The sequence below is a fragment of the Lissotriton vulgaris genome, chromosome 9, assembly GCF_964263255.1.
Source record: "Lissotriton vulgaris chromosome 9, aLisVul1.2, whole genome shotgun sequence".
In the NCBI taxonomy this organism is placed as follows: Eukaryota; Metazoa; Chordata; class Amphibia; order Caudata; family Salamandridae; genus Lissotriton; species Lissotriton vulgaris.
The window spans coordinates 232,644,661-232,933,018 of record NC_141697.1 but is presented as its reverse complement, the minus strand read 5'-3'; the positions used below and the strand labels follow the sequence as shown (position 1 = coordinate 232,933,018).

Sequence of the window (288,358 nt, the reverse complement as noted above, 5' to 3'; positions counted from 1 at the left end):
CGGCACATCTCACTGTCACCCGAGAGGCTATGTACAGAGAAAGGGAATTTACTTCCCTTCTCACTGCAGCGCCAGCGTTAGGAAGCAATACATGGACAGCATGAGATAAAGACATGCTGCTAAAAACACACCGTTCTTTAACCGTTTAACTGCTGGGACGTGTGTGCACCTCTGTACCAGAGTGTGTCTTTTCAAAAAATGTGCATGGGTTGCTTAAGCATGTGGCCCTCTTTGGCCTCTATGTGCATTCATAAAACTATGCGCTTTGGGCATTCTAGGGCTTAGTATTGGTGAACACCATGCATCAATATCTCTTCATCATCTATTCGTCCATTACTACTTGCAGCAGGGATTAGAGCTCATGAAGTGGCAATGGAAGACTTATTTTCCCGAGGAACTACAGAGATTATACATGGTATTTGAAAATATATTTTTATTGGTTTTAAGATTCGTAGCAAATACAAGACGCTTTTAACAAATCTGTATTTTCTGCTGATGACTATTTGTCTTTAATAAAAATGTATGCATGTAATAGTTTAATGCTCTTTTTGAGTCGAATAAAGTATATTGATTGATTGCATCAATATTTCATTGAAACCTGAAGATATAATGAAAAATGTGGAGATATTTTACATTTTTAACAAATTTGAGGTATAGTTTATTGTAGTTTTCAAATGGACAAACATAGTTCATTGAATGCCAGCCAAGGAAGTATTACCCTGAATGTCTGGAGTACAGCAATACCAAAAATGTTTTTTTTTATTTTTTTTTAGGGAACGTAGTCTTCGCAATAAATTAAAGTAATACTAGCGGAGATCACTAAATTATGGCAGGATCACTGTTTATGGTGTACTGTCAGCGGCGGCTCCTTCACTATGGGTGGAGGAGCATCACCCTCTCCCACACCCCACTCCCCACCTTCAAAAACATGAAAAATAAAACAATATTAAAATGTGTTTAAAACCTGTTTTATTATCGTTTTATTTTTCTTATATGTGCCGAGTCTTGGGGGCTGGGCTAGGGGCGGAACAGTACTGAAGAGGGAGAGATGGGCACTGCCTTCAGTGCGCATGATGGTTTGGCCGGCCTTCTCAGGTCAGCCAAACCGACATGCGCACTGAAGCTCCCTCCAACTCAAGCTGTGTTGCCAGGTTGGAGAGGGCAGGCACAGGCTCCCAGTCTGTCTGGGAGCGCAAATTCACGATGCTCAGGGCAATCCTGAAGCCGCTCTCATGCATGAGAGCAGCTTCGGGGTTGGCCCCAGGGCAGTTTGGGAGGCTGTGCCTGCCTGCAGTTGAGCCAGAAGAATGTGACACTGGAGGGCGGAAGGTAAGTTCTTTTTTTCTTTTTCTCCATCGCCCCCACTGACCCAGCCTCTTTTCCCTGACATGAGCCTCTCCAGTGTAGTTTTCATTTCAGGGGGGAGAGATATCAAACTCAGGACTATATACAAAGTAAAAGTACTACTTATTTGTTATTTTTTACACCCTCATGAATCTATTGCCGCAAGCCAACTCTCCTTTCCCATAATTGGCTGTCTAATAGAATACGCCAAACAATATATATGTCCAATTTTTTGCAATTTCTTTCCAAAACATGGTAATTCCCTTCAGTCTCAACTGGTCAGAAACATATCCCCACAAAGGCTTAATCCTTCCACCCCATCTGTGTTCTTATGGGTCTTATGAGTGGGAGGGTATAAGGCATATAGATCAACTGAAAAACAGGGTGCAGTGCATTTGGGAAATTTGCAAAGCAACTGAAAGTGAAACGCCGATTTAAGCAGATAAAACTAGGTTGTATGGACTACATCACAACCTTATATTTTCTACATCTATGCATCCTACGGTTTCTATTGCTGGGTGCAGGATCTCTTTCACCCTCCCTGTCTGGCCGGAAACTCATATTGAACAGGACGTTTGTCAAATGTTTGACTATTTTTTCCCCAAAAGATTGTAGTTCTTTCCTTTCTCCCCTAAGCACCTACAGATTTCTGCCAAGGATTGGCCACCACTTTCTGAGTCAAGATCTCCCCAGCGTATGGAGGTACCTTACATGTATGAGTTTTCTGTGGGTTCAGGGTGTTTCCACAGAATAAACTGGGTGCAGTGTATTTGGTAAATTTGGAAAGAACCAACAAGCACATTACTGCTTTGGGGTACCTGTTGCTAGCTGCAGGAACGACCCCTGGGGTGTATGGAAACATGCCCATTCATATATTTTTAACATATACACATTTGAAGGTGTCTATTGCTCAGTGGTAAACCTCCCTCATCCTCATTGGCAGGCGGGCCAAACATGACATTTGCCAATTTTTTAGCATTTCTTTTCTAAAATCTGGTAATTTCCTCCAGTCTCCCTCATTCAGAAATACATACCTGCCATGGCTTGATGCCAAGCTCTATTTCTCTGAGGCCTCTGAGTGTGGGGGTATAAAGAAATGTATGAGTTTTCTACGGGTTGAGGGTACTAAAAGGCTATAATCGAGGTACAATTTATTTGGAGAATTTGGAAAGCAATTGAAAGCAAAATGCTGGTTTAGACCAACTAGTTGTGGGTTGCAGGTATCACCAATGGGTTGTAGGGAAACATCACAGCCATGTTTTTTCTCCCTCATTCTGGTACACATCCCTGCCATCATATCATCACCAGCTTTGATCCTCTTGGGCCTCCTGAGTGTGGGAGTTTCACATTTGGGTTTGTTGTGAGTTCAAACAGCCCTAAATCGATAAACTGGTTCCAGTGCATTTGGACAAGTTGAAAAGAAATTGAAAGTGAGATGCCGGTTTCACATACCTGTTTTTTTATTACAAGTATCACCCCTAGGCAGTAAGGATACATACCTCATTCATATATTTTTAATATATACATATCCTAAACTTTCTTTGAATGGGTAACAGATGCCCCTTGTCCAAGTGTGAGTGGCCTTTCATGTTCCTTATAAATTACAGATCTTTCTGTCAAAAAAATTTTGAGAAACTTCTGTTCAGCTCAAAAACTATAATCTAATTCGACAATCTACCTAAATTTAGAAATTAACCCTGCAGCTGAGTTTTTCGATTGACTGATGTTCAGCACAGCCAAAGATTCTTTATTTTTTCATTTAAGGATAATCCAACAATACTAGTGGAATACTTGGGCCTCTTTATGTATAAATATTTGTTTACTGTTCAAAGTAATCTATTTATGGCAAACATCAATTCATTGATTGTTTGCCAAACACAATGATGCTTATCACACCATCCTGTTACTCTTGACTACAGGATTTTATGTGTATACTTTAAAACTGCAACATCATGTGTGTGATGACACACATGAAACAGTTCCCCCTTGCTGGATTTCAGTCACTAGCTACACCTGGAGACAGGTGTTACTGATCAGCTCAGCAGAGCAAATATTGAGCTAGGTTTGTTTGAGAACTGAATGCATAATATTATTCAGGATTACATAATTGCCTCTTTAGCTAGAGCTCTTACGCATTTCTCAAGTCCAAAGTGCTTTCTAGAAGCTGTCTGTGTTTCTTTTCTCAAAAGAATGCTTATCCCAAAACACTGCTAAAAGATATGCAGTTAAAAGGTGCTTCTCCCATGGTTGATGAATGCTTGAATGAGCTGGTCAGCACCACAAGTATTCAGCATTTGAAGCCTTTTTGCAGGTGAATTTTCCTTCAGAAATACTAAAATATATTTTCATAATCTTGAAAGCACATCACTATCTTTAGAAAAGGAAACAAAAATGACATACTCATGACTCATAGTATGGTAGGAAAAGTTACAAAAATTAAAAACTTTCTCTGGCTGGATCTATTTCTAGGCTTAGTACTAGTAGAACTTGTGTATTTTGAAAAATCCTTATGAAAGAGGGCTGTTTACAATTACCAGAATCCTTATCTTTGACTCTGAAGATAAAGCAGGAAAGACAATTAATCACAGACGAGTTGCAGGATTTAAATAGACAAAATAGCACTTTTTCTAAGAAAAATTATTTTTCCAAAGAAAAGGTTGAATGTGTAAATGACTGAATATGGATCACCAAGCAATGTAAAATGTGAGACTGCTTCACAAACTTTTAAAGTACATTAGCACTTACATTTCAAAGTTCTTAGTGTTGTGTTTGAACGTGTTGCCCAAGAAATATATGCTTGTCTAATGCTTTAAGATAAGGGTTGCACAATACCTTCAAAGTTGGATATCTTGCATCCCAAAAATGATAGCAACACCGGATAGATTGGTCCATATCAAGGAAGACAGATCTTGATACAAAACGGAGTCAGATGGGATCCAGGCTGTCTGAATTAGGACTTTATTTGAATTCTGAATCCAGCTCTTATACAAGCCTGCTCGGTACCTGTGAGAAATTGGGTTGTTGTTTGACTAGGATGAGCCTCGATGAAGCACCAACCTCAATCCTTGTCAAGATGAGGCACAAGCCAACCCTAAATTAACCTGTGCTCAACCCTGTGGTTGCTTGGCACAGAACAGTCAGACTTAACCTAGAGGCAATGTGTAAAGCATTTGTGTAACACATCAAACAGTAATAAATTGAAAACACAACAAACAAGCATTTGCAATGCAATAGGTCTCGCATTATTAAAGTTAGAGCTATTGGCATTGTAAATGGCAATGCCTTTTATTTATGTTTTTGCCTTAGGCATTACAGTGCATATACTAGAGGTCTGCAAATTTCACATGCCCGAGTCAGAAATGTCCACTTGTGCAGGCTTCTGTTTGGTTGGTATATTATATGCGGCAAGTTGTGAAAGCCTATGCACATCATATGGGCAGCTGATATTTGCAGACTACCACATGCCTTTGGCTAATTCATATTAAATAGCCAGCTGATATTAGCCCAGTGCTTCAAACCTTTGGCAAATGCATTTTTTGTGGACAATGAATGCCCAGTAGTGCAGGCCTCAGGGATAGGCAAGTGATGTGATCAGGGAACATTCGTCCAAATTTTAAATGTGTTTACATCTAATATTGAAGGATTATGACTCATGTTTCCAACATTTAACACAGCAGCAGCATAGTAATATTGATGCAAATAATCTCTGTGATGTTTGAGAGGTACCGTTTTGGTCTAAAATAAACTTTTTTTTATAGAAGTTACATGAAATATAAAAACAGCATGTCTCTCCAAAATGTCCATTATAGACTCTCGGATATCACCCACATTAACAAGTAATACGAGGGAGGGTATGGAGATTAACATGAAAGCAACATGGGGAGGCTGGGTGTAGGTGGTGGAGCGAAGCACAAGGAGAATCACTACAGGAAGGGGGCACAGGCAACAGAGAACAACACGGGAGATATTTACATTAGGGAGGGGAAAAAAATTACGCGCAGCGTGCTATTTACAACAATTAAAGCACAAAGCCAGAATTTTCTCTGCAAACTTCCTAAATAAATAATATTATCATTGCCTATTCATGTGTATGGTACTTACAACAACCAACGTCCCTTCAACCGATCTCTAGGAAATGCGTTTTTAGAACATTCACTGACACTTCATAACACGATTTCCGCCCAATCCTCACAAAATCGACTCAGAAGTGTCACTTTTGTGGTACACAGCACTAGGCCACGCCAGAGCCATCTGTCATCAATATAAACATGCGTGCGTACCCATATGCCCTCCTTACGTGTATTCACTGTCAGGGAAAGTGCAGACTGCCTGGGGGCGTGTGTGCACGGGCCAGTTGGACCCCCAACCCCGGACCTCCGGCTCTTTCTGCTTTTGAATACTGGCTTACTCACCAATGCACTAGCTGTACAAGTTACTGCCACATCACGGACTACAGCGAGGAGAGTCGAGGATACAAACCGAGCTGACACCGGCCCAGCAGACAGACGAGCTGCATGCAAGGCGTCAGTCAACTGCAGTATGTCCCCTGAAGCCGAGACAGGGCTTGGGGAGCGCTGGGGCGCAGCCTGGAGACAGACACACCGGCATGCCACAAAAAAAAACAAGCAGGAAAGAAACTTTGAAAATTCAACTAGGATAGATGTGGCTGTACAACCAAAACACTGGAGTGTTAATTCAGTCACAAATCTACGATTCTACCAACAAAAGGACAAAACGAAACCTATCGTGGGGCGGGACTGACAAAACGAAACCTATTGTGGGGCGGGACTTCCGTTTTGTGAAGCCCGCGCCCACGGAGTGCCTGGAGGAGCACCGAGGGAGAGCCCCGCTGTCGGAGGCTGCACAAGTCCGGAGGGCCGTTGACCGGTGAGCGGGGAAGGGGGGGGATGCCTGTATGTGTGCGTGTGTGTGTGTCTGTGTGTGTCTGTGTGTGCGACGGCGGAGGGGTGGGGGGGGATGCTCAGTACACGTGTGTGTGTGTGTGTGTGTGTGTGTATGCGACGGCGGGGGTGGGTTCTCTGTATGTGTGGGTGCGTGCGTGCATGAGCGCTCGTGTGTGTGTCTGTCGCTGTTTCTGCGCATGCAAGTGTGGTGTTGCTGCTTCCCAGGAGACAGCAGCTGAGCGTGTTCGCCGAGCGCGTGGCCAGCGGAAATCGCCTCCTTGAAGAGGCAATGCGCGTGGCCGAGGCTGTCTCCTGGGAAGCACAGTCCGTGACAAAAGATCTTGGCGAGTACAGCGCTGACGCGCTGTATCGCTACGAGACCTAATTTGCCCGTACTTCATTCACTATGTCCAGCGATAGGATGTACGTTCTTCCTCTACTATCCGCTACCAACTAGCTTATGAATGAATACATAATGTAATCTAAGCTGCATTTGTATTAGTGTAGCGATAGGATGGATACAAAACACAACTCGCCTCGTAATAGGAAACTCGCAACAGACAAATCAGATAGACCGATTGGTGGATGGTAGCGTTCACAAGTTATAATGCTCGCTTACTTTGCGCAAATGTGATAAATTGAACCCACCACTTTGTTTAAAGCATCTGCCTTGTACATCTGTTTATTTTAAAATCTTAGCCTAATAAGAATAAGCTGCATGATCTGACGAAATTGGCTAGAAGAGTTCACAAAGTAGAACGCTTGCTTACTCAGCATAAACATGTGATAAATTGGACCCAATACTTTGTTTTAAGCACCTCCTGCGTTGACGAAATAACCCTGTTTCTCTTATACATCTGTTTTTAAAATTTTAGCCTAATAAGAATAAGCTGTATGATCTGACCAAAGCTCTTTTTCAGACTTATTTTAAAATTACATTAGTCAATTGTAAAGTTATGTACCAGTATTATTTCTGTAAAATTATTACGGTTTTAATTAACTAAATCGATAAAATTAACTTGAACTCCTAATGGATAAATCCCTATATTAATGCTGCTCTGCATGCCGAGTCGCAGTACACTCTGCCTGGTCATAAATATGAAAGTTAATGGATGAATGTCTATATTAATGCTGCTCTGCAAGGGTGTACAGTGGGCCCCTCCATTAATATTACATGTAGAGCAAATGAATGAATGAATATAATGCTGCTCTGCAGGCTGCGGGTCAGTGCACTCTGCCTCAACATGTAAGTTAATGGATGAATGCCTATATTAACGCTGCTCTGCAAGCTGCAAGGGTGTACAGTGGGCCCCTCCATTAATATTACATGTAGAGGAAATGAATGAATGAATATAATGCTGCTCTGCAGGCTGCGGGTCAGTGCACTCTGCCTCCTCATTGATATGAAAGTTAAACTAATGGATGAATGCCTATATTAACGCTGCTCTGCAAGCTGCAAGGGTGTACAGTGCTCCCCACCATTAATATTCAATTAAAGCTCATGCATGAATGAATGCTGCCCCTCCGCTGCAGGTGACACTGGGCCTCCTCATCAGCACTAAACGTGAAATTAATCAATTAACATGAACGCTGCATTGCAGGCTGCGCGGGGGTCGGTGGCCCCTTCCCAAATATTACACCGATGAAGGAGTAGGACAGGGTGAGTCATCGTTAATATCGAAGGCTAATCACTGATTATTACATGTCCTCCTAGGGAAAGCAGTGTGTCCAGCCACTGAAAGCGATTGTAATCAGTGAATATGTGCGGGACGCTCCGCCCCTTCATGATTAATAAAGCAGGCTAAACCATGAATATTTCTGGCTCTTCAGGCTGGCCGGGAAAGTGTTGGGGGGGGGGGGGGGGGTCGTGGCTCCCCATCGTGAATATTCGAGTCACCAATGAGGATTAATGCTGCACTGGGGCTGTATGCCCATTCACCATTAATAAAAGCAGATTAATGAATCAATATTAATTATTATATGATGGCTGCACAGGGAGGGTATTGTCAATGAATACCAACACAATGCATATTAAATCATCTTTTCGGGATACGAAGGGACAGGTGTGTACCCAGACGGTAAAAGAAAAGCTGTGCTAATCAATGGATATCAATGCTGCCTGCAGGGCGCACACAAATACCTCGCCTCCTTTCATGAATAATATTTTAGACTGAACAATTAATATGTATTCTGGTTTTCAGACTGTCTAGAAAGGACATTGCGCTCATCACAAACATTAAAGGTAGACTAATCAATGGATATCAATACTGCCCTGCAGGGCACACAGAAGGACGCCATGTCTTTTCATCAATAATATGTTAGACTGAAAAATGAATATGTATTCTGCTCTTCAGACTGCCTACTGAGGACATTGCGCCCATCACAAATATTAAAGGTAAACTAATCAATGGATAATAACGCTGCTCTGCACGCGCCATTAAAAGATGCATCCGCCCAAGCACTAATATTAAAGCCAGAAGAGTGAATGACTGGATGGATATTCATTCATTCATCCAAGGCTGCACAGGGATGAAACTATGTAAAAAGTAAAACTATGCACATTCAATCGACTCGTCAGGCTTTGAAGAGACAGTACAGTCACTAGGATGAAAGTTACACTTATCAATGGACATTAGCGCCGCTCTGCGGGGCGCACAGGGGGAAGGCTGGCCCCTTCATTAATAATACAGTTGGCCAACTCGGTGAATATTCATTCTACTAAGCAGGTTGCCCAGGCGGGCAGTGAAGGACAGCCTCATTAGTAACTACAACCAATCAATACATATTCATGGTTTTCTTCAGGCTGCAAAAAGATACCGCGCGCCCCTTCACTGATATTCCAGATGGGCTCGTGAAGGGTCATCGTGGAACACCGAGCACGCGTAGTAATATTAGAGTCCTTTAAATTACTTTATATTAATTATTCTCTTCAGACAGCACGCGTGGAACAGCGAGTCCCACTGAAAGATGCCCGATGCAAATGATCGCATCTGAAGGCAGCGCCCACATTCCTGGGGTGGACCGGGGTAAACAGACTCTTCCCAGGCAGCCCGCTCTCCACCTCCGTTTCCTTTTATGGGAAAAGTATGTTTCAGTGGAAAAATGATTGTCGAGAGATCTGTGGCTGCCGGGAGCGCAGGGGTGTGAGAAACTAATCTCAGGGTAAGGCGCCCTCTGCACGTTGACTCACAAGCACTTCCACACCTGGCACACAGACGGGTCATTTTAATGAGACGGGGGCGCGCGCGGCAATCTCTGCCACACGTGGTACATGTGAAGGCAAGTGCGTGCGGGCTTCCGTAGTTTTTTGTATGCAGCTCTAGCGTTAACTAAAGCAAGGATTCCCGGAACACACACACACACACACATCAAAAAGGGTTGTGGCCTGACAAACACCCGCCCGTCGTCGTTTGGACGTGGGCGGGGCTCGTCAAAATAACAGGAAGTAACTGCCGAGGAGGACGTCCGAAACATGCAGGCTCCACGCTGAAGTCCCGGGGCGCTTCAGAGAGACCGGGCGAAAGAGCGAGGGCAGACTGCATGGCAACAGAGGCAACACGGGGCTCCCGAGTGGTGAGGAGACCCCTGCGGCGTGCCAAAAGACGGCCCAGGAACCTGCACACCGAGCCGGTAAGTGAGAGCTTGCAGGCTGTTAGAAGAAAAGTGTGCGCGCGTGTGTGTGCGCGAGTGTGTCTGTGTGTGTGTGTTTGTACGCGTGTGTGCCTGTGTGTGTGAATGTATGCATGCATGCGTGCGTGTGTTAAAAGAGCCGATGACTGCTGGTGGATGGAAAGCAAAAGTAACCAGCGCGAGTGTGTTTTAGTCTGTGTGGTGGCTGGCTGTGTGCGCACGAGTGGACGGAGCCGACGTGCGCGTTCGCGCACCCAAATCCAGGGGAAAAGCGAGTGGCACCCTCTTGTCCTAATCCCCCCGAAGTCGATAGCTATAGTTGTCGAGCTGGACTGGAGCATCCTACGTATGCTTACTCCAGCTCGACCTAAAAAGGACCCCCAACCAATTTGGAAAAACAGAACTCTCTTTGATAAATAAAACAAGACCAAAACGACAAGAATTCAATCCGTTGAATCGGAGCTATGTCATTTTAAAAGTGTTTGTAAAAATTGTTCTAGAAATGCACAAAGCTCAGGCCCACTGCGATGGAGCGCAGTCTGGCTGCAAAGACCCAGCTAGGCCCGCTGAACAATGTACCTTAAATGCTGGTTTGGAGAGCATAACAAAGTCTTGCGTTGAGGATGAGGCTTAAAAGCAGGATGATGTGTCGTGCGGGAGGAGCTACGAGGTAGTGCTGCGAAGTCTGGCATTGTTTTCAAGCTTACAGTTGATAAGGGAAGTGAGGGCCTTTTCAGAGGATGCCCCATGCAGTGTTGGGTCCGAAGGTGTTGTGGGGGCGATGCAGGTCTTTCAGACGGGTTCAGTCCACACATCAGCAGCGGAAATGCGTCAGTTCTGCTCGGGGTTGCACCGCGCAGCAGAGGAGATGCATTGGTTCTGCTAGATCCACAGAGGCTGGCAGAGCACCTTAAGCCCACTTTCAATGGTCCAGGTCTAGGGTGGCCAGGCAAGAGGGCACCAAACAGCATGTCAGCACAGCAGGACAGCATTTCCTTCAGAGCAGCAGTCCATCAGAGTGGCAGTCCTTCCTGGCAGATAAGCCACAGGTTCAGAAGTGTACTGAAGAGTTGGTGCCTGAAGTCCAGTATTTATATCAAGTTGCGTCTTCGCACCTGAAAAGCTTCTAGAGGTATGCCTTTAAAGTTTACAGGTGATCTGCCTTCCCGAACCTGGCTCCAGACTAACTACAGGACAGGGGGTGGGCAGCTCTTTGTGCGGTGGCAGGACACAACCTATTCAAGTGTAAGTGAGGCTGTGTCCAGCTCCTCCTTCCCATTCTGCCAGTAATGGCCCATCCAGTCACATCGAAGATCCTCATTGTGTGTGGCTGTCTAGGAGGAATACACAAAGCCTCACTGTCACCCACGCCCAGTCACGTAACCCTGAGACAAGCTGCAGGCACCAAATGGCTGAGGCAAGAAGATACCAACTTCCTAAAAGTGGCATTTCAGAACTGCAATTTAAAATCAGACTTCAGCCTAAATTAGGGTTTTTACATTGTGATTCCAGAGACACCAAACATTAACATGTTACCTATTCCCATTTGGAAATTACACTTATAAAATGTAATAAGGTGACTCCAATATTGGTTTTCATCACAAAGACATGTACAACTTAAAAGTACATGTCCACGTTTTTAATAAATATGCTACACCATGCCCTTGGGGCTGTCCAGGGCCTACCTTATGGGTAAATAATATGTATTAAAAAGGAAGGTTTGGCCCTCGCAAAAGGTTTATTTTACTAAAATGTAGTAGGTCACTAGCACACCTTTGTTATAAATGCTGATCTATTGTTTAAATATACCATTTTTTTCAAGATCTTCTTGCTATGGCGTGCAGCTTGGTGTCATAGGGCTGCCTGTCTCTAGGTCATTTTAATCTATAGATGGAGGTCGTGATGGTGTATCACGACCTGACCAAGCGCTTGGTCAGGTCGTGATACACCATCACGAACCTCCATCTATAGATTAAAAGGTTTATTTTGCCAGAACCAGTGCTCAAAATCATACCTGATGGAGGCTAGAGAGCTGAAGAAAAAGCAAGGTGGACCGCCATTCATAAAGGAAAAACAAGAAAACATGGGACCAGAGAAGGAGTGTGCTTGCTGGGCAGAGCAGCCACTTGGCTCACCAGTACTTTTACTAATTGCCTTAAGCAAACCTTCTCTAATTTCTGGAGAATAAAGGATTTCTTGGTGCTCTGGCATCTCGCCAAATCATGGTACCTGAGTGTTGTCCATTTGAAGAACTTTTAACACTGGTTCCACATGGTCTTAATCCAAATGAACATAAAGTTGGTGACCCAGAAAGAGAGCACCTCTCAGGGAAACTGTCCCTGGTAAAGATTCCAAACACTTTGCCGTCTATAACATGGGTAGTTGGACAGCTAGGGGCTACTCAGATGTATAAAAAGTATATACTTGCTGGCCAAAATGAAAGAAAGTTAAAGACATTGACAATACCCATCCGTACCCTAATGTGGGAAATTTCAACTAAAGGCAATGATGCCAAAGGCACTGTTGTCTGACCTCCATACTTCCCAGAAATATGGCATGATTTATAGGTTTGGAAGAAACTACATTCATTTCCACGCTGGGCCAGTAGAGGCCTGGAAGCTCCATTTGCTTGAACTTGACAGCCTACCTAAACACAGGGCTTAAAGGAATCAACAGAATATAGAACTAGGAGCTGTCTGATGGGACTGGGGTGAGATGTGAGGACGATTTCTCTATCTGCATGGCATGATTGTACAACAGGGACTGCTATAGAGCAGTGTTGAATCTGTAAGCTATCAAACCACAAATTTTGGATGATTTCTTTGGTGCCTTAAAAGTAATACTTTCCCATGCACTGCTCATACCCTATTCATAATACATTACCTATAGCATGTTAAATTATAGCATTCATACCAACAATCATGAAATCCCAAATTTGATCACTTTATAAGAAGAGTGTGCATAATAGAGAGCAAAGTTATAGTTGATTGATTGATTGATTGATTTTAGTCTGGCTAGCGGGTTGACAACAATCTGTACGGAGGTGCGCTGGTTATAGCAGTTTTTTGGCAGGCGTAAATTATAGTAGAATAGTTCTTATTAAAAAATAGAATAATTATACAACTATAAAGTTGTAACTATAAATTTTGAATTTCTAAAGTTTGTGTAGTCTACATTGTTTTTCTATAGAAATAATACATGAAGTTTTCCTAACTGTAACTAAGCTTTAAACTTTTTTCATTGAATTTGTATGCTAAAAAAGAAATTCTAATAGTATAATGTTGCTTATTATGCAGAGTACAGTAGGTTGTTGTCGAGTGCAGTGGTATACAGTGCACTGTCATAGAGTAGAGTGGTGCAGAGTAGAGTAGCGTAGAGTGCAGTGGCGTAGGCTAGAGTGCAATGGCATAGAGTACAGTGTTGGAAAGTAGAGTACAGTAGCGTAGACTGTTGTAGTGCAGAGGGTAGCAGCATAGTGTGGCATAGAGTAGAGTGGTGTATAGCAAGGGTCTCCAAACCGGTCCTGGAGGGCCGGATCCATGCCAGATTTTTGATATATCCCCATTGAGATACATGTAGTTATTTTAAAAATCTGGCATGGATCCGGCCCTCCAGGACCGGTTTGGAGACCCCTGGTGTATAGTGCAGTGGGGTAGAGTACACAGTGCAGTGGAGTACAGTGGTCTAGAGCTAAGTGGCATGGGGTAGAGTGGTGTACATTGCAGTGGCATAGAGTGAGTAGCAAAGTAGAGTAGCATAGAGTGCAGTGGCATAAAGTGTAGTTGTGTAGAGTAGAGTGGGGCAGAGTGGGTAGAGTGGTGTAGAGTGCAAAGGCATAGAGTTGAGTAGTGTAGTATAGGGTAAAGGGTTGTAGAGTGCAATGGCATAGAGTGGTGCAGAGTAGAGTAGACTGCAGTGGCATACAATGCAGTGGCATAGAGTGCAGTAGAGTAGAGTGGTGCAGAGTAGAGTGGTGCAGAGTGCAGTGGAACTGTGAATAATGCCACATAATGAAATGCAGTGGCATAGAGGACATTGCTTCAGAGTAGAGTAAAGTGGAATAGAGTGCAGTGGGGAAGAGTAGAATGCAGTGGTGTTCGATGCAGTGGCATAGAGTGGTGCAGAGTAAAGTACAATGGTGTAGAGTGCAGTGGCATAGAGTAGAGTGGTGCAGAGTAGAGTGGTGTATAGTACACTGGGGTGGAGTGGTGCAGAGTAGAGTGACATAGAGTGTAGTGGCAGCAGTGGTCCAGAGTAGACGTTAAATAGAGTGGTGCAGAGTAGCAGAAATAATAAATTATGTTTTGTTAAGTATAACCTATCTTAAACCTTTGTTTTTTAAATAAAAAGTTGGTTCGTAATCAGATGTTTTTTATCTTGGTATTAATTATTTCTCTTTTTTTTCATTTCACTAGTAAAGCAGTACTTATTTCGATACTTTTGAGAAAGTACCGAGGTACATCGAAAACTTAAAAAAAATATAACTCAATAAAAATTATTTTCCCTCTCTTTACAGAAGTTGCTAACCTGCATCATGTCTTTCTATGCATTGCCTCCAGCGCTTGACAACCCAATTATTGGAATACACTGAGGCGCTCGGACTGAAATTAAAACAAAGGTGATGTGCTTCTCTGCAAACAATAACTGACATAATTCAAAACTGAAATGGTATGCAGCGGGGAATAGAACAGAGACGGTTGGTTCATACAAATACATAGGGGTGGTTATAGTCAAGAAGACGAGCCCAGGCTAACTAAGTACGCTACGCACTGAACACACTTCGAACAAAACAACAGTGCCTTTCCAATGCATATTTTTTACAAGTAATTTCTTCCAACACTCACCTATTGCTCAGAACTTCTTAAATGTAAATACATAACATGATTGAACCAACAGTAATCCACCTTGTTTAAACATATTTTTCGAATCCAGCAATTCATCCCTCAGACGCAGGTCCGACTGGAATTTGGGCTGATCTACCAACTGCCGGTTAGGTCAGCAGCAATAATTAAACTTGCTGGAGAATGAGAGCGGCACACTCAGAATCCTTAACAGCGCTCTGTGGGTCACAATTAAAGATTTGGCCCAAAAGCAAAACCGACTGGCCAAAGGTGCTCCAGCAAGCACTAACCGCCCTCAATCTGAGCGAAGTGTGGGGTCTAAACATCAGCTTACCCGCATTCAAAATAACTGTTAATAAAGCAGCCAAAGAGTATGCATGGTCACTTGACAAAGCTGCGATAGCAAGGAAAAAACATGGATGGATGGTCCTATCCTTGTACATGAACATGAAACTACTGCCAAACAGGTATCTAGACAGAAAATATATAGCAATACAGACCACAGTCACTTTCCTTTTACTCTCATGGTTGCTCCCAACACTTGAGTTGTGTATGGTACAACTTAAAACATGTGGGCACACTTAGGTCAGGATAAGAAGGACACTCGGGCAGTGCATACGGCTCTCCTTTCGGACTCCTCTTCGGACTTCAACTAGGAAAATCTTTTTTGGGTGTTGGAGGAATGTATTTAGGAAAGTGACGATCTTTCAATCTATCCACATTCTCCACCATTTCGACTTTAGGAATACTTGCCGCTCAACTGCAGCAAGGCTGCCTATTTCGGACTGCTGAAACTGTACATCTTGAATTCTGGAGAGCGATCTTTAAAAGCAACGTAAGCATTGAAAGATGCTAAATATAACAGATGAACAACCAACTTCTGCTACCACATTTGGGACTTTCGAGCAGCACTGTAAGGCTCCAACCTTTGATCTACTCGATCTACGAGGTGTATCTCATGGAGATTTGTGGGAGTCCACTGGGTGGCTCTGGAGTGGGTCCATATGCTAGTTATAGTCTAGAGTGCACACTGGTTCACAGACTTCTGCAACCTGACCCCAAACAGTCATAGGTGCAATATCACATCATGAATAGTTATCAGCATGTGGACATCTCTTCTGTCTGAAAATTTCACAGCAAGAAGTTCATTACGACTCAAACCACTGCTCTGTCCCCTTTCAAGTTTTTTACAGACAAGCCTCCCTCTCACAATCTGCCCATCTAGCCACCTCCTTCCCCCATTTACCCACGTCGGGACCAATGGCAGATTGCGCTTTCTTCGTCAGTTGGAGTCAGACAAGTACAATTGCTAGATCTGTACATCTGTTTGTTGTCTTACGGACCACACTCTGAGCACCGAGACACAGCAAACGCAGCTTCAGAGAGCAGTCAAATGGTTCACCTGTGGCTCGACAAATAACTTGCAGTATGGAGCCAGTACCAGGCAAGTCCATACCATGTGGAAGAACCCAAATTTAGTCTTGTGACAGAGGGGACATGCGGACAGAGCCTCATGAAAAATATTGTGAAGTCATTTAGGGGTGAGGTACACCCTGTGCAAAAAATAAATTAAACAGTATGATTTTAAATCTAGCATTTTGTGAAAACCTGGAGGTTAAACACCAGGATTTTCTTCCAGGCTAAATCACTGAGGACAGGGCCCAGATCTGTGGCCCCTCGCTGGTGTAGTTGCAACCGGTCTGTCTGAACGCCTCTCAACAGGGCTCGATAGAGCAGTGTGACTGTCCTTGTTATCCCCGTAATGAAGATCAGATAGCAGAGGCACTCATGCTCCAGAGGCTCAGCGGACCCCACCCTCCACCAGGCATGGATCTTGTCCATGTAAACGGAAGTGTCCTGCCGTAACACCATATGTCTCACTCATGTCCAAGAAAGAGCCAGTTTCACCCCGACAAAGAAATGCCCCAGCATGGAAAGCCCTGCTTTGTGCCACATGCCCAGGCCGGCCCAACCTCCCTGGTACTTCCAAAACCTAGCTATTAGCAAGGGGAGCTCACAGGTATATTGAGCCCTGGTACGTGTACACTGCAAAGCCCATGCCCACGCGTGACGTGACTTTTGGACTAAGACATTCTCCTTGTGTACCATCATGGCAGAGGTAGGTGGCATCAGTATTCAATTTAGAAGAGCTCTGGAAGGTGTCCCATGCTCCTGATAGCCCCCTGCATCTCACAGTACCACCCGCCGCCAATCCACTCACTGTAACAGAGTGGCCAAATAATAAAGTTCAAAATCCAGGGCAGTCATTTCTACCTCATCCACAGGCAATTGCAGCTTCCTCAGGGCCACCATGCATCTTGACAACCCCAATATAGTGTACTAGGATTCTATCCAACTCCTGGAAATACACCTTCGGGAGAATGACCGGCAGGCCGCAAATAAATGTATGAGCTGCGGCAGGAGCACCATCTTAGAGATAGCTATCCGTCCACTGACAGATATAGGCAGGGTATTCCAAAAGGCAACTGACTACGGTATGGTAGACATGACCAGAGCAAAATTACCCTAAAAAGCAACCCTGGAGACCTATAGATGTCAACTTCCAGTTAACACAGCGCTGTGCTGGCGCAGCTGTGGAGGGGTAATCCTCCTCCTAACCATGTCGAAGTGGGTAGGTGCAGGACTTATGCCAGTTAACCTCCAGGCTAAAAAAACACCTGAATGCCGGCAGAGCCACCACTGAACCCTCCAAGTCAGAAGGCCCACCATGTCTTCTGCAGATAACGAGATATACACATGATCTCCCGACAGCCGCAGATCCCAAAAGTGCCCCCCACCATGTCATCAGTATAAATGGCTTTAACACCAGCATAAAATAGCAGAGGAGACAAGGGGCAACCCTATTGAGTGCTCGCTCCACTGTGCATTTCGCTCATATCACCGACCCAGTCCTGAGTCTTGGCTGCGGCATAGCCTAATGCATTTAACAAATTCCACTCCAAAACCCATCCTAAGTAGGGTATCATAAAAAATTCCAAGCGCAAAGAACCAAACGCTTTCTGTATATCAATCGATAATGCCAGGGCTTTCAGGGGGAGAGTGTCCTGTCTGTCTAGGATGTAGATCAGCTGGCGAATATCAGGCATGGTACTGTGGGTGGGTATGAAACCTGTCTGTTCAGGATATATACATTTGCCCACATGTTGCTGGATCCTATTCACCAGGATCTGCTCAGGATTTTATAATCATTTGAGCAAAGATAGGGGGTGGTAGGAGTCCACCAGCAGTGGATCCTTGTCTTTTTTAGGCAGCAACACAATCGAGCCCTAGCGCAAAGAGGGCATAAGTAATCCTTGCTGTCATGGTTTATTAATAACTTCCAGTAGTTAAGGGGCAATGGCAGCAGAGTAAGTGGGGTGGTATTGTGTGGGCAACCCATCCGACCTGGGGACCTTGCCTCAGGTCATCTTCTAGATAGCTCCTCAAACATTTTGCAGGGTAAGATCTGCACCCAGTCACTCTGCTATGGCCGGATCCAGAGCCTGTGTGGAAGAATCTGCAATGTAAAGCAGGATGTCCAATTTATTAACCCCTGCACCCATTGCGTACAGTGCACTATAGTAATGAAGATATACCGCATTGATGTCCTCCTGCACGAACACCACACATTTTGGCCTGCAGAGTCTTTAACCTGGAGAATAGTGTGCCCCTCATCTCTTCCCAAAGGAGCTGACCAGAATGCTCCCTGACTTGTCCCTCTCCCCAAAGGATGCCATATAATCTTATTGTTGTAGGCGTTCCACCATCACAAACAATTTTTCTCGGTCTAAGTACCTGCTCTATGCCCTCTGGTGTCTCTCCTAACTCCAGGGGAGTACATTAAGGTCCGACTCCTGCTGCTTATTGTCCGAGGGCAGCTAGTTGCTCACCCCTATTAAATATGCAATAACTGCGCGCAACCACCTTGAAGGCCTCCCATTCAACACCCATGAGCCCTCGTTATCGAGCTAGAAATCAGTGATCCGCTCACTGAGATCAGCACAGGACACCGGATCCTCAAGCAGGGCCGGATCCAGCCATCAAGTAGGGATGCCAGATCTACGAGGGACCACCTAAAGAGCATAGCAAGGGGAAGTTGTCAGAATAAGTCTGTGCCAATTACTCTGCATCCACCTCCCTCTCACTTGCTGCATCAAGGAGCACAGCCAGTCCGATAGTCCAATACTTTGCAGAAAAAGGACCAATACACCACAAGCCTCCTGTACGTGCCCAGCACCCCCCCCCCCCCCAGCCAATAGAAAGAAAGCAAAGTCAGGCTAGCTCATAAGGATATAATGTAGCCACCACATCACACCACTATCATGCCTCACTACAGAAGGTCCAATAAAGTAATCTGCTGTGCCCGGGGTGACCCCTCAGAGAGTGTCCTCCAGACCCGGCACCAATGAGCTAGCTGAGCTCGAAGTGGACCGGGTCCTAGGATGTGGTAAGCTGCCCTAGAGCTAAGGGAAGCCACCATCTCCACTGCCCTCGTCCGTTCCTCACCCACCCGCTCTAGCGTGCAAGCCAGCGAGGAACCGCAGGCTCTGGCACACAATCCATTAGTTATAACTTTCCAGACAGTCTTATGCTGCTGCGAGATCCAGGGAGAAATGCATGTTGTCCTCTGCTTGCACTCTCAAGTGGGTTGGTAAAAGCAGGGAGTAGGGCAACCTCAGCTCATTGAGCCGTTTCTTAACAGTGATAAACAAAAAACGCTGCGTTTGAACCTGGAGGTTAATGTCAGGCTAAAGCAAGACCTTAGCGTTCTCCACTACGAAGGAGCCATGGTTGCAGGCCTGCTGAAGGAGGAAGTCCCTGTCACGAATATTATACAGAGCATCTGGGGCAACAACCTCTTGAAGCCAGTCCTCCAGAAAACTAATCATGGAATTACCCTCCACTTTCTCCGGTAGCCACGCAACCCTGATGTTGTAACAGCGGGCCTTCCCTTCCATATCGTCCAGACAGGCAGCTAGCCACCATGTAGGCGCCTCCAACTCCGTGAGGTGGTATTCAGTGGTGTGGGCCTTGGGCAACAATGCCTGGACTAGTGTTTCCAAGGCAGTCACCCTCCCCACCAGCTTCTTGGAGTCCTTGCAAATGAGACCCAGCTCAATCACTAGAGAGTCAATCTTCCTCTCCAGGCACTCCCTGGTAGCATCTATTGCAACCAGTAACGTATCCAGTTTGGTGTTCATGAGGGAGGTGTCCCCGCCCCCAGTACCCTGCTTGATCTCCTCCTGTGGGGGCGCTCATTGGGGCATCATCCTTGGTCCTCTGAGTGCAAACCATGTCCGGGGTAGTTAAGGAAAAGTGAGATTCTCCCCAAGTTCAGTTTTGCAAGCCAGTAACAATAATACCAGGCAGCTAAGCGCGGTCCGCCACTCCCCTGTGGTAGCGGCAATACAGGGGCACAATGTGGTGAACCAAAGCCTCTCTCAGCAAAAAAGAAAGAAGGGGGGAACCACCTCCCTGCCGCTACACAGGCAATGCTGCAGTCTTGAAAGACCTTCATGGGCGACAAGGGTGATACCCAGCCACTTAGGTCCCCCTGCTCCAGCCAGGGCATCACAGGGCCATCCAAGACCCAAAGGGGGGATGCCCAGGGCAGTCACAGTCAAGGCAAGGCAGCCGTTCCCAATGTTGAGGGCTGCATGCAGCAGCAGAGGTCTCCCAGGCTATCCAGCCACTCCTCACCATCTTCACGACTAGCTATCTAGTAGCATGTGGGCCTGGGAGACCACCCTAGCAAGCTGTTGCACCCCTCATGGGGGGCCCTCCACACGGCCAAGGTGGTGTGGTAGTTCCAGTGGACCACCGCCGAGGAAAAGTCAAGGTCCCGCCCACTAGGTCAGGGGACCACAAAAAGTCTGTCGCAGAGGCAATGGGGAGGATTCTGCCACACAGTCTAAGCCTGACATGGGCACAGCACAAGGAGGCTCTGCGGTCTCTGCTAATCTATGGAGCCGCCATCTTGTGCAGGGAGCATCCGTCCACACCCTCCTCTGGGTCTTTGTTGAGCAGTAGCACCCACTCCTTGTGCTGACCACCTGTCCCACAGTTTCAGCAGGCCAGGGATCCTGGGATATCGTCTGGTGCGGGGTACAGTGACTAGGTGGTGCCAGGGTTTCCTGGGCAGTGAGGAGCTCATGGCACATGCTGCCTACTGCATGGCGGCTGGCTCCGCCTCCTCCAAATGACACACAAGGTGACACAATGCAGATCTTACACAAATTCAAATGTGAATTAAAAAGAAATCATAAGCTCAATATGCTACAATTATTACAACCGTAAAAAACAAAGATTCAAGCCGGGCAATGATATTTATGCGAAATAAACGCTTCCTTACCAAACACATGCATAGACCTGCAGATCTACCAGAGCCGAAACCATAAGCAGGAGTCACCACCAAGGACATCGAAAGCCTTGTATTACTATGAAAAGGAGTAATAAAACATTAAGATCACAAATACAAATAATGACAAAAAATACAATTAACATTATAAAACACTATAGAGTCTGCCCTTGGGGCCAGATCGGCATCACAAACGTCTGATCTGTCCTCAAGGGGGAAAGAAAGCAGAGGCAAGAACTTGGCACCCCAGAAGGGAGTGACGCTTACCCCAGCCAGCCAAACACTAGTTTACAGCCACCACCACCCAAATGCCAGACACACATTGTCAGCCAGAAGCCAGTCCACACACACTGCCAGCAAAATCCCAAGTTCAAACACGCCTTCAGCCAAACACCAGCCTCACACCAGTCCACACACACCACCAGCCAAACACCAGTACACACACACCACTAGCCAAATGCCAATACACATAGACTGTCAGCCAAACGGCAGTTCATACACACACACAAACCTATCCCTTGGTGTCTAGTTATTTCCTGCCCCCTGCCCCAGGGGGCAGATTGGCCTAAGAAAAGACTGAGTTCCCCCAGGGAGAACAGAAAACAAAGGACATCTGTGGACAGTACTGTGAAGTGATCCTCGGCCAAGGGTCCACTGCCCAGCATATATACACAATAAAACCCCTGGTGTCTAGTCTAGAGGTTATCTGCCCCACTCGGGGAGCAGATCAGCATAGAAAATAGCTGATCTAGCCATGGACGGGGGGAGGGTGGGGTGCGGAAAACAGCCAAAATATGTGTCCATAAATTAGAAAGCGGCCGGTGCCCAAGGGCCGCTCCCTAGCATGCATATACAATAAAATCCCTGGTGTCTAGAGGTTTTCCATCACCCCTCTTGGGGGCAGATTGGCCCACAAAATGGCTAAAACCTGTGGTAATACATTTGTAGAGTGACCCTTGCCCAAGGGTTCGCTTCCCATGTATATATATGAATCCCTGGTGTCTAGTGGTTTTCAGATCAGCCTGAGAAAATGGCCGATCTGCCCCTAGGGGCAGCAGAAAATGGCCGGAACATGTGCAAATAATGGGAAACGACCCTTGCCGAAGAAACGTCCTCAGCACATGAGCGCTGAGGACGAGTCCAGCAATTCCTCAGCACCCAAGCGGTTACATTTCATGAAACTCATCCCATTAAGTGGTAAATATTCCTCTCCATAGTCCCTGACAAATCTACTACAAAAATAAACAGTTACCGCCCTCAGGGCCTACATATTGTATTCCACCCGCTTTGCCAAATATTTCCTTGTGTATTTACTGTTTGTTTGTACTTGATCCTAGTTTGTTGTGCGTCATTCACAAAGTGACTGGATTATAACCTGGCTCTTGACTCTGTAAAGCGCTCTGATACTCCCGGGTATAGCTAGCGCTATATAAAACTTATAAATAATAAATAAATGAAAATGTATAGTATGTTGTGTGCATGTCTGCCACATTGGCAACCATCTCTGGAGAGGAAAGATAGGAGAGGCGGAGGTCAATGAACATTGACTGATGACTCTGACACACAAGACATCTCATCTTATTTTGACTCTAAAATATTACTCAAGACCGCATGAATTTTGAGTCAGGTATTTTTCTGTTCCACTAATATACATTACATGGTCACCTAGGCTAATACGGCTTCATTCACATTGTTCTGAGAGTACGTGTGACTTACTTCTGATAATTCAAGGGTAAGCCAGGAGTATGTCCCATTACTAACAGAAGAAACGTATTGAATTGGGCTTATTCAGTTTTATTCAAAAGGAACTGAATGTATTACTTTGTTAACTAATTTAGTAATATCGAATTAATCACCAGGATTGTACTATTCAGTATGCTTCTCCATCACAAAATAAAATAGATATCTGAATTTTAAAAGAAAAAAGACTAGAGTTTACTTTCTATATTTGCCTTTTGGGGTTTGTAGTATCGTGTGCAGCAGTCTAGTGTTTGGGATAGACTTGTGGGAGGAGCAGGAAAGGGAGGAGCAGGAAACCGGGAATGGGAGGTTAGTTATGAGCAGGCATGGCTGAATAAAGGTTGTGTTGTAACCTGCTCCTGTGTTGATTGGGGAAGGCGACAATGGCGACGAGGGTGGGATAAGTACTGAAGCCCACACTGCCTAAGACCCCTGCCGTCCGTGAACGGCCAAAGAACAGAGAGCCTGCAGCCTGTGTCGGCGCAGCGTGTGAAGAGCGCGAAAACGGAATGCTCCACACGCTGCGCCTGAATGCTGCCGGAGGATCCAACGACCGGTGACCACAAAAAGCTGCCTGCACTGGTGGAGGGCTACCCGGAGCGTCCCTGATTCGGGAGAAACGGCCGGAAATAAAGAAATCGGCGCGAAAGCGGCACAGGAGCCAGAGAGCGCCCAGAAGCCAGAGAGCGCCCAGGGACAAACTGCCACGATCGGCGGTGCAAGGGTGAGTCCCAAAGGCCTGGAAGCCTGATTTAAAGACTCGACAAGAGACATAGGCCAGCGGTGTGTGAGCCAACTCCACGATCAGACGATCGTGTTAAGCCCTGAATAGCAAGCGCTGTTGAGCGCTGGAGCCGTTTGAAGTAGAGCGCTGTTTGGCGCCCAAAATCGGGAGCTCACCCCCGATGCGTGAGATTTGGCACGCTGTCGCCGAGTGAGCGCGCGACCGAAGAAAAGTGAGGTGGGAGCCCACCCCGACCTCACTTGGATGCTGCAGCGCTGCAAAAAGGTGAAGGGACCTGGAGAAGAGTTGCTGCCTCTGAGACCGGCTGTCGGTGAGTCCTGAAGGAATCATTCAGCACTGATTAGAATGAATAGAGAGGAAGTCTCGTGGGAACTAAGACTTCAGTGACGGCGGCCATCTTGAAGTCAGGTAGCCTGTAGAGACACCCCTGTTCAAATGCCCAAGCGGCCATCTTTAAGTCAGGCAAGCAGAACTTGGAAATGAGCATTGACAAAAACATTGGAAACAAGCATTGGCACACAGAATAAACAAGCACTGATAAATGCAATGAACAAGCACTGGCAATAACAAACAGAATAAGAAAATAAGCACGAGTACGGACAACAATAAAGTGAACAAACACGAGCGACTGCAAGAGAGCAAAATCAACAAACCCAAGTAAATGCAAAAGAAAAAGAAAAAGAAAAAAACAAGCACGAGTACAAACAACAGGTGGTGAAAGGAATAAAAGTGACCAGACATACAGCAAGCACAAGCCAATACAAAACCTCGAATACAACAAACACGAGCAAATGCGGATCCCGAATGGAACAAGCATGAGCAAAGGCAAGTACCAAAGTAAACTTCAGAACCACGTGAAGACAAATAATTAAAGGAAAAAGAAGCGAAAGCGGGAACTCGCAGAGCCACGAGTCACGCATGGTGCAGCTGAAGGGTGACCATCTGACCTCAGGAGACCCAAGCCTAACTCACTGAAGCATACCGAGACAGTCGCGCCAGGGGCAGACAACATACATAAGTCACCCGAGCACAGCGAATCTTACCACAATCAAAGGAAACGACCACACAAAGACTATCGGCCGAGGGGGGGGTCAGTAAAGAAGGCAGGAAGAAAAGGGAACAGTCCTGTGACATTGTTATACATTTCACCATCATGTCGGTGAGAGAAGAAACACATACATCCAAACCCTGCATTGAAATACCACCCCCAGTGACGCAGATCAACAATCAGAGTTTGGGTCACCAATGGAACAGGTGGCAGGAATCACTGGATGACTTTCTTGAAACAACCGGTGAGCGAAGGGACGGGAAACGTCTACTATTGCTACGTCAGCTTGTAGGTCAGGAAGGCCGACGCTTAATCAGAACATTTTCAGCAAAAGACACAGAAACATATGGAAAACTCAAAGAGAAGCTACGCGCTCATTTCGACACAAAGGACGACTTGGATCATGAACGCATCGCCTTAAACGCGGCACGGCAGGAACCCGGAGAATCATTACCAAACTTCATAACAAGGCTACAAAGTCTAGTGCACCACTGCCATTTCAACACATTTACAGATGAGGAAGCAGTTCGACTCCGGGTAATTGAAGGTTGCTCAAAACCTGAAACAAAACGCAAGATCCTTCAAGGGCAGTTCTCGCTACAAGAAATCATCAGGAGGGCTGACGTTTGAGAGCGAGTTAAAGCAAGACAATCAGCAAAAGAACTGCACCCGAATGCAAGTCACGAAGATAAAGGAATGGAGACGTCTCTCATGTCTGTGGAAAAAGCCCAAGTAACAAACAAAACCAGAAAGAGGGAGGGCGAAGGCAGAATAGAGACAAGACAGCGGAAGAAACCAAGTGACGTGAAACACCCTGAGTTAACAATACAAAAGGCAGTGAAGGATGATTACGACAGCCTCACTGATACGTCTTCACTAAATCATTCAACAGACATCACAAACTATTCGGATGAAGCATCAAGTGAGACAGACCACACACAGGAGACAGATGTCAGTCTGCTCAATGGATATGTGGAAAGGACCAAATACAGACGAGTGGACAAGTCACGCCAACTCTGGACACCGGTATACGAACACACTCGAGCAACCCACTGCCCATCAAATGTTGTAGACACTTCTGAAGAAGCACCAAGCAGGAAGACACATTACACAAGTGTCACTGCCGTTAGTGCACCCAACAAACGAGAAGAAGAAACAAATCACATGAGGCGTGGTAAGCCACTCAGGCACCGGAAAGAGATAGGCATGTGCACTAAAGACATCCACGACAATGAGAAAACTGGGGAGAGACAGTTAATGTCATGTGAGAGAGATAGTGACCAAATGCTCCACGACCAGACCAAAGAAATAAATGCGTGGCTAGCAAATAACCCATTCACAGCAATAACACAAAAGACACCTCAAAAGCTACACTCACAAAAATGTCTTACAGATGACTCCGACTCCACGAGCATGTCATCACAGACTACCAGCTCAAGAAATGTATCAGTCGAAACGCTCTCAAAGAAACGTTCTCAGAGGAAATCAGCAAAAGGCTCCTCCAATTCAGAAAACATGTCTGTACGGTCACTCCGATCAACCGAGTCAAGGTCCTTACAATGCTCATGGCACCAATCACCAAAATGCACAATAGAATCAGAGAACATTCTCCCTGTCCAGAGCAGCATATCTCACATCAATGACTCAAAATATTTGATCACCCCACAATACAACACGTCATGTCAGTCACGGTTATCTCAAGACACAAAGAATATACCGGCATCCCTGAAGGGGTCCGCGAGGCTGACTCAACGCGCTCGCAGAAGGAAACCAGAGATACGGGACAGCACCCACCGGGTGAGAAAGGACTACCCTGCCACTCAGCAAGGAAAGCAAAATGGGTGGATAAGGAAGAAACATACACATGCCCGGATGATCAAAGAGTCCACCAGTCCCAAATGCGAGTGGGAGTGGGAGTGGGAGAGACAAACAAATGAGTACCGAGACCAAACCGGGCCACCCATGTCAGATAGTGCCTTACCGACTGGTATGCACGACTCGGAACAAGAGGACATTGCTGCCCCCAACCGGAAGAGACAGACGGAAGTAAAATCTCATGCAGATGTTCGGAAGAGAATCAGAACACCGTCCGCTCTTGAAGGAGATCGAGCGTCAGTCGAACGAGAGCTACCAAGAAAGACAGATTGCCGCTATCGAGCTGAGCCATCAACTGTCACTTCAAAAAAGGCAATCACGATCGCGTCAGAATCCGTAAATGAGTGGATAACTCGGAAGATTATTGGAAACCGCAACGAATCTGAGAACCAGAGGATCACACACAATGTCTCGTACTTTCAAAGAGGCACTCCCGCAGTCAAGGATACTCTTGTCAAGGCAGCTGACAGCTCGAACAATGCAATGTCCCCAACAGACTATACCTTGCCAACGCCTGAGGAGCTGACTGAGTCTAATCCTGGAACGGCAACGTGTCTATGACCCATGCAGACAATCCGCAGACCTGTGCGGCCAGTCAAGAAACTATAAACATGTTTGAAGATAACTCTATTTTGTTAAGAAAGGGGGAGGTGTAGTATCGTGTGCAGCAGTCTAGTGTTTGGGATAGACTCGTGGGAGGAGCAGGAAACCGGGAATGGGAGGTTAGTTATGAGCAGGCATGGCTGAACAAAGGTTGTGTTGTAACCTGCTCCTGGCTCCTGTGTTGATTGGGGAAGGCGACAGTGTTCAGTCTAACAGCTAGTGCTCTAAACCTGTGAGCCTATGTCCTTTATTTTTTTTAAACAAAACATCCGTTGCAACATAATATCAAGTGATAAAATATAAACAATGTGTACAATGTTCAACGCTTGTATCAATTCCATAGATTGTATTACTTTACCTAATTAATCCCTGGACACGAGAAGCCATCAGATTGAGTGGTCAATGCTGTTTTGTTTAAGTCTATGGTGTGTCACTAATACTGCCCATGCCTGGTTTCTCTCTGCAAACTGAAACTCTGAAGAGTGAAGACGTCCACTTTTGATTGACAGTTCATTAAAAGTCAACAGACATCTGACATTCTGTCCCTGCCTGGACTGTCTGGAGGAGCCGATGGTCAAAGGTGGTCTGGGGAGGACAAAGGACCAAGTAGCAAAACAACATTAACATTTAATCACACAATATAAAAGGATCTTACACTGCACTCCCTACTGTACATTACCTCTGCCCCAGCATGTCTTTATTTTTAACATTTAAAAAAATGAATACCTTGAAATAAAATGATAGAAAAGTGTTATGGTCTTCGGTCAGGGGAGAAGAAAGGAATGACAAACTATACTATACATGGCATGTGACCAGAGCTTTGTTCCAGCTAATCTACCACCAGAGTTGGAACAATTATTTTATTGTGTATCACAACACAGCTGAGGAGTGATGAGCTATCTGTCTAGCTATTTTTTTCAAACTAATATTCTTGTCCACATTTTATGCACGGATGCTCACACATACTTTTGTTAAGGTGCAGACTGCCATGTTTTATTTTTCTAGGTTGTCCTTCCTTTTAAAATCAGCAACTGATATTTCACTTGGTCGTAACCCCCATTTCTGTTTATCACCTGTGTAAAATTAGTTTTCATAAGCATAAACCTTTTAAAAAATATTTATGTGATCTGTTTTTAATTTTGTATATTTCATTGGCTTCTCACTTCCTTCTTAAAGGATGTGGGCAATTTTGTGGAGTGGTTCTGTAATCAAGGAGAGTATTAATCTGTAGTTAGTTAGTCCCTTTTCATGGAAGGGGTAAAAGAGAGATTCTGTCAATGATTGTTGTCCCAATACAAAGTTTCCGATGAAAAGAAGAGGAGGGGGCCAAAATACAATATCATGTCTGTAGTAGTAGTAGCAGAATACTTTATTGCGGTTATCATGAACCTTTAAAGTGTACATACAGTAATACAATAAAATATGTCACAAAATTAATACATTAATAAATAAAATTCCATATGCCCAATTAGTTTAAAAATTATTTCCCTCTCTGTACAACTCTAAAATCTTATAAATACACATTTAATTTCTTTAAGTGATCAATTAAAGAGAAACAGCCTAAAAATTATTACAAATGATTAATTATCAGGACATTAAAACATAAGGGCGTTTTAAAATTTTATAATTGTGCATTAGTATATAGTCCGGAGGTTGTGTTTAAAATTAGTGCAGAGCATTTTTGAACATACTATTTACTTTAAAGTTTTACTGCATCTATGCCAAACAGCTTGCAAAAATTTGCTAACAGCAAAAACAATAGCCGGGGATGGGTCACTTTTTAGAATTCTATCGGCCACTAGATATCTTGACAAGCCTAAGGACCGGCATAATGGGTGAATCCATTTGCGGCTGGACCCAAGGTATGCTGGACAAAAAACAATATGTGCGTCTCAGTCTCACTGTCCGAGGCACAAGCAGGACAAAGGCTTGTGACCAGATCGTTATTCAATTCATCAGTAAAGGATCTCAATGGAAGAATACTTAAATGAAAACGGACATACAGGCTTTTTGCTAAGGGAGGAGATATGAAATCTAAAAATGTTTCAAAACACTGGATCAATTTAAAATCAAGGAACATGTTAGTCAACGATCCATTTGATCAATGCCTTATGCAGCTTTCATGTAGGTGTGCCCAGTAGCAAATTTTCAGGTTGATGGTGTTGGCCAGATATACCATTTGGCGCATTCGATAACATATTTAGAACCAGCCTCTTGAGCCAATGTGAAACTAATTTAAGTCATGGAACTGCCTTGTGCCCATTAAATTTAGTAGATCTTTGAGCGCATTTCTGTAATCACTTTACTCCGGTGTGGACCAGAGACAACCCCAATACATTAGGGGTTTAAGCGCTGCCTGATTATTAAGTCTCTTCAATCCCAGTTCAAAATATAGTGGAATTAAAGGGGTGCTGTTGGGGATAGAAACTAGCTTTCTTGCACATTTGTTTTCAGCAATAGATAGCAGATGGACATCTGTATAGCCCCACATCTCAGCACTGACGAGTGCAGCTCCCTTTGCTTTTGCGCGATAGACCTCTAGGGCTGATGAAACAAGGCGTGAACTTGTTTGCTTTTGTACTATTAACATGGCACTCCTGGTGATTTTGTCTTGACCATTTAAAGCGCTCCATTAGCTTGACCCCAACATAATGAAACCTATGCACCCTCTCTAGTGCTTCCCTACTGTAATGACCAGATTTTCAGACCAGATAGAACCAGCTCACTGAGCAACACCAACCTGGCCAAAACGTAACCACCTCCCTCCTCAGGACCCATCTATCCAGGCACCTGAGTACCTACCTGAGGATGGGGAACTCACAATATACAAGCTCATATCATCAGAAACACCACTAAATCTACAGGGATTACTAAGAATACTCACTGATTACTAAGGACGTCCATGCCCTACACCACACTCCTACCTCATAGTCTTGCGACCACATGGGTCCAGACTAATCTACCCTGGGGCAGTTCTGATTATTTACCATTACACACTGGTCACCCTCAGTGCTCACTCAAGCCCATCTATCTTTAGAGTCCCGTAAGACTGTTCTCTATCTTTAGAGTCCCGTAAGACTGTTCTCTATCTTTAGAGTCCCGTAAGACTGTTCTCTATCTTTAGAGTCCCGTAAGACTGTTCTCTATCTTTAGAGTCCCGTAAGACTGTTCTTTTTACACAAGCCACAATCCTGTGGGTATACACACTGACCACAATCAGTGCTCTCACTAACGCCACTTACCAATGACGACCACTTTCCTATGAATACCTTCAGCTCTCTCTCTATGTTGGGAAGTCTCTCTCACTATTCACTAAGGGTTCGCTACTACAATAATATTATGGGATGGCCGAATCACTTAGTGTCAATAATTCCCTGGCTCAAGGGCTCCTCTCTCTCCCTAATTATTCAGGCTACTTACAGGATCAGGGGCAGCATCTGTTCTGGCTGTAACACCTGACTAGAAGAAAAGGTTACCTGTGCTTTAAGAATGATAGACACTCACTGTATGCAGGAGTAAAAACGCTCTCTATCATAAGAACAACACATGCACACTAGTTCACTAAGAACTGGGGTATCTTTATTACAATAATCATAGAATAATAGAATGCACATACACAGATCTGCGGGGTCTCTATAACTAACAGGAACTTTAACACACCGCTGAAAGAAAAGGATTAGACATACAATATAACAGGGACAATGTTATCTGCGGGGTCTCTGTGACTAACAGGAACTTTTAACACACCGCTGGAAGAAAAGGATTAGACATACAATAGCCTAGGGAATAAGGACAAGATTAAGGTGTAAGTGTAAAGCGGACTAGTTTAGACTACCTCACCTATTAGAAGGAAGATTTCTCTCTGTCTCTGGTGGGATCAGGGCTCTCTCTGTCTCTCCCTCCGTCACCACAGCTCCACACCTCTGGCTCAATTACTTCAGCTGACAGCCTCAACTCCTCCATCTGCTTTAATGCTCTCTTCAGCTTCAGTCATCATCTGCCTTCTTTCTCCATTCCAGAAAACCAATAGAACTGCACTGCACTCTGCAGCTCCAGCAGACATCCTACTCTCCACTCTTCAAGAACCAAACTGACCACTCCTCCTCTTCTGCAATTCGCTAATATAGAATCCTCTCCCCTCATGGAAATTTCCAACAGAGGGCTGCCCCCACCGAATTCCTGTGCCAGCTCCAGGGCTCTCCACGCAACCGCAGTGCGCATCTGCATGTTGCGTCTGGGCCCAAGAGACAAACACATTCCTCGGATAAGAACCAGTCCTGGCTGGTTTTCCCCTAGCAGTCAACAGCCTTAACTATAAACATTACCTTTCCCCTTGAAGCATCTCAGCTCTGCAGGGATAGAAAGCAAAATGGAGTCTCTCTAGTTCTGGGCCTTGTAGGCCTGAGAAGGATGAAATAACCCTTAGCTCTGTCAGAGTACCTACATAAACCATACCAATGTGTAATATAAAGTCAGGACCACAGGATCCACCCTCTACTATAGGCAAAATAATGAAAGGCAAAGCCAATAGGCAATAGATGGATTAGAGTAAGGGATCTATCATCATATAAAGCAGCTATCCTCTTCTAGGTCTGGAAGAAAGGGCTTAAAAGAGCCAACACAAGCTAAGAATACATATAATGGATGTGAGCAAGTTTAAAGTCTTTACCACTCCAAAATAGAGCCAAAAAACCCGTCAAGACACCTACCCACATGAATGACAGAGTTTTTGACCAAGCCCCTTCCTGTAAGGAAAACGAGCTGCATTAAAAAAAATGCTTTATTTAAAAAGCAGTCACAGACATGGGGGTCTGCTGACTCCAGCAGACCACCATCCCTGGGAGTGCTAGCCATTCCAAATGGGGTCACAAATTGCACCTGCTTCATGAATATTACTGAGGCTGGCAATTTCCAAACCCATTATGAATCGCAGAGTGTTTGAGACACCGTTGTAAATTCGATTTTGCAAATACAAACTGGCGATGATTTCGATTTTTTTGATACGTCTCTTTCTTCTGCAACCTACTAAACAATCAAACATTTATATTATGGCATTATAAATATGTAATGGGTTTGGAGGGGCACAGCGAGTTGAAATGATGAGATTGTCAAGATTTAGGAGAAAGTAAAATAGATTCGTGTGCACTCGTGGGTCGTGCTTCCGTCAAAGCACGGTAATTAAATGGTAAGTGGTGTATGCATCGTGATGCAAACACATCCCCAATGGAGGCACTCAGTTATAGTTCAAACAATGATTCATGAAACGTTGGTATCCGGTTAAAGGTATTTAATCATGCAGTTCATGCAACTTAGTCCATTGATATTGAAGTCATATCAACAATTGTAACATTGAGAAGATTCAATGACAGTCATAAGAGGTGAACGCCTCCGATGCATTTCGGGCAGATAGCCCTTTATCAAGGAGCGCTGAAAGGGAGGACAAAATGCCGTGAGAACAGTGTTCTAAATGACAGGATGACCGTAGGTTGTTAAAGTGCCTATCAATGGTGTGGGTTTAAATAAAATACGGGCTAGTGATGAAGGTGAATGGGACGGGTAGCGTCAGCGCGTGATGAAGGGTCGGGAAAGTGAGGAAATGAGGTCGCGGTATAATCTGCACAAGCGGTGCGGAGAAAAGACTTACTTCATAACGTGGGTAGTTAGTCTCACTACTCCTGAATAAAGTGAGCTGGACGCCTAGGTTGTGCGCGATCGCGGGAAAGTAAAAAGCAAACGGGTGAAAAAGAAAGTGGATGACGGACTAAGGATGTAACAGGGGAGGGTAGAGGTGTATCAAAGCGGCCATCTTGGAAAGGTGCGGGAAGGTAAAAGAGCAAGAGAGAGCAATGCATTAGGTGGTAAATATTAAAGTACATGAGATATCACAAAATGATGACAACTTAGAGATAACAACTGAATTCGATACGGTCATTGAGACCATGTGGCTTAAGGGTTTGAAGACGATATATCCATTCCAGTTCTCTCTGAAGGAGGAATTTGCGTGTATCAATACCTTCTGTTTTGGTAACAGTTTCTAAGACGATGTATTGAAGTTGGGCAATGGTATGTCTGGCTTCAGCAAAGTGCATAGCGATGTTTGACTTGTCATATTTCAAACGTATGTTCGACTTGTGCTCGTTGAGTTGAGTTTTTATTTTCCGTTCACTCTTGCCGATGTACAATTTACCACATGGACATTTTAGGGCATAAATGAGATTCGAGGTATCACATGAGGCATTAACTTGGAGTCTGATGGGATGACCTTTCATAGGATGTCTGATAATGTTCCCTTTGATGATGGAATTGCAATGGCTGCAATTCAAACATGGTTGGGTGCCCTTGTATTGTGTGGGTTTGGTGGTGGGTTTAGAAAGGATTTCTTGAATGTTCTTACTCCTAGAATATGCAAATAAGGGTGGTTGTATGAAAATGTCCTGAAAGTCTGGGTCCATTTGAAGGATGGGCCAATGTTTGAGAATAATTTTCTTATACATGGCACTTGATGTGGAAAATTTGGAAACAAGGACAATCCGATGGTCATCTTGTCCCTGTAAACTACAACATGTAATCTGTCTAATATTCTCAAATAATGGTAAGTCGATAAGCGAAATGCCACTTATAGGAATAGAACCAAATAATACAAACATTCAACTATAACAAAATCTAACCCATCAGAGGTCCACACCGTTTACAAAAAACTGTCTGGTAGAAAAACCACCAACAGTGTACGACAGGAAAATAGGTGAAAGGGGGGGCGGGGGGAATGACAGAGAGGCCCTGAAACAAATTGGTACAACAACAACAAAAAAATGGGGGGGAGGGGGGGACCACGGTGTCCGAACTGGTGTCTTTCGCTATCCCTCAGAGTCAGTCGAGGTTATAATCGGGTGTGGCGTGCCTCCCATATCTTTACTGCATCAGCCCAGGGTTCAGCTAATGGCTTACGTCTTTTAGTAATCCTATCTTCCCGGAGTAGAGCTTGTTCTTCTGCTCTAACCCAGTGTGTAACGTCCTCCTCCCAGGCCACCACCAACAGGGCGTACCTTGATTTCCAACCCAATGCAATCCTTCTCTTAGACAGGATAAAAGCTAGATCAATGAACCTATTTTCTATTTTGCTTGTTTTGGGTCTCGGGAACAGTTCCAATAGGCATATCTCTGGAGAACACGCTAGGGTTCTGGCCAAGACCTTATTAAGCATATCTAAAAACCTGCGCCAGAATTTCACTAGTCCGGCAAAAGACCTGTCGTAAATATTTAATTTACCATCTTAATTTCTATGCAGGTAAGTACTTAATCAATAATCACTCAATCGGAAAGAAAGAAACAGAGTCCGTGGTGTTAGAGTTCTTAGGGGTTTTATTCCTTAAAAAGGAATCGTTCCGGAACTGGATATCAGGTTCCTGCTACCACAAAGGGTCCAGGAAGGGATAGAGCATACTTTAATGACATTACATTACTTTTATACTTAATATACATAATAGAAGTCAATGCAGAGTGCGTAACAGCTGAAAGAAACAAGATAAAACACACACGTGGTCATGATACGTAATTAGGAGGCGTGAACTAGGCGTGAATATAGAAGTGTGTGCTAGAAACGTCACAGGTAGGTGCCATAAGTGGGTGGCAACAATAAGCAGAATCTTGCAATGTCAGCAGAAATCTGAGGCCTGGATGCGCGCGCAGCTGCATGACGTGTAACTGACGTGAAGCTAAAGGGTGCAGGGGACTTGACATTTCAACTAGCGGAAAGAGACAGGAGTCTGGCATGTCAGATCAACTTGCGCTTCTATCATATCTGATATCTGATGTTTAGGAACTGAGCTATCTGGGCGGAAAGGTCTCTGGGGCAGAAGCTGTTCTATACTGACTGTGAGTGCGTGTATAAGCGCCTAAGTGTCTGCATGAGGAGCGTGGGGGCATGGGCCTTCCATGGTAGCGTGGTAACAGAGGCTATGAATTACTTGCACAGAAACAGTAAGGCCAGGCCCTTTTGCTCTACAGCTGGGGGAATGTTTACTTAAACTAGTAGGCAGGAATGCATCTTCGGAGAGGAAACAGATAACTCGAAGGTTGAATTCATTCTTGGCAGGCAGCAGGCTGAGCTAAGCGCGGTGGGCCGCGCTGGAAGTAAGGCAGAGTTCACAGGTACGGGGGCAGCCTGGGCTGAGGCTTTCAGAGTCAGAAGGCAGAAAAAGCTCGATGGCAGAAATTCAGGGCCTACTTTGCCAGAGCTGAGAAACGTGTAAAGTACACCACAAAAAGACGTTGGCATGGCATACTTAGAAACGGACTATTCAACCCATTCAGGGTGGGTCGGAAAGAGGACATGTTAACGTTGGACGCAAATGTGTTTGCGTCTTCATAGCTGGCACAGGAGGGAAGTTACATGCACTTTAAACTCGTACATGGAGACGGTGGGGTACACGATAGGGAACATAACTTGGCCAAAAATTTATATTTCCTCATTCCCTCCTTGTTCCCTACGGACCCTTCATGATATCTCGATCATCATGAATTGATCAGTCTGTTCTTGTAACATAATTTGCTCGTCTCTCTTCCGTTGTCGGTTTGAGAGAAAACTGGAATGTTCAATGCACGATGTGGCGCACAGTCCACATATCGCCGGCCCGCACTGTAGGCACAGGCAGCAACTGAATACTATGACAAGGCCAATGCCTAGGAAGGATAGGATCTTCCATCCCCAAGCGGACAACGTTGTCCAGAACCAACCGGACCAAGTCCAGGTGCCTGGATTCTGATGTATTAAACTTGCAATTTTGTGAAGACGTGTAATAGCTTTGTATACAGATGGCGCGTTTTCTGGAATGAAAACACAGCAACTTGACCCGATGACCTTACAAGCTCCACCTCTATCTGCCAAAATGACATCAATACCGAGACGATTTTGAAGGACAACAATCCGCATAGCAGACTGCTCCTCTGTTAAGTTACCTAGGGCGGAGGCAGTTTCATGTACTACTGCTTCAAGGGTTCTAGTTAGTCTACGTATTAATTTACTGTTTTGGACGGGACCTGTGAAGAAAAAGAATCCTTTATTAAAATCTGTGTATTGCTCCCATGCCGTTTCAGTATAGTCAACAATCGGGAGATCTCTTCGGAATCTATCTTTTACTAGATTTGTATTTCTATGATAATCAGGAGGAGCTAGGAAAACAGGGGGCAGAAGGAAAGCAATGTAACAGGTACCATCCCAATCTGGAGGTAAACGTATGTATGCGGTATGGCCACAAACAAAGTAGGAATGACGTGTAGCTCGAAATGAGGACCTACCCTCATCAGTGAATTCGACCACAGTAGAACATTTACTATGACCTAAGTGTACTGAACCTTTCTTTCTAACACAAAGATGACCTGTGACTGGTAATACTGACATAGCGGGAAGAATGGGTGCAGCTTCGGACTCAATAGTAAGGATCATAAGGTTAACTGTGTAATTTCCTAATCCATATACTTCGTTTTCTAGATCAGTTCCTATTCTAACGGAACGTCCACTTTTATCAGGGTAACAGACGTCGAACAGAACTGAATTCAGGTTTCCCCAAACCCAGCCCCCTTCGCGGGTAACAGCAATATCAGAATCTAAAGAATTAATCAATCTACTCCATGCACCACAGGAGCCATTGTGAGTGACCGGATACGGAAAGAGGGGCAGAACTCCCTTGTATTTCTGGTGGGGAGGGAGTCGACCACATATCCAACAGTTGGTAGCATTACTCGTCTGATGGGAGTGATGTAACATGCTAATGAATGTATTGTTGCGCAGCGCAAGTCTGTAAGATAATTCGTGAGGGGGTAATGTACTAAAAGAATGTTCAGCAGAAACATTGTAAGCAGATTGTTCACGCTTTAAAATAGGGTAATAGATAGGAAGCAGTATACTTGCAACAATAATCAGAAGACTTAGAAAAAACATAATTAATAATGTCACTATACAGTGACTACGCAGTGATTTGCAATAGGTACGTTTCTTGAATTGTCTCTCTCTCTCTCTATCTCGATCTAGGGGATACATGTCAGAAACTATTTAACCGATTCACCTAGGGGAGGACTTAAACAATTAAACTGTCTGACTTGCTAGATCGAAGTTTCTGTTTATACTCCTCTTGGGGAGTTTTCTCTCGTTCAGGTACTTTAAAGTCACTAGGTTTAATACAGTCTTTGGTGGGGGTGGACGAGTCAGGGTCTGGTTTCAGTTCGTTGCATTGTTTAATATGACTCGTGTGGACCCACCCCTTTCTGCCCTCCACCTTCACTGCGGTCCTCGTAGTAAGAAGGACGGTCTTCGGCGCTTTCCAGCGGGGCTCCAGCGGACTTTTCCTGTCGAAGTTCCTAATTAAGACCAGATCGCCAGGATGGACATCATGCGGCTTTACATCAGTGTTGTCAGGAAAAGCTGCGGCAACCTGTGAACGACATGATTGGAGTGCAGACATCAAGGAGGCAAGGTAATCTGTCAACATGTTACAATCAACATCAGTAATTTTCTTAGGAATGGGCGTCCCCCACATATTCGGTGGTCTGCCAAAGACCACTTCGTACGGGGATAGTCCTGATCTCGAATGGGCAACCATTCTCATATAGAACAGTGCAACTGGCAGGGCGACTATCCAGTCGACCCCTTTCTCCTGGCATATTTTGGCAAGGCGGGTCTTAAGTGTCTGGTTATGCCTCTCTACAAGGCCTGCGGCTTCTGGATGTCGGACACAATGGAATCTCCACTGATATCCTAGCAAAAGGGAGACATGCTTCATGAGTTCAGATGAGAACGGCTGTCCGTTATCTGAGTACACGACATGAGGCAAGCCGTATCGTGGGAAGAATTCTCGAACCAGCTGCTTGGCAGTGGTCGGGGCAGTGTAATCTGAGACTGGGTATGCTTCGGTCCAACGAGAAAGTGCACAAACAACTACGAGGACATATTTGAATCCTCGACAACGGTCCATCTGGATATAATCCATCTGGAGGACTTCAAAAGGGTGATCGGGAGGATGAAATCCACCTTGCTCTACAGGGACGCTTTTACCTGGATTGAACTGACAACAGATCATGCAAGTACGCACTTTCTGTTTTGCTGCTGCTCGTAAGTGTTTGTTATACCAGAGATTCTGTAAACTGTCTAACATAGCTTTTTCTCCTAGATGTGCAGGACTATGTGCTGTGTTTATCATGATTTGGACCATTGAGTCGGGGAGGAACCATGTAGATTTTCCCTTTGTGACCCATCCTTGATCTGTCTGGATCCCTCCTAGTTCAGTCCATTTCTTTATTTCATCTGGAGTGGCATGTGTCTGAATATCGATTACGTCTAGGGTGGGATCCCTGATTGACATACACTGAGTTGGTACTATTGTCTTTGTCACATCAGTAGTCTGGGTGTGAGTCAATGCTGTATGTTTTGCTGTCTGGTCTGCCAGGTTGTTACCCTGGGAAACAGAATCTGTAACCTTAGTATGTGCTTTACACTTCATGACTGATATGCCCGAGGGCAAATGTATTGCTTCTAATAGTGCTTGAATGAGGGGACTGTGCTGGATCTTGGCACCATGAGAGGTCAAGAAACCTCTTTCTTGCCATAACATTCCGAAGTCGTGTACGACTCCGAACGCATAGCGGGAATCAGTGTATATGTTAACATTTCTGTTCTTGGCTAGAATACAAGCTCGGGTCAGAGCGATGAGCTCCGCCGCTTGAGCAGACAGTGTGTCAATACGGTGTGTTTCTTTAACTTCAGTTTCAGTGGTCACTGCATACGCGGCCACTAATTCTCCTGTACTTGTTCTCATGCATGAACCGTCCACATAAAGTGTCAGGTCTGGATTTGTCAGTGGAACATCTGTTAGGTCTCGTCGAGGTTTTGTTACTGTATTAATGATCTCTATGCAATCATGCGGGGTTGGATCTGTCATAATTGTAGGTAACAATGTTGCGGGGTTCAGAATGCTACAGCGTCTGATTTCTATGTGTGGCTGGAATAGTGTCAATTCATAACCTGTCAGTCGTGCTATAGTCAAGTGTTGAGTCTGGGTTCTGTTTAAAAGAACCTCTACAGAATGTGGAACTTGAACTGTTAATGGATGACCTAAAATAATTGAATCACTCTGTCTGATTGCTAATGCTGTTGCTGCTACTGACTTCAAGCACGCAGGGAGTGCCTGAGCTACTGAATCCAATGTACTTGAAAAATAAGCGCAAGGCTTATGTGAACCTGCTTGATCTTGAGTGAGGACAGACAATGCTGTACCCTCACGTTCTGTAACAAAAAGTGTAAAAGGTTTGCTGTAACATGGTGTCGCTAGAACTGGTGCTTGGCATAAAGCTTTCTTTAATTCTTCAAAAGCCTGTGTATGTTCCTGAGTCCAAGGGAGGACAGTCGAAGTCGCTGCCTCCTGTGTTGTTAACTGAATGAGTGGTTTGGCTAGAAATGCATACTGGGGAATCCATTGTCTGCAGTACGAGGTGAGGCCTATAAAGGCCCGCACTTCCTTTTGTGTCTGGGGTTGTGGCATATTTACAATTAACTGAATGCGATCGGGAGTGAGCTGTCTCCCCACTTTGGACAGCAAGTGACCCAAGTACACAACTTGCTGAACACAGAATTGTAGCTTCGAAGGAGACACCTTGTGTCCCTTGTCGGCCAAAAAATGTAAAACTGTCAGTGATGCTTGTTCACATTCGGGCTCACTTCGTGCGGTGATCAGCAGATCATCGACGTATTGCAGTAAAGCGGGGTTAACTGGCATTGTGATACAATCAAGTTGTCTTTTCAGTGCTTGGCTATAGATGCTGGGGCTTTCTGTGAATCCTTGAGGTGCGCGTGAAAATTTGAAACTTCGTCCATTTAAACTGAATCCGAAGAGATATTGGCTCTCTGGATCAATAGGTACACTGAAGAAGGCGTTCTTGAGGTCGATTACAGTAAAGAACGTTGCTTCTGAATCAATAGCAGTCAATAGGGATGATATGTCGGGAATCACAGGGTACTGTGGAATAATGCATTTATTCAGTTCTCTTAAATCAATCACCAGCCGATATACTGGCGGTGCATTGGGATCAGTACGTTTAAGAATCGGAATGATGGGTGAATTACAGATATTGGAGTCGGTTTCTACGACCACTCCTTGGGCAATGAGCTCTTCAATTATTTCCAGTAAAGCCACTACAGCATCGGGTGGTAACTTGTATTGTCTGATTCTGGGTAAAACTACACCTTGTTTGAGTGTAACACGGTATGGTGTAATGTGCATACAACCTACATCAGTTGGGCCTTTTGCCCACAAGTGATCTGGTACATTTTTCAATCTGACATCAAACTCACGTAACACATAATGACCCTTGAAATCCCGCAGAAAGAGTCTAACTCCCTCCGGGGAACAGCAGATCACGGCTCCTAGAGCCTTCAATGTTTTTATTCCTAACAGATTTTCTGGACATGATTTTGTGAGTAACAGGTCTGTAACACGTGATAATGGACCCACAGCCAAGGGAACTGGTTTCGATACCTCATTTACAATAGGCTGTCCTGAAAAACCAAGGGAAACATTCTGTGAGCCTGAGAGGGGTGCCCCTGGAACTTCATCGTGACTGATTGTGGTACGACTTGCCCCTGTGTCAATTAAAAACTTTCTGTCTTTTCCCAATACTTGACTATGTACATAAGGACCCTCTTGATCTACAGGAATCTCAATAAGAGGCAAGCCACCCTCCCTCTCTAGGCTGTTTCATGTATATCGTGGATAATCGGGGTAAGCGGACTGGGCATACTGGTACATCTGTTGTGAAACTTGCTGAGTTGCGGCAATGGGCTGTGGCTGTGATACCGCTACTGCCTGTGCTGTATGTGATGAAGCATGCATAGGCTGTGTATTCTGCATGGGCTGTATATTCTGTGAAGACTGATGCTGGTTATGGTCTTGTCTAGGCGGATGCGGTCTTTCTTTAGTTTTACCTGTCGCTATGTTATGTTTCAGAACTGGGCATTCGTGTACGTAGTGACCTGGCTACTTGCAATAGTTGCATGTCCCTTTAACGGGAGCTGCGGAATGGCCTGTCTGGGTCGCACCCTTTCTCTGGCCGTCGGCTGGAACCGATTGGGCCACTAACATCTTCATTTTCGTGTCTTTCATGCGTTTTTGTTCCTGATCTTGTTCTTCTCTAATTCTATTCTGGTGGTATTGTAACATCTGTAACATCTGGGATGGCGTATTTGCCTGCCAAGTACTTTCAACTTTATACACGCGATTCTTAACTAATGGCAGGGAATTCTCGACTAATTTTGATACAAAAAGATGCGGATATGACTCGCTACTTGGTTTAAGGCCACTATTAATAATGAAACATTTCTCGAATCTTGAATAGAAGTCACTAGTATCTTCATCGTGTTTCTGTTTACAGGACGAGATGGCGTCCCAATCTTCCTTTCTGGTTGTCAATAATCTTGGCAGAACCTGTACTATCAAACCTGGTAATGCTTTAGTTTTCTCCCCAAGGCCTACCCCTGGGACACGTTTGTTCTCTTCGTCTTCTATTTCTGCCCATACAATCTTTTTCTCTCCCACCTCCCATTCTTTTTCCTTGAGTTTCTCGTAAATGCCCGTGGGCAGCAGTACCTTTAACATTTTCATGATATCTTCATATGTGTAATCCCCCATCAGTAACATGTCTTTAAGTTCTCTGTGAAAACCTGCGGGGTCTTTATCATGACACGGTACTAGTTTCTTCATTTCTAACAGTTCTAACTTAGTCAGAGGCGTGTGTACATACACACGTTTCAAGTTATGATCCTCACCCATAACTGGATGCACTTCTCGTAAGGGGTTCTGACTTTCTATGCCATGCAGACGTTCCATATGGTACATTTTTCTTTCTGGGGGCGGAGCGGGAACATATTCGGAGCTTATGAAAGTGTTATATCTATGGCGTTGTTCTAGAATTATTTGAATTAATTTGGTGCTTAAACCTCTCCATCTATCCATGAGTAGTTCTTCTAATGTATCGTGTAAGGGACCTGGATCAGAATGTTGGTTTCTGTATAACGTGAGGAGGTGCTGAATCATGTAAACACCTGCTAATTTCTGTTCGTCTGGGGAAAGGTTCAGGAATGTCTGCGCTACTGTGTCATCATTATATATATCCGGGTTGTTAGCCCATAATACTGCTGACCGAGCTAGTTCTTGTTCTTCCATAGAATTGAGTACATGGTACCCCATTCGGTCTCGAAGCCTTTTATCGGTCTCCTGGAACTGATGTTCAGTAGAATTCGGATTGGTTAAGCAAGAGAGAAAAACTCTCTTGCTTTTTGGACGAATGCCTTTCCTAAGGTAAGCTCCCTTACCTACATATGCTATCGTATCTGTAGTCTTTTCCTGTTCTTCAGGTTCTTCCTCCTCCCCGGAGGCATTCTCCTTTTCTTTTTCCTTCTTGTGTATCTCTATTACTTCTTTTCTTATTTTCTTGTACATACTGGCTATGCAACCCCCTTTATCATGTTTTCCTTCAGATATATTTTGACCCCACTTGTTGAGTCCATCTAATTCATCCTGGTCTGTCTCAGGCCTGTCTCGTTCTCTTATTAAGCAATTTATGAAAAAACGTAGTAGAGACGCTTGGGTGTCGACTTTCTGATATGCCATGGCTTCCTTAATACTGTCAGGGTCTTCCCCAGTCCGGACAAAATTGTATATTCTATCTAGGTACTCTTTCATTCCTGGGAAGTACAGTAGGTAATCGGTAGCTTGTCGTAAGCGTAGTGATGCTAAAAACATCCTATTATCTTTACCGGGTACTGGGTCGTATCTGCAAACTAGAAGCGGTTCTTTGAGTATGTCGAGACGGGGTGATTGGGGCATAAAAGTATTCTTCATATCCTTAAGGTGTAATCTACGTGTTGGCGGCGGGGTCTGGGGACCCCCGGACGCGCCTCCTGAGGCTGAAGCTTGAGCGTTATCTCTTTGTGGAGTCTGTATCGGCACTTGAATTTGTCTTTTGGTAGGATCAGGTAGAAGCTGTTTCGGTAGATTAATTTTAAGTGCGGGAAGTGGCGGAGGTGGTGGAACAGGGGGAATCTGTCGGGCAGGGGAACCTTGTTGTGGTACTGGCGGAATATGATCTTGGGGCGGGTTACCACCCCCGTCCCCGCCGTTAGGCAGGGCGCGGACAGGCAGATTGGTGTAAGCGGGAGCTACATCCTCTAGATAGGAATTCAGGAATATGTCTTTAGTGGTCCTGTGAGTTACTTTAGTTGGAACTAATGGTGGCGGCAGATTTTTCGGTATTTCTGAAGTGGCTTCAGGCGAACCTTCGGCCACAAGATACATACCATTTACAAGATTGTTTCGTGCGCGGTCTATTTGCTCTGATTTTACTCGAATCCCTTCAGTAACTAATTCGTTTTCTTGAGTTTTATCTGATTCTTTAAGTCTGTCTTCTCTACGGAGTGCTTTTTCTGTACGCTTATGTGATTCCTTACGCCAAAATTCTATGGCGTCTTTCTGAGATTGTCTGGCTTTCTTTTTCCATAATGCTTCTTCTACCTTCATGATGCATTCGGCATCCCATGTTCCGGTAACGGGCCATCTGTGTCTTTCGTCTAGATGCTTAGTATAATCGGCCCATAATTCTAGATACAATATGGCATCTATGCCATGTTTCTGGTACATGAAATTATTTCCAGGAGTGTCCCTAGGGGGGATAGGAATTTCTTCCTCTAGCATCCCTTTCCTAGTTCCTATTTGCTTTAACTTGTTGAAAAACGGCATCTTGTTTACTTAATACTGAATGCTCAATCCTTGCTACTTATTACTGAATACAGCTAGTTACACAAGAACACAATAATGCACATTAAAAACAGTCACTCATACAACGACATTGATCACATGAAGAAAGACATTTAAGAACACTTATTACTACCCCCTATACCGGATGTACTGCTAAACAGCACAGATACACTGCTGAGAACAGTGCAAGAACTTGAATCATCGGATATACTGCTAAACAGTACAGATACACTGTCTAAAACAGTGCAGACCGGACTTGTGTACCCAAACCCGTCTAGATACGTCCCAGCAATGGTACTCACCGGGAAGCACGGCAACAGAAGGCCTCGGAAAACTCGACTGGACAGGACCGGACTCGACTCGACTCGGCACGTGGATACTTCGGAGAACTGGTGGGCCTCTTGACACCTCGGACCTTGCTTCTTTCGGCTAGGCTCTGGTCGGGATCCTCCGCGCTCCTCACCGCCTCGTCTGGGTGCTAATTGCAGTCTTCGTCACCTCTGTGGGCCAGAGGGAGATACAGGAAATCCTGCCGGTACGCGTAGGTTCCGTCTAACTGATGGCAGGGGACAGAGTTTGCAACGCACCAACCGGCGCGTGAGGTGGGGGAGGGGTCCCTATTCGGGCGCCAAAATGTCGTAAATATTTAATTTACCATCTTAATTTCTATGCAGGTAAGTACTTAATCAATAATAACTCAATCGGAAAGAAAGAAACAGAGTCCGTGGTGTTAGAGTTCTTAGGGGTTTTATTCCTTAAAAAGGAATCATTCCGGAACTGGATATCAGGTTCCTGCAACCACAAAGGGTCCAGGAAGGGATAGAGCATACTTTAATGACATTACATTACTTTTATACTTAATATACATAATAGAAGTCAATGCAGAGTGCGTAACAGCTGAAAGAAACAAGATAAAACACACACGTGGTCATGATACGTAATTAGGAGGCGTGAACTAGGCGTGAATATAGAAGTGTGTGCTAGAAACATCACAGGTAGGTGCCATAAGTGGGTGGCAACAATAAGCAGAATCTTGCAATGTCAGCAGAAATCTGAGGCCTGGATGCGCGCGCAGCTGCATGACGTGTAACTGACGTGAAGCTAAAGGGTGCAGGGGACTTGACATTTCAACTAGCGGAAAGAGACAGGAGTCTGGCATGTCAGATCAACTTGCGCTTCTATCATATCTGATATCTGATGTTTAGGAACTGAGCTATCTGGGCGGAAAGGTCTCTGGGGCAGAAGCTGTTCTATACTGACTGTGAGTGCGTGTATAAGCGCCTAAGTGTCTGCATGAGGAGCGTGGGGGCATGGGCCTTCCATGGTAGCGTGGTAACAGAGGCTATGAATTACTTGCACAGAAACAGTAAGGCCAGGCCCTTTTGCTCTACAGCTGGGGGAATGTTTACTTAAACTAGTAGGCAGGAATGCATCTTCGGAGAGGAAACAGATAACTCGAAGGTTGAATTCATTCTTGGCAGGCAGCAGGCTGAGCTAAGCGCGGTGGGCCGCGCTGGAAGTAAGGCAGAGTTCACAGGTACGGGGGCAGCCTGGGCTGAGGCTTTCAGAGTCAGAAGGCAGAAAAAGCTCGATGGCAGAAATTCAGGGCCTACTTTGCCAGAGCTGAGAAACGTGTAAAGTACACCACAAAAAGACGTTGGCATGGCATACTTAGAAACGGACTATTCAACCCATTCAGGGTGGGTCGGAAAGAGGACATGTTAACGTTGGACGCAAATGTATTTGCGTCTTCATAGCTGGCACAGGAGGGAAGTTACATGCACTTTAAACTCGTACATGGAGACGGTGGGGTACACGATAGGGAACATAACTTGGCCAAAAATGTATATTTCCTCAGACCAAGGGCCAGATGTAGGTAAATCTAATTTACCGATTCATAAATACCGAATCATACCGAATCGGTATTTATGAATCGGTAAATTAGAAGGAGGGAGATGTAGGTAATATTTTATTTTGAATTACCGAATCTGTAAAATTTGGTATTTACTGAGTCGGTAAATACCGAATCGGCATTCCCCATTTATTCCTATGGGCTTTGGAGCCCATAGGAATCAATGGGAAATACCGATTCGGTATTTACCGAATCGGTAAATACCGAATCCATCAAGGGTGCAGGGGGTGTCACTTTGACACCCTCTAGCACCCCAAGTGCAGGCTTGTGTGCCATGTGGCACACATACATGCCCTAAGGGCATGTCTGTGTGTCACATGGCACAGGTGTGCATGCACAGATGTGCATGCACACCTGAATTCGGAATTTTACCACCCAATAGGATTGGGTGGTAAAATACCGACTCTTAAGGGCCTGTGGCACTCTGTGGAGTGCCACCTACATCTTGATTTACCGAATTCGTTAAAATTACCAATCGGTATTTTACAGAATCGGTAAATTTACCGATTCAGTAAATTTACCGATTCTGTAAAATAATGGCCCCTACATCTCAATCACCAATTACCGGTCGGTAACAGCCGAATTCGGCCGTTACCGGCTGGTAATTGGCGACCTACATCTGGCCCCATATCATATAATCAAAGTCTGTGTCCAATTGTGAGCACCTGGGACAAGCCTGATCCTCCGTCCCATAGATTACATTTATCCTGTGTGGAGTAAGGTAGGTCCTGTGGAGAATGTTAAAGTGTATGAACTTAAAGGCAGTGTTCCGAGATACCTTTTTTGTGCCACTAAGGGCTTTCTCCCATTCCTGCTCAGTCAATTTTCTATTTAGCGTGTGTTCCCATCTCTCTAATAATCTAGGTAAAGAGCTTGGTGCTAATTCCCTTATTGCCAAATACAACCATTTTATCGAGTGCCCTGCCGAATCCAAAGTTAATAGTGCCTGTAAGGCGGGATGGGTACCCGGCTCAGTGCATGCTATAACCCAAAGTTCTGTCATTGCCCCTCGGAGCTTATGATAGTTAAAAATTGCCCTGGTGGGAGTTTGTGGTTTTCCACAAACTCATTTAGTGGGAGCAATTCCTCTTCTCTATAACAGTCTCCGATTGACTGTATTCCCGCCTCTTCCCAGCCCACCAGTTGTCACCCAGTGAGGGGTGGACCCATTCCCTCTTGGGGGATACCTATAAGTGGAATACTCGGTGTGTAAAGCAGGGTTCCCTTGGCGCGCGCTATGCATCTGTCCCAGCTAGTCACTGCCACAGCAACCAGCACCCCCATTCGAGCGATCTTCTGCCGATGGTAAAGTAACCTAGGTAACAGGTGCATGTGTAGGGTGCCAGGTGCAAGCGTCAATGTAGTCGAGTCTCCCCGTCTAACCACCTAGCGAGCCATTGGAGTTGGGCCGCCAAGTAGTAGGCCTCAAAGTCTGGGGGCCCCAATCCCCCACTCATTAAAGAAAGTTTCATGGTCTCCAGCGATACTCTATGACGACCACCATCACATATCAAATCACGGAGTTCTAAACCAATGTTTAGAAATTACCACCCGTAGGTTTACAAAGTAATACAAAAGTCTTGGCAATATTACCATGTTAGATAACGCTACTCTAGCCATTACTGGGCGTTTAAGAGTGCGCCAAAAGGCCACATTCGCTCGAAGACCCCTCCGGGCGCCCCCAAGTTACTCTCATAAAGGTCAGCTTGCGTCCGATAAACCTGTATCCCCAAGTATTTAAAGGAGACCAATGCCCAATTAAGGGTGGGTGGGAAATCTGGTTGCTTAAGGAGAGTAGAAAGAAGCGGGAACACAAACGTTTTTTGGGGATTCAAGTGTAAGCCCGAAAGCTCCGCAATTTCCTCAAATATGCTTAACACCATGTGGATCCCGCTGTGGCCATCTCGTAAGTATATTAACACATCATCGGCATAGAGCGATATAATATGTGAGGTCCTGTCCAGAGGTATCTCCAGTCTACCTTCTTCTTGTCTAAATCGCACCGCCAGGGGTTCCATCGCCAGGGCAAAAAGCAGTGGCGAGAGGGTACAGCCCTGTCTGGTGCCCCTACGGATAGGATAAGTCGTGGATATCACCTGACTAGTACGTACACGTGCCCGAGGCTGTGTATATAGGAGGCGAACCCACTTCAGCCACCCATCCCCCATCTGCATCCTCTCCATGACTGCCAACCAAAAATCCCAGCAAAGGGAATCAAAAGCTTTCTCTAAGTCGATCGCCACTACCAAAGCGTCTGGGAAACCGCCTATCTCTGGATGAAACATCACATGGAACAATCTCCTAAGATTAATGGATGTAGATCGTGAAGGGATGAAGTCATTTTGGTCGACATGGACCAGGTGTCGCATATGAGGCAAAAGCCGGTTTGCCAGTGCCTTGCTCAATATTTTAAAATCCATATTTAACATGGACAGTGGTCTAAACTCTGTCAAGTGGGCATGAGCTTGTTTGGTTTTTGGTAGGGGAATCACCAGCGCCTCTCTGAGAGAGGGTGGCAATTGTTGGTCGTGTAGTGCAACGGTGTACATCTTTTCCAGTTGCGGGGCTAAAATGTCCACATATATCGCATAGAATTCAGCCGGTAGGCCGTCCGGACCCAGCGTTTTTCCCCTAGCCATGTCTCTAATTGCCATCCTTATTTCACCCACTGTGACTGGCGATGCTAACTGAGATTCTGAGTCGCGTTCTATATTTGGTAGCCGCAGTCCATCGAGATATGACTGTAGGTCACCATTCCGAAACACTCCTAGTAATCCGTAAAGCGTCTCATAATAAGCTCTAAAAGCAGTGTTAATAGCCTGTGGAGAGGAAAATATCTGGTCTTGTTCATCAGTGATACTGGGAATAGGTGTACCTCTACTCTCTGGTTGAATCAACCAGGCCAGTAATCGTCCCGCTTTACCTCGCTCCATGTGTTGTCTCGTTTGGTATGTTTTAAAGTCCAAGGCTCTCAATCTATAGAGGCTCTTCAGGTCTGTCAATTTACCTTGCGATCTAGTCCCTCCTGCCATTTCTCTGTCAAGTGCCAATATTTTACCCTCCAGCTCATCTAACTCCTGTGCTACCATCTTCATAAGTCCAGTCTTCTGTCCCAGGCAATGCCCCCGGGTACCACCTTCAGCGCTGCCATTCTACTAATGGAGAGCTGGCAGTTCTCTGGTTTTCTGTAAAATAATGTCTCAGAGCGGCAGAAGAAGCTAGCGGAAACCATCATCCTCCGACAACACCGGGTCCAGCCTCCATAAAGGTATGGTTGTCCTCTCTGGGGAGGTCGTGAATCGCAGTAGCAGGGGGCCATGGTCCGATGGGGATCTACCCAGGTATTCAGCTCCTGACAACATGTTCAACAACACAGCAGAGCAGAGGAACATATCCAATCTAGTGTGTAAGTCATATAAAAGTGAGTAATAAGAGTATTCTCTGTGCTGCGTATTTTGTATTCTCCATATGACGAGCAGTTCCTACCCAGCAGCCCAGCAGCCTAGCTCCTAAGCCCCTTTGCTGTAGTAGCAGCCAAGGTACCTCTTAATGGAGGGGTGGATCTATCCTAACTCACGTCCCACACAGTTGAAATCTCCTCCCACAATCAGGTTTTCAGAAGATATGCCCACCAGCTTACATGATAAGAGGTCCAAAAAAGGAAGCTGGTCACAGTTAGGGGCATATACACTACCCACCGTTATTTCCTTCTCATGTAACAGGCCAGTAATGAGTACAAACCTTCCCTCTCCATTAATGAGCTTCCGGCTGAGGGAGAAGGGGACACCTGGGCGGATCCATATCAGCGTTCCCCTCGCAAAGGCCGAATAAGCAGTCACATATAATTGCCCTCGCCATCTGCGTCTAAGTCTAGTGACATCCATCTCACAGAGGTGAGTCTCCTGTAGCAGTGCGATATGGGTGCCCCCACGTTTAGTGTAATTCAGGATACTGTAGTGTTTGGATGGAAAACCCATGCCCCTGATATTCCAAGTCAGGACTTTATAGCCCTCAGCCCTATCAACATATAATGCCATCTATCTGTGTGACACATCCACCCCGGCCCCACCCCCACCCCCGCCCACCCGCGCACTCATTGCAGACCATCTGGTGTAAAACAAAAATCCCAACTGCGTAACTCCCCAACCCAAGAGCGGTCTGACAACTGTCAGCTGCCCAAACTTAAAGTAATACTGCACTTACAACTAACAGTCAAGGCACAAGGCTACTCGCACTGGTGCCTACAGGGGAGTGTGGTCTACGAGAGCTTAGTCAATAGTTACCAAGCCATTATGACTTCTCAGCCTAATGGGCCATTTCAGCCCTGGCCTGGGGCGCTAACCCATAGGCCCACTAATGGGTTCCCCAACATTGCACCAATACAAAACAAAAGAAAATGACACTTATCACATGAGTTCGTCAGTGGTTCGAGGAGGCATGGAACATGGTCTACGAGAGCTTAGTCAATAGTTACCAAGCCATTATGAGTTCTCAGCCTAATTGGCCATTTTAGCCCTGGCCGGGGCGCCCACCCATAGGCTTCCCAACATTGCACCAATACAAAATACCTAAAAAAAGAAAATGAAACTTATCACATGAGTTCGTCAGCGGTTCGAGGAGGCATGGAACCGCTATCTGCATGGGAGGTGTCAGTCTCAGAGTTCTCAGCTTCATATTTAGCCTCTGAGTCTCCGTCCAATGAGGCTTCTCTGCTACGCATCATGGCTGACACAGCTTTCAGGGCATCCACTCTCTCAAGCCCTGTCTTGGAAGGGCTCGGTTTCGTTGTTGTCTTCTGCCGCTGTCTCCTCTGCAGTCGTTTCTCTTGGGTGCGTACTACCGGCTGGTGTCCATTGTGTGGCTTGGGAGCACCCTCTGTTCTGTAGGTTTTAACCCACTCCCTGGCCCCCTTAGGGTCCTCACAGAAATGAGTTTTCCCATCTAGCATTATTTTATGTCGAGCCGGAAACATCAGTGCATATTGGATCCCCTCATCACGCAGTGCTCGTTTCAATTCCAGGAAGGAAGTGCGGACTCTCTGCACTTCCATTGTGTAGTATGGAAACAAGGACACTTTATGATTATCCACAATGTAGGGTCTGTCAGTTCGAACATTTTTCAATAGCAGATCCCTGCCCCGAAAGTGGAGCAATCTAGCCACAGCGGCCCGAGGCCGCAACCCCTGGGCTGGTGGTCTAGCAGGCACCCGATGTGCACGCTCCAGCGTATAGTATTGTGACCGCCCCTCCGGCCAGTGAAGACATAATTAAGCTATTTTTTGTATAGTTCTTCCATTCATTTCAGTATGTGAGGTAGTAATTGCTTGATTTCTTTTTCCATTTTGGAATTACTGTTTGTTACCTGTATACAGGAGAAATTACCACAGATGTAAACCCATAAGACTTACAGGTTTAATTTTTTTTTACACTACAGTTGAAATGGGATATCAAAATAGCACAATACACTTTCAATACATTATTTTCCAATTACAAAATCATAATACAGGATCTCATTGGGGTAGGTTGATCACTTGTGGTAAAATGCAGTTGTAGTGTGGCTGTCAATTGCTTGCTTTCTAAACAAGCATGAGCCAAAGAAAAACTGAGATTCATCAACAGTTACTATTGTAACCCATTTCCATTAATTTTATCTTGTAATGTTGAGTAGAGGATTGTCCTGTATTTCCTTTCATATGAATTTCATTTCTGCGTTTGGCTGTAAAGGTTAATAGATACATGTTATCCTCATCTAGAACTGGGTCTTGAGTTTCAACCCAAGGTTTTGTGAATGTGAGAAATCCCCTTCTTGAAGAAATATCTCTTAATCTGATGGACGCCAATATGTATTAAAAAGACCACTTTACCTGTATCAATGTGTGATATATCCACTTTACATGAATTTCCGGCTAATCAACCTTGATGTGTGTTAGAGTTAAGTATCCCTTAGCATTGCATCTCTTCCTACTGGCAGATGTGTTTCATTGTGCTATGTTATTGCTTATGAAAACTGTAGAGCAGGTAATCTTGACACTAAGGCCACATTTAGAAATAAATTCATAAACATATTATCTTAATTCACGGCTTAAAAGTTGATGTTTGAAGCTTACTTACATTTTGTATTTGCAAAATGTTGGGTCGTACTCAAAGATGGGTATGAAATGGGAAGCAAAAGCACATAAGGCTGTGCTACTATCATCACTCTAAATCAAAGAGATGGTGGAAACAACTGCTACCTCTGCCTGGTGCTCCCTGTTAATATTTATATTTATTATATGGTGGGGGGTCACCACTGTGTAGTTATAGTTAGGTCAGAGATTCCATAGGAAGAGTATTTTTGTTTTGCTAATAACTTTAGCGCTGTTGGATGAGTATTCAAAAACTTTCCGAAACAAAGTTGATCCTCCTCAGTTCCTTTCGGGAAAGTTTTGGGGTGATTGGTCAAGTGGGGGCCAAGCAAAAGGAGGGGTCCCAAAAACAAGAAATTTGGCAAAAAGTTAGAACTTTACTCAGAAGGCGTGCTTTTTATTATTTGTTGTAAATCCGTTCAGCCATTTTCGAGAAATGTACGTTTACAGAGGTGATCAATGTTGTCATGAAAGGGTTAAAACTATAGTCATATCATCCAAAGGGAGTTGAGCACAGGACCTAGTCAGAAGCTACACACAGTGGTGGGGGGATTGGGCGCCCAGTGGAATTTTGGTCTCCGGACAGGCTCTGCAGCGAACCCCAGACTGCTTACAGCCAAAGGCCGTACGCAGCAGGTGTTGTATGCCCCCAAGAAGTTGGAGGTTGCGTATAAGGCCTGCCCAGAGAACATACCCTGTGCCAGATCCCATACTGTGTGTTGCAGAGGCTGGGAACCCATAGCGGGTTGGGCGCAGGGCCGTACCAGAGTCCAGGGTCCAGGCCCTGCTGACCAATTCCAAGATGCAAATTGGCCGAAGAGAATGCGCAGCGGGATTGCAAACCGATAGGGGGTTGGGCACAAGGCCGGATTGGAGGCTAGGCCCTGCAGCCAACCCTTTCCTGTTACATGGACAAAGTCGATGAGCAGCAGAGGTTTTGGGGAATGCAGAGGGCTGGGACAAACCACCCGCTGTGCACAGCCTTTGGCTTAAAATTGATAAAAACCTGAAATTCACTAAAAACCGAGGGTAAAGTGACTTTTTAGTTAAGTATAGTAATAAAATCTCACCTCAGTTTAAACAAATCTGAAATTCATATGAATGATGTAATTTGAGATTTAATCAGTGAAGTCATCAATGATATTGTTTAATACAAAAATAAAGTTGATCATGAGCATCATAAAAATGCGTCTCTTGTTGGCAGTTCCACACTCCCCTTAGCAACTGACTAAAGTCTGGAACACCCATTAAGAAATACCCACGGAACTACAAGGTAAAACACAGAATGAACTACATGGAAGACGCCTTCCCCCTTAAGGAAAGCAAAGAGGAAATTCAGGTGATAACAAATAACAATAATATACAGTGCATACTTTAAAATAAAACAAAATCTTTCAAATGTTAGGGGTTTCTAGCATGCCTCACAATTCTGCTGCTCCGCTCAACTGAGTGACCAATATTAGTACTATCACAATGCACAGTGAACTTTAACGTCTAACTGAGTTAGTAAGCGCATTTGAGTTACTTCTTAATTTGCTAAGCATATTTCTGGATGTCATAGTGGACCCCTTTTGTGCCCTTTTAGAACTCTTTTTGGGGTTTTTATTTCTCCGGTAATTGTTTTTGCAAATTGTATTTCTTTTTGCCAATGTAATATGATTCCAAATCATTTGAACTTATTTGTACTGTAAAGAAAAAGCTGGATGCGTTTTACACAATTTTTTATGTGTTTTTAGGGTGTACTTTTATGGTTCTGTGAAACGAAATATAGAGGATTGATGATGATAGTACTAATTCAGACTTTGTCTTCCTGAGATAGTGTGCTGGAAAAGCCCTATGCCCATCTTCTTCTCAATTTATCGCACCTATACCGTTACATGAAACACTCATTACTTATCCATTCTTCTCACTGTTAAATAAAAAACATCCAAAATTGTCCGAACACCAAAAGTTGTCCCTGAAGATATCTTATCACTTCTAGTTTTACTCATACTGCTAGGCTGTACCTTGGCATCACTTCTCTACCTCCGCCATTGGCTGTGTTCAACTCATATGACATGTTTGGATTCTTGAATTATCTTGGAGCTTGAATAAAATGTCAAAGAATTATTCCTACGACCTGGTGGCCTTTTTATTCTTGCTACTTCCCTACCTGAAAATCTGTGTCTAAATCCATTTTTAACTAATGATACCTAGCTTTACTTTAGTTTGCACTTCTTTTACTATTTGACACACACCCTTCACACTCAATGCCTGTCTTTTTCAATATTCAACTACGATATAATTCACTCAAAGGATGTCTACTCCTAAGCATAAAAGATTCTGCAACCTCAGTAGTCTATTGGAGGGTATTGTGATAACTCCCAAATCTTTTGGCAGCTGCAACTTTAACATCCGCTCTGAAAAACTGGCCAACTGAATTATTTCATTGAACAGGAGGTCATGGGCGTCCGCAGGGGAGGGCAAGGGGGTGCGCTTGCCCCCCCATGGATCGCTGGTCCCATTCCTTTTATCCTTAATGTTCATGATTACAGCAGGCTGTTCCCCTGCGAGAAGCCCCAGGAGTTTAAATATTCTCTCACTTGGGGCCTCTCGCAGTTCTCTTTGAACTCTGGAGGCTGCAGCAGCCCCTCCCCGACCTCGAGCAGACTTTGGACAGGCCCATTGTCATTCTGTCTGCTGCTGATCACCACATAAAGAATGACAATAGGCCGTCTGCCTTTAACTTGCCTTGAAGGCGAGTGATGAAGTTACAATTTTGCCCCCCCTGGAAGGCGAGTGAAGAAGTTAGAATGTTGCCCCCCCCTGGAAAAATTTCTGCGGACGCCCATGCAGGAGGTTCACTTTCTTCACCATGCCATTTCCCTGCGGGCTGTACAATGCTACCGAGATATGCTTGAAGCCCAATAACAACAGGAAAGAATCCATCATCTGAAATGTAAACTGCATTCCATTATCTGTGACTTAAAACGTTGGCATACCTTTCTTATGTAAAAGATTTATAAAACATTTATCACTTTTGCTTTGGCTTCTCTTAGAAATGTATAGGAATCCCACTTTGAGTGGTAGCCAACTAAAACCAACTATCCCTCATGCTTCCCTTTAGACAGTGCATAGAACCAACGAAATGTATTCCTAATTTCTCCCATGGAGATTCTGGAAACTCCGCCGGGCGTAAGGGAGTATTATGGGTACAAAGTGATTTGTCAGCCAACTTCTAACCTTCACAATCCACAACATACATCACCACTTCGGTATTCATTACAGGGCACCAGTAACAGTAATATAGTTTAGTGGAGAAGTGTGGCTCACAGGTTAGAGGAGGCAGACCCAGAAGCAGAGGTCGGCCCGGGACCAGGGTTCAATTCCCGACGCGGCAGGGTTTGGAACCCAAATGTCCACGGACCTGATAATTCTCGCTTCGGTGCCTACTTGAATCAGGGGTTCACGCTCTGCAACTCTGGGCAATAGCTTGCTCAATCTCCACTACGGCCCCCGCGGCGGGATGCCTGGCTTTCACCTTTGGGGTGCCCAGCTGGGCTATCCCACAGGGAAAAACCAGGACGGGTTCCCAAAGCAAGCGCCGAGATACCCTTTGTGGTGATACGTGCGCTATATAAGAAACTACATTACCATTACCATTAATATAATCAAAATCTTTTTTTAGATCCACTCTTGCCCTCAAGATGTCCTTGATGGGCAAATTTAAGTAAGCGACCTCTCAGCTGCTACCAGCATTAATAAATTTCCCCTGTAAAATTAGACCACCCTCCACAGTCAATTCATCCTTGACTTTGTGAAAAAAGTTTGACTTCTTCACACACCCAATTTTCTTTGTGCCTTCCTTGTGTAATACATTTCTTGAGTAAGGCTTGTCATGCATCATCACTACCATTCTCCTCACATTTCTGTTAGAGACTGATCGCTCAGAAACCAGCACTTGATCTACCAAGACCACCACTCCCTACACTTCAATCTTATTTCCGTCTGTAAAATTGTCCAAAAGATAGTGTGAAAAGAAATCAGCCCTAGAATTCTTACCACCAGGGATATGTTCCACTCTAAATTTAAACTCTTGCATTCTGGATAGTAATCCGATCAATTTGGGACTCGCCTTGTTAAAGTTTCCATCACTTAACAAATACACCAAAGGTCTGTGATCAGTAACCAATGAAAACTTCCTACCCCATAAATATGTTCAAAAGTGAATGGTTGCCTATTATCAGGATAATCCTTCCCTCTTTATTGTACTATCATTTTGTGAGCACTGAAGAGATGTCTGGATGCAAAGGCAAATGAAATGTCTGGATGCTTGCTTTACTATAACCATTTGGCTTAATCCAATGCCTACTCCCACTCCACTGGTATCCAAAGTAAAAACTGATCTGACTTAATCTTTAAAGGCATGAAGTGCCGGATCACTTATTATCAATATCCTCTATACCTTTTTCAGGCTCCTCCCCACAAGAATATTTAGTGCTACTAATCAATTGTCATCTAAAGGGTTCCGTCTATAAAGCACATTTGTCTACATTTGTTGAATAATATTCAAAAAGACATAGAAACAATCTTAATTGATCTTCGTCTACAGGTGTCAGAGCTTCAACCAGGTCTGCCTTTGGTTGTAGAATGAATGATTTTATTTGTGTGGTTAGTAAAAACCAATAAAAAAACTACCAATATAAAAGTATAATAAAGGATTAAAATAGAAAAATGTATATACATGTCTTATTCATAAAACCTCCTATAGTATTTTAAACAATGGAATTAGTAACAGTCTTTTAGGTGCAACTGGTCAGTCTTTCAAAAAAGGCCAGACTGGGCAGGCCCCTCACCCGGATGATTCCCACTCACAGCCAAAGTTGACTTATCCATAAGAGATGTGTGGGCATGATAGATAAACTTAGCAAAGTTGGCCAGGTGCTTGACAGTGTCCAGCAAATATAACTGTCGAATGGCCTTGTTTGCTGTGCGTGTGCCCAGTTGAAAAGAATGGGTCTTAGGAGGATTTGGCGAGCTAGCCGCAAGGCCGGACAGCATAGTAGGATATGAGCCCAGCCTTTGGTTGTATACCTTGCACCAAACTGTGATTACCTAAATATTGTACCTCATTCAACAGAAACTGACACTTTTCTTTTTTGACAGTGATACTGCTTATCAAGATTTCTGTGCACTCTATTAAGGGTATGAAAATGAGCCTGTTCCAAGTCTTAGCACTATCCCAAAAGCTCCTTGATCCCTCCATCCTAAAACGTTATAGCCTCTCTACGCCACATAAACCTTTGAGTAAATGAGTCTGTCCCCATGTTGAATATTGCCAACAAAATAACCCATTATATCAATTTCAGATCCTCCAGAAGCTACAGTTGTATATCTGGAGGACGTAAATTAACCTCACTCCATTCTTTCATGTACAATTTATCTGCTAAAATGGTGCTACACGATCCAATATCCAATGTAACATCAACTTTCACAACACCAATTTTCACATCAGTAACTGGCTGCCTTTCTTTCCAGATTTTTCTCCAGTCTCTACCATTTTTATGGAGAGAACAACCCTTCTTCCTCTGTCATTCATGTTCTCTTTTTTCCATCAACCTCCAGTTGCTGCTCATTTACTGGTGCAACCTTTTGCCTGTTCTTGCATGCCCTATTGAACTGTCCAACCTTTCTGCACTTCATTCACGGGTTTCTGAAGGCAACACATGTATTGGAATTCTTCGGGTAACTCGCTGATCCACAACAATAGCAAGTTCCAGACAAACTCAAACTACTTTTCTCAGATTTCTCCTCGCTCGTCAAGGGGTCATTAGAGTAGATATATATTCTGAAAGCAATTGCATTTACATTCATTTTCTATGTCATCTGCCTCCTTAAACATTGCTTATTTCTCTGGAGTCCATGACTTATCTCTCTATGCCTCTTCCAATTTTCAATGTGTCTTCCAGAGTGGGATTTGTGCAGCAAAGTAATCTCTCCTGTGGTCTGCTGTCTGTGCAATTTACTACTAATTGGTCTCTTAAATAATTATTCAAAACACCATCAAACTCACATGTAGATGCACGTATCCACAATTTAGCTAAGAAACCATCAATCGATTCATGTTGTTGCTGACGTGTAAAGAACCTCTGCCTCTCAACAATTATACTTAAGTCTTCTTAAGATGAGTCTCTAATGAACTGTCAGCGTCAGTAAATTCATCCAAGATAAGCGGTGCAGGAGAAGTTATTGCATATAAATGATAAAAAATTATTTGGCTGTCAGTGCCCAGACACTTGTAAAAAATAGCTTTTTTCCTCAACAGATCAAACCTAGTACCATCAATGGCAAGTATGTAACTATCAAAGGATCTGTACCATTGCTTCCGGTTACGCCTGGGCATTCTAAGTTTAGCAAGGAATGACGTAGATACATTAACATTCTGCATTTTCAATAAATAGCTCCACTTGGATATAAATTGATAAACTTTGCCAAACAGTGCCCTGCTAACCAGTAGTCCAGTGCCTGTGCTCCACTTTAAACTTGATTGATTTTGCATACTCCTAATTGCCCTATTTAACTGGTCTGTAGGTCTCTGGTATATGGTACAAAGTGCACCCAGGGACAAAAACTGAAAATTTCATTAGAGAACTGCTGAACCTATTGTGCCATCAATTACAGTGGCAGTACAAACAAGTTAAAACCTGCCTTTAAAATGTTAAAAAGCCACCCCTGTGTAGGCCTTGTAGCCCACAAGGCAAGGTGTGTGGTATTTAAAAGTAGGACAAGTAAAAATGTAATGTTAACATGTCTTAATAGTGACTAGCACCCAAAGGTTATTTTTATTGTGGTAAGCCTAGCTGTCCTATGAAGAGAATCAGAGTACAGATTAAAATACTAATTCTCAATGTAGGGAAAAGAACCAGCTAGAAAAATTATTAAACAATTATAGTTTAATACAATAATAGTTATAAAATATCCAGTCCAATATCCATATTTAGAAATAGATTTTCCATTTAGAAAGTTACATTTTCCCTGCTTGAAATTACTGGAGGCTAATTTGTATTAATTCTACAGCTTTTCCCAGCCTGTACTTGGCCTGAATATAGTGTGAATGTGAAGTGAAATTCTTCCCAGGAGCTACACTTTAGGTCATTGTAATTGACAGGTTGACATGAATGGGCAGGAATGATTCAATCAGCTGAAGGGTGGGGCGGTGCCCATTCGGTTGACACCCCACTGTCAAATTTGACTTCACAGGTCTGATGAGCCACATATAACACCTAGCGCATGCTTGAAAGGAGAGAGAAAGAATTCCAAGAAAATTCTTATGGATCCACTGTTTGGTTGTTGAAAGACTCTGATTTTGTCCTACCACATGTCTGTCTCTGGAGTTTGCTTCCGGAACCAAGGGTGGCTCCTCCATTTGAGCAGAGGAGCATCGCCCCACAGGCCAGAGATGAAAAAATAAAATAGAAATGACCTTTATTTATTGAAATGTTATTTTTCAGCAATCGATCCATCCTGAACTGAGTGACAGGATGGGCGGAGCCCGTGCTGTCGTGTGGCAGAAGGGACCTGTGCGCTTTGGCCGGTCATATTGCAACGGCCAGCGAGACATGCACATGTTAAACTTCTCTAACCCATCTGTCTTAGACATATGGGTTAGAGAAAGCGCACACCTCCAGAGCTTCTTGAGAGTGCCGAGGGAGGCCGCTCCAACCAATCCTGGCGCTGTTCTCGTGCTGCTGAGAGCAGCGCCAGGATTGGTTAGTGGAGTTGGCTCGGTCCCACAGAAGAGAGACGACTGTTGGAGGAAGATGGCACATAGCGCCTCAAGGTAATTGTTTTATTTATTTATTTTTGTATCCCCCCCGCCCCAACCCCACCCCACCGCCCTCTGGACTTGGCTCTCGCTACTGCTGGGAACAGTAGCTGCCTTAAATTTTATCTGGGTGCTAGATGTACCCAGAAGAAAGAACCTCTTGTGTAATCCACAGAGCCATAACAATTTTCAAGTGGTCTTATCCTGGAAGTACCCATCTGACTAGTGGCAACTAGACCGGCACTGGACCCTGGTTTACACCCTGTGCGTCTCTATTAACCTCTCCAAGGTGCTGGGGGCTTTATAACTGTGCTCCAATGGTACATTGGGACTTAACGGACTAAACTAGAAAGTAAAGATTTTTACCAGAAAGAACGTAGTTGGTGTATCCAACCTGTGCTCCATTGCGGTCAACCCAGAATTGTGCCTACGTCCCAGTCTACCATAACCTTTGACTATCAATGGCGCTTTGGGCTTTTTGATGCTATTTATACTTAACACTTCACAAATCCATAACTCTGGATTCCTTATTGTTTTGGTGTCACTTTATTTGTTAAATTTTACTCTGTTTTCCTGATTTCATTTGGGATTTTTATTGCTTTGCACTTTGACTTTAATACAGATTTGGTACTGCATAAATCGGGTCTCTTCAAACTTTTCTGTAATAAGAGCTACATGTGCTCAATGAAAATCATCTCAAGCTACTAATAGTGTAATAGTGACCACATCAGCCACAACTACATTGGTGGTCCCCCTATGCAAGATAACCTGCAGTAATCACCTCAGTGCATCAGACATGGTCGCCAGCAGTAATATCAAAAAGGTTACTGGATGATTTCGAATGCCTTTTCATGAGTAGTAAATGATAGGCATAGCAGCAATGCCCCTAGCACCAAGGTAACAATATTATTAAGCCTCTACACCGCCACATGATTTGTCACTCAATAGTTTCAAAAATATTTTGGAAATTCAACTATTTTTCCCTAAACATCTGCTGCGGAATACTGAAAATACTTACATTTTCGTCTCGAATATACACTTTTCAATTCTAGTATAAATATAGGATATCAGCCAGCAAAAGGTTTCTAATTTAGTAGGCTGGCCTGTACACAGGAAATCTACTTATACGTAGCTGTAGATCTTCCAGTAGCTCACAAGCTATGTATTCTAGAAGCCTGGCATAAACACTTTACACATTGCCCTAAATTAAGCTTGTCTGGTCTGTGCCATAACTACCATGGAGTTGAGCTCAGGGTAATTTAGTGACTTTGAGGGTTCTTTCTGACAAGAGTTGGGATTATTCCTTCGGGTGGATAATCAGCCACTCCAAATAATAATCAAATTTCTCGCATTCCTATAAAAAGAGACTCTGCAAATCCTGGCCTGACACTAGGAACCTAGAGAGACCAGGAGGATATTGCAAAACCATAACAGGGAACATGTTCTTGGGGACAATCTTTAAATGAAATTAGTGGTACTGAGAGATGAAAAGTAAAGAGTATGGTCTGTGTTTGAGATACACAGTATTGTACAGTAAATGTGGTGTAACAATAATGTGGATAGGGTGAGAGATTTGTCAGCAGAGAGGGGAACTTGAATTTAGAATCTTAGTGCATTCAATATTTTAGAAACATTAATTGCACTGAGAAATAGACTCTTATCCACCATGTAAAGAGCTCTGCTGCCTTTTGGCAAGGTCTGCGCTATAAAAATACTACTCATATACCTTCTTCTTACCTTCCTTGTTAAGGAACGAACCTCATAAGCTTTTTCTCATGAGTGTTGGCGAAGGGTGCATACACTTAGCAATGCTGAGTGGATACTTACCATACTTCCTTTTTTTGAGGTTACCAGCGGTGTCAACCTTCTGGAAGGCCCTAAAAAAACAGGAGAAAAAGACAGAGCGTGTCAGGACTGATAATATCCATTTGACCATGCCAGAAGAACAACTTACGACAGCAGTTTCTCATATTGTTTTCCCTTTGAGAATCTAAATAAAGTCTGAAAATTATTAAATCAACCCAGCCTCCATGTACATCTATTCACCCATGCGTCCTACACATATACAGACATATTAAAGAGAAATGCAGGACATTAAGGGTAAAGTGGTGTGAAAATCCGGGAGTACGCGATCATTCTTGTCTCGTATCGACATGCTGTCCTGTGCTTTGTAATTAAGTGTTCTTTATGTCTTTTCTTCAGGGGTGTTATGGAAGGTACTTGCCTGATGTATGGTGGCAAGGAATTCCAGATCCTCATGGCCCTGCCTGAGAAAGAGTAACTAGTAGTTATTTGCTCGAACTGTCGTGCTTCAAGCTGCAGAACTATTTTAGATCTCAGTGATCAGCCACCACTGGAGATTGCATGCTTCCAACGACAGACATTCAAGTGTCAGCAGTACTAGTGCAATGAGCTTGCATTTCTTTAACACAAGGATGAACCAAGCACCAGAACGGAAGAGTGTTTTGCAAGGAGCAATGAATAGCACTGAGCAACGTGTTACCGTACATAGTTCTAAATATTATCCTGTACTAAACTGTCAGCTTTAACTTTGCTCTCTGGATAAAGGGTTCTGGATAATCTCCGATTTATATTTTGCATTTCTGGCTAGGTATTTGAAGAATTGGGAATTGACATTCAGTTTGGAATCAAGGGTCAAGCCAAGATATTTAGCTGAGGTGACAATTTTAGATAGGAAACAAAGGGAGGTCATACAGTGAATCCATTCTGTAAGAAAGCTATAGTTTTTGTAGAGGACATTAGATAGAATTCAGTATTAAGTGGTTTACATTTTTATTTAATTTCTCATATCAATTTTAATGTCACTAATGCAGGTTGTCAAAGTGCACATTTTTTTTTGTAGTTGATTTTTATGCTGAGCATAATCAGTATGTAGAACAAAGTAGATTTCACACTTCTAAGCATACGCCTAATGATGCACTATGGATTTTAAAGATTAGGGGAAGAAACAATTAGCCTTGTAGGGCACCAAATGGGACCAGTGTGGCTCAGAGTTTTCAACATGAACTCAAATATGTAAGCTATGATATGATAACCAATACATGTATATCAACCGACATGCTTATAATGTAATATATGGACCAATGCACTTGTGCAGACCTTTCTTTGCAAGATTAATGGGAGTGTGTGATGTATTGAAATGGTAGGTTAATGTTCCATGGCTTCTGGTATATTTCTGGAATAAATATGATGTATTTATAGCATGTGTTAAGTAATGTGCAATAACATATCCTGGAACATGATATCTTGGACAAACCTGCAGAACAACATGTAATTGTACCCTCCCTAGTTACAACAACATGTACATGTCCTAAAGTGACAAGTGACGTCTTCAGTGCTTTAAGCGGGATGAAAAAGTTAGAGAGAGGGGACCTAAAATGGGTGTGGGTTATTAAGCGGCTTAAAGAAATCTTACTAATGGGTGTGGCCTGTGTAACTAAGGGTGCAGTCTAACACATGCAAACTAGAATCCTGTTCTTGAGAAAGCATAATCAAAATCAGAAAGATATATATATATTTTTAAATACCATTATCATTGACCATAAGCAAGAAGACATCTGACAAAGTAAATTTGAAAGTTTTGTGGCAATGACTTGCATATTCAGTTGAACTGAAATAGTACTTTAGGCTCTGGAACACCAATGGTAAACAACAGTATCCAATGTCCCTTCATCCCTGTATTATAAAGGGGACTCACAGACACTGTGTTGCAATGCTAGTGTGTGACGGACAGGCAGGTATAGTTTTTCTTCAGCTGGTCTACAGCAACAGAGGGTTTCTTAAGGCTCTGACTCAAAGTCCATTTTATTTTGCCAGGGACCAGCCCTAGCTGGATCTGGTCTTCTTAGAGCACTGGCCTTATGCTATGTGTGACACATTGGTACACTTCTACCTTTTTATCGAATAATGCTATGCATTCTGAGACTTTTGAATCCCTACATGTGATGTTAAAAGTAAAACCCCAAATCCCAGAATGTGACGTGCTGTTGCCTAAAATGTCAGGCCAGGCTTAGAATGTCAAATTTGACACACCATTTGGAAGCAACATGTATGTTTTATTCAGGGTGACCACCTGTCCTTTATTTACAAGGCTTGTCTGTGATTTTTATACAAGTGTCTGTTTTGCGTAAAAAGTCGTGTTACGGACAGTGTTTTTGTACAATTTTAAAGCTGCTGCACTGAACTGAGATGAGCTGTTGACAGCCAATCAGTTCAGGAAATGGGAAGGATCCAGCCAACCCCAGTGAAATATGCTCAATACATTCAGCAGCGCCTGTAAGTTAAACAACTCTCTGTTTCGAGCAGCAACCAATGGGTGCTGATGAATGTGATGGGAGCGGGAAGAGGTCTTATTTTCATTTCTACGCAGGGTCTCACATAGAGGCCTCACTTAGAGGGCAATAAGCCCTTCTTTTCTTGGAGTCTGATCCTACATGGGAGCTATCTGAAGTCTAACACATAGATGCCAATGGAGGGAAACAAAAGCACTCAGCTTTTTGTCAACTTCACGAGTGCTTAAGAGGTACTATGCTTTGGAGACAAGTTTTTGACTTAGTGCAACCCCTGTATGTAAGAGATATGCATGCACTTGAAGAATATCAGACGCTGATGCTGGACAAAAGATGTTAAAGAATGGGGGACAGCAGAAGAGATACGTCTTTGTTAGTGTATAGCGGATGGTAAGGCGGCAGATGAGTTAGAAACTTTGGGCCTGCTCCTTGCCAAGTTTGAAGTGGCAGGGGGGGACGCGAGGATCACTCACTGGACTCTGACGCTTGACGACACACAGATTTTTCTCCCTTTCTTTCCCAGGGAGGTGGGCAGTGTATTCAAAGGGAAGAGGCTTGCACGGTGCTCACTATAGTGATGTTTTTCTCCTTATTAAATACTTGTACGGAATTCCTACTATTATATAACACGTGTGGAGGGATGGCTATTTTCCTACACAAAGTTGATGGTACAGAAGTTGCTATGTACTGACTGTTAAAATGCAATTAAAAAAAATCTTCACAAAAAAAAGAATATCGGATGCATCAGACTGTATGAGTAATTATACTAATAATGATTTAGATAGCACTTTTTTTTATTTCAGTGAACTTCTTTCATAATACATGGGAACCTGCAAACCCAGTACAAAAGCCCAACTAGCATTTCCTTAGTACAGACAACTTCTGACGTTCCTAGTTGCCTGTAATTAAATAACTAAGTAGGCACTCTACTGTAATAAATATTACAATTGAGTTCCAACATCACAATGCCAGCTAAAAGAGGCGGCAGATGAGGGGAGAGGCAGGACATAATGCATAATTTAAAATGTGCTGTAAAAAACTAAAATGGAACATGACATTTTCTTTTTCTAATTTCTTTTTCTAGATGACAAAGAAATATTTATGGCAAAATGTTTATTTCTTCCACACTTTAGGTAGTTATAGGAAAGATAGAATGTCACTGTATGTTTCTGCAGATTCTAAGCTACAGCATTTATTCTGTTGAGTCTGTTTTGTGTCAAACAGGTTATAATGTCTATTTTCAACAAATACCTGTTTTATAATGTGTTTAATTTTGCACTAGAGATTAAAATTGTATTCTTCATGTTTACAAACATATTTCTTTCATTTGAAAGAGAACCACACCAATGATTCAAGTGGTTTGTGGGAAATATGATTGTGTGAGCATGTATTATAAGGAATAAAGTATCTCCAGCTCAACTACACCCTCAACTGCGAAACCCCCACGACCTCGACCGACACCAACCTCACAGCCAAATAACTCCACAGATGGATCTCCAATGTGCAGACAAACTTGCACCCCTACACAACTCCAACAGACAACGCCCCAGGAAAGCCATCTGGTTCACCACCGACCTCCAGGAATCCAGACGCACCTGCAGACGTCTAGAGAAGAACTGAAGAAACAGCAAAACACCAAAAGATTGCACCACCTACAAGAACACCATGACCAAATACTACCATCGTATCAGAACCACCAAAAGAAACTTCATCCGAAACAAGATCATCGCCAACTCCAGCAGCTCCAAGGAACTCTTCAGCATTATCTAGGAGTTCACCAAGCCCCCAAACGAAACCACGGATATCACCCCCTCCCAGGACCTCTGCGTTAAAATCAGATCCTACTTCCATCTGAAAATCAAGAGCATCTCTATGACTGTTTCAACAACCAGGCTCCTGACACAATGCCACCTCCCTCTCCAGCAACACCAGCCAGCCTACCATCTCCTCCTTGACCCCAATCACCACCGAGGACACCACTTAGACCATGAAAGGCATTCACTCAGGAGCCCCCACATACCCCTGCCCACCACACACTTACCACAGAGCTGCCACCTCCATTGTGCACGAATTACTACGCACCATCAACACCACCTTCAAGACAGGCACCTTTCCCGACGACTGGAAACTCGCAGAAGTCAGAACCCTGCTCAATGTAAATGTAAATGTATTGGCATTTATATAGCGCACTACTTACCCGTAGGGTCCCAAGGCGCTTCGACCGCTGCGAAACCCTTCCTGGCTTCCTTGAGAGATGGTCCCTTAATGGGTATCTCCAGGGTGAGACCAGGCATCCCTGGCGGTCTGGTGGGGCCGTTAGTGAAGATGAGGCAAGCTAATGCCCAGAGTTGCCGAGTGTGATCGCTGATCAGAGTGGGCACCGAGGCGAGAGAATTATCGAGTCCGCTGACCCTGGTCCAGAAACCTGCCGCGCCGGGAATCGAACCCTGGTCCCGGGCCGTCCTCTGCTCTCGGGTCTGCCGCCTCTAACCAGTGAGCCACACTACTTCACTAGAAGCCGTCAGCAGACCCCACGGACCTGAAGAACTACCGACCCATCTCCCTCCGCCCCTACACAGCAAAAGTCACAGAGAAGATCGTCAATGCCCAACTAACTACATTCATCGAAGAAAACTCCATCCTCAACCCCTCCCAATCCGGATTCCGAAGCAAGCACAGTACCGAGACCACCTTACTCGCAGCCACAGACGACATCCACTCCCTCCTCGACCAGGGACACACCTCGGCCCTGATCCTACCTGACCTTTCTGTCGCATTCGACACCGTCTCCCACCTCACAGTCATCGCCAGGCTCCGTGACGCTGGCATACAGGGAACCGCCCTCAAATGTATCCGCTCTTTCCTCAACAGCAAAACACAAATAATCAGCCTGCCACACTTCCGTGTGGAAAAAGGTAGGGCTAGGACCTTTCTCAAGATTTGCCCGGCGCTAACCGCCCTTGTACCATTCAAGTTTACCAAGCAATGAGGCAGGCGCCGGAGACCAGAAGGCAGGAAACAGAAGTTTTATTCCGACGGAGCAGAACACATCAGATCAGACAACCACGGATATCAACTGCGGAGTTCCCCAAGGATCGTCGCTGAGACCCACACTCTTTGACATCTACATGGCCCACTCGCTGCCATCGTCAGACAGCACGGACTCAGCATAGTATCCTATGCCGACAACATCCAGCTCAGCCTCACCCTCACCAAGGACCCCATCACCACCAGACTCATCTTCCAGGAAGGTATGAAGGACGACTCATCCTGAATGAGCAGCAACTGCCTGAAGCTCAACTCAGAGAAGGTAGAGGTCCTCATCCTCTGACCCTCCCCCTCTGCATGGGACAACACCTGGTGGCCCACCTCCCTCTGCCGCCCTCCAACCCCCACGGACCACGCCAAGAAATCTTGGTATCATACTCGATTCCTCCCTCTCCATGGCTGACAGGTCAACGCCGTCGCCTTCAGCTGCTTCCACACCCTCTGCATCCTTCGAAAGACCTTCAAATGGATCCCCCAGAGTCAATGAAGAACATCACACACGCACTCGTAACCAGCAGACTGGACTACGGAAACGCCCTCTACGTCAGGATCAACAAGTCTGCTCCACAAACTCCAGGCCATACAAACCAAAGCAGCCAGAATCGTCCTTGGCATCCCTCAATATGAACACATCACCCAACACATGCGCAGCCTCCACTGGCTCCCCATAGACAAAAGAGTAACCTTCAAGATACTCACCCACGCCTACAAGTGTCTCCACAACACCAGACCCAAATACCTCAAGAAAGTCTTCTTTGACATACCCAAAAGAAACCTCTGATCCGCCGACCTCGCTGAAACTACGCGCATCCGCAAAGTCAGGACAGGAGGAAGAGCATTCTCCTACATCGCAGCCAAGACCTGGAATGAGCTCCGGATCGACATCAGATGCGCCCCCACCCTCAACATTTTCAGGACCTGGCTCTTCAACTGAATGGAGCTGCGAAACCCCCCTCCCAGCACCTTGAGACCCTTACGGGTGAGAAGTGCACTTTACAGTTCCCCTGATTGATTGATGGATTGCCCCACACCGATTTGACACGCTCCAATCTAAAACAATCTGCCCACACCAATCCACGGCAATCTGCCCCACTCCAATTCCAAAACAATCTGCTCCTCTCCAATTCCAAAACAACCTGTCTCACTCCCATCTGCCCCACGCCAATCCAGAACAATCTGCCCCTCTCCAATCCAAAACAATATGCTCCAATCCAATCCATCTCACCCTTATCCACCCACTCCATCCCAATTCACCCCATTCCAATCCACCCCACACTCCAACTCCAATACACCCCACACCAATCCAATCAATTCAAGCTACTTCAATCCAATCCACCCCACTCCCTCTCCAAACCAATCCAAAACAATCTACCCCTGTCAAATCTGTCCCAATCCAATCTGGCCAACTCCAGTCTGACCGGTTCCAATTTCAAACACAATCTGCCCCACTCCAATTCCAAAACAATCTGCCCCACTTCAATACAAAACTGTCTGCCCCACTCTGATACTAAACTATCTGCCCCACTCCAATACAAAACTGTCTTCCCCACTCCAAAACAAAACAATCTGCCCCACTCCAATACAAAACAATCTGCCTCACTCCAATACAAAACAATCTGTCCCACTCCAATATATTCTACTCAGTCAGTCAAGAGGTCTTTATTCAATTTGCATCATAAAAGAGGAAATACATAAAAAAGAACAATTCATACATTTTTACATATAAGATAATAAATACGTTACATTTTAAAACCATGTTAAAAAAGTATTAAATTTAGACAATGATGTACAAAGGTCCCCTGACTACATAAGAGCAATACTAAGTTGCATCTAAAAACTCATAAAAACATATGCAATGGGAACTTCATTTACCAAGGTTGCGAATGCGGATTGACCAAGCCCAACTCACGAATTTTGCTACACCAATAGCAATGGGGGCAGAAGTATCAGTTTTTAGAATCCTAGTCGCTGCAGCGGCAGATCTAGTACCTAATAAGCGGCAAACTGGTACAAGCCAAACTTTTCTGGGTAACGAATACATAGGGCAGCAGAAGAAAAAGTGTTCAATATTCTCTACTGCTGTTACACAGAAAGGACACTTATCGCTGCCACCAGTCGACCAGGAGTGCGTGAGCCCCCGCACGGGTAACGAGCCTACTCGTAATTGATGATACAGTTTACGATCATTTGGCTTGGTTATTAAGTCCCAGTAGGCTTCGTATTTAGGGACATCCATAACAACCAAAAATTCCAGTGACATGGAAGGACCAACAACCATGGTGGATCTCCTCTCCGCGATCCAGTGCCAATAAATATCTTTGAGTGCCTTTTTTGATGGAAAGGTAGCACGTGCTGGATCAACCCATAGTGCCTCCAGGCTCAGATTTTTCAAAAGCATCCTGAGATGAGAGAACCAGGGTACCCTATGGGCCCCTTCAAGCCCCCTCACCTCAACGATGGCCTCAGCAAACAGGGTTAATTCGGGTGTGGTCCACAGACAACGCCAGAACGCCAGTGGTCTATATCGTACCACGTCCTCGATTGATTTAACACCTAAATCAAGCTGCAGGGGTAAGCAAAGTGTTGATTGTGGGAGACCAGTTGCCATTCTGAGGAACCTATTCTGTGCCACCCGCAGAGAGGATAAATCACTATACCCCCACAGTTCTGCACCGTAGATAATTGCAGGAATTATCTTGGAGCCATAGATTTTTACCAACGGTGCCAGAGGTTTAGTGAAAGATTTTGCATGCTCCGTCAATAAGGCTCACCCAAGTTGAGCATGTTTCAGGGTCATAAGATCCAATTGGGGTTTCCAGCTCAAGTTCTCACTTAATGTGACACCCAAATATGTAAAGACCTCCGTTTGATCCAAAATGGCTCCACTCATCGACACCTTGGCCTTCACAGCCTTGGGGCCTCGCAGAACCATGAATTTGGTCTTGGAGACATTCACCTCTAACTCATGCTCGCTACAGAAACACTCAAAACGGGCCAGCGCGGACTGAAGGCCCTGCCTCGTTTTAGAAATAATAAGAGTGTCGTCCGCAAACATGAGGAGGGGAATTGTCCTTCCAGCTAGGGAGGGGGCGTCCGTTGGAAAATTAGAAAAATACTTAGTCACCCCATTAATAAACAAAGAAAAAAGGGTGGGGGCCAAAACACACCCTTGTCTAACCCCCTTGGCGAATTTGAAACTGTCCGTGACCTCCCCTGGACCACCCCATCTTACTTTGGCATAGGTGTTTGAATGCAGATTAATAAGCAGCGCCACCTGCTCTTTGGGCATGCCCAAGTCCAACAAGACTTCCCAGAGCTTAATCCTAGGCACTAGGTCGAAAGCGGACCTAAGGTCCACAAATGCCGCAAACAGCTACTCCAATATACCCCACTCCAACCCAAGCCACCTCACCCTTATCCAATCCTTCTCCCCAGCAATCCAATTCATCTCAATTCAGCCAAATCCAATCTACCTAACTCCATTCCATCCATCTCACTCCAACCCAGCCGAATGCATTCCACCCCACCCCATTCCAATCCACTCTACCCCACTCAATCCAATCCACCTCACTCCAATCCAGTCCAACAAACTGCAATCCAATCTACTCGTCCAATCCACCCCTCTCCAGTCCAATCAAACCCAACACACTCCAGTCCACCCCACCCAACTCCAGTCCAATCTACCCCACTCAACCAATTTCACCCCACTCCCATCCACCCTACCTCAATGCAATCCACCACACTCCAATGCACCCCATCCCATTTTAAACAACTGCACTCCAATTTAATCCACCCCACCCAAAATAGTCCAACCCACTCCAATCTACCCCTCTCCAATCCACCCCACTCTAGCCAATCCACCCACTCTAGCCCAATCAATCCACCCACCCCAGTTCAGTCCACCCCACTCAATTCAATCCATCCAGCCCATCCACCTTCTCTCCAATCCACCCCACTCCAGTCCGATCCACCCCATGCAGTCTAATCCCCAACTCCACTATAATCCACTGCACTTCGCTCTAATTCACGCCACTTTACTGTAATCCAATCCACCCCACCCTGTCCTATCACTTCAATCCACCCGCACCAAACCAATCTAATCCACCCCACTCAATCCACCCCAATCCAATCCCCTTCATCCCATTTAAATCCACCCCATCTCAGTCCACCGACTCCAATCCACCCCACTCCACTCAATCCAACCCACTCTTCCTCATCCAATCCACCTCATCCCCTCCAACCCTCTCCACCCAATCCCATTCCACTCTACGACTCTGCACTCTCTGCCACTCTATTCCCCCCTACTCCAACATATACAGTCTACAACACTATACCCTCCCCCCACTCACTCTAGGACACTCCATGCCACTAACTTTTATCCATGCTAAACAGCAGTCACACTGGTATACAACATGGCAAAAAGCACATTGGCAAAGCCAATAGCTCTTGTGTAGGCGAGACCTATTGGCTTTGCCTATGCTTGTTACACTTATTAACGCTATCAGGGCAAATATTTCACCTCGTTAGAACCAGTTTGACACAAACACAGCAATAAACAACAGAAAGGTGACCAGTTATCCTTAGCGAAAGGACTTTCGCTGTGTGACAACACATTGCGTTTTGTTCTGTTTGATCTACAAAAAAATTTGGGGTTAAACTCTGCATATTGGGTAGCAGATGACGGATTAATTCTATTTCAGGACAGGAGGCTCCGATTATGCTTAGTCTCATTTCTTTACTGACACATAGCAGCCAATCACATTACAGTAAAGAAAAAACAGAAAATACGTCACTCATGAACCATAGAGTACACCCATAGTATATAAACAGTCTCAGAGGTAACCACTTCCTCTTTCTTTGCTGCTCCGCAGCCAGTTAAGTGCAAACTTGTTATTCTATTCCTGTTTAAATTGTATTATTGGTGTAAATTCATACCGCTTTGTGCGCGCTGTGTAATATTGCTTTGGCGCTTATTTCGCGCTCTTGCTGCCGTCTTGGTCGTTTTTTCCTTTCACTCGGCCGGCGCGTCGGTGGGAGCGTGTGTCACCTCCCGGGGTCGGGCACTTGCTGCCGTTTGTCCCGTAGTTTAGTGGAGGGAGTTGGGACTGTCCTGCCTCGCGCGCGTTCAGCGCGAGCAGGCTCCTTGGCTGTCGGGCGAGCCGCGTGTCTGCGCATGCGCGACCTTTGTCCCTAAGGGCTTTTCCTCGCGCAGCTGTGTTTTCTGTCAACACAGCGCCGGCTCTTGAACGCGTCTGTTGACGTATACGCCCACTGCCTGTCAGCTTGTCCCGTTTCGACGCCGGAGCTTGGAAAAAGGTCCCGGTTGTTAATTTGCATAGGCTTTGCCTAGAGTGGTGATTTTTTGGTCGGCAAGCCTCCCTCCACGCTTTAAATCTTGTGTTCTACGCAGTTTTTCCTGCTTATCTTGCTGACTGTGAGGTTTTTTCACTCCCTCAGACTGTGTCACTGACATACCAGATTCCTTGTCACCTGGTGGGCTGATTTACTACACTCCCAGTGTATCATGAGTGGCTCCTATCATTTCGAGGAGGAAGGTGACTTTGAGGAGGAGGGGTCTGACTTTTTTGAGCAGGACCTGGTTGAGGCACTGGACAAAGGGGTACAACTCTCTATGAATAGGGCAATGGCTCGCGCCATTACACCCCTGAAGCGCCATTTGACGCAATATGCGCAACAGCAAGGTTGGCTTCCCTCCAAGAAGTCCTCATCTCCTGGTAACCCCCATTCTTCGGACTTCAGGAAGTTGGCTCGGTCCTTGTCCTCTAAATCCAAGGCTGTCCCTGTTCTGGTAGAGAGCGACGACCATGATGCTTCCTCCTCCTCGTCGGAGGTTTTGCCTCCTCCTCCCAAAAAACGTAAATGCAAAGAACATTTTGTGGATGCCTCCTCTCGGCCTCCTGTTTTAACTTTTGAGCCCGAAGATATTGTGCACCCGAATTCTTCCGCCTGGCTTCCTTCCCCGGCTGTGGCTGAGTATGTTCAGCAGTATATCAGGCACCCTTTTGATAAAGATGTACGAGCGCGTCTTCGCTCAGAGTGTCCGCGACCAGATTTGGCGGACAACCTGGCGGACACGCCGGAGGTCGACCCTACCATTCTTACGTACATGACCAAATTTTCCAAAGACCCCAAAAAAGGTCTAGACCGTTCCTGGCGGGCTTGTCAGGATAAAGTTTTGGACCTCTTAGGTCCTATCACAAAAATGTTAGATCTAGGCTTCCGGGCCAAAGAAGCGTCTACCACTGTCGATCCTGACGAGCTCATTCAGTGGGCACAGCGAGCCGTCTGTTTTTTAGGGAACGCCAACTGTGCCCTCTCAAGTGAACGTCGGCGTTCTATTCTTCTGAAACTGGACCCGAAATTGTCTGAACTTTCTTCCTCAGAGGCAGGCGCTGCTGCTCAGGGTCTTCTTTTTGGTCAATCCTTTTTGAAAGAGCTCACCCATTTTGTCAGCACTTTTAGTAGTATTGACAAGGCACAGGCCACCTTAAAACGGGCCATGCGTCCGGTTTTTAACAAGGCCGGACGAAACTGGGGACGTTCGTCCGGCCGTGGTCAATACCAATCCACTCAACGTGGGAACCAGTCCCATAAGGGAGGCCAGCAGGATTCCGGTTATGCCCAGCGGTCTAACTTCTACCCTTCCAGGAAAGGACGTGGGCAGTTCAAGAAAGGAGGTTCAGGTGGCTACTCCGGCGGACGTCAAGATTCCGCCGCTTCAGGTGAGACTTCTTCCTGCATGCAGTGTTGTTCTGGGGGGCAGGATCCGCCATTTTCTAGCCAATTGGCGCGCAATCTCAGGCGATGCTTGGGTGCTGGAAACAGTTCAGGGATTCAAAATCGAATTCTATCATCCCATTCACCAATCTCGTCCTCCCTTCCCTCTTCACTTCTCAAAGGAAAGTCAGGAGTTCATCACAGAGGAACTCAAGTCTCTGGTGTTGAAAGGGGCCATTGTGCCGACAGTCCGCCATCCGCAGGGATTTGCCAGCTCGATTTTTCTGGTGGACAAGAAGGGAGGAGGTTCACGGTTGGTCCTCAATCTGAAGGACTTCAATGCGGGGGTAGTTTACAGACACTTCAAGATGGAGGGTATCCATCTGTTGAGAGACCTCTTGAGGGAACGGGATTGGATGGTTCGTTTGGACCTCAAAGATGCTTACCTTTCGGTCCCGATCTTCCATCCACATCGCCGTTTTCTGCAGTTTCAGTGGCAGGGGACTTGGTATCAATACCAAGTCCTTCCCTTCGGCCTTTCGTCGGCACCGTGGTGCTTCACGAAACTGTTACGTCCTGTAGTGGAATCGCTCCGCAGTCGTGGGGTTCGTTTGATCATTTATTTGGACGACATCCTCCTTCTGGCGGATTGTCCGGTCCGACTAATGACTCATCTGGACTGGACCATAGACCTTCTCCAGTCCCTCGGATTTCTGGTGAATGTTCCCAAATCTGTTCTTCATCCTTCTCAGGTCATCGATTTCTTGGGGTTCAGAGTCAACTCCATCACTTGTCAGCTGCTGCTGCCCCAGCAGAAGATTCGCTATATCAAGAAGGAATTGAATTCCATTATCTCGAGTCCGACTGTGTCATTGAGGTTGTTAGCACGAGTAGTCGGGCTTTTGGCGTCTTCCCTGCAGGCAATATTTCCAGCACCGCTACATTATCGGGCCCTTCAGCGTCTGAAGATCCAGCATCTTCAGCGTGGCCTCCGGTATTCCGATTTGATTCCTCTCTCGGAGGAGGCCAGGCTGGAGATGCAATGGTGGTTGGATCACATGGAGGCCTGGAACGGCAGAGCCCTCTTCGGCTCCTCTCCGGAGATCGTGATCGAATCGGATGCCAGTCGTTGGGGCTGGGGAGCCCGTTGCGGTCCGGTCTCGACGGGGGGACGGTGGTCTCCGCGGGAACTCTCACTCCACATCAACTGTTTGGAGTTGCTAGCGGGGTCATTTGCGATCAAATGCCTGTCGCCTCTTCAATCCCACTGCTGCATCCTTCTCCGGATGGACAATATCTCAGCAGTGCGTTACATCAACAAACTGGGGGGAACTCGGTCGCGATTGTTGGCAGAGATTGCCAAGGAGTTCTGGCATTATTGCCTCCAACACAAGATCACTGTTATTGCAGAGTACCTTCCCGGGTCTCGCAATCTAGTGGCGGACTGGAACTCCAGACATCTGAGGGACTTCAGCGACTGGAGACTCCACCCCAGGGTGTTTCGCCAACTGCTTCGCAACTGGGGTCCGTGTCTGATCGACCTCTTTGCGTCCCGGCTCAACGCCCAACTTCCCCAGTTCTTCAGCTGGCGACCGGATCCGGAGGCTCTAGCCACCGATGCTTTCCTCCAGACGTGGCCGACATCCCTCTGTTATGCGTTTCCCCCATTTATAATGATCCCGAGGGTTCTGGCCTACGTGTCGCGCTTTCAGGCGGAATTGATTCTGATTGCCCCTCTCTGGAGGGCTCAGCCATGGTTCCCTGTTCTTCTGGAGATGGCATGCGACCTGCCCTTTCTTCTTCCTCAGAGGACGAATCTCCTTCTAGATCCATTGCAGAATCTACATCCCCTGGTTCAGTCCGGCTCCCTCCTTCTCCTGGCGTGGCGAATTTCGGGGAACGTTGGACGGTGCCAGGCCTTTCTGAGGACGCTGTCAGATTCCTCAGCAATGCCTGGGCCCCTAACACTCACAAGCGCTACAGAAGTTCCTGGAAGCGTTGGAGTGATTGGTGTGCTCAACGGCAAGTTGATCCCACATCGGCTGATATCTCTCTGATATGCAATTTTTTGTCATCTCTGTCCTCCTCTTCGGGTTTGGCTTATTGCACAATCAACAATTTCCGTTCCGCCATTTCGGCGGGTCATCTTCCTGTCGATGGCAAGCCAGTTGGGGAACACCCTTTCGTAGCCAAAATTCTGAAAGGTATTCGTATGGCTACTCCTCCTAAGCCTAGATATGTTTCCCTATGGGACGTTTCTGTGGTACTACGTTTTCTGGAGGCTTGGCCGGTTAATTCCTTATTATCTCGTAAGCAACTTTCAGCCAAGCTTACTATGTTACTGTGTTTGCTTTCCTGCAAACGCATTTCTGACGTCCGCGCTCTAGATCTAGCGGGTCGTAGTTTCACGCCTGAGGGTGTTTCCTTTCGCCTTTCCCGGCGCACAAAAACTAACACGGAGGTCATTTCGTATCCTTCTTTTCCGGCTCGACCTAACCTTTGTGTAGTTCAATGCCTTAAGGAGTATGAGGTGAGTACTTCTCTTCATCGATCTGATATGCAGGGTCAATTGTTGATTGCTTTGCAAAAACCCTTTCGTCCCGTTGCTCCAGCCACTTTTGCCCGTTGGGTAAGATGGCTTATGGAGGAAGCGGGCATTGATGTTTCTGTTTTTGGTGCTCACTCGGCTCGGGGAGCCATGGCCTCTAAGGCTTTTTCATTGGGGGTCTCTTTATGTGACATTATGAAAGCTGCTGATTGGTCCTCAGATTCAGTGTTTAAGACATTTTATTTCAAGCCTGTTCCTACTGTTGCTTCTGTTGTGGTGGATGAGCTTTAAACAAGCATAATCGGAGCCTCCTGTCCTGAAATAGAATTCAAAATTTGCTAACATTCGTGACAAGAATTTTCAATTCTATTAAGGACAAGGAGGCGAGGATTATCCCACCCGTTGTATATGCATGTATCTATTATATTGTACTATGCAATGCTTCATAGATCTTTCCTGATGAAATGTGATGAATGTTTTTGATTTTTTCTCTACCCACCCTTTGTTTGCTCATGATTACACAGGATGTGTATTACGGCTTTGTGTCTCTTTTCAGGCTCTGATCCCAAGTGAGGTTCCTCCGGCTCCGCCCTTGTGGAAGTTCTGCTGCGAGTTTCTACTCCTCGTTGGCCTGCTTCTGTTCCTGTGGCTTTTGGAAGTTCCTCCTCCTCCTCGTTCGGATTTTGGTCCTTTCGGATGATGTTCTCCGTGGTTTCTGATGTTTATTGGTTCTTCCTACTGGATTTGGACAAAGAAAGAGGAAGTGGTTACCTCTGAGACTGTTTATATACTATGGGTGTACTCTATGGTTCATGAGTGACGTATTTTCTGTTTTTTCTTTACTGTAATGTGATTGGCTGCTATGTGTCAGTAAAGAAATGAGACTAAGCATAATCCTCGCCTCCTTGTCCTTAATAGAATTGAAAATTCTTGTCACGAATGTTAGCAAATTTTGAAGTGGCAAGTGCGACAGATCCATAGGTGTTTCTGTGAAAAACACCGCTGCCGCACAATCGCATACTTCCTGCGGCCCTGGTTAAAACTGTACCTTCCCAGATGGTTCCGTAAATGTTTGCTTTTTTCCTGAATACTTAGCTTTGTCCTGAATTATTACAATTACTGCCCAAAATTAGTTTTCATACTAAGTGGTCACCCATTGCTGTTTTTGTTGTATACGTGTTTTCTGTTGTAGAAGCGACACAGACTTTTAAGACAGGTGTCTCAAAGTCCAAAAGCTGAAAAAGGCATACGTTGATTCTTAAGCGGAAGACTTTCATATGGGTGTCGGTCTGGCTCTCTGAAATCGTAGCTGTCCCATTAACGGTGTGTTGATCCACTGTCCTCCTGTCTTCCTAAAGTGTGGCAGTCTGCATTGAGATTTCTGGAGCTGTCCCAGTTGGAAGGCCTGCCTGTTTTGGTGGAAGCGTAACTGTAACGCTTATAGAAACTGCAATGTAGTTATTTCCAGCCTCGAAACTCTGTTTACCCTCCACCTGCGCTCTTTTGTACCATTCCAATTTGAGAACATGAACTGTGGGATCCTCTGCTTGTTAACGCGGAGTTTTGCTTCAGTGTCTTTAAAGCGCTGTACGTTTTCAGCGAAGATTGCTCTTCATCACCTCTCCCTCGCGATGTAAACAGAACTGAACCCTGGTGCCTCCAATGCAGGCGGCGCAGCCTGGGCTGGAGTTCCCCTCCCGGAGTGATGTCACGCCCTGCCCTCCCCCCTGGATCTCCGCCAGCGCTGCAGATCCTGGAGTCCGTAGCGCTCACTTCTGACCCAGTACTTTACAAACAATGAAACTGTCCCGTCGCTGTTCTTCCTCCTGATAGCGGCACAAACTTCCTCAAGTGCTGGGCTTTCTTCTCCTCCAGCCCACAACAGCAAGGGAGAGCGAGCCCATGGCTGCGAGGGATGGGGACACCGTCTTCTCCTTCGGGTGAGTGGACCTTGGCTGCTGCGGCTCCTGTTCTGCCAGAAGCAGGGATTCTCTTACGAGTGAAGCGTTTTCAGTGTGACTGTGCGGCTGGGGCGCTGCCGTGTATTGTAATCTCAAATGAGAGGCCGCTGTACTGCTCGTGCCAGTGCACGACTATGAACTTCACGTTCACAAGTAAGACTGTCAGGCAGCTAAAAGTACAACCATTTACCGCTAACCAGTGAGACTCAGACTAAGGGTTCTACAGATAAAATTACAGCGCGTAACACAAGAGTACAGTGCTGTGTCATGTACATCTACATTGGGCTGCACACGGAGTTGTTGTCTTCTAGTAGTTTGACCCATAGCGCCTCGTGAAGGTTCAGTCCGTCGCTGCCTGGCTCTTCCAGCCACCCCAAACCTCAGTCTCTTATTAATGTAGCGCAGGTACATCACAAACAGTGATACACGCTACCTCACTAACGAGATGGACAGTTACACAAGAAACGCCTTATACGTCACGCAGGTGATCTACGCAAGAGCGGCTAGGAGCGAGCGTCAGGCGGTGACGCAAGAACGCGCCTTAGTGGCTAAGCAGCAGTCCTGACGTCACGCGTCTGGCCAGAGGGCTTCGAGTGTTAGGATGCTTTTCCTACATAAAATTAAAAGTTGAACATATTAATTCGGCCAAAAGGACAGCTTTACACTCCCTACATGACAAATGTACATTCCACCGTGTACACCATGCACCCCTTTCCCGCGCTCTCTGGTTGTATAACTTTGCAAGGACTTCAGCCTAATGGAAGCAGAAGTGTTTTTTTTCATTTTTAAAGGCTGCATTTCTTTGGCTGGTGTGGCGCGTGCTGTCGCCTCGCTGGGGGTGTGGAGAGCGCAGGGTTGATAGTGTATACACGTTCGTTCCCCTGAGTTTACACGAGTTTACGGGGAGAGGTAGGAAAAAGCGGAAACATTTCACTATGTAATGATGTGGGCATGTTGCGGTTCGCGAGGTAACACGTGAACGTGTTGGTGAGATGCAAAGTGAAGGATGCTAAATGCTAGTGTCAGATAAGGCAGCATTGCGAGAGAGCGGCTTCCGTTGTCAGGCAAAGGCACATAGAGTGAGTGGGAGAATTTAATTAGCTGGCAGCGCCCAAAGGGGTGTCTGGTGTTACAGATTTAATGTTTGTTAAGGGTACTGCCGACGGAGTTTCCACTAAGTTACAAAGACTTTATAAGTAATACTCAGGCGGGCTGACTCTGGGTTACTGAGCTCTTAGAGGTAATGTAACAAGTGATGTCCGGTGTAGGACTTAATGCAAAGCAGGTTAGCTGCACTTCAGGCGAAAGGCATAATGTACAGCGGGTAGCTCGGGTGACAGAGGTTTAAGCTGTTTATGTATCGAAGGAGGCAGCAGCCGCTGTATTACACAGTGGGGTATCCCAGGTGGCAGCGGTGTTAGCTAGCCTATATTACACAGTGGGGTATTCCAGGTGACAATAGTGTTAGCTGTATTACACAGTGGGGTAACCCAGATGAGCAGCGGTGTTTGCTGTATTACACAGTGAGGTAAATGTAAATGTATGTGTCTTGTAAAGCGCACTGCTGCCCTAAGGCGTTGTGGCGCTGTAGGCCGCTGGGGAACCCGTCCTGGTTTTCCCTGTGAGATGGTTCCTTCTGGGTATCTCCAAGGTGAAACCAGGCATCCCCGGCAAATGTGGGGGGCCGTTGTAGAGATGAGGCAAGCTAATGCCCAGAGTTGCCGAGTGTGATCCCTGGTTAGAGTAGGCACCGAGGCGAGAATTATCGAGTCCGCTGACCTTGGTCCACGACCCTGCCGCGTCGGGAATTGAACCCTGGTCCCGGGCCGTTCTCTGCTTCCAGGTCTGCCGCCTCTAACCAGTGAGCCACACCACTCCACTAGGTATCCCAGGTGGCAGCGGTGTTAGCTGTATTACAGAGTGGAGTATAACAGGTGCCAATACTGTTAGCTGTATTACACAGTGGAGTATCCCAGGTGGCAGCGGTGTTAGCTGTAATACAGAGTGGAGTAATCCAGGTGACAATAGTTTTAGCTGTATTACACAGTGCAGTATTCAGGTGACAATAGTGTTCGCTGTATTACACAGTGGGGTATCCCAGGTGGCAGCCGTGTTAGCTGTATTACACAGTGGGGTATCCCAGGTGGCAGCCGTGTTATCTGTATTACACAGCAGGGTATCTAAGGTGGAAGCGGTGTTACCTGTATTACACAGTGAGGTATCCCAGGTGGCAGCGGTGTTGGCTGTATTACACAGAGGGGATTCCAGGTGACAATAGTGTTATCTGTATTACACAGTGGGGTATCCCAGGTGACAATAGTGTTCGCTGTATTACACAGTGGGGTATCCCAGGTGGCAGCAGTGTTAGCTGTATTACACACGCGGAGGTGGTGTTTGCTGTTAGCAGTATTGGCTGGTGGTGGTATTACTCCGTGAGATACACAAGGACGTGGGTGAGCGAGGTGTTACCTGTTAGAGGTTGTACAGAGTGGTCCTCCAGGGTAATACAAGTGATAAAAGTGGCAGCTGCTAATGGTAGTGCACAATAGGGTAGACCATCTGCCATCCGTCTGAGGTAATGCAAAGTGGGTCGCCCGGGGTGACAAAGGCATTAGCTTCTGATGGTGCATCTCTTTGGGCTCGCCAGTTTACCTGATGTAGCTCTGACCTCCACTCTCCCCTGGAGGGTGCACAAGGTGAATGTGGTTCTGGAAGACACCTACCAGGCAAGGATGGATGTCCTAAGACTGTAAGCAGGGTCACCCAGTGAAAATGTGTGGATGCGCTGTAGCACGGGCATTGCATCATTTGGGACCTGGATGCTTTCGAGGGTGATGCTGTAGCTCATACATTGTAAAAAGAAGCCATGCTTATTTGTTTTTAAGAAAGCGGATGTAAATGTTGGCAAGGTTATTCTGACTGAAGGAAGGTGCATATTTTCTTTCAGCAGACCAGGGTCGGACCTGCATAGAAAGTAGGCCCTGGGCACCAAAATAAAAGTGGCCCCTATTGGTGAATGAGATAGCTACAAAAACAAGCATTTGCAATGTAATAGGTCTCGCATTAGGAAAGTTTGAGCTATTGGTATTGTAAATGACAATTTTTTATTCATGTTTAAAAAAAAAATAGCAAAATTAATAGCTTTGTCATTTACAATGCCAATAGTTATAACTTTCGCAAATGTGACACCTATAGCATTTGTAATGCAATATGTGTTGTATTTACGTGACTTGCATGTATTGATATTACAAATAACGAAGGCTTTTAATTTTTTTTCAACAATAAATACTTAAATAAAAGTTATTGTAATTTATAATGGCAATAGCTTAAAGTTTTGTTAATAACTTTTGTGAAGATTATGTTCAGTGTATTTTATTGTGACGAAAATCCATGAACAGAAGTGAAATATTAACATCTTTTTGTTACATTTGTAATAAATCTTGAAATATTGAGAGAACATATTTGAACCACTTGTTTTTGAATGGTTGCGCAGATTGATGCTGTGGTGGCACTGAGTGATGTTGTGATGGCGAACGAGTAATGCTGTGGCATTCAGTGATGCTGTGGTAACGCATAGTGATGTTGTGGTGCCCCTGAGTGATGCTGTGGTGGTGCGGAGTGATGCTGTATGCTATGCTATGTTTTTTTTCTATCCTATGTTTTGTTTTGTTATGCTATGCTATGTTTTGCTATCCTATGCTTTGAATTGTTATGCTATGCTGTGTTTTGTTATGCTATGCTATGTTTTGTTATGCTATGCTATGTTTTGTTATGCTATACTATGTTTTGTTGTGTTTTATTATGCTATGCTTTGTTTTGCTATGCTATGTTTTGTTATGCTATGCTATGTTGTGTTTGGTATGCTATGTTATTATATGTTTTGTTTTGCTATACTATGTTTTGTTGTGTTTTGTTAAGCTATGCTATATTTTGTTGTGTTTTGCTATGTTTTGTTATGCTATGTGTTGTGTTTTGTTATGCTATGTTTTGTTTTGCTATCCTATGCTTTGTTTTGTTATACTATGCTTTGTTTGTTATGCTATGCTATGTTTTGTTGTGTTTTGTTATGCTATGTTGTGTTTTGTTATGCTATGCTATGTTTTGGTGTGTTTTATTATGCTATGCTATGTTTTGCTATGCTTTGCTATGCTATGTTTTGTTATGTGTGCAGTTTTGTTGTGTTTTGTTATACTATGCTATGTTTTTGTTATGGTATGCTATCTTTTGTTCTGCTATGTTTTGTTGTGTTTTGTTATGCTATGCTATGTTTTGTTATGCTATGCTATGTTTTGTTTTGCTATGCTTTGTTATGTTATGTTATGCTATGGTTTGTTTTGTTATGCTATGTTTTGTTATGCTATGTTTTGTTATGCTATGCTATGTTTTGTTATGCTATGCTATGCTTTGTTTTTTCTATGCTATGCCTTTTTTGTTATGCTATGCTATGTTTTGTTATGCTATGCTGGTGAGGGTGTGTGAGTGAGGGTGTGAGAGGGTGTGAGGGTGGGTGAGGGGGGTTGGGGTGTGTGAGGGTGAGGGAGTGTGAGGGTGAGGGGGTGTGAGGGTGAGGGGGTGTGAGGGTGTGAGGGTGAGTGAGGGTGTGTGAGGGGGTGAGGGGGGGTGAGGGGGTGAGGGTGTGTGAGGGGGTTGAGGGTGTGTGAGGGTGAGGGGGTGTGACAGTGAGGGGGTGTGATGATGTCTGAGGGTGTGTGAGGGTGAGGGTGTGTGAGGGTGTGGGTGTGTGAGGGTGAGGGGGTGTGAGGGTGAGGGGGTGTGAGGGTGAGTGAGGGTGTGTGGGGCGGTGAGGGGGTGTGAGGGTGGGTGAGGGGGTTGAGGGTGTGTGAGGGTGAGGGGGTGTGACGGTGAGGGGGTGTGATGTCTGAGGGTGAGGGTGTGTGAGGGTGAGGGAGGCTGTGTGAGGGGGTGTGAGGGTTTGTGAGGGTGTGTGAGGGTGAGGTTGTGTGAGGGTGAGGGGGTGTGAGGGGGTGTGAGGGTGAGGGCATGTGAGGGTGAAGGGGTGTGAGGGTGAGGGGGTGTGAGGGGGTGTGATGGGGAGGGTGTGGGGTTGTGAGGGTGAAGGTGTGGGGTTGTGAGGGTGAGGGGGTGTGAGGGTGAGGGGGTGAGAGTGAGAGGGTGTGAGGGTGAGGCTGTGAGAGTGAGAGGGTGTGAGAGTGAGAGGGAGGGTGAGGGTGACGGGGTGAGGGTGATGGGTGTTAGAGGGTATGAGGGTGAGGGGTGTGAGGGTGAGAGGGTGTGAAGGGTTGTGAGGGTGAAAGGGTGTGTGAGGGTGAGGGGGTGTATGAGGGTGAGGGGGTGTGAGGGTGGGGGGGGTGTGAGGGTGAGGGGGTGTGAGGGTGAGAGGGGGTGTGAGGGTGAGAGGGTGTGTGAGGGTGAGAGGGTGTGTGAGGGTGAGGGGGTATGAGGGTGAGGGGGTGTGAGGGTGAGAGGGTGTGTGAGGGTGTGAGGGTGAGGGGGTATGAGGGTGAGGGGGTGTGAGGGTGAGGAGGTGTGTGAGGGTGAGGGGATGAGGGGGTATGAGGGTGAGGCGGGTGAGGGTGTGTGCGGGTGTGAGGGGGTGAGGGGGTGAGGGTGAAGGGTTGTGAGGGTGAGGGTGGTGAGGGTGTAAGGGTGGGTGAGGGTGTGAGGGAGGGTGTGAGGGTGTGTGAGGGTGAGGAGGTGTGAGGGTGAGGGTCCGAAGTAAATGATGGCAGGGCGGACATCAATAGACAGAGAAAAGAGACTGTGTGTTGGTCAGTTTCAGAATCAGGAGGGGCAGAGTCAGCACAGTATGCGAGGGATCAACGTGTCAAGAGGCAAAGCATAGCGGATGTAGCATTGCCGCTAGCAAGTCAAGTGTTTTCAAGCTGAGTGTCCCTAGAGAGATGGCAACTGTAAACAAGGATGGTAGGCTTTCACTTTCGTCCCCCCCCCAAAAAACGAGAAAGTTGCAGAGTACGCTGAACAAAACATTGCTTCCCCGCGAAATGGATGCAAAAAAACCCAAGCTCTCGGCATTGCTGTGGAGGGGGGTGGGTGCGGGGGGGAGCGGGAGCACATTCCTTTGAAGTCTGATGGGGGGGGGCGGGGGAGCGGCTTGAGAGCGGCTTCCTTTGAAGTCTGATGTCGAGGCCGATGATGTTTGATGTGCACGCGCCTGTCTCACACGCATGTCTCTCATGAACTGTACGTGATCCGCAGGCTAGGTAGACTTTTCGGACTGCTTACTATAATCTCGCCTATTCAATCACTAACGGGATAGAATAGTCGAGACCTAAAAATGTGTAACTATCTTTTTTTTCCCTTAATGTAATAATTTCAATGTGGGCGGAGGGGTGACAAGAAATTTTCCGCACCGGGTTCCACCTTACCTTGCTACGCCACTGGGCACTGCCTGATCGCCCTATACGCCAGACTGAACCTGACCATGACCCAATCACATGAACACGGTATTGGAGATTTTTACACATGAAAGATTTCTTCGAAGGCTCTTGTACTCAAGTTTTCGGTGTCTACGTTGGACCGCCCATTCGGAATACCATGTCCAGTGAGGTACCCTGGCTGCAGGCAGGGCTTTAAGTGGGCCGGGTCTCACCTGTGCTTTTTTTTAAAGGGGGTGCTCAATATGGGTCTCTATCGGGCTATGTTTTGTGCCCTGGCACAAGCGGTCCATTTTTTTCCGGACTGCAGTGATAGAAGGCACATAGATGTGCGCGTGCTCACACTACTCACTTCCCACTAGTGGTGAAGTTACGGCATGACGTCATGCCAGGTGAGGGTTATGGGGGAAGGGAAATCCTTTAAAGAGAGTCATTTTCTCTCTGGATTTCCCTTCTCGTTTTGAAACTCAGGAGCAGCCACATTTTTGTGGTGTCACCAGGGCTTTAAGTGGAAATGATTTCAAGATTATATATAAGGCTCCCTGTTTTCCATTTTTACTGATTTTTACAGATAAAAACAGACAGAAATTTTTCATTTTCTTTTCTGTATTCATTTTAAATGTGGATAAATATGGGAATCTGGTTGCTTTTGAGGAATTCTAAATATTGTCTGCCATGACTACCAGGCAATAGTTGTTTGGATTGATAGAAAAGGGGGTAAAAAAGGAATTTTAGTAAAGAGGCTTTAACAGCAGTAGATATGCACAAGGTTGATACTGAAATTAGCATATTTTATTATAAGTGGACTGATTTATCTTCTGCAGGTTTTCACAGCACTGAAACCTGGCAGACATTCAAGTATGAGTGCATATTTATCAGTTAAATAAATGTGGAAATATACTAATTTCAGCTTAATTTTTCCACAAAACCCAAAATATGGATAAATGCAGCTAAAACTAGCAAAACAATAATATGGATAAATACAGACTGAAATGGCAACAAAATAAATACCATAAAACTGAGAGCCCAAATTATATACAAGCCATAGTTGCTGCTTATTTATCTTATGCAACTAACAACCATTGAGAAAGCCATTAGTCCTGACTTGTAGGTATGATGTTACTTGTATTATATGTCTCAATGCAATGACAGAAACAGCAAAATACAAGTCGGGTGGCACACTATGGTAAGCACGGATTTTTAGCGTAAGTGTTTTTAAGCCATGCCCCTAATTACAATGACCACGCCCTTTTGAGAGACCCCCAGTTATTTCATCCCACTTAAAGCCCTGGCTGCAGGTAATGGAAGGAGGGAAACTCTGCCATCAGGCGCCAGAACTGCAGCGTCACGGACAGCTAGCTTCCAGACACATGCCGGCCGCACCCTCGGCCCTCGCAGATCACTTTGGCACAGCAGCACTCTTGTTTCCCTGGCATGCTTCCTGGATTCAAGATTTAACCCTGGCCTGTTTCTGGGCTGTGATACTGCATGTGATAATACCATTTTTCTGTACACGCGCAAACCACTCAGCACTGAAGTGGGAGTCTGAATAACCCTGGAAATGGTGGAACGCACACCCTGTGTTTAAGGTTACAGCTGACCCCTGGCACCAGAGTGTTTCTTTTACAAATGTTTGTATTCCGATCAGTTGAATCAAGTGGTCCAAAAGAGTAACAAAATAGCTAACCTGTCTGGAGAGTTAGAAAGTGGAATGTGCAGGAAGTTGTTGTTTGACGTTACAACGCATGCCTTTACCACGCATGCGATACAACGCAAATGCCATTACTACGCATAACCTTTACCACTAAAATGTCTTTATCACCATACCTTTACAACGATTTTCGTTGTAAAACCATGCATGGTAATGGCATTTTCATAGTATACGTTATCTCCGATCCCTGCCCTAATTCCTTTCACTGCTCCCCTGTGCCCTTCCCCCTCCAGCTCTTTTTTTTATAATACCCCGTCCCTGTACCCTTGAGCGACCCTCCACCCCCACCCACAAAGTCTTCTATTAAATACCCCTCCACGGAACCCTAAAAATGTACCCCTGCGTGACACCACCCCCTTATTTCTTTCTTTATTTTTTAACTAAAATCCCCCTTACCTGTCCACTTTCTCTCCTCTTCAAGTTCTTCCGTAGTGCGTAGCACATCGTAAAGAGGAAGCGTAAGTGTCTTTCCGTTTCCTCTAATGACGCCGATTGCCTCCACATCTTTCAACAACGACGGAAACACGTGCATTTTTTGGGGGGGGGGGGGAGACCCCCCAAGCCCCCTTTTTGAAACACACACTTTTTTTTGGGGGGGGGGGAAAGACCCCCCCAGACCCCTTTTTTAATTGTACCTTTAACACACATGCCTTTACTACGTATCTCGTAGTAAAGGAATGCGCGGTAAAGGCTATACGTAGTAACCACGCATGCGTTGTAATGCACGCGTGGTTAAGGTTATGCGTGGAAACGGACGCGTTGTAGTGGCTGTTTCCTGCAGAAAGTAGGAATGTATTGTACTGGAAGGTGGAGGTGCATAACCATCAAAGAAAGACGGTTGAGTCTGAAAAGCTACAGGAATAGGGCGCTATGTAAGCGTCAGAAGGCTTCTACTTGTTTTCCTCTTTATTGTAGCATCCTTTTTTTAGGTTTCGCCTCGTCGAAAGCTGCGCCGCTCAGCTTTTCGGCGCAGGCGAAATCTAATGTTTACAGTATGTGTGTGTTGTCCCGCCCTCTCTTTCCATTGGCTAGCTCCATAAATGGAGGCTAGCCATTGGAAGAGAGATCTGCTCGTCATTCTGCGAGCAGATTCGTGGGCGTTCCCGCGATTTTTACTCATCCCGCCCCTTTCCGCCACATCATGCGGCGGTGGGCGGATGTATTTTTTTTCTCTCCAGGACGGCATCCTTCGTCACACCAGCCTGCTCTCTCTCCCTGATAGGACGCATACCCCCCCGCTCCCTACTCCGAGCAGGGGTGGGCTCCGCCATTTCACTTTTCTTGCAGGTAATCGCCATTATTTCGTTTTGTTTCTTATCCTGTTCCCGCCCCCCTCCCGCTGTCCGTGTGCCCGTTAACCTGCCCCCCTCCCGCTGTCAGTGTGCCTGTTCCCGCCCCCTCCCGCTGTCCGGGTGCCAGTGAAGCCATCCGGGGACCCAGAAATAGCTCCCTGGATCTGACACCGAATGTGGTTTCTGTAACTGAAGAAGTTTTCTTGCACTTGTTTTTAAATGAGGCCGTTCCAGTTTGTCTCTAACTTTGAGGCGGTTCCGGCACGTCACACCATGTGGTGCTGCTGCCGCATAGGGAGGCACTGCAGCTTTTCCCTTGCTGCGGGCCTTGGCGGTGATTCTTCTCTTAAGTTGTTTTATTGTGTCTGTGGAACATGCCGATGAAGGCTTCTCTGAATGGTGTTATGGCCTTAGGCTGTCGTTTACTTGGTTTGCCGGTCACCATACCCCTACCCTGCAGTTCGTTCTAAACTGCGGGTAGGTGAGTCATAGCAGTTTTCAGCACAGGGCTGTGGATGCGCCACAGGCCTTCTTCCTGGCAGCGGGACCAGCCTTAATTTAGGAGGAGGTTTTTTCTTCGTCTTTGCAAGCGATTACTTGAAGCGACTCTCCGGGCGCTGCAGATGTCTGTTGTGTTAGCCTGCACGAGAATCTCTTCAGACCGCAGGCCTTGACACTTATTGGAGATGCTGATGCGGGGTTTGCGTTGTTATCTGTGGTGGAAGATCGTGCTGGGGCCCAAGGTGGAGACTCGCTGCAGAGGTATGCTCCGGGCCTTTTGTGTGGGGGCATAAACTGCCAGCAGGCTAGTCCTGAGCGGGTGGGGCCGCCACACACAGCCTCAGTTAGCTGTGCGTAGGAAGGGCATCTTTCATATTCCTGAGCAGATATGTGACATATAGACTATCAGAGCACTGCTTAGAATTCGCTTTGCCAACCGGCACCTCAGCTTGTGGCACTGCTCCGGGTTTTCGCTCAAACCTATCACACCACCCCTTTACAGCCGTACTTTGGAACATACTGGGGTGCACAACAGGCTGGCAGGCAACATGCAGGGGCTCTTGCTTTCTAGATGCACTCTCTTCTCACTTGCGGGTCCTTCGCCCCATGTACTGGCAGCATAGTTCTTCTGTCTGCCCTCGTAGGCACTACCAAGACCTGGGGAAGTCTCTCACCACTTGCAGAACTGTCAGCAGCAGGTGCTAGATGCGACGGCTACCCCTTTACACAGATGTGTCTGTCTCTGACCGTGTGGTCTTCCTTGATGTGATCACACCGGTCAACGGTCTGGGTTACTGCAGGTGGCAGCTGCTGAGGCATTATCATTGGGGGCCAATGTACACGGCGGGTGCCATCTTCTTGCTCTGTGCCCTCTTTCACCTGCACACTGGCAGCAGGCGGGGGGGTATAGTAGCAGGCTGCACTACCTTCATGACAAACCGTGAAAACAGCTGCCACGTTACACACGGGGTGAACCCCCCTCGTCGCCATTGTTGAGTTGCTTGCCCTAGGCCCAAATACTGCTAAAAGTAGCACACTGACACGGAGTATGGTGGTCAATTGGCCCAGGGCATGTGCACCCGGCCCCTTTTTTAGCAGGGTCCGGTGACGGCGGTGATTGGTGGGTGTAAAGTGTGTAACATCCATCTCCTGGACACTAGAACGTGTCCCACCGGACACTGCAGCCCCCCCCCCTGCGTCGCCGGTTGCTTTGCCGCTGTTGCTTCCCCCTCCCACATCGTTGCTTGCTGATTTTTGCTTTTCACGCCCCCTCACTCTGTCTTTGCTTGCCCCTTTGTTGCTTGCTCGTTGTTGCTTGCACTTTTATTGTTGCTTCCCCCTTCACACACCTCTCTCAGCTATTGCTTGTCCCACGACATCCACCACCACCCGTTGTTGCTTGCCCCGACACACCCAAACCCCTCCCGCTACAAGATAAATGTTGAGAAAGCCAAACCGCTCTCAGATATGCAAGGGCGATTTTGCTTTATCAATGTGTATTATAGCCATGTTGTACAGCAGTGCGGTGGCTGCGCAGCATGGTTGAAAGTTAAAAATACTATCACCTATGCTTCACAACAGCAGCGCTGCTGTACAACATGGCAATTTTTTAATTGACAGTCATTAGACCTTGCATGGGGAAGACAAACGGACTTTGCCAATGCTTGTTCTTATTCAGGCTGCCAGAGAGAACCATCTAGAGCAGGGGTACTCATAGTACGGCCCGCGGGCCGGTGGTGGCCCGGCAAGCCTGCCCTGGCGGCCCGCGGACCTCGCAGACATCGTACCTGTGTTTTAATAAAGAATGTCTGCAAACACTGCCGGGTGCAGCAGCGACACTCTGAGAGACTCTGCTGCTCTGTGGGGGCCGGGTGATTCAATCCAGTGATAGGCAGAGCAGCAGAGTCTCTCATACACACACAGCCGCACCCGAGCACTTCACACGTCTTTAGAAAGACCATTTGCATGTTAGTGGAGCTTTGTGAATTTCACCTCTTCTTAGGCCCCTGCAGCTCCGCTCGGCCTATCACTGGAATTAATCACCCGGCGCCCACAGAGCGGAGCTGCAGGGGCCTAAGAAGAGGTGAAATCAACAAAGCTCCACTAACATGCTAATGGTCTTTCTAAAGACGTGTGAAGTGCTCGGGTGCGGCTGGAAGCGGGAAGCTGTCTCAGCCCTGGCAGACACAGTCATGTTAGCAGTCTACAAAAGGTGACATTTTACCACAGAGTTGCACTGCTCTAAATGTAATGCAGCTAATTCATTCAATATCGAGTCAAGGGCAGTTTCCGATATGGTGGTGGGGGTCATGCGCTTCTTCATCCTGCTTGGGAGTGCCCAAGAAGAGCATTTGTCTATGCTGCTTTTGGAGAGACATGCAATGATTTTAGCATTAGAATATAATGCATCATAGTGTGGTAAGGGTCTCAGAACACCTCAGGCTTCACAAGGTTGGTGGCACTCTGTATGGAGTGAGGGCACGTAAGAGATGCTACTTCCAGAAAGTGAAATGAATCAAGATTAGCCACTGCTGAGAATTAGTCCTATTGAATAGGAGTTCATGGGGCAAGAGCATTCTGAATTTTGTGAAACTCTTTACGTCAAGGGAGGTAGAGGGAGGGAGGGAGACAGAGGGAGAGGGAGAGGGAGGGAGACCGAGAAATGGAGACAGAGAAAGGGAGACAGACAGAGGGCGGAGGTCGACGGAGGGAGGGAGGTGGGGGAGGGAAGCAGAAGTGAGGGAGTGAGGGAGGCGGGGGAGGGAAGCAGAAGTGAGGGAGAGGGAGTGGGAGAAGAGGAGTGAGGGAGTGAGGGAAGGGGAGTGAGTGAGGGAGTGAGGGAGGCAGAGGGAGGGAGGCGGAAGTGAGGGAAGGGGAGTGAGGGAGAGAGAGAGGGAAGAGAAGTGAGGGAGGGAGGGAAGGGGAGAGAGGGAGAGTGGGAAGGGGAGTGACGGAGGGAGTGAGGGAAGGGGAGTGAGGGAGGGAGAGAGGGAAGGGGAGAGTGGGAGAGTGGGAAGGGGAGTGAGGGAGGGAGAGGAGGAAGGGTAGTTAGGGAGAGGGGAGGAGAGAGGGAAGGAGAGAGAGACGGAGACAGAGAGAGAGGGAGTGAGACAGTCAGAGTGAGGGAGAGAGAGTCAGAGTGGGTGAGACAGAGGGAGACAGGGAGAAAGGGAGAGAGAGGGATGGAGGGAGGGAGACAGAGAGAGAGAGAGAGAGATATAGGGAGTGTGACAGAGATAGAGAGAGGGATGGAGGGAGGAAGACAGAGAGAGAGAGAGAAACAGATAGAGAGAGAAAGAGAGATGTGTGTATGCCGGGTCTGGTGGCTCAGTGAACGAAGGCGTCCGCTGCAGGGACCTGTGTTCAACCTCATGGCCACAGTTTTTTTGTTATTGCTCTAGCCCCGCCCCCTCCCCAACTGACCCCGCCCCCCACTGGTGCGGCCCTCGGACCCAAACCACAATATAAATTTGGCCCCCGAGAGAAAGTTTGTGAGTACCCATGATCTAGAGGGTATAATAAACTCAAAGTTTGACCTTTGAACACTTAGACCATTCTATGTTTGTAATAGAAATGAAACCCTTATTTTCGTTGTCGAGTACTGACTGCTCCTTATTTTGTAATTATGTAAATTACTATTGTAAAAAGTTGTCTTTTTATTTCCAGTCTTCTCTGCAGACCTTCTTTCCCAATAATAATTTGTTATTCAAGATATGAGATCTGAACTCATAAGGATCAACTTCTGGTCCATCATTGTTTGGATTGACGGATTATCCCTGTTGTCAGTTGAGAATTACCCTCCATCTCCGGAGTCATTCTCCTTTATGGATGAACCAGTCGATATATGTGCTCCAGCTGCTGTTACTATCCTAATAGTTATTGCTCGCCCAGAGGATGGCTTCCTGTTTCTCCCTTGTAATCTAGCACCTGGGAAAATGTTTGTAGGGTGGTGCTGGCATTCTGTGTCTGTAAAATTTGTATTTTGTTCCTGATAACTCAAGATAGTTGAATCCTACCTGAAGAGTTTTGCACTTTTACCCACCCCGTTTTACTGCACAGGTGAATTTAACTGTGTTGGACATTACCAAGGTGAAGCTAGTTGTAAATAATTGTTGCATAACTTGGAACTGAGAGACTACTACCAACACATAAATACAAAATTTGTCATTTACAATGCCAATAGCTCTAACTTTTCCAAAGGCGAAACCATTGCATTGTAAATGCTTGTTAGTTAGTCTTTTAAGTTTCTGTTGAGAGCTCATAGGCTCCTTTGAGGTGTGTAAATGGAGTGGGACTTGTGTAGTATTTTTACATGGACAGCCACGTGCTGTCACTGTCTATGTGTCGAGTTATGTGATGTAATTAATCTGGAATTCCGCGACTGCCAGTTCACTCAGTAATGCCAGGTGCTGGATGCCAGGAGTTTGGAGCTAATTAATACATTCTTTTTTTTTAACTTTCCAAATGATAGTGGATACTTCACATCTGTTCACTGACTCTGTCACATAAGCCTTTCTTGTGTATGCAGGTCTTTTTTTTAGGACTTTTGTTGGTTGTGAGTGTATTTCTAAGGTAATATCTAATGCCACTTGGCATGTTACCGGCCCACAATCTGTCACTGACATTGTGTTGCACCAGTTATTTTTAGTCTGGGGCTTACTTTCCACTTGATTCCAAAGTTTCCATCGCAATCCAGCATGTCAAGATGTATAGATGAGTGAATGGGCCTGTTCAGACTGAATGTTAAATTGAGTTGTGGATGAATATTGTTTAGTGTTGGACCAGAGGGGTGTACCAGTACCAAATCACACATGCATCTTCTACAATGCCTGGCATGCCCACAGTGATGTAAATGTTTATCTCAAATATGATGCCTCACTAGTGTCATCAATGATACAAGTTGATGTGTCATATGTGAAGTTGTAAGCACTATGTAGGGGACATTTTGTTTGTGTAGTTAACTATAACTGCAAGGGAAATTTCAGTGATTTCAGTGTTGATCATAGTAAATGGATTTGGATTTGAGAAATACACACAAATAAATGTGATCATATATATATTTTACAGTGTTGGAGCTAGCGATTTTCTAGTGTCCTTAACTTCTGCTGAAAAAGTGATTTTTTTTGGTTTTGCCTGCACAGCGCAAGCAATCTCTTGATAAAAAAATAATTCAAATGGGCTTCGAGTCTGCTCATTACTTACCATTGGTTGGCTTCAGCGTCACTCTCATTTCCTTGGTTTTGTTTTGGTCAGCATCTTTTGCTTTTGTAGTTTTGAGCGCCAACCGGGCCAAAGATATTGGAGTGCGTTTACAGGAGCACCAGTTCAGTCTTAGCAGAGAGACAGATTGCCATTATGGTGGTCACCTCACTAGGCCCCAGAGAGTACAGACACGCAGTGAAGCAGTAACAAATATTTTTTAATAAATTAGCAAAAAGGGAAACTATCACCTGCAGGAACTCAGGTCAATGTGGAGAAGTGTGGCTTAATGGTTAGAGCGGCAGACCCTGATGCAGAGGTTGAGCCCGGGACCAGGGTTCAATTCCCCACCTCGGCAGGTCTTGGGCTAAAAAATTCCACAAACCTGATAATTCTCGCCTCGGTGCCTATTCCAATCATGGAGTCCCACTCTGCAACTCTGGGCAATAGCTTGCTTAATCTCCACAACGGCCCCCACAATGCTAAGGATGCCTGGCCTCCACCTTGGGGGTGCCAGGAGTGGACGCCTCACGGGGAAAGCCAGGATAGGTTCCACAGCGGTATTCGTACAAGCGCCTTGAGACCCTTGTGGGTGAGTAGTGCGCTATACAATTATCAATTTACATTTACAATTTAATGTTGCGAGGCATGGATGCAGTTTATTTTGAAGGGTAGAATGCCCCACCCTTAGTAACGGCTGGCAGGTACCGGGGTGGGAGGTTGGCGGGGGGGGGGACACAAAAAAACCCACTTACCTCTTCACAGCCACCGTGACCGTCTCTCGACTGTTGTGTCTCTTTCTCCAGTGAGTCCCAGAAGCAGGAAGCACCCAGGCTCCCCTAAGCCAATCACAACACTGCAATGCAGCATTGTGATTGGTCTGAGCGCCGTGGTTCAGTGCTCAGACAGGCAGTGGGAGCATGGGTATGTTCCTCACCAGACTGTGTATTACAAACCGTCATGCGTACTTGGAGTGTGCAAACCACTCCTCCCCCTGTGCAACAAGCCCCGCCCCACCCTAAGCCAACCCCGAACCTACAAAAAATAAAATGATATTGACGTTATTATCATTTAATTTTTTTCTGCTCTAAGAGCAGTGGGCAACGCTTCTTTGCCTTAGCGGAGGAGACGCCCCTGCGCACGGCTATCTCTGCACCTTCACAAAAAAGAATGTGCATCTCATGCACAGAAGAGTGGTGGTACTGGCCAAGAAAGCTTGGTCATGTAAAACTCAAAGCATGAGGATAAGGCTGCCTTGCAAGACTTGAAGCGAACCTTGCATGCCAAACAAAAAAAAGTGTCTACATATCACTCTTTTGAAGTAAGTCTATTACTCTTGTGGTGACATTCGACTCCACCTTGACTCATTCTTCTTCTTAGTATTTTACAGCATATTTCCCGGACAGAAACATTAGCACCAAGGTGATGGTGTGATTTAAGCCACCAGAAGCATTAAACACGATCCACATCTGCCACTGATGTCTAAATCAAACTAGCATTGGGAAAGCCAATAGGTCTCACCTGTGCGAGATCTTTTGGCTTTGTCAATGTTTATATAGACATGTTGCACATCAGTGCTGGCTACAGTGCAGTACGGCTTAAAGAAAAGAAAAAAAACGTGAATTGATGCGACCGGCATTAACTGTGCCATAACGCTTTGTTTTTCTTTGCTCTATGCCACGTTGCACAGCAGAATGCGCTGCTGTGCAACATGGCTTAGTAAATCTTGACAATCTCACAAAGGCGAAACCGTTTGGCTTGCCAATTCTTGTTGATTTTCTTGTAACTTTGGCACCAATAACAAACCTGCATTTAACTTTCCCAAAAAGTAAACCTGACTTAGTTTTGACGCCATCAGATTAACCTGCATGAAACGTAAAAAAAAGTTAATCTGGTTTAGTTTCAACACGTCAAGCTTCCTGCAGATAACTCTTGGGGTAGCAGAATAGAGGGCAGGTCAAAAAAGAGAGAGTTTCTCGTTCTCTCACCAACAGAAGAAAATGCATAGCGAAATTACACCTAACTTGGCAAGTACCATAGCGCAATTGGTATAAATCCCTTCGGTAGTTTTTGGGATATTAGCATTTGAAAAATGGTTCCAGACAGACTTTAAAGACCTGAATTATTTAGGTATATTTTTAAAGTTTTAAATTTGCCTGTAACTTTAGTGCTGTTTGACAAGTTTACATGAAAATTGGTAACACTAAATATGTTTAGCTTAATCTTGTATTTTTACATTTATCCAGCTCTGGCACGGGGAGCCCTGATAAAAGGTGGGGTCATAAACTGTTCATTTGCTAATAACTGTGGCATCCTTTGATAAACCAACATGAAATTTGGCAGACAATTTAGCACGTCCTCAAGTAGACGGCGTAATTAAAGGGGGGGTGGTCAATAAGTGTCCATTAGCTAATAACTGGCACTGTTTAATTAAATAGATCTGCATGAAATTTGGCAGACCCTTAGGATGTTTAATTTACTTCTTAACTATTCAGTTTCATACAGCTGCATCAAGGGACGTGGTGGGTGTCAGAGGCACAAAGTGTTCTTTTGCAAATAACTTATATTCTCTTTGGCAGAAGTCCCAGGCGGCATGCAGATCTGGAGGTTGAAGGTGCGTGGTGGGTTAAAAAGCTCTGAACTGCTAATGACTTAGGTACATTTTGACAGATTAGCACCTATTTTATGATACCAGAATTTATTTATTTATTTATTTTGACATTTATAAAAAGCGCGAACAAATGCCCTTGGGCGTCTCGGCGCTATAGACTCAGTGCAGGATCCAAGGAATGATTTTACTGATTAAACAGCCATGTTTTTATCATTTTACGGAACTGGAATAAGGATTGAGATGAGCGAATCTGTAACGGTAACGCGTTCCAGAGCCTGGCTGCTGTCACCACAAAACGTCTGTCTCCCCAAGACACCGTCTTTGTACGTGGTACCATCAGTTAGTGCGCGGTACCGATCTAAGTTGTCTGCAAGGACAGTAAGTAGCTAACTGCTCTATCAAAAACTGGGGGCCTTGTTTGTGTACGGCTTTGAAAGTGAGACAGAGAGCTTTAAATTGTATGCGGTTTTTAATCTCCGGCCAATGGTAATTTCGGATGACCTGTGAAATGGGTTTCAATTTTGGAGTCCCTGAAAGCATTCTGGCGGCCGCATTTTGGACAGTTTGCATTTTTTTAATGACTCTGCATTGTGCATTAGCAAACAGTCCGTTACAATAATCCAATGATGACATTACCAGTGTGCTGACCAGAGTTTTTCCAGCATTTTCTGGAATTGAGTTTAACTTGCAAACTGCATGTGCAGCTTAGAGATGGCCACTTTAGAGGTTTCGTGCCTGCGGCAAACACCAGTTGCACACAATGCAATGCTTTGTACAGCAGGGCTATGTTGCCAGCAGAAGACTGGGTGTAATGAATGGCTGAAGACTAAGCCAAGTGGTCAACCCTTGCTTTACTCAATCGACGGCGGTGTCCATGTGGCTTGGCCGCCTTTATAGAAGGCAGCCTTTTTTAGAAGTCGGATGTGCTATATCATAAGAAGCAAGTTCACAGGAAAAATAGCTTAAGTAATAGTACCTTAAGACGTGATTAAGTAAACCTCCAGAATTCACTTTAAAATTCACTTTGAAAGTGAAGTTATGGCTATGATATAAAATCAAAACCCTCCTGAAACCACTCAGTTTTGGTTACCACAACCCATAGCTTGCACACCTACAGTGCAAGCCATAACTCACCCACCAATGAAATGATTACAATTAGTAAACTATTGTAAAAGTTATAGCAACAAATAAGAGGACTTTACACCACTTCTTTAAATTACAACACATTGGCAAAGAGTTTATATTGTATCTGTAGTTGTGTCAATCATAAGGTAATTGTAAGGTACGTTTGTGGGCCTGCAAGGCATACTGGGACTTCTGGGCCCCAACCGTGGTGGAGTTCGTTCGCCACTGCTGTCCTGGGGTCTTTCTGTAAGTCACTATTTGGAACAGTGCTTGTCTTTTTATAAAACAAAGTACATTTATTATTATAGCGGTGCAAAATACTACACAATGAAATCGTTATCAGACGGGGAAAGGATCTTAACCCCTGGCTTATACTGAAAACTTGCATCTGCTGTGGTGCCTTCCTTCCTGCTGTACGGTATTCCCTTGGTCTAGAGGAGCCCCTTTGCTTTAGTCAAGTTTCAGCAAAATAAGGCACAGTTGCAAGTCTCACTAAGCGGCTACCTTTGGGCAACTGGTGGATTCATTTATATAATTCTTTAACCCAAAAGAGTGTTCTTGATCTGGATAAATCATTATTCCACTTTGGCTTTGCTCACATTTGCAGTCTTTGGAGGCTGTGCCTCGGTGTTACCTTATTTGGCAAAGGACCATGTCTAGTGTGTTCGTCAACGTACATGGATCGCCATCTTTAGAGTCCTCTCTTCTTCCAAGGCGTCGGTCCCGCTACTCATTCTCATAATGCACCAGGCGTATGCTTGACAAGGCAGGACATGTTAGGGTTTGCCTTCGAGACGTGCGGCCTCTAGGCCTGGTGTCATTGCAGATGTGGCCCACAGCCCGAGCGTCCTTGGCAAACGCGGCAACCAGCCCGGGGAAAACTTCATGCTTCGGCTGCGACTGGACCCTGGTGGTTGTGACCCGCTGGCATTTGCAGCACCAGTCCTCTCACTGTAGAAATGGTGTTTGGCACGGGGATATGCAGTTGTGCTTCATCACACAGGTCATCACTTGAACCACACTTGATGAGACCAGATGGCTTGTCACAGTGCATGTTGATCCCGACGATGCTCCTACTAGATAGTCAGCTTGTCTTGGGTGCCTCTCATTCTGTGGCACAGTTGGGCATCTCCTTCTGGACAGTCTCTCTTCCTGTAGGCGATACAAAAAGGGATGATGGATGGAGCGTTTGAGTCAATCAAACACTCACCCCCAGTCAACTGATCTGGGTTTAATCCATCCTGGCTGAAGACGGCTGATAGCCAGAAACCGGTCCTAGGATGCTTGATTCCGGTCCAGGAAAGACATGGTATAGCAGTTTGGGCTGGACTGTTCCCATGAGGCACAGGATCAAGGCGGATTTGCATATGGCCATGTCTGAACTGGGGTGGTGTGGAGTGAGAAAAAACGACGGATTTAGGCCCAGATCTCTGTACTGGGGTGAATGTATGACATTGTTCTTTATTCTGTCCATCAATTGTTGTTTTTGCATTTGTCACCCCGAGTGGGAAGGGTATGCTCAGACGTGAGTCCCATGCTCTCCACACCACTGGAGTCAAGCTATCCTGGCTGAAGACGACTGATAGCCAGAAACCGGTCCTAGGATGCTTGATTCCGGTCCAGGAAAGACATGGCTTAGCAGTTTGGGCTGGACTGTTCCCATGAGGCACAGGGTCAAGGCTTTCAGATTTCCCAGAAAGTTGCAGTATTCATGTGATGTCTCCACACCAATGGAAGACTGACTGTCATGCAGACAATAGACCTGGGATCACAGCAGCTCTTCGAGTACTCGGATGAGTGAAGGAGGGTTGTTTTAGACACATTTTCCTTACAGGTGATGTGGATCCAATTCCTGAGATCTTTGAATCGGTTGGAGGTGGTTTCTTTTCAAATCCCATTTTCAGGCTGTGTCTCAGACAAGCATGTGGAAGGTAATGGCTATCTCTGCAGGTGTTGATGATGCTAGCCCCAGGCAGAAGTATCCAAAACATGAGCACAATGAAATCTAACGACTCTGCACTTAGCTGGAAAAGTAATATGCTGTTCAAAGAAGGGAGACATATCAACTCAAAACTTCGCCTCCTGTGACTCATTCCCACATATTATATATCACCACCATCATCATCTTTATTCGGTCAATATTGCAATTGCATTTTTATTGACCATAAAAGCACAATTAAATCACATACAAAAATTTCACGCATCAAAAATAATCCATATAAAATATCACGATTAAGCTAAACTATTTTGCCCTCCTTAAAATAATAAATTATACAAACAGCCTTACAAAATTGTTCTCACCCATATTTCACATTACCTGTCGGAATCCCTTAATGCCAACCAAATTGTTACTAAGCAATCAAGGCAAACCTGCTTCAAAGTCAAAAACACGGATCACATTGTATTTATCTTCCTTAATCTGAGCACTTGAGTAATAAAATTCAGGACTGAAAAGCCTATCCGAGTAGACTCAAGACGATGTAGTTATTGCAAGCCCTCCTGATGAGTAATAAAAGAACCTCCTCTAAGTATAAGGCAGTGGAACTGTATTGTAAAAGAAGTATACAAGGTGCAAATATCATGAAGTGTGTAGTTGCTTTAAGTGACCTCCTATCACATGAGTAACACAGTAGCGACGCGAACAGGGTGCTAGCAATAGGGAAGGCTACTAGGTAATGAATTGTTTTCACTCTTAACCATGTAAGATAGAGTCTAAGTTAAGTACGGCTCCATGTCTTGGGTGGTTGAAAGTGGCATGTATGATTGAATGGTGTATATATATATTTTTAGAATTGGTATGGACACAGTCTGTGGCCAGGTTCACAAGGCTCATGCAGGCGCATGGTTCCAATGATCATGAGCCTAGTTTAGGAGCCAAAGGTCATCCACAATCGCCTGCAGAAGGATCGTCACAGGACCTGGACGAAGACTGGGAAATGTCACCAACATGGTGTTCATCTGTGGAGGACGGTCATGTTAAGTTGGACAAAAATCTGACCCGAAGGTCTACCCCAGCTGCACATGATCAGAGATTGTGTGCGCTAAGAATTGGCTCCCAGGGAGGGTTTGGTGCTGAGCCTGACAAACTCTGTTGCAAACTAGGGCGGTTACTTTTGTAGAAGACATAAAAACGTTCCCAACACGTTGTTAAAGAGAAGTAGTTTCTCGTGCCTGGAACCCTTTAAGAAGCTCTAAAAAACTTGGAAAGTCCTGTATAAATGCAGTTATGTTTACAAAATAAAAGCATCAGCCAGATGTGGTTAGCTCACAAACCTTAACTTGTGCCCCTGTCATGAAAACCATAGCTGCTTATTTTTAGTGTCTTTCATGTTTTGTGTCCGCCAAAGATAGTTTGAGAATGTTTACATTTTGCAGTGGTGATTGACAAAGGACTCTATCCCTCGAATCACTGCGTATTTGCCATTGGCCAGGCATTGCAGAGGAGCAGTCTGCTGATGCAATACCCCAGTTAGTGCTGGAGACTCCTAATTAGCTGCCCTGGCTCTACAGGGGAGCTCTGCTGCCAGGAACAATAGACAATTGGATCAAGGATCTGTGTGGGAGGAATGCCCCACATGTAAGCTGGCCGCCAGGTGAACATAAAGACATAGTTGTCATCTTACATAAGGTTATCCTCCTCATATTCTTGTGACATCAGGCCGCTGGCAGTGGCAGCCGACTCCCATGCAGTGCCTCATCAGCCCACTTCAGTGAGCCCACTGAGGGACAGACCCTTCCTCCTGCTGCCGGTGTGTGGCTGGTTTTCTCTGGACAATAGCATGGCTCTGTTTCTTCAGTTATTCTCTAAATGCATTCCAGGTTTGATAAGAGTCCTTCCGTCTTAAGGAGACCCTGAGCCACCAGTTCTTCTCCTGGTGGAATTTGCCAAAGGTGAACTGTTTAGGGACATCCTTTGTTCCAGAACACGTGGCGCTGCTATGCGCAGCCCTGCTAAGTACCATGCCTCTTTCAGAAGAAACAGCCATCCAGTTTTGTTCCTGTCTGAGCGAGCTTGCTTCCTGGATGTCAAGAAATTGCCTCAAACTGAACGGTAGCAAAATGGAGATCCTGGTTGTAGGGGAAATCCCCCTCATCTGGTCCTCAGCTTAGTGGCCAGAGACTCTAGGTCCAACTCCTAACCCTAAGGAGGAAGTCGAACATCTAGGAGTCTGGCTGAACTCTACTCTCTCTTTCGAGACACACACTAGGTAGATTGCAGGGAAATGTTTTGGAATTCTCAAACTGTTGAGGAAAACCATGAATATCCTCCCAACTTCAGCCAGGAAAACCCTGGTTCACGCCATTGTAATGTCCCAGTTGGACTATAGAAATGTCCTTTATCTAGGAGCAACAAAAAATGTCCTCATCGGCTGCAATGCGTTCAGAACGTGGCAGACTTTTTAGTTCTTAACCTACATAGGAAAGCTTCCTCTGTGAAAGCTCTTGACTCCCTAAATTGGCTGCCTATTAACAAAAAAAAATCCTTTTCCAAGCCCTGTTCTTTTGTCATCGGAGCCTACAGGGCAAAGGCCCTAGTTATCTCCATGATCTACTTGTCCCCTATAATCCGATGTAACATCTTAGATCTACTGGAGCCTATCTGGTCAAAGTTTCCGAAGAGCAAGAATGGGTGAGCGCTCGATCGGCTATTTGGCAGCCAAAAAATGGAATGTATTGCCTTCTTCTCTCCGTGCCGAGCCATCGGAGAACATTTTCCGGAAAAAATTGAAAACTTGGCTTTTCTAGCTCTGAGGCTTGTGTCCATTCCAACCCTGTTCTTTGTGTCCCTGCTTTTCAGCTTTTTAAGAGTGGTCTTAGTGCGGGGACACACCAGTTGTTGTAACCAGGCGCTTTATAAGTGGTAATATTCTTATTATTATCAGGGATTAGACTAACGCATTTTAGTGTGGTGGTCCGCTTCACTGCACAAAAATGCATAAATCACTCATTTATAGCGCCTCCTGACACCACGGCTACTGAAGCAGACTCAAGTGAGACGGGGCGCTTCCCTCTATTAGAAGCACTCAAGCAAGTAGCATGGACCGCACTCCTCTGGCAGAGTGCACTGCACTGAATGCACACTGTGCAGTGCTGCCTAGTAGAGCTGAGGTTCACTCAACACTCAGAATGGCAGTGGGTCGCGCTGGCTCAGCCGGCTCAGCTGTGCGAGTGGCTTCATTCATTATTTGACATTGGCGGCATCACATGACATGGCGTTACATGACTGCAACAATGTTATAATCACACAGTGTGTCCATTTGATTAGCTGACAGGAAGTCACTGTCTGGGTGAGGCGGCGGGCAGCAGCTGTTTCTTTGCTGCACCGCTGCCTGTGCCGCCAGTTTGGGGCCTCATTGTGCGCAACCAATGGGAGAAAAGAGGTCAGGCACAGTCATCGCAGCAGACGCGGGATCATTATGTTTACAAAACATGATCTGACTGCCTTACAGTGCCGTGCTGCAAGACTTTTTGACCGCTCTCAGGTCTGTGTGATTCATGACTGACATGTTCTTGTTGATATATATTAAGAATATCAATATAATTTAATTTTAGCAGCCTGAGCCTCCAAGTAGAACTCCTCCCCTCGGGCTGGTGCCGCAGTGGGCTGGGCTCAGATGACTGTAATTATTAGCAGCTGAAAGCCCACTGTACCACTGCTGCCGATGGTTTCATGTGGCCTGTAGTTCCTTCCATTAGTAAACTAAGTGAATGAATCCAGGGGTGGCGCTTTCACTGTTGCTGGCAACAGCTCCAAAGTCACTAACCGTGACCTTTCAGCAGCTGGGCTTTGGGCATTCTGAATGGCAGAGACATCATTCTGAATGGGTATCGGCATGACTTTTGTGCAGTTTTTTATATCTCCGGTGCCAGAATGGGGCCGCTGGCACCTCTCAGGTTCCATGTGGACAACCTGGTCATACTCAAATGGGTGTAATATCGTATATTTATATGTTTCCATGGACTTCATTGCTTAATTTTGGTCGCAATAAGATGTCGCTCTAAGTGTCACACATTTGGTCATTGAATGTCACTCATAAGTACACTGAAACTATGAAAATGTCACACATAAGCAATCTGAACCTTGGCAGCTCTGTGTCCAAGGAGTACACACGAGAACAGTCTGCAGGTTTCTGAGCAGCTACCTGTGCCCTTGTGGTGCACTTGCACCCGGAAAGGATCATGGCATGGCCTGTTCACCCTCAACAGATTGTCATACTATAATGATGAAAAAGAGTTTTGATTAAATAAAATATTTGCCTAAGATCACACAATTTAATTGGGAAAACCGAGATTTAGTCTTAAATAGGTATCTGTCTTTCCTCATGTTAAGGCTTTGTTTAAACCTTTTTGTTAATTTTTGTGAAATTTTTTTATAGCGCGAACTTGACCTGAAGGTACTGGAGCTCGGTTACACGAACACCAGTTACTTTACACAAGGTCACAATGCACTGCTTATAGGGATGAGGAGATTATCTGATTTGCCCAGAGTCTCAAGATGTTGGGCTGACAACAAGTCTCGAACCTGGTGCCCCAGTTTTAAAGTCCATAGCTCTGGCCATGACACCATATCCTACAGAGGGACTGTGGAAGGCAGAAAGCAGAAGAAAGCTTGACTCGTTATGGGCACGAGGTTCCAACAGAGTCTCCAGATGTGCCCTACCCAGGCTTCAGGTCGAGCCTGTATCGAACTTTCAATGGCTTGCACACGTCTAGCTGGCATTAGGGATGCGGGAGGTTTGGGGGGGGGGGGGGGGGGGGGGGGTTGCTGCAGCAGCAGCACTTCTAAAGTAGCCCTGCTGTAGTTCAGAAGATGAATGAACAAAAAATGCCTTTAGATTTAGTTTTTACCTTGACACGTTTTTGACGTGCGTTCAAAGACAGATGTCAAATGTCTGGCCATGTCTTCTTACCACCAGCCCAGGAGGCAGCAGCAGGGGCGTAACACAGGACCCCGCAGCCCACGCGGTGTGGGGGGGCCCATAGCTCCAAGGGGCCCCCTCGGCACTGAACTCTGGCCGGGAGAGCTCCTGATTGAGCCCGGAGGGGGCTCCCCTAAGTACCGTGCAGGGAGACCCCATCACTTCTCGTTACGCCAGTGGGTAGCACCAGACCCTAGAGAGCACGGTGGCTAACACCTCTACCCCGTGGGTGGTGACAAAGGGGCAAGTAGCCAGGTGAGCGCGAAAGGCGTGACGGGCAGTGATAATTTAAATAGCCCAATGAAGAATAAGGGGGTGGGGGCCTCCGACACAGTCAAACGGGCACCAGGACAACCGCTCCTTCTCATTGTCGGCATCAAGTCATAAGAACAAATGCCCTAACAAGGTCGTTGGGATGCCTCACAGCAGGGACACTCGAGCAAAAACAAAGGGATAAGAAATGGTCAGCGCAGGACGGACACAGCACTTCCAGTCCAGGCGTGGCCACATGGCTGTGAAAGCCAAACATTCATTCGGTAGCAAGGGAAGCCTTGAAACTGTGACCCACTGCACCAAGCCAACGGCAGAATGAGCTGTCACGACAGGTGATGGAAAGGCATTTATGGTCCACCATTAAAGCGATGTTATGACTGCAGTGATGATTCATGGCAAGTTGTGAAATATGAATCTTTGCAATAAAAGTAATGATGTTTACTGAATGACCAATTATGAGCAGAATGCATTGAGGTACAAGATATCCACACAGCTGAGCATATTAATCTTCAATGCTATCGTGAGAAGGGTATTTACCAGCTTGTTTATGATACTAAACTGCAGCCATTCCCACACCAAAATGTCTTGGTGTTTATTATTAACGGTAAGGGAGGGAAAGGTGAGAGGGTCTGGAGGAAGCTCTCACAGCGGAGGGGAGGTTGACACATTTCTACTTTTACTTTTAACACAAGTTTGGGGTTTACTTTCTCTGACTGTAAAGCAGGAGGAATTTGTAAAGTGAAAAGTGTGATAATCTAGCTGGGGTACAGAGTTTGAAAAGAAAAGCTGTAGCATGTAGTTTTTTCTAAAACACAACAGAATGTAAATACCTGTAAATTAACCGTACACATGTTTCAGAATATATCAGCAGTTACGAAAGCACAAATTAAAGACCTTTTAAAAATGTGAAAGCATGACGGAAACAAAGTTTAATAGGATCAAAACAAATGAAGACACTACTTTGTGATGCGTTGTGGATGAATATTCACTGAAACTCGGTTTCACACATTGTCATTTGTGATACTAGTAAAATGGTATAGCTTTACAAATTTAGAGGCAATTTCAAGGGAAAGTGTGCTGTTTGACATTGACAGTGTACTATCACACCATGCTTTTAGCAATGTATATGTGAAATTATGCTCCAAAATGCACCATTGGCTACATACTTTATCCATACAGCTCTCTTATTGAATACATTCGACACTTTTTTTTATGACACGATTGGATTTTTCGCAATTCTTATGACTTCAGTAATGTAACATTGATGACAGCAAACCCCACTATGAAAATGGCTCCAGCACCACTGAGTTACTGAAGATACACTGGCACACTGGTAGCGCTGAGAAGTTGGCAGCATCGCCCAGCGGCTTTCTGGCACATGACTAGAATCTTTCAAAAGCGCTGGACTGTGTGATTCCCACAAGTTACTGAGGCTCCCTAGAGCCCTGGAGAGATAGCAGTGGCATGTAGGATTGTTTTCACGCATGAATATTTTGGGGTAAATTACCATTCTGTAGGAAATTAGACTTCTAGATTAAATTGCTTTACATTTTAGAAATAATGTATATATCCCATAAAGCATGCAATGGCTGTTGTCTGCATTCACATGTTTGCCAGTGTGTTTCTGTCAATGCAACCTAACATCTCACACCACAACATAAGTTCATCGTAACAAAAATACCTACCCCCCCAAGAAAGCTAGACCTATTGTTTTAGCCAATGCTTGTTCCTGGTGGTGATAGTGTGCTGGTATTAACAAAGTCAATACATTTTATTTATAGTCTAGTTAATTAGTGAAAGTGCTTCTTTACTGAAATGCAAGCTTTTCATGTGGTTTTGTAGATAGGTAAGAGGGGTATTTGAAAAAATGAATGGAAAAATCCATGGATGAATCCATAACTAAATGAGTGTATGGATGAATGCATAGGTGACTAAGCACGTGCAAGGAAGGATGGATGAATGGAACTCTTTCAAAATGTTTACATATCCTGGCAGCATGGCTTGTCATCAACAGACATGCAAGGTACCTTTGTTAAGTTGTGGTGGCATGATGCCATAGGTCTCCACAGTATGCCAAGAATTACCAGCATTTTGCCAAGCCAGGACTGTGCAAGTAGTTGAAAGCATAATTTCATAAATGGATGCATTATGCCTATAGTTACCACCATAATGCCAAGGAGAATATTATTTCAGAAGTAGGTACCATCATGCCATATGTGTTCACAGCATGCAAACAAATTCTATCTTTTCTAACATGGCCAGTATTGTACTTGGTGGGCACTATCAGGCAATCTAATGCCCATATTAACTCAGGTATTATTACCATGACGACGAGGACTATCATAATGATGCGAGAGGCGTGCTCCATTATATACATTTTATAGCTGAGAAAATCAATAGGCAGTGGGAGGAGACATACACACACACTCTCTCTCTCTTTCCAACCTATAGTCTACCACAGCAATCAAATATTTTTGGCGCAAGTACCCAGCTCATCTTGACCTGGTTACCAGTCTATCATGCGAAGACCCCTTCTTCCTCAGCGTGCACCTGAGGAACAGGGGGTCTTCGCATGACAATCACGCCAGGACTTGTGACTTGATATGGACATGCGAGATCCGATTGAAATTTTATGTAATGGTTATTCGATAAGCTTTATTTCTTGCTGTGAATATCGTTTATGCGGGATATATTTTGGAATATTTTGGGGAAGTGTCCAGTCACCTCAACTCTTTGGATAGTACTACAAAAAAAGACTTTTTTCTGCCCTGAAGAAGTCCGAAGCCTAAGGACGAAACGTTTAGGCTGTGTCTTCGACCCTGCTTTCAAAAGTATGAGAAAAAGAAAATAAATTATGAATTCTCTGAAAAGTCTTGATTTCCAGTTCAATTTTTTTTTTTTTTTAAGGTTCATTACACGGCTCGGTTTAATTTTCAGATTTATCATTTACACTGTAAGGCTTTAATGCATATGAGTTCTCTTTTTAAAAATATCCCCTCCCTCTCAAAATTAGGTAGAATTTGCTCTTCCCAAGATTTAAAAAACAAATTAAATTAAATAAAAAAGTGAGACATAAAAAACTCTTGCGTCTTGTGCATGACACCAGCGGATTCGGCACATTTTCACTGCCAGCAGTGGTGATCGGATTTGTAGGCCTATTAATAGGGAAAATTGCCCTAAATGAAGAAAACACTAGAAATTGATCAATACAACCAGGAATGAATTTCAGATCACTAATTACTGAAAAGGCCTTAAAACCATCTTCAAAAACAAGCATCTGAAAATTCTGGGACAAATTCTAACCAATCTTTCAAGTCTACATTAAAAAGGGAAAGGGGCATGTTGACCTACCCCACAATCTGTACGCATTTGCTCACGATAGCTGGAGATGCCTTTACCCACTAGCAGGAAAACAGTATTCTGGTCACCTGAGCCGGGTATTGCTTTCCCCCCCAAAGGGGGAGGGAAGACAGGGTATATGGCAGACCTTTTCAGGTGAACAAGGACAATGAAAGCTGAAATACTTTAGCACCTCACCTGCACACAAGATTGCACAATGGGCTGGGATTTTATATGGCAAAAAACCTAGAAGCGCCTCCCTGTAGGCAACCCTCCCACCCAAGCACCAAAAAAGGTTACCTCATCACTGACATCCCAGTCAAAAATACCCCCCCCCCCACCCCTTTTCAAAAACAAAATGCTACACAAGTGATCATAGCAGCTATATAACGTGAAGTCCTCTGGTGACAAAGTTTCAAGAGGAGACATAGATAGGGAAGTGGAGGATTTCCAGTTCACTTGTTGCAACGTCACTGTCTGTTTGTCTGTATTTATTTGATGGGTATAATTTTCCCATATGAGACTTCTTCATTTAGGACTCATATATAAAAGTTTGCTTCTCCCCTCTGTCTTACAGCAAGGAGGCCGATGTTTTTTTAATACAGCTCACCAGTGGCCCCTGGTACTTGCGGGGATTACACCTTACGTTGGTTGACACACTTAAATGACTCCTGCTGAAACTCTGTGAAACGTCTTAGCGAGTTAAGGGGTTGCTGCTGACAAACATGAGTGATACATCTATTTGTATTCTGCAGTTCTGTAGTTCACATCCGTGCACAGACAACACAAACTTTAGCCCATCTGAGGTTGGCTCCCCCATCCCCCTTCTATAGATCACACATGCTTGTGCCTCCCTCTGGTTCTCAGGACACCATCCATCATTGAAGCTGCTGTTGATACACTACACCTGCCGATACATCGAGTGCTGGGGTCCCATGCTGCCCGGGCATGGGGTTGCTGGCTGCCACGTCTTCCTTGAAATTGTGATGAGAGCCCCTCTAATTTGAGAAGCAGAAGAAGGGAGAATGAAAGCATGGGGTCCCTGGATAAAACAAGTGCATCAAGCATTTATAATTTTATTTATTTATTTTAAAGGTTTTATATAGCGCTGGCTTGACCCGGAGGTATCAGAGCGCTTTACATGAGTATCAGACCATAGTTGCACGTTACATTGTTACAAAGATGGTAAGATCAGTCTCAACACCAGCCCTAGCTGGCCTTCACCTTTTAACCACTGAGCGGGATTTAGGTAGGTTGAGTTGATGGTTTCTCTGCTTTAGCAGCAGAGGTAGATTTCTCCCCGAAACAACAGGATAGAACATGATTAAACTGAATTTAAAGGGCAGTAATACTTTTACAGAAAGAGTACCTCAGGCGGAAGGTGGTGGTGATTCTAAGGCCTCACTTCCCATAAAGAGTGGTGAGTTGAACGTTCTATTCAAGTGGTTGTTTCTTTTTTATTTATTTTTTCCTGATAATTTCTTAATTTGATTAATTTTCTTATTTATACATTTTGAAGTTTAACCAACAACAAATAGCAAGGGGTCAATTATTATGCAATCCAAATTTCATTACTAGGAAAAGGGAACCTCATTCCTATAACACAAAAAACTAATAATGTGCTGCTACAGTCACACATGGGGTCTCCCTCTTTGTGAAAAGATTCCCATCAGTCACCACTCGGATCCGCCCTTCATCATCTGGGATCCTTCACGCATGAAGGTGGAATGGCATACCCACTGCGGACTGGCAGATGTTGAAGCCTAGACCTACACGTGGGACCCAGTGATAGAGTAGTAACTAATATTGACAAGGGTGACTGAAAGCAGTGCTCTAAATGTGAAGTTTAAAGTGATAATACGTGAATGTGAATAATCATAAAATTAGGTAAAGAAGAAAAAAAGATTTTTAATGTGTTTCTCTTCAATCCTAAGATAATAAAAAGTGGGTAGTGGACTAAACAAATAACCACTATTGATGGTAAAAGGTCGACATGTTTCTGCAGACTAGTTTGATCCAAATGGTATCATGCTGCTTCTTCAGGACCATGTAACGCTACTGCTTTGTGAAAAAATAATAATAAATGGTAAAATATCACCTGACATAAAGTGATAGCATCCTTCTCCTGACCTTGTGACAGGAGAGAAAAACCCCACCTCACCTGGCTGCAGCTCAGGTAAAACAGAGCACCGCTCTGTCCGTCGGTACCCCGGGCGTCCCTCTGGGCTGTCGTGGGAGGTGAAGTTTACACATTTAACACATCCCTCATAAGGCCTATTACTAGGAGAAGAGTGTTGAGAAATTCATGGACAAAAAAGAAAGATAATTTTAACGTTAAGAATAAGCTTAGAGCTATGAGCGGAGGCACCGATGCATTTTGAGGATAAAGCAATGGGCGGCAGGGATGAGAGCAACAACCACAGGGGCTTAAAGACAAAGTGTGACATACAGCGCTGCAACAATTACAAAAAAAGAGTTTACCCCCAACAAGAGATGAAGAATGCAAGTGGAAAGAAACTGTAGTTGTGCGGTGCTCCTCTGCAAAAAATTGAAGTAACGTACCGCTGCGTGAACCACATAGGAGTTAGCAAAGAAGAGCAACACTGGACTGAACCAATAGTAAGCAGCATTTGGGAGCAAAGTCCTTTATTCAATACAACAGGTCTTCCAGTCAGCGCATGCACGCTGCCTAGGCTCGCCCTAGAAAGAGGTGGAAATTAAATTGCCATGTAAATACCCGCTATTTAAAGTTAAAATAAAATAAAAAACACATTTTGAACCACTTTTTTTGCAGAAGAGAAATGAACTATTTTAAGTGGTATGAAGAATGTACACAGGCTTTGTGCAGTCACTCACATTGAAGAGATCAAATGGAAAAAGTGGGCTACCTACTGCTCTATGCTGTATGCTGTGGTAGGTGGAAGCAAAATGTGAATGACAATTAAAGAGACCAATGAATGAAGCCAGATTAACTAAAACCCCTCTAGGTATGTATATTATGTGTTAACGTTTATGAAAAACAATGGTATGGTGAGACAGCTAAAGCTGTCTCCAAGGCCGGACCTAATATTTGCTATTGCAACTACCCATCATATTGTGGCGCGGTAGAGTCCTTCTGTGGAGAAGAGCCTTGCGTTTTTCCAGCCACATTTAAGGTAGTGAAGTTCGCCAATAGGTCTTTCTTTTTATGGCAATAAAATGTCCTTAATTATAAATTACATCTCTTCTGAATGTTACCTGTTTGTTTAAATTAATCCAAATTAGCGGAAGCTGAGTCCTTATAAAACTAATATATTGCTAGCTGGAGGAAAGGCTGGTTTGTGGTCTGCTCGTATGTGGTCATTGGAGCTTTGGCCCTTCCCCCCTCTTTGTCACCAGCAGTTAAGACCTATCATCAAAAATAGATGACTCCAATTTGGAAAATGGCACCTCCTGTATCCGCAGTAGTGTCAGCCTGCACCTATGTGAAAGCTATGGAAGATGTTTCCATTTTTATCTGTGGATGGTCAGCCTGTGGCAATACCAGCGTTGACTGGACCCAGATCAGACTATTGTAATGCCATTTGGCTTAGCATGAATGAGTACCTGATAACTGACTTCAGTGCATCCAAAATCGAGTAGTTAGGTTTGTGTTTTCGAGTGCACTGTAGCTGCCTCTCTTGTTCATTGAATGCATTGACTGCCAATCCTCTTTAGATATTAGTCAAAGACTTTTAGTTTGTTGCGAGATACTATTCATGCATCTACTCCAGAATTAATTGCTTGATGTATTCAAATCTACACTCATACAATACATTTGTGTTCAGCCAATCTTTTCTTGTTGAGGGTACTTTGGTTTCAGAAGTCAACATTTGATAGCCACTCATTTTCCTATCTGGCCCTGTTGTCTCGGAATTTCCTTGTCCGGCTTTGATACTTATTTACTATCGTAACTATGTAGGAAAAAAATTAAATAATTTTATGTAATGTTTAATCACTTCTCATGGTACTTCTGCTTTCAACCGTGAAGAGATCTCTGGGTAGATGAGAGCGATGGAAAACATTGAAAACATATAGGTGGAAGTACATATAGATTTGCAAATTTGTGGGCCTGTGAGTGGATGAGAAAAATTATTGGTTGGATGAGGCAGTGGATGGATAGAAGGAAAAATAATTTGGTGCATGGATTGAAGAATCACTTGTAGTCTTTCACTCCTTCGTCTGTCAATTCATGAAGACATTATCCATCTACACACTCATCCATTCATGCAGCCAGATGTCCATGTTCTCACCAATCTACTCAACCAGCCCAGAAATCAATAAATAAATCATTCACTGATGCAATTACTCATTCACTGATGCACTTACTCATCCATCCGTTCTTCAACCATTGCTTTATTTTTGCATTCATCCAATAACCCATCCAAACTCAACAGCCGATGAGGAAGCAGCCCTTGCACTTATGAAAAAAGCAAATTGTTATAACAAGCACTGGCGTTGCCAATAGGTCTTGCAGTAGGAAAGTTGGAGCTATTACAATTGCAAATAACAATGCCTTTTATTTTTGTTTTCATTTTAAAAACATAAAGGGCTTTGTCATTTACAAAACCAATAGCTCCAACTTTCCTACTGCGAGACCTATTGTGCACTGCACAGTGTGGGTGAAAGTGGCAGTGCGTGGGTGTGAGTGGCTTTGAGTGAGTGGCGTTGCGTGGGTGAGTGGCGTTGCATGTGTGAGTGTTGTTGCGTGGGTGAGTGGCGTTGCGTGGGTGAGTGGCGTTGCGTGTGTGAGTTGCGTTGCATGTTTGAGTGGCATTGCATGGGTGAGTGGCATTGCATGGGTGAGTGTGGCGTTGCGTGTGTGATAGTGAGCTTGCGTGGGTGTGAGTGGCGTTGTGTGTCTGAAAGTGGTGCTGTGTGGGTAAAAGTGGGACTGCGTGGGTGTGAGTGGATTTGCGTGAGTGAGTGGCATTGTGTGGGTGAGTGGCATTGTGTGGGTGAGTGGCGTTGTGTGGGTGAGTGGCGTTGTGTGGGTGAGTGGCGTTGCGTGGGTGAGTGGCGTTGCGTGTGGCGTTGCATGTGTGAGTGGCGTTGCATGTGTGAGTGGCGTTGCATGTGTTAGTGGCGTTGCATGTGTGAGTGGCGTTGCATGTGTGAGTGGCGTTGTGTGGATGAGTGGCGTTGCGTGTGTGAGTGGTGTTGCGTGAGTGAGTTGCGTTGCGTGTGTGAGTGGTGTTGCTTTGAGTGAGTGGCGTTGCGTGGGTGAGTGGCGTTGCATGTGTGAGTGTTGTTGCGTGGGTGAGTGGCGTGTTTCTTCTGCGCAGGAGCCATTCAGTGTCTCAGAAACCGCAAAGGGTTTCCTTTTCCTGTTCTAGGTAGCTGTGCGCACGCGCCTCGTGTTCTGGGACAGACAAGAACGCAAGTGGAGCCCGGGAAACGCTGCTAGATAAGCGCGGGCTGCAGACATCATTACTGAAAAGAAAGCCCATTGAATTCAAAAGAAAAAGATCAAAAGAAATTCTCGGCTATTTCATTTTAATGTGCCAGAGAGCTCGGAAGAACTGTAAACGCAGTAGGCAAGGAGGAAAAAAAAATGGTGTGCCTGCCGAAATGTTGTGTGGGGAAAACAAATGTAAGCCTGGGGCCACGAATTACTTCTTAAATCCACTTGGGAACGTAACTGTCAACGGAAAAAGGCTATCTGCGCCACAATAGCAAACGAGACAATTATGTAAAAGAAAATCATTTTTTGCAGCTTAGTGGATATTGGGAACGGAGTTTAGACGCTTTAACCTCTGTATCACCCCAGTATCCCTTTCAGGTCTCAGAAATATCATTATAAAGTAAGATAGATTCTCATGTTGGCCCGAATGTCATTATAAAATCATTACATGGCGTCCACAGACGCTGACCATATGGCGACATATCGGTTGTGCTCTGTTCGTGCCCTACTGTTGTTGTAGGGTGTCTCTTCACAAAAGCATTCTTTTAGCCAATGAAAGGTCAGATATTTCTTCATAGGTGCTTAGGGTTCTACAGTAATTCGCAAGTGACAGTCATTGGTATATTGCTATTAAAACAAGATAAAACCAGTGGGAGGGAATGAGCATATGGGGCCAAGCGGCGGGGGAGTATGGTGCGAGGCGTGGGGGGAGGGGAAGCAGGCATATGGGGTGTGAGTATCTACAGAGCTCTAGACAAGAACAGCAAAGAAAATGGAAGTAAACCAGCGCGAAATAGAAACAATCTCGAGCGGCGCGAGAGTATGATGCGAGGCGTGGGGGGAGGGGGAGCAGGCATATGGGGTGTGAGTATCTACAGAGCTCTAGAGAACAACAGCAAAGAAAATGGAAGTAAACCAGCGGGAAATAGAAACACTCTAGAGAGGCAGATGCGGATATTTTGTAGCTTCTCCGTGACTGTCACTGTCATGCTTTCTAACCAAGCTCATTTCCCTCAAGTGTCCGAAAAAGCAAGCAGCATTAAGCTCATTCACGACCGCCAGCCAGTCAGCTCGGATGCCTCTTCAGAAGGTAGCTTGGGAGTTCTGCGTGCGAATTTCAAGTGATTTCCCCTTCATTATCCGATCTTCGTAGAAGCGGTGATACCCTTGATAAAATGGAATATGCGTCTCTGTGTGAGACCGTGCGGAATACTGCTTCCTGCCACGCAAATGAATCACCCGTGCATCAAATCCTATTTTATGCATGTGTGGCAAACAAAAAAAAAACGGCAAGGCTGTGTTTGCGGGGAGAGAGAGGGGAGGTGCTGGTGTGGGAGGGGGGAGGTGCTGGTGTGGGAGGAGTGCTGCTAGGGCAAGGCTGTGTTTGCGGGGAGAGAGAGGGGAGGTGCTGGTGTGGGAGGGGGGAGGTGCTGGTGTGGGAGGAGTGCTGCTACGGCAAGGCTGTGTTTGCGGGGAGAGAGAGGGGAGGTGCTGGTGTGGGAGGAGTGCTGCTACGGCCTGGGGGAAGCTGGCTGGGGAGGGGGAGGAGAAATGAACAGATGTCCGTGAGGTGTGGGAGGAGTGCCTGATGCGCGTGCTTGTTTGTTCACGTGATTCACGTGAACTGCAAGAAAACCGCGGGGCTGAAAGCCCTTGGTTTGACTTGTGTTTTGCCGACATGAATTCTCGCTCCGCTCAATGCGCTTGCGCGCATTGATAGGTCGCGAGACCTAAAAAACAGACCTACTGGCTTCGTCCGTGCTTCTTCTCTGGTCCTCTGGATTGTCCAATTTTAATCTTTGCACTTCGTTGTAAGTCATGATGATTATCCCTAGAGCTGGGTGTGTTTTACTATTCACGTAAGAATCAAAGGTAATGTTCATGTTGATAGCTTTTAGAAAGCAGCTAAGGCAACTGCCAGTCTGACCCAAGAGCAACATTTGCCCACCGAGTAGGTGGTGGGTGGATTAGAGGAGAGGGCATTTGTTAGAAAGCACTCTTAGCTTTTGGCACATAGTTGCCTGTAGTTAGAGCTTAGAACTGTTGCAAACCACTGAAAATTTCCCAGTTTTACACTATAAAGTTCTTTCTGAATATAAACTAATGTGTAGTGGATCAATGGAGGCCGAATACTGTGCCTAAAATCAGTGCTATGCAAAATAAACAATTGATGGACGGAATGCTAGCCAATGCAAACATTCACCCCCAGTCACAATGATCTGGGTTTAATCCATCATACTTTTGGTCACCACACCACCCCAGTTTGGACCCAGTCATATGCATATCAGTCTTGACCCTGTTCCTTGTGTTCTTTTACATGAAATCAATGCTAGCCACCCTACACAAAGGCCAGTCAGCATCTGACAACGGTTCCCGTGCCTCAACCCTCACTGAGCGACAGAGCTTCGTTTGACTCTTGACCTAAAGTTGAGGACTTGACCCATCAGCATGGGAGCAGGGCCATCAGGGTAAAAAGCTACAGTCTCTGAAATAACTTCAGGTTACTTGATTTGTAAGACAACGCAGTTCTCCAAGAGTCTCCCGTATTGATATATAGGATACACAGAGGTTATGTCTTGCAGTTCTAACTACAGCTCCTGTTTCCTGTGTCTAGAGGGTTAGGGACACTGACTCCACCTAGTTTAGAATATTGCTGTTCCTGCTGTGACTGCTGAGACCTTATAGTCTCTCTGGTCCCCTTGCAGAGGCACAGAAGAGGGGTCATGCTCAACTTGTCTACATCATTTCAGTATAGTTGCAAACTTATATTTCCTCTCATGACATTCCAATTTCGGTGAAAACTGGTGCAGAACCCTCATTCTGCCCTTCGGCGTCAGAGCCTAAAGGATCATAATATGGCCTCAGCGGTCACAGTCGCTGCCTCCCACAGGGACATGGAGCCCTAAACCCCAAAGGCTGTGCTTCAACACTTGGTGATGCTGTCTGAAACTTCACCTGTCTTTTAGCCCTGTCTCATCTCTACTGCACCCGCTGCTGGAGCTGTGGTATGTGTGTAGATGTTTCCATTCAATGGAAGTTGGTTTCTGAATTTGCTGGATAGTGGTACGTGTAGCTCTGGCAGGTAAAACTGTCTCTTGACAGACTTCTTTATGCAGTGACAGGATCTAGAGAGATAGTACCTTGCATGAAAATGATCCATAACAGGCCATTCCTTTCATACCACTGTCCGCTCACTCTAGTGTTCAGACAAATCGATTCAATCCATATTCTGATTGTATCCGTCCAGATGGATATCCATCTGGAAAGGATTGCAAATGTTGAAGATTGTAGCATTTTGGGCAGTTGATACTTTTACAGTTCTTGCAGAGGGCAACAGTGGCAGGCCTAAAGTACAAACATCTGGCACATAAAATCAATATCATCCATCGACCTAGGGTGCATTCTAATATGCTTACTGAAGATGTCCCGTTGAAACAGTAAACCCGCTTTCCCTGGCGCACCCTTCTATTTCTTCGAAGCACACCGCTGGAGTAGCCACTCACCACCTGCATGACCCTCACAAACATGGCTACCAGATAGTAATATCTGGAATTGGACCTCCCAACTTGCAGCCCTTGGCTGGAGAGAAGCGTGTATGATAGGAGTCCAGTGAATGCCATGGACTCCAAGCTCAGCAGATGAATAGCGGCAGCTTCCTTATTGTCCGAGCAGGATAAGCAAATGCAAGCAGATACAGAGGGATACGCCTGACACCTGGTTTGAGCTGCACCTGCAGGGTGAGAAGGCTAGCTGAGTTGGAACACAACACAGTACACCTCCATTGCAGTGCATAGACACTTTATCTTCCATGCACTGCATTGAAAGCACTCTTGTACTCTTACTGACCAATCACATGGTCAGCTTCCGTAAAGAAGCAAAACTAGACACACCGTGACTGACACTTCCAAACATCGAATGGTTTTGTCTCAAAATGTGAACTAGTCTTCCAACAACCAATGATTGAAGGGGGATGGCCCATTAATCCTGTCTGTATATATTGTGTGTTGATGGCATTAGTTGGGCACAAATCTACAGATGTTTATGACCAGACCTAAAAAGAGGCGCTATGCTACAGTGCCTGTGTAGCATGACAGGTTGTATTTACTTTCTGTGTCAAGTGCGTGAGAAAGGAAATTGCATCATGCAGTAAAGCTTCAATATTTTGGGCTATGATTTAAGAGGTAGACACACTGTAGGGAGGACATATTTCGACATGCCAGTGGTTGTGCATTGATGTTTTGAGCTGGAAGGCGCCAAAAGATTCTGGCTCGTGCTAGGTAATGCACTCCAGCTGTTCTGTTGGACAGCGGTTACCCTAATGAGACACCTCTTGCTCAGTTTAACAAACCTCTGTGTTGAGGTTTCAGGCGCTACTCTCTTGTTTGTGTTACATTAGTTGTTAAGAGGCAGTTAACACGTGTTTCTTTTGGTCATTGGGGGAGGCTCACCTTTTAGTGACACACTATGGATTTTTTTTGTCTTTACAATATTTATAACATTTGTCATGAAAGTTAGCATTGATGAATTTAATTAGTTTAGGATACCGACTTTGATTTCAGCGGGTGCTAAAACAGGATTGGGAGAAGGTAGATTTATTTCCGAGTTATTAGTATGATGCATGCTCTGTAAAGGAAATAAACCTAGGTTAGCAGAGCTGTGATCTCAGTGATGTTTCACACCAGGCAATTCCTATGCCCTGGCGAGCCTCTATGCTTCTGTGGACATGGATGGCACAGGCTGGCTTTATGGCTGCACAGAAAAATAGAATACACGAAGGAAGGAGGAAGTCTGCCTCGCTTTTATGCGCCACTCCCCGCCGGGCCCCTCTAGACCTAAGATAATTGCAATACTTATGTCATCTCTCACCAAGTCCTCCCAGCACAGACGATAAAGCAATTATGAAGCAGGCACATACTATGGGAGATAGATTGTCCTCTTTAACGTTGCTCTCTCCACAGTAGTGAACACAGATCACACTACGGTTCATTCGGGCCCCAGTTGGCAAAAGGCACCGGAGACTTGTATGTTTTTGTGAATGCTCGTTGGCTCTTGTAAGGGCCACCAGTGTAAGAGTCTAACAATCAAGTGTAGACTCTGCGGCTACAAATCAGAATATTTTCTACCTTTACTGTGCAGCTGTCCGATCTTGCTTGACTGCCGGCGAATCTTACTGAAGCCAGTCTTTTTAATTCACGGCATGAGAACATGCAACCAAGCAATGAACTGGGTTTTTAGTACGATGGCCCCCCTCGAACTAGCAAGAATAGGTAAATGTCTTATGCCATAATTGCGTCTTCTCTTAGATGAAACTTTTAATTCATTTTATGGAAGGTTTTTTAACTTACTTTTATTTATTACCTTCATAATAGATATGTGAATGGGATTATGGGAAGATTGTAGAGTGAAAGCCTGTACACCAAGTGCCTCCTTCCTTTGGGCACAAAAGCCATTCATATTATGTGGTTTTGACATGTAACTAGCATTTTATTTTGCTTCTGTGCTATTATGTTTCTTTTCTAAAATCTTTTCTATTGTCATGGTTTTAAGTAATCTACACAATACACTTTGTATTGACATTGACATTGAGTCTAACAATCTCAAGAAGTTAAAGAAGAAAATCATGCCTGTGCCTGGTTATTGTTCTGAGTAAATTTAAACCTGTAGTGAATGGTTATTAAACCTTTACATTCCTGGCACCATTACTGTGACAACAAAAATGGAGCCAAGGGTATTCTCAGATTTGGGCTTTGCGCTCACTGTTCTCTGGGACCAAGCTGCACCCGACTGAAGAGGCCCCGATGGTCTACAGCAGCTCCTGGGTTGCTTGTGTTTCAGTTCAGGGAGGAGCTGGCTGGGCAGGTCTGGCTGGACTGTTCCAAGTGGAGCAGAGGAGGACCAGGGCTGATTCTATAGGTCTGGGTGAAATCTGAGGTGGCATGGTGGGCAATAAAACGATGGATTGGAGTGCTACTGCGAGTGATTGCCGGTGATTAGAATATTTACAAGCATTCCTCCTATTTCTTTTTTCAGGTTTCAGGTATCTAACAACAACTGTAGAACTGCACTTTCTATTTTTTCAGAGCAAAAAAATAACAAGGTCGTTCGATGATTCTGAAGCTGCTTATTATTCAATTAATTACCTGGTTGTACCCTGTAGAGCCGGAAAAACTAAGAGATTAAAATAACGTGTTTACCCTCACCAATTAATGAAAACTGCAGCAACAGATGGTATTCCTTCAAAACGTTGAAAACAACATTTTCAAAAATAACATTTCTGAATTACTAGCTCTAAACGTAATTACACCGAAAAAGGAAGACTCTCTGAAGTGAAATGAGGACAGTATAAACAGGGTAAAATGTTAGCATTTATGGTATTGGGTTATGCGTATGGGTTAAGGGTTTGAGGTATAGGTGCTAATGTGTGTGAGGTATAGAATATGGGGGCCTCAGCTGTGGGCTTAGGGTTTAGGGGTCAATGGTACAGCGTTAAAGGTTTGGGGTATAAGATCAAGGGTTTGGCTTTTAGCCTTACGTTTAATGCATTTGACATTTAGGGGTAAACGTTTTGGGGTATAGGTCTTAGGGTAAAGTGGTGAAGGCTTTCTGGTGAGGTGTTGGGATTAAGAGTGTAGTGTTTTGTTTACTCCTGGCAAGAGTATAGGGCTAAGGTTTGGGGTACATGGTTAAAAGTTCCACCCTCCTACCCCCAAAAGCTGCATTTCCCTGGTGCTGATTATCGGTCAGAGCGAATCTGATCACATCATCCCTCACTTAGAGACTTCAGCTGCCTTCCAGTTCACATGCAAATATTTTACCTTTATCTGCAAAGACAAATATGTCAATAAAATACACCATCCAGATCACAAAACCCTGTCTCTGAAGCCATAGCTGCACCACGAACTAGATAATCCTAGAAATCCCCATAACAAGAAAGGAAAATTGAAGATAAAAAATCTTTCCCCTTCTTTGTCTCACCAACCTCAGACATGCCCCCTTACTCTTAATACTATGGAACAGCTGAAGCCTCAAATAATTACCAGTGTTTGCGATTAATTCAAATATTCAATCCACCTTTTTTTGTAATCTTCATTGTGATACCCTTAGTGTTGACGGGTATACCCAGACATGGGTCCCATACTCACTGTGCCACTGGAACCAAGATGCACCTGACTGAAGAGATCCAAATAGGCTGAAATCGGTCTTGGGTTGCGTGTGTTCCAATTCAGAGAAGGACTGTCTTGTCAGGTCAGTCTGGAGTGTTCTTATGGGGGCAGGACTAAGGCTGATTTGCGTTTTTAGGTCGAGTCTAGCATTGCAGCGCATGCGCTGCTTTCTCTGCGAGGCATATTGTAGTAGGGTTAGATGTTGGAGTGCAGGGAAAGCCCCGCCCTTATTTTTCATTGGCAGTTGTCATTGTCCATGGTAAACGCTGGCTTCAGATTCAATTTGAGGCTTCTTAGTCCCGCCTTGTTACCGCCCTGTATCCTTTTGTGACCGCCCATCAGGAAAGGATCTTTTACCTGCGGCGTTACATGGTCTCCTTCATAAGTCGGTCGGCACTATGTTTTGTCAGTCGCCTTTGGCAATGGTGACTGCGTGTATACTTTTGCATCGTGCTTTCACTTTAAAAATAGTTGGTGCCTCACCCCGCGAATGATGTGTGGGGCGGCAGCTATTGTACAGTGAAGGAGCGATGCAAATCTAAACAAGCGTCTGTCTTTGCGCAATGGGGACAGCTTGTTATGAATTACTTCTGGACGTGCGCGCCTCGCCGCAGCTACAATTGAGTCCTATTCCATTGCTTAAGCTAATTAAAAAATAGGAATTCATTTGGCTTCCTTTCTGAATGATAACAATTCAGCAGCAAGCAATATGCAATAATGATGTGTCAAAAATGTACAGTAATGCCATCAATTGAGTAATTAGCATTTGTCTGGGAGATTATTGCGATACAAGACCATACTTACTGGGCAGTACAGCACAACAACAAAGAAACAGGAGCAAAGAGGCTGATTGGTTGCAACCTGGGAGCGCTGCACGCAGGTTTGACAGATATTAATTGTGCTGGAAGCCGGTATAACAGCTCCACGCTGCGGATTCCACCAGCCGAAATTATAGTTGAGTTTTCACATCACGAATGGGAGGAAACAATATTTACATACCCTCCACCTGAAGCAGGTAGAATGTTAGTTTTCATCTCTTCTGTCTGCCTTTGCAACAATGCTAACAACCTCGAGGAAGTGTATTCATATTTTAGAGAGGCGCTGAATAAATCATGCCTCATACTAATCCAAGATTATAACTCTTTCGTTTATTGTCAATATTGTGGCCGAGAAGCTGGTAAAAGTCGAGGCTTTTATAATGACTTTTCATAGAAGGGAATATGCTGGAAATTGTTTTCCATGCATTACATTAATGACTGCGCTGAACAGAATGACGCGGATAAAGGCTGGCGATTTCCAAGAAGCGCTTTCTTTGGTGTTCCAGGAACAATGCGCCTGGTGCGTGTACAACAGCTTATCATTCTTAAACGCATACCCGATGAGTTGTCTGAATAATTTGTAAGTAGATGCATGTTATTAATGATCTGTTTACTAAAGGCAGCGAGGCAAACGGAAGCCACAAGTAAATTAGGCTCATCAATAGCAAACAAAAGACCCAGGCTCGGACATCTTAGATGCCCGTGTACACACACTCGGAACACCAAGTACAAGCATGCCTATGCAGTTTACTATACACAGCCGTTCCACATATATACATATTTATAAATGCTTACACTCCACTAGGCTCCTCAATTGTATGGCCATAATTAATATGCTTTTTGTTTATTTAATTAAGGGGTTCACTCGCAGCGGGGGGAGGTTAATGTACTGTAGACCTGTACTTGTTTAAATCTGTATCAAGCCCTGCACTAAACTAACCATAAAAATAGCACCAAACGTTGGGTGGTACACATTTAAACACGGAGACCCTTTGAGATTCAGGATTATTTAATAGTATAACGGTCCTAAGAAATTAGTAATTAGTATTTTGCTAGAACTAAAGGCAGTCTAAATGACAAATTTAGGCTTAAACCGTGGTAGCTGTGGAACAAACAAGCAGGCTATTCTGCATAGAAATTAGTGTAAAGTATATAAGCAACATTAAACAACTTTAAAGTGTAGAAACAAACTGATACAATGGCATAATCGGTTTAAAAAAAGGAAACGTAATGAAAACAAGCATTTGCAATGCAATAGGTCTCGCATTTATGCATGTTTGAGCTATTGACATTGTAAATGACAATGCCTTTTATTTATGTTTTGGTTTTTAACACATAAATAAAAGGTATTGTCATTTACAATGGAAATAGATTAAACTCGCGTAAGTGCAAGATCTATTGCATGCAAATGCGTGTTCTAGGTCTAATCTGAGCTGGCATGGTGGCCTGGAATGCGGCCTAAGTAATTTCCATTGGGTAAGATTAATTCAAGTATTCATCCATTACTTTTTTGTATTGTTCATAGTAATGTACAAGAGGGCTGTGATGAGTCTGAGCACTGAACGCATGTCATCATATTCCGGTGTCATAAGTGTTTGCCTGACTTTTGCGTGAACCAGGCAGTACGTCAAGAGATGAAAGTGACTTGTCCCGGATGACCCATCAAGTCATGTTGCCTTTCTGTGTACAAAACATCAAGTCATGTTGCCTTTCTGTGTACAAGCACCCATTGCCTGCTTGGCACATCTGATGGCATGCAATGAGTCTGACATATCATGACTGCTGTACTACTGCACTACTGAACAGATGTGCACACATGCTTCGTTTTAAAAGCTAATTTTTTTTTAAACAATGTCAACTTCTTGGCAAAATTTGAAATTCAACTTCTTGTTCAGTTATTGCATGTGTTTGATCTAGGGAACTTCTAAACATTTGAATTCCATGCCTCCAAGAGTTTTAAAATTAAAGCACACATGAAGATTTGTTAAACGGCTAATACATACTAGTATAAGGTACTGGAGCAAACTGATTAGCATAAAAAAGTTAATTAAAAAAAATAAAAGTAAGAATAATTTTGAGCATAATATCTTTGGACTGTGTTATAAATAGTATCTTGCTATTAATGTGAGTTGAGCCAAATTCTGTATGTGTGGCAGTTGTCGTGGATGCAATGGTAGCACATAAGTACATTTTCAGGTGTTTCTGTTAAGCCAAGTTTGGAGAGGGGACAGTTTAAGAAAGTCTTTGAGCCTCTGTTGATTTTGAGTTGGAGATGACATATAAAGAAAATGTGCTATATGTAAAGATTGTTTTGGGGCAGAGTTGAAAGTGTTGAAACATTTACTTCCTGTATAGGTTAACAGTGAAGGAGAAGATATAGAGGAATATGTGGAAGTGTGGCCGAGAAAAATGATAGCCTGAGAGGCCACTGAGGTCTAATACATGTTTGATGGGAAAAATACAGCAATAAACAAAAATATTCTAAGTGCAGATCTGTAAAGCAACGGGACAGCAATTCTTTGGAGCCTATAATGTGGCCTAACACCGAGGGCGGTCAACCTCAAAATCTAGGGAACCGGATTTGAGTCTCGGCAAGAACGCGCAACATCCTGTAATTCTGGGCAGATCACTTAATCTCCCTGTGCCTTAACAAAAGGAAAGTGTCCTCATGTAATGCAACTGGTGCTTGTTTAAAGCGCTCTGATACCCAATACCTTCGGGTCAAGTTTGCCCTGTATAAAACTTTGTAAAAAAAATATATATATAAATCAACTTTTATTTCACATTTTTCCTTTGTTCATTTTCTGTAACTAAGCAAATAGCCAATAGTTCATGTGATGTTATATGAAACTCTAGATAGCAACTACCAAGCAGGTGCCTAATCCTTTTCGTGGAAGAATGTCAAGAGACCATGACGTCTGGACACAGTAGGTTATGGTAGAAAGCTGACCTCACTTAATCCAAAGTTCTAACCTGGCTTTTCCAGCCTCAAATCAAGGCTACACTTACTCAAACAGTCAGGCTAAATTTGCAGCATACAACATCGAAATACAAGATAGCTGCACGTTTGAAATGTGTGTTAATGTGCAATAATACAAAGGCAATGGTAGTTCTTTAACCAGTCATAAAAAACTTTTCACTAGAGGCAACAAGGTTGGTGTGAGGCTTACATTTTTGGGAAGACGGCAACTACCTGGTGATCTGATCTGATATACAGTTTTCTTGCAGGGTTGAGTTCTTTGGCAGTATATGCAGTTGTAGATTATTTCATGTTTAAATGATCAGAGGCCAATTACTTCATAGAACAAATAATGTGATTACAAGAAAAATTGTGACCTAAAGACATAACTTTGAAGAGATGGCAAATTGTAGGACAGTTCAAAACGAATTCATAGTGAATAAAGGAATTGTCTGTAGAGTAAATTATGCATGATAATGCACAAGATGTGAAACAGTAGGGTTTAAAAGTATTGCTGTTGCTAAGTATCATATCGTCAAATCTAAAGAAATGTCCCAAAATAATGGAAAAAAAGGTGATGTGAACACTATTGAAGTCTACACAGGGGTTTGATGTGGGTTGTGCAGTCATGTTGCCAGTTGCAAACTTTGTCCAGCAATACGTACCCTGAAAAAATGTGTAACAACAAGTCATTATGTCCACTTGGGCAAAGGCAGGGTAGCAAGTGATGGCAAACTTATACAAAAAATGTGCCGTTCAGGGACAGGTTAAAGAAGTGAAGATGGCACCATTAAGGGCCATATGTATCAACATATTTCTCCATAGACACAGAATGGGCAAAACTCTTTGATACATCTGGCCCAAAGAGTTTATTCTGGAGATTTGTGCCAACAATCATAGTCCTTATTGTAACACCAATATTGGTCAAAACGTCCTAAATGTTTTGACTGATTTGGGGGCTAAGCAACTCTGACACGCGATGATCAGCTTGGTTTATTTATAGGGGGCTCGTTAACCCCACATTAAATGACAATTATGTGAAATGATTATGGCAATTAAAATATTTATGTGCTGGGATATTTTGCAACCCTGAAGTAGGGGTAAAAAGACTCAGGTAAAAATGTATGAAATGAGAGAAGGATCATATGTATTAGGGAGCCAGAACAAATTTGATAGATGATGAAATTGTATCTGAGTCAATGAGGTGTATGCTATGAAGATGTACAAATGGTAGTAGGAGGGATAACACCAGGTTTAAGTTGGAGGAATTGTTTCCCAAAGTATTTACTGATTTCTAGGTTTATTAAAAGCTTTTGTTCAAAAGATTATTTTGAAACAAGATTCAAAACCAAAGGCTTATGAAGCATGATATGTTCCTGTGTCCATCTGTAATTATTTGAGGATGGAATTAGGTAGTTTATGCCAAGAAGGTGTTATTAACCACATGGCTGCTAGGCGTTTTCCCGTCCTACGCTGAAAAAACAAAATCACGGTAATTCATGACGAGCTGGCCTTGTCATCCGCGCACGGCAGGTAAGCACCATGACGAGCCCTGCTCGTCATTAGCTTCGAAGGGGTTAAAGAAGTCAGAACCTTTGAGTTGCTATTTTCAGTAGTGTTGGCCATGTAGTCCAATGGCAGTATAAGACTATGGGGGTCAATACGATGGCGATGAAAGCACTTTTGCGCCTGCCAGATTACGATGGCAGGCGGTGTGCATGGGCGGACGGGATGTCTGCCCGCCATGGGTCCGCCACAGGCCATTGTTACGATAGCCTGGTGGATCCACCACGCATCTGTAGAATAGTGGCGGTGCCTAGCAGGCACCGTCCGCCAAATTATGATGCTGCTTCAAGCCAGCCTTTGAATGGTGGTCCCTCCGCCATTCAAAGGTTGGCAGAGATTGACTTCAGGGACCTGTTGCGGGTCCCCCCTGTGCAGGGGCACTTTCTTGTAGCACTTGGGGGGCACCTAGGGTGCCCACCACATTTCCCTGCACCATGTGGTAGTCACCGCGTGGTACCTGCCATGTAGTGCAGGGAAATGTAAACTGTGCATCTTTAACATTGCGGTGGTTCTGCAGCTAGCCCCGCAATGTTAAAGATAGTAGATACGACCGCGACAGTGGCATCATAATACCCCCAGGTGGGACGGCTGCCTTGTAGGCTGGCAGTCCCACTCCCCGACACGCTGGCGTCCGTCCGCCATCGTAATCACCCCCAATGTATGGACTTGAAAAATCTAAGTTGATCATCATCTGCAACTTTGGTGAGATGCTGTTGACGATAAGAGGAACCTTTTTTATATTGGACTTTGTGTCAGCATACCATGAGATAGCCTTGCATGAGATCTCAAAATCTTTAACTTCCTTTGAAACTCCCAAGGGTGTACAAACAAATGCCTTTTGGTTTGGTGTCAATATCAGCTGTGTTCTAGCCAGTGATAGATCAAATGATTAACGGTTTAAAACAAGTATCATATTTTCAAAATTATATATTGATATTTCGTCCTATATATCTTAACATGATGAGACCTTGTTTAAAGTTATTGTCCATTTTAGGGGAAAGTGGTTTGATAATTTCATGTGAAAAGTGCTGTATTGGAGTTGGCAGGGTGCCATGCTTGGCACACAACATTTGTAAAGGTGGTGTAACCCCAAAAAGAATCTGGTTATAGCATTTATAGATGTATCATGTCCCAAAGTTAAAGCCTAATTAAGATCGTTCTTGGGATTGGCAGAATACTATTCACAAAATTAGTTCCATGTATTCAGATAAAACAAAATGCATTGTAAATTTAGTTATCATAAATTCAAAGTCTGATTGGTGTGAGAAATGTACGCTGGAATTTGAGTGGTCTGTTTAACCAATGATCATGAGTAATGTTTTAATTCACATTAAAACCTTTAAATGTAAACATTTTTAAAATAAATATTCTCGCTGGAAGGCTTTACTGGTAAAATTGTCCCTGAAAGAGTTGAACAATTTGTGGCAAGGGAGATGAAGGAATTGCTTATGTTGTTTGGTATAGAGTATAGTTGCACATTTCGATATTTTTCTCAATGTAATGGCATGGCTGAATGAGGGAAAAGGGTGCTCAAAGAAGATTTACAGTTAGCACTGGATGAAAATATATTGTGGAGTGAGGTTACAAGGGCATTCTATCCTTATACATTTTCCTCTGTTTTACAAGTGCATTCTATCCTAATACAATTGTCCTCTGTATTGCAAGTGCATCAAGTGCATTCTATCCTAATACATTTGTCCTCTGTATTGCAAGTGCATTCTATCCTAATACATTTGTCCTCTGTATTGCAAGGGCATTCTATCCGAATACATTTGCCCCTGTACTACAAGTGCATTCTATCCCAATACATTTGTCCTCGATATTGCAAGTGCATTCTATCCCAGTATATTTGTCCTCTGTATTACAAGTGCATTCTATCACAATACATTTGTCCTCTGTATTGCAAGGGCATTCTATCCTAATACATTTATCCTCTGTATTACAAGTGCATTCTATCCCAATGCATTTGTCCTCGGTAATGCAAGTGCATTCTATCCCAATACATTTGTCCTCTGTATTGCAAGTGCATTCTATCCCAATACACTTGTCCTCTGTATTACAAGTGCATTCCATCCCAATACATTTGTCCTCTGTATTGCAAGGGCATTCTATCCTAATACATTTGCCCCTGTACTACAAGTGCATTCTATCCCAATACATTTGTCCTCGATATTGCAAGTGCATTCTATCCCAGTATATTTGTCCTCTGTATTACAAGTGCATTCTATCCCAATACATTTGTCCTCTGTATTGCAAGTGCATTCTATCCCAATACATTTGTCCTCGGTAATGCAAGTGCATTCTATCCCAATACATTTGTCCTCTGTATTGCAAGTGCATTCTATCCCAATACACTTGTCCTCTGTATTACAAGTGCATTCCATCCCAATACATTTGTCCTCTGTATTGCAAGTGCATTCTATCCCAATACATTTGTCCTCGATATTGCAAGTGCATTCTATCCTAATACATTTGCCCCCTGTACTACAAGTTCATTCTATCCCAATACATTTGTCCTCGTAATTGCAAGTGCATTCTATCCTAATACATTTGCCCCCTGTACTACAAGTGCATTCTATCCTAATATATTTGTCCTCTGTATTACAAGTGCATTCTATCCCAGTATATTTGTCCTCTGTATTACAAGTGCATTCTATCCCAGTATATTTGTCCTCTGTATTACAAGTGCATTCTATCCCAATACATTTGTCCTCTGTATTACAAGTGCATTCTATCCCAGTACATTTGTCCCCTGTATTACAAGTGCATTCCATCCCATTACATTTGTCCTCGGTATTGCAAGTGCATTCTATCCTAATACATTTGTAAAACGGAGATGGGTAATGTGTCACGTCTGTGACGAATGCCAATTCTAAATTAGGCCCTATATTTTGAAGTAAGTACATTAGTATGTTATGGTAAGTTAACGTTTTATTTATCTTCTTACTTCTCACATTTGCTTTTAGGTCTGGCTGGGGAGTGAAGCTTCATTTTACAGCAGTCTTTCCCATTTTCCTATGAATTTAATTGCAAGGTAACTCTGATGCTCGTTCATTCTGTAGTATGTCTACTGGTCATTTAGGACACTTCCTCGTCTGAACCCAGCCATCGAGATAATTGTATGTTTCGCGGCTTTTTATTTTGCACGGCTCTTTCAGTTGGATCCGCCTTTGGCAGCCTTTGTTTTCAGAGCGTGTTTGGACACGTGCTGTAAATCACTTGGCTTATGTTGTGCCAAGGAAAGAGCAAGATAAGCTGGCACTGTTCCTCTTCTAGCTTGTGTACTGGCCAGCTAGATAATTGTGGAGCGCAGCTGAAAGACGTGGCAGCAGATTATTTTAATGTCACAGCAAGAAAGTGACTCCTTTTAGTAGCCAGGCTATTATTTGTATGATGCACACAACAATATACAGTAACTTTAACTGTGCCTACTGTAGTTCACTGGTTCTCAAGGTATTTGTGTAATTGTCTGTCAGAATGAGGGAGCAACAGCGTTAACCTGCAATTAAATTCACATAGAAATGGGAAAGAGCCATGTGCACTGATAACCAGTAAAGAAACCCTTTTTAGGTTTCGCCTGCCGAAAGCTGCGCAGCAGCGTTTCGCGCAGGCAAAATCTTTTGTTTACGGTATGTGGGCTTTGTCCCGCCTCTGTCTTCCATTGGCTAGCTCCATAAATGGAGGCTAGCCATTGGAAGAGAGAGGCGTCCATCATTCTGCGAGGCGACTCGTGGGCGTTCCGGCGATTTTTTGTCATCCAGCCCCTTTTAGCACGTCATTGCGGCGGTGGGCTGGTGTGTTTTTTTTTTTACCGTGTTGTTTTCGTCTTTTTCGAAGTGCCTTTAGCCGGAGTGGTGGTGTTTTTATTTGCGATCAGGTAAGCAGCATTTTGTTTATATTTTAAACTGTTTGTTTTACGTCTTTGTGTGTCTCGTTGCTGCCTCGTGTTGTGAATGTTCTCGCCCCCCCTCCCGCTGTCCGTGTGCCCGTTAACCCGCCCCCCTCCCGCTGTCAGTGTGCCCGTTAACCCGCCCCCTCCCGCTGTCCGTGTGCCCGTTAACCCGCCCCCCTCCCGCTGTCCGTGTGCCGTTAACCCGCCCCCTCCCTCCCGCTGTCCGTGCTTAATGCTTGTGATACATTGGTTCTTCCACCCTTCTTTATTCTCTGGCAGTGTATGTAAATGCAGGCAAAAACAGAAAATCTGAGGGATTTCCAAAATCTGCTGATATTTCTGGTAAGTCTGAAATCAGCGTTATCCAGGGGCACATATGCAACCCTTCCCGGACCAACGGCCGACTCTTAAATTAACCTTTCCTCCCTTCACAGGAGACGCTGCGGCCCCTCCTTCTAAAATTTGCACTTCAAAAGGGCTGACCCCTACCGTGGATATGTTGTAATTATTATTTCCGTGTGTTTGCTTTTTTTCCAACAACAGTTTGCTAATTGAGGGGCACGTCTAGAATGAGGGAGTCTGCGGTATACAATGGCTTGTAGTAAACGAGGGCGAGCACTCAAGGATTCTACATCCGGTACATTGAACTTTCAGTTAAATTTGTGGGAGTTTGATGCTGTCTGTGGGGCCCTGAGGTATCGGAAGGACGGGGAGGTAGGAACACAAACACGCATCTGCAAAACAACCACAAGGCACAATGCACCCCATAAACAGCGGTGGGAGGGAAAATGGAAGTGTGGTGGGAGGGAGACTTACTCTGCGCACCACCCCCACCGAAAGGTACCATTTGGGGCCTACCTGTTCCGTGCCACGCCCCTAATGACCGGGAGATACGCCTCCTCCACTCTGCAGTCAAAAGACAGAGGGGGGGTTGAGAAACTAGTATTTTTTTTTTTTAGAAGTTTTGTTTTTGCTTGAATCATTAACCATCCCCCATACGTCAGAATGGGTCGGCGCCTAATTAAGAGAGGTTTGTTAGACAGGCTGGGGGGGGGGGGGGTGTATTCATCTATTTAACGTCAGCTGCTAATGACCTCTGAGAAGAAACAACAGTGGGAGTGGAGAGGGCCTGAGAGTGGAGGGAGGAGAGAGAGCAGTTTATACTAATACCCCCCCCCCCCTAAACAAAAAAAAAGGTAAGGTGCGCCAGGGAAAGTTGGCTTCAGCAAAGCAGGGGGGGCATGAAGGGGGCGCAGCAGACACACTTGGTTTGGTTTTATGTGAGGATGTAGAGTGGGGGGGCATGGCCAGCAGAGGAGGGGCAGAGTTTCACAGAGCTCCGAATAGGCCCCACGGTCTCTCCTGCCTCTGCCCAGTCCAGGTACCACTGCCCTGCCTGCTACAGCAGACCTCTCACTCCTGCCTGCTTGGGGCTCAGTATCTAGCCGCTCTGTCCCTACTCAGCCCCCCTTAGCCGTGCTCCGAAATCAGCCTCACTTAGCGGCCCGCAGTCGACCCAGCACCCGCACTGTCCCAATACTCCCTGTACTGTCCCGCCACTGACCCAGCCCTCCTCACTGCCCTACTTCAAGCTCAGCCCCCACCCCCGTGTGTACACGCTGAGCCGAATCATTTAACCGGTTTATCACATTTACATGGGACCCAGCCACCGTCCTCTCTGCCCCCCTTGATTATGCAAGCGCCCATTAACTGTCCTGCTCTGTGTTCACCCTCACTGTCCGGATACAACCCGAGTGCCCCTCAGTTACCAACTATAGCTTTGCCCCCTCACTTCCAAACCGCCTTAAAACTACTACCCCCTGTTCCACGCTTACCCATCACAGCCTTGTTTCATACTCTGCCCCCTCACTGCCATGCTCGAGACTGCGCCACTCACTGTCTTTCTGCAGACTCAGCTCCCTCAAAACTCAGCTCCACACACACCCCCACTGCCCCTATGGAGGGGCCCCCTCATCCAGGTTCTATCAGCCTCTCACTGACCTGCTCCATACTCAGCCCAGTCACTGCCCTGTGCCAGTGGAGTGGTGTGGCTCACTGGTTAGAGGCGGCAGACCCGGGACCAGGGTTCAATCCCCGACGCCGCAGGGTCGTGGACCAGGGTCAAACGGACTCGATAATTCTCCCCTCGGTGCCTACTCTAACCAGGGAACACACTCGGCAACTCTGGGCATTAAGCTTGCCTCATCTCTACAACGGCCCCCCACAGACGCCGGGGATGCCTGGTTTCACCTTGGAGATACCCAGAAAGGGACCATCTCACAGGGAAAACCAGGACGGGTTCTCCAGCGGTCTTCAGCGCCAGGATACGCCTTGGAGTCACAGTGCGCTTTACAAGTACACCCACATTTACAAGTACACCCACATATTGTCTCCCTCACTGCCCTGCTCTTCAGTCCGAGCCTTCCTCACTCCCCTGGTCCAGCCTCAGAGCCCTCGCTGCCCTCCCACTGTCCGGCTCCATACTCAGCCCCTCACAGCTCAGCTCCACACTCAATTCTTCACTGCCCCTCGTCAGTCTGAGCCTTCTTCGCCCCCTGGTCAAATCTCAGCCCTTCCTGCCCTGCTCTGATCTCAGCCCTCTCACTGCCCCTCTCTGTGCTCATCCCCTCACTGCCCCTCGTCAGTCTGAGCCTTCCTCGCCCCTGGTCCAGTCTCTGCCCTCACTTTCCTGCACCAAACTCTGGGACAGGGAGGGCTCTCAAAGTGAGCTGGCTGGCTCCTATGCTGCTATGTGGGCGGCGGACACTCCCTACCCCAACCCCCTCTTGCCTCCCCCTCCCCCGGCTCTTTATTCTTTCTCTCCCTTCTCTCCACCGCTCTCAGGTGCCGCGGACCCACTGTCCGGCTCCCCCTGCCCTACACCGAGCCCCCGGCGACCCCAGGGCCCCTCCCCTACCAGCTGTGAGTGAAAGCCCTCTCGTTTCTCAAAGACCAGACAGTGTTAAATGGGAAGGGGCTAGTGTCAGCTACTCCAGCCGCTAGTACCACAGAAGTGAACTTTAACATACAAAACATGTGCAGACGACTGTAGAGCCAGTTGTGACATGTGCAATTCAACACTCCGTGGGTTAATTATTAAAAACATATGATGTCATTCACCATCACAGCCTGTTTGTGACAGAGGGTTTTTTCGAATTATGTGACGTAATTCACATATGTCCTGCAAAGCACCGCGTTCTCTGCAATAATTATGTTATAGTATGTTATGTTATAGTATGTTACGTTATAGCATTATATGTTTGTGTGTTTATCTTACGTTACAGTCTAAATTGTATATTTGTGTTTTGTGTTGCTATTCTGTTTTAAATTTGTTTGAACGCAAATGTCATGTTTGTCAAGTGATTTTTAGGTTACTTATCTTGTGTTACATTAAGCTGTTATATTTTATAGGCATCACGATTTGATTTCATTCCCCTGCAGGCAATGACACTTTGGGAGCTCGGGGTTGACTCCCATGTGGTCATTTGCTTCACACCTCTTATTTTCGCAAGGGAAACAGACCCTACAGCTCACACACAAGATTTGGTTTAGTTTATGTTTGCTTCAGTGAGTATGTTAATGGGAGGCCGAATATGCCAGACCACCTCCCTAGAGTGGTGTACGTATTATTCACACATTCAAACTCTAATCCACTTGTGCATTCTTCCACAAATGCGCACAGACACACACTTACACGAGTGCACATGCACGAACACACACGTACATTTTGATTTAGGATTGCATAGATGAGCAGGAGAATGAGTTGCTGACATGTGTTGCATATTGACACCAGCCCTTTAAGGCCTTTAAGGCCTTAAGGCACACTATCTCTCTCTTTCACACACTTTCCCTCACACAAGCACGCACCACTTTCAACACATTGCCACAGATACAAACAAATGCATTCTGGCATTCACTTGCTTTCACTCACACATGCAGTAAACATTGTTTCTGTTCCATGATTGCCTCAGAGGGCATAATGAAAAAATCCTTGCAGACCAACGAACTAGAGTGGCACATACATTTTCATGCCTTGTGGATCCATGCATATGCACACTCACTCACATGCGCACATTCATACACACTCGTGAACGTTCATTCACACAATGATCATGCACACACACCCGTGCACATGTGCATACTCACGTGCACACGCGCACACACACCTACAAACACAGACACCATCACTCAGGGAGCTCCTAATTGAATGTGAGCATTGCATGTCAGCAATACACACGTGCACACACACACACACACACACACACACCTACAAAACTCACACCATCACTCAGGGAGCTCCTAATTGTCGGCAAGCCCTTTAATAACTGCAACTTAAGGCTGGGTTTTTGGTCCTTTGATAAGAAGGAGGTTAGTTATTATTAATCGTCTTTACTGTTTGCGAGAGATTAAGCTATTGGCATTGTAAATGGCAATGCCATTTATTTATCTGTTTTCAAAACCAACACATAAATAAAAAATTTGTCATTTACAATGCCAATAGCTCTAACTTTTACAAAGGCGAAACCGTTGCATTGTAAATGCTTGTTAGTTTTGATGTCCATGATAGGAAATACAACTCTTATTGCCGCAAAGAAACGCTACATCTAAGAAACGCTACATCTAGCTTTAAATTACTGTAACCTAGGACATAGTTTAAACAAACAAGAATAACTTTAAACGCACAAAAGTATAACAAACTGGAAAGGAAAAAATTTGCAAAGTGAAGTATTGACCTACCAGCCTTGCCACTGAGGTGCACTTCTTTTTAGAGGATTTTCACAGGTGAGCAGGAAAATGCCACCACCCAGAGTGCAAGAGAGCCAGTGGGAGAAATGGCCCGAGCCATTTCCCTATGATGCATGCCATAATCGGCAGATGCAAAATGTGAATGACAGATCAACAGACCATTAGTTCTGAGCCAAAGCCAAACTAGGCTCTACATGTGTAGGATGCATTGTTAGGTTGAGCCTGGGCAGCGCATGCGCTGCTCTGTGAGGCACGCTGTAGTACAGTATGGACTTGAAGCTCCGCTCACTATACGCCCATATTTTTCATTGGCTTGTGTCATTGTCCTTTGTAAATGTTGGCTTCTGATTGGTTAATAGGCTTGTTAGTCTCTCCTTAGTATGGCCTTGTCTCCATTTGTAGCCTCCATTAGGACTGGCCCTTTTACTTCTATTGTTACACGGTATGTCTAATTTAGTCTATAAGCACTATTTTCTTTAACACATTTCTCCTACTGAAGGCACGACATGCTTTCCTGCAACATTCTTTAAACCGGAGGGGGTCTTTTCCTTATGTTACCAGGTAGGACATCATCTATCTGATCCTGATCAAAAAGCAAATAACCTGGTCTCGATTTTATATTGCTGCTTTTTATTTAGGCAGACTCCGTGCCTAAACTAATTAATTCTTAGGCACTTGTTTTATTTATCCATTTGCATCATATAGTTTTACACATTTGTAATCTTTAAAATGTCCAAGTTTGACACACTACAAGACATTTAAATCAGTAAACACATTTTCAAAAAAACAATATATATGCACCAAAAAGTGTGAAAATAGTTACAAACAATTGAATACAATCAAAAAAATATGTATAGCATTACATGACAACAGTACACCAGTTCTTTTTCTCAAATCAGTCCTGTCTGATATGTATATCACAATGTGCTAGGACTATGCTCACAAGGGATACCCTCCAAGGAGTTTCACTTTGTTCTAAGGGTCCACCACTAGGATGCACACTGCTGGTTTAATGACCCTTTGTGAGTAGACGCGTTTCCAAACCCGTTACTAATTTCACGGGGTTTTCATCAGGGCTGGACTGTGTACCTGTCAAATGAAACGGGGAACAAGTAAATAAAGGGACCTTCTCTTTCATTCTGCCTCACTTTATCTATACCACTAAAAGTGGTTACCTCTGTCTTTTGGGGACTCTTTGTGTCTTTTTCCAGTACTCTGGTGTTATCCTATAACGCTTTGTAGTCCTAAGTGATAAAGGGAGACAAAGCAATTGTCTCAGGTTATGTGGATCAGCTAGTTCATTGCTTCATCACTATGGTGCATTTGTCTTATACGGCATCAGGAACTTACTGCTTTTTGATTCTGTTCAGGAGCAAGCGGTCACGCTTGATTCTAGGTAGTACATGTCGCACAGGTCTTTAAATCATGGTCGAGCAGGGATGGCATTATCTATAATGAATGATAAATGATAAGCAAACTTATTGACTATTTGAATATTGCGTATCTACGTGTCCAATTACCTATTTTACTCAAGACTTACTTGAAAATGCAGGTTGAGAACATTTAAATTTTGTACCGTTCTTCACACTTTCATATTTATTTTCAAGAATCGCATCCGCGTTGTGGCTTCGCGTGCTTGTTAAGTCTGTGCAAAAAAATGAATAAATGGTGTATTTCTAGTTTTTTACGTCATCCCGCCGAACACATTTGATCGTGGCTACTTATTAGAGGTCTCACCTTCTGTTTCATCTTCTGTTCGTTACCGGAGCTATCCGTCGCCCGTCTCCGTGGACTCTGTACGCGTTCGGCAGCGCAACGCGGGTCCATGTAATTTCAAATGCGTATTGCGGAAGTGGTGGATGTGGTCACGTGTTGGGTGATGGGAAGCGTATGTGCGCATGAATTATGGGAATTGTTGTCACATTGTGGTTGATACCGCTTGTAGCCACAGTTATATAATGAATTCAATAAACTTTGCAGTGAATCTTTTGTACAGAAGAATTTCTTGCCGTGTTGCTAGTTGTTCTAATCGAGATCATTATAAATCGATTTTCTGGGTCAAATAAGACAGACTTAAATTATGGTAATTATGGGAATAACTTAGTTAGGTAATTTATTGCCGTATTACTCGATTGTCTGCTGGAAGTCATTATTGATCAAATGGGTCATCAGTACAGGGGACTCATCAGATTATTTGCTGTAGCTCAGACATCTCGCTCAATCCATCGGTCACCCAATTGAATTTCAAAATCAAATATGCTTCTCTTTTCATCAGTATAGTCTCTGTATCTTCTCCCCGCGGAGGAATTTTTATGCCAGAAAGCACTGTCCACTTCAAGTCTTTTTCTGTGTGGTTCTTCTCTAAAAAGTGTTGGACCATTGGAGCAGTCAATTTGCTTAATTCTCGAGCGATGTTGAGACAATCTTTGATTCACTTGTTGGCTGGTCTTTCCAATATATAGTTTAGAGCACGGACATATTCTGGCATACACTAGGTGTCGACTTTTGCAGTTTGTGAACTCTTTATGAGTCCATTTGATGGAATTAAATTCAAACACTGATCCTTCGATTGTGCTGGCACACGATGTACAGGTCCTACACTTGTGGTGCCCTTCCACAGGTTTGAGATTCCATTGAGTATGTAGGTCCCTTTTAAATGTAGGTATCCCTAAGTCTGCTCTGATAATTTGTTGGCCAATACTCTTGTTCTTCTTTAGAGCAAACAATGGTTTTCCCATTGGCATCTCTAAATTAGAGATTAGATGCCAATTTCTTAAAATGATTGCTCTGAATTTGTTCGTGTGTGGACCATATGTTGTAACACATACAAGTTTCTCTAAAGGGTTTTTGTCTTTCTTAGTTAGTAATTCCTCCCTGGGTGTGTACCATGCACGTTTGGTGGCATGTTTTAACATTTTTTTGGGTAACCCCTAGTTCTCAACTGGTTACATAGAATTTCAGTATGTGCCATAAAATCTTCTTTTCTGGAACAATCGCGTCTTATTAGTAGCAGTTGACTATAGGGTAGGTTGGCTTTCAGGCTTTGAGGGGGAAAGCTCCGGTAGTGAAGTATTGTATTTTTATCAGTCATTTTTCTGTATAAAGTAGTTGTCAACTTGTTTTTTTCTATATGTTCATGGGGGCGCACCAAAATAGAAGTCCAGAAGAAGAGTTGTATAGAAAAGTTTTTTATTTATCTTAATCCATTAAAATACAAATACAAAGAAATCAGCTTGGCTGATTTCTTTGTATTTGTATTTTAATGGATTAAGATAAATAAAGAACTTTTCTATACAACTCTTCTTCTGGACTTCTATTTTGGTGCGCCCCCATGAACATATAGAAAAAAACAATTTCTGATCTGGAGAGCACAGCAACGCCAAACAGCAGCTGGCGTTGGGGTTGGCAGCACAAAAAAATACATACAAAAAAGGAAACAAAAAATTCTTTGGAACTGGATTCTAGGTGCGGCACTGTAGGGTCCGCTGCTGTCTCTTTGTATTCATACTAGTTGTCAACTTGTGTTCTTGTGGAAAGACCTCAACGTCCAAAAAAGTCTGGCGTATCTCACTGTAGGTGATACTGAATTTTATATCAGGGTGCCTCGTGTTTAACCATTCATGGAAACGGATAAGCAGTTCTTCTGAACCGTTCCACTGACACCAAATATCATCAATGTAACGATACCATGTTGTTATGTGTTGTCGATAAGGGTTATTTCGGTATACGAAGTGCTTCTCATACAGAGCCATGAAGAGGACCGCCATCTCTGGAGCATAAGGACACCCCATGGCGGTCCCCTTCACCTGCATGTAGAACGCGTCGATAAAGCGGAAATAGTTCTGTAGTCTCTCTACTGGTCATTTAGGACAGTTCCTCATCTGAACCCAGCCATCGAGATAATTGTATGTTTCACTGCTTTTTATTTTGCACGGCTCTTTCAATTGGATCCGCCTTTGGCAGCCTTTGTTTTCACTGCGTGTTTGGACAAGTGCTGTAAATCACTTGGCTTGTGTCGTGCCAAGGAAGGAGCAAGATAAGCTGGCACTGTTCTTCTTCTAGCCTGTGTCCTGGCCAGATAGATAATTGTGGAGCGCAGCTGAAAGACGTGGCAGCCGATTATTTTAATGTCACAGCAAGAAAGTGACTCCTTTTAGTGGCCAGGCTATTATTTTGTATGATGCACACAACAATACACAATAACTTTAACTGTGCCTACTGTAGTTCACTGGTTCTCAAGGTATTTGTGTAATTGTCTGTCAGAATGATGGAGCATAAGAGTTAACCTGCAATTAAATTCACATGGAAATGGGAAAGAGCCATGTGCACTGATAACCAGTAAAGAAACCCTTTTAGTTTTGATGTCCATGATAGGAAACATAACTCTTATTGCCGCAAAGAAACGCTAAATCTAGCTTTAAATTACTGTAACCTGGGTCATAGTTTAAGCAAACAAGAATAACTTTAAACGCAAAAAAGTATAATAAACTGGAAAGGAAAAAAATTAGCAAAGTTAAGTATTGACCTACTAGCCTTGCCACTGAGGTGCACTTCTTTTTAGAGGATTTGCAGGTGAGCAGGAAAAGGCCACCACCCAGAGTGCAAGAGAGCCAGTGGGAGAAATGGCCGAGCCATTTCCCTATGCCGCATGCCATAATCGGCAGATGCTAAATTTGAATGACAGATCAACAGACCATTAGTTCTGAGCCAAAGCCAAACTAGGCTCTGCATGTGTAGGATGCATTGTTAGGTTGAGCCTGGGCAGCGCATGTGCTGCTCTGTGAGGCATGCTGTAGTACAGTATGGACTTGAAGCTCGGCCCACTATTCGCCCATATTTTTCATTGGCTTGTGTCATTGTCCTTTGTAAATGGTGGCTTCTGATTGGTTAATAGGCTTGTTAGTCTCTCCTTAGTATGGCCTTGTCTCAATTTGTAACCTCCATTAGAACTGGCCCTTTTACTTCTCTTGTTACAAGGTATGTCTAATTTAGTCTATAAGCACTATTTTCTTTAACAAATTTCTCCTACTGCAGGCACGACACGCTTTCCTGCAACATTCAGCGTGCAATGCGCGCTTTCACTTTCCAAGCAGCCCGGGACAATAGCGGCCACTGCTTTCTAATGAAATAGGTCTCGCATGTAATAGTTTGAGCTATTAGCATTGTAAATGACAATGCCTGTTATTTATGTGTTAACTATCAAAACAGATAAATAAAACGTGTCATTTACAATGCCAATAGCTTAAACTCTCGCAAATGTGAGACTTATTGCATTACAAATGCTTGTTTTAGGAGGTTTTTGACTACTTGTAGCTGGTGAGACAGCTAAAGAAGTCTGTAGGCCAAGCCATAAATGAGAGCCTAAACCACTGTCACTCAGTGTCCCTCCTCGACTCTGTGAATATATTTTGTTGACTTGTTACCAGTATTTGAACTTAAATGGTCGATAAAAGTATCGTAGCTCCTCCCCCAAATAGGTAAGGTGTAGAAAAGGATCAGGTACAGTGTAGCAGGTAATGTGCTGGACCAGGCGCGCAACACCCATTGAACTCACCGGGCTTTAGCCCCTCCGTCGTGTGTGGCAGCCCGGGATGAGACAGATCTCGGGCACACACCGAGCCGCACCCGAACGTTTCACAGGTCTTCTAAAGATCATTTTAATGTTAATTAGGCCTTGCAGTTGTTTCACCCCTTCTAAGAGCCCCTGCAGCTCCACTCTGCCTACTGATTAAAGGTCCAGCCCCCCCCTTTCCCCCCCGAAATTTTTTCTTGACCCCCCCTTCCCCCCGCCCCCCGAAATTTGGCACTAGTTGCGCCTCTGTGCTGGACCTAATATTGACAAAATACATCGACATAAAGGTCTGCATTTGTACTGTCTTTGTGTCATAGAGAGGTCATTGATTCTGTTACCTGTACTGTTTTGTCGACCGCATCAAAAGAAGGAGGACTGGCGATAAGCATGTAAATGATGTTCCAGAGGGCACAGACGCAATAGTTTGTTTTGGGCCCACTTGTGAAGTGTCAGGATGCTTTACGGTTGAAAGAGTAGTCCGAGGTGAGTCTGGACTGGTTAACCCCTACACATCTTACTCTTTAAGATGATGCAGTCATTTTGATGCATTCATTTAGGGCCTTATTAAATGGCTTCATAGATTACTGTGACTAAATTAAATAAAAAAACAAATCAGTTTGGGAAAGCTGCTGAGTGTGACATATCCCTTTTCACCAAGGGAGAGAGAATAGAGTGAGAGAGAAACACTATTGCCTCAAATATGGATGGTGTATGGGAAACCCCAGGAACTTGTAAGAGAGGATGGATAATTACTCTTAAGGAGAAGTACTTGCTACTAGTTAAAACTAATAGTGGTAGAAAATAAGGGAGATAGTGTAATGTCCATGAACTGTTTTAGAAAATAAGTTGCAATCAGGGTTGGATAGCTATTTTTCCTTCAGATGAGGATGATAGATAGGGACCTCATGGACCAGATAGTTAAATGGCAGAGAAGGAGCATGGGTTATGTCTGTGTTAAAACAAGAAGATGTAGGACTTTATTTAGAGACTGGCTGAAAGGATACTCTGTTATAAACATGGTGGATGTCCTGTCTTCCATATTGCAGGTGCATTATAACTTGTGCTACTTTTAACGCAGCAGACAGGATATCCCACACGTTCTGACATAGTATTCCAGCCACCAAACTCTAAATAAGGCCTTAAGACATTGTTTTACTTTTTCTTCTGCCCATTATATTTACAATTTGAGACAATGGTGGCTAAAACCTGTTCTAAATCACATTTGTATCAGAGAGTTCGATGAAGCAATTACCCTATAATATATGGGATTCTGCAATTTTCTCTAATTTTTTCTCGATAATAGGCAACTTGTGACGCACCCAGTCACCCATTAAGAAAGGACATAGCTGCTCAACTAAAACAATTATTGCAGTTGACATCTGATGTCACAGTTCCTGCTGCCAGAACCAGCGGTGGAGTAGAAAAGCAGGTCTGGTCAAGGAACATAATTAAAACAAGTGTTTAAAGAATGAAAACAAAATATTGTTTTTCTTTCTTCTGCTCTGTTTTTCTAGCTGTACAGTGACAAGCAGAACATTTAGAATCTTTCTGCATGTTTATACGCATTCTGAGCGACTGTGCCTTTAAAGAAAAAGCTGACTTGTCTTACTATTAAACTGATGCTAATATCTTGCAATAAATATCTAACAGCTTTTTTGATGTGCTAAATTGTAAACACTAGGAATTCAATTTGTATTCTTGCTCCCTCTTTGAAAGAGCTAGACAGCCAGCATTTAAGTAGTTTAATGTACAGCAGGGATTACTTTATCCAATAGCAACAGAGGGAATGTGGTCCAACAAGCAATTACAGAATATGTTTTAAAAACCTGGAGGATTAGGATGAAGGTACCCAAGAAGCGAATAGTTAAAAATATGACTCGTTTTAAAACTTTTCTCGAAACTGGGGAGGACAAAAGAAAATAAATATGGATGGGAGTCTAATATTAATGAACGCTTTTGATGCTTTTTGGTGCCCGAATGAATTAGTATGTATGATTTGTGATTGCAATATAGGGAAAGACATATCAGTTGGGCCATTTATAGTATACCGTTTTCTCAACATACTGTTACCCTCAGACAATATTTGGTCCATTGCTGAATGCACTCTTCCAGAGGTGTAGCTATTGGTAGTGCAGCGGGTGCACAAAAGTGGGAGGAGCTCATTGCACCAATCAGACCTGCCATCTTACCCTGCTTATAACTGTTTTTTAATACTCAACGAGGGGTGAGGTTGTGCCCATTCTCTTTGCTTGTCTTAGGGCTATGGTAACCTGCCTAATGAAAATAACAGGGCATACATATTGACATCATATGGCACTTGAGATGCATCTTTCCATTATTAAGACTCTCTCTGTTCCTTGACTTTGTAGTGCCAGTCACACATTTTTGCAACCCTCGTTAGGTCTCGGCCTGCGTAGGCTGCGCTTGCACAGTCTCGCTGCCGAGATTTTATGTTTTCTAGAGTAGGGGCTTAAACCCGCCCCTCTTCTCCATTGGCTGGCTTCCTAAACGGAGGCCAGCCATTGGAGGAGAGGGGCGTCTGCCGTTTAAGCCCCTTCTTTTTCGGATTCGGGGGCGTGTTTTTTCATGTTCTTTCTCTCCTCTTCCCATTGGCTGAAATTTTACATTCCAGCCAATGGGAAGAGGAGAGAGAGAAAAACACGTCCCCCAGTCGGAAAATGACGGGGCGTTTCTCCGAGGCATTCCTGCATGACCTCGGAGAAACATGGTGGTGTTCGACTGCCCTCCTGTCGGCTTGTTCTCTCTCCATCCTTTTATTTTCCTCTCTCCTGCTGCGATTGGGTGAGTCTTTCTTTTGTTTTCATGACTAATAGCATACACTACCGTGCTGAACAGGTTGACAATGGCCAGTAGAACAGCTGGTCAATTAAATAAATGACGAGTGTACACTTATGTGATCCGACAACTATGATAAGCTCCGGGCAAACGGTATTGGTTTGTCTCTGTTTTGTCTTTTTAAGGGAGGGGTCTCAAGAACAGGCTGTACCTTTGTATCACAAAATATTTGGAAAGGAAAGCAATGACGTCATGCCTGACTTCAACACGGACGCTGAGGTTAACGCTATTCTCTCCGCATGCGCACTGAACAAAACATTCAGTCAGAGGGGCAAGCACATCTCGGCGCATGCGTGTCGCGCTGCCTGTTGTTCTACCATGCGTGCGCGCGTCTCCGTCCGCGCCACTGCCTCAGTCCAGAGCACGCCCCGCGGCCCCGAATGTTGTGAATCGAAATCCTGTCCTTTTTTTCCTTTTTTTCCGCGGTGGCCCAGCCTTAAAGGGGCCGTGACTCACCGGGACTCGGGGCTGAGGAGCAGGTCTTGGAACCGGAAAGCCGAAGCTCAGCCTGCGGGGGATGTAAGCGACCATGGCCTTAAAGCGAAGACAGGAAGGTTGGGAGGGGCAACAACAGGGAGTGAGGGTACAGCGACTAGATGTTGAGGAGGGGCAGAGAAGACACGAGGTAACAGCAGGAGGTGGAGGTGCAAGGAAGAAGCCGTGTGCACCAGAGGAAGTGAGTAGGGACCGCACTTCATCCCGAAGAGGAGAGGTAAAGGGGGAGAGCCGGCTGGGACTTAGCTAACGGTCTGATTGTCAGGTGGCAACAGTATAAGGGAGATCCGAGGACATAGGCACACAGTGAGGCGAAGGAGGTAGCAAATAGGCTGGGAGGTGTTAATAATAATGGTCTAGGGATAAAATAACGGGTTGGGGGAACAAGAGTCGGTAACCAAGGGGAAGGATGCCCAAATAGAGAAGAGGGTCTATGAGGAAAGTCTGGAGCAACATCAGCTTTTACTAAAACGATGTAGGCAGTGATGTGGGCAGTGTTTTGACAGCTACGGGTGGGGGAAGGAGGGTGAAGGTATAACCAGAATGCAGCAGCCTTGAGAGTAGTATAAAAGACAGACAACAGAGGCGAACTTGGGTAACAAAAATGAAAACCAAAGTAGAGAGGCGGGAGCATGACGCCATGAAAGATGGGAAGGAACTCAGGACACAGTATTTAGGGTGGCAGTAGTGGGGTTGGTAGGGCAATTTGGACTACTGTAGTAGTACCTAGATTAGGCATAGGCCATGAGAGTGGTTAGGGCACTTGTTTAGGGAAGCATTCGTATAGCTTGAGGCCCGACAAAATGATGGGTGTGCAGACAAGATGTAAGTTGTTAAGAATTAGGTTGATGGTTGCATATAATTGTTGGATTGATAATGACAGTTAAATGCAGCAGCCGTTATAAGGAAACGGCCACTAGCAGCATACAGAACTGAGGGGTTTGGGGCATCGGTTGTTGGACTGGTGTCAGTATAATTTGAATCCAAGTGCAGGAAGCTCATGTTCAGAGTTGCGATCAGGGCAGTAGAGCTTTGATGTGCTATGTGGAAGCCATAGACTTATGCTATTGTTGGGGTTAGTGAGACCGCAGCCATCGAGGTGAGGTTTGCGTAGGAAGCAATTGTCGTTGGGCTGCTGTGGGTGTTGATGAGCAGCAATTGTTGTGCTCTGGGGGAGAATTTGAACAAAAGCTACTGCGCTGATATGGTTGAAATTAAACTGTGATTGTGGGTAACCATCAGGGGGTCTGGGAACTGAGGTTATTGGTGTCATCTGTAGGTGTAGGCTGTTGGGTTGTGTAGCGTGCACCTGGATGAAGTGAGGGTCAAGACAAGTTGGTGCAGGTATATAGCAGTTGTTGCCATCATTGGGAGCATTCAGCAGTGACGTTATCATCAATACTTTTGCTAAAGGACTCTGAACTTTGCAGCCCTTCTTTCCCCAATACTGGCGTCTTTATTGTTTCTACTGTTTGAGTTCCACTGACTCTTCAATACAGGTCGAGCCTAGTCTCAGAAAGATAAGTGACCATACTGATCAGTTTTGGGTGTCTTTGTTCATTTCATTTATTGGCCATTCTTCCATAGTTAAGTCCAGTGAAATGAGTCGAAGAGGTTTGCTTAAGCTTATCTCTGTTTTCGGTCATCTCGCTGTTGCGGTGTCTGCGCCTGACAAAGGCTGCAAGCTGGAGGGGGGCGGGGGGAGAGGGGGGTCAGGATGCTTTGTCTGGGGCGTGTGCTCATTGGGGTTGTGAGGTGGGGAGTCTGGGAAGTGATGCACGGCAGTGCTGTGTCGGGGTCGGCCCTCCTCCGCCTGGAAGTTTGGCATTGCCTGTTTGGTGTGCAGTTGAGCGCTCACTCATACTACTTCCTTTGTTTTTGCTTTGTCTCGCTGAGCACATGCTGCGGACTTGGCTCCAATCCGCGCCTTCTTGACGGCCTTGGGGCACTGCAGAGTAAGGCACTGCTCCCATGAAGCAATCTCTGGGTAAGGTGATGCTGTCCTTCCAAAGCCCTCTGTTCTCAGGGAGCCTTGACCTGGTGTTTCTCAGCGAATTGGAAATGAATGTCTTCTATCAACCTACCATGAGGCATGGCAGCTAGAAGCCAGTGTTCAGGGAACGGAGGGGCTGGGGTAAGGATCTGCGTGCTAGGATCAGGAAATTCTCCAATGCCTCGCCTTTTGTATTGGATGTTGTTGTCTGGTTTTGAAACCTTCCAAGTGCGTGTTATCAGTAATCATTAGCCTCCTGTGGAACCTTGCAGAGGACGGTGTCTAGTCCCCTCTTGTTCTTGTACAATTGTTGTCTGCTATCCAGCTTTACGCCGCGTCTGGCATTTAGGGCTGGAATGCTCTTTCTATATGAATATAAGGTGTTAATAGTGGTGGTCACTAAAAGGAGCAGTACTCAAGGAGGTAGTTGTGCCATCCACGCTACTGCTGGTGAAGTGTAGTGTGGCTCACTGGTTAGAGGCGGCAGACCCGAGAGCAGAGGACGGCCCGGGACCAGGGTTCGATTCCCGGCGCGGCAGGTTTCTGGACCAGGGTCAGCGGACTCGATAATTCTCTCGCCTCGGTGCCCACTCTGATCAGCGATCACACTCGGCAACTCTGGGCATTAGCTTGCCTCATCTTCACTAACGGCCCCACCAGACCGCCGGGGATGCCTGGTCTCACCCTGGAGATACCCATTAAGGGACCATCTCTCAGGGAAGCCAGGAAGGGTTTCGCAGCGGTCGAAGCGCCTTGGGACCCTACGGGTAAGTAGTACGCTATATAAATGCCAATACATTTACATTTACATTTACTGCTGCAAACAATGAGGAGTTCATCATGGAACTGGGAGAAAGTGTGCAAGAACCCTGTTTGGGCTGTGAAGGCAAGGAACGAACCTTGTCTGTCGTGTGCCTAGATTACAAACTTTTTATAAATGTTTAGGGACCTTCACTATGTGTCCTCTTCCCTCTTAGTTCGAGAACAAGCTTGCAGATGTTTTTCATCAGAACGATAGTTACTTGATTATATATGTTGTTACACAGCCCCACCAAAAGAAATGGGGTTAACTTTAATATGCTGTGAGTCTGCATTGGGAATCATTGAAATCGTCACATGTATGACTTAGAGTGGTTTGGTTCTTCTCTATATGATGATACGTAGCACGTGCTGGCCCTTTGTTTACCCGTGTATTTCCCAATGATTTTAAGACTCTTTGTGTGTGGCTCTCTCTGTGTGTGTGTGTGTGTGTGTGTGTGTGTGTGTGTGTGTGGCTCTGTGTGTGTGTGTGTGTGTGTGTGGCTCTGTGTGTGTGTGTGGCTCTGTGTGTGTGTGTGTGTGTGGCTCTGTGTGTGTGTGTGGCTCTGTGTGTGTGTGGCGCTCTGTGTGTGTGGTTCTGTGTGTGTGGCTCTGTGTGTGTGTGTGGCTCTGTCTGTGAGTGGCTCTGTCTGTGTGTGTGTGGCTCTGTCTCTGTGTGTGTGGCTCTGTTTGTGTGTGTGTGTGTGTGTGTGTTGGGCTCTGTATGTGTGTTGGGCTCTGTGTGGGTAGCTTTTTTTGTAGGTGGGTCTGTGTGAGGGTGGCTCTGTGTGTGTATAGGTGGGTCTGTGTGAGGGTGGCTCTGTGTGTGTGTAGGTGGCTCTGTGTATGTGTGGGTGGCTCTATGTGAATGACTCTGTGTGGTTGGCTCTGTATGTGTGTGTGGGTGGCTTTGTGTGTGTGGCTCTGTGAGTGGGTGCAAATGCAATAGGTCTCGCATTTGCGAGAGATTAAGCTATTGGCATTGTAAATGACAATGCCATTTATTTATATGTTTTAAAAACAAAAACATAAACAAAAATAATGTCATGAGCAATGCCAATAGCTCTAACTTTAACAATGCCGAGACCATTGCATTGTAAATGCTTATTTCTTTAAGAAGCTGCGATGGTCATGATAGGGAACACTGTTCACTAAGGGGGCTGAGGCGAAATACTGAATAATTTATTAATAACCATGCAAAGAATATAAATGGTATACAACGTATAAAAAAACACGCTTCCTGTGGATTATGCTTGTTCAACTATTTACAACACAATGGTATATCGCTCGTGTGAGGTAAAGCCAGTAATTATCTCCAGGCCATGTACAGGGTCTATTTCTCACTGTTGCAATCGTCATGTGTCAGTCTATCTCAACTCTAGTGTATGTCAAGGAGGGCTGAATCCAAGTAAATTTTCAAGGTAAAAATAAGTGTGACTGAATTAGACCAATAAAGAGACCTAACAAGTCATTGTGGTACAGGCCAGTGGTAATCTCTATTCTTGATCATATGTGTTTGAGTCCCGTATCGCTACCAGTGTTTTTGTATATTGTATGTGAGTATTCACTACATTCACATACCAGTGATTGACGCATTTTATTTAGGAGAGAAAGCCCTAATCCAGAGCGTTTACCAGCTGCTGCAGTTCAACGCTAATGTGTATTCTTGGTCATCGAGTGTTTTCACAAAAATATATGATGTTCAAGTTGATTTTCATTAAAATAAAAATAAAAAAACTTGCCAGCCTGGCGATGTGCTTGGAAAATGAGTATACCATTCTGGTTTAGTGGGTAGATCTACCAATATTTGTTACGTGGTGTATTGACTCAACGTTGCATTGTTTTGCTCTGAATGACATACCCTTTCTATTGCCCCTTTTGATCTTTGGTTGTTATATAGTTTCGAGAACTTTGGCTTAAAATTGGACAACACAATATATAATGGCAAAAATCATATTGTCACACTCTTTCATCTAAACTTACTTGCCAGTCTGTGCAACATTTTCTTTTGTCCCTCTTTGAGAGTCCTATAGATATTAGTATGTCTTGATCAACACTTGCGAAAACCCTGGTTTAATGCATTCAGATTTACAGAAACGTACAGATTAGTATTTCAACACATGGGGTCTAGTTCCTGGAGTTTTCTTGCATGATAGGATTGTTTACTTTTTCCTTCCCATTTTAACTGAAATGTTTATTTTGTTTTCTGGCAGGAAACCTCCCTATGGCGATGATAAAATGTATCAGAGGTGTATAGGAGTGGACTATTCGACCCCGGATGAGCTGGACGATGATGTATTTCACCCTGATGACTATATATTACCAGGTCAATCTGAAAGTCTGAACCCACCTTCTTTCTTTAGCCAGACACAGTCCTACACATGTTTCCTGGGCAGAGTACAGCTGTTTCCTCTGTCACATTGCTGTGGCCCAGGCAACAAGAGCACAGAACATAAGGATAAGGCAACGCAGACCCACAGCCCGTCATCTCCCAGTGATGACATCATGTTGCCATGTGGAGTAACCGAAGAACCTCAAAGACTTTTCTATGGTAAGGAAAGACTAACCTTAAAACCCACTAAAGAGTATCTCTTTTGAGGACACGGTGTCTTTTGTAGTTTTACACCGAGTTAACAATATAAAGACTGAAATCAGCAGTTTAAAAAGGCTACTGGAATGTGTATGCTGTTTTTGAACAAACTGCAGACTTGTGTTTTCTAATACAATTATCTCATTATTTAAAGCATCAGTGTGTTTCATATCATATATATTGTAGGGGTCTGGTGACATCACATATCACAATATTTGTTTAATATTTTCTCTACCAGTTGGCAAAAACATATGCAGTAAATATAGTAAGCGTACAGTATAATGCCAAAAAGCCAAGCTTTAGACTAAAAAGTTGTAATTTTCCGGCATATGCTAGTATAGGCTTCCTCTCTAGCTGTATTGTCCTCACCCTCTGCTTCGTTGTATGATGACAGGTAGCACAGGAGGCGCATTTGCCAAAGCAAATCTTTACCCCAACCCAAAAACACCATTCGATTCTTTGAGCCTATAGTTTCTATATAATTCCTATTTGTTTATTTATCCAGCTGGCTGAGGTTGAACTTTCACAGGCACACACATGAAATTTTAATGCTATTAAAGTGTCTTGGGTAACTAGATAATTTAGGGTGTTTTTCTCGCAGCAGCAGCCCAGAAGGAAGGAGTGCAGTCATTAACCTACATGAATTTTTAAATCTGCTTGACAGTGCATTCATAAGCTAACCCTGTTGGCATTGCCAATGTTTGTTTTTATTAGTTATCAGAACCTGAGTTTTCTCTGAGTTGAGTTTCAGGCCATTAGTGCTCATCCAATTCCAGGTCAATTGAAGGGTGCATTGAAAGTCCACCGTAGTAGGGAGTCTGATACCCTTTCTTAACACAATCTAGGCATCATCTGTGACATGTATAGGTGAGTGCCTTTTGAGACAAGCTCTATTGCCAAATGTGTTATGTAAATATTTGACAAATGTAGTGAGAGGGAGGATCCCTGGATGACTCCTCCCTTCACCTGCCTTTCTTGTGCAGTATATAGATCCCGCTGTGCAGCCTGTGATTGGTTAGTCAGGACCCATTGATCAGGTTAACCTTTTAAAGGCACTGGCTCTAATGCCCGCCACCCCCACAAGGTTCAGAAGAGTTTTGTGACTGATAAGTGTTGAAGGCTGCAGAAAGATCAAGGCGATCCAATGCTTCTTGAGTACTGTTAACTACCTCTAGTCTGTGGTCATTGAGTACCTCAATTACTGTGGAATCGATATTTTGTTTGGGATGAAAGCCTGCCTGGAAGGCTTCCCAAAAAATTGGATTTCTGTAAATAGTTTGAGATAATCCCAACCACATACGTAGCCAGAACCTTACTGTAGTGGTCATTTGGTTAGGATCATCAGGAATTTTCTTTAAGTGTGGGAGCTCTGTAGCTGTTTTGAAAGGGAGTGGAGAGGGCGTTGCGTAAGTGAGGCATGAAGCACCATGAGTAATAGTTTGTCAATTACTGGCCGCCAAAGCTTTTTGTATATATCAAGGAACCAGGGAAGCTATCTCTCCAGTTAAGGTTTATTTATTTTTTTGTAATTTCAGTGCTTCATAAAGTGCAACATGTTTCTTTTCAGTTACATCAGAGCATCAACGCAGCCTATCAATTTTTGGCAATTATTGAACTGACTGGTGAGTCGGGGGGGCGGTTCGACAGTAACCATTTGAAAGGAGATGCTTGTCAGATTTGGCCTAATCAGGTCTCTTCATTCATATGGCATGGCCCACAATAGAGCCTTCAGCGATTTTTAATTGTCAATCATGGCCAAATGTCTTCTGGTGGCCGAGACAGCTAGATAATGTCATGGAAGTAGTGTCTGAAAAAGGCAATGAACACTAATGTGAATATGTATGTGCCATTGCAACATAATTGGAGGATCGAGAGAACTTTAGTGTTTTCACTGCTTGTGTAAAAATGCCTATCCTGTTTACATATGAAAAGGGAGAGCAGTTTCTGTGCTTCAGACCCAACTTGCACCAGCTTGCTGTTAGATCCAGATCGTTCTCATTGATCAATGAGAGACAGAAGACAGACTGACTGAGCACTGCACTCTCATCTCTCACATCCTCGTTACTCTTCATAAAAATATCAGTAACACATATGTGGAAGCCCACACTCACTTCATGAAGATGGCTATGCTTCATTCTAGCCTCCTTAGCCACTGCCCATTCAGACATATCACATAACTGTACTGTATATTTGGGTGGGTGTGCACCCATCCATTTAATGGAGATCTGCATTTTAGTCAGCACCAAACCCAGCACCATGAATTTGTGACTAAGTTTCCTTTTAGGAGGGGCTGGTATCAGGCCCAGTAGAACATCGCGTGGGTTACATGTAACTACCTGCCCTGTCGCCCCATTTAGGTTTTGCAAGATCTCATTCCAGTACATCACTATGAATGGTTAGCTCCACACCACATGTATAAAGTCCGTTTTCGGGGTCCCACATCGCATGCATCTGTCAGATCCGGTGGGATAAATAGCATGGAGTGTGTTCGGAGAGGTCTAGCTCTAAAAAGGTCCCCAAAGGGGATACTCTTACTCTTAGTTCTTCTGCTTGTGTTAGTCGCATAGCTGGGGGGCGATAAGAAGGGACAGCCATGGGCACCTGCTTTGCTCCCAGCTATGCAAATGTGCATATGGGCTAGTGGAAGGAACAGGTGCATGGGCAGTGGGTGGTTCACAGTATACTACAAGTCTCAAACATAGAGGATCTGTTCATATTATGGAAAGGCACACTAACACAAGCAGAAGCATTCGTTTAAGAGCTTAACTGTAATAAACTCAATTTGAGCTTCACAAGTAATATCAGTCAATCTGAAATATAATTTTTAGATGTTCTAGTCAAGTGGAGGGTGCAAACTGGTGACCACAGTATTCAGAAAACCTACGGCAGGAAATGCCATTTTGCATGTCCGCAGCTTCCATACAGTTCCTCTGATTTAGAGTATCCCCATTGGGGAATTTTTTAGATCTAGACACTTGTGCAGCACAGAATAACAATACAACAGTGCAGAAACAGAAATGCCTACACGTTTCAGAGAAAGAGGGTACTCTAAAACCAATTTAGAGGAAGCCTCTAAGAGGGCAACATCAATAAAAAGAGACAGGGCCTTGTTTACATCCAAGACAACAAGGCAAAAGACCAGCTAAAAAGGTCCATAACATCATACAATGTAGACCACAATGGATTGCGTAGTGCCCTACAAAAACATTGGCACATGATCAGAAATTATTTAATAATACGATAGGATATACCCAGCCACCGCCAAATTTGCTTTAGAAGAGCTTTATCAATTCAAGACCAGTTAGTGAGAAGTGACTTTAAAACAAAAACTCCACAACAGACATGGTTGACACGTACAGAAGGATTTATTAAGTGCAATTGATATAAAGCCTGTCAACATGGATGGAATCTATCTGAGATCACTACACCGTTAAAGAAAATACTTAAGGTGAGAGGGATGCTTACCTGTAAGAGTGAATATGTGGTCTACATGCTAAAATGCACATGCCCAGAAATATACATAGGAAGCACTATATAATCTGCAGACAAACACATACTACAACATCTCAGGGCTATCGCTAACACGGATAGAACCTACCTGGGTGCTCAACACTTCGCGAAATTACAGAACAGCAATGTAACTAACATGAAATACACGTGCCTGGCACAAGCTCCTAAAAACAAAAGAGGAGGAGATAGAGAAGTACAATTGAGGCACTTAGAATCAAGATGTATATTGGAGATGGACAGTAAGGAGCTGTATGTCCTTAACAGTGATGAGGATTTATATGTATTTTTGAGAGAGACCACAGCTACACCTGTACCCCTCATGCACATATACATTTGTATTTTTGTTTTCCACACAGTTTTAGAGCACGAACAGCTGTTATGCAGTCTTGCACATACAGGTACTCTAATATATTTTATATGAGCGATCTTTTTGACTAAAACAACTTGGATGTTGATGTATCATCCAGTGTAACACTATGGAAACGAGACACTAAGGAATTGTTGGTTGAACAATTAGCCCACTTGGACACAATGATGAACGTTCATATCGGGGACCGTAAGTTACAATACTGCTAAAGCTCACTGGGACGAGATAAGGGAACGGAGACATTTGTATGTTAATATGCCTCGGCTATTTACAGCAGGGTCACAGTCAGGTAAAAAAGTATTTGAGAAGGAACTCAGATTATATAATGATAACAGAGACATTAAGTCCATGTAATATATATATATTCCAACTATGAAAAATAATCACAGTGAAATCTATTTGTATGGTGTAAAACAACGTAGGTGAATTAGCAATTTAGATCAATTTGAAAGTTACCTCAAGTCTCACTAATGCTCATTGTTATATGTATGACCATTCCAAAATGGTCACCATGTGATATATATATATATATATATATATATATATATATATATATATATATATATATATATATATATATATATATATATATATATATATATATATATATATATATATATATATATATATTCCAGCTCCGAGGTACCCAACGTACAAAGGAGCACCCAGACCTCAGCTGCACCCAAGGAGCCTTGAATGGTAAGCACGCCTCCAGCACAACGATATCCTTTGACTGTTCAAACTGCCCTGGATGCCTGACGCGTTTTGAAGTGTCCCCACTTCTCTTCAGAGGCTTTGGCAGTTATGAAGGAGCGCTCGAGGCACCACACCCCTTCTTGCTTAGATGCACGCCCTAGATGGGACTTATGGGACTTGTAGTGCCTCAAGTCGCGCTAATGTTCAGTTGGTAACTTTTCAACCCCACAGATGGGCCTCGCTGTGTGGAATGCGTGCACAATCCATACGCTGCTGTCCCATGTTCTCGGCCCGTAGTCAAGACCGCATGGCCCCCGGTTCTTTCAGGGTGGTGCTCCTTCCGTGGCATGGGCCGCCGCGTAAATATTCCAGCTCCGTGGTACCCAACGTACAAAGGGGCACCCAGACCTCAGCTCCACACAAGGAGCCTTGAATGGTAAGCACGCCTCCAGCACAACGATATCCTTTGACTGTTCAAACTGCCCTGGATGCCTGACGCGTTTCGAAGTGTCCCCACTTCTCTTCAGAGGCCTTGGCAGTTATGAAGGAGCGCTTGAGGCACCACACCCCTTCTTGCTTAGATGCACGCCCTAGATGGGACTTACGGGACTTGTAGTGCCTCATGTCGCGCTAATGTTCAGTTGGTAACTTTTCAAGCCCACAGATGGGCCTCGCTGTGTGGAATGCGTGCAGAATCCATACGCTGCTGTCCCATATATATATATATATATATATATATATATATATATATATATATATATATATATATATATATATATATATATATATATATATATATATTACCATGACTTTGAAGTAGTGCAATTTAGACTCCACCCTTACATGTCTGAGAAATGCAATTGTATACGTGCATTTGACATTATATTCACTGCGTGCCTTAACTTCATTTAAGTATGTGAAGCATTAAATGAATGAAATGTAATAACTCTAGAAAGTAGAAATTTATATAAGTGTGCACTAATGTTAATATTTATGATAAAAAATCCTGCAAGATTCAGATTTTCTATTTGCGATGGCTTTCCTTTGGGATCTTTCCGAGAGTTCTTGGGCAGGGGTTAGAGTAAACAGTAACTCATTGGCATAGTACTGTCTTGTTCTCTGTGGGTCCTCCTCCCTATCTTCTCTTAACCTGAACTATTCTACTTTGAGGGACAGCAATTCAAACCTCTTTGTTAGTTTGTTGGCATATAACAAAATGAGGCCCTAATACTATGGCAGCCAAACTTCAATGTAGACATCCCAATTCTTTGTGGATATAATGTTGCCATATCCTAGTCCATAGGCACCTAAAAAATGATTTAAACATACAAACTGCGCAGATGCCACAGGGTCAGAGTTACAGAAACTAGTGCCTACCATTAAACTCTGTAAAAACACGTGTTTTTGTGTTTAGTCCTCTGAAAGTGGAATTACCATTTTTTGTGTGTATCATGTTTGTAAATGCTCTTTCAACAATTCTTCCTGGTCCACTTTGAAGTTATAGCACTGGCTGGACATTGAACTTTTTCAGTCTTATTAATAGTGTAATACAGTTTCTTCAAACATTTTTGAATCAATAATATATTAAGAGAAAATCAAATAATTAAGGCTGTCGCAATTTACAATTTGAATTGCAATGTGAAGTAAGTGACTGTGGTGAAACAGTGACATGTGGTGAATGGTGATAAATATAGTCCACTATATACAGAAACAATTGTGCAAAAAAATGGGGAGGGGGAGGGAGAAATATTTCATAAATGCCCTTATTATTAGCACATATGCTTAATGATCCAATGACGAATGGGACTGTGATCATAAGCGTTTTGTAGACATATACAATACGCCGACGTTTCGACCCTGTGTATCACGCAAGAATTGAAAGTGCATCCAGGCGGGTCTTCCTCAGGGCAGGAGGGGGAGAGATGGCAGCCTAAGGATTGATTTAAAAGGCAGCGTCAGGTGTGTGTTATAAAACAGAAGTGTGAGTTCACTGTGTGGTTTGATTTTCTCTTAATACATTATTGATTCAAAAAGTTTTGGTGTGTGTTATATCTCTATTTGTTTTTCTTTGTAAATCATTCATATTGGTCATAAGTAAGCTGTTGCTACTTGTCCTAAGTAATTGATACCTCGACAGTACACATTTTTTCTTTAAAATACGTATACCCGTGTTCTGAGGGACACCGGGTTGCCCCATTACGTTTACCACCATATGGGGAAGCAAGCAGTGAAATCTTAGTATGAAAGTTGGGAGGGGTTAGAAACTGTACCCCGACAGAACCAATTTTTTCTTTACAATGCTTCCCCATATGGACACAAGTGCACAATGTTTTCTGCAACTGCAAAATATGTGTTCAAGGGACTGTATCCTATGAACACTTTTGATACTTTATAGCTGATTTTCCTGATTTGTGACCTGATGTACTCATGGGTCTGTCCCACGATATACAAGCCTGTTGAAAATAAAATAATACATTAATAACTGTGTGTCCCATACTTTGGTGTTACTGCACAAAATATAATTTTGACAGTTTCTCCCCCACTGTTTCAGGGAATGCTGGGTATCGTTTGCATTATCCAACCAGCCTAGACCCAAATTTGCATCTCCAAGAAGGAGTTCCACGCGGGCGGCAGGACATTAGTGCTGAAGTCCAGATTGCACGGAAACTTCAACGCATCGGAGACCAGTTCCATAGGCTACATATACAAAGGGTAAGCTTAACAATAAATGAATTTATCTTATGGGAAATTGTACGCAGATGCCCTCTTCTCATCACCTGTACCCTGTCAAGGTTTATTCTTTCGATACCAGTGTCATTCATTGTTAAGTTAAAAGTGCAAGGGTCAGGACCATTGGTTTTAGCACTATCTATGCCAAATAGCTCCTCCAGGAGTTAGGCAAAGCCTACAATGTCACCATGTGTTTTATTTCTGCCACTCGGAGTGCATTGTGGTGCCTATTCAAATTTGATAGCATATTTAAGTTATTCAACAGAGACTTTGGTACCTTCAGTAACGTAGCTAGGGTGCTAATGGATCTAACGCAAAAACTGGTAATGAGCACTCATCTACCCTAGATGGATATGAAATTAAGAAATTATTAAACTTCAGGACATTTATGATATTAAATTTAATTTGATTTACCTTTTTATTTATCATATTTCTCGTTGCTGTTATGCGGACGGCGTCCACACACTATTTCTTCTATTTCCCTACACAATAAGAACCAGAAAATAAATTAATCTCTTTCATGCCAAATTCTATTCCTAGTGTCAAATCAATGTTGACAAATCACAATATAGATTTAGGACTTTTGTTTTAGGTCTTGATTAAAGATTTGTTTTCCCAGTGTGTGCATATACTTAGAGGGGGCTTGGGATAACTCCCTTGCGGGCCGTGGTGGGTAATCTGATGCCCGAGTTATGTGGTGTCTGCCCTCTTGGTTTGTTTTCCAAATGAAAGTAAGGTAGGTTATAGGACAATAAATGCTGAGATCGTTCTGCCAAAATGTCAGAGACTTTTGCTTCGGTTGGATTGACTGATGACTAACTATCTGCTGTGCAAAGCAGGTAAAACCGACATTTTTGTTTTTGTCACGTGAAAGAGGAGTGGTTGTTTGACTGCTGGCTCTTAGGTCTGAAGCCCTCAGTAAGGCACCTGAGGGTAAAAATTTACAGTAAACTATCTTTTATTCCCCAGATAAACTCAGTAGTATCTTTTTAGTTTGCCCTTCCGAGATCATTATGCACATTTTTGAATTTTCTACCAATGTCTAATTGCAAATCTTTGGTACATGCTGTAATTACATCCAGATTGGACTTCGCCAACGGACTTTATCTCGGTTTACCAGATTTGTTGATCAAAAAGCTGCAGGTTGTACAAAATGCAGCAGCCTGGCTGATCTTAGGCATTCCCCAGAGAGAGCATACTTCTGATTATCTGCCTAAATTACATTGGCTGCCTTTAAAAATGAGAATTCTCTTTAAAGTCCTTACGATCACCTACCTTGCTTAAAATATCTTAAGATTTCAACATTATGCGCCCATAAGAGACCAACGCTGTGCTTCTGTGATTCTTCTTTCCGTCCCCATCTTCTGTTGGTCAAGATGATGTGGTTGTTCCTTCTCTTTACTCACCGGGGCCGCCTTAATCGGCTTCCTCCTGCACGTTGCACGTTCCCACATGAAACGGCTTTCTGTAAAGTTCTAAAAACCTACCTATTTACATCTCAATTGGGTGGTTTCTCTGCGCTCCCTTGCTTTCTAGACATCAACGCTGAGACACTTCATGGAGTATCCGCACGCTTCATAAATCTCATCATTCATTAATTTCCACAATTGTCAGAGTGGAGGCGAAAGAGACTTATGTCATTGATGATGACATGGGCAGGAGTGGTGGCTTCTTTCATCCCGAACATTGAAAAGCTGTTGTTCTCTAGGTGGAGACTTTGAACAAAGGTAGGATGGTTGTGAACTTAGTCGGGGTTACAATGTGTTGAAGTTGAAAGTGTTTCATGAGCCTTAGTTAGGAATTTTTGCAAAGGACGTGCAAGGTGATACGTTGTTTGAATTTGGTGCTAAATAATTTGTTTAGGATGAAAATTGTGTTTATGCCGTGGTTTGTACCGCATATGTATTTTTCTGCATGGAGCTGTTGTTCTCCTGATGAGTGATGTCTGTGGTGGTTTCTGGTTTTCCTGCCTGTGGATATCAACCATCAATCATCATACCCCTCTCAACTGGGTTGCAGTGTATGAAAGAGTGGGAGGCCCAACCTTATCCTAGTTCTCTTTATTCCTCTCAAATTGTTCTCACCAGTTCAAGCTGTTCCCATTTCTCTGTGAGGCACCCCAATGCAGGTAGGGTCCCTAATTGTGCCGCCCTTTCTCCCTGCCTCTCAGCATACACGTCATCCCTACCCCAATCCCTACACCACATTCTAGAAGAACACAAGGTATGTAACCATATGGACATGCACAACTCTCTGATCTTATTGAAATTATAAGGTTCTGGAGCCCATCACAAAGCGCTAGTATTCTGAAGCAAAACTACTGCTGGAGGAACACAAACTAACTCGGCCTTAAAAGTCAGAACATAGAAATCTTCAACTCTCACCTCTACTTTCTGTCAGGCCTCATTCCTCCTAATAAGTCCATCCGCAAGGTTTGGTAGTAATCTTTCATTCACTCCTTGTCTGAGCAAAAAGCAAATGTTCTGTTCATTTCTGCTTCAGTGCATCCTTCCTTTTCTCTAATTATCTTGACAAATTGTGCTTAGCGTGGCAGTGGTTTTACTCTGACTGGACTACCATGAAAGCAAATTTACTGGACTCCCCATGAATTTGATTGACAGATTGCAAATAATTTGAAAACATGCAGAAAAGTAAAACTGTGACTGCAAGAGCAAAGACATTACCCCCACCCTACAATCTCTAAATTGACTACCTATCAAAATGAGATGCTGGTTAAAACGTGCATTGTTCAGAAAGTTATCCATGGTTGCGCACTAAGTTACCTGAAGCAACTTTTAGCCCAACCACCCACTGTGGAATCTCCTGATTATCCACCCCTCCAAGCTAAAAACACTTGACTGGAGATCTCTTCTTGTACCAGACACCTGCCTTTACATTCTCTTCCTCAACCAATGAGATCGGAAAAGGGGTTTCTCAAGTTACGAAGGTGTTCTGTTCCTCCTAGGGTCTTTACTCCTGTGACTTCAGCCAAACTCTAGTCTGATCCATCAAAGAGCCTCTAGGTCTGCTGCTTCGACAGCCATTCAGTCTCCCAAGGCTGGTTGTGGTTTGCACAGTCTCATTGTCCAGACATTTCCATCTACTGAAATGTTTATCCTCCATCTTGCAGGACTTATTCGTTCTTATGTTGTTCCAGCTCCCAGTAGTTTATTTCAGTGTTGTGCTGCCTGTATTAACATGTTAACCCCCCCATCAGTCCCTCACCTAAAAACACTGAGATGACTACTCTCGTTTTGAGTGCTCTACAGGAACTCGAAATAAAAAATCAATTAAAACCCTTTTTACTTTTGTTCAGATATGAGGCATACCATCGCACAGAGGAATGAACTTTAATGCTTTTTGTGGTTGAGGTGTGTAAAGATCAATGTTGTGGCATGGTCTGTGTGCACCTAAAGCATGATCGTGGCATCAGCATGCTTGTTCGGGTGCTTAGGAAAAGGGGTTCCCAGAGGAATTACTTAAATGAACTGGAGAGCAGGTTTTTTACTTTGATGTGACATAGTGAGTGAGTATTGAAATGGAATTCTTTTGTGATGGGAGAGAGTGGCAAGAGATGTGCTGCCTTTGATAGGGCCAGCCTCGGAGGTATGTACATAAACGTAAAATGTGCCTAAAGAATAATAAGAATGCCTTTATCGTTCATGGCGCTAGGATCATCTGAAAGACTGAAGCCTGAGGGCTTTCAGAATGATATCCATCCAGGCTTTGAATTCCGAGAATTCATCAAATGAAGATAATTTACCCTAAACTGAACATGATAGAAAAATGCCTTGCCGTGTGAGTTCAGACAGGTAATTTCCCTTTGTGGGTGATGTCATCACCACTGTCACTTGTATATGTGTTTGTGTGTGTTTTAATCAATGTATGTAGTTCCCTAACAGGCTTAATTTATCCAGGATCTGCCTGGAGAAGAGTTATAACTAGGCCCCTCGGAAAAGTAGGCAACAGAGATTTCAGATAATGATGTTCTCTGAAGGCAGTACTCGGCTTGATAGTAAGTAAGTATGTTTTTGTGGATAGGGTCGGGGGTGAAATGCCGGAAGGGAACAGAAGAGGCTCAAATGTGAGTGTAAGGAAAAGTTTGCAACCAGAAATGTTACTTCTAATCCAATCATTCTTATCACTATTGAGTCAGGATTCTTTGCTTTATAGGAAATGTGCCCTTTCTGTAGGGTCACCCCAGATTTTGTACATTTTGGTGAATCCTATATTTTTGCTGCCTGTAGAACTCTGAGCAGTTTACTCCTGCTAACCAGTGACTTCTGCTGGTTCCAGTACACCACCCACAGGTGGGCACTGCACAAAAGTGGCCAATGTGGCATTAGAGGGAGATTATTCCCAGGAGGAGAGGGCTGAGCATGCTGTTGTGCCCCTTAGTTGGGAAGTGGACATGGAAGATACGCTGGTGGTCTTTGAGAGTGGGAGCTGTCACTTCCAGGAGGTCACCATGAATGGACCCCCTTTCACTGCTCTGCGGGATACCTGTGCCAGCCAGTCTAAGGTGGTGGCCAGGCAGACTTTCCCAGAACAGTACCTGCCTGGACAGATATGCAGAGTAACCCAGGCTCATGGGCAGGACTTCTTTTTCCTTATATCACCGGTTATCGTTAGAATAGGAAACGTAAAGGCTCAGAGGAAGGTCATTGTCACCCCTCAAATGCCCATTGACTGCATCCTTGGCAATGAACTTCCACTGGTGAGAGAAGAGTTGAGTAGGGTGGTCACCCACGGTACCCCAAAAATGTAGATTTATGAAAGTACTGCTCCAAACTGGAGAGTACGGATGCCCACAAGGAGAGTAAGTGGTGGGAGGTGGAGACCATCCGCAGTGGGAAGATGTGTCAGTCAAGAGTTACCTGCTCTGATGTCGTAGTTCGCAGATTTTTGTTACCCGTCTGAAGGACCGCCATGAAGCTAATCGTACTCACCTCCACAGAGGGACCATGACTTCTAATTGTAATAGAAATCACAGTAGCCCATACAGAGAGGAAAAGGGTAGGGGGCGAAAGAGAAAACACTGATGCAAAGTTTGTCACAGTTCCTTACGAACTGCTTAACAACATCTGCAAATAAACAATAGCAGATTAGAAAAGAAACTTGTAACATTTATATCAATTTCAATCCTTTACCTAGCTACCTCAAATAGCAAGTTGGCGAATTCAGCCCTTTTCTTCTCTAAAGCTTAAGGCAGTTCTCTCACTGGAAATATAAGAAAATAATGGTTATTATTTGTCCTCTTGATAATCCTTGTAGTGTACTTTTTGCATAGCTGCCAAGGTTTCAGATTGCCATGTGGGACATTTTCCTAATTTTAGTGTAATTATGAGTGACATTTCAACATTTATGATTGACACTCACGAGCAAAATCAAGCAATGAATATGAGGTAAACATAAAGATAATACATTTCATCCATTGCAGCCTAACTATAAGTAAAGAGGGTCGGATGCCACGTGACATGAGGGGAAGTGGTGAACCTGACAAGGTAAACAGCTGTGCACAGGCTGAAATGACTGTATCTATGACAACCACAGTCCTCCTTTGACCCTGGGTCTGGCTCAACACTGTAGCTGCCTGAGACACACACACACCAGAGCTACTGAGTTAGGCTCTAAAGCTGCTGGGATAAAGGAGCTGCAGCGATTTGAGCAATTAAGAGCATAATACCACTATATTCAGAGTGACTGTACTCTGATAAGGACACTGAGGGAGGATTCTAACTGTAATGAGTTAGTTTTCGTTGAACAGCTGCATCAGCCGAAGGGCGACATGCCGTGGGCGATTGGATTTGTGGGAATAAAGCTACCTTTTTGCACTTACTCTCCTTCGTGGACCTTCAACTTCATTGCATTTGGTGACAGATTTCCTTCTTCGCCTACCGTTGCACCAAGCTTTGGTGATTTTTCAGATTTTTTGCCCGGGTTTGACAGTGTTTGTTTTTTCTGCTGGAACTCACTTCATTGCAGAAACCACTCCGGTGCCCGCCAATACAGTTAACCCAGTCCCCGTAGTCAGCTTGCAGAATGCATTACCGCAGGTGAGCTGCCACAAATGTTGAAGCTCAGGCTCTGAAATCTTCCCCTCCATGCCCCCAATTTCCATCCTCCGCCTCCAAAAGCTTCCAGTGCCATATGGAGACCTCCTTACTGATAGGGCAGTATGTTTTGCATGAGTATTCTAACTTCCCAAGCACCACCAATCTCCAGATTAGCACTTGTGTACAAGGAAGACAGCTGCACTTATTTGAATCTGTGAAGGGAGCCCCTGGTCTTCCCCTTAAGAACAGCCCTTGTCTTGTAAAGAGATTCCCCCAGCTTAATATCCCAGCCTTCCTCTCGGGGTGACTCAATCCATCCATAAAACACCCTGGAGTACCCTTGGAATTCCAAATTGGGGAGAAATCTGAATAGTTGCTGATACCCAGAGAATGCTTGACTCTATAGCAAAGGTTGAGTACAGCTTTTAACACTTTCAACCAAACGCTCTTGAAAAACTTTGGGCCCCAAATTTTTATAGGAATCCTGTAGGTCACAACCCAGAGGTAATTTCTGTTAAAATGTCAGCCGAGGTTGAGCAATGCGGTGTCTCAAGAAGCATCCTACAGATCTTTAATTAGAAAGCCATACAATAAGTGTGAAATCCAGCAATGCCAGTCCCCCTTTCTTCAACCTCCTCCTCAATTTCATCACGGAGGCTGAATTCTTAGAGCATTTGAAACGTGTCAAGAACGGGAAGACTGCGGGCCAGATGCCATCCCTTTGGGTTGTATAAGATACTGAAGGATGTGGTAGTACCGATCAGGGGGGAAACTGTTCAGCTCCATTTATATGGAGAATGCCCAGATCCTGCAGTCATCATGGAGGGAAGCTATGTTAGTGCTGATATTGAAACACACTAAAGATCCTAAGACGTTAGATTTGTATCAGCCAATTTCTCCCTTAATTGCCAACTACAAGGTTTTTTCTAGCATTCTGGCCGGTAGGTTGGCCAAGTTAGCTCACCAGTTAATCCATCCTGACCAGAGGGGTTTGTCCTTAAGTGCCAGATCCACCAACTTTCTCAGCAACTAATTGGTTGCATCGACCTGGCCATTGCTCGGTCACTCCCTTTGGCCGTCACCACAATAGATGCTGCCAAGGCCTTTGACTGGGGTACCTGTGGGAGGACTTGGCAGTACTAGGTTTTATAAAAGCCCATGTTTCAACTCGACCCTTCAGAGATTATATGCAAACTTGTCAGCACAAATTCTATTTAATGGCGCTCTAATGAAAAGCTTTGGGGTTACTCAGTGCATGAAGCAGGGCTGCTCTCTCTCTCTCCTCCTGTTTGATATTTATATCAAACCGTTAGCTCAGCTACTCAGGAGAGATCATCAGGTAATCCCCTTTTCCTCGTTGCAATTTCAGAACAAGATTACTCTGTATGCTAACGATCTCATAATATATACATCTGACCCTGTTCAGAGCATCCAGAGGGTAGAAATATTAGCGAAGAAGTTTGGGGCGTTGTAAGGATACTCGTGAATACAGCTAAACTGGAGATTATGTGCTGGAATATTACCAACTGGAAAAGAGAGGTAGCTGAGTTGAAATATTTGGGCATCTCAGTAGTACACTCGCTGGGGCGGTTCTGGCCTATAATTTAGGGAGGGTGGCAAAGGAGATAGATCTACTACCTATCAGATGGAGGAACTTGCCCCTGACGATCTTTGTCTGGGTGAACCTGACTAAAATGTTGATTTTTCCTTAAATTGACAAATCTCTTTAACAGTATACCACTTACATTCCCCAAAAAAACAGAGCAAAAATACAGGGAGAAATAACAAGCTTTATTTGGTCTACTGGGGGAGCCAGACCCTCTTGGAAGGAACCCAAAGAATTAGTGATGGATTAGTATAGGGAAATATAAGTGTTTTATTTGAGTGGTGGACATGTGAGGATATGCTTGTGTGTGCTTTTAATGCTGGATGGTAGTGAGTTCTAGAGCTTAGGGGCTTGTTCTGAGAAAGCAGTGCCTCCTCCAGATTTCTTATGGTAAGGCGGCATGGTGATAAGTGGTGCAATCCTGGAGCGCAGTGTTCTGTTTGGTTTGTATTTCTTGAATTTGACTTGTAGGTATAGCGGTTATTTTCCTTGGAAGGATCTGTGGGCAATGCAGAGTGCCTTGAACATTGCCCTTCCAGCTATAAGTAGCCTGCGGCGTGATTGCAGGACTGGAGTCATGAGTTCTCCTGGGTGAAGGCTGAGAAGAAGCCTTACAGTACATTTTAGACTAGTTGTATTTTGCATTTAACGAATGCGCCAAGGTATAGGCTGTGAGCATAGTTAAGCTTGGAGATTACAATCATGTGGATGGTTTGCAGTTTATGTTGGTATACAAGCTATGGGAAGACGCGGCGTAGTGTTTAAGTTGTATAGAAGGCACTCTGTGATATTGTTGCATGAGGTGTCAAGGATAGGTCTGAATCCATGGTTATTCTTGGGTTTATAACTTCTCTTGATGTTGTCAGAGAGGCTTACATTTCCTTAGGCCATATGGTGGTAGGCTGGTATTTTGCAATTGTCTGCATGTGAGGTAGTGTGGCTCACTGGTTAGAGGCGGCAGACCCGAGAGCAGAGGACGGCCCGGGACCAGGGTTCGATTCCCGGCGCGGCAGGTTTCTGGACCAGGGTCAGCGGACTCGATAATTCTCTCGCCTCGGTGCCCACTCTGATCAGCGATCACACTCGGCAACTCTGGGCATTAGCTTGCCTCATCTTCACTAACGGCCCCACCAGACCGCCGGGGATGCCTGGTCTCACCCTGGAGATACCCATTAAGGGACCATCTCTCAGGGAAGCCAGGAAGGGTTTCGCAGCGGTCGAAGTGCCTTGGGACCCTCCGGGTAAGTAGTGCGCTATATAAATGCCTATACATTACATTACATTACATTACATTACATGTTATAATCTCAGTCTATGCTATGCTGAGCTTTATATGGTTATTCATCATCCATGTGTTTATGGTGCAAAGGCAGTCCTCGAGTTGTGAACTGTAGAGGTCTTCAGGGCTATCCATAGTTGTAACAGGTGAGGTTGTATGATTTAATCAGATTTGGAAAGGGGGTTAGGTAGATATTGAATAATAGAAGGGATATAATGGACCCCTGAGAAATGCCACAGTATTGTGTGTTAGAAGGTGATGTGAGAGGGGGATGGTAGACTACATTTTGTCTGTGAGATAAGAAGCAATCCATTTTAAACCTTTCTCACGGATTTCAGTTTTGTGAAGTCTTTGAAGAAGTGCGTGGTGGTGTACAATGTCAAATGCAGCTGATAAGTCCAGAAGTAATAAGGCAGCTACTCCGTTTTTGTCCACTGTGAGTTTTAGATCATCCCAGATGGATAATGGCTGACTCTGTGCCTCTGCCTGGTCTGAAACCCGACTGTTGGTCTGATAGTAAGCCATAGTGGTCGATAAAGTTAGAGAGTTGAGTGAACACTGCTTTCTCCCAATTTTTTCCATTTACCTAAAATACACCCTACTATTACCTGCCACATTGAGGGTAACAACCTTCGATGCATCCCATTTCTTCACCACTGCACAGGAAGTCACGACTCTCTCGGACAGGCAGTCTACCCAGTGCCACAGGTGCCCGAAAGACAGCCACCCATGGCATGGCAACAGCACAGCTTGAAACAGATGTCGCAACGGAAGAAACGTTTGACCCCTACCAAAGATCAGGGAGCGTGGGAGCAGTTGAGGGTGGTGCAGGAGCTGAACGATGTCAATCCCTGGACATTGGCCACCAAATTGTCGATTCTCCCCAAAGACTCCACTGACTCGGGTTCCACCACAGGCTCCCGCAGTACATGTATCCTAGCGCGTAAATCGCTACCATATCTGTTGACACAGATGTGGCTGAATCCCCTGGGGAGCTGGTCAGCAGTGGGTGGCACTTGGCAGGGGGAAGAGCTTTATGTAGCTTCATGGTACTTCCCCCCTGGGCTTGCAGACACTAGGTCTTGAGTCTCTGGCTGAATGGATCACAAGGGTTCTGGAGGCACTCCTGGTAGCGGGTGGAGTCTTAAACCTGACCCACCACAGTACACTTGACAGGGTGACCAGAGAAAGTGGGCCCTCTAAAGAGGATACCTGACTTTGCACATTCCTGATAGCCATAGGTTTGACTGATCCCTGGTGAGTCCTGCATCCAGGTGTGCGACAGTATTTGTTTGCTGCCAAAGGCAAGAGATGATGGTGGCTGAAATAGCCAAGGCGTTTGCAGACCTACTGAGATGGCTGTGCTCCTCACAAACAGACTTGGAACTGGCACAAGATCTGAACCGGTTCCTCCACGATATCCCTGTCCCATTTATAGAGGGGTGGCATCTAGGTCCCTCAAGGGGAGACATCCAGGAGGACGAGATAGCTGAAGTCCTGATGCAATTGAAATAGGAGAAAGCACTGGCCTGAAAGGGCAACCCCTGAATTCTTCAAATATGTCAGACGCCTCGTGATTAAATCAATTCGGGATATGATAAGCAATGCCCTATCATCTGGAGAACTCCCCGTGACATTAAACAGGCGAACACTGTACTAATCCACAAACCAGGGATATGCTATACGATGTCCAATCATCAAGGAAACTCCCCGTTGACATTCGACGGATGACAATTGTCCTAATCCACAAACCATGGAAACCCCTTTGTACAGGCCAATCCCTCTCGGTAACCTAGAGGTGAGAATACTTGGTAAGGCGTTGGCGACATAGCTGATGCAGGTAATCCACACGATTATTGCATTGGGCCAATATGGATTTATTCCTTATAGATTGACCAGGCAAAACCTATGGCACTTATTTGGGTGCCTGGAGCATGAGGGGCACATATGAGAGCCTAGAACGGCCCTACCCGCTGGCACTTTTAGAGCCAATGGGTTATGGCCTATCCTTTCGTGGCTGAGTGCGACTTCTCTACACCCGGCTCACTGCGCAGGTCCAACTAAATGGCATGTTGTGAGACGAGATTGTGCTGGAAGGGGGGTGAGACAGGGTTGCCCCACACCTGGATCTCAGGCGGCACGCTTATCAAAGGGCTGCACTTGGCGGATGTGGTCTCGTTGTAGGCAGATGACATGCTCTGGTACCTCGCGGAAATGGAGGACCCGATCAATGTGATCCTTGAGATCTTTGCGTCTTTGTTCGGTTTTCTGGTTTATGCATCAATTGGGGAAAACTGTGCCTCTTTCCGCTGGCGGGATAGCGACCACAACAAGGTAAATCCCCATGTTATGGGATTTTACTCTGTGGCTCAGTGGACTAATGCATCCACTGCAGGGGCCTGTGTTCGACCTCATGGTCACAGGTTCAAATCCCGGTGGGTCCACTCAGCCTTTCATCCATTTGAGGTCGATAAAATGAGTACCATTGAGTTGGGTAACAATATACATCTGTTATTTCAGCGCCAAGAAGCCCCGTTGCTGTGGTGAACGTGTGCTTTACAAATACATATGTTATGTTATGTTAATTGCATGATTCTGTTGCAGATTATGAGATGGTAAATGTAAAATCGCATGCGACTTTACCCTTACCCGGGCTCGGTATGATGCAATTTGTAATCGGGCCCTAGGAGAGAATAGCTTTCATTCTGCCACTAGGTGGCAGAGCTTCGCAATGCTTGATACCAGCAGAGGGACTTAAAAACGTAAAGTACCTGAGTTACCTCAAGTGACTAACTTTTCCTTTTCTTGCAAGCCTGACCGATGATGGGGTCGCAGATATAATTTCTTAAAAACATGCATAATTCTTTAACTTTTTTAAATCACCATTTATATTTGGAGAATGCCCGAACACTGCCTTCTCAAGTTGAGCACTTATAGTTTTAATCTTCTCTCTTGTTAATTTTCTGGCAGCAGACAAATAGTTAAATCCCAGGGGAACATTGTGAAAGAACTGGTTTGTACAGTAATATGACTCCTTTCATCGCCGACGAGCATGGTCAGCTTTATGTCTTGTACTGGGCGGCATGTCTACAGACTATGATTGCATAATAAAAAAGCCCCCCTTGTTCATTTTCGCTCCAGGCAGCAGCATGTGCTGTGCCAGACCACTAAGTGTTGTTTGCGAGACAGGCATTGATATGGCTTTCTGGGACAGTCGCGTGTCAGCCTGGCTCTACGTGCGTGCGTGCGCGCGCGTGCGAAGGAGCCAGCATAACAAAGCCGGCCGGGAAGGCTCTCAATGTTAATAATTTGCAGAACTCCCTTGTGGTGTCAACTCTGAACTGAGTTTACTGAAACTGGAAACTTCGAGCTCAGTTAAAAATGTAAATATGAATCACACAATCAAATCCAAAAACCTTTATTGCAACGCTGGATTTGTCCTTCTTCGAAGAACTTACATAGGTGGTTTTATACTCGGAAATACTTGCAATTAAATCATCTTCTCAAAATTATCGTGCATGAGAAATGATTTAGGAAAGTGAATTGCATACACTAAGTTTTCTAGTGTGGTTCGTGCAACGTTTGGATGCTTTAAGGTTTACCAACCATTTATGTGTGTCACAAAGCACTGTGGGAATACAGTGATGCGGGAGAGAGCAAGTACATCAGCGAGGCACAATTACACACTAAGGGCCATATGTAGGTAATCTACATTTACCGATTCGGTATTTCAGAATTTGTAAATGGTATGTAGGAAACAATTCGGTAAATATTAAGACTCTGTATTTACCGATTCAGTAATTCCCATTCATTCCTGTGGGCCTGAAGGCCCATAGGAATGAATGGGAAGCCATCCACTATTACCGATTCGGTAAATACAGAATCGGTAATAGGGGGCACATATTCAAGGGTGGCAGGGTGTCATATTGAGACCCTGTTGCACCCCTGAATCGTGCATGTGTGCACATGTGGCACACATACATGCCCTAGGGGCATGTATGTCTGCCACATGGCACTTTTAAAAAAGCACAAGATTGCTTTTTTATAGGTTTTCGATATTTACCACTAACTACACAAATCCGGAATGCAAGAAGGCACTCACTTGAGTGCCTCCTACATAGCTTTTTGGATCGGGTAATTACTGATTCCTTAAAGTAAGAAATCAGTATTTTACCAATTCCTTACGGAATCCTTAAACCTGCCTCCTACATCTCAAACCCTAAATACCGGTCAGTAACGGCCGAAATTCGGTCATTTCGGCCATTACCGACCGGTATTGGGCTACCTACATATGGCCCTAAGTCCGGGTTCTCCTCTGTTGGATAAACTCTCCTCTGTCGGTCTCCTCCTCCTGGTTGAAGCTAATATGCACAGGAATGGGCACACTTTTTGCTCTGCTTGTAAATGCTAGGGTTGCCATCTATGCCAGTGAAACATACCGGCCATCTGTCCACGTTTTAAAATTAAGGACGTGATCCTTAAGTAGAACTTTACATGAAGCGTCTCAATTAATTTTTAGGAAGGCGTTTCTGCTTTAGTTTATTTCATTGAACTGAACTGATCAGTCAGAGATCATTAGGATAGCCGTAGACAAATTTTAAAGAATTTTCTTCTAACATTTACTGATTAAAGTATGTACTGAAAAGGGTAAAAAAAAAATACCAGCTTTAGGTGATTTTTATTTTTTTTATTTTGAAATAATGGTCACACCGGTATAGAGCTGGCCAGCTGGCACTCTTAAATGTGTGCAAGAGGGACATAGCAGTCATAAATGGAACCTGCATCGTAGGAAAACATCCAGCATTTAAAATTGCAACATTAAGTCAAACAAAGTTATCGGGGTGCCATCCTCTGGGAAGTTTATGTACCAACTACCAGGGTTGTCCCTTTCCCCATAGAATAATACTGGCCACTTGTTCACATTTTAAGATTTTTATGCAAATGTCTGGACAGGATACTTAGACAGAACAATTTTAACATGCCCTTTCTGTTTTTGATACCCTTAATTATCAGCCAGGGATCATTAGGGCAGCTCTGGGACACATTTGAAAGTACTTTCTTCACATTTATACAGTTTTAAGTATGTACTGATTAAGGGAAAAATACCAGCTTTAGGTGATTATTGAACCAGCCAGAACTATAAAAAGATACGTACAATAAAAAATGGCCGGATGGCAACCCTAGTTTTAGCAGGGCCAATAAAAATGAAAAAAACAAGGTGCATTCTTATTCAGATGGGGTACACATACACGCGCTCCTCCTGTACTTCACTTGATAACCCTTGAAGCATACTTCCAGACCAGTTGAGATAACCCCTCTTCTTGCTGCCGTCCTGGGCAGGGGAGCCTTCTTCCTCCCCAAAGATGTGAACCTAGAAGTCTTCTGCACTTAATCTGGGGGCTATTGTCCCAATGACCTGTGAAGCAGGAATTCACTTCTGTGAGTTGATTAGAGGCTAACTTCGGCAATGAATTACTCTGGTCGATATAAATGGTGGACTATGACTTACATTTGTGTCTGGAAAATGTGAGGGACATAAACTGTGCTGTGGTCTAAAGGAAACTTCATATCAACTCTTAAATCTGTGAGCTACAATTCAACTCAGTTCCATGAAACTCACCAATAGGGTGGTAAACCTGAATAGGTTGGCTGTATGTCAACACTTACTGCCAGTTACTGCAAATCCCTGTCCAGCAAATTCTTTGCTATCCTTTTGAAACAGAGAACCACTGAGAATTTACTCATTGATGGCTTGATGAGACTTATGGCTACATCTATCAAGCAGCTTCAAAGGGGTTGATTCGCAGAATTGGCTTATTTGAGACTGCAAAAAAGCCTTTTGGAAGCATCAACCCAAAACTGTGATTTGATAGCACGTTACCGAATTGCAACTTTGTTTTGCGACCAAATACCGATTCGATATTTGGAAGGGGTCTCATTTCCAGATACCGAATCAGGATGATATGTATTAATGTTTTGTTATCAAATTCCTGTCTCAACACACTAATAATTTACCAACTACAGAAGTGTAGTGGTAATGCATTTGCAAATGGGAAGTGGTCCCATTGAGATCCTTTTCCTTTCCATTTGTATATGTAAACAAGCATTGGCATAGCCAACAAGTCCACCTATGGGACCTTATAAGTGTTTAGGCAGATCTATTGGCTTTGCTAATGTTTAAGCCAAAAGGGAACTACAGTTTGTGAAAGGACTAGAAATCAGGGGTGAAGGGCTGAGGCTAGACAGTGTGAGTTAAAGAAGAGCACTGAATGGACAGTAGAGGAAAGAAGGGCTCAGGCAAAACAACAAGCCTCTGAGACTGCTTACAAATGGAAAACAACTGCAAAACAACACAACGGGAGTAACTCTGTAAGCAGGCAAAGTCAACAACGTTGAAAGCTTCCTGCGTAAGAGCACACCGCCCATCTGCAAACCGCTTCGACGTATAGTCTGATAGAAAGCAACAAGCAGTCCGTCTTTATGTCACTGATGGAAGATTTTGAAAGGAGTGCACAGTTGAGGTCAAAAAGTTCAGACATGAGTGCCTCAGAGGCTGACACAACACTAAAAACGGTTTTGAAAGTTCTTTGCTGCACTTTTTTTGGAACTGGGCAGACTGAGTCGAGAGTTAACCGTGGTTTGAACACCAATCCGAAAACGTGGCAAAAGCATGGCAATATGGGCAACAGGGCATTAATGGTATTTGGGGGTGCTCGCGCCGCTACCTCTCACCCACTGCAGGGCTCCTTGTGACCTTAGAAGCTGAGCGGTGACAAGATCAGCTTGAGGATCCCCTACCCCTTTGAGTATAAGCAGGATCACCCCTGCCTAACTCACTGCAAGACAGCAGTGGACTCGAGGCACTTACCACTATGTTTGCCCCAGCCAGCTTCAGCGGCTTAGGGCTGATGAGCGGGGTCACCATGTAGAGCAGCAGCACGAAGGCCACAGTGAAGGTAGCTACCAACAGCAGCATGGCTGGATCTGGCACCTCTGGGCCACCAGTAGGCAGTTAGCACACACGGTCGGTTGTTTACCTCTACCCCCTCAACATGCGGAGAGCTGCGCTTGTGTCCCAGCTGCAGCAGAAGAGTGCTGGTGCAAAGCAGGAATAAAAGCGTGTGTCACAGCTGCAGCAGAAGAACGCTCAGGCAAAGCAGGAATATAAAAAAAAACAAGCACAGTGGCAAAATTAAGTGCTTACCCGGTGAAGGCAGCTACCAACAGCAGCATGGCGGGAGCAGGCACCTCCGGGGCACCGGTAGGCAGATAGCACGCACGGCCAGTTGTTTACCTGCACCCCCTCAACATGCAGGGAGCTGCGTGTGTGTCCCAGCTGCAGCAGAAGAGTAAATAAAAAAACAAGTATTGTTAAATAAAAAAACATTCTTAGTTAAACGTCACCCAAGAGTAAACGGGAGGAAGAGGGCGGGTAAAGCATCATGAGGAACGCGCCCCGAGCCTCAGGCTACACCCGGTGTGATGGTAATCTTTCCACCTCTGTGTGTGCGAGCACTGGGAGCAGAGAAAATCAAGGGGCGCTTCCAGCAACTCCACGATGAACAATGAACAGCGCAGATATAGGGAGTTTGCTTTTGGATGGGGGAATGGGAGGGAGGAGCTGCTAGAATTTCCAATCATGAGCCAGCGTTTTCCGTAAACAAAGCTAGCAGCACACCCTTCTAGGTCACGCCAAACCAAGATGACGTCGGCCTGTCCAGATGGGCCGTCCTAAAAGTTTACAGGGCGTTAACCCAAAAGCCTGATTTTAATCACGCGCCAGTGTTTAACATAAAAGATGACGCGAGCCAATTGAAAACAAGGGCGTGGCTTAAAGTCCCTTCTGAATCTGTATCGATTCCAAAAGGCCCTCGCAGAGCGTGCAGTACATGCGCACTGCAATGCCAGGCGAGACCTAAAAATTAGTTTGTGTAAGAAAAGGTAGTGGTCCACGGGACCACTGCATCTTCTTAAACAAACAAAAGAAAAAAACGAAACTTTTCTTTTGAAATGCATCCCATTTTCCTAAAGACTGCTTCATTTAAAAACAATCACAGATGTGGTGGTCTGCTGACCTCAGCAGGTCACAACCACCCCAGTGATGGAGTTGACTCCTAATGGTTCGCAAATTGTGACCTACCTCATTAATATTCATCAGGTAGGTCGATTTGCTACCCACTAGGAATCGCTAAATGAAACTATATGAGTTTCATACATTAGGAATAGCGATTTCCTAATTTGCATTGTAGAAAATCACAATTAGGTAATTGCTATTCCTAATATTGATACTTCTGGCCCTTTGTGCCGGGCCGCCTGCCCTTGACCTCCTTCAAGTGGTTTCTTCCTCCTAGTTAGAGGCTTTGGCTTAACAGGGTCACTAATGCTAAGGATGGTGGCAATTCTCTTAACTCTTACTGGACTTAGCAGGATTGAGACCTTCTCAGGCAGCATCCCCCTTCTACGAGAAAGTTACACTAACTCAAACGTTCAGAAAAGCATCAGACAACAGCAGTATCCGTCACTCATGTGCAAGTCCATTCTATTGCCACTTGTAGCATTCTCCTTTGTTCCTGAAAGAGATAGAGTGTCGGCTTTCTCTAGCGCCTACAGACAAGTAGCTTACATGTAGCTTAGCTCAACAATGCACCTGTTGCTGTTACTGAGCACTATACATGCACAGCCACACATACCAGTACAGAAGGTGGGCCTACACTCCACCCCCACCCCAAGTTGGGTCCAAACCATTCAGAACTGATCATAGGGTTCACATTCTCAAATGCAGAGAGAAATCGCACTTGACGCTCACCTGTATCTATATGATGCTCCAGACACTCCCTCGGTGCTCAAATGAAGAATTTGTTTGACTCTCTTTCCTTGTTGTAGTAATCCCATTCGCCCACTAAATGTCTACTGGCCCACCCCTCTGCTAGCCAAACGTATCCCCTCGCTCTGTGGATCCCAGACCTGTACACATCCATACGACAACTCCAAAAGTAACCCCATGTCCAATTTAAAATCAGACAGGTTCCACAACAAAGGAATTCACTACAAACATCCTAATAACAATATTTTCTTAGGTATTTACTCTTTACTCTGGGTGTCTCTCCCAACAACACCAGGGCTATATAGGTATTCGCTCTGTTTTGGGCCAAACATGCAACCTTTTGGGATCTACCAGTCAGCGTTCTTGAGCTGCTTGGCCGCTGCACAGCCCTTCGTCCCACATTCTGGGCCTGATTTAAAGCTTGGGGAACAGGTCCTCCATCACGTTTCCCGTCCGCCTTATTACATGTACCATTGGATGTAATGCACTTGGAGTACACCCTAGCAACACCATCACAATGTGTTTCCCATTCTGCCTCTCTCTATCAGACTGACTCAGCAAAACAGGATAATTGGGCATCAGATCAAAAACTTTTCAGATTGTGAAGAAAATAAATGGTTAGAGCATGGTACAATATTTCTAATTCTATTTCTGGATTTACTGCAGCAAAGGTCACTGCAATCAGATTTCTTTTCGGCAGTTTTCAGTGATCACTTCCTACTGATTAAAGGAAAATTGACAGTGCGAGTCTGCCACTCCCTTACTGTAACTAAATCAAAATTATTGTACATTTTTTCGAGCATGAAGATATCTATAATATTGCAACTGCATGTTTACAGTAGTCTTCAATGTATTAGCAAGAAAATCAATGTTGTGTCTTCTTACTTTTATGCTGCTGTTTTTCGAATGACCACTAGGTGACCCTGAAAGGCTGTAAACTGGTGGTGCTTAAATGTGGCTCTATTTTCGTAGATGCAATGCTGTGTTAAGATCAAGACGAATGACGAATCCAAAAAGTTCCTGTGGGTGGGCCAAACACTGAAAGGGAGGAACACCACGAATAAGAGCAAGGCAAATGAGATTGACATGATCGTCGTCCAATCTTGAGCACGGATTAGGCTCTCTGGTTTATGGAATACAATGCCGCCTTTGTGAGAAATTTGGAACTGTCCATAGCAAGCCCACAAAATGAAGGAGTGCTTCTCTTGCATTCTCTAAGCATCATTAAGTTGTATCTCATTCTCCTTAACAATTTCAAGTATGAGTGCCATAGTGTAATTATCCCTTCCTCCACCAATACTCAGAACTCATCTCTGTAGTCAAAATATATAACGGTTTTCAAATTGAAGACAAATTTAAATAACTAGTTCTGTATTTTGGATCTTCTTTAACCGGCATCCGCCTCCCTCCTGGAACCCCTATCTCTCATTTGGGTTATTTACTCTTTTACTGTAATATACAATACCAAGCACTCAGAATGTACCGGCAGGCCAGGCCCGTAATACAATCGATATTGTAGTAGTTCACTTCCTTACTGTATCTTTTCTGTAAGTGTATCTCACCTTCTTACAGTCTGAGTGCTGCTTCCTCAGTCTACCTCTCTTTAGGTCGAAGTCTGCCAGATAGCGCTGCTGTCTGGTTGCTAAAGGCTTATCGGAGACCTGTCGATAGCTGACCAGGAAAGTAACACTTAGCATTGCTTTCCTGTGACTTCTTGTTTTATCACTTTATTTACTTGCTTTCTATTCAATGGTGTTGTTTGATTTAGCCCGCCCATCCTGTATTTGTCCCTCCCATGGAGTATAGCTTGTTTACGATCTCTCTGATTGCGTTTATCCATTCACAAGTGTATGTTTTTTGGGAACTTATTTTCTTTTTCAAAACCCATTCCATGGCATTGCGTGTGTTTAATCTATTCTGTGTTTCTCCACTTCTACCAATACCTTTCTTTTTATTGAACAATGAAATGGTGGCAGTGGGAGAAACAGAACAGCCAGCATCTCCGCTTTGTTTGCAATAAAGTCTGATAGTTCCTCTTTCTAAAGCGTGCTCTATGTCTGATACCGTGCCACCCACAGTAACACCTAATACATTACGGACATCTCCGAATATATTAATCAATTTACAAACATAGACAGAGCACAGCAACAAGCAAGTAGATAGCTGATTGAGCCCAACCAGCAACATTTTTTTAATGCAACATTCATGAAGTGGATTCTGTTCAGCAATCGTTCTTCATTACAGTTGTTCTTAGGTTACAACATTAGATACAGCTACAGCCGACACGTGTTTCGTCGGCATTCGCAACTTTTTCAAGGCTTCTACTGAAATGTAGTCAGAGTTCGCTGATATCAAATGGATTAAATGGATCAAAGCGTCTAAAACCTGAATGCGATAGTCCAGATTTGAAATCAGATAGTAGCTCGAAACTGTGAGTCGCGTCAGTTTACTTAGTAATTAGGAAGCAAAAAGTCGTAGTAAAAACGTCTCTTGTTCGTAGTGGACTCAAAGTAGGGTAATAATAGGGTAATAATGAGTAGGCTGCACTTACATGGGTGCGGCGAGCGGTGACCGAATTTTCGATACTTAGAGTCAGGACACTACCGATTGAATCTTCAACTTGAACGCTATGGTGCCCTGCTGCTAGAACCGTTTCTTTACTGTTTAGACGCCAATCTGCTCATGAGAGCGTACAATCGACCATTTCACGCTTATTATTACCCTACTTTGAGCCCGTCTTTAAAATGTGCTCCTTCCTGCAGGCAGTTTTCCAAGCAGATTTCTATAGAACAGATCAGGATATTTCTGTCTTGTTGTAGAATTGGCCGCAGGCACAGACATTTGAGAAAGGGCGTGTTGCAAAACTTCTCTCCTGGCAGGCAATATAAGGTGTTGCAGCAAGCAGGGCGACACCTTCTTAGTTATTCTTCACACAAGATCTGAAGTCCCTGTGGTCTAAGCAAAAGTTTATAAAAGAGGAGTTAGCATAACAATGGCAAATGACCATAAACCATTCTGTAAGAAGATCTAACGAATCCAAGATCTTATTGCAAAGAATGTTGTTCATTTGATTAGTGCTGTTCAAACTTAATCAGAATGCTATGCCTTAAAGTCAAAGATGGTGTAGGATAACTCTGAGGCTGATTAGCTTTGTCTCCCTCCCAAATCTACGCACTGCCAACTAATCCAGCTCACTTCCAAGGGATTCAAGCACCATCCACCAGCAGTGTCGCAGGAACTTTTTCTGGGCAGTGGAGTCCCATGAACTGGGAAGGCCTTCAACATCAGGATTTCTAAGTGGGCCAGACACATTCAATGACGTGTTCATACAGAGCTCCCTATGTATATCTTCCCTCCTCTTCTGACTATTGTAGAGATTCTGCTTGAAACATGAGTCACAGATGTCTTGCAGGAAGATTTACTTACGATGTCAGCTGGCACTGGCTTTGAATGCAGTGGGGCCTTAGCTAAAGCATGCATCTCGTTAGAGCTCTGTAGTTGTGTTAAGAACAAAATCATGTTGACTGCATTTACAAAATCTGAGATCCAAATTGTTAGGCCTGAGACCTGTCGGCCTTGGGGTGGTCTTCCCACAAATGCTTTGCCTTCTCCCCACTTGTTTAGCTGAATTCATTTTTGATGGTCTTAAGACTCTGTGCACTTTACTGTTGCTAACCAATGCTAACGTGCTTGTGCTCTTTTCCCAAAGCCTGGTAAAATTGGCTTGCACCTAATTGGTATATTTAGTTTACTTATAAGTCCCTATTAAAGTGGTATACCATACACCAGGGCCATTAAATTAAATGCTAATAGTAGGCCTGTACCATTTATTGTGCCACCCACATAAGAAGCCCCTTAAAACATGTCTCAGGTCTGCCATTGCAGCCGGTATGCGGTTTAAAACTGCCAATTCGACCTGACAAAATAAACCTGTTGCCAGGCCTAACGCTCCCTTTTTCAATACATATAAGTCACCCCTAGGATAGGCCATAAAGAGCCCATAGAACAGGGTGTAGCATATTTAAACATTTCAAAATGTACTTTTAAGTTCAACATGTTCCCGTAGTTGAAAACTCACAAATGTGTTTTTCACTACTGTGAAGTCTGCCTCTCCCATAGGATAACATTGGGTTACCTTTTTACATTTAATAAGTGGTAACGTTTGTATGGGAGCAGGTAGCAAGGTCATGTTTGGTGTCTAAGAAATTGTGATTGAAACCCGTCTTTAATGGTAAAGTCGGATTTCAAGTCATAATTCTGAATATGGCATTTTCAGAAAGTTTGTTGATGCATGTTGTAGCCCCAGTCGCCCTAGTGGGGCTGGGCCTTTATTGTTCGCTATGTGTTGATGCATGTTGTAGCCCCAGTCGCCCTAGTGGGGCTGGGCCTCTATTGTTCATTTTCAGAAAGTTGCCATTTTACTGTCCTAACTATTTGGTGCCTGCAGCCTTTTTCCTGGGTCACATGACTAGGTGTGGGTGGCAGTTGCCCTCTGTATATTCCTCCCAGACAATCACACAAAAGGGGGACTGAGTGTTGTCGGGATGGGGCATCCGTACAGGATGGAAGGGGCAGAGCTGTGCACAGCCCCACTTACACTTCAAAGAAGCTGCCTCAGCACACACATAAATAACTTCACACTAGACTTTTGTGCCCCCGACATCCTGGGATTAGGGCGGAAGGAAATTCCAACACCATCTGCAGGGAAAACTCTTGAAGTTTCTTGCACCTCAAAGCTGGCACCAGGTATAAAATTAGGACCCTCATACCCACTCTTCAGTTCACTTCTGAACATATAGAGGACTCTCAGAGGACTGCCCTGCTGCCTGTGACCTGCTACTTCAAAAGGACCCCCCTGCTGACCGAAGCCTGCCCTGTGCCCTCAGAGGACTACCATGCTACTTGAGACCTGCTTTTCTGCTTGAGCCTGGGACTTCCAGAGTGACTCCAAGGGCTGGTTGGCTGGTATCATGATCAGAGCCTCAGGGACAGAAATAGCTCCAGCCATAGTGAACCCACACCTGGATCAAGCCTGAGTAAGTCTTGACCCTCCAAGAGGTGCCCTGCCAGTCCAGGACCCTTGGATGAGGTGATAAAGGTGCCCAGATAGCCCAAAACCAAAACGTGGGAACTTTTTCTGCCAAAAAAGTGCCCTGAGAACCGAGAGGAGACCGGGACCTACCTGATGACTGATCTGCCCAAGATGCCTTGCCCGCCATTCTGACTTTGCAGTAGCTAATGCTATGTTCTTCTTTGCAGCAGCAAATCTTGTTCAGCGGCTCCTTGCAGAAAGGGTATCTGGTCTTGTGGAACCATCATCGTCTACAGCCTGCTGCTCGGTCCCACTGGAAATTTTCTACTTTTAAATTAGAGACTAAGTCCAAATTCGAAATCTTCACCAAGACTTCGTCCAGTGGTTCCCGGACGAGAACACCTTCTCCTCAGAGACCACCTCCCATCTTGCCCCACTGAACTTTACCTTCTCAGACATTTTTTTCTCAAAGATTCTTCTGAGTTCGAAGGTAAGTGGAGGCCGGGCACAATCCACTTAATGTATCCAAACTGCACTCCATTGCAGTTGGCCATTACTTTCGACTTGACCCTGATTTTGCGTGACTAGCTGTCCACCGTTGGCGCTTTGATCTTTTAGACGCTATTTTTCACTTTAAACTTTGACAATTCATAACTCTCACACTACTGATTGGATTTTATGTTGTTTTGATGTCATATAATTTATTATAATTTACTCTATCTAAATTGGTGTGGGATATTTCTTGAGTAGTGTTTTCACTTTTTTAATGTTTAACTATGCATAAATGCTTTATACATTGACTCAAGTTTTTGTGCCAAGCTATCAGCGGGTCAGCGCAGGTTAATTTAATGACTTTTTGTGCTTGAGCCTGGCTAGGATTGTGGCAGTTGCTTGAAAATGGCTCACACTTCCCTAAACCAACAACCCGATTTCATTCAGTTAGGCAATAGGACCCAAAACAAAGAGTTAACTGGGCTCTCACAGCATGGAGATAGCTATAAAGCAGATGACTTACCCTGCTTCCCAGTTTTCATAGTTGGCCCTCTGTGCTGGTTATATTACCGTAAAATACTTCTGTTGACTTAAGATGAGTTATGAATATTCTGACATGTGTCAGTGTCAACTTAGTGCCTTCTCAGCTCCTTGTCACGACTGCAGCAGTGGGAGTTTCAGTGAGAAGACAAAAACACACCCTTTTCACAGAGCACATGTGTACGGACCCTGCCCCCGGCATACAGCACAAGCCAAGAATCATGAGTTCCAAAAAAAAAGGGAATACACAAACTTGATGAATTTCCTCCTAACCACCCTTATTACAAAAGCAATAATAGAGGCGGCATTTGTGTCTGAGTTGTCTGCCCGCAACCCTGCTTGCTTCTAGAGAATTTCACCACTTGGTCAAGTTTGCTCTTCCTGCTGGTGTACTACCGTTTGTTAAATTAGCCACCAGTGTGCTGTGATTGAGTCTGCCTTTGGCACTGGTTTAGAATAACTTGTACTGAAGGATGCTGATAAAAGTATTTTATGCCATCTTGATTATCTAATGCGTGCATGAAACTATTTTCCATCTCATCTCTCACATTCTGTTGAAATGAGGGTTGCTGCAGACATAAACAGGATGTCACCTGCAGGGGTGCAGCACCTGAGATTTACACTCTCCAGAAGTTCAGTGTCAAGAAGCCTGCAAAAAATTTAAAATGAACAGCTACAAAATGAAGTGCTGAAGGCAACAGGGAATTTTGTCTTGTTTTAATGTTCCTACTCTGATGTTTCATTGGTTCACTCCCAGCAACAACCCTTAAGCTCAATTGTTGTTCTATTTCATTTGCAGGCAATAGATATACTTGGCAGCAATGTGAACTGAATGCCCCAGTTATGTAATGTCCCCAAAACTGTTGAGAGACTAGACACATGCTGCTGGCAATGTTTACCGACTGCTAGAACCTGTTACCTACGGTCTCTGTGAGTCCCAACAGATGTAACGTGGATTCTCATCATCTTCTTCCTTAAGAAGCTATAACTGGCTCTTTGGATCCCATAACCGGCATCACAGGATCTCCACTCAGTTGAATTGCACATTCTACTTTGTCAAATCTGTCACCATCTGAGTGCCTTTGAGCTAGGTTTTCGCTGAGCTAGCCTTACCAAATCTGTTCTTTTCCCCCCTTTTGAATGAGCGGCATTTTCATTATCACCCGGGTCCTTATTCCTTCCATCTATTAGCAGCTTTCATCACCATAAGCTATTGTATCTCGCCTACTTGCTTAGGTCAGAAGGGGTTTGTGTAGTATGGGCTGAATGCATAAGTTTCAGCTCAAACTGGTATCTTTCAAGGTTCCTTTATGTCGATAAATCCTTTGAATGTCTGTCTAAATCTGCTGTAATGGCTTGAGTTTTTACACCCATTTAGATGACACCCAGATTGTGGATGGCTACATTCTCAGCTGATCCCAGGACTTCCGGTCATTCCAGTCCTTCCGGGGCGGCTCACCAGCCCAATACTGAGGGTGGCAGCAGACCTTTCATTTCTTGAGACCCAAATAGCGTGGTGACTTCATCTTCATTCTCACTTTATCTCTGATTTAAACTCTTAACACAACATTCAGGGCCGGCCCTAGGCATGTGCAAACTGTGCACCTGCACAGGGCCGCCAAACCCGAGGGGCCGCCACGACGACCGACCGAGCCGAGGATCGGATCGGAACTTGGATCACTGGCGGCCCCCTGGCAGGATTTGGCGGCCTCCGGGCAATGGCAGCGACGGCGCGCGTGAGCGCTGTTGTTGTTTACAATAGTCAGTCATTGGTTTCACTTGAAGTTGCCCAGGCAGCTAGCCAGCAGTTGGGTCCCAGGGCCGTCAATCTTCAATCTTACCCCTATGACGACGTGACGGCCCTGGGACAGCCCCCGCGCGCCACGGTGCTGCTGTGTGTGGTCACATCACGCTCCGCCCTGCGGCGCCTCACTGGGAGAGTGCGTCAGTGAGCGGTGCGTCGACTCGTCACGGTCACATCGTCGTGAGATTCAGTGAGAGAAGAATTAAAAGTCTAGAACAAATAAATTAACCATCCTCATCCTGTTGCCCTGATCATCGATAGAGACACTAGAACACCTGGAGTGTCCGACTAGTCTCTTCCCCGAGAGTCAGACTCCGACCCTTCAAATAACGCTGGTGAGAGACTGTGCTCACAAAATATATTTATAATGACTTGTATAATCGCCTGCCTGTCTTTCCAGTTGAGCTGCCTAGTAATGATATGATTTATGAGTGTTAATAACATCTGATGCGCAGCGTAGTCTACTAGTCAATAGTACTGAATGGTTTGTCTCTGCGCCACATAATGTTCACGAGACAAGACACGCGTGTGTAACTATGTGAGGTTGTATCTCTGCAATATGCGAAGTTTTTGCCTCTGTAGGGAATGATGTGCTCTTGCAAGATGCTACAATACGCCTGCATCCTTTTGAAATATTCTGAGTCCCAGAAAGTTCCCACGTGTGTTCTGTAGTTAAAGGTTCTGCAGCTTGCATGCTGCTATCAGGTGATTAGTTCAATGTATAATTGCGTGCCAGGGGCTACATATTTAATCCTTGCACCTGTAAGAGATCCAGGTAAAACGCAGGCTATTAACACCAATATTCTATTGTTTTCCTTAGTAAATTGGCATATCTGCGCTCCAGTAAGACGTTCTGAGTCTATGCATGATAGTAAATATTTGTGCATCTGACATTCTGCGCCCGCTAAAATGTTACAATGCGCATCGCTGTAAAACATTCAGTTATTACAAAGTGCCTTTCTGAAATGTTTTGCGCCCTCATCGGATGCTATGTGTGGTACACATAATTTATTGTAAATACAAAATATGCTCTAGCGTCTAGGATATGATGGAACCAAAAGAAACAACAAACTCATCAAGAATCAAAGTGTGGTTTAACCCCTTCCCTGCTGGCCCGTTTCCGCCCCCGTGCGGTAAACAAACGAACAGGGGCGGGCCATGACGAACCCCAGCCGTCATCAGCACACGAGCACCGTAGTGCATGACGGCTGGGGTTCGTCACCAGCATGGAAGGGGTTAAAGAGATACATAAAATATTATGTGTGCGGATTCCCATCATACACCAGGAACGGTGATCAGCTTCATCATTTGGGTATCCTTTGTCTATAAGAGTGACAAATATGCTCTATGGAAATCAGAGCTTACAGGTGTCACAAAGGTATAGAAACCAAGATGAGCAAAGTAAAGTGTATGGGAACAGATATATGTGCAGTGCAAGTGGTGAAGTGCAGAGACTAAAATTGGTGCGTGTACAGACTGTGAATTTTTATTAGTGTCTGTCACGATCAAAAGTTAAAAACCGTGAATACTAGGACCAGTTTTAACCAATAGCTGTCCTAAATACTAGTGGTCAACATGTTTCAGCACGTCTGGCCAGAAATTAAGCCAAGTGCTTTCGTCAGGAACTCTAAAGAAAAGACAAACATACTATTATAGCTGCCAAATAGTCATAAAGGATATAGTGTGAGATAGAACTCTCACAATCCAGTATTCCTCCTTGTCTCAGCAAGTTTCTCAAGAGTATGGAGGACCAAGCCTCACCCCACCTGGCAACAGCTCAGGATAAAGGAGGCACCGCTCTAGCCGTCGGTACCTCGGACGGTCTTCAGAGCACACATAATATTTTATGTATCTCTTTAAACCACACTTTGATTCTTGATGAGCTTGTTGTTTCTTTTGGTTCCATCATATCCTAGACGTTAGAGCATATTTTGTATTTACATGTCTATGTGGGGCTGCATGTTCTAGTTGGTCTATAAACCTTGGCCTCTGACCCGTATCTACCTTTTCTGTGTGTTTTACACATAATTTATTCCCAACATGTGTTGCTGTCACAATAAACAAATACAAAATAAGACATAAACGATTAAGGCGCAATAAGTTGTCTGATAAGTTGTCTGTTGCCCCTATTAGGTTTTAATGATGTCATTCCCGTTAAGTCGTTCACCACACCAGCAATATGTCATGTTCCGTTACTAAGTGATTTATTTCTTTGTAAGGTGGCTTGAACGCACACCTTCTATGTTATGCAATACTTGTGCGATACAATAATGCTCTCCTTGAAGTGGTTTAGTGACTGCGCCGGTGGCTGGGCTGTTATAATACGTCACTAGCTACAGCGTGCAAATAAGCCACCTATGGGGGTCCGCTCCCGTGTACAAGTACTGTCAATAGAAGCTCCATCATCTAAACATACTGTTTGACCGTAGTTGTACACAAGAATGGAAGACTGGAGCGTATCTGACTGCCCGGTAAATTCGTATGCCAGGAGAGGTGCCATTATGCACTAGCCGGGGCCCCCACCTACGCTCCCTGCACAGGGCCACCATGAGCCTAGAGCCGGCCTTGCAACATTTCATAATTCTTTGTTTTCCTGAAGAAAATAGCAAGTTATATGTGGAATAATAGCCTAGTGCCAACCGACTAGTAAGTAGTTAATGTGTGCTGCAAAACTTTAGTAACATACCTTATTAAGAGACCAGATAGACATTCAACACTCATAACCTATTTGCTGGTAGTTGACCTACACATTAAAATCTAAGTTCTGAAGGTCCGTTTTATGAAATGCGTAATTTGCAAACGGTAAATACGAAATTATCAACGTGATGACGTTATTAAAGGGATGGTTGTCCATTCAGGACTGAATATAGAATGGCATGAGCCATTAAGGGTTGTACATCGGGCGGTGGTTATGTTTTTTTGCATGGAGATTTTTCTCCTAGCACCAGTTCTTTCCTTCAAGGCATTGCTTAATTTGAGCCGGTGGGGCCCACGGAGCAATAGCTCCTTGATCCGAGGGGGGTGGGGGGAGGATGGTCAAAAGGGGAGTGAGCGAGCTAAAAAGGCCCCCTCCGGCATTGCTTTGCACAGGCTAGGGCCCCTGGCCTGAGAACTCTTTAATGGCCCTCCATGGACTTTGCAGGGGGCCAGTCAAGCTTCTTTACGCCCCTGCGCAAGGGAGTGAAAACACACTCACGGGAAAGACGGAGGAGGAGAAAGACGGAATCACGGCCACAAAGGGAGGAAGCAGGACTCTCTAAGAGTGAGATAAAGAAGGAGAGAGTTTCCGGTGGTGGATTATAGGCCTGAGGTGGATTCAAGTTTCAAGTTTCAAGTTTATTTTATTTGTTTGATTAATTAAAATCTTACAAAAAAGCAGCTAAAACTTCACCAATTTTTAAAATGATAAAACAATCGTTTTTTCAATTAATTTCCAAATAGTTAAATATATATCATACACATTTAATTATCTAATAGTCGGACCTTTACGATTATTTCAAAAACTGTATTATATAAAATCCATATTTACATAGTCAGTTGTTTAGTCAAACGAAAGCCTCCAATTTTTTCTGTACAGCACAAAGGAATTTGACAAGTGCAGAACTCATTGGCAGATCTTCTGGATTTAGACTTGCAATCAGGTGGATTCAAGACTACAGTGCCATGGTATTCGGTGCACGACGCACAATTGTACTAGCGGCGGGCTTATGAGCAGAGCTTTAGGCACTGATACATTTTTAAGCACTGCATTGCAACGCGAGCTTTTAAATTGCGCTAGATTTAATTTGTACCTGAGCGCAATGTTGGTTCTCGGTTTGACAACTTTATAATTGAGTTTTCAGCGGGTTGGCAAGTGTAAAAAACCTGTTGTAAACGTTCCATTGAATGAGCACTTTTTCTTGCAATGTTACTGTGTTGACGTTCAGTGTGCTTCTTTTCTGTCTCTGGGTTTTACTGGTTAGTGTATGCTTCTTTTTGGCACCCTCTTCGTAAAACCTAATGCGGCTCTCACCGTGCGGTTTATTGTGAAGTGGGCAGGTAGAGTTGATGCATTAGTCACATTTTGCTAAATTACAGGGCTGCGGTGTGCCGACAGGGCACCGCTTGTGTGTGCTTGTCCTCAGCAGTGAATCGTCAGATTGGCGGGAGTGGAACAGTCACGCTGCAGGTGAGGCTGCCTGTGGTTCTGGCCTTTGTTCTCCTGAATGTGCTGCTCTGGTGCGTGGTGGGCTTTCACTCGGAGCCTAGTGTTAGATAAGGGATGGAGGCAGTGAAAGGGGTGAAAGGGAGGCGGTGGAGCGTGTGCTTGCTTTGTGGCAGGTTTCTTGTTTATATCGCTTTCTAATTTTAGCCTCTGAGTCACAGGACTGCTGACGAGAAAGCCCTGTTACACACAACTCCTAGGATAGTAACTGACTTCTGGTTTCTTTGTACTTCCAACCAGAGCAACCGATGTTGCTGCTAGTACAGTGCCCTGTTATTTTAATGGTTTTCTTCTTCATTTCACTGCATTTCTTTCCGAATAGTCGGGCCTTTTTTCACAGAGGTATTTTGTAAATTATTTTTTGTATTCCTATTTTCATTTTAATAGAAAACACAGACAAACTATATTAGCAGAAAGGACATTATAATAACAAGATACAATGCAAATCGTACATCACATAGAAGGTAGATCTGGTAGTCAACACATCAGCGAGCCAAGTCCATTTGGAACAGCGAGTGGGGTGTTTAATTAACCATGAGAAACACATCAATGTGAGGGCACAGTTGAATATTACATTTCCCCATTGTCTACTGCCAGATCCGCACGTAATGGACCTCACCAATCTTTGGGCCTAGCTGTCTCTGGTGGCAAGGTGACCTCAGCATGTGTAGCACATGTAGTTAAGCCTCTTCCCTACATCTCACAGCCCTAAACGAACCCCTATGTGTCTAGTCTATGCCTTTTGAATGGCTTACTCTATTGTACCATTTAGCAAAACACAGTCACTGCCAAGACTAATGTATATTTCGTATGTCTCATATGTCTGGATCCTCTGGCTTGTATTGAATTTATAAATGAAGTGTTCCTGGTTCTTGGATTTTCTTTTGAGAAATTGCTGTTTTTTTGTTAATGCTTTGAGTCAATATGTATTAGCTCTATATAAAACCCAACTCTGTCATTTTATTAGGTTTCTATGCTAAGAAAACGCTTCCTCAGGTTTATTCTTCATTGCCACTTACCTGCCATCCACTGCAAAGTGATGTTAAGAATGAGTAAGAGGATAATTTTTAGGCCTCGTCTTTAGAAAGCGCATGCGCTGTCTCTAATATACATGTTGTATGTACTTTGCAGGCTTCAGCCCGTTCATAAGCTTCCCATTTGCTGTCTCCATTGTTGCTCTCCTATTCCTTCTTCCGAGATGTCCATGCCATGCACGCGTCATGCCTTTTGCTATGTTTAGCCCTCCCCAAGAGAATGGACCAAGTGCTAGTATCTATTGCTAGCTGCCATTTTAAGACCTGTTTGAGAACCTACTTTTTCTTTGGTTTTAACAGCACGCTTCTCAGTGCCCATGCTTTTCGAAACTGTCCTTGCAAGGGAACGCTTCGTCGTTGATCATTGAAAGCTTGCAAAACAGTTGCATGCCAGGTGCAACACAACCGTCAAACATAAACAAGCATGCATTCAAAACAGCATTACAACTCCTCTCATTCTTGTAATCAGCAGCGTTTCCCTGTGCTTTTCTGTAGCCTCCTACCTGCTTTCCCCACGCTAGCTCTCCAATACGTTAGAATGTAAAAACATCCTCAAGCTTGTTTTTAAATGTTTTTTCTCCCCCCGCACACACCTTCTCTTGGCTCGCGCAGTGGATGACCACGGAACAGATCACCACCTCTGTGAAGCTTGTGCAAGATTACCGGTGAAACACTAATAAGGGACAACAGCTGGGTAGGAGCAGCAGCTTCGCTTTCCCGTACAGCAAGATTACGGTGCTCCTTCACTTAGCACCTGTTTCAACCGGAAGTACTATAAAAATTCTGTAAAACATGGCATCCTCCTCACACGTATATATCATACGTGAACTATAATAATGCTTGTTTTTTTGTGGCCTTTTAGATAGCTGCTTCCTCATCTCCTGTATCTCAGAGCACAATTGCATGCTGATGCATGCACTGTTGATTTCCCAATTCAAAACAAAAATGGCCAATCATTTTAATCAAGATCCCAATCAGGAGCAGGGAATAGGGAGGTTGCAAGTGATGTTGGAACTAGGGGCGCACCTAGACCCGAACTTGGGGGGGGGGGGGGTTGAACTAACACTCAGCCAGGGCTGGCCGTAGCACTGGTCGCATACTGTGCAAGTCTTTTTTGGTGCCCCCTCCCCAATTTCCTCCTTCTCCATGAATTCCCTCACTACCACTCTCCAACAATGCACCTCATCTCTGTAAAGAACCTTCCTGTCAAACATTTCATTTTTTTATAGCGCAACTCATAATTTACCCACACTCAGTTCTGCTATCTGCATGGTACACGTTTCTTTGTAGCAGGCACATTAACCCTCTGTGCTGTGTGGGTGGCAGGAGTGCCCATGTGAGTGCATAGTGAGCGATGCAACAGTGTGAGAGTAGGGTAAGAGGAGTGACTGCAGGGTGAGTGAGGTGACCGTATGAATTTGGGTGCGGATGTAAGTGCAGAGTGGGACGAATGAATGCATTGTTAGTGATAGACTTGTTTGAGTGAGATTGCAGATTGAGCAGTGAGGGGGACAGGTTAGTGAAGTGTCACATGAGCGCAGGGTGAGTAGTGTGCTCCTGGGACTGCAGGGTGAGGTACAGGGTAAACATTTTATGTTCCTTGTGAGTGCAGGGTGAGCGGGTGAATGGTGTGAGTGCATGGTGATGAGTGTGAGTGCTTTGTGATCGCTGTGAGTGCAGGGTGAGCATGAAAGTAAAAGGCGAGAATAAGGAGTGAGTTGTCTGAATGCAGGGTGCATTCCCTGACACTTGAAGTAACTCAGCTTGTTATTGTCAGCGGCATAACGTTTCAGAAAAAGTTAAACTATTGCTATCATGGCATTAACGAGGGCTCGAGGGTGGAGAAAATAAATAATGTGCTTATCCTGCAACAAACTTCCAGTCTTATGATTAGGGTTGCCAGCTCATTATTTTGATGTCCCAGATGGTAAAAAAAAAGCAGTCACCTAAAGCCATATTTTCAGCACTTATCTGTGCATACTTCGAACAGAAAATATAAATAGAAAGCACTTTTCATTTTGTTGTAGGGCTGCTTGAATGATCCATGACTGATAATTAAGGGAAACAAAGACAGAAAAGTTACATTACAAATGAGAACATACTTTTTTTATTTATAACTCTATTTAGTGTCACAACAAGGTCTTTGCAGGCTCTTTAAACAACACATGACTGGCATTTTTCTTTTGGCAACCTTACTTTATATTCCTTTTCATGAAATGCCTTTTCACACTACGGCAGTAAATGTAAAATACAAATGTAAGGATTAGGCAGAGTGGGGGCCCAGGGGGAACTGGAACCAGAAAAAATCTAAGTTAGGTAACCAGTTTACAAAGGTATGTAAATATGCAAATGTTTTTTAAAGACCTGTGAATAACTTAGGCGTGCCGGCGATAAGACTCCAGACACTGCCCAGCCAAGCCCATAGCTGCTTGAGCTGCAGCAGTCCAGGCTGAGACACGTGACTGGGAAAGGCAAGACCACTGACTCATTGCCAGTGATATTGCTCTCCCTCCCTCGCAGCTCCACTATTAAGTGAGGCCTTCCCCGAGCCCCTGCACTCTTGAGTGTTGGTGTTCGAGGCCCTCCTCCACCCGCAGGTTTCACCTGCGCCTCATCACTGGTGGTACAGTGGACCTCTGTCTCCATTCTCTTGCTCCGCTTTTTCTCTCCGTTTTCACTCATTTTTCCCTCACTTCTATCTCCCCCTTCACTCTCCTTCTGGGTGTTTCCTCCTTTTTCTGATGTTTTCCCCTCATTTCAAGCTCCCCCCTTCACTCTCCTTTTGTGTCTTTCCTCCGCTTTTCTCTCGTTTTTTATCCTCATTTTAATCTCCCCCTTTTACTCTCCTGTGTCCTCTGTGTCTTTCCTCCACTCTTTGTTGCAATGTTTCTGTCGTTTACCCCTCATTTCCAGCTCCCCCTCACTCTCCTGTGTCTTTCCTCTGTTTTTCACTCGTTTTTTACCCTCATCTCAATCTCCCCCTTTTACTCTCCTGTGTCCTCTGTGTCTTTCCTCCACTCTTTCTTGCACTTTTGCTACTTATTTGCACTTCTCTCTCTTTTTGTCTTTTTCCTTTTGCCTTTTTTAGCCCATTTTTCCCCACCGCTGCTGCTCCAGCGGCCCCTCCCCCCCCAGCACGTCCAGTTCGACCGGCCCAATCCAGCTCCTCTCCCCACTCCAGCCTCCCAGCTGTCCAGCCCTCCCCGACCCCTACTTAATGGCGGCCGCACCGCAGGGGCGCCAAAGGCAAGCCCGTCTGCGCCCGTCCGTGACCCGACTGCGGCTAGCACCAGGAATCATGGATCTCTGCACCACCAATGCTACGACCCAGCAGCACTCCACACTCTCAACCCAGGCCGCAACAACTGCAAGCTAGCATCACCAGCCGACACTCACGGACCCTTCAGCGGTCACCGCTGCCGGCACACCTGCAGCACCGCCAAGACCACTGACCCAGCGCAATCCGCCCACAAGAACACAACCAAACCGAAGATCCTGCAATGCATCCTCCTCAACATCCGATCCCTCCACAAACACGCCACCGAAATCTGGGACCTCCTCGACAGCACTACCCTGGACGTAGCATTCTTTACCGAAACCTGGACCAACACCACCTCGGGACCTGATATCGCCTTTGTCATTCCCCAAGGATACAAGATCTCCAGGAATAGCCATCATCCACAAATCCACCCTCTGCTTGAGCACACTCCCCAACGAGCCCTCAGACCTGATGGAATACCTTCACTTCAAGATAGTGGCCAGCACTGCCTCTACCCTCCGAGGAACCCTCGTCTACCGACCACTGGACCCCACAGACTTTTCACCAACTCCATCACGGACATCAACTCCTCGCATGCCATCTCGTCCACCAACTACACCCTACTGGGAAACCTCAACTTCCACCTCGACAACCAACTGGACCCCAGCACCACATCCCTCCTGGACAACCTCCACAACATTGGACTCCGCCAGATCGAGACCGAACCCACGCACTCAGCTGAACACACCCTCGACCCCCTCTTTACAACAGGAAACTCCATCACCTTCAGCCACACCACCGAACTCCCATGGGCTGACCAACGATGCGTCCACTTCACCTTCAGAACACCCACCATCCACAGACACCAGCACCTGCTCCCACGAAGAAACAGGACAAGAATCACGACGACCAGCTAACCTCATCACTCAGCAACTCCACCCCAACCATCGCAGAAAACGACGACGCCAACACCGCAGCCCGAACCCTGCACAGATGGACCTCCGACAGCGCCAATACCATTGCCCCCTCAAGAAAAACAACAACACCCACGCCAAGAAAGCTAGATCGTTCACCATCGAACTTCGAGAGTCCAGACGCACTTGCCGCTGCCTCAAAAAGGCCTGGAGGAACTCCAAATCCACAGAAGCCCACAACAACTTCAGAGCCTCCACCAACACTCACCACCACTCATCAGAAAAACGAGGAAAAAAGCGATTGAAGACAAAATCTCCACGCATGCACACAACAGCAAAGAACTCTTCAACATCATCAAGGAGTTCGCCCTACCCACCAGCAAGTCCACTGACATCCCTCCCTTACAAGACCTCTGCGACAAACTCAGCACCTTTTTCCACCACAAAATCAAGAGCATCTACGACAACTTCGACGAAGATAACCAACACACTAAACCCTCACCAACCACCCCTGACAGCCTGAAGCCAACGATCGACAACTAGACAGCCCTCAAAACCGAAGACACACTGAAGACAATGAAGTCAATCCACTCCGGTGCTCCCACGGACCTCTGCCCCCACCACATTTTCAACAGAGCTGCAGAAACATCGCACCCATGCTCTGCCACACCATCAACTGCTCCCTGGAAACCGCCTTGTTCCCTGACGACTGGAAACACGCTGAGACAACCCCCTCCTGAAGAAACCCTTGGAGGATCTCACCGACCTCAAAAACTACAGACCCATCTCCCATCTCCCTGCTCCCGTTCCCAGCGAAAGTAATCGAGAAAGCCATTAACAGCTAACTCGCCACATTCATCGAAGAGCACAACATTCTCAACTCCTCCTAATCCGGCTTCAGTAAAACCACAGTACGGAAACCGCCCTCCTTGCCGCAACAGACGACATCGTACCTTACTGGACAAAGGAGAAACAGCAGCTGTCACCCTCTCCGACCTCTTAGCGGCGTTCGACACAGTCTCTCATCGCACCCTAATACGCAGACTCCACGATGCAGGGATACAAGACAAGGCCCTTGACTGGATCCGCTCCTTCCTCTCTGGCATAACGCAGCAGGTCAGACTCCCCCCTTTCCTCTCGAGCCCTACACCTACCACCTGCGTAGTCCCCCAGGGGTCCTCCCTTAGCCCTGTGCTCTTCAACGTCTACATGGCTCTGCTCGCCCCCATCGTCAGTACCTACGGACTCAACAATGTGTCATACGCTGACGACACCCAACTCATCCTCTCCCTATCCAACAAACCGAACACCGCCAGACTCAACTTTCGAGAAGGCATTGAAGCCATCGCCAAATGGATGAAAAACAGCTGCCTACAACTAAACATCAACAAAACGGAAGTACTCCATCATAGGCCCAAACCCAGACACCTGGAACGACACCCGGTGGCCACCCGCCCTTGGAAGCCCACCCACCCCAACGTACCACGCATACAACCTGGGAATCATCCTGGACTCAGAGCTCAAAATGGACCGCCAGATCAACTCCGTCCTTGTCCTCCTGCTTCCACACCCTATGCCTCCTACATAAGTCCTTCAAATGGACCCCCCTCAAACACAGGAAGACCGTCACTCACACCCTGGTCACCAGCAGGCTCGACTACGGCAACGCACTCTATGCCGGAATAAATAAAAACCTCACCCGCAAGCTACAGAAAATCCAAAACGCCGCCACAACACTGGTCCTCAACCTGCCAAGCCACTGCCACATCTCCCAGCACCTGCGCGCACTCCACTGGCTCCCCATCGAAGCTAGAGTCACCTTAAAGATGCTAACCCATGCTCACAAGGCCCTCCACGACACCAGACCAGCATACCTGAACAGCCGACTCAAATTCCACACACCCCAAAGGACCCTACGATCAGCGCAGCTCTCCTACGCTGTGGTACCCCGCACCAGAAAGACCAGATCGGGAGGCCGGTCCTTCAGCTTCCGTGCGGCAAGAGCCTGGAACGACCTTCCGCTCCACCTCAGACAGATAACATCACTCCACATCTTCGCAAGAAACCTCAAAACCTGGCTCTTCGACAGACCCCCTCCTTGATGGACTGGAATCTGCAACCCCCCCCCCCCCCACATCCCCCCACTCCCAGCGCCTTGAGACCTTTATGGATGAGTAGTCGTGCTTAACAAACACCTGATTTGATTTGAAAGGGGGGGAGGCGAAGCCCTTTTAGCCCTATTGGTGTTTTGCGCCTGGTTGGAATGAATGCTGCTTGAATTATCTTCCTCTGTAGAAAAAAAAAATTCTAAATTCAAATAAGCTTTATTCGGTCTTTAAGTTTAAAACCATAAAAGCAACAGAAAGAAATTCATACATATATATAAGACTCAACAATTCATTACAAGGTTAAAAGAAAACCGACTGTTTAAAGCAAACTAGAATCAATTTAGTGAATCAACTAAGCAGAGTAAAATAAATGGTACACAGAGTCTCCTTTCACCAAGTATTATGATTCAATGCACAGGGGCCAGAATAAAAGTCAAACAAGTCCCAGATACAAATTGGGCCATCTCCAGTTTTGGGCTCGGAAAATCGTAGATAGGGGACAATGTTCCTGTGTTTAAATTTAATGAATATCAAATCTCCCGGAATGTCTTTGGGCAACTTACCTAGCCACCCCACCCTCCTAACGCTCAGGATTCCGCCGTCTAGAGCAGGTGGCAGTGGTCTATTGTTATTGAGCCAGAAGATGGCTTTGTTCAGCAGGTCCTGGCGTGTTTCGAGTTTGCCCTGGCTAAGTGCAGGGACCCCAGAGAGAACGGTCACGTATGGGGCGGCTTCAGGGGGTAGATTAATTCGATGCCTTCTTTCTTTGAGAATCCTAGGAGCTATGAGAGGGACATGAGTGGGTTTAGAAGTAACATTGCGACCACTTGGGATGGGTGTGTCAAGGGGGGAATCCAATGTTCGTGCTTTCCTGTGTGCAATGGACTTAGGCTTTTCATGATTAGTAGGGAGAGTAGGACATATGGGGATGGCAGTATTTTCAGTTAATGGATAGATCCTTTTTACTATTTTTTCAATACCGGTCAACCTGTCCCCCAGATCGTTAATTTTTGTTACCAGGGGTGATAATGCGGAATTTATCAATCGCTCGATGTGGGCCAGTAGGGTCAATTGGAGGGGCGATGCAGAGTCGTTTGTTCTAGTCCCCGCCTCATCCGGCGTTGATAAAGTTGGGTTGGGGGGGATAATGAGGGGCTACAGCACATTTGAGCGACATTAGATAGTTTTTCATCGGTGTTCCTTTTACTGGTTGAGCCCCAGGACAGTGGGATAGCTTGAGAAAGGATTATTTCGGGGGATAGAAGTACATTCTGGGGGGGTGCAGTTTATATGGTCAGTGACTCTGCCCACTGTAGGGGGGGTTGATATGTCAGGGGCATAGTTTGTGCCACACAGGGCATTCAGCTCCTCCCATATAGACATGATTATTGGACTACAGAAATCCGAAAACGACACTAGGCAGTTCGAAAACGATAAAGATCAAAGATCAAAGGGTTAAGTGTCTCTGTACCTCCTCCTTCGATGGGGCCGAGTGGGGTGACCCGTCCCGTCCTCCTCGGGGCGGGAGGTGTTCCGCGTTCTTGAGGCGCCTCCAGGCGCAGCGGGAGCGTCACGAGCGCGCCAGGACCCGGGGCTGCTGGGAAATGGTGTTTTTAGTTCCCGACTTGGCCAGGAGAGTCCCTGTGTCCCCGTCTCGTTTGCCGTTCCCCTCACGGCTGGAAAGGTGGAGGGTTTGCTTGGCCGTTCCCCTCACGGCTCCCCACCACTGCAGGTACGGTTTGTAAATGCCCCCTCTGTAGACTCTACGCTCCTAGAAGGTGGCATACTGCTCAGGGGCTCTGCCTCTGCAATTTTGTCTCTGGTTTGCTTGTGCAATCTTGCAGCTCAATCAATCAATCAATCAATCAAGAAATTTGTATAGCGCGCTACTCACCCGGAGGGTCTCAAGGCGCTTTCGGGGAGGGGGTCTGCTACTGCTCGAACAGCCAGGTCTTGAGTTGCTTTCTGAAGGAGAGGTGGTCTTGGGTCTGACAGAGGTGGATGGGGAGGGAGTTCCACATCTTGGCTGCCAGGTAGGAGAAGGATCTTCCTCCCATGGTGGCTCTTCGGATGCGTGGAATGACGGCGAGGGCGTGGCTGGTCGATCGTAGCTGGCGGGTGGGAGTGTAGAAGGTCAGGCATTCGTTGAGGTACCTGGGGCCCAGGTCGTGGAGCACCTTGTGTGAACGTGATTCTCTTCTTGACGGGGAGCCAGTGCAGGGCTCTCAGGTGTCCGGAGATGTGGCTGTGGCTGGGGACGTCCAGGATGAGTCGTGCGGAGGCGTTCTGGATGCGTAGTTTGGCTGTGATTCCGGTGTAGAGGGTGTTTCCGTAGTCCAGTCGGCTGGTGACGAGTGCCTGGGTGACCGTCTTCCTGGTTTCGGTGGGAATCCATCGGAAGATCTTTCGGAGCATGCGTAGGATGTTGAAACATGATGATGAGACGGCGTTGACTTGTCTGGTCATCGAGAGGGAGGAGTCCAGGATGAATCCCAGGTTGCGTGCGTGGTCCGTCGGTTTGGGTGCGTTGCCCAGGGCCAGGGGCCACCAGGAGTCGTCCCAGGCAGAAGGTGATGATCCAAGGAAGAGGACTTCCGTCTTGTCTGAGTTCAGTTTCAGGCGGCTGTTCATCATCCACTCAGCTACGTCTTTCATCCCTTCGTGTAGGTTGGTTCTGGCGGTGGCTGGGTCGTTGGTGAGGGAGAGGATCAGCTTGGTGTCGTCGGCGTAGGAGATGATGTTGAGGTTGTGTTGGCGTGCGATGGCCGTGAGGGGGCTCATGTAGACGTTGAAGAGGGTGGGGCTGAGTGATGATCCTTGTGGTATGCCGCAGATGACTTCGGTGGCCTCGGATCTGAACGGGGGGAGGCGGACTCTCTGGGTTCTTCCTGCGAGGAACGAGAGGATCCATTCTAGTGCCTTCTCTTGGATTCCGATGTTGCTGAGGCACCGCACTAGGGTGCGGTGGCAGACAGTGTCGAACGCTGCGGAGAGGTCCAGGAGGATGAGGGCCGATGTTTCCCCGTTGTCGAGCAGGGCTCGGATGTAGTCAGTAGCTGCGATGAGGGCGGTCTCGGTGCTGTGGTTGGCTCGGAAGCCGGACTGCGAGCAGTCGAGGGATCCGTTCGACTCGAGGAAGGCGGCAAGCTGTCTGTTGACGGTCTTCTCGATGACTTTGGCAGGAAAAGGGAGGAGTGAGATGGGGCGGTAGTTCTTGAGGTCGGTGGGGTCTGATGATGGTTTCTTCAGGAGGGCGCTGAGTTCGGCGTGCTTCCAGCTCTCCGGGAAGGTGGCGGTGTTGAAGGAGCAGTTGATGATGTCCCGGAGTTGGGGTGCGATGACTGTGTCGGCCTTGTTGAAGATGTGGTGGGGGCATGGGTCGGTTGGTGATCCGAAGTGGATAGTGTTCATCGTGTGGATGGTGTCTTCGGTGCTGACCGGGGTCCAGGCGCAGAGGGTGGTGGTGGGGGGCGTCGGTTCGGTGGTTGGGTGCGTGGTCTGTACGCCGAAGCTGTTGTGTATGTCGGTGATCTTGCTGTGGAAGAACGAGGCGAGTGAGTCGCAGAGTTCTTGCGAGGGGGTGATGTCGTTGGTTCCGGCGCTGGGGTTGGAGAGCTCTTTGACGATGCTGATGAGTTCCTTGCTGTTGTGTGAGTTGTTGTCTAGTCGTTCCTTGAATGCTGTCTTCTTGGTGGTGTGGATCAGTTGGTGGTGTTTGCGGGTGGCGTGCTTGAGGGCAGTCATGTTGTCTGTAGTCGGGTCTTGGCGCCAGGCTTTCTCGAGGGTGCGGCAGTTCCTCTTGGAGTTCTTGAGATCATTGTTGAACCAGGAAGCTTTCTTGCTGCCGGGCCTGCTGGGATGGTTTTTCAGGGGTGCGAGGTCGTCAGCACAGTTGGTGATCCACTGTGTGAGGTTGTTGGCTGCTTGGTTGGGGTCCGTTGAGCTGGCGGGAGGATTCTGGTTCAGGGTTGTGGTGAGCTGGTCGGTGGTGATCTTGTTCCAGTTCCTGCAGGGAGCCTGTTGTGGGTGGTGGTGAGTCGTGGTCCTTCTGAAGCTGAAGTGGACGCAGCTGTGGTCTGTCCAGTGGAGTCCGGTGGAGTGGCTGAAGGAGATGTACTTGCTGGAGGAGAAGACTGGGTCAAGCGTGTGGCCGGTGTAGTAGGTGGGGGTGTTCACCAGTTGCTTGAGTCCGAGGTTGGCGAGGTTGTCCAGCAGGGTGGTGGTGTTGCTGTCATTGTTGTTCTCCAGGTGGAAGTTGAGGTCCCCTAGGAGGATGTAGTCAGCGGAGGAGAGGGCGTGTGGGCTGATGAAGTCTGCAATGTCTTCGCTGAATTGTGTGCGAGGTCCCAGGGGTCTGTAGATGAGGGTGCCTCTGAGGGTGGTCTTCGGGTCGGTGTGTATCTGGAAGTGAAGATGTTCGGCGGCTGTGAGGGTGTCGTCGGAGGTGGTCGTGATGCGGATGGTGTTCTTGTGGACGATGGCGATGCCTCCTCCTGTCTGGTTGACGCGGTCCCTCCGGGTGATCTTGTATTCGTCCGGGATGGCGATGGCGGGCGCTGAGGAGGCGTTCATCCAGGTTTCCGTGAGGAAGGCGACGTCTGGAGATGTGGTGTTGAGCAGGTTCCAGAGTTCCACGGCGTGTCTGTGGACGGAGCGGGTGTTGAGCAGGATGCACTTCAGGTGGTTGCTGCTGGTGCTCGGCTTGGCCGGTGCGGCACGGTTCTGGATATAGGAGAAGTTGCAGGATTGGCAGGTGAAGGGTCCTTGTGTGCGTCTTGGGGTGGCTCGGTAGCAGCCGGGGATCCGGCCGGTGTTGAGTGCGTTGAGGGTGGCGGCGTCGTACGTCCGGCGGGTGGGCTGACCTCTGCGGGGAGCAGGCTCTGGGCGCGGGCCAGGCGCGGACAGGCGTTGACGAGCTTGCCTTTGGCGCGCCTACGGCACACAATCGGCGCATCCGCTGCGCACGTCCGCTGCGCTCCCGTGCGGCGGCCTCCATAAATGGCGAAGGTGGAGGGAGGAGCAGCTGGGAGGCGGGAGCGGGGTGGCCAATGGGCAGGTTACAAAAGAGAAAAGGGCGGGCCGCAGGGGAGCAGTGGCGGGGAGCGGGGAGGGTGAGAAGCGGCGGGAAAAGGACACTAGGATGGCGAAAATACTGGGGCACAGGAGGCACAACAAATACAAAAGCAGGGGCACAGGCTAAGGAAAAAAGTACACAGACCGGCAAAGAACCGGCAGAACAGCAATCCAGGCACACAGCTGTGCGAGGCAGCAGCGGAGGGGTCAGGGGTCCCGGCACTCACGGGGGGGAGCTGCGCGGTGTGTGGAGCGACCGGCCCTGCAGGCAGGGGCAAAGGTCACCTTTACCATTGACCACAAACAATAACAGTCATGCTTTACTAGTTTCCTCCGGGCCATGGGTTTGTTGGGTGTTGAAGGCTTCATCAATAGGAAGAGTTGTTCATCTAATCACAATAAAGTCTCCTTGCCAAGAAGAGATTTTCTTTGCCAATTCTATTTTTATGCAGCCTCACAGATTTATTTTGTGTTGGCATATATACAATGAATAATTATTCCTTTGTTTTTAGCAGATGGGGCTGTTGTGAATGGCTCATCTCCCATCCCAACTCACTGCTTTCCCCATGTGCCTCACCTTCAGAGTGCTGTTTGCGATTTTCAGCTGGCCCATACTGAGGAGTCATGCCTGGTACAGTGCCCTGGGAAGCAGCCTTCAAATGACCCAAGTTACCACTCAAGCTGCTCTCACTGCCCGATGACTCACCAACATGGCAGTACCGGCTGGCAGGCTCGATTGATGATGCAATGCAGCACTTCACCTCATCTATGTGCGTGTGTTGCTATCACCATGTTAGTGCAGGCTCTCAGTGTAGCAGGCCATGGCCTGTATCGCCTTCCCCACACACGTTGCAAACCCATTTGCAGGCTCCCCTGGTGCTCAGAGGTTATGGAGCTGGTTTGGCCCAGGCCATGGCAGAAGGAACTGTATGCATTAAGGTTCTGCAAACTGCAGTGTCCCTCTCACCTTTCTCCACCCTTGGGCAGGGCCAGACTAGGAAGGCAAACCAGCCCTGGCAACTACGCCTGACCAGCCGGGGCTGGGGGGCTGGTGGGCAACGCTGTACAGGTTTTGTTATAGGGGCCGATATTGCAGGCCCCAGTAACAAAAACGGCCCCCACCGCTCCAAAACCGGCCCCACACTCCCGGCCCAACAGGAAAACGCCAGTGCCCGCTATTCCCAGCACAACCATTTCTTTCAGTTTAAAGTGCTTTATTCATACCGTAGAGGATATTTTTAACAGCCCATTTGCTACTATCCTTGCCCTGCCTTCATCCTCTCATCCCTGCTTACACACACAGTGTGACACAGGTAAACTATGGGTGATTTTGGTGAGCTTTGGGAGGTCCAAAGATATTTGTGTTCAGAGGCCAATCACCGCTCAGACAGGGACTGACCGATGAATACAAAATGGGGCCACTGCTGCCTTATTTTACTCGCTACCATCACAAATGGCACCAAATTTCTCTCCGACTAGGGCTCTATCATTGCAATGGCCGGGTCTACAGCTCCGCTCCCTGCTCAGGCTCGCTGTGGTATTTGTAGTAGCGCGGTCTAGTGGTTGCACGTCACGTAGGCAACGTGACGTGCCGGCGGCCATGTTGGGCTGCGCGCGCATCGCGCCATTAGTGGCGTGAAGAGCTGGTACGAGCGGCAGAGGCTCGGCGCTCTTTAGGGACTGTATAATTTGAATAAATCAGTTAACCAGCACCGTGGCTGCAGCGTTTTCCTTGGGGGCAACACAAGCATCACAATGGCGACGAGGGTGGGATAGCAGACCCCCCAACCCCCCAATGCAAGGAAACAGCACCGAGGGACACAGCAAACACACCGGTGGGCAGGAGAGACCAGTGCCAAGCAGGACCACGGCGCGCCCAGAGGAACAGAGGGCCAAGAAGACCAACGACCACTGCACAGGTACCCTAAAGAGCGCGGCAGAGCCCAAGAGCACCCAGAGGGATAGGACAGTCACCACAGAAGGGGACAGACCCCGGGGATGCACAAGAAGCGCGCCAGATAAAGCCACCACCCATTAGAAGAAGGAAACCGCGCTTGATACCTCACAAAAGAGCGAGGGGGCTGACGCAGGTAGTCCCCAGACCCACGCAAGCAAGGAAGAACAAGACAACACGCCAGGGAGCCCTAGAGGCCAAGCAAGCGCACAACCCACGGTCAAGAGTGAGAAAATGAGTGCGCAGGCAGGATATGCGATGGCGCCGGTGCAATTCCTACCCAGACCCGGAGAACCACTGATGACGTGGGAGGACTGGAGAGAATACATAGACAATTTCATAGGAGTCTTAGAAGATGAAAATGAAGAGGTGTTCAAACCGTCGAGAAAAAAACACATCTTGTTACTAAACCTAGGCCCGAAGGTCTAAGAGTCTATAAAAGCTTAGTACCAAAACAGAGAGCAATCACGGACCACGATGTGTACGCTCACACAATTGAACATCTTAACGAACATTTCAGACCGGCGGTGTGCGTATCAGTGGATAGATTCAACTTCCAGCAGAGGAAGCAGCGGCCGGGAGAGACGGTAGAAGAATATGTGGCGGCACTGAAACGCTTGGCGGCCTCGTGTAAATACGACAACTGGGAGGAAGAGTTTATCAAGGATCAAGTAGTGATGCACACCACATGCACGTCCGTGCAGGACAAACTATGGGCCTGTGGAGACACCACCCTGAAGGACGTGATGGTCATCGTCAAAAGAGCAGAGTTGGCAAGGAGGTGCGCAGATGCGACGAAGAAGGAGACAGCGCCTAGCACCATGATAAACAAGGTAGACGACGAAGAACCCCGCAAGGGCAACCAGAATCAAAGAGCAGCAGAAAAAGGACAGAGCAGGTGGCAAGGCAACGCGGGCCCCCCGGGTAAACAGGCGGGAAACAACAGGAAGTCATGCTACAGGTGTGGGAGCTGGTCGCACGAGGCACATGACAGAAAATGCCCAGCGTTTCGCGCCAAATGCATGTACTGTGGAATAATTGGACACTATGAGAAGGTGTGTAGGAAGAAGGCCTCCAAGAGCACGGTAAAATACGTGGGCCAAAGCAACAACGAACAAGAAGAAGGAACGGAGGAAGATGTTGTTACGGTACTCTGTATCTACGACCAGGTATTGAGCGTGGATGGTCAAGTCCTGAGCATCGATGGCAAGAGAACGATGAAGCCCGTCCTAGAACTTTCAATAGGCGGTATCACAATTAGTGTGGTGGCTGACACGGGCTCACCCTACACCATCGTCCAGAGAACCGTGTGGGAGGAGTAATTTGCACCGCATCTAGGCCCAGAACTAGAAAAACGAGACATCCGCCCAGTCACATATAACGGTGACCGCATACCAATGGCAGGGTTCAGACCGTTAAACTTTGAATTTCGAGGTCGATCCGCCTTCTGCAAACTGTATGTGTCGGAGAAGGGCCCCTCAGTCCTAGGATGGTTGGACCAAGATGACCTAGGCATCAAGCTGGACCCAGGAGGCAAAGAACAGATATTGCTGACAAAACCAGAAGCCTGGCCAAACTTAGACAAGTGGAAGAGTGAGTTCCCCAGGGTATTTGGAGGCACAGTGGGAAAGTTGGAAAAATTCTCACACAGGATAATCCTATAAGACGACGCAGTGCCAGTAGCCCACAAGGCGAGGAATGTCCCTTTGGCAGTACGGGAAGCAGTCCGAGATGAACTCCAGGACCTAGAAAGGAAAGGGATCATTGAGCCTATCACGTGCGCCGAGTGGCTGGCGCCCTTGGTAGTAGTCAAGAAACCCAGTGGCAAGGTCAGGCTGTGCGTCGACCTACGCGAACTGAACAAGAACATTGTGGTGGAAAGGTTCCCCCTACCCAGGATAGAGGAGATGCTGGCCAGCACCAGGGGTATCAAATGGTATTCCACCATTGATTTGACCTCCGCCTACCACCAAATTGCCCTGCACCCGGAAAGCCGCGGCCTCACATACTTCATCACCCCATTCAGATGCTATCAGTTCCGCCGCATGCCGTTCGGGCTGGCCTTGGCGGCGGCAGTATTCCAGAAGTTGATGCACCAACTTTTCCAGAACACCACCGGAGTCCAATACTTCCAGGACGACATCCTGGTGATGGGTCGAGATAAACCAGACCACGATGCGAAACTCGGAAAGGTGCTACAAATCCTAGAAGGGAAGGGCCTCACGGCAGAATGGTCCAAGTGCCGATTCGGGATGGAGTCAGTGACCTACCTGGGGCACGAAATTGGAGTACGAGGAGTGACTCCGAAGGCAGAAAACGTGAAAGCAATATGTGAGGCACCCCCACCAGCCAACAAAGACGAAGTCAGATCATTTATCGGAATGGCAGAATATTACAGCAAATTTGTGCAGCACTTCGCCTCCAAGACACATCATATGTGGCAACTGACACGAGAGAACACAGAATTCCACTGGTCAGAGGAGGCACAAGGAGAATTCGAGGTGGTCAAGAAAGAAGTGGCGGAAGCCATCCCACTCCAAGGATATGACCCTCCAGGACGGACAGTGCTGACCACGGACGCTAGCGACAAAGGGCTAGTGCCGTCCTCATGCAGGACCGGGGACAAGGACAGATGGATACGATAAGCTTCGCATCCCGCACGCTGAGTGACACGGAAAAGAAGTACAGCGTGATAGAAAAGGAGATGCTGGCGGTGGTGTGGGCCACGACCAGATTCAGGCAGTTCCTGTGGGGCACACTGTTCCAGTTAAGAACGGATCACAAGCCCTTACTGAAGGTGCTAACGTCGAGCGGCCATGCCGACGCAACGCCCCGGATCTCCAAGATGACGCTGAAACTACTAGAATTCAGGTACGACGTGGAGTACATCCCAGGAAGCAAGAATAGAGTGGCAGACTATCTGAGCAGGGCGGCAGCCATGGAGCCGAGTGAGGAAGACAAGGCAGGAACAGAAGAGTGGATGGCGCTCACGGAAGACCAAGAAACCACCATCAGCCTCCAAGAGTGGAGACAGGCGTATGAGGAGGACCAAACTCTAAAAGAAGTGAAACTGCACATCACCAAAGGATGGCCTGATAAGAGACTGATCAGCGGAGAACTCAAACCATATTTTGAAATCAGAGAAGAGCGGTCAATGGATGATTGGGGTGTATTCGTGCACAGGGGGGAGAAAGTGATTCCCCCGACAAACATCATCAACAAACTATTGGACACACTCCACGAGGGGCACCTCGGAATATGCAAACTGAGATTGAGGGCCAGACAAGATTACTGGTGGCCAGGAATGGACATAAGAGCTGAGAGACATGTAAGAAACTGCACGCGATGCCAGGGTGCCGACAAGGCTCTCAAGCCCCTGCGTCCAGCACTGGGACAATTTGACCAACCGAAGAATCCATGGGAGGAGTTGTCCGTGGACATCCTAGGTCCAATTCTAGACGTACGAGGAGTCCAAAAGTATGTTTGCGTTCTGGTGGACAGGTACTCGAAGTGGCCAGAACTGAAGATAGACGAAGCCATGGACGCCGAGACCATCATAAAATTTCTGGCCGACACATTTGTGAGGGAAGGAATTCCAAAGTCGATCCTCAGTGACAATGGGCCCCAATTCAGATCAGAAAAATGGAACAATTTTATGCAAAGGAACGGCATCCTAACCAGACACACATCCATATACCACCCAGCTGGGAACGGTCTAGTAGAGCGTTTCAATAGAGTGGTAATGGGATCGGTGCAAGCCGCCATCTCTGACAACAAAGACTGGGAAATAGAGATATGGCACATGGTGTGGGCATATAGGATAACACCCACATGAACCGGCTACAGCCCGTTCCAGATACTGAGAGGACGCGAACCATTCACCCAAGACAACAGAGTGTGGAAAGAGAAAACAATAACGAGTGAGTGGTCCCCAGCAGTAGTGCAAGCAAATTTGGAGAAAGCACAAGCAGTTTACACAAAACACTATGACAACAGGAGAAACGTGAAGAACACCGAATTAGAGAAAGGAGAATGGGTACGAGTAAAGCTGGCCACGCTGCAGAGGAAAGGAGAGAGTAAATACGGTAAGCCCATGCAGGTGAAAGAAGTACTGAGCAGAGCGGCCTTGCTTAGTGACGGAAACGTATGGTCGCAGGACCGCATGGCGAGTTGCAACAAGATTCTAAGTTGGGATCAAGGCGGAATAGACTTAGGATATGAGGGAGATGGAACTGCCCAACAGGAACATCCGGAGACAGAACCTGAAGGGAGTGGAGAAGACCGCCTAGAGAAAAAGACTGGAGAAAGTGACTAGGAGCAGGTGGTTGGAGAAGGTTTGAATGGAGGAGATGGAAGCGCGGCTGCGCCAGTAGGTAGAGGAAGAAGCGAAGGAGTGACCCCCAATACCCCGGTAAGACTGACCCATAGGGGCAGAGCGGTGGTCAAGCCAGCCAGGTTCAGAGACTATGATATGCAAGGCGGACTGTAAGTTTAAATGTTTCTGTGTTGGAAAAAAGGGAGATATGTAGTAGCACGGTCTAGTGGTTGCACGTCACGTAGGCAACGTGACGTGCCGGCGGCCATGTTGGGCTGCGCGCGCATCGCGCCATTAGTGGCGGGAAGAGGTGGTACGAGCGGCAGAGGCTCGGCGCTCTTTAGGGACTGTATAATTTGAATAAATCAGTTAACCAGCACCGTGGCTGCAGCGTTTTCCTTGGGGGCAACACAAACATCACAGTATTGCCAAGCAAATGTTTTCTTTCGTTATATGATTTATATATTGCTAATGGTTCCTTTGTATTGTTTGTGTTTTGCTTCATGCTCACATCCTGCTTCGTTTTGCTGATATTGCTTTTATTTGTAACATTCTATTTGTTTGATTTAATTTTGCAATGTGTAAACAGTCATGTGATGAGTCTGTAAAAGAATTTGTTGCCACTTTATGTGTTTTAGCTGCAAATTGCGAATTGGGGCAAATGTTGATATTTATATATGGGATCAATTTGTCTTCTATTGCTTCTCAAAGAAAATACAAGCGAGATTGCTTACTTTTTGTAATCCTACTTTGCCGGAAACTATTGACATTGCAGGAAGCATTGAAAGAAGATTGAAAGAGAATAGTCTCTTCCAAAGTACTTTCTAATCCCACTATGCAATCTCAGTCCTCAGTCAACTCTATTGTTGAGAAGGGGGTTGTGTATGCAGTTAGTGGTAAGCAGTTGAGTGAGAGGAAATTTCAGAGAAATTAGCAAGGACGTGGACAACAAGTGTGTTATCAGTGTGGTTCCAAGAATCATATAGGTAATTTCCCCGCTTGCCCTGCGATTGGAAGGAAGTGCAATCGGAAATTGGGACACTTTCAAGGAGTACGCAGAGGAGCGGCAAGTATTATCAGCAGCGTTAGTAGAGTAAAAATTTGCAGTGTAACTGTGGACTACTCAGAGAATTTGTTGCTACACTCATGCAAATCACTCTCAAAGTTTTATTAACTGTAAATTTACCAGCAATCTCTTGTGTGGATTAAAAAACTATATCAAGGTACTTAATATTGATGCTATTATTGATGGCAAGGAGATTTTGGTGATGGTAGACTCTGGGGCTCCAGTCACCATCCTAGCAGATAGCACAGTTTACAAATTCTGGCTGGCAGGGACAGTTCCTATTACTCCAGACATCACCCCCAAGGCATTTGGGGAACAAGATATAGACCTACTAGGATTTTTCTGGACTGCTGTGGTTTGTTTGACTACATCCATCACTACAAAGGGATGTGTAGCAGTCAAAGGGAGAGATATAGTTGGTTGGAAGGATCTTGCTGGTTTGGGCATCATTTTACGACCAGGACAAGATTCTCCTATTGTTCTGGGGGAACCACATAAGGATTTGCTATCCATGGAATTGGGGAGTGAGTTGGTGGACAGCATAGTTGCGTCATACCCTGGTGTGTTTAAGGATACTATGGGATCAGTACTAGGTTTTGAGCATAGTATAAAAACCAAAGAAGGTACTTTGCCAGTTGTGCACAAGGTGAGACCTGCACCTCTTTGTATACGGCATGATCTTTTGGAAAGGTTGAGATCTGAAGGTTGAGATCTGAGATTGCACCCACTGATGCTTCGGAGTGGGTCTCTCCAGTGGTTCTAACTAAGAAGAAAATGGGAGATCTCCGATTTTGTGTGGATTTGAGATTGCTCAACCAGAATATCTTGGTCGACTGTCATCCGCTTCCACATATTCAAGAAATGATTGCCAGCATTGAGTGCTCTAAGTACTTTTCAACCATTGATTTGCATCGGCTTATCACCAAATTCAGATTTCGGAAGAGTCACAGTCACTCACCGCATTTGTGACTCCATTTGGTGCGTTTTAAATATTTCAGACTACCATTTGGACTTGCTTTGGCAGCAAGTGTTTTAAAAAAATGAATGGATGGGCTTCTCGGTGATGTGCCACATGTTCACATTTTTCATTATTTATCTCTAGGGAGAGTAAAGAGGAACATGTACAGATACTGCACAAGGTGTTAAACATTTTACAGACCAGAGTAATGACAATAAAGCCCAGCAAATGCAAACTTCTTGTGTGAGAGGTTGAGTATTTAGGAGTCCTTATCTCTGATAACGGTATCAAACCGAAATTTTGCAATGTAGAAGCTATTAAGAATGCTCATCCTCCCGCTGATAAGAAGGCTTTACGCTAATTTCTTGCTCTCTGTGAGTATTGCGCCAGGTTTGTACCAGGTTATGCTCTCACTGTGCAGCCCCTAAGATCTTCGCTCAAAACAGGGGCAATATTTGATTGGAATAAATCTGTTAATGCTATCTTTGAAGAAATCAAACTGTTTGTGGTTAATGCTCCCACTCTTCGACCATTTATGTCTAGTGGTAAGTCCTTCATTAATGTAGATGCTAGCCGCAAGGGACATGGAGTGGTTTTTGGTCACTTGTTGATGGGCACCAAAACACTATATTGCATTTGCTTTTAGAGCTCTATCCAGTGCTGAGAGACATTATAGCACAATAGAAAGAGAAGCTTTGGTTATTGAGTGGGCAGTGCAAAGGTTCAAACCATACATTTGGGGAAATTCGTCTGAAATCTTCACTGATCACAAGCCTTTGGTATTTTTATTGTCTGTGAATGGATTGGGCACAGCTTCTGCATGCTTGGTTAGTCTGTTATCCAAATTACAGGAGTTTGACCTTTTAGTGAAGCACAACTAAGGTTGAAAGAACATTCATGCAGACTGTCTGTCCCTCCTTACCGTTTTCTTATGATGTGGATGGCATTGTTGATCAAGAACAAAGAATGTGTTGTGGGTCTTTTAGATGCAGTATATGCCGGTCAAGGCAGTGTATCTCAAGAAGAGTGGTGTGCAGCTATAGATGAGGATGACATTTTGTGCAAACTGGAGCAATATGTTAAGAAGAAATGGCTAGCTGAAAATCTCTCACTGGAGAGTTGAGATGCTTTGCTCAAATTGCTGAGGAGTTGTCATTTGAAAATGGAATTTGCATTAGAAATAGCCTATTTGTTCCTTCAACATGACTAAGAGAGTGAATCATTTGTATGGCTCATGCGGGTTATTTGGGAAGTTCAGCTACCTCAAAGAAGATTAAACAAATATATTGGTGGCCAGGCCTAGATAAGCAAGTATCCAATTCTGTGGGTGTGAGCCCTCGGTGTGTTGTTTCAGACAAACATTGTAAAGTGTCTAAGAAACCAAATTTCTTGTTTCTTTTCATGAGAAAGCCTGGGAAAAGATTGCCTTAGATTTTTCTGGGCCATTTGACTTACTTCCATCTGATAAAAGGTATCTGTTTGTAGCCATGGATTACTTCTCGAAAAGGTTGTATTACTCTTTTGTAGGAGAAGCCAACTCTTCGATAGCAATCACCTTTCTTGAAAACACCTTTAAAGTGGAAGGTTCACCCTGCTGCATAGTCACGAACAATGGCATGCATTTTGTATCTAGACAGTTGTTCGATTTCATGAAGAAGTTTGATGTCAAGCATTCGTTTTCTGAAAGAGAGAAATCAAATGGCTCTTGCATCCAACACTGATTTTGCAAAATTGTTACAAAAAATGGTTTGAGCATATCTTAAGTCTCCCCACTCTACTACAGGTATTGCTTCTTTCAAAGCACTCAGGGAAGGGAAGCCAGATCTAGACTTGTATCAAAGTGGTTCCTTAATTTGCTGGTAGAATTAATCTAGCCAGGGGGAGAAGTGAGAGACAGGATACCCAATTGATTAGAGACAGAGTGGCGGTCAAACAGCTTGTGAAAAAGACACAGTACGATAGTAGATCTGGATTAAAGATGTGAGTTTAGCTGGCAATGATTGGGTTCTCATCAAGAAACCTTATAGGGTCAAGAAAGGTCAATCCAAGTTTTCTCTAACTTTACCAGTTGTTAGAGTCAGCAAACCACCTGTTTTTCTTCATGGTAGGGGTTGTTGGAATAAGAACAGTCTAGTCAGGATAACAAAAAATCAGGTTGGCATTTCCAAATGCATGTATGGTGATAGAGCTGGTGTTGATGATTTTTTTATAAACTTTGATTTGCACCGTGGGAATGCGTCTGCTTCTCTGTCCCAAGAAAGTCACAATTCTGCTGTGACTGGTGTAGGGGTGTCCTCAACCAATTCCCAGTTCAGTGCGACTAGTGTTGAAACCAGTGTTAGGGCTGCAAAGGATACTAGTGTACCAGGACTTCCATCTCTTGTATAATATCTCTGTATAAAGTTCAGGCCCAACATCATCCTTTAGGCCGACACAGTTGCACAGCAAGGTAGGACCCATGGGGAGACCTATGGGCATATATACATCACATCTTGCTTAGAAGGAGAGAGGAGAACGAGACTTCCCGGCTGACACACTGACCAGAGACGCTGAGGTTCCTGCATGCAGACACTCCAGCTCGCAGTGGTCTAACATCCCTCATGGGGTGTCCTACTCGAGACCAGGACAGGGTCCCATATTCTCTTATTCTTAGGCAATGGGGTTGACTAGATCCTAGAGGGATTCTTGGCATAAAACCTACACAGATGCTAGGTACATTTAGGTACATTTAGGTAGGGAGGCATTGTAGGAGTACACACTTTTGTCATGTATTTTATGTACTTCTATATATTCATGATTACTGCAAGATGGTAGAACTGTACCATCCTTTTACTTTCATAGTACTTCTAATCATATATCTCTGCTACTGTCTAATGGTTGTTGCAGTACATCTATTCTATACTAGAATAACAACTGTTCAGTAAATTCCTATTGAAAACGCCCAGCCTGTTTATTCTGTGTATCTCTCTGAGACAACCTAAGTGAGCACGAGTGACTAAGCGAAAGTTAGTATATTGTTTCCACGATTCTGAGGGATCAGGGTTGTCATGTTCTGAGGTTGCCAACAACTATTCTCTCCCCGATAAGAGGAGATTATAGTGGCACTGTAAGCTAGCTGATACAGACAGTCTAACATACCTGGTGGGGGTGCACGGAAGCAATTTATGTTATCCAAAAGCGCAGATCCTGTATAGGTTATATAGAAACTACTGTAGGCATTTCCATCAGGGAAACAGATTTTAGGTGGCCTGTCACCAGCACTGAGTATTCAAATGTAGGTCTGGTGCATGCATGTGTCCAGACATGGACTTCAGCGTGTGGGAGGTGTCCATGTCCGCTATTATTTAGACACACTCTTGTAAGCAGTTCAGTTATTTGAGTCCTGGGTAGAACAGTGTCTCTGCTTGCCTTACAAGCTGTTCTTACTGTTCTGCAAGTCTGCTGCACATTCTGTCGCTACTGAACCCAGGGGCTGCATTTTGGTTTAGTATCTGATCAACCTGTAGATTACTCACACTTGATGTCGATCTCCTTTGGAATCAGTACAGCAGCAGTACATTTGCTGTTTATTCTCCCCCCTCACTCACCCTGCCTGCTGCTCTGTCTAGCGCGTGCATGCCACTCTACAACCCACTATACCACTCCATATAATTACGGTCCCTGACACACAATCCCACTCCACGTAATTACACTACACTCAATACCACATGATTACTACCAACATAGTTCCAGTGCACACCATTCCACATAATTCAACTACACATAACTCTACTCGACACCACACAATTCCACAACAAACAATTCTACTACAACCCACATAATTCCACTCACACACCACATACATCCACTCCACTCCATAACACGTAGCTAAAAACATTGACAATGTCAGTAGCTCTCGGATTGCCCCAACCTATTGGCTTTGCATATTCTTATTATTTTTAGGTCTGTTGTTAGCTAAGACCTTTTGATTTTAGTAAAATATGTATAATATACTTACATATAGGGGCTGTCAGCCATCAGTCTTCATCTTTTGCTTTGTTGTGCCATTTTGATCTGTTGTGCCACTCACATTTGACTTCCACCCATTCCAGCATACAGCACAAGGCAGCGGGTCAGCCTACTCAGACCACTGGTTAAGTTAACATTGAGTGACTGCATTTTGTTCTCTCAGAAAGCACATCCACACAGGCCAGTTCCATTCAGTGCCAATGTTTTCGTTTTTACTTTAATTACTTTAGTGTGGCTTTTGTGTTTTGAGCCTGATGGGACAACAGGGTGCGTCTGATGCACATTTCATCTTTATCAGATCCCATCTCCCGCCAATGCTGTTGTTAATTACTTTTGGAGTGTTTTGCTTTTCTGACTGCTGCTATTCTATACCAGATTGCAGTACACCAGATTGTGTACATTTGAAACTGTTCTATATTAAGTTATCTGATTTTTGCTTTCTTTCTTTCTCTTTCCTTCTTTCTTTATTGCCTTCATTCATTTTTTTCTTTCTTTTTTTCCTTTTCTCTTTCTTGCTTTTCTTCTTTCTTTTGTGCTATCTCTCTTTCTTTTCTATCTCCTTTTTTCTTTTTTGTTTATTTTTTCTTCTCTTCTGTTCTGTTTCCCTCATTAATTCTTTCACTTTCCCTACTTCCTCTGTCCATCTTTCATGCCTTTTTTCTTGCCTGCTTTCTTTCTTTTCCTTCCTTCCTTCTTTCTTTAGTTCCTTCTTTTTTCTCTTGCCTTCTATTTTCTCTTTACTTCTTTCTTTCCTTTTTTTCTTAACTCTCCGTCCTTCTCCCTTTCCTTCCTTATTTCTATCTTTCTTTTTCTCTTTCATTCCTTCTCTTTCTCTTTTCTTCCTTTCTTTATCTTTTTCATGTGCCCTTTTCTTGCCTTCTTTCTTTCTCTTTCTAGCCTTCTTTCTCTCCTTCTCTCTTTCCTTGGCTCTCTTTTCTTCCATCTATCTTTCCTTCCTTCCTTTTCTTTTTTTCCTTCTTTCTTTCTTTTTTTCTTATAAGCTAGGGGCTTGCAGGCTTATTTACTTGTTTAGGTCTGTTTTTGTCAAGACCTTTAGATTTTACTAACATTATGTGTGTAACATAGTTACATGTGTATAACATAGTTACTTATAAGGGTCCAAGACCAGACTACATACAGTAGTCCGTGGTTGGTGTCATTCACATTTTTCTTCCACCCACTCGAGCATGCATTAATGGGCAGTGTATCAGCTCACTTCAGCCATTGGCTAACTTCATTACAAGGTACGGCATGCAGTCTATTATAAGGAACCCATCCACACAGAAAGTAGTTCCCTTTATTGTCATGGTTTACTATGTTGCCTGTAGCAATTTGTTTTTTGATTGATGAGGGCTTGGTATATTAAATAATAAAGTTTTACAAAACCAGAATTGCCAGAATGCTGGTGGCCAACACTAGACCTAGTGACTTTGCCAGTGCTTGGTATTGCAAAGGCTGGCATTAAATAATACATTCAGAAATGCACTCAAGGCAGCCAGGTTTGAGGGTACCTTGCCAGGAAATAGTTGTTATAAACATTAACTATAATAGGGCTTGCGGTATGCAATTTGAGTTGTAGTTGAGGTTCAAGTTTTAAACTACTTCCAGCATTTTGGCAGAAAGCCCAGCTCAGCCAAGTAGCTGCCCCTTGGGCTACCTGTGGATTATGGACACAGCAGTTTCAGTAAATGTTTGATAGCCTTCTAAGAAGCAATCCCTCAAGTTCCACATTTCCTGGAGAATTGCAGTCTGATGCTGCTTTACAAAATCAGTCCATGACTGAGAAGTAATTTGTTGTAAAGCTCCACATTGTTCAAGGACATTATTTTCTTACCTTTAAGAATGTTGGGCGCTCTTGACACATGCATAGATGTTGGATTGATACAGTTATGAAGGGTTACTGCAGCCAATGTCACACTCATTTGCACAGGGTTGTGTCATTCATATTTTTCATACGAGGTGAGTTCATCAAATCTATTTGTTACTCGTATTTCTCCGCTGCAGTAGTATTTGGAGCATGATTACAATTCACAATTACACTAAAGTTTCTCTTTCAAGACCTCATGGGATTGTTCTTCGGAGTTTATGACCATTGCTGATGACAATTTTTTCTGTTTTCCATTGGTCAACCGGTGGTGTAACCTCCTTTTGGGTGGTTTCTTGATTCTTGATAACTATCACAATTTGGTCTGGCCTTCACTAACTATTATGAGGTTTGGACATCATTCGGCAGAGGCTTCAAGAAAGGAGATACAGGCAGCCGCGGCCGCTGCAGGTAAGAGCGGCGGGGCTGGATTGGGGGTGGAAAGGGGGGGGGGGTTGGGTTCAAAGACGACCACAAGGGAAAATTACATAAATAATTAATTTTCTCATGGTCGTCTCTTGAAATCCCCTGCAGCAGTCGCGGCTGGATACAGCCCAATTTACTTATGAAGTTATCAAATCAGGGTGACTGACAAAGAAGAGATAAATCGTATTATCTTTAAAAATGGCGTAATACAGGACCATATTTCTCAATAACCATAATGCTAAGTCCCAGCAAGTCCTAAAACATACACAAAATGTTTAAAATCAGCTTTGGTGGGCTTTGGACTTGGGTCTTCCTATCAAAAGGGATTGAATGATAACATTTTTTAATTCTTTGCATATTTATATAGCACAAACTCGACACGAAGGTATTGGAGCGCTCTACATGAGCACCGTATTTACATTACACATTCAGGCACAGAGAGATTGAGTGATTTGCGCAGAATCACAGGATGTGGACGTGAACCCGAGGCGCGAACCCTGGTTTCCAGCACCAAAGTGGGCAGTCTAGCTGATGGACCACACCCTCTCCATTTCTCTCCAACATAGAGAAATCTAGAGTTAGAGTATTACAGCTATGGTGGAAATGTTGTCAATAGAAGCACTTTTACTACGAAATAGATTGGAGAACTCCCATAACTGGAGAAGGCTTGCTTCACTAGAATAATCCTCAACATTTAAATGCATTGACAGATGGTAGGTCCATTTTGGGCCCCTGAAACTTAAATTAAAGTGCACAGTGAGATGGAGGAGGTTTAGAGACTGGGACATCCTGGCTCCATCAAAGAAGCTGACCAGCCCAAGTCTTGGGGCTGTCTACAGATCAGGTCTCATAGGTTTCATTGTCTTGCACACTAAGAAGAGCAAAATGACCACTGCAGTAAACATACTCATCAGTAGTATCTACTAAGATGTTAGCAGAAGTAAAACAAGCATTTGCAATGCAATCGGTCTCGCCTTTGGGACCTTGTATGTATTTAGCTATGCAGCAAATTAGCCTGGGTGCTGAAACATCTACTGTTCTTTAACATGGAGGGAAAGTAATCACCAAACTGCATGACATGCCAGGTATGAGAAACCATGGAGAGAAATATTGCCTTTCAGTGTGAAATGGTATAGCCCAAAGCTCTGTTTTTAATATAAAATCAGGGCACTTGGTGGTCATATCACTGAAAATAAAAGATTTGATTTTTGTTTTACTGTCTACGGGTGCTTGAAGAAGATAATTTCAATGGACAGGAATCTAGAGAATGCTAAAGTGATTCTGGTATTTTACTGACCTCTGCTGGTCGTTTTCTACCAAGACAGTTACATAGAGGCAGTTGAACAGAAAAAAGTCCCTAAGTGGAAGCAGACAAGTGCTAGGGCTGATCTCCAGAGCCCTCAAAGTACATACACATATAAGTATATACTAAAGTATATTCAAGAGAACTTGAAAGCTCGACCTAAAAAAGCACCAACTCACCTTCTGTCTTTTCACCCAGTGGTATCTGGGTATCAACCGGTAAAAGCATGTGAACATGCAGCAGGTCTTTATGACACTCCACATGAGGACAGAAGCTGTGCTAGACAGGATGCTGTTGGAAAGAGCAGCTGCCAAGATGAGTTTTCAGAGTTACTTGCTTTTATTTATCCAAGTCCTGAGTGGAAGGATGTGATGTCTCATCTGGCAGAGGTCAGGGGCCAATATCAGAAAGTTTGTGCTGATACAAAAACCGGTCCAAAACCATGTTGTGCAGTTTTGCTGCTTGAGCAACAGAGAATGGGGCAAGCAGATGTTGTCTGACTCCAAGAATGTTTTTGCGCCATGGCATCAATGAGAAAATGTATTAGAGGGATTATTGCTTAAAAAATAAAATAAAAAGAGAAACCCTTACAAACATAAAGAAAATTGATGGTGCACTCGTTTTGTAACTACTGAAATAAGAAAGAATACACTGTATTTGCTGAATGTAGCACTGTCTTTCACATTTGAAATTAGGAAATACTTTTTCCCCCCTAACTGTTAAGCAAACAACACAAATGAAGCAAAATCACTGTGTGCCATACAACTTTTCTGTTCCTTGCTTTATGAGCATCACAAATGGTGCAAATTAATTTGATTGTGGTTTTTCTTTTCCGGTTCCATATTTGTTTTTCTATTTTTCCAAGTTTGACTTTGCCTTCAAAACAGCTGCAAAAAGAACAATTGATGGACAGAATGCAGAACAATGTCATACATTCACCCTAGTACAGAGATCTGGGCCTAAATCCATCATTTTTTTGCTCATCATGCCATTCCAGTTTGGACCCAGCCATATCCAAATCAGTCTTGACCCTACGCCCAATTGGAACAATCCAGCCTGAACTCCCAGGCCAGGTCCTCCCTGGACTGGAAACAAGCATCCTAGGACCAGTTCCGGGCTTTCAGCCCTCATCAGCCAGGATAGCTTGACTCCAGTGGCATGTAGAACACAGGACCCACGTCTGGGCATACCCGTCCAACTCTGGTGACAAATGCAAAAAGAACAATTGATGGACAGAATGCAGAACAATGTCATACATTCACCCCAGTATAGAGCTCTGGGCCTAAATCCATTGTTTTTTTGCTCACCATGCCATTCCAGTTTGGACCCAGCCATATGCAAATCAGTCTTGACTCTGGGCACAAGAATGGTTGAGATGCTCTTCACGAGCTAAAGATATTCTAGGGCAACCTTTCAAAGTAGCGAGGTCAGGCTTGGCAGAAACATAACCCTTTTCCATGAGACGGACGACTAACCTTTCATCTGCACCATGTTTAATGTGGTGACGTTCCCCGGCTCAGTTAGCCACGTCCCGTGTGATCTCCCTTTCACTAGGGTTTGTTGTGCCAGATTTTTCCTATACAGATTAGGGACTTCCTTAACCTTCACAGGAGATCAGTTCTGTATGTGTTACCTCCCACACATATGCGAGGCTTAATGAAGTTATTGATAGCTAGGAACCCGCGTCAGAATATTTTCTTGGAAAAGAGGGCCCAGTTCACAAGGACGAGTAGTTATGTCTTCCTCTAGCCTTTGATGGGAATTGCGCCTGGATATTGAGGCCTGATTAACAAAGCGTAAGCAGTTCTGTCTTATTCCATGCAACTTGCTCATGTATTTCCAGTAGTAAAATATGTTTGCCAAAATAAAATAAAAAATGCGATGTAAAAATCTTTTTCTTTTCTCAAGTATCTCTTTCGTAACTGCACGAGAAAGACACATTGAAGGTCAGTGTAAGACCCAACTACTCACAGGTAATGCTTTAAGAATCAGGCCTGTATATTCAGGAGTCAATCTCACCTAAAAAAAAAAGGTAGTAGTACACAGTTCCAAGTAAGACAAGCATTGGCAAAGCCAATAGGTCTTGCCTATGTGAGAGCTATTGGCATTGCGAATATTGTTTATCCATGTTGTACATCAGCATGGCTGCTGTTGAGCATGGCTAAAAGTTAGTGGAATGGCGTAGAGGGGAGTGGTGCATAGTGGAGTAGATTGGCGTGTAGTGGCATGGTGTGGTGTAGAGGAGAGTGGAAGAGTGGAGCGGCATAGAGTATAGTTTGTGGAGTGGATATAACATAAATAATTGGTATTCCTGTGTTAAAAGTAGGAAACCATATTGCACATGCAGGCATAATACAGAAATGCTTATAAAACAAGCATTGGCATAGCCAATAGGTTTCGCCTATGACAGAGCTATTGTCTTTGCCAATGTCTTTTTTTCCCCATGTTGTACAGTAAAGTGAAGTGGCGTAGAGTAAAGTAGACTGGAATAGAGTGGCATAGAGTGGAGTGGCGTAGAGTGAAGTGACTTCGAGTAGAGTGGCTTTGAGTGGAGGGTGGTAGAGTGGCCTAAAGTGGCACAGAATGGAGTGGGGTAGAGTTGAGTGGTATAGAGTGGTGTACAGTGTAGTGGACTGGCATAGAGTGGTGTGTCGTACAGTGGCATGTACTGGAGTGCTATAGAGTGGACTGGTGTGGAGTGCAGTGTCTTAGAGTAGAGTGGTGCTCAGTAGAGTGGCGTAGAGTGCATTGGCCTGGGGTGCTGTAAAGTAGAGAGCAGTTGCTTAGAGTGCAGTGTCATAGAATGTAGTGGCGTAGAGTACAATGGCGTAGAGTGCACTGCAATAGAATTGAGCAGAGCAGAGTATAATGCAATGGCATATAGTGCAGTGGTGTAGAGTAGAGTGGTGCAGAGCAGAGAGTTGCAGAGTGCAGTGGCGTAGAGTAGAGTGGTGCGGAGCAGAGTGTTGCAGAGTACAATGGTGTAGAGTAGAGTGGTCCTGAGTGCAGTGGTGTAAGGCGCCATGACACAGAGTAGAGAGGAGTGGAGTGGTGTATGGTAGTACAGTTCTGGGTGTAACTAACTAAAGTATCAATAGAGACTGTAGGTATAGTGAAAGCAAAATAAGTAGCCATATTCATGTGTTGAAAGTAGTAAAGCACAATACACGTCCAGGAATAACACCAAAATGGTTATAAAAATAAGCACTGGCAAAGCCAATAGGTTGCACCCATACAATAGCTATTATTGGCTAAGCCAATGCCTTTATTTCCCATGTTGTACATTAGAGTGAAGTGGCGTAGAGTAAAGTAGACTGGAATAGAGTGGCATAGAGTGGAGTAGCATAGAGTGCAGTGACTTGGGGCCAGATGTAGGTAAATACTATTTACCGATTCTAAAATACCGAATTTTACCGATTCGGTGTTTCAGAATCGGTAAATGGTATGTAGATAAAAATTCGGTAAATTTTACCGACTGGGAAGCCATTCACTATTACCGATTCGGTTAATACCGAATCGGTAATAGGGGGTGCATATTCAAGGGTGGCAGGGTGTCACATTGACACCCTGGTGCACCCCTGAATCGTGCATGTGTGCACATGTGGCACACATACATGCCCTAAGGGCAGTATGTCTGCCACATGGCACTTGTGAAAAAGCACAAATTAGCTTTTTCAAAGGTTTTCGATACTTACCACCAACTTGTAGTTGGTGGTAAATATCGAATCCTCAACTTAGAAATGCACTTACTTGAGTGCTCCCTACATTACGGATTCGGTAATTTACCGATTCAGTATTTTAAGAATTCGGTATTTACTGATTCCTTAAATTACTGAATCGGTAAATTACCGAATCCGTCAATCCTCCACCTACATCTCAAACACCAAATACTGGTCGGTAACGGCCGAAATTCGGTAATTTCGGCCGTTACCGACCGGTATTGGGCTACCTACATCTGGCCCTTGGTTTAGAGTGCCTTTGAGGGGAGGGTGGTAAAGTGGCACAGAATGGAGTGGGGTAGAGTTGAGTGGTATAGAGTGGTGTACAGTGTAGTGGACTGGCATGGAGTGGAGTGTCCTACAGTGGCATGTACTGGAGTGCTGTAGAGTGGACTGGTGTGGAGTGCAATGTCTTAGAGTAGAGTGGTGCTCAGTAGAGTGGCGTAGAGTGCATTGGTCTGGGGTGCTGTAGAGTAGAGAGCAGTTGCTTAGAGTGCAGTGTCATAGAATGTAGTGGCATAAAGCACCATGGCATAGAGTGCACTGGCGTAGAATTGAGCAGTGCAGAGTATAATGCACTGACATAGAGTGCAGTGGTGTGGAGTAGAGTGGTGCAGAGCAGAGTGTTGCAGAGTGCAGTGGCATTGATTAGAGTGGTGCAGAGTGCAGTGGTGTAAGGTGCCATGACATAGAATAGAGAGGAGTGGAGTGGTGTATGGTAGTACAGTTCTGGGTGTAAGTAACTAAAGCATAAATAGAGACTGTAGGTATAATGAAAGCAACATAAGTAGCCATATTCATGTGCTGAAAGTAGAAAAGCACAATACATGTCCAGGAATAACACCAAAATGGTTATGAAAATAAGCATTGGCAAAGCCAATAGGTTTCACCCATACAAGAGCTATTATTGGCTAAGCCAATGCCTTTTTTCCCATGTTTTACAGTAGAGTGAAGTGGCGTAGAGTAAAGTAGACTGGAATAGAGTGGCATAGAGTGGAGTGGCGTAGAGTGAAGTGACTTAGAGTAGAGTGGCTTTGAGTGGAGGGTGGTAGAGTGGCCTAAAGTGGCACAGAATGGAGTGGGGTAAAGTTGAGTGGTATAGAGTGGCGTACAGTGTATTGGAGTGGCATAGAGTGGAGTGTCGTACAGTGGCATGTACTGGAGTGCTGTAGAGTGGACTGGTGTGGAGTGCAGTGTCTTAGAGTAGAGTGGTGCTTAGTAGAGTGGCGTATAGTGCATTGGCCTGGGGTGTAGAGTAGAGAGCAGTTGCTTAGAGTGCAGTGTCATAGAATGTAGTGGCGTAGAGTACAATGGCGTAGAGTGCACTGGCATGGAATTGAGCAGTGCAGAGTATAATGCAATGGCATATAGTGCAGTGGTGTATAGTAGAGTGGTGCAGAGCAGAGTGTCGCAGAGTGCAGTGGCGATGAGTAGAGTGGTGCGGAGCAGAGTGTTGCAGAGTACAATGGTGTAGAGTAGAGTGGTGCAGAGTGCAGTGGTGTAAGGCGCCATGACATAGAGTAGAGAGGAGTGGAGTGGTGTATGGTAGTACAGTTCTGGGTGTAAGTAACTAAAGCATCAATAGAGACTGTAGGTATAGTGAAAGCAACATAAGTAGCCATATTCATGTGTTGAAAGTAGTGAAGCACAATACACGTCCAGGAATAACACCAAAATGGTTATAAAAATAAGCATTGGCAAAGCCAATAGGTTTCACCCATACAAGAGCTATTATTGGCTAAGCCCATGTCTTTTTGCCATGTTGTATAGCAGAGGGGAGTGGCGTAGGATAAAGTAGACTGGCAGATAGAGTAAAGAAAAATGGCGTAGAGTGAGTAGCGAATGGAGTAACAAAGAAGAGTGGCGTAGAGTAGAGTGGGGTACAATGGAGTGGAATGACAGAGTGGAGTGCGGCTCAGTAGATTAGAGTGAAGTGGTGTGGTGTGGAGTAGAGTGGGGCAGCATAGAGTGGGGTAGAGGTGTTTAGAGTGCAGTGGTGTAGAGTAGAGTGGCGTACAGTACAGTGGTAGAGAGCACAGTAGAGTGATGTAAAATATAGTGGTGTGGAGTGGCATAGAGAGCAGTGGTAAAGAGTAGAGTGGCGTAGACTGCAGTAGAGTAAAGAGGCATAGACTAGAGTGGTGTGCAGTGACGTAGAGTGGAGTATTGCAGATCAGAGTGGCATAGAGTGACTTGATGTAGAGTGGAGTGGTGTAGCGTAGACAGGTGCAGAGTACAGTGCAGTGGCGTAGAATACTGTGGTGCTGAGTAGAGTGCAGTGGCTCAGAGTGCAGTGGTGCAAAGAAAAGTAGCATACAGTGGAGTGGTGCAAAGAAGAGTAGAGCTGCGTAAATTGCAGTGGTATATAAAGGAATGGTGCAGAGAAGAGTATAGTGGTGTAGAGTGCAGTGGTATATAGTGGAGTGATGTAGATTAGAGTGGCGTAGAGTGGAGTGATGCAGAGTGCAATGGTGTCGAGTGGAGTGTTGCAGATTAGTGTGCAGTGTCTTTAATGTCCGAAGAGAAGCCGCCCTCATGGAGTTTGTCAGTGTTTCACAGAGACACTGAATTGGTGAGCACTGTATTTTTGAGAAAGAAGAACACAACCGAGACAGTGTTTTACTCAGTAATTGATATTTGGGGGACACGAAATAATGTTGCAACGTTCTTTATTTGGAAGGCAAGTAGGATACCAGACACACTTTACAGTACAAGGATATGCCTATTTTGTGCCAAAGCGATGGTTGTATTGGCTGTTATAGAGGAGCTGATTTGCTTACATTCTTGGGCACGGGGGTGAGAGTAAAACGAAGCAACATGGAAGGGGGGCAGGTTGGAGGGAATAGAAGCTACATGGTCGGGTATATGGGAGACAGACTGAAAACGCAAGCACTCATATGGAGTGCTTAAACTTTTAAAAAGTAGCTTAAAAAATGGGAGTAGTTGAAGGACACAAGTACTTAGTTCATGCTCCAATGCAGAGCCAACACAAGAAGAAGAAATGACCCACACATTCCATGGCAAACTGGAGCAAAACAAATGAGAACAACACTGAAGCTAACCAATAGTAAGCTATGAATTGGCTGCACGCCCACTGTATGTAAACAAAATTTCTCTCCGAGACAGCGCATGTGCTGTCTTGGCAAAACCTAAAAATAGTGTGTTGTGAAAAGATGAGAAAGGACAAAGACGAGGAGGGGAGACTTTAGGAGCTTTGTCCCTTGTGCCGTGAGTGGCCTGGTTAGGTCAGTTTAGTCGGTCACACAGCAAAATGGAGGCACGTTAACACATATCATTTAAGTTGGTTAACCACTGAGAGGAAATGCCCCTAAATCCTTCCTGAATGCCATATTAGAACATCATTTAACGCATTTTAAGGGCTTTTGGGTGTCCCTACACATGTGGGGCAAGACTCTTCTCTTTTCCTTGCTCTGACAACATAAGATGTAACTAAAGGGGACATTAGTATACTCAGAAAAGTAGTCTGTATGTCCAAAAAATATTATTTGACTACACCACAGTGTTGTGTACAGGAGAATGCCCTGTCCATTGTTGCTTCTGAAAGAAAAAATCTTCATATTAAACAAGCCAAGCAGCCCTTCTGAGAAAAGTAATCATTAACGAATATTTCCATAGTAAGTTCTGGGTATTTTGTTTGGCAAAAGGGCACTGCAGTTTTTAGATTTCCAAGTTTGATATTAATTGAGATTTAATTAACCCCAGTCTGCAGGAGAGTGCTTCGGCGCTGTTAACTAGTGGCCCAACGTCGAAATTAGCTATAAAAAGAGACAAGCTTATCTAGTAGATGTTTTGGAGTGAAGTATTGAGTAGTTTATGAACCGGCGTTTTTGCACAGTATGAAAAACATTTTTGCTGGCTCAGCAGCTGTGGTTTACAGCTGAAGTTTAACCTCAAGGCCTTTGTGGCGCCAAATCACTTACAGATGGTTCGCTGGTTCTGCTTTCATTTATCCCTTATAAATTCTACATTTTGTAACAGTAAAAAAACACTGGAGGAAGAGCTCAGCCAAAATGTTTTGTACAAATACAATTTTAGCTCGCTTCCTGCCTCTCAGTTCTTGACGTGATGTACTTGTAGGCGGAATAGTTACTGAAATTGTTTACACAAGCTTGTCAACACTTAATGGAACACTTTTTGCATAGCACACTTTATAGAGTTAACAGTCTTTATGTCCTAGTGTTAATCTATGTCCTGGTGTTAATCGGCTGAGAGCTGCCCGATTCCAAGGGAGGCATCCTTTCTTCCTACTAATACTTGTACTCAAGAAAAGAATTAGAGGTTTCTTCATTTACCGTAGTACATTGCTCCTTTTATAACATCAGGCAGAGTGTTCTACAGAACTGTACAGGCTAGGCTCCCTTCGGTGGTTACCTTAACACTTGAAAAAGTGTGTTATTTTTTGCCTTTCTGCAAACTCTCAAAACGTTACCTGTCTTGATTTAGGTTTCTAAGTCTTTCAGGGCAGTTTCTCCGGTGGATTTTTGTAGGAGGCAGAGTTTTACAGTGCTTTGCATTTTTTGTGTTTAGAAGAAGAGTATGATCACTTATCAGCAATGTGCAATACATTTAACAGGCGAGTACCAGCACTTCTCAGTAGCAGACTGGTACCCTGCCATATTGAGTACATGCACTTCTATATACCCAAACCCATTGACTTTTTGGGTGATGTTTTCAGCCATTCCAATGAGTGATCTTGTTTTCCAAGACCTGGAAGGGATTGACTCATTGCACTCAGTGACTCTTGTATCTGACTTAACTACAATTGTGGTAGCCATTAATAAATGGCTTTGATATGGTCCAGTTCACTCCTTTTTCTTCTTTATTTTATGTATCTGGCATTATATGCTGATAATAGTAGTAAATGCACCTTACTGTACACAAATGATAAAAAATAATCAGTGTGGTAATGCGCATGAGTTAAGATTGAAGATACAAAGGTGAAAAGGAATAAACTAAATAAATAACGCTAAATACGTTAGGTGGGACCTCCACCAAATATTCAAACAATGTATGTTATGGAACCATTTATTACATGAACACATAGCGCTGGAATAGCGGTAAGCAGAGTGAAATCATTCACTATTAATTAATTAATTAATTGTGCGTTTCTAACGCGCTAGAATCGACTCCCGAAGGAGTATCTCTGCGCAATAGACCGCTGGGGAACCCGTCCTGGCTTTCCCTGTGAGATGGTCCCTACTGGGTAACTCCAAGGTGAAACCAGGCATCCCTGGTGTATGTGGGGGGCCGTTGTGGAGATGAGGCAAGCTAATGCCCAGAGTTGCCGAGTGTGATCCCTGGTTAGATTAGGCACCGAGGTGAGAATTATCGAGTCCGCTGACCCTGGTCCATGACCCTGCCACGTCGGGAATTGAACCCTGGTCCCGGGCCGTCCTCTGCGCAGGGGGGCTCACTCCGCCTCTAACCAGTGAGCCACACCACTCCACGCATGCAGACTTTTTTGTCGGTAGTGCAGCAAAATAAAACAGAAATAAGAACAATTGTTACTTACCTGTAAACAGGTGGTTCTCCAGTATTGGTGTCTTTCATAGATTCACATGCTTGAATATTCCCCGTCGTCGGAGTGGGAGTCCCACGGTAAATAAAATAGCAATAAATACTAAATATATATAATAATATATAATAAATATATATATATACATAATAAGGAAAAACCCAAAAAATGCATACAAGAAGCATCTGGTACCTAATCAAAAAGTTCCACATAGGAATGCATGGGAATAAAGAAGTTCCAATGCAGCCTATCCTTGTCATTATGTTAGTCCAAACTGCAGCCAATCAGGTGCCAGCAGCCCTCTAGAACCTTCTCCTCAGAGCTCAAGCCCTCAGATTTTCGTAGCACAAGAGTGACCACAGAGTCTATGAGGAGAAGAGAGCCTCTGAGGGGAGGAAGGGAGGGTCGCATGTGAATCTATGAAATACACCAATACTGGAGAACCACCTGTTTACAGGTAAGTAACAATTGTTCTTCTCCAGTATTGGGGTGTCTTTCATAGATTCACATGCTTGAATATAGAATAGTTAGCAGTCCGTATCCCAACACAAAGTTTCCAGAATGTAATGTATAAACAAAAGGTTGGAATCAACAGGTGTAAAACCCATGCCATAGAAGTTATACAACTATATGTATACATAGAGAAGACATGCATAAGACTGGAAACCATTAGGAGGAGGGTAGAACAGAGGCTCACCTTATTGAAAAAGATTACGGAGCACAGCTTGTCCCACTGCGGTATCTCCTTCAGCCATGGCACCCAGATTGTAGTGCTTTGTGAACGTGTGCCTGCTGGACCACGTGGCTGCTCTGCAAATCTGATGCAATGGAACTCCGGCAAAGAGTGCAGTCGAAGAGGCTATCGACCTGGTAGAGTGGGCTCGTACTGCAGTCTGTAAAGGCTTTCCCGCTTTCTGATGGCAGAAAGCAATCGCCGAAGCCACCCAGCGGGCTACTGTAGGTTTGGTGACTGGTCGCCCTTTTTGAAAGCGGCCATAGGCCACAAAGAGCTGATCCGATTTTCGGAACTGGGCTGTTCTGCTGATGTAAAACTTTAAACATCTTCTAATGTCCAAAGAGTGCAAGCGTTGTTCCGCAGGAGATTGCGGGTTGGCAAAGAAAGACTTCAGTATAACAGGCTCATTAATATGGAAGTCTGAAGGCACTTTTGGAAGAAAAGTAGGGTTAGTGCGTAAAAGCACAGAATCCGGTTTAAACTGTAGAAATGGTGGTTTGATCGTGAAAGCATGTATATCACTCACTCGACGTGAAGACGTCAAAGCAAGTAAAAGCGCGACCTTCCAGGTGACATACTTGAGGTCTGCTTTATGGATTGGTTCAAACGGTGCAGTCATTAATTGTGATAGGACAATGTTGAGGCGCCACTCGGGAGGGGGACGCCGAACTGGAGGAAAAGTCCGAAGAAGTCCCTTGAAAAATTGACGTATCAACCTGGATGAGCATAGGGAGGCGGAGCCATCATGGCGGAAGCGTGATATTGCCGCCAGAAAAACCCTTAAAGTAGCATGTGACAAACCCGACTGAGCCAGATGGAGAAAGAAAGGGAGGAGCTCAGCGGGCGTGGCACGCAAAGGATGTACTCCGGCGTCTGCACACCTGTGGCAAAAGCGTTTCCATTTCAACTTATAGGTCTTTATAGTTGATGGAGCCCTGGCCTGAGGGAGGATGTTACGACACTCCTGAGGGATGGTCAGATGTGCAAATTCACAGTGCTCAGGTTCCAGGCTGACAAGCTCAGGGAAGAGGGGTCCGGATGGTAGATTTGACCCCTGTTCATGGAGAGAAGATCCATTCGAGGATGAAGAAGAATGGGTTTGCATTGAGACAGGAGTAGCAGCTCCGAGAACCACGCCTGTCGTGGCCACCTGGGAGCAATCAGAAGGATGTGGCAGGGTTCTCTCTGCATCTTCCAAAGTACTCGAGGCACTAGAGGGATCGGAGGAAAAGCGTAGGCGAAGAGATTCGACCAATCCATCAAAAGGGCATTGCCTTGGGATCCTTTGTGGGGATGCCAGCTTGCGTAAGCGGGGCGTTTGCGGTTCTCTGGAGTCGCAAATAGGTCGATTTCCGGGAATCCCCAACGGTGAAAGACCATATAGAGTGTTGGCTGGTGGAGTTCCCACTCGTGGTTGGATGATCGGGACCTGCTTAGGGAATCCGCCAGAAGGTTGGACAACCCCGGAAGATGAACTGCGGTGATTTGGATTTGATGATTGATGGACCAGTCCCAAATCGCCTCTGCCAGGCGGGATAACACCGGAGACTTTGTTCCGCCCTGCTTGTTTATATAATGCATGCAGGTCGTGTTGTCCGTCTGTATGAGAACTGACTCTCCCTGCAGCACTGGTTGAAATGATTTCAGGGCCAAAAAGATAGCCATAAGCTCCAACTTGTTGATGTGCCAGGTCTTTTGATGCAAAGTCCATTTCCCTTTGACGGAAAGGTCTTGGAGGTGAGCTCCCCAGCCCTCCAGGGAGGCATCCGTCGTTAGAGTCAGATCTGGGGTGTTGGACAGAAAGGACGTGCCTGCCGCTAGCTGGTGTGGTTGTGCCCACCATTTGAGCGCTTTCTTCATGGGAATGGTGATGGAAACCTGATCGTTGAAGGAACCGGTGACTTGACGCCACTGTTTGTCCAGAGCCTGTTGGATAGGTCGTGCTCGTAGTCGGCAATGAGGGACAAGAGCGATGCACGACGAAGCCATCCCTAGAAAGGACTTCAACAAACGGACTGAAACGCACTTCTTTGCCAGAAGTAGCGAAACTAGTCGGAGAATCCTTTGCTGACGTTCCCGTGAGACAATTGCTTTGGCTAGTTTGGTGTCCAGCGTTGCTCCTCGGAAATCCATGCAAGTTGTTGGCTGCAAATGAGATTTCTCCAGATTGATGGACAGACCCAAGGAACGGAATACTGTCTGACAAACTGCAGTATGGTGTTGAAGTTGTGAGCGGGATTGTGATTTCAGGAGGCAGTCGTCGAGATATGGGAATATCTGTATGCCTTGGAGACGAAGAAAAGCCATGACCGGAGCCAACATCTTTGTAAAGACTCGGGGGGCCGAACGGAGGCCAAATGGAAGGACCCTGAATTGGAAATGAAGGTGCCCCACCTTGAAGCGCAGGAACTTGCGATGACCCGCTAGAATTGGGACATGGAAGTAAGCGTCTCGGAGATCGATGGTTGTCATGAAATCTCCGACTGAGAGCAAACGCAAGATCTCTGCAAGCGTTAGCATACGGAAGGTCTGATCCTTGAGATAATGATTGAGTGCTCTCAAGTCCAGTATGGGTCTCCATTCCCCGTTCTTTTTGACGACAAGGAAAAAACGGGAATAAAACCCCTTCCCTCTCTGAGACTTTGGTACTACTTCCACCGCACCCTTTTGAATGAGAAGGCGAACTTGATGAAATAGTTCTTTGAGGTGCGGAGGTGGCGGTCCGGAAGGTGGCGTTGGAGGAGGTACCTCGACAAATTCCAATGCATGGCCTCTTTTCACAATGTCGAGTGCCCAACGGTCCGTAGTAATGGAGGACCATTGAGAACCAAACAGAGAGATTTGACCTCCAATTCTCCGTTCGACAGACAAGTCATTGACGTTTGTTGGATTGTCCTCTGAAATTAGACTTCCCTCTGTAAGTTCTGGCAGGTTACTGGCGGGAAGACTGTTGGCGGTTACCGGTGAAACGTTGGTTACCTTGGTTGAAGGACCGATATTGACTGCTTCCTCCACGAAAAGTGGATGTAGTGCCACGTCCTCGAGCACCCCAGAAAGGGCTGCTTCTTAAACTGAAGGGTACCCAAAGCACGTGCAGTGTCCGTGTCCTTTTTTATGGATTGTAGCGCTTCATCAATATGCGCTCCAAATAATGACTCGCCGTCATATGGCATATCCAGGATTCTTGCCTGAACTTCCTGTCGAAACGAAGTTGAGCGCAGCCAACCCTGTCGACGCAGGACGGCCGCTCCAGCGAGTTGGCGAAAACCAGTGCAGGCCACATCCACTGCACAATCAATAAGTTCTTCTGCCGTTCTTTCTCCTTCTTGCAGAATTTTCTGTGCTTCTGCCTTGGAAGCATCCGGGAGTAATGCCACATAGGCGGACATGTCAGCCCAAGCCTGACGGTCATAATGACCTAATATAGCCATAGCGTTAGCTACTCGAACCGTTGTAGAGGACATGGAGGAAAATTTACGCCCAATAGCATCTAGGCGACGGCCCTCACGGTCTGGAGGAGCGGTGATTGTAGACGCCGGATTCTTTGAACCTCGTTGAGCTGCCTGCGTGACGACAGAGTCGGGCTTAGGTTGACCTGTAAGGCATGCTGGAGATCCTACAGGAGCCTTGTATTTCTTTTCCAACCTCGGCAGTTGTGCTGGTAGAGTTAGGCGTCTTCATTATTTTTTCCCCTTCAGACCAGATGAAGTCTATAATCGGGACTGTGTGTATCTGTTTCAAGGGCTGGTTCTTGAAATCGTATAGGAAGCAATCTTCCTCTCTGTGTGCTCGTGGTAATTTGAATCGTTGCGCCGCCCTGTCCATTAACTGGTGGAAGCCTGCGATATCTACTGGAGGAGAATCCCCCGTTGGCACCTGAGAAGGGGATGGTGTTTGAGCACGATAGTCATCCCACTCCGCTAAATGTTCTTCACCATCCTCATCTACTTCAGAAACTTCTCCATCCTCACGCTCTGGAGGATTCTCGTCATCATCATCCTCTGGATAAATTGTAGTGTGAACCCGAACTGATGTAGTTCTGTGAACAGTAACAGGCGACGCCGGTTGAGGAGGAGCCAGAGCCGGCTCCGAAACTGGATTCAACACCGATGGGACAGCTGTAACCTGTGGAGTTGGTGGGAAACGCCGATTGTAATCTTCCAACATACTTTGGAGGTTCGATATCATTGATATAGGCAACATCGCAGTTGGAACTTGAGGGTGAGTTGCTTGATGTTGGCCATACTGATCTTCTTCGTCGTTACTGAATTCTTGGCAATTAATATTCAGATCTGAAAGACTTTGAGCTTGGTCATCAGACTCTTGATCAGAATCAGTAGCAAACAGCGGAGATGGAGTATTAATCATCTCTCTTTCTGTAAAAGTCTCGAACTGAGTTTTGCTGGACTGTAAAGGCAATAAAGGCATTGAAGCAAATGAAGAGGCTGGCGTGGAAACTGTGCCTTGCGTACGCGTCGACGGCATGACATCAGTCGTCTTCTGCGATGGGATTGTCTTGGAAGCCATCGTCGACGAGGAGACCGTCGACGGAGTAATCTTCATTGGCATCGTCGTCGGAGCCATCGTCGACGGAACCTTCACTTTCAATGTCTTCGTCGACGGAGTCGTCGTCGACGGAGCGGTCGTCAACGGAGCGGTCGTCGACGGAGCGGTCGTCGACGGAGCAGATGGAACAGGCCCTCTCGTCGACGGGACAGACGTCGGCGGTGCGCTCATCGTCGAGGGCGTCGACGGATTCAGAGTCTTCGAACTTCTAGTCGACGACGACCGGGTCGTCGACGAGTGAACTTTCTTCGTCGACGAAGATGAAATAGGAATCAAAGAAGACACGGTTTTAGAACTGAGAACCACTCTCATCGACGACGAAGACGTCGACGCCAAAGCTGACGACGATCCAGAGGCCAGCGTCGTCGTGACCGTCGTCGTCGATTTTGAACCAGAGACAGCCATTCTCGTCGACGGAGCTGAGACTACCGTCGTCGACGAAAAATCCGTTTTCTTCATAGAAAAACTGGACATTGAAGCAGAAGGAGCCTGAGAGCTTTGTCTCGTGGGCCCAGACGTGGTAGGTAAAGGTGAAGACACCGCAGGGGTCAAAGCGAGGGAAAGTTTCCTCTTTTTAAGAAATGGTGAAGGCACCTCCTGCACACTACCACGCTTAGAAGCTGCTTTAGAACGGCCTGACACAAGACTTTCAGCATCAGAAAGTATATTGTCCTTGTCCTTTAGCCTTTGAAGCCAAACAAGTAAACGGCCTTCTCTGTCCTTAAGAGTTTTCTCTGAGAATTTTCTACAGAGCTTACAGGTGCCTACTTCATGGTCCGGGTAAAGGCAGTAAATACACTTACTGTGTGGGTCATCATGAAATAATCTCAGCTTTCCACAGGAGGAACAAGCTCTGAAGAGAGACTTCTTACTTGAAGACATTGTGGAGAAACTGGAAACACTTGAAGAGAAGAAAACTGAGCAGAGCTCAGGGAGACTCCCTTACACACGACGTGCGGTAGAAAATCTGAGGGCTTGAGCTCTGAGGAGAAGGTTCTAGAGGGCTGCTGGCGCCTGATTGGCTGCAGTTTGAACTAACATAATGACAAGGATAGGCTGCATTGGAACTTCTTTATTCCCATGCATTCCTATGTGGAACTTTTTGATTAGGTACCAGATGCTTCTTGTATGCATTTTTTGGGTTTTTCCTTATTATGTATATATATATTTATTATATATTATTATATATATTTAGTATTTATTGCTATTTTATTTACTGTGGGACTCCCACTCCGACGACAGGGAATATTCAAGCATGTGAATCTATGAAAGACACCCCAATACTGGAGAATGGTAGTTCCAAGCATCATAAACTCAATATATTTTTTCTGGAAAATGAAACCTTGTAAACTTGATGCACACAAACTGAAGTATGTATAACTATACTAATGTGTTCACTATATTGGTATCTCCATGTAATCATTCCAGGGATATCAGCAACAGAGGGCCATCCTGTGTTGGCGTGAGATGAGGGAAACAAGCGTACTCAGAGGTTTGTTCACTAACTAAGGGTTGCATTGATGTACCCAAATGATGTATACTGCTGCCTCCAGCACATAGTTCTGCTCTCTCTGGCCTCATTGTCCTAGATATGTACAAATGTAACTAAAGGTGTGTTCACAGCAGGATGCGTTTTCTTCCAATGCAACTGCCTGCCTTCTCCAGCATGTACATTACAAGAAGCTTGTGCATGTTTCTGGAGAAGGAGCAGGCAAAGGAGGTGTGATCCTGTTCCACAGATAGGCACGGAACTTTGCTGGTACAGGGCAGCGAGTATGAGGGTACATATATGCAAGTGTTTGTGTGCGTGTGTGAGTGCGTGTGCCTCACTCGGTTGTGGTGTTCTTCCTCTGTGCAAAGCTTCTGATCCACCCCTCACCTTCATATAAAGGGCATCTCCAAAATGATGGGGCCTAACACTTGCATAATATTGGTTTAGTATATTGGTGCACATCTGTAGCTTAATATGTGCATCCTTTACTGAAATGCTGCTCTGCTTACTATAATGGTTGCCCTAACATATTTGTGCCAATCTATGACAATTTCTGGATTTTTTGTACATAATTGTGATTATCACTGGTATAAAGTGGACTCTGGAATATTGGTACCCATGCTTCAGATGAGCATTATTTTTAAATACTGACTACCTCTGACATAATGGTTCCCTGGCGTGATGGCCTCCCTTCTTCTCATATAGTGGGCATTCATGACATATTTGTGGCTATTCTTGACATAATGGTAGGTCTGGCATAATGGTGCTCATCCTTGACAGATTGTCGGCCATCTTGACATAATTATGGCTGAACCTTCCATAAGGCAGTTCCAGCATAATGATTACCCTCCTGATATATCGCCGGTATTCCTGACAGAATTGCTGCTGTACCCAGCATAATAGTGGAGAAAATGTTTGCCATATGTTGGGCGTCCCCGGTATTTGATGATGATGATGATACATGGGTATCAACCTTAGAACCGCTCTATCTTTTTCAGTAGCACTTGTGAGAAACCTATGTAAAGGACATGGTTTATCAACAATGAAAATCTGTCTTCTAGGGACATTTTTTTCATGAACTTTATAAGAGTTTGCTTGTGGGAATTTGTGTCTATTTAAAATCAAAAGTTTGTATTTGATAGTAAAATGTGTTTATTATCCGAAATTACCAGTCTGATATTTGTTGACAAAGTGGTTGGATTTCTAAAATATGTGTAAAGCTTGTATGTGAATGATAATATATGCTGAATTCAGGATGCGTATTGCCGACCTGATTGATGGTAGAGGGTACTTACAAAGATCGATGTTATTTCATAGCTCGTGTGGAGGCATTTTATATCCCAAATCGATAATGCTTTTTATGATGATGTTCATCTGCCTTTTGTGGCATGCATGTAAAATTGGTGTGAACTGTTTGCTATCCGATTCGGTAAGGTCTCTAACTTCAATGTTAACTGTTGTATTTGAGCCTGTAAGCTTTGTCTAGCTGTGGTATCATGAGATATGTGCACCTTTCCATTTTTCTACTGATTGAGAATCTAGTTGAGATAGAAAAATGAAGGTAAGCAGAATGAAGAAGTGACAAAGGTGCTACATATATGTTGACAAATGATATGCCATGTGAAATTGCATACCAGTATTTTTAGGACCCCCAATACTACCTATATCTCTTTAGTACATTTAGAGGGAAATTTGCCGAACAATTTTTTCTTTTCCTTCAGAATATTTCTTTAGCACACCTTTAGGATCTGTGGGACATTAGCCAATTTATGTCAAAATTGTTCAGTAAAATATACTTATCCCATTTTTATAATAATAATAATAAGGTCGAGCCTAGAGTCAGTGCGCATGCGCTGCTCTGCATGACTTGTTGTAATGGAGATGGGAATAGAAGCCCGCCCACTCTCCGCCCACATTTGCCATTGGCTTGTGCCATTGTCCTTCCTAAATGCTGGCTTCTGATTCCTAAATAGGCTTGTAAGTCCCTCCTTAGTACCACCTTGTCTTTATTTGTAACCTCCCATGGCAACTGGCCCTTTTACTTTGGTTGTGACTTGGTACCTGTTACTATTTTCTTTATTGAGTTTCTCTTACTCCTGGTGCGACATGCTTTGCTTACATTCAGTCCGTGGTGCCTTCTTTACAACCCTACCCACCCTCCCGTTGTCCGTGCCTTCTTTACTCCCCCACCCACTTTCCCATTGTCTGCGCCATCTTTACCCCTCACCCTCTCTCCCATTGCCCATGACTTCTTTACCCCTGCCCTCCCTCCCGTTTTCTGTGTCTTCTTTACCCCCCGCCCTCCCTTCCTCCCTCCCGTTTTCTATGGTGCCTTCTTTACCCCGCCCTCCCTCTCATTGTCTGTGATGCCTACCTTACCCCGCCATCCCTCCCGTTGTCTGTGATGCCTACCTTACCCCCGCCATCCCTCCCGTTGTCCGTGGTGCTTCTCTATTGGCTATGCCAATCCAAGTTTTTTAATTATATGCTAAATAATGGCAGCCGCAAGTCTCAGTGCGCGCGGCTCCCCCCAACTCAATGACATATTTTTTTAATTTACATGTTAAATAATGGCGACCGCACGAAATGAGACGCACTGGTCACTCAATTCGAAACAAGGATTTGCAGTGCAATAGGTCTCACATTTAAAGGTGTTTAAGCTATTGGCATTGTTTAGTGACAATGCCTTTTATTTATGTTTTGGTTTTTAAAACATAAATAAAAGGCTTTGACTTTTACAATGCCAATAGTTTAAACTTGCATAAATGCGGGACCTATTGCATTGGAAATACTTGTTTCTAAGCGATCTTAGGAAAAACCCCTGCCTCCCCCACCTGGCTCCTGAGAATGACCCATATTGAATTCGGCCTTGTGAGCTTTGCTGACTCACTCAGTACAATGCAAAGTATTTATGGCTCACCACTTTTACAGTTCCCAGACGTCACTGCCTGTATGTTTGTCTGTATGGGTGCACAGGGGACTAAAGTTGTGTTGGTACATGGGGGCGTGGATGCCAGTGTGTCTGCATGTATGTGTGAGTATGAGCAAGCATGTTGTTTTTCTCTGTGAGCATGCACTACCCAGAGCCCAGACCTATTGATGTCAATGCTTAATCTCCCCGTACCACACAAAAATGAATGTGTCCTCATGTAGCGCAACTAGTGCTATGTAAAGCGCTCTGATACCTGATACCTTCGGGTCAAGTTCGCGATATGTAAAACTCAGTTTAAAAAATGAATTAAAAAAATGGTTGTTTCAAGTGGTAGGGCCTTTCCGTCGGTGATTTATTGTATTCCTTATTCATATTGAAAATTATTTTGCTACCCATGCTGCTCTGTTTCGCACTAACTAGAACTACATACCTATTCTTCGGGGTCATAGGTTGTAGAAGATGTCAGAATATCCCTCTTAATAGTTTACACTTTTCTAGTGAAATATTTGGCAATATTGTTGCAAATGCTTGGGTAGCAGCTTCCTAGAGAGTGGGATTACATTGAGCTAGTCAAAATGAGCTACTTGGGTTTAAGATATGTCTCTATGATGGTTTTAAGGAAAATGTGCATTTCCCTATTCTCTTTTGTATGTGTTTTTACCTCCATGTAAGGTCCTTCTCTAGCACGTACAAGAGTTGTAGGGAAACACCAGGCCAAATGTGTTTATACTTTGCCTTTCGGGTGGGATTACACATTTAAGTGGGTTGCTGACATTGAGGAGGGTCTAATAGTTTATCGAGATATTAACATTTCCTTTACCAAAGATATACGATTATGACCAGGTTTAATGGTAGGATTTGTTTTGCCTTTCTCTGTTTACATTTGAAAAAGAGCAAAAATGGCAATTATATTGAGCATCGTCAAAGAATAGTTCGTGCCACCCATGCATCAATTCTGCATTTATAGTTAACTAGCAGCCCGTCCCGACCTTGTCCGGGAGCTTTCAGGCTTCCCCCTACCCCCGCCTGCCCCGACATTGCCCAGCAGCCCGTGCCCCCGCCCGCCCGCCCCGTCCCCCGCCTGCCGCCTGGCCCGACCCTCGCCTGGCCTGAGTCAATGGAGGTGTTAGTCCCCGTCCCCCGCCTTCCCCGCCCAGCCGCCACTCCTGAGTTGACAGCTCCTCGCCGCTCTGCTCCTCACCGCCTGTCCGCCGCCGCTCCTCCCCCGCGCCATGTCCGCCTCTCCGCTGGTCGCACCGCCGCTGGCAGTCCGCTGCTCCTCACGTGACTGCTCCTCCCCCGCGCCATGTCCGCCGCTCCTCTGACGCCGCTCTGACGCCGCTCCTCGACGTGAGCTCGCACTTCGCGGCCGGCGCTCCTTTGGGGGGGACTACTTTTTTTTTTTAAATAAGGTTGATTTGCAAACTTTATATAGCCTATAACCATCTACACACCCTGAAGATTTCTATGGTGTATCGGGTGTGTAGATTGGCGCAGTGGTTCCGGAGTTTACCCGCCTCAAAGCCTGAAAGTTTCTCCTTTATTATAGTAGTATAGATGTTACATTTACTGGATTTAGTATCATCTGACGGGAGAAATGTCAAAGTTTCTTATTTCACAGCTGAATCATTAGCATCTTTGTACTTCAGATCAGCAAACCCAATGCATATAAGGTTAGACGCTAATTAGATCGTTCTATGGCACCCCTTGTCAGGTGATGTCCGTGGGGGCCAGTTGTCTTGGGTGGAACAAGGAGTCCAGGATAGAACTAGGAGCCTAGGTTAACTCGAATTCAGAGCTAGCGATGTCATGATCACTAGGAACATTCGTTTGCAATGATACATCGAGTTCTAGACAAGGTCATTACCTTACTGGCCTTCTTTAGAAGAGAGAGAGGGCAGTCATGAACCCATTCAACTGGGTTTAACTAAATGGGTGCTAAAAGTGGAGGCACAAACACTTACCTTTCTTTGCCATGAATTCCAAAATAATTTCTGATGACCCTGGCTCCATAGTTTTCCAAACTTTAACATCATTCGCCTTAATAGTGTTGGTCATCTCTGTAAGAAATGATTATTTCTTGGTGGGTGGAGGGGTTGGTGGATACAGAATAATCACACCTTGTTAAGGCGAACCCTCAAAGTCAGAAATTTAACCTGTGCTAATTCCCTGGCTGGTATCTATGGCTAAAAGCAGACAGGCGTACATTAGGGCAATGTGTAAATTATGTAAGCAGTACCAAACAGTACCAAATTCAAAATGCAAAATAACAAAATCCCAAACCAAATTATAAAAAACAGAGCAACATTTAATTAAAAGAAATGACACTAAAATGACAAAAATCCATTCAGGAGAACCAGAGGTATGAATGTTTAAACCTTTAAGTAGGAATAGTACCAAAAAGCACAAGCATCAATGTTTGTCATGGTGATGGCAGACCAGGACCTAGGTGCAATTTAGGCTGAACACAATGGAGCGATGGTCAGATACAACAGCCAGGTTCCCCTGGTCAAGGATATTAACTTCTGACTTAGTGTTTTAAGTCCCAATCCACCACAATAGTACACTTCTTCAGGGGAGGCACTTAGTGACTCACATGGTGTCAGGCAGAAGCAACCAGCAGGGTCCAGTCAAACCTGGTCAGCTGTGTACTTCCACGAAAAGGCCTCCTGCAGCTTGTTATCTCCATGTAGCCACACAGGAGGCCAGCCAACTTACCCGTAGAGTATACGTCTTTGTCTTGGGCACAAAATGGAGCAGGTCCAGTTCTTCAGGACTCCTCTCAGGTCACAGACAGCTGCTCAAGCCCTTTTCTGATCTTCCCCAGGACCAAAAAGTGTTCTGAAGTGGGTGCCTGGAGTTGCCACATTTTTTTGAGAACCAATTTGATGGATTTCAAATAGAATGTTAACATTGCCATCGCTGATATTCTCACCCCATCCTGAGATTTCACCTAGGAATACGTGTTGAGTAATCGATGAACAAGCCCACAACCCATAGTGATCCAGTAATTTTTCCCATATTTGTTTGTGCTTATGAAAGCAACCCCTTGACGCATAAATGGGTTTCTCTTGTGTCGCGCGCCAGTCCATTCCTTACCTACATTCTGTTAACATTGGTTTATTTGTCAGTTTATATTTACGTCCGATGTCTCTTTTTGCCACTATCGTAGCAATCCCAATTAAATATCGATCTCCTCTATTACCAACGTTGTCCAGAACCCCTCGCAGTGTGAGTGTGTACCTAAGGACTTAGTTGAGAGAGGACATAATGCGTTGCCAGTAAGTATTAATTAGAGGCACAGCCATGTTGTGAGGAAACAATTTGCCTCTGGACTCGAACAGCAGAAGCCAGTGGAGGAGTGTGTCTTCCCCACTTGCCATCGTTTTATTGGGGTGATATATGTTTAGTGAAGGTAGTTCAGTTGACTCAGTTTTAGGTGGGAGGATAGATCTATCTTGTGGAAAGCCACACAGTGACTTGGGGGTGAAGACTTCTGGGGCGTTGTTAATCATGGTGCAATAGATGCTTGATACCCACCACCCCCCATTTCTCAGTTTTGCCATCAGTAGCTGAGCTTCCAATAGATTGTATTCAGGAAGTGCGACAAGGTCTTCTATGTACATTGCTTGAGCATGTCTCACCTGCAGATATTTGTGAAATTTGGTCTTTGTGTCTGAAGGTCTTAAAAGGACATAATATAGTTACCTTTCCATATGTCACTCAACATCGATATGCCAATGTTGTTCCATGTCTGAAAGCTGGAAGTATGCCTGAGGCAGCGACCATACCATAGCGGGGTCTGTTGGATAAGTATATCCTGCCACTTCATAGTAGTGCCCCCCTTCCTTGTCAAAAAAGACTACTCATGTCACCTCAAGCAGATGTTTGGGGATTAGATCTCCATAGAGTAGTACCATGACCTTATCTAAATTTAATATGTCTAGTCTGGCTCGATAAGCTGGGTCGTCCCTTCCACAAGTTAGATAGTCATTAAGCACCAGTATTTATGTCACTCTGTAGTATATTTTGGAGTTCACCATCGCCATGCCTCCATCATACATCAATAGTCTCCATTTATTCCACGCTCTGTGGGGTGGACAGTTAATCCAGAGGAAGTTGCAAATGATGGGGATTGTCTTGGAACCATCAGTCTGGAATCAACAGCAGGAAGATCTGGAGGATGTAGAGGTAGCGCAGAAGGATTATCATTTTAAGCAGGGCCACACATTATAATGTGTTAAGTTGGCGATGCCACATTTATATCTGGCATGAGCTAGTGGTTGTGGGTGACTGCAGGCCCGCCCTAATCGATGGGGTAAAGGTTTCAAGGCCCTGACCTACCTACTTTGAAGTAGTTCTTGTTTGTGTTACTGCAAACAGGTACAACATGCAATGTGTCAGGGCAAATACTGGGTGGGAAAAGACTTCATCCACATTCAACTTGGGCTCTGAGGCCTGGGGTTTTGTGGGGGCGTGCAATATGGTGATCCTATTACCCTCCCTCATCTAACACTAAAATCCATATTGCAGTAAGTACTGTAGAAACAACTAACCCCAAGACAGAAGTCTGGTAAGACAAAAGCAGGAGTCTCCAGCACATAAACCAGACATGGGACACACAAGAATGATCTTGGCATGCTGTTCTCTCCCTTTCAAGTGTGTGCCAAGTGTTACATCAGGCTCAGCAGACCTGATGAGTAGGAGTTGACACTGTGCTGTCAAAAGGTGGACCACAGCCCCAACCCTGCATATTCTGCTGAACTCAGAGGAGTCATCTCTACCCATACAAGTCAGCCTGTTGTTTGCTATTAGAGGATTTCACACATTTTTTAGCTACTCAATGCTAATCACTGGCTGGGAGGAGCTGGAGAGTCAATACAAATTAGCTTCCAGGAACATAAGGCAGGGAAAAGGTAACTATCTCAAAAATACTTTTGCTTAATATTTATAAAAAAAATGTACTTCACCATTGAATTGCATTTTTAGTAAATTTATGAAAAAAATGTAGTTTGATTATTTGTATTATTTTTCTAGCCTGACTCATTCCTGAGATACAGTATTAGTAATTAATATTGCTTCCCAGTGTTTCTCTATGGCCCAGCCAGGCTTCCTACAATGAAAAAAGCTTTTGAGTGCTACTCACTGCAAGAACATCTTAACATTACTTTTTTACATGTTCTAATTTTAAACGCCATACACCTGCCTTGTGGGCTTAATGCCTACATAAAGGTGACTTATTAATATTTTAAAGGGAGGTTTTGATCTGTCAAAAGAATTGGTTTTGATAGGTTGAATTGCAGTTTTTTTTTGTTCAAATCTGTTTTTATTGTGAACACAGCGATAAGCCTACAACCCCTTTCCGGAGCCGGCCGCGCATAGAAGAGCCTGTGGGTAACTGCAGACAGGGGAGATGGAGTCATTAACACAGCGCCCTGCCTACAACCCCCGGAGGGGGGGGCCGGCCGCGTGGCTTAGGGGAGAGCAGAGCAAGAGGTGGCCATAAGCTGGCAATGCGTCGTTGTGTGGGGTAGGCGCGTATGTGAGGAATAGCAATGGTGTCACATTTCCAACAGGCCCAACAGGGACCTAACTGCCCCAAAGAGGGGCGGAAGCCAGAGTGGCAAGTAGGAAGGAAGTAAAGTCAGGAAAGGAGCTAGTAGTGACAAGGTGAAGAGGAGGTAGAGGGGCGCACCCGTGGCCACAAACAGGGAGTGCAAAACACAAAGCGGCGCTGGGGGTAGCGGTTAGAAGTCTAGTCTGCTGGGGTCAGCAGGGATGAGGGCGTCCTCGAATAATTGCAGAGCGCGGAGCCTGGGAGGCATGTGGCGGGCATAGCTAATCGAGCACAAGAGGCGCACTAGGGGTTCCCACACTGCCTTGAAGCGTACCCCCCTGAATTGTATCCGCGCTGTGAGTAGTTCCATAGTCAGGACCTGCCAGAGGCGCACGAACCAGGATGCTATCGGTGGCGCCTCTGCTCGTTTCCAGTACAGGGCAATGAGTTGTTTGGCAGCACCTAGCATATGAAGGGTGAGGATCCAGTCGCTGCGCGTGAGGGCCCTAAGTGTGGGGGGTCGGATGCCCAGTAGGAGTGTGCAAATCTCTTCAGGGAGGGGGAAACCCAACACCTTCTTGATGTGACTGAGGACCTCCTTCCAAAAGACAGCTAGGGTAGGGCAGGACCACCAGATGTGTACGAAGTCACCAGTCGCAGTGCCACACCTCCAACACAACGGCGAGGAAGCGGGGAACATTTTGCTGAGTCGCAGGGGGGTGTAGTACCATTGCGTCAGCATTTTGTATGCGTTTTCCCTTTGCGGGATGCTGCGGTAGGTTTTGGGGATGTCGTTCCAGAGCCTAGTCCATTGACAGGGCGTGATGTCAGCGCCTGTCGCCGACTGCCACTGTTTCTGATAGGGGTGTACAGGTGGGGTGGTGGGGTGTTGCAAGATGTTGTAGATCTGGGAGATGAGCCGTTTCAGTCCCCCGAGGGTTCGTGCCAACTTCTCAAAGGGGGTATACGGTCTAGTAGCAGCTTGGTACATGTCATCCCCCGAGGTCCAGTGGCGCAGCTGCGTGTATTGTAAGTGGGCGGTGGGGGGGAGCCTAAATTCCTCCTTGCAGTCTAGCCATGTTTTAGGCGATCCGCCAAGGAAAAGGTCTCCTGCAACTCTGCAGTCACCTTGCGTCCAGCTCTCAAAAGCTCGGGTCCGGGCGGCTGGAGGGAAGTGTGGGTTACCCGCAATGGGAGTATGCGGAGAGGGAAACGTGGTGAGACCCTTGGCCACTGCCACCCTGTCCCATACCTCAAGAACCGTCCTCGTGGGGACCGCAAGATATGCACTTCTGGAACGTGCCACCCGCGGTAACCAAGGCAGGTCCCATATGGTACGCCCCGTGACCGAACGGTCCATGTGGAACCAGTGCTTGTCGCTTTCGCGTGCACCCCATTCGATCACGTACCGGAGGTGTGACGCCCAATAGTAGTGGAGGAGATTCGGGCAGGCAAGACCGCCCCTGTCTCTCGGTTCCATCAGGACTTTCTGCGAGAACCGGGGTCTTTTGCCCCCCCATATGAAGGACGTAAGGTCGCGTTGAAGGTTTCTGATGCAGTGAATTGGGATCGGGGTGGGGAGGCACTGGAAAACATACAGGATGCGGGGAAGGACAGACATCTTGACAGCGTTGAGCCGCCCCAGCCAGGAGATCATCAAGGGTTTCCATTTTCGCAAGTCAGCCAGGACTTCCTTGCGGCAAGAGGCCCAATTCCTCGAGGACCACGAGTCAAGATGGGGCGCGAGATCCAGGCCCAGGTATTGAATATGGCTGTCAGCCCAGCGATAGGGTGTGACCCCCTGCAGGAAAGAGATTTCCTCGTCGGGGACGGTAAGGTTAAGCGCCCAAGACTTGGCATGGTTGATTTTAAGGCCGGACGCCTGTTCAAACAGGGAAAGGGCATCGTGCACCGCTGGGAAGGAGACCCGAGGGTTCGTGAGAGTAAGGATCAGGTCATCGGCGAAGAGCGCTACCTTATTAGTGCGTCCTCCGTGGGGGACACCATGAATATCAGGGGTACGCCTAATCAGCTCCGCCAGCGGTTCAACCGCAAGGGCGAACAAGAGCGGTGACAGTGGGCATCCCTGCCTCGTACCCCTGTGGACCGAAAGCGGCGATGTCAATTGGCCATTGACCCGAATTCGGGCTCGCGGTCCTAGGTAGGGGGCCATGCACCTGGAGATCATGATAGGGCCAAGACCTAGTTTCTTGAGGACCGCCCGCAGGAAGGTCCAATCGATCCGGTCGAAGGCTTTTTCTGCGTCCAGCGAGAGGAGACAAGCCGGTATTTTCCAATGGTGCACCTTTCCCACCAAGTGCGCCAGCCTGCGGACATTGTCGGCTCCCTGGCGGTCTCGGATAAACCCCACCTGGTCCGGATTCACCAGACCCGGCATGTGTGGGTCAAGTCGTTTGGCCAAAACCTTGGTGTAAATCTTGAGATCAGTGTTAAGGAGGGCGATGGGGCGGTAGGAGGCGCATAGGTCCGGGTCTTTCCCAGGCTTGGGGATCAGGGCTATTTCCGCCAGACCCATGTCAGGGGAGGGGCCGACGGTGTCAGAAAAGGAGCTGTATAGTCGCAACAGATGCGGGCGGAGCTGGGTCAGGAACAGGCGATAGAAGGCCAACGGCAGGCCGTCTGGCCCCGGGGTTTTCCCCACGGGGAGATCCTTAACAGCCTCCGTTATTTCCTCCTCCTGCAGGGGGCTCTCCAGCGAGGCCGCACACGCCGGGGACAGGGTAGACCCCCCGTAGTCTGTGAGGACGGCCTCTCGGGCCTCCGGGGAGGTGGGCTCCTCGGCATATAGGGAGGAGTAGTAAGCAACAAAAGCGGCCTGCTTGGCCTTCTCGGTAGTGGCGCAAGTGCCGTCCTGCTGCTTGACGTTGGCGATGTGGGCCCTAGCGGTACGTGCCCGCAGCCTGCCGGCCAGTAGTCGGCCAACCTTGTCCCCACCCTCGTAATACCGTTGCTTGAGTGCTAGCAGGGAGTGTTCCGCCTTGTTGGTGCGCAGGGTGCGGAGTTGCCCCCGTAGGTTAGCTAGAGCTCTCTTTGACGCCCGCGAGGGGGAAGTCCGGTCCCGGGCCTCCGCAAGCTTGATGTCGCTAGCCAGGTCGGTTTCCATCTTGGACTCCTCCCTCCTCCGTGCCGCCGCCAGGGAGGTGATGTGACCCCGAATGGTGGCCTTGAAGGCGTCCCAGACCGTGTGAAACGGCAGTTCAGGGGTGTCGTTAACGGCGAAATACGAGTCTATGGCGTCACGGATGCTGGCGACGTCGTCCGGGTCCCGAAGGATCCTCGGGGGGAGCGTCCATCGGCGTTCACGAACGGCTCGGGACAAGGGGTCCTGCAGCAAGAGCTCCACGTGAGCGTGGTCCGACAGGGAGATGTCGGAGATAGCAGCAGCTAAAGAGTCTCGGGCCATCTCAAGGGAGGCGAAAAGATAGTCGATTCGGGAGTATGTCCTATGAGAATGTGAGTAGAAGGAGTAGTCTCGGGTCTCCGGATTGTGGTAGCGCCACACATCCACAAGTCCCAGGTCCCTTAGCTGTGTTTTAAGAGTGGAAGACATTGCTCCCGCTCCAGTAAAAGGGGCTCCCGCCCGATCTAGCTCGGGGTCCCAGACAAGATTGAAATCGCCGCCCAGGATCACATTACTATCGCCCGATGGGAACTGCTCCCGCAGGAGTGTCTGGAGGTATTTGTCCTGCGACTGGTTGGGAGCATAGACACACCCAAGTGTGAACTGCGCACGGCCCAGCTGTACCGTGGCCCGGAGGAAGCGCCCGTCAGCACTTTTGAAAGGTTTCACGGATCCCCGCCTAATGCCTGCCCTGCATAGGATTGCCACCCCCGCTGTCTTGGTGTCAGAGGATGCCCAGAACTGTGTGGGGTATCTAGGGTGGGCCATGCGTTTGGTGTCGCCTCTGAGAAGGTGCGTCTCCTGTAGGAGGATAATGTCAGGGGCGTGGTGTAGGAGGTAGCGCCATACCTGCTGCCGCTTGTTGGGGGAATTGAGCCCTTTGACGTTGAGAGAGAGGACTTTCAAGGGTGTAGGGACGTTCGCTGTCATAGCACTAAGGGGGAATGGAGTCGCGCATAACCCAGTGTAGCAGGCCCTCCCGTAGACAATACAGCGGCAGCCGCTTCTCGCCTCCAGCGCGGCAGCCCCCGCAGAACCCACCCCTCCACCCCACCGCAGGCGCGAGAGGGGTAGTATAAAAGTGAAGTAGGAAGAGAAAGGTGAGAAAAAAGAAGAAAGGCACAAAAAAGAGATCGAACCAAAACAGGCCAACAGGGCCAGCATACAATGTCCCAGGTATCGGACATCCTCTACCCGAGGGTTTGGATGAATCCAGGAATGTCACTTCCTACAGGACAAAGGGAGGAAGCGGAGATCTGGGCAAGTAGAGTAGAATCAAATCGTCTCAGAGCCCGTCCACCCCGCTGCCCAGAGGTAGTCCGGGGGTGTGCCAGGCTGCAGGGCCACTCGGTCCGTTCAGGCGCCAGTGGGGCGCAGGGGCTCTGCGGTGAAGACCATGGCCTGAGGGAGGCAAAGGGTGTCGTCTTTTCCACGAACAGTGGGGGTAGGCCATCGTGGGGCAGAGAGACACGCTGAGGTGCCTAGAAGGCGAGCGTGTGTATGGGGCAGCTGGAGTCACAGTGGCAACGTTCAGTGGTCAGTCGGAGTCGAGGGGCGATCCCCACCCTCAGATCCTGAAGCAGGGGGCTGGGAGGCTCGCTCCTCGCGGTCGCCTTCGAGGGAGCGGATGTGGGCAATGATGTCCTGCTTAGTTTGCGAGGTAGAGAGTGCGTCCACCGGAGGGGACCGCCGACGTCTGCGCACAGTGGACCATTCAGAGCGTGGAGGAGCCTTCTCCGAGCGGGGAGGACGCGTCGGGCTGTGATCTGGTGACTCCGGCATGTCCAGTAGTTGTGCCGCCTCTCGATAGGATCTAAGTGACCTGCGCTTGCCTTCCCATCTGAAGATAAGTGCAAAGGGATGCCCCCACTGGTAAGAGATGTTGAGGGTCCGGAGCTTCTCTGTGATCGGGCGGAAGACTCGCCGTCTGTGGAGTGTGGTGGGGGCCAGGTCCTGGAAGATCTGGATCTTGTGGCCTTCGTATCTCAGATCCGGGTTATCCCTAGCCGCCTTCAAGATGGCCTCCTTCTCGGTGAAGTAGTGGAGCCTGGTGACGATGTCGGGCAGGAGACCCGCTTTTCCCCCCGCTCCGAAGACACGGTGTGCGCGGTCCAGGCGCGGTGGGGGGGCGTCCTCTTCGCCCCACACCGCCTGCAAGAGTAGGGCCACATAGGCCATGGTATTAGTCCCCTCTTCTCCGAGTGGCACACCCCGTATGCGGAGGTTGTTGCGGCGTCCCCTGTTTTCCAAGTCTTCCTGCTTGATCTGGAGCTGGATATGTTGTTCCTCGAGGGTCGCCACTCTCCGCCAGATCTGTTCCAGGTCCTCCGTGCGGGAGTCGACTGTTCTTTCCAGACCGTCGACGCGATCGCCAAGGTCGGTGACTTCCTTGCGCATTTCTTTGACGCAGGTGTGGACCTCCGTCCTGAGGGACCCAATTTCAGTTTTCAGATCGGCCATAAAGGAGGTCATGAAGGCCTGCGTCACCGGTGGGGAGTCGGGTGGCGGTGGGGGCTTCCCCCCTGACGATGCCGAGGGCCCACCGGAGGGTGATGGCGCGCCCGCCTTACCCCACATAGAGGCTACTGACGCCCCTCTGGTCGTCGTGGGTGCGGGGTCCGGTTTACTCCCCTTGCCGCGGGTCATGGTCCACGTGGGCCGCACTCAAACAGGGGAAGACCAGGCCGTGGAGGGGCCGCCGGAGCTAGGGCGGGCAGCGCACCCAAGAAGATGAGGCAGCACGGAGGCAGGGGAGGCGGCGGAGAGGTGAGGACTGTAGATGGGCCACAGCAGTTCGGGCGGCCTCTCGCAGTCTCGTGGTGTGGCTCAGTACCCCGGCGCCGCCCAGATCAGGGCCTCCTCCCAGCGTCGTGCCCAGCCGGTCCCACCGCAGCCGGCAAGGAGTGTCCAGGAGGGTCCCTGCCTCCCAGCGGCGGGGAGTCCAGTGTCAAGGGGCAACAGGCAGCAGAGATCCCTGGGGTCCCCGCGCAAGCACAGCAGGGTCACCCAGTCCGGGGTCCGTCAGGCGTGGTAGGGTCGGGTCTCGGTGACAAGGTGGCCAGGGGTCGGTTGCTGCAAGGTTGGGGCCCACCAAGGCTCAGGGGTCGCCAATGCACCGCGGTCAGCAGCGCGCCAGGCCGCAGTCCATGTGTCCAGGGCGGCTGGGGGCGCTCAGGCCGGGATCGTCGGTGTGTGGGGGTCAGCCCGCCTCCAGAGGTGGGAAGTGGCGGGAAGAGCAAGTGTCAGGCCCCTTCGGTAGATGTCAGGCGGGGAGGGGGCCAGCGCGCTGCAGCTCACCGTTTGGGCCCAGCGAGGGGCGATGGAGTCCCGACCAGGACTCGGGGGCCGCCGGCAATCCCACAGGTCTGGGCCTGGATTTCCCGCCGAGGCCGGGGGCTCAGGTAGGAGCGGCGTCCGGGCCGCCGCAGTGCCTCCCGCTGGTGACAGCCCGGCAGTCCGGCTCCAGCGGATTAGGTCTCGGTGGCAAGGTGGCCAGGGGTCGGTTGCTGCAGGGTTGGGGCCCACCAAGGCTCAGGGGCCGCCAATGCACCGCGGTCAGCAGCGCGCCAGGCCGCAGTCCATGTGTCCAGGGCGGCTGGGGGCGCTCAGGCCGGGATCGTCGGTGTGTGGGGGTCGGCCCGCCTCCAGAGGTGGGAAGTGGCGGGAAGAGCAAGAGTCGGGCCCCTTCGGGAGATGCCAGGCGGGGAGGGGGCCAGCGCGCTGCAGCTCACCGTTTGGGCCCAGCGAGGGGCGATGGAGTCCCGACCAGGACTCGGGGGCCGCCGGCAATCCCACAGGTCTGGGCCTGGTTTTCCCGCCGAGGCCGGGGGCTCAGGTAGGAGCGGCGTCCGGGCCGCCGCAGTGCCTCCCGCTGGTGACAGCCCGGCAGTCCGGCTTCAGCAGCTCCGGCGCGGCTCCGCCGGCGACAGACTGGGTCCGCTGTCCCCGCACGGCCGCAGGTGAGGCCAGGAGTGTTCCGGTGTCCCTTCTGGGCCGCAGCGCCGGTCCTCTCTCCAGGGGCTCGCCTCGACACCACAGCAGTAGCCTCAGGGCAAGATGGCGGTCCGCGACCGTTGGTGGAAATCCCGCCGGCTGGCGGTGTGGCCGCAGGAGCTTTCACGGCCGCGTCTCTCCGTCAATGAGGGACATCAGCAGGGACCGTGATGTGTGGGGGTCCCCCGGAGTGATTACCCCCCGAAATCTACGCTGAAACAGGCGGATTAAAGCAGCGGGGTGACGGAGCTCAAGTGAGACACGTCTGCTCACATCGCCACCGTAGCCACGCCCCCCGAATTGCAGTTTTTACATTGCTACAGTCAGGCTACAATGGGAGGCCTGAAGCCATGTTTGCACTGCCACTGTATTGGATGACACAGTAGGTGATGCAGTTCACTAATGGCATTTAACTTCCTGGCCTTGAATACACTTTGAACCATATGTTAGGGACTTGTATGCAAGTGAAATATGTCAATTAGGAGTGTGCTGCTGTGTGGGGCTCCTGTGCTGAAAATAAGCGCCTCCTGGCCTGAAAACGATGACGCGCTGCGGCCGCTCCCCGTGCTGCCTGGGGGCTGAAGTCCTCGCCCAGTTGCTGCTGTTGTGTGGAGTTCCCTAATTTACCCATGGTGAAAGGGGAGCACAGCACTTAACTACTGGTTAGCAGGGGTAAAATGCATGGAGCTCTAAAGCCTGCAAAATAGGACAACTATCTGGGGGACATCATGCAACAATGTGTAATTTACTACACCACTTATTTCTTTCACCTAATAATTAATATTCTTGTTGGAGTAGTTAGATCTACCTTTTTATTAACCTAAACCATGACAGGCATGATGAAAAGAAAAATGAATACACCCTTAGTCTGACCATAATGCTTGTTATACGTTAACAATATAGTATCGTCTTAAGAGAAATCTTGGTTTAATGTGTGCATTGTGTTATCGAGGCATATTGGAAGTTATTAAAGTTATGGTATGTTGGTTTTGGGTGTGATTGGACAACTGATTTAATTTAATTTCCGGTGGATCCATGCTGAGAAGTTTCAGAAAAGGAAATTAAAATTACCTAACACACTTGATAAGGCTAAATTATCATTAGAACTGGTTAGTGAAGTAGTACACTATAAGCTTGCAAAACGTGCATCCTAATATGATTGTATTTGTGTTAATCGTATTTTATATTTTTGTAAATAATGTAGCACTCTATAATCCTTCGGTCTAGCCCCTTGACTATTATTATTATTATTATTATTTATTTCAAACATACATTGTCATGTGTGGTTGCATATTTTTCCTTTTAATTCAGAGGCTTTCTATTCACACTGTTCTTGTGAATGGAGTGGTGTGGCCTGGAGCAGGCATGACTGTGCCGCAATTTAAATCAACAAACCATACCATACTAAAGAAATTATTATTCGGAGAACTGCAGGGAGAAAGGTGATTTTCACTGTATTGTTTCAGTGTAAGCACAAACAGCTAGATTGTCGGGAGGTGCTTAATCAGAAAGATAAATTGGTAGTAATTAGTTTGTGACAGAGAATTTTCAAGCGTCAGTGTCCACCAGGACGTGGTACAGTGAAGGGGAGGATTGCAATTGTAGGTACTTTTTTATTTTTTTACTTTACACCCTTAAGACTTAGGTTCATAATGTCAAAACCCTTCATATCCCTCTGTCTGAAATTAACATTGTGCATATCAGCTCTTCAGAATGCCACCTGGCACAGTTCCAATGACATTTTGCAATTTTCGCACTTGTCACATTCTGGTTACTGTAATCATGTCCCAGCTTGACTATTCACAGACTGTTCTGTCTTATGCGCTTCACCTCATCCTTCAGGTGCTCCTGTAATAATAAACATGTTATTTATAAGGTTTCCTAAGGGTAGGTTCAGGTTATGTCAAATTGCTCATGGGAAATAAATGAGACTTTACTCACCCGCATTGGTAGAGGTAAAAAATCCAGGTGAAAAATAGCATTTATTGACAGTTGGCTACCTTTAACGCTTCTATTTTGGGGCGATAAGCTTGATAGGGTGTAGCATAGTAGTTCAGGCTGAACTGGGTGTAACCAAGACTTCTTTTCATGTGGTTAGATTGAATGAACTGTAAGGTGATGGGATGGCATGCTTCCCTAAGGAAATTCCAGTGAACAAGAAGCTTGCTCTCCAGCACTTCTATCCATCAGTTTTTGCTGCCTCTTGAAGCCACAATATGTCCCTGTAATTCCATCATGCACTTTCCAATATTCCAGCCAGCAGATGAAACTCACTTTCAATTCATTCTATGGCTTCCACACTTTGTAGAACCAGGACTGGAAGGACTCGCTAACTAGAGAAACAAGCATTAGTAAATGCATTAGGTTTCGCATATGTGATTAATAATAAGCTGTTTTTGATTGTAAGTTGTAGCTTGCTGAGTAGTTGTATAATATAAGTTACAGAAGGTCTGTTAAAGTGTTATGACTTGTTTATGTACAAAAAGGCAAACTATTGTGTTGTTACTAGTGGTATAGTGCTGGTAAGTAATAGCAACATTTTGAAAAATGAAATGAAAGAGGGAACTAATAGAATGAATTGATGTAATAGCAATATTATGTGTTTAGAGGACTTCTGACAACCTTTGGCCCCCGTGCCACTGCACCTGCTGCACCATTAAACTCATGACCCTATTGCCTGTAAGGTAACTGCGCTTGTGACTGCCTGTTTAGTAGTAAAATATTGCAATATTTAGTGTTTAGAGGGGTTCTTAGAGCTTTAGGCCCCGTTGTCACTGCACCTGCTGCACCATTGAAATTATGACCCTAGTGCCTGCAAGGTAACTGTACTTGTGATTGCTTATTTAGTAGTTAAATATAGCAATATTTGTGTTTAGAGGAGTTCTGACAACTTTTGGGCCCGATTGGTACTGCAACTGCTGCACAACTCAAACCCTGTTGTCAGGTAACTGCACTTGTGACTGCCTGTTTAGTAGTAAAATATAGCAATATTAGGTGTTTAGTGGGATGTCTAGAGCTTTTGGTCCTGGTGCTACTGTACTTACTGCACCATTCAAATCATTACCCTATTGCCTGTTAGATAAATGTACTTGTGACTGTCTTGTTTAGTAGTAAAAATTAAGCAATAATCTGGGTTTAGTAGGGTCCCTAGAGATTTTGGCCCCTGCGCCTGCTGCACCATTCGAATCAAGTCCCTTTTAACTGCAAGGTAACTGCAGATATGCCTGTCTGTTTAATAGTCAAATATAGCAATATTATGTGTTTAGAGGAGTTCTGGCAACTTTTGGGCCCGGTGCTGCTGCACCATTCCAATCAAGACCCTGTTGTCTGCAAGGTAACTTCACTTGTGGTTGCCTGTTTAGTTTATATGTCACCAATAATCTGGGTTTAGTGGGGTCCCTATAGCTTATGGCCCCGGTGCCACTGCACCTGCTGTGCCATTCAAATCAAGTCCCTTTTAACTGCAAGGTAACTGCAATTGTGACTGCCTGTTTAGTATTCTCCTATGGCAATATTATGTGTTTAGAGGAGTTCTAACAATGTTTGGTCCCGGTGCTACTGCTTCTGCTGCACCATTCAATCATGACCCTGTTGTCTGCAAGGTAATTGCACTTGTGGCTGCCTGTTAGAAGTAAAATATAGCATAGCTCTTGTATAGTAAATGTATTGTTAACGCTCAGTGTTTATTACAACATTTAGAATTTGATCATAATGACCAAATAAATTACGTTGAAAAAATCAACCCGATAATGCCTACAAAGTGCAAAGAAAGGTACTGAGGCATGAATAGGAAATTCCACAAACGTTCTAAGGCTCAAGGATCTGCTTTAAACAACTAAGTATTAACAAGCATTTGCAATGCAGTAGGTCTCGCATTTGCGAGAGTTTGAGCTATTGGTACTGTAAATAACAATGACTTTTAATTATGTGTTTTGAAAACCTGCAAGCGGTCCGTAAACATGCAGTTTGTACTTATAGTCCTTGCTTACAAGAAGCAAGGCTGGCAGTAAAAGAGCTGCAGTTACTGCTAGCCTTGCGTCTCAGGAATGACTATAAGTACAAAGTGTGTGTGTACGCACTGCTTGCAGATTTTCGAAACAGATAATTAAAAGGCATTGTCATTTACAATGCCAATAGCTCAAACTCTCCAAATGCAAGACCTTTTGCATTTCAAACGCTTGTTTAATGCTTGCATAGCTTTAATGCGATGGGGTAAACCGTCTGCGTACAAGCAGAGAGGGGCCACTGTCTGTCAAGAAAGCGCTGTTTAATAGAGCGCTGCTTTCCTCCCCTGACGGCATATGATGTTTTAAAGCAGTAAACCGCCAGTCCTATCCATCAATGAAATTCTGCATCCTTTTGTCCCAAACACTGTTGTGAATCATTCTAAATGGTCTCTGGAGACAATCACTATTACAGGATCTACTCCTAAGAGAACATAAATAAAACTCACCCTGCCAGTCTGCATAGCGCAAGATGGACAGTTCCAGCCAAAAATATGAAGGGGCCTGGAGCTTTATTGACAATTTCGTTACAAATACTTAGCAATGAAAGCAGCTGTTGTGGAGAGCTTTCCACACAACATGCTTGGAATATGCTGTGAACTGAAATACAGAACTCCTAACAAGCAATTTACCTGCTGTCAGTCTCCATGTTCTTGCAGGATTACTGGGTACTTACTGTGACAGACGATTTAAAGCAGCACATGTGTACCGTTAGGAAGATAGTTTAAATGCAATCTGAGGCAGGAAGTAACGGGTTGTGGACTGTTATTCTTAATGGCCAACATTGTCATCTGCAGGATAACACCGTGGCAGGATGGTGGCTCTGTTGTGATTGGCTTGTGGAATCAGACACCATTCATTGTAATGAAGAGCTGACGGTGGTTCCAATGAGCAGAGCACGAGGCAGCGTGGGATGACGTGCATTCATCTGACATCCATGTTGGCATTACATAGATGGCTACATTGCCTTTATTTGAGAAATGTGTTTGCAGCTATTTGAGATGAGGCAGTTCACTGCATCACCGTAACAGCTAATGACAAAAAAAAGTCTGCCGAGAGTTAATGGGGAAATATGCCGAACAGAGCATTGCTCCTCTGAAACGGCCTGAAAGCCTACAATTATGTTAATAGCCTACACAATACAAGAAGTCACAAGAGGTGGTGTGGCAAAAGTCACCTTTATTGGCAGCATTTTCCAGCCTATTCTCCTAGTGCCCCTCTCCTAACCACCCTGCAGCTGGGATAGTTTCTAAACTGTGCAGTAAAGTGAGACAGGTTAATTAATGGGCAAGGGGTTGTCACATTGTCGGGATCCCCATTGTTAAAGATGAAGCCATTCCGAAGCTTCAACATGAATAGGTTTGTTTTGTTGAAGTAGTCCCCAAATGAACCAATGAACATGTACAGTGTAAGGAAACTGTACACGGCTGGTGCTCTTGATTGAAAAAAGGAAGTGATGTATCGGGAGCACCATCCAATGAGGAGCCATCAAAGAAGACTGACAGCAGGAGTGAACTAATTATGGGATTGCACACCCAACATTGATTACAGTAGGTCTTGCAGGCAGCGTATGCGTACTGCCTAGGTACGACATAAAAAGAGAGCATTACATATACCAGTTCCAATGTTTGCTCGCCTCTTGTTTGAGGTACACATTAATTCATTTGTCGTGTTATTCTGAATTGCTGATGGTGTTTTTTTGTGAGTGGGTGAGTACTCTAATGCTCACCTGCCCAGAGATCTGTGAGGAAAATGACTTTCCGTCATAGTTTAACAAACACTATCTTGTGTTGCACTAGGTGAAAGGCTTGTAATAAAGTCCTGCGTTATGCTGAGCAACAGAAGATCATAACTCATTATACTACCCAATAGATTAAAAACGTTCCTCATTATGAACCACATATTTCATATGATACATAAGTCTGGCGATAGAAATCACACAGCAAAATATAATTTCTGCTTATTAAGCACTGAATATTCTGAGTCAAATCAAAGAACTATGTTCTCTATTCACCAGTTGCTTCTCAGATTTAGGGACCTTTCTCTCTTAAACTTCCAACTTGCTGTTAAGAAAGTGCTGACCGTAACAAAATATTCAATTAATCAAGGCACTCTTATCTGTCCAACTTTGGATGAAAACACCTCAATGATTCAAACAAAAAAGGAAAAGCAGTGCAAACACACACTTCTCCATGAGTAACCCTAAGTGTACAACACAGATGCAACCTCATTCCTTAAAGTCACTTGAGACCAATTCTACATGCTTCTTTTATCACTTGTTGTTGTGCTCATATCTGGAGCAAGCAGTATCGGTGGAAAATCACATCCTGGAACCTGTGAGTAGAGAAGCAAGCTATTTGTGCTGGTATATTTAATTGGCTTTCTTAAGGGTCGTAAAACACGGGGCGTGTGTATCATCTGCCAGACCTATTTTTCTTTCTGGTTCTAAAGATTAAAAAAGTTTTTGACTCCATAGTTATGGCACTAAAAATCTGTTACACCTGGCGAGGCAGTGCTGTGCTGCTTGTTTACTAAAGGGGCAATACATTGGTGTCATCTACTTCCAAACCTCTGACTTTACTAGATTCAGGGCAGATTTGTTTTCCACGTACCTACTGTGTCGTGGTTGCCAGATCACTCAAATATCACCAGGCGAGCTGTGTTGTAGTGCTAAACATTTCACCTAACAAATGTATTCTGTCTGAGAGTTGCAGTTTTATTCACTTCAATTGAAACATACTTACTGGAGTACCAGTTTACAATGGAGTGTTAATAGGACCCAGAAAGTGAACATGGTGACTGGTTTCGTTGACTAATTTGTTATCCCCATTCTATTAACTTTATTGTGCTATATGGAGGAGTCTAAGGTAATGACTGATTGCAGGCTCCGCTGCCTCTGACCAACGATTCAACCAGTTATGCTTCATGGAGAGGCATGCCTGTCATGTACTTGAATACGCCCACCAGGAGACAGCTGAAATCAAACTAATACCATCCTGGCTGTCAGACCACAGCATCTTACAGTTCACTTATCAGTCACAACGGAGTAAGGGGACACATGGCGCGGGCAACAAGAAGGGCATTGATTGGATGATATTCAAGTTCCTTGATGCACAGCACACAGCAAAGAAATGCATTTTTTGTCTGTTAAAGATAGAGTGAATCCAGGAAAAAAGAGAGCTTATCTGTGTTGCAAGTTGCATCCCCATCCCATAGATCAGTCGTAAATGACTAGCTTGGTGGGAGAGCCCGCAACGTCCCAGAAGAGGAATTCATGATTGTATTTGAGATGGTAGGTACCGTGCATTAGGGAGGGTTTTTCAGAGGAGGAGAGTAGATGTATTTAGCAAGAGAGATAGATACATGGATAGCAGGTCTAGGCACAGGACAGAATGGGAAACAGAGTTGACCCAGTTTCAAAACAGGACCTTTTAGGGAATGGAGTTTGTCAGGATGTGGGGAAAAAGGACCTGACCACAGTCCCACACAGGACGTGTGGAGCTGAAAACACACAAGGGGATTAGGTAAGAATCCCTAAAGATTAAGGTAATAGGGCAAAGATGCAAAACATGAATAACAACCCACTCTTGAGGCAGTGGTTCTTGCACAGAAAATCCCAAATGAACAATCACCAAATACTAACCAAGATGGGAAAACAACAGGAGTGGGAAAAGAACAGGATGGGAACAACCGCATGGGAACTGAAGTGGAGAAGCAAAGACAAATAGGATTGGATGGAAGAGCATTGGGAAACCGTTAAAGGAGGAGTAGCTTATATAGGGCGGTTTACTAATTGAGAGCCACACAGGTGTTTTTGATTAGGTCTATAGCTAAATCATTTTGTGAAGTGCCCTCGTGTCGGATGCAACAATTATTGCACCCAATAAATTCTGAAACCAGGTTGTTCAGAATTTGTCAGGAAGGGCCTTAAAACATGGTTGTTTTCAGCTTAGCCGATTGTTTAGTAGTTCACATGAAATTACCTATCAAAGGCAGCGCCTACACACCCCAGGGTATTAGTTGCTCTTTAGAAATATAATCATCATCAGGTGCCCTAACCTTTGCCTTTACTGAGTTTTGTTTGAAAATGGGGCATAACATGCTGATTTATGTGCTCACTACATCAAAATCCACGTCTCTGTATTTATTGGGTATTTTTCCCATGTTAAATTCAGGCAAGATTGTCCTGCCAACATTTAGGTTAGTTAGCGACTCTCTTTTTGCCAGAAATGCAATATGTACTATGTACAGATTCGCAGAGACAAGTTGATAAGATCCATTAAATTAAATAACTTTTTTCTAACCCAGCCAAAAAACATACGCAAGAAAGAAGGAAGTGGGTTAGGTTGAGAGAATGGCATCAGTGATCTGTAAGTTGATGACTTGAATTTAATGTTGGAACTAAGAAAACTTGAAATAGTTAATGAGGGCATGCAGGAAAACATTAATGAAGAGAGACTGATTGATGAGAAAGGGCTAGAAACATATGGGGATGCCCTTACGAATTTCTGGCCCAAGTCAAAATTCATACCTGTCATGGCTCTTGACTCTATTGATATATTCAGTGATCGAGTAGTCGATGAACTTATAACTCTGTGTAGTGTAAGCATGAAGCGATCTCAAAGTGAGAGACTAGAGAAAGAATAATTTGATTTAGTCAATAAATTGCAATTGAAAACAAATTGTCTTGTGATGAAATCCGATAAAGGGGGCAATATAGTGCAATTGGGTAAAGAGGCATATATGGCAGAGGCATATAATCAACATAATGAAGCCACTTGCTTCTGCAGAGTGGCCAAACAAGTTATGGAAGGCTCATGGCCTCAAGTATACTCTAAATTGCAACAGTGGAGAGATCAGGACCTCCTGAGTCAGGAGGAATAACAGTTTTAAAGCAAAGATCATCCAGTTACACCGGTGGGCGCCCAATCACCTGCCAGTGGCTGTTGTCTGGAAAATGTGTCCAAATATGTGGATTATGTTTATTAATCCGGTCATCAAGAGCCTTCTGTCCTATGTTCAGGACACAGGTGATTTTTTGCAAATGCTGTGTGACCTCCCATGGAAGAACATTACATCCTGCTTATAGTAGATTGCAGTCATGCTCTTGGGACCTGACCTCAATTGATTTCCGTTTCCTCTGAGGACTTGCGTCTGGGAGCATGACAGTGTCAAAGGCGAGAAAGTCAATTTCCTGATGATCTCAAATAGGTTTTTCCTTTTTTCCATTTGCAATATGAACTCCATAAGTAATTGAAAATACTTTGACTTCCTGAATCTGTTCATCTACTACATTATAAAACACCTGAATATGTGTCCAGTTAGGCAGCTATACATTTTGACTTTTGTTATTCAAAGGGAATCTGACAAGCCTTCTTAAAAAGCTTGTGTTTTTACTTCATTTCTTACTGGTGTTCTTCTATCATATTCAGCAGTGTAAAGCAGAGACTGCCTCACTATTTTAGACTTGTTCCCCTTGACTGCAAAATTACCATTCTTGCACAATAGCTCGGATAACCCAACTCTGCCTTCCCATGTTAGAAGGTAGTATTGCACGGCACTGATGATGGCAAGGGTATGCCACTTGTCAACGGAACATTTGTGGACTCAACAGACCTGGTGAAGTGACAAGTTAAATATAGCCTCTTACAAGAAAATCATTTACAAAATTGACGAATGAATTATACAGTTTGTAGAAGTATGGGGTAGATTTCCCAGAACTTGAACACTGGTCAATGAGATGGAAATAACTGGCCAGCAACTAATTAATTATCCTTCATTATCCTAGCAAAAATTATGTTTTCCTATTAGAAATGAGTAATATGGGTAGAATGTAGAACAGAAGCCCCAGGCAAATGTAAGAGCAAAAGTGCCTGAACACTGGCTTATTTCTTTGTTTGTCCCGAAATGTTAATGTAGAATGATTTACTGAGCATGGTCCTTGCAGGTCTCTAAGTTGGCATTTCTTTGCGGTATTGTTGATATGTTATTAACTTTACAAGGGTTTGTAACCTTGTAATACTGGTGCACTTTATATTGAGTGCATAAATGGTGGATATTCTATTTAAACAATGTATAAGTGTAAAAATAAATAAAACTCAAAGATAGACGTATTTGTGCAGTATTCCATATAAAATAACAAGATTCTGCGTTTATCTGATGTAAACATGAAAACCTCTGTTTTACAGTACATGGCTCCACTTTCGAGAAGATTACACATTTTGGGGCATGTAAGAGGCTGTTGATCTAGAACAAGGGTATCCAACCTTTTCTAGAATGATAACTATTCAGGAACTTGATAACTGTTACAGTAGTGATCACATCAGATAGGATGACACTAGTGACCACACCTTGCCGGATTGTAGTAGCCCACCTGGATGTTTATCACAGTATTAAGTGGTAAAATATCATCAGTTACAATTTTGTATACAGAATACTGATTACATAATATCCTTATATATTAGTGAGAATAGATATTCTTTGCTCCATTCTACACAATTTGAAGGTATATAGCTTGAAGATAAATAGTTGTGGAATTAGGAATTGTTAGATCTGTCAGCCTTAGGGTGGTCTTAATGCCAACTTTTTGCCTTCCTCCTCCATTTTTTCTTACCTAGTTTTTGCTGACTATAGCACTTTTAGCACTTTACCACTGCTAGCCAGTGCTAAAGCACATGTGCTCTCACCTCTAAACATGGTAATATTGACTTATACCCAATTGGCATATTTAATTTACTTATACGTCCTTAGTAAAGCAGTACTATATGTGCCCATGGACTGTAAATTATATGCTACTAGTAGACCTGCAGCACTGAATGTACTCCCCACTTAAGTAGCCATTTAAACATGTCTCAGGCCTGCCATTACCGAGCCTGTGTGTGCAGTAATACACCTGTTTGCCAGGCCCAAACCTTCCTTTTTAATACATATAAGTCACCTCTAGGTAAGGCCAAGGCAGCCCAGAGGGCAGGGTTCATTGCACTTAAAAAGTAGGACATGTAGTTTTAGGTTTTGCATGTCCTGGTAGTGAAAAATTCTCAAATTAGTTTTTCATTACTACAAAGCTAATCTCTTCCATAGGATAACACTGGAGTTGCCTCGTTACATTTTATAAGTGTAATTTCCAAATGGGAAGAGATATATGGTTCATGTTTGGTGTCTCTGGAATCCTAATTTAAAATCCTAATTTATGAGGAAGTCAGACTTTAAATTATAATCTTGAAAATGCTACTTTTAGAAGGTTGGCATTTTCTTGCCTTAGCCGTTTAAGGGCCTGCAGCCTGTCTTTGGTCACATGACTGGATGTAGTTTGCAGTTGGGCTTTGTGTATTCCTCCTAGACAGCCACACACAATGGGAGCTTAGGTGGGATTGGGTTGACCATCACTGGCAGGATGGGAGGGAGTTGTTGTGCCAGCCTCCCTTACACTTGAATGAGCTGTGTTCTGTCTCCACACAAAGGGCCTAACAACCCCGCATTGTCACTTCAGCCAGCTTGGAGCGAAGGCAGGGGAGTTAGGGAATTCCATGCACTTCAAAGTCACTGTCTAGAACTTCCATAATCAGGGCCCAGGGAATTAAAAGGGGACATCAAACACCAATCTTTCAGTTCACTCTGGCCTGTGGATAATCTGCCAGGAAGAAGGACTGTTGTGCTGCTAAAGGATTGTCACTCTTCTGGACTGCTGCTGTGAATGAACTGCAGCCCTGCTGTGCTGACTTGCTGCTCTCTGGCCTGGGTGAGAAGGACTGGGCCTGCATCTCTTGAACCCAGAGTGATTACAAGGGCTAGTTGTCTGTCCTCCTGTTCTGAAGACTAAGGGACATATCCAGCTTCCAACAACCTTGCTCCTGCATCTGGTCTCTGCTGGCCTGAGGTCTACCCTGCCAAGTGGTGGAACCCCAGTCCTGGTCCCTTGGATATGGGCCAAAGGTGCTTGCCAGCTGAGTTGACACATCTTCTCTGCTGAACAGGGCATCCCGGGGCAGAACCAATGCATCTCCTCTGCGCAGTAGAGCATTCCCGCTCAGAACGGATGCATCACTACTACTGCTTATATTTACCTGTTGCAGTCCTCGGTATGGACTCATTACCCCAATGTCGTGGCGCTTCCATGACACAGGCCCTCACATCTCTTGTATACGGCAGCCTTGACAATGACGTCGGACTCCACATCAAGCATTGCAGCTCCTCGGAATCGATGCTCTGCGTTGCTTCACCAACACCAGACTTCACATCGCAAGCCCTGTCAACGGGATCCTCGACGGGGAAGCAACAAGGCCTCGCACTGCAGCCCTGCCACTTCCCAGAACCAATGCATTGCTTCGGCTGTGCGACGCATCTTGGACGCGGATCCTCGCAATGCTCTGCAACCAGAATTTGAGGTACTTTGTTCAGCAGGCATAACAGGGTTTTTGCAGCCCGCCCGTGCTCCATCGCGGCCGGTCTGAACTTATGACTTTTGCGGGTCGGCGCAACCAGATATCCATAGTTGGCGCATTGTGCTTTTTGTAGCTATTTTCACTAAAAACTTTGAAATTCAATAACTCCACCTCTACAATTTGGAATTTTGTTTTCACTGTGTTGCAGAAATAATTTACACACTGCCTCTGAGTTAGGCCTGAATGTTCTGTGCCAAGCTACCACCGGGTGAGCACGGATTAATTTGGGGTTTGCTTGTGCCTTACCTGACAAGGATTGTGATTGCTGCTTGACCAGGACTCACACCCCAGTCAACCAATAATCCAATTTCTTACAGGAATGGTAGAGAATAAAAATGTGCTTTACTTACCTTTATGATGTTGTAGTTGTTGATTTTCTGGATAGAATATTTTATCAGGATGATATTTCAAAGTTGATATTCTGCTAGAACACCAAATATTACAATGCTATCAATAGCAATTTCCAGAAACAATTTATTCTTATAACCCCCACATGCCTTATTAAGAAACAGCCAACAAAGCAAATGCCAGCTGACTCAAAGGAAATACCTTGAGCCATAAATCTCCTAAAGACACCATGAATTATCGGATTTTAATATATTTTGGATTTTCTAAACTCTTGCTTTGAAATATTAGCTTATTACTTTCTCAAAATACATATATTTCTATCAAATGTGCCCTTTTGATTTTGGGTAAAAACACTCCAAGAATATCTTTTCTTTTTCACATGCCTTATAGAACGTAGCTTGAAAAGTGACATTTCTCCTTAAGACTTTGCTAAATTGAAAGTAAAAACAGTTGCCATGGTGCAAGTTCCACAGGCGGTCACATTATGTGTTTGTGTGTAAGCGTGTTTCGCTGCCATTGCTTTGGCTACTGCCACTGCAGGAGTCTAGAGATGTGTAGTGCTGCCCTTTTGCTGTAGCTAGACTCTATGTATTGTGTACTGTGCTGGATTGCGATTCAGAGTCCCTTCCAGAGTACTGGTAACCCACCAGTAGCTCCTGAGTTACCCATTGGAGACTCCTGATCTAGAAGGAACTCAGTTGAGCTGGGCAGTGCTAATTATGATGAGTTAATTTTATTTTCACTTTATATTATTGTGGGATTTGCCCTTGCGCTTCATAGGACATGATGCCAGGGAGGTACAGTAAAATCTCTTTCAACCAGTATCAAATCAAAATGAACTTCAGATGTATCCTGAGTACTGTAGAAGGCTAAATTACAAGGATTGCAAAATTAACAGACATACTCAGTTTGTGGAATCGGCTGAGCACACATCATTTGTCATTCCTAATTCAATATAAGTAACTTCAAATATATCCTGATGGAAAAAAAGATTTGTATATTGTTCCAAAAGAAGTGTTTAATAATTTATGTAAGTAAAAAAAAGTTTGTATGGGGCTAACTGCGGCAGACAATTGTTAGCAAATGAACTGATTATAGAAAAAGAACAAAATGAAAAAATGTAAGCAGTGAAAATTTTGCATTGCGTGCTTTTATATTTGATCAATGTCAGAAACGTTCTTAGTAAGCCACACATAAATGTCTGGAATCAGTGTCCTGTGTTACTGAGGCAGCGAAAACTCCTTTTTGGAGTCACTACAGTGAACACATACCTTGTATTGGGAACTGTGCTTTATTCCTTTAAGATTGTGGATTCCCTGCTCTGTGTTAAACCAAAAGATTTGACAGGCTTTAAAGAAAGTGGCTTTCTTTGCTCTTATTGGTGCACCACAGAGTGAGGCAGGATAACATCTGGACTGATAACCTTCTTGGGAGTTAGCTTTGTTTACACTGCTGTCAAGAAGAGCAGACTATTGATGAGCAATTTTCACATCTGAACAGTCTGCTTAGTCTTACAAGGAAATATAAGGGACAGTTGAAGGTGTGAATTACTCATGCTTAGTCTTAAATGGAAACAGAAGGAACAGTTGCAAGTGTGAATTACTCATGCTTAAACTGTTCTGACTTAATTAAGACAAAGTTATTGGTGATATGGTGTACACCCTCAAAGGAGAAGATTACAAAGCAGGTTTGGCAAGTCTCAGAAAAGCACATATTTTCTCCTGTTTTTCCTCATTATAAACACCTGTTTTAGTCTACCTTTGGGCATTTTATTAGGTCATATGTGAGGAAACTGTTGGCAAAAGCATTCCTTTTTATAGTTACTTGTGAAAATTGTCCGAGTCCACTTTTGGACTTATAGGGGAGAAAGAGGTTTTCTATTTTTAAGTAATGTTCCCTGCATTTACAAACGTGAACTTTTTAAGTGATATTCTTCTTTTATATAATCCCCATTACTATACTTCACCATTTGTGTGTTCGTTGCTCAGACTTTGCCATATGTTCCAATCCAAAGTGTTTTGGTGTTGTGAATCCAGTACATTTGCATTACTTAAGTAATTCATATAAAAATGTTTAATTAAGGATAACTTGTTATCAACATATAATAATAGGATTATCTTGCAGGTGATGTAACTTAATAAACTATCCAGGAACATGTGAGAATAACACCTGTAGTATTTGTTTTTATGTGCAAGAATGTAGATTTCTGTTTGCACTGCTGCATTACTTAAAATTATACTATGTACATTAGTACAAGAACACTTTTATGGTAAGCGACGGTGGCTAACATAATGACAAACTCTTGGGAACAGCTTTACAAGAATAATAATAAAATTCTCTTTCTGAAATATTTCTTTTAATATTGAAAACATTTCTTTTTTCTTTACAGGTGCAACAAAACAGGAATCAAATTTGGTGGCAGATCTTCCTCTTCTTCAGAAACCTCGCCATGAATGCATAGGATATTAGAAAGAACAAAGGTCATAGAGGGAGCCACGACAATTGAACCTGGTACATCCGGTCTACAGGGAGCACTGACAGAAAATGAACACGGGTTCAAGAGCAATCCGCCGCTGGACGGCTGTTGAGACTCTTTGTTTTGTGTATGTTTACTGTTTAAAAAAAATCTCCTTCTTAATGGTCGGGGACACTGGTCAAACACTGTACAAGAAAGTAATTGAACCATGATCTCTGTGGTAAAGTATTTTAGATGATGGTCTAACTGGACAATGCAACACAGGTTGCACACATGGACTACTTGGACAACTGACCAGCTCTGATTTTGTTGAGTGTTATAGGGTAGTGAAACACATTTGGCCTTTTCATAGGGTCTAGTATAACAATGACACTGCTCTTTATCAGTTTTTTATATAAGTGGCAATGTAACTTAACCTAAAGCATAGCAGCATTGCCAGGAAGTACATTGCGGTGAACATTTGCATTATAGTTTACTGTTGAGCACGGGCAAAGCAGCTTATATGTCTTTGTTCGTTCCTGCTGGGACTTTTCTTGCACTATTTAGAGCTTCTCATTGTTGAACAAGAAGATGCATTCTCAGTCTGCCATTTCTTGCTGGTTGTATTTTTGTTTAGCATGCCATTCTAGTGATAGTGGAATAAAAAACTCAATTTAGTTTGCACATGCATTTCTCAGCTGGCCTATACAACAGTTTAGCGCAACATGCGATCTACGTGTTAAGAATTTGTACTGAAATGGTCAGCCTGGATGGGCTACGTGCTTCATATCACATATTAAGTTCTACATTTGTATACACAAGTACTGCAAACCTCTTACAATCAATTGCCAATATAAAATATATTTAGCCCTATCTGAAGTGAGCAGCTTCATTTCTTGGGCGAAAATGACAATGTATGTACCTGATCTATTCAGATCATTTATTTGCAGGCTCAAATCATGTAGGTTCAGTCTGTTACTTGTTTGCAGCTTTCTCATTCATTAAATCAGTCTTCAAGGAACTCTGCTGCATATATATATATATATATATATATATATATATATATATATATATATATATATATATATATATATATATATATATATATATATATATATATATATATATATATATAAATGGCATTCTGTGTACACTCATTACTGTGAGCATCAAATACAAGCCTCTGTAGTCCCCTGTTTCCAGAAATGTTGTATTTAGGGGTAGAATAATACTGAATTAATCAGTGAAGTTAAACCAAAAAGTGTTTGAATGTTGTGCTTGGGTAGAAAAAACCCTTTGCTTTCCTGGACTAATAATTCTCTATTAAACACAAGTTAATCAAAGACAATAATCTGTAGTATGAGAATGTGATATTATCTAGTTCAGATTTTTTTTAACCTATTCATTTTTTTAAGAATTAGTTCTAGTCCAGTGTTACCAGATAACCAAAATCAATCACCTAAATGTCTGAATGGTTCAAGGGTTAGTTGAACTGAGATTCCTGAGGCTTGTAGAAAGGGTGCAGTTGCATATTCCACTATGGACAGGCACAAGCCACAACTTCACATGGTACTGCCTTCTCTCTCTCCTGACCCAGGTGGGATTTGGGCTGAACTTCATCTCATTCATACACCTTCTATGTAATGTACTGACAATTTGGGTAAGAATTGGTGTGTCCTGTTGGACTCCTTCACTAACATGAGGGAGACTCGCTAGGGATGCCTCTTGCCACCACGGCTATTTGCCCTAGCCATTGAAATCCTAGCACGAATGCTTAAACAGGATACACAGTTCGCAGCTCTCAGGAGGTCGCCAACAGTGGAGGATAACATTGGCATAATATGCCAATGACTCTCAGATATAGTAATCCCATAGCATTTGGACCACATGTTATGCAACTTCTAGATGCATTTGATAAGGCACTCTAGACTGAGAGTAAACTGCACAAAATCCAGACTCTTCCCGCTCTGCTCCACTGCAGAATATGCTGCCTGCAGAGATTGTGCAGACTCACTGCATCTGATAACTGTGCAGCTTAATAGATAACAAAAGAGGCAGTGGTCTGATCCGACAGTGAACAACCCAAATGGACCGCCTTCAAAAAGATAACTTTCACTGGCCCGCTCTCATGCTATTGCTAATTAGGAGAGTAGCACTAATTAAGATGATTACCTCACCAAAAAATTATACAAAGTACAAAATCCACATGGACCTCTCAGGTCAGTTCTCTGAAATCTTACATCTCTGATGATATCCTGTCTTTGGCAGGGTGGACACCTGAGGTTAGCCATGACAAAATGCTACAAATCCACTTATGAAGGGAGACTAATTATGGTCGACCCTATCTCTTACTGTTCAACCACTCATTTGATGGTGATAAATGATTGATTGTATGGTTCCGCATCAGAACCAGCATTTAGAATAGAACTACACTATATACCATTTGGTTATACTCCCCTGACACATTAAGTATACAGAGGGAAACAGCCTACCAGAACATTCCCCTTAAATAGAGGCTCTCCTTCGCACAGACAGACAGACAGACTGGTCTAATAAAATCATTAATAAAACCTCACTCTGGAGGGGAAACCGGTTCCTGATTCACATCCGTACAAGGTTTCAAAGAAAGGGACTATTCGGACATCCCCACTCTTGGCAACATTGCTACCTTTAAATAGGTTAAAGTATTTGCAAAAGTACATGAGGAATTTGAACTCCTGAATTCCCAATTCTTGCACTACTCCCTGGCAAATATCCCACCATACCTAACATTGAGAAGGTTCCTGCCGTAAACACACTGGAAGCCAGAATCCCGCTACTGCTGAGAGGCACAATATCTGGAATATATAGGACTCTTATCATAAATACCCCAGACACAATCAATAAGTTGACAGAGAAATAGGAAAAAAATGTAGGACCCCTGGAAGATTAAGAATGGACATTAGCACTGATCTATAGCAAATGTTTTTTTAATATAGTTTGAATACTTGCTTAATGTTTATTTATCTCCGCACTATGACAAATGTAGCGGAGCCCTGACCCGACCTGTCGCAGATGTAAAATAGAAGAGAGACTTTCTCCATACTATCTAAACCTGCAGAATTATCCACCTCTTCAGAAAGCCAAGATTCGGACTGATCCTGGGGAAGAGGAATATTGCCTAGAATTGGAGGACAGCTCTCTGAGTCACTAAATGGAAAGCTGGTCTAGACACGTCGTAGCCTAGAAATCTCATTGTATGAAACCAGTTGCTGGCCCTATTAACAGCAAAAAATGTGTGAACAATGTGCAGAATACCGAGGAAGGGTAGGCGATGTGACTTGGTAAATATATAGAGCCCAAGGATTGGAGATTGATTTGCATGTGGATTGTCTCAACATTATGCCCCATAATGTGAGAAAAACAGATATGAAATGTTTGAGACATGCTACAATCAGAATACCTCAAGGGTATGCCATATAGCAGTGAGATTATTGGTTATTATCCATGAGTTGTTTCTCCTATATTGTATGGTAGTAACATTGCATACTATATGTCAAGAGGGTTATATTAAAAAAAAGTTGCAAGACTAATTGGGCATTCTTCCGTCCAATTTTGTTTAGGTCTAGGTTCTGACAGCACAGCTATTAAACAGAGCTATTGCTAGCAATACATTTTGAGTGGGCTTTGTGTCTGCAACTCATTTTAGCCAATGGCTGGAGGCTTTGGTAATCACATCCTTTTTCAGCCCTGTAGAGCATTAAACTCTTCCCTAATGCTATTAGCTGTTTGAATGTATGCTTGCCGCCTCCACCCGAATGTTTGCATTGAACTGCATTTGGGACTAAATTTAAATTGTAGCTCTCTGTCCACTACTGTTTGTTCTTCCTCAAGTGTTGCGCTGTAAAATGCTAACACAGCATACATTATGATTAGCACATTATACTGTAGCTTTGGCAATACTCGTTTAGTTTTGTTAAAGCCCTTTAGTGGACCCCAGGTTTCTCTAGGCAGCACAGCTTTAAACATATCTTTAACATGTTTGGTGCTTGCTGGGTCTATGCAACGCACTCCCTCTTGCACCAGGCTTACTATGACACTTCACTATAACAGATGTCTGTGTCGCCCATGGAATACAATATGTTTTACTATAGTCATAATAAATCAACTTAATCAGGAGCAAGAAGGAGTGCACAGCAGCATCCCTATCACTTCCAATGAAAATAAAATCATTCTTTAAAGTTGGAGTGCTCTGTAGAAGCTTGCCCTTACCCACAGAGCCTCATTACAAAAGGCATTCTGACTGCCCCGGGGTGGGTAGCCGTTTTTTTGGGGGCTTGGAAAACATCTATGCTTCTCTTCTGCATGATTTGGCCTGCTGTCCCAATTTGTGTCAGAAGATTGAATCTTCGAGGAGACCTGCTGAAACTGGAATTCTCTTGTATAGAGTCAACCAATCCGTCAGATCAGTTTAGGTAAAAGCCTTATGAGAACCAAAAAAATCATGCAATGACATTTGACTACCATCAAATGTACTAACAACACACGGAACTGTGGACACCAACATTTGATAACAAGGTCAAGAGGCCTTTGTAATATCTAATACCTTAAATAGTCTTACACAAATTTGTAGATCACGTTTTTGTTTTTAGCAATGCTTTGCTGTATCTTTAAAAGTGTGCGTACAATTTTGTTTTTCATTTTAAGCAAATCAATTATATTTTAAATGCCTTTGGTGTATTTATAATATATTTTGAAGGATGATATAAGAAATATTTACTTTCAAATTAATTCCCTGTTATCGCTTTGCTCACATTTTATGTTTATACATAATTGAAATGAAGTCAACCAGATTTAAATAATACTTTAAAGTAAAATGTTTTAGGTATGTCTCATTCTGATGTGGGTGAATATTCATTTTATGTAAGCATCCCTGGACATGCAATGGGTAAGACCTTAAAATCCCTTTCCATACATAACTCCATTTCTACACATAAGAACAAAGATTATGTCAAAAGAACACACTACATCTCTTGTGGTCATACAAGCTCTGGCTGTATGTCATGATTTAAATGTGTGTTCCAGGGCAAAGACTTAGGGCCTGATTACAAGTTTTGCGATGTAGAAGAGGGCTGCCACGCCAGCGCCCCACTCCCACACTGCCAAACTCGACCGCCAGCCACCCGCCAGATTACGAGTTTCCTCGTGGTCTGGCAGGCAGTGCCTAATAAAAAGCGCCAATGCCTGTTCCTTCACGACATGGACTGCCTAGTCCATGCTGTGCAGGGAAGGGGGCGTCTGCACACAGAGGGTCACACCATGTGCCCCCCTGCATGTATCCCCAGGCCTAAGGGCAATGGGGGCCCTATTTCCTCACTGCCAGCATTTTTATGGCGTGGGTTTGGCAGACTCATAATCAGGTCTCAGATTAAATAAAGCAACATCTTGTATTATATACTTTTAGTACAGTCCAGTACATGTTAAATAAAACTGCTTGGAACCATAGGATGCCATATAAATTATGCTAAACAATAAGCACATCTTAGAACACTCCCAGGCCTACTCAGAAAAGCATGTACTCTCACCACATCAAAAATACAACAGACCCCTCACTCAGCAATCCAACAGCAGTCTGCTCAAACAGTCCTTCAACAATCCCAATGCAGCCACTACTGCCTATATATTAGTTCCTTATTCCTAAAGTGTGGTTTTATGAAACATAGCACTACAGTCACCTGGTCACTAACACTGTCTAAAAATCTGTAAAGTTAAACTGGATTTGAACAAGATTGTATCAATGATTAAATTCCAGAGTAGTGTCCAATGCTTCTGAGTCAAAAACCTTTAGATAGTGTCAATCAATATATTCTCATGCAGGAAGTCAAGTATGATCCTCGACATAGGAAAATCCTTCAGAAGTGACTAGCCTAAATTAAAATTGTAACCCTGGTGTCGGGAAAGACATAAGGCCCACATTAAAGAGGCTAAATCAGTTTAATATAATAAGTGGACTACTCATGCCCGCAATTTAGCTAATGAATTATATTGTATATTTGAGGAATTGCAATTTCCAACTTCATTGGCACCAGACAGTCCGTCATCTGAAAAGTTTTGTTAAAATTTAACAGAATTCTTCCAAAACAAAATTTCTACAGTGAAGAAGGCTATAACTTCGGAAAAAATATAAACCTTGAATAGAAGCCCTGGATTCAAATGAGGATATGGTTGTTTCTGAACTCATTATTTGAGCCAGTTTAGGAGGAATCGCTCTTAGATATATTGAACAATGGATGCCCTTCATGATCTCTAATGGACTCTGCCCCAATTAGTTGGCTGCATTGTTTCAGAAATTTGCTGATTAAAGACACTAGTTTTGATTTTTAACAGCCGCTTTAGTTAAACCTTTACTGAAAAAGACCACCCTAAGCCTTTTGAACCTTCATCTTTTTAGACCTATCACATTATTACCATATTGGTCCTAATTTCTTGCTGGGCCTATCTTTAATCAGCTTTACAAAAATATGTGGAGGACTGTGATATTCTAGGTTGATTCATGCTTCAAGGTTAGAAATATTGAGCTAGTGATGACCTTCCTAAAGTGGTAGACAAAGGTGAAGTTGGGGCCCTGATATTCTGTGGCCTTTGATACGGTTGACCACAACATCGTGTTCACAGGGTTAAGATTGGCAGGCATTTCTGGAACAGTAATACATTGGTGTATCTCCTATTTGGCCAGGAGTCAGCAACTAGCCTTGCTGTCCCCTTTCAAATCAAAGCCTAAGCCTTGAAATTGCGGTGTACCTCCGTGCTCTGTTTTGTCCTCACTATTATTTATCATCTACATGCGTGCTTTTGCCGACAAAACCTATTTGATGTTTGGATTCTTTCAAATGTATACAAATGTATCCTCAACAAACTGCAGCCTCTCTTGAACCCATATATGGATGTTGTCAAACCACATGAACCTGAAGCCTGAAGAAACTGAGTTAGTCATCACCCTAATAGGCAGTCTAATATTATAGTTACTATACTGGCCAGAAAGTATGGGTTAGTGTCCATTCCCCTTTCAGACTGTGTGCAACCTTGTTATATCAATGGACGACGGTCTGTCCGTGGAGTCACATATTTCAAAAATTGCCATTATTTTCCTTTTTCTAAATGAAGATTTTGTGGCTTATTTTTACCTACATTGAGAAGGAATTGCATGTCGCTATTGTTAATAGCCTCACCAAGTCTATAGGACAGCTATTTATAATTGACCTCTGAATGAGCATTGAATCGTCACAAAAGTTTGCAAATGAAAGCAAATTACGCCAGTCTCAAAACAACTTCCCTATCTTCCTTTTAGAAAGCGGGTGATTTTTAAGCGTATGGTAATAGTCGATTGTGCTATGTATAAGGATCTTCCTTAATTTATGGCCTCTTATGTTTAGCTGGCCCTAACCTGCTAGGACTCTGTGTGCTGCCTCACAATATTTTCTTTAGGTACAGAAAGTTAAAACAATCTGATATTGCGACAATGCCTTTTCTGTTGCAGCTGCCAAGACATGGAACTCTCTGCCTTTTCCCTTGCGCCAAGAATCTACTCTCAGTCTTTTTAGAAATTTGTTGACCATCTTGTTCAAAAGATGACGTGACATGTTTGTTGCCTCCTGGTTATTAGTTTTATAAACGTAGGTGTTCATGTGCTCTACAAATTCCTGCTAACATAACAGTTGCCATAACCTATTGGTGAATACACTATGATTCAGTTAAAAAATAATATATTCACCTAAAATATACTTTCACACAACGTGCTCCACTGTTATATTGGGCAGCATAATAAAAGCATAGTTTAACAGTTTTAGCCTTCTTCAAAATGTGCTCAAACCTGGTACCATTATTATCTCAGTGGTTTGTGTTTGTCATCCTGAATGAAATCACTTTACATTTTTAGGACCTTTTAAGCAACCTTTTATTGAATTTTTTAAATGGCACAAACTTAGTAATTTTTTCTCATAAAACCACACACTTCCTGATCTTATCCTTTCACTTGCAAACCTATCGTTTTTGGGCATATGCATTTTTTGAGGATTGCAACAGTATTAAATAGCTTCCAGCCTCTGAGAAGATTCTAATTTCCTGTTGATTTTCGTATTCAACTAAAAAGCAGCATACCTTGTTTTGAAATCATTTTCGGAAGAATTATCATAACTTGCTTCAGTATCTCCGAGCATGTCTCAGAGCATTGTCTTAATGGAAGGCAGCCCTACTGGTGTTTCTCAATATTTTAAGGTTACAAGTTGCCTTTTTTTTTTACAGCTGCATGTTATAGAAACCGCTATCAAAGCAAACACATTCGTTTTCTATGCACAGTAATGGCAGCTATTGCCTTCCTTTAGTTTGGAAAAACTTTATGAAGACTGACTGCACACTTATTTGCTGTTGTATTACTGAACTTGTGTGCAGTGTTTTCCAACTACTGAAAGGCAAAAAGGGCTAGTCCATCATCCAGGGGAACATGAAGAGGTTGCATGTCAAAGGGTACTAGAAAGGTAGATTGTGAGACAAGTGCAACCATCTTTGTATGATTTTTTTCTCATAGTGTATATACGTTGGTAAAGGCTTAAATAATATCACTAGTTCAACATGTTTGGTTATTTTTTTATATCAGCGCTTTCTTAGTCTGCTCCTGTGCGAGTATGTGTGATTAGATCATACTACAGCAGTGAACTAGCCAGACACATATTTGACTAAAGGGTTGATAATATATACATCTCCTATATGTTCTGATATATATACATAAATGAAGATGTATGTATTCTCAACACTACGAAGTGTGCTAATCTTAGTAGCATTGTACTGTGGAAAGGAAGGTACTGTTGTAGCGTGCTACTTGTGTGTGTCATACAACAAGCGAGAAAGTTTTACTCCACACATTTCAATGAACAGCATTACTGTAGCTGGGTTTTCTGTACAGGTTCGCTCTATTCTGGGTTTGCATGATTTTCAGTCTAACCATTACCTGTTATGTCCCTATTGCAAACGCCAGATGCTGGCTTAGCACAATTTTGTGCATCACATGATAGTACCTTGGTTTGCTCTGGTTTCTTGTTTTATATTGAGAAAACTTTATATGTTGAGATCACAGTTGCAAATTAAACTGTATATATAATTGCAGCAGTGTGTTTAGCAAAACTTGTCAATCATTGTATATATGACTATGTTTTCTTTTTATTCCAGTTACTACTTGAATATAATGTTTTGTATAGCCCACAGGGCTGCATTAATTTGTGATGATTCATTGTATAGTTATAAATCTTCAATAAAATGGTCTTGGGTAACAGTGCTATGTTGCACAGTTATCTCAAAATATGCATATTGTTGTCCTTTCTTTCATCAGTAAAATGTTTTAGCTTTCAGTTTCATAATGATAATGCACCTAAAATTCACATACCATCCAAACATTAGTAGGTTCTTGATTTGTAACAACTTTCTTGGAATAGCTTTCTTGTTTTCCATGCATGTGAAAGTCATCAGCTGATCAACTTTACTTTCTGATTTGAGCACTGAAGTTCACCGATTCTTCTTTATCATTTTACATAGTGTCTTTTACAGTAACCTAAAGGAAATATATAGATTTTTTAATGCCAGGAATAAATGTTGGATCACAGCTAAGTCACATACTAAATTTATTTGAAATGTTACAGTGACTGCTTTGTGGCGAGAATAGAATTTCTGCCCATGCTGCTTCACAATAGTGGAATGAAAGGATCAATCTTTTATAACCCCGTATTTTAGCATCCTAGACTTGGGGCTTTGCGAGCCACCGAAAAGAAAAAGACAGTCAGATATCAAGATGAATATGGAATTCTGGTCTTTATAAAACTTTCTTGCATCCTCTATTTTCACAACCCCTCTCACAAGCTCTCCAGTTGAAATGGCAATCTCGCCTCTCGGTTACATATTCCAATACTCAATGGGACCAAATATTGGAAGGATTACATAAGGGAATTCGTGAAGCTCGTCTTAAATTTTGTGTTTTTAAAATTCTACACGAATGGCACTGGTCTCCAGTCAAGTTACACCATGCTAAGTTAATATCCCATACTTTGTGTTGGAGGTGTTCAGCCTCTGATTGTGATATTACGCATATTGTTTGTGAATGCCCTCATACAACACCTTTTTGGCTTTTTGTATGGAAGACGTTGGTCACTACTATATCACTCCCTCTACCCCTTACCTCTCTGAATATTATCTTGCATGATTTTCGTAACCTTCCGAAGCTTTCTAAACCACAAACTCGTCTTCTCCATACGGCCCTGGCCACGGCAAAAATTTGCATACTACGGCACTGGAAATCTCCTCTGCCCCCTTCGCAGGAGGAGTGGTTGGTGGCGATGATGCAAACAGCTCTACATGAACGTACAATTTATAATTTGCAGGATCAAGCTTCCATTTTTCTCCAGGTGTGGTCCCCTTTTCTGGAAGCCTCTGTACATGATGAGTCTGGCTTCACTCCTCCTTCTCCTCTGATTGTTCCACCTTCTTAATCCTATTCTTTTGAGTTCTTCCTCTCGTATTGCTCAGCTTTACATTTTCTTCCCTTACCTCTTTTTATGTAAATTTGTGTTGCTCTGGGATTTTTGTCTATTCTTTTCTTTTCATTTTCTCTTCTTTTTCCTCTTTCTTCATTATTTTCTTCTTTTTCTGTTCTATTCTTCTTTCCTTTCCTTCATTCTTATTTCATCTTGCACTTATTTTATAATCTTTTCATTATTATTGCATTTAGGATTACGGAATATACGTTATCCTTATGTTCTCATATTTATTATATTCTGTGTAATGCTTCTCTTCATTTGTACAATTTTTTTTTTTCTTACCAAAGATTTTACTCTGTATCATTATTTCCATCTGTACTTTTATCTTCAAATTTCTAATAAAAAATTTCAACACAAAAAAAAAAAAAAAAAAAAAAAAAAAAAAAGATGAATATGGAAGAAGCAAATGTACCTACATTGGTTTCAGAAAGAGAATAGTTCCATATCAATTTTTATTCAGAAACCCCGTCTGTACTTTAGTTTGCACTGGCTCAAGAACGCAAGCCTGGCAGGATACACAAGTCCAGAAACTTGAAAACTAAAATTGCTTCAGAACTTAAGGACAACCTATATAAGATACTCCATATGTAAACATGGATTGCCAAAGCCGCCAATTGATCTGGCGTTGCCCTCCATCCTTTTCGGTTTGTCAATGCTTGTTTTTGTTTTGTTATGTGTTTTTCCCTATGCAATTGTTGGGGAAATTGCTGGGCAACTGGCAAAGGCAATAGGTCTAGTTTGTAACTGAAGATGCCTGGATTCTTCCAAATATGCAGTGACTCATCCGACATCCTTGCATTAAGTAACTCATTATCCATGCGCACAGACATTAATTCTTGCACTTATGAATCTTTTTATCCACCTACTTGACTCATTATTGCATTCACCTACTCACCCATTGACAGTACAACACACAGAAAGTCACTAATCAATGAATAGGTACTTTCAGTCCTCAGAAAGTTAGAACCTTTTGGTTTTGCTCCTTGTCTGTGAGAGGGCTTCTAGTTCTGTGTGACTGCTAGTGTTTTTAGGGTGTGAAAATGCTGTTGGCACTGTGAGACCACTAGGATGTGAGAAGGGTGCGAATGCACTTGGTAGTGTGAGACTGCTAGTGTGATGGTGTGAGAGTGCTGCCAGTGATATGAGATTACTATTTAACCACTACTCAATGGTGGGTGTGAAAGTGCATCCAGTAAGTAGTGTTTGAGTCCTAGTCTTAGTGCATCTGTTTGTAGGTTGTAGGAGTACACGTGTGTGATTCCCGGGCATGAAGAGCCATTAACAAAGTTTGTGAAAACTCTCAAAGTTCAGAATTTATGGCTGTCAAGTACTTGCATCCTATTCCTTCTCCTCTGGAAACACCCATGTTCCCAACACTCCCCTACACTTACTACTGCAACAAATTGTCTTCATTAGTAAATTGCATGTGTTCGAAAAATATATGCAGATTGTGATTGTGAATTAAAAATTTGATAATTGTGACCACAGATATGCCTTTTAATACACCTATGATGAACCTCAGTGCACCAAGGCGTAGGTAAATTAAACATTGTATGGTGCTTGACTTCTTTAAGATGTTATGCTTTTTATGATTTGTTTTTATGTTTTAAGTTATGTTTATGTGTTTTTCATAACACTTGTCAATAAATTCTCATCAATGCTTTTATTTTGCCACTGCAGTGCATAGATTGTGCATAACATTTACCATGTTTATTTTACTTTTTCCATAAGCTCATTAAATGGTAAATTCTAATACCCCAGTTAATTTATTAGGGAATTATTGCTGGCCAAATTCTTTCTCATGTATTAAATTCTAAAGATTTACCACAAAACATAAATGTATTAGTCTGATTGTAACACATATCCATATGGTGTTCTTATTATGTACTATAAATTGAGCTCGAGAACGTATGACAGTGGAGATTCTAGTTATGATTGACTCACAATTTACAATGAAGAAGTACTTTTTGTTAAGCAGTTAGCTTTTGCCTCGCTTGAGCAACGTGCAGAAAGTTTCATACAGATTGATCTAGGGGGAAAGTTACAGATGGGTCCCAAACCGAGAATTTACATTACATAGCTGCCTTGCGTTACTCTGCCTTATTGAGGCATTCCATGGTTGGAGCGGTGGGCGCTTCCACGCATCCACCCATGGATTTTGGCGCATTCTCAGATTTACCATTAGTGGCAGACCTGGGAATGTGTCGGACGGACTGCGCCACCGGCGGGGAGCCCACCCCCACCGGGTTATAACGCCGCAGCTGCGGCCCTGGACATCAGAAGGAGCGCCAAGAAGAAGCGCGTCAGGCCGCTGAATAATACGACAAAACCAGCCGTCCCAGTGAAGAGAGAATGACAGTCCCCCTCCTCGGGCGACCCCAGCAGGGCCCAGAGCGAACCCCCCCCCCCTCCAGCGGGCCCCCCAACTGAGGCCGTGTCTCCCGCGCTGTACTCCCTGCAGAGAGGAGGCCGCATGCATCAGGGGCGCCGCAAAGAAGCTGCGTGGTGAGGAGGCCCGCCATGCGCACCCTGGAACACCCAGCAGAGGACTGTGCTGCACCGGTGGCTAGGGGCGCTCGGAAGGCCTAGCGGGGTGGGAGGAAGCGTCAGGAGTGGCCCATCGCCGCCGAGCCTCTGTTCCTGCCTGAGCAATACCCCGTTCCTCACCAGAGAGCGGGAAGGGCCCAGCTTGACACCCCAGTGCGTATGCGACGCACGGACACGGATGTGTGTCCCCCCCATTTCTCACTTGCTGGCGGCCCAAAGAACGCGAGTGAGTGGAGAGGGGCGAGCCAACGGTGGACAGGCATCCAAGAGCTGTGGGAACCCCGGCGACCTTGGCATAGAGGATCGGGAGACTGACGTGGCGACCTCCCCCCATGGTGGGACCAAGAGGCGCGGACGGAACAGTAAGGCCATAAGAGAGGGTGACTTCTCAGCTGCGACGCCGCAACACAATGCGCAACTCACCAGGGCTGTTCGCCGCGGGATCGCGGCCGCGGCGTTGTGGTTTTGCCGTGCTTCTGGACCCCCCCCCAGTTAACAGCAGTTACTGATACGTGGAGGAGTAGCGCCCTGGTTTGTTAGACCTGCATAGAGCCCGTGTAGCGGACGTGACGGCGCAGTGTGTAGCCATGAACGCTCAACCCTACCTGCCCGCCATTGGCCTCGTGGACTCATATATTGGATCCAGAGCCCCCCAGAATAGGCCGTCAGCGAGCGGTGGGGACCACCCAGGTGGTAGACCAACAGAAGATGACGCCTCAGCCACCAGCCCCGACTAAACCGCGAGATGAGCATGCCAGTGAAGACTCCACGTCCAGAAAATTAGTCCAAATCCTTGTGGCCATAGAACATTCCAGAGTGGCGATGGAGAACAAATTTGACACTCTAGCTACAGATCTCAATCTTCTCCGAGATGACCACAGGAAGCTGACGGACAAAGTCACCCAGGGCGAAAAGACAGTGCAGGCATTGGAACTGCAAGTACAGCAACACCACCGAGACATTGCAGACCTACAATCTGGGATCAAGGCCCTGGAGTTTAAGATGGACGATTTGGAGGGACGCTCCTGGAGGAGCAACATCCGAGTCATGAATCTGCCGGAGGGGGCGGAGGGGGCCGACCCAATACAATACTTCACGGACTGGATCCCGACCTTTACACCTGTCAAAGACTTGACCCCCTATTTTTCCATTGAACGAGCGCCTCGGGTACCAGGGCACAAGCCCAAGCCGGGCCTGCCCCCACAACCGTTCCTGCTGAAACTCTTACACTTTCGAGACAGGGACGCCATTCTCTGGGCGGCTAGGACACACGGGCGACTGCAGGTAGAGGATAAACAAGTGATGCTCTTCCCCGACTACTCCCGAGCCGTACAGCAACAGAGGGCCACCTTCCAGGCGGTAAAGCGCACACTTCGCCAAAAGAACATCCAGTTCGCCCTCCTGTTCCCGGGCCAAACTCAAGATCATCCACGATGGTGCTACACATTTCTTCACAGACCCGAAAGAGTGGGTGGAGCAACATGTCTCTCGCCGCCCCACCATGACAGGCACACAAGGCAGTCAACCTAGGCGGCGGTCGCGGAGACAGGGCCGCAAAGTCACCCTGACGCAACTCAGTGTCCGATCTAGTCAGACGGGGACTGGTTCCCAAAGACCTTACACAAATCATAGCGGAGCGCAGAAAGGCGATCCAGGCAGTATCCGCTCTTGCCCCGTGGGGGTGGGGTCGGATGTGGAAGGAGAACCCCGCCTGTTCAGCTCTGAAGATGAGGTCAGCGATGCACCGGCCTCCCGTGAAGGTTCCATATCGCCCCCGATAGTGACGCCCCAGACTGCGGACCTGCTGATGTAACAGTGATGTGAAAACCGGGACCACGCGGTACCACAGCGTATCTCGCAATGGACCGCCATGTATACCCTCTACCACCCAGTCGGTCGTCTACGGGGATGAGTTAACTATTGGGGCTCCATACGAACACGGTGCTACACAACAATGCCCCAAATCTGTCCCAAAGAGCCGAAATACCTGAGAAAACAGAGGAAACACTTACGAAGCCAATCTAACTTGATAGTGGAGCCGGCAGCAATAAAGAAGATACCCGGCCACCACCCCGCAACAACGAACTAAAGTACTCACATGACGAACCGTTTGGACGTATTGCCCCATGCAATAGATCCCCCTAGTTGGGAATGTTCCCCAGAGTTATGGTTTATCCCCCTTTACTTTTTTACTTTCCTGGGCATCTTGGAGCGGGCAGGAGGAGGAGCCCATGATCACTGCACACGTCCCCGGATCGATGGGGAAGGAGGAGGGCCGGAGGGAGGGACAGGTTGGGAGAATATGGTCATTCCACAGGAATTGCGAACTAATCAGGTGAAGCATGGTGCCTAAATTGACGAATACGGACCTAAAATTTATGACTCTGAACGTCAGGGGTATGCACACGGCCACTAAAAGATACTCGATATATGCCTACATCAAACGGCAACAGGCACAGGTGGCCCTCCTACAGGACACGCACCTGACGGAACAAGAGGTAGGCAGCCTTCATAGAAAGTGGCGGGGCATTGTGTGCACCACAAAATATTCCGCCTTCCCCAGGGGCACATTAATATGGATTAGACCTGGCGTGTCATTCAAAGAAAAAGCCCGATTGATAGACAAGGACGGGAGATATGTAATCATAATCGGCCTCTTAGAAGGCCAACCGATACTTTTGGGTTGTGTTTACGCTCCGAATACACCGCAATACCAATACTGGGACAAGATAAACGCAGTGCTAGCCCGTCACACAGCGATGCCCTGGCTCCTAGGGCGGGGACTACAACTGTACACTAGATCTACACTTAGATAGGTCGCACCCTCCCCCGGCACACAAACGGAACATTTCCGCAAATGGGTGGAGCATTGTGCGCTGTCGGACGCCTGGAGAGTGCAGAACCTGGCTGCCAGATTGTACTCCTTTCACTCCTTTCCTCACGACCTACGGGTGAGACTTGACAGGTTTCTGTGTTCCGCAGATGTTCTGCCTAAAATACAACACACTGACTATCTGGGGTGTATAGTATCAGATCATGACACACACACCGTGACCCTTCGCTGGAGACCACCCCACCCCCCAGTCCCCACATGGAGACTACCCCAGGAATGCCTTACTGACCAGGCCTTTTGCCGAACACATCGGGGAATTAATTTGGGAACACTTTTTACAGAATGCAGGCTCTGAGTGGGACGCATACAAGGTTAGTGCCCGTGGACACTGTATTGAACAGGTAGTAGGGGTACGGAGAACACTGGAGCAGGCACTACATACGACAGAGACCGCGCTGGCAGTTTTGTCCCGCGAAGCGGACCAGGGGAGGGCCACAATAGAGCAGGTTGCGGCGGCGAAACTCACACACGCTGAAACACTACGAGACTTACGAAAATACAATTTCCGAATGTACGCTACACGGGCACACAAGGAGGGCAACAGAGCAGGAGCATTTCTAGCGTGGGTGGCCAAACAAGACACGACCTCACAACCCATCACAGAGTTAGTGGATGAGACAGGGCGCCTCCACACCTCCCAACTAGATATCCTGAGAATATTCCGCACCTACTACGCAGACGTGTACCGTAACCCCGCACCGGCGACGCCATGCAGGCTAACACAATTTATGGGCGCACTCACGCTCCCCACAATCTTCTCGGCAGATAAGAAGGAACTAGAAAGTAAGATCACATCCTCCAACATTAAGCGCGCTACAGGTCTTGAGGAGTCTTCTAGAGGGCGATCAGGTCTTGGGTCTGCCGTAGGTGGGTAGGGAGGGTGTTCCAGGTCTTGGCAGCGAGGTAGGAGAATGATCTGCCGCCGGAGGTTGTTCGTTGGATGCGGTGAACAGTGGAGAGGGCGAGGCTGGCGGAGCGGAGCTAGCAGGTGGGGGTGTAGAAGCTGAGTCTGCTGTTCAGGTAGGCTGGTCCGGCGTTGTGGAGTGCTTTGTGTGAGTGGCGCTTGAAGGTGATCCTCCTGTCGACATGTAGCCAGAGTAGGTCTCTCAGGTGGGGGGTGATGTGGCTGCGGCAGGGGACGGTGACGATCAGTCGGGCGGAGGCGTTTTGGATGCGTTGTAGTTGTCGTAGGTGTTTGGCTGGGATTCCTGCGTAGAGTGCGTTGCCATAGTCCAGTCTGCTGCTGATGAGGGCCTGTGTCACCGTTCTTCTTGTTTCGATCGGGATCCACTTGTAGATCCTGCAGAGCATGCAGAGGGTGTTGTAGCAGGAGGAGTAGACGGCGTTGACCTGTTTAGACCTGGAGAGGGAATAGTCGAGGATGAATCCTAGGTTGCGTGCTTGGTCGGTGGGTGTCGGTGCTGTTCCCAGTGTGGTTGGCCACCAGGAGTCGTCCCAGGCTGAGGGGGTGGATCAGAGGATGAGAACCTCCGTTTTGTCCGAGTTCAGCTTCAGACGGCTGTTCCTCATCCAGTCGGCGACGGCCTTCATTCCCTCGTGGAGGAAGGTTTTGGCGGTGTGCGGGTCCTTGGTGAGGGAGAGGATGAGCTGGGTGTCGTCAGCGTAGGAGATGATATTGAGGACGTGTTTGCGGGCCACTTGTGCGAAGGGGGGCCATGTAGACGTTGAACAGCGTCGGGCTGAGGGATGAGCCCTGGGGGACGCCGCAGATGATGTCGATGGCCTTGAATCGGAAGGGCGGGAGGCGGATGCTCTGGGTTCTGCCGAAGAGGAAGGACGTGGTCCAGTCAAGGGTCTTCTCTTGAATTCCGGCTTCTAGGAGGCGTGTCTTTAGAGTGCGATGACAGACCGTGTCGAAGGCGGCTGACAGGCCCAGAAGGATCAGGGCTGATGTTTCGCCATCTAGGTCTAGTAAGGTCTGAGGATTTATCGCTCGCCTTTCAACTATGAATGCTGGATCTGCCTGTTCACTGTTCCACCACTCGTTAATATTGAGTAAGTGAGAGGCGAGTAGTAAGCATATATGTCATCCGCAGAGATCCCTCTGCAATAGGTGGATTGTGCAGGTCCGTAGGGCCACCCTAATAGGGCCTCCCTCCCACACAGGAACTGGTTTAGAAGAGCATTAACTTGTCGGAACCACAATTGTGGGATGGCAAACGGGTAGTTTTGAAGTCGGTACAGTATTTGTGGAAGGGAGACAATTTTGAAGATGGCCGACCACCCATATAGGGGTAGAGGCGACCATGCCTTTTTCTCCTCTCTGAGACGCGGTAATATTTGATGAATGTTGTGCGCCCATGAGATAAATGGACTTGGTGAAATGAATACCCCTAGGTATAGGAACCCTCCTGTAGCATGGGTTAGTTGAGTCGACCAGGAGCCCCTCCCCTGGTCTCACAGACTGGGAACAACACCAACTTCGCCGGGTTGGTTCTAATCCCAGTGGTTTCCCTGAATACACAAAGTATTTGCAAGATACACAGGCCGGAGAGCGCGGGGTCCGTAAGAAAAAACAATATGTCATCTGCATATAATGCAATACTGTCGGACGTTTCTACAGACCATGCATATTCCAGCACTAGGGGGTCGCGCCTCACCCATGTCACAATTGACTTGATTGCCAGAGCAAAAAATAGCGGGGAAAGCGTGCATCCCTGTCTTGTGTCCCGATGAATTGAGAATCGCTTAGAATGTGTCCCCGCCACACGTACTGAGGCGGAGAGATCTGTGTATAGGAGACAGACATATGAGAGAAAACGCGTGCCGAAATTAAGATCTCTCAAGAGGAGGAATACATAGTCCCAACTGAGTGAGCCAAATGCCTTGCCAATGTCGGCGAGTAGGAGGGCTGCGGGACGTCCATGGTCTGGGGCCTTCGCGATGGCATTGTGGACTCACCTGATAATGTGTTGTGTGGATCTGTGTGACATGAAACCCGCCTGGTCTGGATGAACGAGCTCATGGATATGTTTGCATAGGCGGTCAGCAAGGACCTTGCCAAAGAGCTTGGACTCAATTTTCAGTAGGGAAATAGGGCGGTATGAAGATGGTTCCTAAAGTGGGCATCCCAGCTTGAGAAGCACCACAATTTCGGTGCGTCACCAAACTGGGGAAAGGATTTGCTGTTCTTGGGCTTCATTGAGCACCTTAAGGAGGTTTCGGGCCAAGAGGATCATGTGAGAGCATAAGAATTCACTTGGGAATCCATTGGGACCCGGTGCCCTGCCTGGATACTGGCCCGATAGTGCAGTACCTAATTCTTCCACTGTGATTGGCTCCTCGAGATGCTCACGGAAGTGGTCGGGTAGCGATTTTGGTAGTATGTCTCTTTGAAATTCCTCATTTTGGTCATGGGATATGGTTTATTTTTTTGTGTACAGTGCCGAGTAGTATGATGTGAACACCTGAACAACCGCAGTGGGTGTGATGCATAAAGTCCCCGCTGTGTTTCGCAGTGCTGACACTGGAGCCGACGACAGTACCACCTGACAGAGGCGGTACAGCATTTTGCTTGACTTGTCACCCCATTGGTATATACTGGGTTGGGTTGCTTGGCATATGTGCTGGGCTTCCTTTGTATGCAACTGGTACAGTTGCTGTTGCATGTGGAGGACATAGCGTTTGTCATTGGCTCTTGTGCCCTCCCTTACTTCAGTCTCTAGAGCACGCTGGCGTGTCTCAAGGTCCACCACCTGCGCTTGGTGGCACGTTTCTCTCCCTCTTGGTGGCTGATATCTACCCCCCATATCGTGGGTTTAAGGGCTTCCCATAATGCTGTACGAGAAAGAGCCATGTCCGTGTTGGACTAGTCCATGATTGCTTGTCTGAGGGTGGCTTGATAAAACGGGTCTCTCAGATGCCGGGGCGACATGCGCGGTCTGAAGGGAGATGGATGAGGTGTAGCCTTAGTGTTACTGGGGAATGATCCGATAACCCCCTGAGCATGCTAGAGACTCCTGTGACCCTATAATTGTGTACTTGTGGGAGGAAAAGATAGTCTATTCTACAGAGTGACCTGTGTACCACCGAGAGGTATGTGAAGCGTGACTGCGTTAGATGAAATGCACACCATGCATCCGACCACCCCAGAGTAGAGACCAAACTGTGCTGTTTAGTTTCCCCCACACTGCATACTGGGCATGCCTCTCGCCACTGGTCGCTGGGTGTCATGATGTCAATACAGTCTCCCCCTATTACTGATAAGCCATCTGGGAGCTCTCCTCATAAGTGGACGGTCTTGCCTACAAAGGTTTGCCGCAAAGGTTGGGGGGTGTTAGACGGACCGGGAGGGTCGGCCGAGGACAAGGGGAGAGGTCTCCGAGGAGAGCCGTCTCCAGCGATCGTACAGACAAGTAACTTCCCCCCCACAGACGGACACCACACCAGGATAAGGTTCAACGATACTTTATCAGCAATTCTTTAGTTACGGTAGAATTATACAAGGAGGTCTGGACTCAGGGGTCCCCTCGATTCTGGTCTCTGGATTGGGAAAAGGGTAGCGGGACAGTCTTGTTACCAGTAGATGAAAATAGCTCTCAATCCTCGAGCTCGGCGTTCTAGATGATCGGGCCGCGGCGGAGCCAGCAGGTCCCGAGATGGATGAAGGAAGCGACGGTCCGCGGCGGAGCCAGCAGGTCCCGATGAAGATGGTGGTTACAAACGGTCCGCGGCCACGCCAGCAGGTCCCGACGACGATGATGATTACGAAGGTCTTGGCAGCGCCAACAGGCAGGACGATGGTTCGCAAGGCAGGGCTACGGCAGCGCCAGTAGTCCGTCAAGGATGAGTTCTTCACTGCGTCTCTCGACTCCAGGATACAACTCCTTCCTGCTCTGGAGCTGCCCCAGTTATAGGGCTGATCCTCTTTGATGTCCGGACCCTCGCCCTTGGAGGTTGGGGGGTCCGGGATGAAGGGGTCCAGACACCCAGCAGGGGGGTGGAGCCAGCGCCCGGGGAGATGGTGGGCGAGCGGCACCTGGCGAGGGAGAGCCATTGACACCTCTTTCTCCCATTGACCCGCCAAGTAGTCCGCTCACCTCCTGGGTGGATGATGGTGCCGGGATGTCTGAGGCCTGGCCAGGCCCAGGGTTGGGGTCGATCGGGGGCCACGCGGCCTCGTGGCGGAGTGTCCAAGATGGCGCCCAGGCTGGGCGCGCGGGCCAGTGAGGGATCGGGCCCACGAGGTCGATATGTTCAGAGGCAAGGGTCCCGGAGGGGACGGAAAGCGTGAAGTGGTGGTGTGTGACACTTGAGGGACCGGGCTCGGGCCTGGTCGGGCAGAGGGGGAGCGGCCCTTCACGTGGCCTGTCCAACATGCGTCCCCCCCAGCTGAAGGCGGGGAGAGTCACCCATCCTCTTGGGGACTCTCCTCGTCGAGGCGGAAAAACCGGGACAGGCCATCTGCGTTGGCGTGGTCTGGCCCAGGCCGGTGTTCAACAGTGAAGTCCATCCCTTGTAGGGAGATGGACCAACGTAGTAGCTTTGGGTTTTCCCCCCGCATCTGCATCAGCCACTGCAGGGGTCGATGGTCGGTCTGCACCCGGAAGTGTGTGCCAAAGAGGTAGGGCCGGAGCTTTTTGAGGGCCCATACCACGGCGAAGGCCTCTCTCTCGATGGTGCTCCAGCGTTGTTCTCGAGGTAGGAGTCGCCTGCTGATGAAGGCCACTGGCTGGTCAAGGCCTTCGGTGTTCAATTGAGACAGGACCGCCCCAATGCCGTGGTCGGAGGCGTCCGTCTGTACGACGAATTCCCGGCTGTAGTCGGGGGCCTGGACCACAGGGGCGGAGCACATGGCGGCCTTCAGTTGTTCGAAGGCTGTTTGACAATCTGGGGTCCAATTGACCTTCTGGGGTTGATTTTTGGACGTGAGCTCCGTGAGGGGCCCCACTATGGTACCATAGTCTTTCACGAACCGTCTGTAATAGCCCGTGAGTCCCAAAAAGGCGCGGACCTCGGTCTGGGTGATGGGGGGCTGCCAGGACTGGATGGCGGCAATCTTAAGCTGCAGGGGGGCCACCAGGCCGCTTCCCACCTGGTGTCCGAGGTAGGTTACGGACCCCTGACCAATTTGGCATTTGCCGGCCTTGATCGTGAGGCCAGCTTGCTGAAGGGCCTGTAGCACCGCTCGGAGGTGGTGGAGGTGGTCGGACCAGTGGTGGCTGTACACAGCGATGTCGTCTAGGTAGGCGGCGCTGAATCCTTCGAGCCCGGCCAAGACCTGGTTGACTAGCCGCTGAAATGTTGCGGGGGCATTCTTCATGCCGAAGGGCATGACCTTGAAATGATAATGGCCATCAGGAGTGGAAAATGCAGAGCGTTCTTGGGCCCGGGGTGTGAGGCCGATCTGCCAGTAGCCCGCCGTCAGGTCGAAAATGCTGAGGTAGCGGGCAGCTCCCATGCGGTCGATTAGTTCATCTGCCCGGGGGATGGGGTGTGCGTCCGTCCTGGTGACCGCATTCAAGCCCCGGTAGTCGACGCAGAACCGGAGTTCCGGTGTGGTGCCGGGAGCGGCTGCTTTGGGGACCAGTACTACTGGGCTGGCCCAGGGGCTGTCTGAGGGCTCAATGACCCCGAGGGTGAGCATTTTGGTTACTTCTCCCTGGATGCAAGCCCGTACCCGATCTGGTACGCGGTAGGCCCGGTGGCGGATAGGGGGGCTGTCCCCCGTGTCCACATCGTGCACACACCAGGAAGTGACACCTGGGGTGAGGGAAAACAGGTCGGCGAACTGCAACAGAAGGTCCCGACATTCCTGGCGTTGGTCCAGGGTGAGGGCTCCCGAGAGTCGGACCCCATCCACGGAGCCATCTTTCTCCCCAGTCCGTAGGAGGTCAGGAAGGGGTTCGGAGTCTTCTTCGGCTCCATTGTCTGTGGCCATCAGGAGGCTGAGTTCTGAACGCACAAAGTGGGGTTTCAGCCTATTAGCGTGGAGGACTCGGAGGGGGTTCCGTGAAGATTCCATGTCGATGAGATAGGTGACAGGACCCTTACGTTCGACTACTTTGAAGGGCCCCGTCCACTTGTCTTGCAGGGCGCAGGGCTCGGTGGGGGACATGACCCATACCTGTTGTCCGGGTTCAAATTCGATGGAGGAGGCATTCTGGTCATACCACTTTTTCATGTCCTCTTGACTGGCCTCCAGGTTTGCTTTTGCCAGTTCTCTGAACCGTCGGGTCTGGTTGCGGAGGGTCAGGAGGTATTTGAAGACATCCGGGGGGTTCTTTAGAGGGGGCATTTCCCAGCCTTCCTTGACTAGACTGAGAGGCCCCCGTACGGGATGTCCATACAACAACTCAAACGGGCTGAAGCCGAGGGACTTCTGGGGGACCTCTCGATATGCGAAGAGGAGGCACGGCAGCAGCACATCCCACTGGCGACGGAGGGGCTCTTCCAACCCCCCAATCATCCCTTTGAGCGTGCGGTTGAACCGCTCAACGAGTCCGTTTCCTTGAGGGTGATAGGGGGTCGTGAATCGGTAGGTGACCCCACACTGTTGCCAGAGGGACTTCATATATTTGGAAATAAAGTTTGTGCCCCTGTCGCTGACGACTTCTCTGGGGAAGCCCACACGGGAGAAGATCCCCATCAGGGCCCGACCGACCACCGGGGCTGTCACAGTTCGCAGGGGAATAGCCTCGGGGTAGCGGGTGGCGTGGTCCACTAGTACCAGGATGAACCGATGTCCTTGTTTTGTACGGGGGTCCAGGGGCCCCACAATGTCTATCCCGACCCTCTCGAACGGGGTGGTGACCACGGGAAATGGTTGCAGGGGGGCTTTTAGTTTGCGGCCGCTCTTTCCACTGGCTTGGCACGTGGGGCAAGATCGGCAATGCTGGAGAACATCATTCCTCATTTTGGGCCAGAAGAAGTGGGTTACTAGGCGGCTGTAGGTTTTATCCTGACCCAGGTGTCCCGCCAGGGGGACATCGTGGGCTAGGTTTAGCAAGAAGTCTCTAAAACGGAGGGGCACCACTAGCACTCGGCTGGCCCCCAACTCCGCGATCCTTTGTTCACTGTATAGCAGATCATTGTCCCAGTAGACCCAATGTGTTCCGGAGGTATCCCCTGCGCTCTGGGCGAGGGCTTGTTGGCGGAGTCCCTCGAGGGAGGGACAGGTCTTTTGCTCTTGGCGAAACTGTTCCTGTGTGGGTCCCCCCTCTTGATGCCACTGGTCGAGGCCAGCGAGGTCCGGAGGTTGAGCTGGTTCTGGGGGGACGGCACGGTCGGTGTCTTCGACTGGGGCGACCGGGGGAGGAGGTGCCGGCCATTCGGGTTCCTCTTGTCGGGGATTGGCACGGGCGGCCATGGACCGGGTGGTGACGCACGCCCAGTCCGGGACGCCCAACATCCCCAGGTGTTCTCTTTGTTCTACGGCTGCCCAGGGCGAGCTTTCAAGGTCATTTCCCAGGAGACAGTCTACGGGAGCATCATCTCGGACCGTTACTTTCAACATGCCGGAGACCCCTCCCCATTCGAAAGGGACGCAGGCCATCCGACACAGACTTTCTGAGTTATCGGCTGAACGGACAGGGCAGAGAATGTTTGGTAGGAACTGTTCTGGGGTCACCAGGTGACAGCGGACGGCTGTTACACTGGCCCCGGTGTCACGGAGGGCTTCGGCCCGGCGTCCATTGATGCTCACCCATTGGCTGTACTTCCGGGTGTTAGCGGGTAGGGGGACCCGCGGGACCATGTCTTTCCCCCCTAAGCATGCTAAAGTCATGGCGGCTGGCTCCCATTCTTGATGCTCTTGTTCGTATTCTTCCTGCTCCTCGGAGATCTGTTCTTCCCCTAGGGCAGCAGCGGCCACTTGGCGGGGTCTTGGGCTCTGGTACTGCGGGCAATTTGGGTCGTTTGCATAGTGGCCGACTCGTTGGCATCGGTGACACGTGACATTGGCTCTGTATCCCGGTCGCGCCGGGGTGCTGCCCCGGTTGGCCGGGGGGGTGGAGCTGGTAGCGGGGGCGACCGGAGCGTTGTCTCTTCCTCGCCCTTGGCCCCCTCCTCCTCCTCGGGGACGGTGCTGACCGTTGTTGTTCCGGTTCTGTTCATAGGATCCATTTCGGCCCACTCTGGTGATTTCCCACCGGTCAGCCTCGGCTGCGAGCTGCCGTGGATCAGTCAATTTGCTGTCGAGGAGGTGCTGCCGGAGCTCAATGAAGCAATTGTTTGATAGATGCTCCCACACCATGAGGTTGAAGAGTTGTTCGTACGTGGTGACATTGCTTCCTTTGATCCAGCCCTCGAAGGCTCGGCTAAAATAGTTCACGTAGTCCACCCAAGTTGTACCCGGGATGCGGGTGCAGTCTCGGAACCTCTGACGGTACATCTCGGGTGTGAGCCCATAGCAGGTGAGGAGGGCAGCTTTCATGTGGTCATAGGAGGTCATCTGATGGTCCGGGAGCTGTAGCAGGGCATCGCGGCCCTCATTGAGGAATCTCCCCCAGAGACCGGCTCCCCAATCGTTTCGATCGATCCGGTGGGCGGTCATAGCGATTTCGTAGGCCTTGAACCATTGCTGGATGTCGTCCTCTCGGAAGTATTCTCGGACGACATCCTTGGGGATGTGTACCTTTTTCTCTGTTGCCCCTGGGTCGCGGGGTTGCTCGGGCACCCCTAATTCTCTGTTCTGCTTGCGTAGGTCTATCTCCGCTAGTTTGCGCTCATGTTCATACGCCAGCCTCTTTTCCTCGAGCTCCCTTTGTCTCTGTTTTTCCTCTCTTTCTTCTCGGAGACGCAGGTGCTCTAAGCTTATTTTTTGTTCGGCCAGTTTAAGTTCAACCTCCATTTTGAGCCGGGCCATTTCTAGTTCGTGTAGTCGTGTTTTCTCTCGTTCCTGGATCTCGTCTTGTGAGAGACCCGTTCTCTGCTCCTCGGGTGCCGTGGTGTTTTTTTCTACTGCTGCGATATTTTGGTCGGTGGTTTCCACGGCCCCGGTTTCTGCCCAGGACTCTAAGGCCTGCTTAAAATCGTCTTTGGTACTTAGACCGGTGGTAGCGATACCTAGTTCGATGCAGAATTGTTTTAGTTCACGATGGCTGTACTCGTTCAATTTCTCCATTTGAAATTTCTCGGTGGATCCGCTTTCTTTAGTTGTCATCGTGATTTCGTCGTGGGGTGAGCTACTCTCTGTACGATTATGCGGTGATTCGGATCGCGCCGCTGGCCACCAATGTTAGACGGACCGGGAGGGTCGGCCGAGGACAAGGGGAGAGGTCTCCGAGGAGAGCCGTCTCCAGCGATCGTACAGACAAGTAACTTCCCCCCCACAGACGGACACCACACCAGGATAAGGTTCAACGATACTTTATCAGCAATTCTTTAGTTACGGTAGAATTATACAAGGAGGTCTGGACTCAGGGGTCCCCTCGATTCTGGTCTCTGGATTGGGAAAAGGGTAGCGGGACAGTCTTGTTACCAGTAGATGAAAATAGCTCTCAATCCTCGAGCTCGGCGTTCTAGATGATCGGGCCGCGGCGGAGCCAGCAGGTCCCGAGATGGATGAAGGAAGCGACGGTCCGCGGCGGAGCCAGCAGGTCCCGATGAAGATGGTGGTTACAAACGGTCCGCGGCCACGCCAGCAGGTCCCGACGACGATGATGATTACGAAGGTCTTGGCAGCGCCAACAGGCAGGACGATGGTTCGCAAGGCAGGGCTACGGCAGCGCCAGTAGTCCGTCAAGGATGAGTTCTTCACTGCGTCTCTCGACTCCAGGATACAACTCCTTCCTGCTCTGGAGCTGCCCCAGTTATAGGGCTGATCCTCTTTGATGTCCGGACCCTCGCCCTTGGAGGTTGGGGGGTCCGGGATGAAGGGGTCCAGACACCCAGCAGGGGGGTGGAGCCAGCGCCCGGGGAGATGGTGGGCGAGCGGCACCTGGCGAGGGAGAGCCATTGACACCTCTTTCTCCCATTGACCCGCCAAGTAGTCCGCTCACCTCCTGGGTGGATGATGGTGCCGGGATGTCTGAGGCCTGGCCAGGCCCAGAGTTGGGGTCGATCGGGGGCCACGCGGCCTCGTGGCGGAGTGTCCAAGATGGCGCCCAGGCTGGGCGCGCGGGCCAGTGAGGGATCGGGCCAACGAGGTCGATATGTTCAGAGGCAAGGGTCCCGGAGGGGACGGAAAGCGTGAAGTGGTGGTGTGTGACACTTGAGGGACCGGGCTCGGGCCTGGTCGGGCAGAGGGGGAGCGGCCCTTCACGTGGCCTGTCCAACAGGGGGCATAAAAACAACCAAGCTTCTGGGACTCCCCATGTCTTGTTCCTGCCACAATGGTATACCTCCCACCTGGGTCGGACCATATTTTGGAAAAACTGTATGGGACCCTATGATGTATTAGAATCACTGTACCCCCTGACCCACGTACGAATCCGGAGTGAAAAACCTGGTTAAATCCAGGAGGGCTAGGCATGGTGCCTTAGTTCCCATCATATGGGTTTCCTGCAT

The 288,358-nt window shown here is 45.5% G+C and overlaps 1 protein-coding gene across 1 annotated transcript; it reads left to right on the top strand.

Annotated features, from left to right (window-relative positions):
- The first annotated feature begins 78,097 nt into the window (after positions 1 to 78,097).
- Positions 78,098 to 261,567, top strand: BMF (Bcl2 modifying factor). The gene is made up of 4 exons (XM_086937369.1): positions 78,098 to 78,308; positions 148,171 to 148,508; positions 155,672 to 155,832; positions 260,825 to 261,567. Exons 1-4 carry the CDS (start codon positions 78,271 to 78,273, stop codon positions 260,894 to 260,896), a joined length of 609 nt encoding a protein of 202 aa, XP_086793495.1. The 5' UTR covers positions 78,098 to 78,270; the 3' UTR covers positions 260,897 to 261,567.
- The last annotated feature ends 26,791 nt before the right edge of the window (positions 261,568 to 288,358 follow it).

Excerpts from the sequence above, each read along its gene's own strand:
- BMF (XM_086937369.1), top strand. The coding sequence starts at position 78,271 with ATGGCTGCGAGGGATGGGGACACCGTCTTCTCCTTCGG. Across the intron at positions 78,309-148,170 it reads GACACCGTCTTCTCCTTCGG|GAAACCTCCCTATGGCGATG; the intron begins GTGAGTGGACCT and ends GTTTTCTGGCAG. Across the intron at positions 148,509-155,671 it reads ACCTCAAAGACTTTTCTATG|GGAATGCTGGGTATCGTTTG; the intron begins GTAAGGAAAGAC and ends CCACTGTTTCAG.